This window comes from Gouania willdenowi, chromosome 19 (assembly GCF_900634775.1).
Source record: "Gouania willdenowi chromosome 19, fGouWil2.1, whole genome shotgun sequence".
In the NCBI taxonomy this organism is placed as follows: Eukaryota; Metazoa; Chordata; class Actinopteri; order Blenniiformes; family Gobiesocidae; genus Gouania; species Gouania willdenowi.
In genome coordinates, this window is record NC_041062.1 from 20,947,216 (window position 1) to 21,186,545 (window position 239,330).

At 37.9% G+C, this 239,330-nt stretch overlaps 3 protein-coding genes across 10 annotated transcripts; 2 read left to right on the forward strand and 1 right to left on the reverse strand.

Moving 5' to 3' along the window:
- The first annotated feature begins 12,750 nt into the window (after positions 1 to 12,750).
- On the forward strand, positions 12,751 to 55,743 carry exoc6 (exocyst complex component 6). Of its 7 annotated transcripts, none has more exons than XM_028475992.1 (25): positions 12,751 to 12,905; positions 16,055 to 16,226; positions 18,830 to 18,877; positions 19,000 to 19,090; positions 21,707 to 21,752; positions 27,512 to 27,565; positions 27,889 to 28,039; positions 28,105 to 28,266; positions 30,449 to 30,517; positions 30,699 to 30,782; positions 30,901 to 30,947; positions 32,132 to 32,252; positions 35,118 to 35,189; positions 35,272 to 35,369; positions 35,963 to 36,068; positions 36,149 to 36,261; positions 36,333 to 36,444; positions 36,529 to 36,663; positions 38,903 to 39,082; positions 39,642 to 39,671; positions 42,928 to 43,069; positions 45,251 to 45,324; positions 52,301 to 52,413; positions 53,058 to 53,069; positions 53,878 to 55,743. In XM_028475992.1, the coding sequence occupies exons 1-25, from the start codon at positions 12,808 to 12,810 to the stop codon at positions 54,002 to 54,004; spliced, it is 2,457 nt and encodes an 818-aa protein (XP_028331793.1). In that variant the 5' UTR covers positions 12,751 to 12,807; the 3' UTR covers positions 54,005 to 55,743. The 7 variants fall into 7 exon arrangements, with proteins under 7 accessions (XP_028331793.1, XP_028331794.1, XP_028331795.1 ...); XM_028475993.1 differs by having other exon boundaries at positions 36,152 to 36,261; XM_028475994.1 differs by lacking the exon at positions 53,058 to 53,069.
- A 16,704-nt stretch (positions 55,744 to 72,447) lies between these two features.
- On the forward strand, positions 72,448 to 78,516 carry cyp26a1 (cytochrome P450, family 26, subfamily A, polypeptide 1). Its single transcript, XM_028476536.1, has 7 exons — positions 72,448 to 72,636; positions 73,737 to 73,961; positions 75,395 to 75,676; positions 75,766 to 75,915; positions 76,573 to 76,707; positions 77,912 to 78,058; positions 78,138 to 78,516. Exons 1-7 carry the CDS (start codon positions 72,448 to 72,450, stop codon positions 78,471 to 78,473), a joined length of 1,464 nt encoding a protein of 487 aa, XP_028332337.1. The 3' UTR covers positions 78,474 to 78,516.
- A 9,990-nt stretch (positions 78,517 to 88,506) lies between these two features.
- jmjd1cb (jumonji domain containing 1Cb) lies at positions 88,507 to 233,492 on the reverse strand. Of its 2 annotated transcripts, XM_028475532.1 has the most exons (31): positions 233,122 to 233,492; positions 159,284 to 159,484; positions 134,192 to 134,305; positions 130,553 to 130,658; positions 130,309 to 130,433; positions 129,272 to 129,415; positions 127,486 to 127,527; positions 125,745 to 126,006; positions 123,752 to 124,297; positions 123,344 to 123,674; positions 117,257 to 118,202; positions 116,973 to 117,170; positions 113,482 to 113,654; positions 112,935 to 113,091; positions 109,535 to 111,995; positions 108,675 to 108,876; positions 107,406 to 107,620; positions 105,824 to 105,976; positions 103,570 to 103,659; positions 103,110 to 103,231; positions 99,565 to 99,802; positions 98,583 to 98,803; positions 98,093 to 98,446; positions 97,843 to 98,011; positions 96,993 to 97,083; positions 96,753 to 96,883; positions 92,436 to 92,558; positions 91,319 to 91,458; positions 91,048 to 91,224; positions 90,041 to 90,172; positions 88,507 to 89,192 (listed from the first exon to the last, which is right to left on the reverse strand). In XM_028475532.1, the coding sequence occupies exons 1-31, from the start codon at positions 233,275 to 233,277 to the stop codon at positions 89,115 to 89,117; spliced, it is 8,598 nt and encodes a 2,865-aa protein (XP_028331333.1). In that variant the 5' UTR covers positions 233,278 to 233,492; the 3' UTR covers positions 88,507 to 89,114. The 2 variants fall into 2 exon arrangements, with proteins under 2 accessions (XP_028331333.1, XP_028331334.1); XM_028475533.1 differs by lacking the exons at positions 159,284 to 159,484; positions 233,122 to 233,492 and adding an exon at positions 144,592 to 144,921.
- Positions 233,493 to 239,330: the final 5,838 nt, after the last annotated feature.

Here is a 239,330-nt window from a genome sequence, read left to right on the forward strand (position 1 = left end):
ATTGAAATGTATTGTAAAAACGCTATGAAAACACTTTTTCCGCAATTACACATCACAGAATTAATTTAAAACCACCAAAAGCACGACAACTTATTGCTGCTCCATTGTTGAATGTTATGACAGAAGTCTCTACTACAGTAATGTCACCCCCCAAGTTTGTGCTACTGCATCAGAGGCTGTTTGGAGCGAATCATAAAGTGTGCTGTGAACACAAACCAAGCCAAATCAAGGTGATAAAATTATCAGCTGTTTTCATTTACATGGAAAACAGATTTATTTGGCTTTATTCAATACCGCTTTAGGTCTGGGGAAGGTTGTGATTGGACAGGGGGCGAACGTGACGTATTCATGTTTATTGGGACAAAACAAACAACAAACCTTTTCTTTTCGGCTTCAACATAGAAGAGCACCTAATTAGAACTGTTTTCACTTTTATTTTGATTGTAGTTTTGAAGCAGCAAAATTTCAATTCAATTCAACTTTATTTGTATCGCTCAATTTACAGCAGTCATCTCAATGTGCTTATCAAAATATAAAATTCATAATAAGAAAGAAAAAACCCAACAAGATCCACATGAACAAGCATTTAGCGACAGTGGGAAGAAACAACTCCCTTTTAACAGGAAGAAATCTCTGTTAGAACCAGGTTCAGAGGTGGCAGCCATCTGCGTCGACTGGTTGGGGTTAGTGGACAGAAGGACCAACAGAACAGGATAGAGAGATAGAACATCAGAGTGTCTCAGACTAGTTGAGCCGTGAACCACAGATCAGGAACTGCATCATCAGCTTCACGACACCTGAAACAGAGCAGAGAGAGAAGGGAGAGGAGAAGACACTGACTGCAGAAAAATATGATACATTATTATCAAGTCAGCCTTGGCCTTGGACCTCTCTCCCAGTGGCCTAGTCAATACTTATTATAAAGGTGATGAATCTCTTCCCGTTTATTGGTAAGCTAACAGCGACTCCAAGGTCTGTAAACGCAACTGTTTACAGATGAGCCCATGTCCGCTTTAGTGGTTAGGTTATGTTATGATGCTATGAATTTAAGTTTAATTCAGAATTACATTAGCATTCGGAATTAATTGTTTATGAAGTCAGTTTAGAAAGGATTTAACTGTTATTCTGAATTAAGGTAATTAAAGCTCTCACGTAAATGTGGCCAACTGAGGTATCATCAAAGCCATAAATGACCTTCACCCTGTGGCACTAACCTCTCTTGAAATCAGTATGAACCTTCTCTTAATCTGCTTACTGCTCAGGCAGGGGTTGATAATGCTAACATAAACAGTTTGGGTTGGCTGCAGCAGTCACCACCAGTGTTGGGAACGTTACTTTAAAAAAGTAATTAGTTATAGTTACTCACTACTTGTTCCAAAAAGTAACTGCGTTCATAACTAAATTACTCTAAAATAAAAGTAACTCATTACCAAAGAAAGTAACTATTTGCGTTACTGTTAAAAAAAGAAAAAGTTGCTCTCTGTCAAAGAATTCACATTTTTTAGATGCGTGTGTCATTGTGAGGTGTTTCATTAAATTTGAGTTGTTTACAACAGATGTGGACAAAGTCTTCACTCCTGGATATAATGTGCACTTGCACGTTCTTGCCTTTGAACACAATTAATTTAAAGTAGTGTTTGTATCGCCACAATCATAATCGCTCACCTTGTTTTTAACCCACCTCCTCACTACAGTGAGTAAGAAGCCAGGGATGCTTTCGGATAACAGTTTATTTAATCAATGCATGTAACGCACCGCATTTAACGTTCAGTAACGCTAACGGCGTTGTAACGGCGTAAAAAGTAATTAGTTAGATGACCCCGTTACTGAAAAACAAAGGCCGTTACCTAATGCCGTTATTTAAAACGCCTTTATTTTAAACGCCGTTATCTTAAACGCTGTTATTCCAAACACTGGTCACCACAGCCATCCATTGAAGAGTCAGAGAGATTGTTAAGAAGTAAAAGTATCTTGGCACCGACTTTGATCCTTATTGGCTGATATTTGCCTCAAACACCGAGTAGATCCTCAGGAAATGCAGACAATGGCAGTAGTTCCTGAGGAAACTCTGCTTATTCAGGGTCAGCAGGACATCACACAAAGTTTTAGCTGTAGCTTCACTGAGAGTGTTCCCCTTCAGCTGCTGGTTTCACTCCATCAACCTCCACTACAGAAACCAAGACTCTGCCTGTCAGGGTGCTGGGATACTGGGACGGGCCCAATCTGCAGCCCTACAAAATCAGTTTCCTGCATTTGAGGGGTTGTTTATGCTGCCCCAGCTGCAGAACTCTGAGGAAGAACACACACACACACACACACACAAAGACAGACATAGGAATCAAAGCCCATACTTTATTAACAGTAAAAGTCTTTCACTAAAGAATAAGGTATGTGCCACCTGTTAGGCACAAATCTTGAAAATTTACTTAATGGTCCAGTGTTATGCTATTTTTTTCTGAAAAGTCTCTTTCAGAGCGCTCCTATAAACAAGCGGTTTTTTGGGTCTGAGTAGGTGTATCACAGCAGCAGCAGCAGTAAATCATTAAAAGTCTTCTTTCTCCTCCTCACCTCACAGAAATAATCCATTTAAGACGATAGTCCATTGTTTTGTTCGACCGCTGCTTCGCATTCAGTCACAAACACATCAGATCATCCCATGAAAGCGATACAAGGAGGTGTAACGGTGGGTAAAAATGGAACTGAATGTAACTGCTCGCTCTGCACCGCAGGAAAGTAAACTCTCAATTATCAGCTGAGTCAGCTGTTTCAAACACTCACATGAACTGCTACGCCGCTTTCTTGTCCTCCTCACCTCCTATGACCACAGGAATAGTCCATTTAAGACGATAGTCCATTGTTTTGTCCAACCGCTACATCCCATTAGGTCACAAAGACGTCAGATCATCCCATAAAGGCGATACAAGGTGGTGTAACGGCCACTAAAAGTGGAACTGATTGTGAGCGTTCTTCAGTTTATCTATACACTGGATTATCTTCATACTGAACGTAAAAATATTAACTGTAGCATCATCCTGCCTTTGCTATGTTTTACCTGTGAGGTAGTTTGAGAGGGAGGAGCTCACATTCTTATAGGGTAGGAGGAGCCAGGATTGTCAAGAGAAGGAGTTTCCGCGTTGTGACGTCACAACACAAGACAAATCCAAATCACCCGAATTTTTACAAAATGTGAAATAACAAGGGAGGGAGGAAACAGAACTTTTTCAGCTTAGACCCTTTGAATGAGGCTAAAGGGATGTATATTACTGTAGCAAAACCATTTTAAAGTAAATGTTTCATAATACTGACCCTTTATGTATCAAGATTAAAAGTACACCTAATATTTTCATTAAAACCTTAACAGAAAATGGTATTTAAATGTTAAAAATCATTACTCCATTGCATCCAGTTAGTGACTTATTGATTAAATCTCAATTTCAGTAGACGACAAAGGATACGATATTCATATTTAGATTTTAAAAATGTGTACAGACAATAAAAAAAAAGCTTTTGTGTTTTTGGAACACTTTAGTGCAGTTGAAGAAACTTATTGGAATGAATTAATGAATTATCACTGTGTTTTTACTGTTCATTTAGTGTTAACAGCTGCTCCACAGGCACCCAGAAGAGCCAAAACAAGTGCTTTATCTACATTCCTGAAATAATAAATCTGCAACCATTTGGTCCAGTCTGGGACTAAACTAGTGTGAAATCAGCCTCAGCAACAATAGTGTGTGTCATTCAAATTAGAACCCTTTGACAGAGATCTGAGCATCTCACTTTTCTTCAGTAATGTTACAACGTCAGACAAAGCAGGACATTGTTGTTTGCTGCTTGCATTTTTTATTGCTGCACAGGATCACTTAGTTGGTGTCCTCTGCCCTCCGCGTAGAAAAACTCTGAGTAAATTGGCCGTGTACTGATTTGTGTTGAAAGAGGGCAAACAGTAGCTTCTCTGCTCTGTTGGTTGGCATACAGGCCAAACAGCTTTCTGAGGACTTGTAATGATGACAAATGATTGTTTGTGGGTATAGCATGAGAGGAAGAATAATGTGCTCATTACAGTTCCTCCGACCATTAGTCAGCCATTAATCTGGGGCTACGTTTACTCTAGAGATGTTTTTGTGAGTGTGTTCTTCTTCAGACAAGGATTTAGGGGTGAAGCAACACCAACATTATTTCAACGTTTTATTCTTTAAATGAGACCGTCATGGATGCTTATCATCATACAATGTAAACACAATTTTATGATAAATATGATAATGAACTTGTTAAAAAAAACATTTGTTTGTTTTTCACGAGATCAAAACCTGCTGAGACCATATTCACACAATAAAATGATCTAAATCTAAACTTAATCCCACCTATCTGGTTCTTGTTGTTTTTTAGTCTTGTATGTTTGTTTTCCCCCTTTTTTCTGTTTTGTTTGTCTTTTTTTTTTATCTATCTTCACCTGGTTGCCTTCATAGTAGCATCTCATGTATTTGTAGCTGAAATATGCTCAGATCTGCTATTGTTATAATCTGGTTGTAACTATTTGTCAATCACAAACAATATGGATAAAGCTGTGAGACTTCTAGAAACTTGAATAAATTAGGAAATTGTGTATAAAAATGTATTAGTTGTCTACTTTGGAATAAAACATTTGTTCCAAAGAAACATAATTAGATTTATTTATATATTGTATTAGAATATTACTTTTAAGAGAGGAACATCTTTTACACATCTACTCTGATGGCCTTCTGTTGGTAATATCATCTTATCTCTGGAATCAACATAACATCATAAATGAAGAATTGAGTAATCTTGAGTAGCAGAAATGGAAAATAAATTGCCGTAATAGGTGGCCACAAAAATATCTTTCCAACTGTGAGGAGTCCCTTGGAGTCTCTTAGGCTCTTAGAAAGTGGCTCAGTCTACTTAAAAGAGACGAAATGAGGAACGAACAGTGAGGGGTTTGGGTCTGCTAAACATTGGTATTTGTGTGAGTGTGTGTGTGTGTATGAGAGAGCCACTATAAGCTTTTGTCTGTGTATTCTGACATGCGTAAACATGCACCTGCACACTCAGTAAGATTGTGCTTGTTGAACTTGAGTTGGGTAAAGGAAGATTTAGGAATCCATCCATTTTCTGACCTTCTGTGTCCTATTTCAGGGTCGCGGGGGTCTGCCTGTGCCTACCTCGGCTCACACTGAGCGGTAGGTGGGGGTAAGACTCCAATCAACAGTCATATTTATGGATTGTGGGAGGAAGCCGGAGTACCTGGAGGAAACTCCACACAAAAAAGACCCAAGTGCCAAACCCAGGGCATGAAGCCAGGACCTTCTTGCTGTGAGAGGACGTGCTAACCACTACACCAAAGTCTGCAGCTTTGAGACAATAGATTGATTCCACGTTTGTCACAAATTGTTCTGTTGAATTTTTTTTAGAAAGCGTCTATTTGTTCGGTTGCCATACGGACAACCCCCGTTGTCCGTATGGCATGTAGCATCTTAGGGTTAGGGTTAGGTTATAACCCAATATTGCAACAATTTTTAAGGTTAAGGTTAGGTTTACAGTTAGGTTTAGTCTTAGTCACGTGACCTAAACTGGCTTATGACTGACCTATCACGTGACCTAAACTGGCCAAATAGGGGTACTGCGTACGGATAGAATGTCGGTATATTGATACGGCAACCGTACGGATAGTCACTGCCTTTTTTTTAAGATCTCTACTTAAACTTTGTATTCTATCCAGCCATCCATCTTCTGCCGCTTATCCATAGTCGTCATACCTGTCGAGTTTTGGATTTGAAAATGTGTGACATTTTCTGGCGTCTGCTACGAGCCAAGCATTGTACATTGAAATGCTATGAACATTCCTATGTTATAATACAGCCTAAATAAAAACATAAAAGGATATTTGAAGCACATTTGTTCCTTTAATATTCATACAGTTCATATACAACTCAAAACATTGCATATTTACTGTTAAATTACCATTGCTTGTCTTTAAGTTAGACATTTACATTTAATTTTCATTACTTATTTTCTTTTATGTGGTTCTCTGGTATTCACTAATGACTTATTATTAGACACATTTGTTACAGACTTTACATTCTTTAACACTTTTTTGGAAGGAGTGATTTTGTGGCGCTTGTGCTTGGTGGATCTTTGATGCTGACTTCCCCTGTGAGAGACGCTAAAATCTCAGTTACATATTTTACAGAATGTGTAACTGTGTCCCATCCTGCTCCTCTTTAGGAAGTTAAACATTTTTCAAGGTATTTACAGGAGTTCGTTGTTTTTCTTCACCGGAACGTCTAATTACATCCATCCATCTCTCTTCTGAGTTGTTTCCGGGTTTGTTCCTGCTGTTTGCACTAATCTAATCTAATCTAATCTAATCTAATCTCGCAAGAACTGCCACCCATGTCATTTCAGGTAACAGTTCTCGAGAGCCTAGTGACAGCGTTCAGTTTAGAGAGGCAGAGGAATGTTTTCATTTATTCATCTTTTTCATTATTATTACATTATAATACGGGATATTTACGAAAGAATACTAATACGGGAGGATGGCAGGAAAGAGGGGTAAAATACAGTCGTTTCCTGGTCAAAACGAGAGACTTGACAGATATGATAGTCGGGTTGTGGGGGCAGCATCCTTAGCAATGAAGCCCAGACTTCCCTCTCCCCGGGTCACTTTGGCCAGATCTTCCCGGGGCAGCCCGAGGCATTACCAGGCCAGCTGGGAGACTTAAGGCAGGCATACACTGTGTGATTTTTGGCCCATTTTGAGCCGATTTTTAACTTGTGTGTCTATTTTTGGGATCTGGACGAGTCTCTGATATATCGCGTGTCATGCATCGTGTAGTATCACAAGAAGCGATTAACATCTCACGACCAGCTCCCGATCAGCAATCGTATGGTTGTAAAGAAATCAAACATGTTTGAAATCCAGTCGCTCCTCGTGTTGGTACGTACAGTGTGAGAACATGCATTGTGAGTTAGAGTTTAGATCAGGCCCAAAAAATCCAGCCCGACCCGACCCTAGCCCGACCCATTAACTTAAATTGTAGGCCCCAGCCCAAAGCAAACCCAACGTAAATTATTATTTTATTGAACGTATTGCAGCTGGTAGATTATTAGCGCGGTGCCTCATGCAGCTAGGGGGGAGAGAGGGGGGGCGCACCAACTCACCGCAGTCCAAAAGTTACAGTATAGTAATGACGTGACTCAAGCCGTTATCACAGTTTTACAGGCTTTAATGGAGGTCGTAGTAACACGCCGAAAAATAAACAATCAAACACACAAAGAAGAACCAACTTACACCGTCACACACTCACACTACCGTAGGAACAGAATTGTTCACTAGTCCTTTCCCCGCTTACGCCCGCCCTTTCCCCAGCCTCCCAGCCAGTCAACACTCAGAACACATGTAAACAAAGACACACGTGATGCCTTCTCGCCCATGGGAAATCTCAGCATCAGTTAACCACTGAAATCATAGCCGTGTTACGTAACGAAGCCATCATTAGCATAAACCCGACCCTGCTGCTGAAGCACACCAAACTTCCATGGCCTTCAGCTGGCACGATTCGGCCTCTAGTCGAAAACAAACAACATTCGGACTCAGGGGAATTAAACGAGTCCGCCAGCGCCACATTTTCTATGAAATAAGCACTTTTTTTACACCACAATTTGGTTTTTTGCCTCTAGCGGGTGCAGTTTGGATTCTACCTGTGAGGAATGCACATATTCGGACTCGGGCGGAGTAGACCTTTCCGTTGACACCTCACACTTTTGGAAGCACTATCGACGCTGGAGCCACTTTCATACTGCTCTCTCCCATAGACACAGTGCACGCCCTTCCCGCTTGTAGGGGGCGTGGTTCCAGCGCTTCTAATTGACACGCCCCCAGCGTCTCAGAGCAGAGAGAAGTGCTTTTTTTTTTTTTGAGTCCTAATTTTATATACTTAATTTTTTTCATCTTTCAAACGTGGCTCAGTGGTCAATGACACGTTTCTGTGGTGTGACAAACTCATAACACAAATGTATTTCGCAGACTTTAAACTTTTTATTGTCAACTGAAAATAAGCCTTGACTAGCTATGGATTCAATGAATAGAACAACTGGACTGCTCGCTGCATACTGGAACTCATCCTGAACTGTTTATGTCCAGATTGGAATGAGACAAAAACTCAGCCCTTGGATTTTTTATCCAGACCAGTCCACTACATTATCAGCGACACCATGTATTAACCGTTATTAAGTCAGTGATGCTCAACATGTGGCTCTTTATGTTTTCATTTCAATTATTATTACCTCAGAAAAGGGGGGAACTTTTTAACCCCTTTTAACCTATTTCCTTTGGTCATTTTGCAACTTCCTTTGTCCTATTTTTGCCCCTTTTTATAAAGTTCTGACACTTTTTTCAGACTTTAGCTTTCTTTTTGCCAATAAATATTCCTTTTATCCTATTTTTAGTCAATTTTTGCAAGTTCTTTTTGACTCCATCCAGTTTTTGTCCTTTCCTTAATTTTCTTTGCCCACTTTTCATTCAAATAAGCCAACTCTTGCCCATTAAATACCACTTGTTCCTTTTTTTCCCAACATTTGGCATCTTTTTGTTCCACATTTTGCTCATTTAAGCTAATATTTGCTATTACATACCACTTGGTTCCTCTTTATTTGCCCATTTTTTTGCCACTCTTGACTGCTTTAGTCACTTTACACTATTGTCTTGCTACGTTTTTGCCACTTTTGGACCATTTTTGGCCACCTGTTACCATGTCTGCCTCCACAAACGTAGCGGACCGGACCGGTATGGCAGATGGCCAGTCCACCCCTGCCAGTTAGTCCATAGCGTACTGTGTGCGTCTCACATTTATGCTCGATGAGGGTTGTATGTTCACATCTGCATTCCATGCACATCTGTTTTCTGGGTCAGTGAGACATGGTCAGCGAGGGGAAGCAAGGTCTGATTGGTGGATTTTGGTACTTCAGGTCCAAAGTTATCTTTTATCATTGATTGCTGACACCAGAGAAACAGGCTCCACCCCCTGAGACAGGTGACAGATCAGTGGAGCCTCTCCTCTGTCCGACCTTTAACCTCATAGTTGAAAACACCCACTCGCTGTGTGACCACAATGGGTTCTTGCCACTTGGCGACTAAAGTAGAGTTAAACGTTGTCATGGTCTCAGTCTCCATCCTTAGTTTCAGTTGACTGTCTCTGTTTTCCTCTTAGTTAAGTTGTGTTAAGATTTTAAGTGACAGATCTTTCCGTGTGTGTGTGTGTGTGTGTGTGTGTGTGTGTGTGTGTGTGTGTGTGTGTGTGTGTGTGTGTGTGTGTGTGTGTGTGTGTGTGTGTGTGAGTGTGAGTGTGTGTGTGTGTGTGGAGAGATGGGATATCTTCTCAGATCTCAAATTGCTGAAGTAAAATCTCATGACACTTATCACAGTGATAGAGTGACCTCTTCAACACTTTTAGTAATAATTCATGACATTTTGTTACAGATTTGGTATGAATTTTAAAAATCAAGGCACATTTATTACTTTTATTAAAGATTATTCTATTTTACTACAACAAAAACTCAAGAAATGTATCACAGATCCAAGATCATTTTATTTGTTACTTTGATGTGATATTATTTAATTTCTATAAATATAGAAACTAATATTTGCCATAGTTTTGTCTAAAGCCCTAAATTTAAAAAAATATATATATATTTTTAATTGAATTTATTGATTATATATATATATATATATAATTGTACATTTTGACAAATCTTTTATTTTATACAGATGCGTTTATGGAAAATAAATGAAGTTCCAATTGTGTAAGACTTGATCTCTTCCTTTTTAAGTTTATACATGAGATGTTTACTGTATGCAAGGAAACCGTGGCAACGATTTATTACCAGAAATAAACGTGGGGGGTGAAAGTAACTAGTAACTTTTACTTTGTGTACTATTTAATTATGCTACTTTTCACTTTTACTTGAGTATTTTATGTATGACTTCCTTGTACTTATACTTGAGTAGGATATATCAGTACTATTTACACCTCGGGTAAGAAGATTGTGCGAGCTGTTCTTGAACTCACCACTGTCCACAACAAGCCTTTACCGTAGAATCCAGTGTAGAGGCGCAACACTATAGATGCGTCCATCTCCTTTCCTATTTTTATTTTTTATTTTTTTGCAAACAAACAGTATACTAGGACATATAAAATACAAGAGTGCCAGGGGGTTCACATACATTCAAATATTTTAAAAACTGTACAGATGTAAATGGTTTTCTGAGCCTTTTTATTTTCTGATTTTTTAATGAGATTTATGTAATTTATTATATCAAAATAAAAATGAATGAAGGTTGGTTTTTGATTGCTGTACTTACACTTATGGATGTACATTTTCGCCAAAATAATCAAGAGATTTTTTTTTTTAAAAAAAAAACATTTTCATTATAATATTTTTTTTTAAAAACACACACACAAGATAATATCCTCCCATTTCAGTGCAATAAATTGATAATGATAAATCGACTGAAATCTTTAAAGAAAGTCCTTGAGTGTGAGCAGGACCAGAAGAGGTGTTGCACTGTTTCCACAAAAACAACAACTCACATCAATGTCTCTTTTAAACTTGGTCATGAAATGTTTGGCTGGGTATTACTTATGTAATATTTTAAAAGACACTTCTTTTACCCTATTGATGATCAGATACTTATTGGGGATTGACCAAACTTTTTTCCAGTTTATATCAGCTACAAAACTGTTCCAGTATGAGATAGAAATTACATCCTTCTGAAATAAACTCCGCATTTTCTTGTTACTGTTTTTGAATTGAGTAAAGCAGATTATACCAATTTCTGTCTTTAAAAAACTAGGGAGAGAAAGAGGGTGGGGCAAAAAGTTGTTTCTAAAGAGCATTTGAATACTTATGGATATGGCATCAAATAGAATGGCATATTGTTTTGGAGAGATTGAAAAAACTGAAGGTATGTAAAGTTTCTGAATAAGACATAAGTTGCCTGTTGCTGTTAAATAACTATCCAAATAATATAACCTGTTTCTCTACTCAATCAGAGAAATAAAGTGATTTGTTCTTGTATAGAATATCCCTATTGTTCCATATAATATATCTATGAGGTGAAAAACTGTGTTTATAGATCAGAGACCATGATAAGAGAACTTGCCTATGGAATTTAGATAATTTAACAGGAATCTTATCAACATTGTAATTGCAACCCAAAATAAATTCCAAACCACCAAATTTTGAGAATTTATATTGAGGAATAAAGTTCCAAATGGACACTGGGTTTTTAAAAAAGTGTTTAGCCCATTTAATTTTAAATGTATAATATAGAGTTGTAAAATCTAACACATTAAGACCACCAGATTCATAATTATTCATTACAACACTCTTCCTGATATAGTGTGTACGGTTTTTCCAGAGGAAGTTAATGGTCGATATCCTTACAGGTTTTCCCATCAACATGAAGAGAGAGAGCAGCATAGGTCAAGCGAGATAAACCTTCAGCTTTAGAAAGGAAAACTCTCCCTTTAAGTGTTAAATCCCTTTTGCAGCCACTGGTTTAACTTGGTTTGTGTTTTTTAATGACTGGTAGGACATTTGAAAGCATCCTTGTGGTTTCATTCTTACAGATAACAAGACCCAAAAAAGTGACTTCCTTTTTAACCTTGATGTTACACTTACTGGGTCCAGTGCATTCTTTAAGAGGCAACAGTTGGCATGTGTTCACATTTAGTGACAAGCCAGACGCTTTAGAAAAGACATTTATTGCCTGAAGAGCAACGGACTAGCATTTTTTAAGAATAAAGTAGTATCATCGGCAAGTTGGCTAATGACAACATCTCTACCAGCGATGGTTATATCTTGAAGAGCACATTGTTGGATATGTAAGGCCAGAAATTGGGTACATGAAATAAAAAGGTATGGTGAGATTGGACGGCCTTGACGTATGCCACGATTGAGATTAAATCTAGAGGTGGTTCCATTTTTCATTTTGATTGAGCTATTTGCATTACTGTATAAAGCTTTAATACTGTCACAGAAAAAAATTCCAAACCCAAATGTTTTAAGAGATAAGAATATGAAATCATGCTCAATTGAGTCAAAGGCTTTGTAAAAATCTAAGAAAAGAATAAATGAATCATCGCACACCAGATCAGAGTATAAGAATATCAAGGACCAAATGGATATTATTAGAAAATATGTCTATTTTTATTCATGAAGACAGACTGTGTCTCATCTATAATTAAGTCTAATACCTCTTTAAGTTTCCTTGCAAGTAGCAATGCTATAATTTTGTAATCATTATTCAATAAACTTATTGGTCTCCAATTATAAATAAGCAGCAATTTTTTTTGGACTTTTGGGATTAAAGTAATAAGACCTTGAGTGAGGCTGGCAGGAAGGGAACCCTTTTCAATACTTTCCAGAAAAACTTGTAAAAGAAATGGAGCGAGTTGAACTGAAAAAGCTTTATAAAAGTGCCAGGAGATTTGTTGTTTTTAAGAAGATTGATGGCTTGAATCACTTCCTCAATAGTAAGCAGACAATCACAGAAATGCCTCTCTGAAGTGTATAAGTTTGTATAGAAGTCACAGCTGAATTTGGAGATTATTTTTGACATCATCTGTGATTGTTCCATCATCTATCCACTTTCCCATAACCCCGTGGATGACGTCACGCAGCCAATACATGTGTCTAGCTGAGGCCGCAGCGCCCTCTGCTGGAACTCTGCAGTAGTGCTGCGCTGTGACAGGAGGAGGAAGCAGGAACTCAGCCCCGCTTGAAGCAGTCATGGCGGAGAATGAAATGTTGGAGTACATAACGGAACATGAGCGGATACTGCAGGAAATTGAAAGCACTGATACGGCTTGTGTTGGTCCCACCCTGCGGTAAGACACGCATTTTCAATAAAAAACCTCTGCTCTGGACACAGTCCGTGTGATTAAATGTATGTCCTACACATTCACATCCTTTGTTTGCAAGCTAGCTCAGCGACCCTGTCACCGGTCATAGTAATAATAATATTACCCATTAGCATTCAGCTAAGTTGCTTATACGTTCAACTTTCAGATGGTTTGTTAGCTGCGAGCTAACGAGTTCATTATTGACGTGTTTATTTGAAAGGGGAGTCACGTTCGTTGTGTTTCTAAGCTAAAGCTACTATGTGGCTACTCAGCTGGACTATAGTTGTCAACATATGCAAACATAGTCAGTGGGTGTGGCTCTGAGTTCTGTCTCATTTATTCTAGCTTTGTTCTCTATCACAGATGATTTTTCAACACTAATGTTCGCACTGAGGGAATAAAATGCTCCTGACATAGCAGAGTCATGCTATGGTGCTAGGCGTTTAAAACATTTATGGGGCGCCTATTGTAAAGTTGCGTATGCTAAAATAAACAGCAATATTTAAATTATTTTTAAATGTTACTTTTCACCAGTTTTACAGCAATATTTGTATTTTTTTCTCTCTCGGAAAAACTAATATTAGATCTAAATCTAAAGGTTAAATCTAATTCTAAATGTTAAATCTAAATGTTAAATCTAAATCTAAATGTTAAATATTACATCCAAATCTATATGTTAAATCTAAATCTATATGTTAAGTCTAAATGTTAAATCTAAATTTAAATGTTAAATATAATATCCAAATCTAAATGTTCAATCTAAATCAAAATGTTAAATGTAAATCAAAATATTAAATCTAAGTCTAAATGATACATTTATATCTAAAGGTTAAATCTAAATCTAAATGTTAAGTCTAAATGTTAAATCTAAATTTAAATGTTAAATATAATATCCAAATCTAAATGTTTAATCTAAATCAAAATGTTAAATGTTAAATCTAAGTCTAAATGATGCATTTATATCTAAAGGTTAAATCTAAATCTAAATGTTAAGTCTAAATGTTAAATCTAAATTAAAATGTTGAATATAATATCCATATCTATATGTTAAATCTAAATCAAAATGTTAAATCTAAGTCTAAATGATAAATTTATATCTAAAGGTTTAATCTAAATGTTGTCTAAATGTTAAATCTAAATCTAAATGTTAAATATAATATCCAAATCTAAATGTTAAATCTAAGTCTAAGTGATGCATTTACAGTATAGCTAAAGGTTAAATCTAAATGTTAGGTCCAAGCCTAAATGTTACATTTAAGTCTAATTATTAAATCTAAATCTAAAAGTTAAGGCTAAATGTCACAGGTGAAACAAAATATTTAGCTACTAATGCAAATTCACCAGAAGTACCAAAATAAAAGCTTTAATATTTCACATTTAGATTTAATATTTAACATTCAGATTTAAAATTTACATTATATTTTTACAAAAAAAAAGAAAATTTGCAAATATTGCTGTCAATCTAGTCAAAAGTAACGTAAAAAATAAATAAAAAATGCACATACGTTTTTTAAACGTGGTTTGTTGCTAAATGTTGCAAAATGTTGCCGCTTATTTTAACATGCGCAACTTTACAATCGGTGTCCCATACAAATAGACGGGCTTAGAAAAGGTGCAACAGTGCAGAATATGTATCTTTTTATTCAACATGTGACGGAACGTACAGAACAAATTACACCATTATAACATAAAATGTAACTATAATTTATCATTTAACAATATAAAAAAACAAAAAGAACTAATATAAAATACAATAAGACATTTTCTTTTGGATGGAGTTTCTAGAATCAGGATTACTTTAATAATCCCAGGGAGAAATTACTTCAGTGACTTCAGGTAGAAATGATAAACTCTCTGTCACTGGGTGACAGTGAACCACATAATAATACACTTTATTTTCATAAAACATACTGAGCACTTTTATAGGTGTATGTGGTTACTGTTTTAAAAGAATTTAAGAACTTAGAATCTGAATCTGTTGTAGAAGCAAAAGTTAAACTTTTTTTTAAAAAATGTAATTTGACAGTTTGATAAACACCCCTTGTTTTTGATAATGGTACTTGAATTACAGTTAGTTATCATTTTGTTGTACTTGTAAAGGTAAAATTTGTAATTATTGATACTGCGATGTATATCATATTGTTAAGTGACGGGATATATCATATCGTAACATGGAAATCGTGAATCGAATTGTCAGATTCATGGCAATGCACACGCCTATTTGATGGGTCGTCTGTCTCCCACAGTGCACACGTTTCAGTCCTATTATTATTATTATTATTATTATTATTATTATTATTATATTAGTCTCCATAGGACGTATGTATTGCTATAGAAAAGTGGGAGGTTAAGTAGCTTAATTCCTCTTTAATTCAGAATAAAAGTTAAATCCTCTTTAAACTGACATTGTAAACAATTAATTCCTAATGCAAATTTAATTCTGAATTAAACACACACACACACACACACACACACACACGGTTCACCCAAAGCGAGTAAAAAGTGAAGCCACTCCAGCAATTTCTTGGCGCTTCCTACTGTGCTGCCATCACCTGGTGATTAAGGGTATTAAAGCCAACAAAAGCTCATCAGTCCTACCTCCACATTGATGATGTCATCAGTTTTAACTCCACAGTGATGATGTCATCAGTGCTGGCTCCATTCCCGGTGGACAATTTTATGAAATAATTCATTAACGGTATCCAAACAAATCTGACGTTCCACACCCTTGAACCAAGCAGCAGCCATGTTGAAAGTCTCATGGCAATCTGACCCTGATCCGCAGAGATAGTTGAGGAAAACACACACACACACACACACACAGACAGAGATTCCTTGCTTTTATAGATAGATAACTCGGTATTTAAATGCACACAATATTTTTAAGACAATGTTTAGCCCTTGTAGATTAGTTTGTGTTTAAATTGATCTTTTCTAGACAGACTTTATGCTATCTAGTTCAGTAGTCGATAAGGAAATATCAGACAAAGAAGTTAGTCTGTTTATAAAATGTCCTGACTATAACCACATTTTTCCTAAATGAATACATGTGAACACACAACGTACAGAACTACAGTGCTTAAAGTAATCACTCTCCTAACTCAATATTTTTCAATGATAAAAATCTTTTTTAGGTCCATCTATGATGACCAGTCCAATGCCCACAAGCGTTTCATGGAAAAACTGGACGTCAGGATAAGGAACCATGATCGTGAGATTGAAAAGATGTGCAATTTCCACCACCAGGGCTTTGTGGACGCCATCACAGAACTTCTCAAAGTCCGTACGGATGCAGAGAAGCTTATGGTAAGACACAATAAAACACTTTTAAAGAAGTGGTTCTCAACCTTTTCAGTCCACGACCCCCAAAATAAAGGTGCCACTGTACCTACATTGTTTCAACACAGACAAGAACATAGAAGAACAGCCATGTGATGGAAAAAAAATATTGTAAAGGTGAAATGGGGTTTTAAAAATCACAGACATGGCCAAAAACGAGAAAAAGTGGTAAAAAGGGTTCAAAGTGTCAATATTGGCTTAAAAGTGGCAGAACTACGTAGCAACAATTAGTTTAAACTGGTAAATAATGGGCATGACTAATCATGAATGTGGTTAAATTGGCAAAAATAAGCATGAAATATTGTGAAAAGTGACAATAATGGGTCAACATATGTGAGATTAGGTGAGAAAAGTGGGGGAAAGGGTTTATAAGTGCTGAAAGTGGGAAAAAAATGTGCAGACAAGGCATTGAAATGTGAAGGTGAAGTGGCAGAAATGTGAGTAATGTAGTAACAATGCATTAAAAGGGGCAAAATTATGGCAAGAACAAGTGATGAAAATAGGTTAAAATATGGCAAGTTTGGTGTAGTTTCAGAAAAAGGGTAAAACAAAGCAAAAATTGGCTCAAATTGTTCAAAAACTATTAGTGGTTTCTTTAAGACATCTGGTGACCCACATTGGGAAGCATTGAAATTAGCGTTTTGAATTAAAATTAAAGAATGTATTATGTACTGTATTAATTGCAAATCCGAGTACCGTAATTATTCGCTAATAATCACATCTTGTGATGTTGTAAATGACACACTGACTGAAGCATGTGTTCTTTCTGAAACATTTACAATTATTAAGGTGAAATGTGTAATAATTGCGTTTGTTTTCTCAAAGAAAATCACTGAACAATGTAGAATATGAAGCATGCAGACTTCACAGGTTTGGACTTTGTTAAAGGTCAGTCTGTTATAACCACAAATATATCACTTATTTACAAAGAAAAAAACAGGATAGTCCAATAAAATATAATGCATTCTATGCACATTCTAAATTGTTATTATATTAATAACCCTTTCTAAATTGTACTGTTTATCCTGGCATTTTTTACTATTCATTATTTTTACTGGTTCATAGAATCACTGCAGACACACACACAACACACAGCTGTCAGTCCTTACAGAGGTGCACGGGTCACATTGGTCTTCCTCATGAGTAAATGATAAGCTCCGCCCACCTGTCCCCTATTTTAGGAGTGTGTTTTATAGCAGCAGAGTAAACCATAATAACTACAGTCAGCTGTTTGAAACACTCTATTGCTTTCTTCTCGTCCTCACTTCTTTTCTGACCACAGAAATACTTTAACCATTAAGACCAGAATAAAGGCCAGAATCCATAGTTTTTTCCTACCGCTGCATGGCATTCAGTCAAAAATGACCTGAACACGTCAGCTCATCTGCTGAAGGCCATACGAGCGCCGTTCAGCTACAAAAAAATCAACCTGTGTTTCTAAATGAACGCTGCACTTCCATTCAACACTAAATTAAAAGCAAAGAGTCTTTTTTTTTCACACATCAAGCAGATGAACACATAAACCACAACTGTGTCCCAGTAGTTCCATATGAAGCATGAAATTAAACGATTACTCTTTAAATATCATCAGTTCACCTTAAAATATGAGCAGTTTGACACATTTCTCTTGATCCACATAGACTAAAATCACACGCCCGCTTGTGTATAATTAAGTGTCTGAAGTGGGTTTGGTGCAGGTTATTAATTAGGTTTTTGACTTTTGACAACGTCTCATGGCTGTTTGAATGTTTTTCTGGATCCTGAATCCTCTCTGCTGACGCACATACAAGCTTCACTTCAGCTAAAGTTTAAAACCAGGAAATATTTGAGAGTTCGAAAGTTGACAAAACTCTCTGAACAAAGAGTTTCCTGATCCAGAAAGCATTGGTTTCAGCAGGAGGAAATTCAGCAGCATGTTTAACGTGGACAATCGCCACCAAGTGGTCACAGGTGTGAATTACAATTTTTCAAAACAACAGAATGTTCCATCACTGTTTTTAAAAACCCTTCAATGACAGAAAATGTGTGTGTAACGTGACCCTAGGTCGCCATTTGTTGGAAATTTGTCACTTTGAAATGAAAAAGAAAAGCAGTACTAAAATGCAAACAGTACTCAATGTAAAAGTTACTTGTTACTTTCACCCCCCAGGTTAATTTTTGGTAATAAATCGTTGCCACGGTTCCCTTGCATACAGTAAACATCTCATGTATAAACTTAAAAAGGAAGAGACCTAATTTAATTTAATTTATTTTCCACAAAGGCACCTGTATAAACTAAAAGGTTTGTCAAAGTGACAGTTATTTAAAATCAAATGACACCAATTAATTAAATTAAAAATAAAATAAAAATTCCCAGGCTTTAAGAATAGCTACATTTATAAACTTTAAAACAGTGCCATGTGGGTAACAACATAATCATAATCAACCTGAACCCAAGAAAGTGGCGTTGATCAGAACAAACAGATTATTTGAGTATATGTAATCTGATACTTTCACCTCTGATAAAGACTAACAAACATCCTAATAAATAGTAGGCTGCTCTATATTAAGTGGACTATTTGGTTTTCCAGGGTCAGGTGACGGAGGCTAATAGAAGACTACAAGAAGCTGGGAGGGAGGTGAGTTTATAGATGTTTTTTGTCTTCTAAGCAAAACTGATACATGTTTATTAACGGCAAAGTTAACTAGATCAGCTTTGGTCTCATTTCTCAGTGTTTTATGGTGATTTTCCCTGTTGTAGGTGACGGCTCAGACTGAGGAGGTGATTCGCTGTCGGATCCAGCAGAGAAACATGGCCACGACGGTGGAAAAGCTCCAGCTTTGCATCCCAGGTGTTACTGTTAATACATTTACTCAGTATTTTACATTATTACTGTCTGTTGTCCAGCAGAACCACTGAGCACTAACATCTCACCAAGGTTACTAAAACTAATTCTGACCAATAACATGAACTTTATGTGTCACTAATGCAGGGGTCACCAACCTTTTTGAAACCAAGAGCTACTTCTTGGGTACTGATTAATGCGAAGGGCTACCAGTTTGATACACACTTAAATAATAATTAGGGAGATTTTCAAAAGAGCGGGGGGGGGGGTATTTTGCTTTTTAAAGAGAAAATGAAATAATTCAATTTCACAGTGTTCTTTTATTTGAAAAACACATATAAAGTAAAGAACAAATTCCACAGTACCCGTGCAAATGGTAAATGGTGGTAGTAGTAGAATAAATAAAATAGATAACATAAAATTAAACAAAAAAGGCATACATTGCATAAATTATCCATCAATCTATGCAATGTATGCTTGAAATAAAAATAATCAACAAAAGGAAAATTAAACATAGCCTATACAACAACGGCTATAACCATAACAGAAACACTTCCCTACACATGGTTGGATTTGATTTTCTCCCGATTTCCTCACTGACATTGTCCGGGCGGACCATCCTTCACTGAGCGTCGTTTCCGGCCGGACAATAATAACGTTTACACCTCTTCTTATGCGGTGTAATCGTTATTATTATTACAACAATATTATTATTACAATAATATAATTACACCGCATAAGAAGAGGAAGAAGAGTCTTCTTCCTCTTCTTATGCGGTGTAATCGTTATTATTGTCCGGCTGGAAACGACGCTCAGTGAAGGATGCTCCGCCCGGACAATGTCGGGCAGAAATCAGGAGAAAATCGGGAGGGTTGGCAAGTATGTATTAAACACAAAAAACACTTTACATTTTAAGTGTTTATATATATGTATTGTCATTTCTAAGTTACATGTAAGTGTGATTTAAACAAGAATAGCTAAATAAATAAATCTCTATATATAAAAGCTCACTGGTAAGTGCTGCTATTTGAGCTATTTTTAGAACAGGCCAGCGGGCGACTCATCTGGTCCTTACGGGCGACCTGGTGCCCGCGGGCACCGCGTTGGTGACCCCTGCACTAATGTAACAAACATTTAGCATTCTATTTAAAAGGGTTTTGGTTTTAGTCTCATTTTTGTCATTTTTCTCCTTTATAATTTAAGTCCAGTTTTAGTTGACACCCTCCAAACATGTTAGACCCATTTTGGTAGATGAAAAGCAGGGTTGGGGTTAATTATAATTGTAATCGCGTAATTGATAATTAATTACAATTATGGCATAATTGTAATTTAAAAAAATATGTTGCTGTCGTAATTGTAATTAAATTGTAATTTAGTTAAGATAATTGACTTTGTATTTGTAATTCCCATAAAAATTCTATAAAAATTGTCAATTGTAATTTAACGCAAAACAGTGGAACCATGTTACAGTTCTATGTACAGTTCTACACATACAGTATGTAGTTAACAATTATTGAAATATGTTTCATATCAAGCTTTTCCACATTTCACTATTTAAAAAAATGTCAAATCTAATACTGACACAAAAAAGGCTCAGATGCCCACACAAAAAATCTTAAAACCTATATTTTTATTGATTAGGAAGACTAATAAGGTAAACAATAGATAGGAAATAAATTAGATGATATATTTTAGTTTTTAGTGTGTTCTACAGCTGACTTAGAACCCGTTATCATAATAGATGCCAACAGAAAGCTAACAATAAGTTATTTATTGTATTTCAGGTTCAGTAAATGGGATTAATTGTAATTTAACTTTAGTAATTGAGAACGCAATTGTAATTGACTTTCTGAGGATAAAAAAAATGATTTCACTTTAATTATAATTGAAAAAAAATGCTGGCCACTGTAATCGAATCGAATTGAACATGGGTATTTGAATACAGACAGTAATTGTAACTGAAAAATGTAATTGATCCCAACCCTAATGAAAAGTAATCGCCTTTTTAGTCAAACATGTTTGTCCATCTTAAAGTTTGAAAAAAATAATTTTATCATGAATAAAATTAATATGATTAATCTCTTAATAATTGTTGGCCAATAAATAAATAATTATTAAATTAAATGTATAAGTTAAAAATATAAACAATATTAAGAAAATACATGCATATATTAATGATTATAGATTATACAATTTTTTTTTTTTTTTTTTTTTTTTTTTGCAAATTAACATTAGTGTATTTATTATTTTATTATACCAAAATTCATATCTTGTTATTTTTTCCTAAAATGATTATTCTTCTCAGTAAAGTTGATCCTGGTCACAGACGTGTAGCGTACTAAACAAAACCCAATGAATATGTTTAGCGTTCCATCGCTCATGCCTACACATGCAGCCTTTGATTCCGACCTGACCCGCGAGGCGTGCTGTGGTATGTGCGCATGTCAGAGGTGCAGTAGGTGGTGGTTCTCTAACTGCTTTGGATCATCACCTGATTATGTGGGAAGCCCTGTCTGATTAAATCACCACCTGTGGGACAAATAGAGGAATATTTAATCTCATGGTTGATGACAATTGTTGTAATATTAACTTGTTTTGTTTATTTCTTTATTTTTTCTGCAGTGCTAGAAATGTACAGCAAACTAAAGGAGCAGCTGGAGTCAAAAAGGTAAATCAACTCACTGCATTCACTGAAATATTTCAGCATTATTGTTGTGGAAGGATGCCAACAACCAGTGCCTATACTAATTTAGTGAATATTCCCAATAACAAGGATTATAATTCCAAAACCACAGTCCTGTTTGTTTTATGCATCTCTCTCATCCACTGACCTAATATATTTACACTCTGATCTGGAACATCCAGCAAAATCCCTTTCTGTTCTTTTCGGGCTCCATCCCCAACACTGTGAAGTTTAAGATCAAGCTCTTGCCTGTGGTATTAGGCATTTGCTGTAGCCCATATTTCCCCCATAATGACTGAATGGAAGCATCTTATAGGCAAGGCAAGGCAAATTTATTTGTATAGCTCATTTCATACACAAGGCAACTCAATGTGCTTTACATGATCAAAGTGCCACAGACAACAGCTTAAAATCAATAAGAACATTAAAGTCGGCAACAAAACATCTAAAATCATCAGTAAAAACATTTGAAATCATCAACAAACATCAACAACAACGTGACCAAAAATCTCCCTCTCAATCAGACGCAGTGGAGAAAAAAGTGCCTTTAACTTTGATTTAAAAACGTTCACATTAGATCAGCCCTGCTGCAGTTTGTTCCACTTTTTTGCAGCATAACAACTGAAAGCAGCATCACCATGTTTGCTGTGAGCTCTGGTCTCCACTATCTGACCTGTTTCCATAGATCTGAGAGACCTGCTGGGTTCATACCTGACTAACATCTCACTGATGGATTCTGGACAAAACCCATTTGCAGATTTATACACCAGCAGCAGAACTTTAAAATCTATTCTGAGGCTGACTGGGAGCCAGTGTAAAGACTTTAAAACTGGAATAATGTGTTCTGATCTCTTTGTTCTGGTTATAGGACTATTACACTTGGTACCATATCTTTTCTAGCTGTGTGTAATTGAAAGGCATTAAATGATGGCCTAGTTCTATTTAGAAAGGGGAAAGGTAACTGTTGCCACGATTAAGCTAAGATCAAGAAACACTGGGTTAGATGTTCTGTAACTGTGAGGTACTTCAACGCTAGTAAATATTCCAAAGGGCTATGAGTTTAAAAAGCACTTAAATTTTCACGTTTTCACTTTAAGTTTCCACAACACACTTCATTTCTCCTAATTTGTGCAATTTTTTTTTCATTTTCATCACATTTCACAAGAAATCATCACGTTCCTATTTGACTAGCCACTAACTACTTTGAATAATCATAAAACATGTAACTTGTTTGTACAATTTAACCATTATGTAACATTTTACAAAAAAATACTTTTCATTATTTTGAACAAAACATCATCACAACCCATATAGCAAATCTGTAGGGTTGGGTATTGTTTGGATTTTATTGATTGTGATTCCGATTCCCAATTTCGATTCCTGTTCTAAATGATTCTTGATTCCGGTTCTTTGATCAGGTCACAGATTTCACAGGAGATCTTTTTTATTTGAAAAAGCCTTTAAACAGGCCATTTTTATTGATTCACTTAGTTGATATAGTTTAATTTGGTTGCTGTACTGTAACTAGGATATTCAATTACAAAGGTCCCCAACTGTAACTGTAAAAGTGAAACTTGCTGAAATAAAACTACAAACAAGTTGTCAGCAGCCTAAAAAACAAAGAGCTACATGTAGATGTGAAACAAAATGAAACAAACTCAAACCCTGGAACAGTCATGTGACAAATCAATCACCAGTTCTTGTTGAGAAAGATTATTATTATTATTCTGGATACAGTGGAAACAGAAACTATATAAATAATTAGTTGTATTTTGAATTTGTTTAAATTGTAGGGAAGATATAAATACATAAATGTAATTGGAGTCCAAAGCCAAAAAAAAAGCACCACTTTAAAAAGAAAATAAACTAATATAAGACCTCTACATGGAGTATAAGACAAAAGAGCAGTGGAAACTTTGGACATATTTGAATCCTTATTGAATCCTTATCTGTTGATTAAAGTAAAAGTACCCCAAGTATTTATTTCTTGATGTACATATCTAAATTGTATATGACTGTAAATAATTTATATGTTTTAAATAAATGGGTAAATGTGTGAATTATATGTATTGTAATAGTTGTATGGAGTGCATGTATCAATAAAAAAATTTAAATAAAACAAGCAACAACTCCCCCGCCCGTCACTGTCTGTAATTCCAAGGCAGCGGCCCCTCCGCTGCTACAGAGAGACGTCAGCAGCAGAGGACTGTCCTACACTTCTTCATTTAGCGGGGCAAAATTAAAGCTGTTAACTTCTTGGATAAGCCTACATTCTGGGGAAACTCATCCTTTAGTAACTGCCTAAATTGATCATTTAAGCCGTAGAAGCAGTGCTGTCTATGATACGGCCGGAGAAGACGTAATCAGTGCTCTCTCTATCCACTGTCAGCCTATGGTCAGCGGCTCCGCAGCCAGATACACACACACACACACAGACTGTAGTCACTGCAGTCGCGTTCTGAACGCACCTTATACAAACCCTGCGTAAACAAACAGAGCCGCGAGCCGCACGGTGGAAACAAACTAGTGCGGGCATTTAGGAATCGAAAAAAATAATCAAAATGCAAACATCTTTGTAACGGACGTTAGGAACCGGTTCCTATTTGGAACTGGTTCTCTGTGCCCAACCCTACAAATCTGTGATAATTTAAAACATTTGTCTCAATGTTTCAGTGAAAATAAACATTTAAAAATGGTTAATTTAATGCAAAAAAACTTGTGTAGCATGTAACTCTACTAAGGCACTGACTACATCTGTCATCTGTGTTTATCTGTGTGGGTTTGAAGCCTAGCAAGAAAATCAGATTTTAGACAAAGCTCATTGGTGACGAGAACTCCAGAACATGCCTGAGGGTTCCTCACATGGTCCATGCGGGCTCCATGTTGGTGACCCTTGTTCTAGGGTCTTATCATGTTCAACTTAAAGAGTAACAAACCCCTGCTTTCTGCTGACCTGCCACTAGGAGGGGAATTCAAAAAATGCCTTGATTATGGACGTTACTGCTGTAGCAATAAGACACACCCACTCAGGCAGTCCACACTGCGACAGACGGTAATGCACATAATGATGTGTCTGTACACACACACACACACACACACACACACACGCACATAGCGAGTTTGTAAGGTGAGATGTGTCATTACAACCACAGGCACACACAATCACAACGTGAAGCTCACGTACAGCCTTACAGACACCACTCAGGGGCAAACAGCCCTGCTCTCCCACCACCTCGCACACATAGCGATAATATGTACACGCAGAGACAGACGGGAATACGCACATAGCATAGATGTGTCTATACATACACCCATAACTTGATGATCCCTCTGATTAGTGTATAATCTGCTCTTTATAGAAGCACAGAGTCAAAAACATCACGGCTACTACAGCGGCTGTTTCACACGGAACACGTAACAGTGGACTTCCTCAGTGAGGCTGTCAATCAATACTCACTGAGGGCTGTGATTGGAGAAAACCCTCCTCCCTCCTCTCAGCTTTTATAGGAGGGGCCAACAGTGAAAGTGATGACACAGGGGAATCTAAAGAATCTGTTTCAGCCAATAGCAAAATTAAATTGTAATAGCCGGCGTTCAACCCTTAGAGGGAACTCTGTACAGTAACTCTGACATTTAACAACTAAATACGCAAAATTAAAATACTTTTCCTAAAATGCGAAGAGTGGGACTAAGATTAATAAACAGCACTACTTAATACCCAAATACATATGTATTCAGCAGGGTTTGGGGTTTAGTTACTCTTTAAGAACGAGATGACACATTTACCTTTGCTGTCTATGATGATTCATTGGGTTGATATTGATTCTGTTGTCTTAGTTGAGACAACTTGACTTAGAAGAGGCTTCTTCAGTTCTGAAACTGACTAAAAGAATGTCTGGGATTTACACTGTGTAGCACATTAGCCTTGGTGGCTCATTGTCATACTAAAGTATCTCTGGTATCAGTTGCCTCTGGTGGATTTTTGTTGTAGGTGGGGGTGGGGGGGGTTGAAGATTATTGAAAAGTTTTTTGTCTCAACCCCTCTTGTCTATTACAAAGATGGCATCTATCTTCTCTTGCCAGGATCTATACATTACTGACATCAAAAGAATTCCTTTTCCTTCAGATGTAGGTGAACTGCTGAGTTCTGGGGCCTCATTTCTAACCTTTGCGTATGCCCAAATCAGGGCCTGGAAGATGTGCACGACACTTTTCACACAAAGGTTGTGATTTATAAAAATAAACATAGAGTGAGAATGTGCGTAGTGGTGCGCTAACTCTGAACCTGGCGCAGGGACACGAGTCAACGGTGCCGGTAATTGAAGCAAGTTTCAACACATATATTTAATGTGCTCACATATCACAGTTGTAGATCTACATAATCATACACAAAGCCTGCTATGTTATAAATGTGAACAGTGAGCCATTAGGTCATGAAACTTTGGACAAACTTGGTGTATGGTGGCATCAACGCATCATCCACGCTTTGTTTCACCTCTGTCACATTTTAAACTGTAGTGATGACTGGTGTAAATAACTTTGTTTTCATTGATTTATGCCATTACTCTGACCACCAAACAAATCCTCTTTTTTCACATTCACACGCATCTCTTTCTCATTGTGAAATCCTTTTTCCTTGTCACTTCTGCCATGAAGGATCATAGAATCCCATTGGTAAGCAACTTGTTGAGATGCAAAATTAATTTATGAGCTCCTTTGCATTACCATTTATGGTAGAATGTGGGTGTGCCGAGGGCGGAACATGAAGTGAAATCTGCTGCGCCAACTTCTAGCTGGGTTGTGATTTATAAAGGGAAAAGTGTGTACAGGTGAGCGACACACGGTTTTATATATCAGAATTTATTTTGGCGTGAAGTTCACATTTAGTGTAGATACTGCTCAATGCTTGTTCGGTTTCTCAATATCCGGGTCTGTCCATTTCTCACTGCATTGGACTACATAGACAACATTACTCTGTTTGTGTCTGGGTATTTTGTTCTTAGGGTGAAACGGTTTCAGAGTGTTGCACAGTTTCAAGTACACAGGATGTGAAGTTCCTTGAAGATTTTCAGAGTTTCTCTGAGACTTCTGCAATGTAAGGAATGACTACGTTGGTCCTCAAGTCTGTGTTCTCTTCCGTGTCTGTCCTGGTCCATTTGGGATACCTGACAGTTATAAGGGCTTGGCTGATGTGCGTCTGTTTCTTTTACTTCCTATCTGTACTGGTGGGAACCCTCTGGGCCTGATGTTTTTTTTTTTAAAAATCAGTTCTTTAAAGGAAACACAAAATATCAATGAATAAAACCTAAAAAAATTCAACATAAAAATTCTACAAACCATCAATTGCAAGTTCTGCAATCATGAAAAGATTCACAACTCAAGCTATATAAACAATACTTAAATTAATACATGAAATAAATAAGAATAACTGTTAGTTATAGTTTAGAATTAACAACTTTCCTTAACTTTCCCTTTTATATTCTGTTTCTTGGAAATTAATTCCATATTGAATAGAATATAACTAACACTTCAAACTTTTGGCTTTTTTATGTTACGTATACCTACCTTTCCTGTTCATGGCAAGCTTTCTTTACTTGCTGTAACTATTGCATTTATACTTACCATGACATACACCTTTAACCTCTAACTTAACCATGACAATTACTAACAGGGGTAGTAAATATTTTGGTTCAGATGCATTTTAAAACCCTAAAAGAATCTAAATTTTTCATTTGTTTCTATAGGTACTATGCTGCCCTAAAAACTATGGAGCTGCTGGAGAAGGTCTTCATCCCAAGGTTAGGTCATACCTTTCTGTTGCATTGGTGCATAAATGGGTGAATGTTACGAACCAATAACGTGGTAAAAGCAAGATATGCAAAGATCTGTTCATTTACTTACTTTGAAAATATTCAACAAAATGTGTGTATCAGCAACAGAACAGAGTTGAAATAATACAGAAATCATTTAAAATGTCAATATGTTTTTTCAAATTGATGTTGTTTTCAAAAAGTGTCCCTTCTTTAGCTGCATTATACATTTAAATTTGGTTGCAGCTACTATATTGGTCTTTGTCAATGTGAGTTTGTTGTATTAAATAATTTCCTGTTGTTCCATGTAGGGTTAGCCACTACAGGTTTTGCCAAATAATGGGTGAAAACCTGCCTCACCTGAGAAAGGAAATCAAAGAAATCTCCATGTCAGATCTTAAGGATTTCCTTGAGAGCATTCGAAAACATTCAGACAAAGTTGGAGAGACTGCCATGAGACAGGTATGGAAGTAGTTGATAGCTGTAAATAATGATGAATGTAATCAATAACTTTAGATTCCTTACAGGCGCAGCAGCGTAGAACATTTAACAGTGCAGTAGCAAAGCAGCACAATATTGGTCACTCCACCAAACCCCTGTACTCTGTGATTGGACACTCACTGTCTCACACTCCTAATGGTATGCTGATCAATGATGACACAGCTGACGAAGATGAAACTGATGATGAGGTAATGAACCCCCGTGTGATACAACGTAGGATAGATTTAACTCCATTTGTAGGTTTGTCTTTTCATAAACAAGTTAAAATATGGTACTTTTATTTCTGAAAGGAAGTTGTTTTTCAACAAAATGCTATTCTGTCACACTTAAGCCAGTAGTTTGGATACATCTTGTTTAAAGCCGTGTTTGGAATATGTCTGGAAAGAAAAACACATTATTTTTAATAGTGCAGTGTTAGATGTCAACTTCATGTAACTATTGTTAAAAAAAAAATGTTTCATTCATTTGAGTTTGTAAAAGTACGTTTTAGTAGCACTACTTATACTCCTGATTACCAATACAAGCCAAGCAAACTCAATGGGCCTTCATTGCAAAGATAGAAGCTGCTGTACCACCATCTCATCTACCCATGATGCTTAGTGGCAATTCATCGTGGCGGATCACAGACTTTATAAAGCCCATTTTTAAAAGACTATATAATGAATATTTTATAGTTTTATGTATATATTTAAAATATTATAGTGTTTATATGTTGTAGTGTATATTGTTTTATGTAATTATTCATTGTTTTTGTTTAATGCAGTGGTTCTCAAACTTTTTTTTTCTGTGCCCCCATTTTGCAGATTTAGAAATTCCCAGAGCCCCCTCGTGACCAAATAATAAAAAAAGGGTAAAAAAAAAAAAAAAAGTGCAACATTTTTTAAAAAATATAAAATTTTGACTATTTTTCTTAAAATCTCATTAAAATAACATTAAATTTGCAATCACATTTTTTAGAACAGCAATAATAAAGTGCAAAGAAAAAAAACATTCTCTAAGGTTCAGCAAGGCCATTCTAGCATCCTCCACCTTCATGCACGCCAGTTTGGGAATCACTGGTTTAATGAAACTAAAATTGCAATAACCCTGACCATCATTAGTCATATACCAACCAAAAGCGAGTGAAGAGACTAAAGCAGGATGCTGGCAGGCTGGAGTGGTAGCAACAGCCAATGATCAGACACACCTACACAGTGGACGCCCAATTAGGAGATTAGGCACACCTGAGTGAAAACAGAAGGGAGCCTAATCACTCACAACATATACAAACTGACAGGGACAAGAGCTAGACGCTAAGGAAAGATGTTAGCAAACTAAAAGCCTAACATAAAAGGACAGAACATCGTCCAACCCATGAACAACAATATGGAAATTAACTCGGTGTACCCCTAACCCCACTACTCCAATCCCAAACATTCCAAAGTTTAGAAAATGTTTTTAAAGTAGAAAGTGTCTATTTGTACAGATGCCGTATGGACTTCGTACGGACAACCCTGGTGCTATTGGTACGGTTACCGAAGTACACTTATGTAGTGTCTTAAGATGCGTTCACACCGAACGCGACTGAAGTGACTCGATTAAATTAAAATTAATGTAAATGATGCAACCTTAAGTTATCTCCCCTCAAGCGACGCGACTTGTTAATTTGAAAAGTTGAAAAATCGGAACTTTTTAAGCGACTTCAAGCGACAAATCCCTTGTCCTTCACTGTCTGTAGAGGGGAGGCTGCAGCCCCTCCCTGCGCCGTCCCACTATAGTGCAGACTTCCTCAATTTATCAGGGCAAAATTAAAACGATTACCTTCTTGAAAACCACAGTAACTACTGATCATAACACACTCTGAGTGTACTCATCCGTTAATATCTCCAGAAGTTGATCATTTAAACCGTAAAAGTGGAGCAAGAAGGAAAAGAAATTATCAACGATGAAGTGATGGAGTGACCAAAAAGCACCACTATGTGCAAACCACTCTTCAGGGGTGATTTAAGTGACTGCAGCGCTGTGGTCGCGTTCGGTGTGAACGCACCTTTAGGGTTAGGGTTAAGTTATAACCCAATATCGGAACAATTTTCAGGGTTAGGTTTAGGTTTATGTTAAGGTTTAATCTTAGTCACGTGACCTAAACTAGCCAATGACTGACCTATCACGTGACCTAAACTGGCCAAATTGTGGTGCTGCGTACGGATAGAATGTCGGTATATGGATACGGCAACCGTACGGATAGCCACTGCCTTTAAAGTATTGGGATGTTCCCAACAGGTTTCTGTGTTTTCTTGATCACTGGCTTAATACTAAATGATTAGAAGCAAAAAGAAATAAACTGAGTCCAACTGTCCTAAAACACAACCCTTTGTTGTATTTGTGTGTCAGATTCTTACAGCTCAGGATCTGGTGGACTTCTCCCCAGTCTATAGATGTCTACACATTTATGCCGTGCTGGTATGTGCTATTGACACTCATTCATTAGAAAGAATAGAAGCTCCAACAAATGCATTGAACAGCTTAAAGGAAGATCAATACACTTTTTTTCTCTTTTAGGAATATATTTAGCTTTGCAACAGCAATTCTAGACTTTATCAATATTTCAAAAGGTCAGTTTTTTCTGTGAATGTTTCTGCAGGGTGACAGAGAGACATTTGAAAACTATTACAGGAAACAAAGGAAAAAACAAGCCCGCCTCGTCCTGCAGCCACAGGCTAGCATGGTGAGCAATATACTTCACTTTTAACAAATCCACCCCACAAAAATGCACGTAACAAGCAGCAGTACCTGTTCTTTGATACAATGATTTCTGTGTGTGTGCATGTGTGCTTCATTTTTAGCATGAGACGGTGGAAGGCTACAGGAGATATTTCAACCAGATTGTAGGGTAAGATGTTGCTCTGACGTGTAATTCTCTGCCAGAGATTTTTTATTTTATTTACAAGTGATCATCAGATGCTTTTTGTTTTATTGGTTGCAAAATAAAAAAATTAATAAAAAATGTTTTGTGCTCTAAAACAGTAAGTACATACCAGAAAGGGTTCTTAACTCATTCACTGCCAGCCATTTTCAAAACGGCTACCCCCCATTTTGACTGATATTTAAAGACCCACAGAATATTTTATTCTATGACAATCTAAAACCAGATTCTGAAATATTAGAGTCTCTAATTTCATTAGAAAAATGATTGAAATAATTTAGTTTCTAACTTGTTTCGTTCTTCCGTAATCAGCAGTTGAATAGAGGCAAGTTTCACACAAATCGCCAATTCTGACAAAAAGCTGAGAAAACAGGCTTTTTCTGAAAAAAACTGTCAGTGACTTTGAAACTAATTTTTTTTTGCTTTAGGGACACCTCAACATTGGTTTCCTTCTATAAAACAACACTGAGACTGGGCTTTTGATGGAATGAAATATTATTATTTTGTTATCTGGGTCAGAATTTAATGGATTTCTTACTGTTTTTGGCCTTGCTCCAAGTCTCTCCCACCCTCCGTCAGCCCACACGCCATTTCCTCCTCCGCAGAGTGGACCCACTTGCCCCGTTTTTTTGATCGTTTTGTCTCACGATTGCAACACTCTCAATAGTCCAGGTAGTTTCACACATGCTCTGGTCGAGTGCGCGCTGCTGGGAGCTTCACCGACTTCCCTCGTAGCGGCATTTTCTGCTTCGTCCCTGTGTGTGCCTCCTCATCAATGGTGTTAATCATGGCTGATCTCTCATCCAAAGGTGCGCTGCTGCTACCTAAAAGCCTCCAGTTGGTCACCACACTATAGTACAAGCCTGATATTCAGAGGAGAACTCCATCACACTGTCTCCTAGCAACCCCAGCTAAAAAACACTGTTGACGCATATATGCGTCAATGGCAGTAAGCGTTTCGATATGAAATGGCGCACGTATGCGTCAATGGCAGTGAGTGAGTTAAAGGCTTCCAGATACTCTTTAAATATAGTGTGTCTGTAGAGTTCTTTTTATATTCTGTAGTATAGAATACATAGAGGATAAGCAGAGACTCTCTCTGGAGATGTTTGACTGTGTTAGTGTTTATTTTTCTGTCTGTGTGCTATCAGCTTCTTTGTGGTAGAAGACCATATACTCCACGCCACGCAGGGACTGGTGACCAGAGCATTTACAAGTGAGCTTTGGAACATGGCTCTGTCCAAGATCATTGCTGTACTTCGTACACACTCAGTAAGTGTCCGCGTACACACACACACATAAAACCTACTCTTTGCAGTAGTGGTAATAGACATTGAAAAACATGAATAATTTCACATTTAATTAACAGGAATTTTGTTGACCATGACATTTTTTCTTGTTTCTGATTTGAGTTGTTGTTTAAAACCTACCTATTGGTAATCAGATTTCTTGATAATAGTTGCAGTGGATCCAAATACAATTTTTTTTTGAGAGTTTGAGTCTTAAATCTTTCTCCACGCAAAGTCTTGTTCTCGATTTTATTTTCACGTTTGTCAAAGCTGTTCATGTACTTTCACACAAGTCTGTGCTAGCAAAGGGCATCGAGCACATTTAGCTAGCTCTCGTCATATTTGGGCGTTTTTGATGAGATTGTCTAGTCACCACTGGCAATGCATGGAGGCTCCTGACTGCTGCTGTATTTATAATCTAGTTTCCAAAGTTGTCACGCTGTTTTTGAATTTTTTTACATAAAATGACAAAAAACAAAAACAAAAAAACCGACAACAACCACTTAAACAAACAGAATAGCTCTAAACTGTTGATAAAATTACATAAAATCACAGGAAAATACAGAAAACAACAACAAAAATACACAAAATTAAAACACAAAAAAATAACAAACACAATATGACTAAAAACCAAGAAAGCATCAAAACCACAAGCAATGGCAAAAACCAAAAAAATGACATTTCTCGTGATAATGCTCTGATTGGTGATTTCTCTAAATGCTGACATGAATGTTGATAAAGTGGCCCTCGGATCATGCAATCACATTTGAGAGGCCCCTGCTTTGACATACAGTAGTTGCCCATCCCTGATCTAGTGCAATCTTTTTGTGACAAAGATGCATGTTTTTTCTTGCAAAAAATGTCTTTAGTATTAGTGACCATCACCAGCCCTCTCTAAGGAAGGGGATGATGAACTTTATTAGGGGTAAATGTGTAAAAAGAGAGGGCAGTGCTACACATGAGTGAGGCTAGTGGGGACAGTTAGTATTCCTGTTAGTAATAGTGTTGGTATGATGTGCAGTGGAGTTAAATCTGCTGTGCCAGTGTAATGACATATTTGTGTAGAGAGAATTATTTACTTCTATACTATGAAGATAAGTCTGAACAGAGGGAGTAGATTTATGACCGAGTTATTAGCCAGGAGCAAACATTTCTATGTTTGGCCCAAAAATGGCACACAGTGTTTAGTAAGAGGATCAACAAAAAACTTTTTTAATGGGTTGTGAAAATAACAAGGGTGTTCTTAATTTATTTATTTGTTTAAAGCCTTTTATTAGTCAGTAAAAGAAATGGGTCATATACACATACATCTGTGATAAGCAACTGGAGGCCCGAGGGCCACATGCGGCCCTCAGTCTATTTTTATGCGGCCCCCAAAGTAAATGTACAAAATGACAGAAAAATACACAAAATAAAAGCTACAAATCATTACAAATGCTACATGGCAGGAAAATACACACAGAGTGACTACAAATAAACAAAACAACAAAAATAATACACATAATTACTCAGAAAATTTTACAAAATTACAGAAAATGACAACAAAAATACAAGAAAAACACAAAAAATTACTCCACAAATCCACAGTACTAACAAAAACAGAAATCCACAAAAAAAAATACTCAAAAGAATGCAAAATGACAAAAATACACAATAAGACTCCAAAGGACAACAGAAATGCGCAAAATTACTATGAAAACTCTTTGTTTTTTCCTGTATTATTGCTCCGATCGCTCATTATTCTAAATGCTGACATAAATATTGATCATGTGGCCCTTCGATCAAACAAACACATTTTTGTGTGATAAAAGTTGCCCACCTCTGACATACATCATTACCCACATTTTATTGTCAACCCACAAAGAATAAATAAGAACATGAAGAGTAAAGTTAAGACTAAGGTGCACAATAGGGAAATAAAAATGTGATACATTTTGTTAAAGGTTTAGACAATCTTTCCCTTAAAAAAAGTTAAGTCTAAATGTAACTGAACATTTTAAGAATAAAACATACAATAGTGACTTGTGTATAATGTTAAAGGCTTTGTTTTTCCTTTACAGTCCATGTTTTTGCTGACAACTTGTTGTTGCTTACACAACTGTTGGTGTGTGTAAATGTGAGTCTGAGTAAACCAACATATGCTGAGTGTGTGTAGTGCTGGGTTGTGTTTATTTACCGTACTCTGGTGGTTTACACACTGCTTCGTGCGTCTGAGTCTTTGTGGTTGTGTTGATCATTGTGTAAACACTAAGCGTTGTGGCCTATCAGGTACAGCTGTCATTACACTGCGTATTTATTCTGCTCATTTATGGCTTTATTTTACACATATTTACTTAAGGTCTGTGTTAACACGTGCACAAACATTGCTGCGCATGCACTGCTAATAGGCGTGGAGCGTCTATGAACACCACACAATCAGGAAAGCATCTGTCAAGCACAGAATTTAACACGGACGACCCATTAGGTGTGTTTGCCTTATGATGAAGGTGTAATGTGCTGCCGTGTAGAGCGGATGTGCGTATTCAAGTATGTTGCTGCACCAAACTGACATTGTTGTGTGTGTTTTAGTAAAGAAATAAATAATATAGTTAACCAGGGAAGTCAAAATTATCCCCAATTAAAAATGTCTTATTTGGGCTATTGTTATTCATAGTAAAAATATTTTTAATCAATGTTAGGCTCTTTTCTGATAAATTGGGTGTTTGGTTTGTGACTCTTCCTCATCTGAATTACTGTGTTGTAAAACAATAAGAGTTCTAATTTCATACTTTAAAGTTTTAACAAAAGCTTTTTTCTGTTTACTATGTTCTTTTTCTGTATCTATAATTATTATTTCTTTGTCCCTCAGTCATATTGTGATGACCCTGACTTAGTCCTGGAGCTGAAGAATCTTATTGTCATCTTTGCTGACACGCTGCAGGTGAGCCAGATGCTTCTTTCTTTCGTGTTCTGATGTTAATATTAATGAGCCCCAGGCTAACACAACATAAAATTATTTCCAGGACTATGGATTCACGGTGAACAGGCTGTTTGACCTGTTGTTTGAGGTCAGAGACCAGTACAATGAAACACTGCTGAAGAAATGGGCTGTTGTGTTCAGGTAAGCACCCCTGCTCTGTTTTAGCTTTAAAGGGTAAGTTCACCCCTGCTTTCTGCTGAGCTGCTACTAGGAGGGAAATTTAAAAAGCCACGCACATTTCCCCACTGCGGGATGAATAAAGAACGTCTATCTATCTATCTATCTATCTATCTATCTATCTATCTATCTATCTATCTATCTATCTATCTATCTGCTGTAATTCATCTATTTTTTATTAGCTTCCTCTACTAACACTCATTTAAATAAGGGCGGTCTGCACCAGTTCTGCACGTGCACTAATCATTGCTGCAATCTTCGTGAATTCTGTGCAGCAGGTGAAGAAACTGCGTCACTAAAGGATTTAGAGAAGCAACTGGATTACCACCCTTTATTCCAGATCTTAGTGAATCGGCCCCTCAATGTTTTTAACTGTGTTAGCTACAGTTAAGGATTAGAATTAATGGAGGAAAAGAACAACAACAAAAGCCTGACTATTAAGTTTGTAAACAATCCCAAATACAACTGTTTGTTGGGTTTTATTAGAAACAGAAATGTGCAGGGTTTTTTTTAAAGTTGAAATGATGAACTAACATTAAAGATCATTTTTTTAACAGGGAGATCTTTGAGTTGGACAACTACAGTCCTATTCCAGTGGACACGGAGGAGGAGTATAACTTGGTAGTCAGCCGCTTTCCCTTTCATGACACTGATATTGAGAAGGTAAGATGTTCACATGTTGGTATAGTCATTTGTACATGTTTAAACATTTGTGTGTGTGTTTTTACACTCGTGCATGGAAGCAGCAGGACTTTCCTAAGAAGCTGCCAATGTCCCAGTCGGTTCCTCAGATCTACACACAGGTCAAAGAGTTCATTTACGCAAGTCTCAAGTTTTCTGAGTCACTACATCGCAGGTAGGTGACCAAACAGTCACAGCAGATGGAATAGATATTCAAACATGCTGAGCTTGAACTCCCATATCCAGTTCTACAGAGATTGATGACATGCTGAGGAAATCAACCAACCTCCTGCTAACCAGAACTCTCAACAGCTGTCTGCAAAATCTTATCAAGAAACCTCATATAGGATTGACTGAGGTATAAAACAATAAATAAATAAATTACTCATAGAAATACGCTCAGAAGAATTAGAGCTTCGAAACTGTTGCTTTCCTTGTGCAGTTGGTGCAGATCATTATCAACACGACCCACCTGGAGCAGGCATGCAAGTATCTGGAGGAGTTCATTACAAACATCACCAATGTGTCGCCAGAAACAGTTCACACCACCAGACTGTACGGGCTGTCCACGTTTAAGGTAACAAAAACAAAACAAAAATTTACGATTGCACACAAAAAACACTGACATCTTTTAAGAAAGTGAAATTTAGAGATGAGTGGTTGAGGTAAAACATTAAACCAGACAGGAAACTTCTTTTTGTGGGTGGTTGAGTTACAGACATCCTTTCATTCTGTCTGATGTTTTTTTTTTCTGCAGTGTGTTTTAAAAGGATCCTCTACTGTTTTTACAAATGTGGCCTAAAACCTTTGAAATATCCTTATTAGAAGATCCATGCCTAACAAAAGGCATTATTTTGCACCATATTTGTTTTATTAACTTTTAAAACTTTGACTACTTTACCCTGTGCGGCGCCATGTTGAAATGGCGATGTTGGTGATGTGATCATCCCCTTTTAGTTCATCGAGTTCAATAGCAGTGATGCATTCAGGATCATTTAGCAGCTTTTTCAGGCAAAATGACAACTTTACAACTTGGGTTGCTCTAAAAATCAGTAAAAGTTTAAAAAAAAAAAAGTAAATGTAAACCTCGTTTGTTTACCAAAATTTGATAAACAAAATCTGTGAGCCGAAAAAATCTGTGACCACAGGGCGCGACAGTTCCATCTCTGCTGTTTCATAGATGCCATGAAGAAGAGAAGAAGAACAAAAAATTCAGACTTAAATCATTAAACTATACCTTCAACCATTTCTGACAAGAACACCGGTTCTTTGCAGCAGACAGATTCATCTTGGGTCGGCATTAATGAGCAGCAGTCGATCCTGGTTGCCTGTATTTACATGCACGGAGCTCTTCTTCTCGCGTCCTTTTATTTGACTTAAACCCTGGACATACTTACTCTGGGTTTGACCTTTTTCTACTCAATAGGAATATAAAGACTGTAATGAAAAAAAACATAAATGTGACCAATTTTTCCTATTTAAAGGAGCATAGGGCAGGATCTAGAAACTAGACTCCATAGTGACACTACGGTGGTTAGTGTAACTGCAGCCATCAGCCAAGCCGCTGCGGCGCGTATCATCTGTTTAGCACCGGAGCACGGCTAATTAGATACTGTAACTAGAGGATGGATATGGATACTCGACAGAAGCCCGACGGGTCGGGTTCAGGCACATAGTGTTGTTTAAGCACAGCGTTCTTCCTTTTCTGCTACAGCTGCTAAAGAATGCAGCTTTAACCGTAACAGTGAGAGCAGGATCCATGGTGCAGAGAGAATGGAGTAGAGGAGGACAATTCTAAAGGAATACACCGTTGAAACTTTCCTTTTTCTGCACAATAATGTGGATTATCCTTATCTTTGATACATGGATTATGTAAATAGAGCTGATGGGTCTCTTGCGTGCACTGAGCCCCTGTTTGTCTCACTGTTTTTTACCCGTGCGTTGATCTGATGTTGACATTAACAGTTGTTTGTTAATAAAATCTGTCCTAACCACTTATAATTTTTTTAAGAAAAATGAGGTTTTCACTGCACTCCAACTGTGACACGGTTATTTATTTACTCGCCGTTCGTGTGACTGTTTACTGCAAGACCTGTGCACATGCCTTTCCATACATCTGTGGAACTAAACAGTAGTTTAGTCCACTGTGCTTGTCTTCTTTCTGTTTCCAAGTCATCTTCTTCTCATTCTTCTTTATTTCTGGTAGTGGGCCGCCTCTCCAAGCCGTCAAGAACGTGCAATAGCGTAGTTTGACGTCACCATCAGGGTCATTTGACTTCACTTCCGCAGAACTGCCTTCAACAATCTGTTGAAGGCAATAAGGAGAAATGTGTGGGCTCATTCTCTTTGGTTGTGAGCGCTTCATAAAACATTAGCATTAAAAGACTTGAAATGTAGGTTTATTTTTTCACAAATCCTGCCCTATGCTCCTTTAAAGTGCAAAAAGTGCAACCCTGCTAATAGAACGCAAAAACAGAGACTGACAAATGCCAGTTTGAATATTAAAACCAAATCATGTCTAATAAATATTACTGTGTGCACGATCTTTGCATAACAACTTTTTAAAACATCAAACAGATTTAAGATGTGGACATGAGCTCTTAGCGCTGCAGTGAAGGAGGCTGTGCAAGGTCCTCTCACTGCCATAACAAATATATGATTCCACCGAAATGCACAAAAAGCAACATCAAAATGATAAATTTAATGTTAAGATGGACATATTGTAAATATTTTTATGGAAGCGCTATTTAGGGTGTGTTACATAAGAATTGTACGTCTTGCACTCACTTTCATACCTGTTTACCCATTGCCATCAGGATGCTCGGCACTCCGCAGAGGGAGAGATTTATACCAAACTGAACCAGAAGATCGATGAGTTCATCCAGCTAGCAGACTATGAATGGGGCATGTCAGAGTCCGATGGTCGAGCTTCTGGATACCTCATGGACCTCATCAACTTCCTGCGCTCAACTTTCCAAGTCTTTACACATCTTCCGGTAAGTTTGAGTTTTCACACACAAAAGTTGGATTTGGTCTCACAAAGTTGTAGGACATTGTGTTTTTGTTTACTTTAGTTTTTCATGCATGTGTGTATGGTTATGTTGTTTAATTAGCAATGCTTTTTTTCTATTTATTTGTTATCTTAGATGAATTTTAATGCATTGGAATGGTCACATTTGTGGATCTGTCATCTTGGTTATTTTTCGCCCATGCATTGTACTTGGTAGCAAACACTTAAAAAAAGCTCATTTGGGAATTTGGAAGTTTAAAGAAGTTTGGCAGAAAAATGTCACACCTACATTTTTGTTCTGTTGTCTCGTTGGTGAGTTTTTTGTTCTTGGATCTTCCGGAATGCCTCCTGTCCACAAACCTAATCTTGTGCACACACTAACTCATTTATTTGTCATGTTGTTTGTTTTCTTATCAAGCATGCCCAATTGATCTAGTTGAATTTACCTCCTCCTTTTCATTTGTGACCACATTTATTTTCCTGTCCTTCCCTTCTTTCCCTCTCCTGCTTCAATTTTTTTTGTTGGTTTTGTGTTCTCTGCTCAGAATAACAACAATGACCATGCTTCAATGTCGGTAAGTATTTCTGTCTGGATTTTGTAATTCTTTACAGCCTTTTTGAGGGGACAATAGAAAATGCATGCGTCTGGTCAGGTGCTTCCAGTTAGAAAGAACCAGATCATTTTGATCTCTGCCTAAAGTGGAGACCATAAATTAGGGTTCTTCTATGAGCTTGGCTTTTCAAATGGTTGCCACATGGTAGACACAAGCATTAAGAATTATCCCCAGTACCGAGACCAGGCATGGGCAAACACACACACGTGTGTATATATATGGGCCTCAGGGCCACATATATATATATATATATAAAGCTGAACCACCGCCTTACTGTGTGATCAAACAAAAAACACACAGCCGATCTCAAAAAAATGGAACACAATCTCTTCTGTGCTCAAATACTTTAGATATTTCCTTACCTACTTTTTTGTTATTTAATTATGTATTTAATTTACCTTTTATTTAACAGGTTAATCATTGATAATTCTCATTTGTAATGATGACTTGGCCAAGTGGGAGGAAATATGTAACGAAAACACTTAAGGAATGCAGTAACAAAAAGAAAATGAAATAAAAGTTAAAAAAAAAACAAGGATTTTCATAAAAGACAAAAAATTAATTGTGAGGATGTCAAAAACACATACACTGACAAGAAATATTTTTCTTTCCCATAGCATTAAAAGTAAAGGGTGAAGTGAAACGTTTTAGTGTTTTTTAAACTGGTTCCAGCCATGGGAGACCAAAGGAGGTGCAGGCTTTAGGGTCATCCACTGTGATTATTCTAACAGAGTGTAGATCACGTTTACTGGTAGTGGTCAGTTATCAAGAGAGTACAGATCTTAGTGATAAATGGGCCATCGCTGTCCATCCCTGTTGCTCACACTGCTCAAATCTGCCGATGAAGTAACAGGCCCGTCATTTTGATCCATTAAAAACATTGATCTTGAGCTGCTGCGTCAACAAAGAAAGCAGTTTGCAGCACAGAAATCTGTGCGACTGGTGGCCTGAGCGGGGTCTGGTGTGGTGCTGTGTCACACATCAGGCAGCTGCTCAGCACTGTTTCTGGGCTGACACTTCCGTCAATGTTCTGGTGAGAGTGGTAGATGTTGGTCTAAACCACAGAGCCTCATCTGTGAAGCACAGAGGGAGTTAGAGCACTGAGAGGAGCGCACATCTGCAGCGCACGTCTGCAGCGCAGCCAGAGAAAGGAATACACAGTTACCAAGTGTGACGAGACACAGGCTATTTAACTTTTCAGTATACCTCACACACAGTTCACACTGCTGTTAATATAGACCAAAGTTTCCCAAATGGGGGTACGTGTACCCCTAGGGATACGCAATGGCATTACAGGGGGTACGAAAGTGAGAGAGAGAGAGAGAGAGAAAAAAAAATTAGCAAATGAAAGCATTTAAAATGTTCGTTTTTAGTTAAAAATGATAATCACACTAAATATTACCAGCAACTCACAAAACAACAACAAAAACACACAAAATAAGAGAAAAATATACTGAATAATAAATAAAAAAAACAACAACAAAATATGCAAAATGACACCAATAACACACTCACTAAAACACTTACTATTAGCAGCAACACACAAAATGACAACAAAGACACACTAAATGAGAGAAAAATCACAAAATCACTACAAAATACACAAATATTACAGAGAAACATAAAAAACGACATAAGAATTAAGCAAACGACACACACACACACACACACACAGACAGACAGAGTAATTTAAATAATACCACAACACAAAAACGATAACAACAAGACATAAAAGATATACTGAATAATAAAAAGAACAGACAATCAACAACAAAAAACACAAAATAATGATAAAAATGATCTTGATTAGAACATGAACTGAAAATACAAAGGTCAATCTTGGTCCCAAATAAGGAGGGAGATGACCAGAAATGATAAAAACTATAGAAATAATTATATTTAGGAAGCACTAAATGCTTTCATTCACTTATTTACAAAATGAGATTCTTTAAAATGTGTGTTATCACTCATTTATTCCATTGTTACGCTCTATAGTTGTTTTTTCATCGTATTCTGAGCAAAATGTTGTAGTCGGACAAAAGGGGAACTTGGATTCAGTTTTCTTTCAGTTGGCTCCATTATTAAAGCTTTTTTGTTCCACTTAACAAAAGCTAAAATTTTCACGACTGTGTACCTGGTGTCACACTAAGCACTGTTCACATGTATTTTTCACACCAACCTGCATTAAATGTAACACCAACCTGCATTTCTCCCACCTGGTGAAACAGAGCAGGAGAGATGGAGATGAGCTTTGAAAGTACTAACACCTTTAAAATACATCCTAGAAAGAGTATAATGACTACAGAGAAGCATAAGGATTGTGAGAAATGTAGGATTTCACTGTAAACTACTATGTGGCAGTAGGAAAGCCCTTAGTGTGGACATTCCTGTGTATGTTTGTGCCTTTACTCTGCACTTTAACTGTTGACCCTGCTGCCCCCTGGAATGAGGCTGCGTATCCCGTGTCTAAAACATCCGTTAGATGCATTATAACTGCTAAACTTTTTAAAACACTAAACACTGCAACACAACATCCACAATTCACCGTGTCCACTTATGACTTCTGCCAAATTTATAAACCTTATTGAGCTGTGCAGTAATGTACATTGCATATAGTACATGTTTGTATCTTATTCTATTCTATTGTATTTTATTCAGTATTTAATGATCTATTTAATACTGTTTTGTTCATACCATGTAATGTTAAATGACAATAAAGGAGGTCTGAGTCTGAGACGATGACCTTGCTGACTGTGTAGGCAGAGCCAGTTTTATGCTTTGTGCAGTTTTTTATCAACATAATGTGTCAGACTACATCTGAATGTTTAGCCTCATTAACATTATTTCAAAACTTCCTCAAATTTAAATTATTATTTTTTTAACTGGAAGAGATTTGCTAGTGCTATAAGCTTTTATTTCAACGCTTTCTTGCTTGTGTGTGGATGTGCTGTATAATCAGTCTTTGTTGAAGTTAATCTGAACATTTATTTTGTCTCACTTTCTTCACATCCTTTTGATTTTATTTTTATTCCAAACGTTCCTTCCGGCTGCTTGTCATATCCATTGAATTCCATTTGTGTGTTTTTATCTTTTTTAAACTCATGTCAAATGGCCTTATTTACTTTTATTTTATGTATTTATTTTGTTTTTGAATTATTTTACATCTTTGTATTCTATGTCCTCTGCACCTCCCTTCTTTCACTCTCTCTGTGCTCAGGGAAAAGTAGCACAGACTGCATGTATGTCTGCCTGCAAACATCTGGCCACCTCACTGATGCAGATGCTGTTGGACACAGAACTCAAACAAATCAGCATGGGAGCCATTCAGCAATTCAATTTGGACGTTATTCAATGTGAACGTGAGTATAAATTCTTACGTTTTCTCTTTACTTCATTAATAATCACAGTATTTGTTTAAATTACATTAATTCACTATATTATGGCCATTGACAAGTGAAATCATTATTTTAACACCTTTATGTGTCATTATTGTCATTTCACAAATGGCCCACGCACTTCGGACTCAAAAAATTCTAAAATTTTCACCAATTTTTCCGTAATTATTCAATAGTCACACATTCATAGTAATACAGCTCGATCTAGTCTCTCAGATAAAACAAAAACTTCTGCTATACTGTACATCCTATCTGGTGGACATGCCAGCCCTTCAAAATTGGAAAAAGGTTTTTCAGGGTTTGGGGCTGAAACATGTTTGGGCCTTCAGTAAACAACTTAGCATATGCCTCAGCTGCCTGTAATTTTATCAGCTTTGAGTTATGTACATAGACTGTTCACATCACTAATGATTAGTCACATATATGTATTAGTTCTTGGGTGACAGAATCTCGAAATCCGACTTAATTTTTATTTTCGACCCCAATTTTGGATTATTTCACCACTTTTCAATATTGAAAATCCTTTACATGAGGCCATTGTAGCTTGCCTCTGTGTCTTACAATCATTTATTGCTTTTTCTAATTTTGAAGGGCTGGCATAGGGTGGAGTAGGTGGAGCTGTTCTACATTACCAAATTTCAGTTTCCTATGTAGCGTAGTTCCTGGGATATCGGAAGCTGAAAATGGAAGAAAAATAAGGACGCATCTAAATCGACACATACGCTATATCAGCGTATGTGTCGATTACCCCCAAATTGTCCATATCTCAAAAAGTATTAATCTATAAAAATGTACAGTGTGCCAATTGAATTATTAACTCATTCAGTGCCAGCCGTTTTTGAGCATTTTGGCTGATTTTAAAGACCCACAGAATATTTTCTACAATGACTATCTGAAATCTGACTATCTGAAATCTGACTATCTGAAATCTGACTATCTGAAATCTGACTATCTGAAATCTGACTATCTGAAATCTGACGTTCTGATTCTGGCTTGTTTCGTTCTTTTGTAATCAGCCGTTGAATAGAGCAAGTTTTACACAAATCTTCAGTTTCAGAGCTGAGAAAAAAGCCTTTTTGTAAAAAAAAAACCCTGTCAGTGACTTTAAAGCTTTTTTTTGCTTTAGTGACAACTCTAACATCTGAACATCATTTCCTTATATAAAACTAAAAAAAAAAACACAGACCGGGCTTTTGATGTCAAAATTATTATTATTTACCTATCTGGGTCAGAGCTGAATAGATTTCTTACTGTATTTTGGCGTTCTTCCAACTTTCTCTCCCGTCAGTCTGCACACACATATATTCCTCTTCCTCCCGGACATGCAGAGGGTCACTGCTTACCCCGTTTTTTTATGGTTTTATCTCACAATCGCCACACTATCCATGAGTTTCGCACTTGCTCTGGTCGGAGTGTCCGCTGCTGTGCGCTGCTGGGAACGTCAGCTCTGCACGTAGCGCCATTTTCTGTCTCGTAAACTCCTTTCCTCTCTCCCTCTTAGCTCCGCTGAGCATGGATGATCTCTCATCCAAAGGTGCGCTGCTACCTCCTACATGTCACCTATTATTTTGCTATCTGGCTCACAGGCTGGGGGTATTTTGTACCCACCTCCACAGCCGTGACTTATGCATTGTGCCCGTGTACCCATTCTAAGTCTATGGAAAATGTAGATCAGACGTGCAGGCGCAGGATACACGTTCGTTTACGCGTTCGTTGGACTGGTGCACATGAATTTAAAAGTGATCCACCCCCCATAGCGTGTGCGTGTGCATGAATGAAGCATTGGAAAATGAAAAAATGTAACACCAAAAAATAACATAGATTATAGATAGTAATGAAAAAAATGTTCACACCTTAAAATCTTTCCAAATCTATTTGCACCTTCAAAGGTTCCTATGAATGTATTGTGTTGTTATTGGTATGAAATGACTTGTTTGTATTATAGTACAATGAAAATTAAAATGCAAATGTCACAACTTTAAAATCCACAGCTAAACAATGTAATGTATAAATTAATAATCAAATAATTAATCTTTTTTTTTTGATTGAATAAAATAAATACACAGTCATTGGTTGGAAATTAGATCTAATATCCCAATTTACCTTTAAATTTCAATAGAATTATTTCTGTTATTTTCCTTTTAGTGTTTGCCAGCTCCGAGCCGGTGCCTGGTTTCCAAGGAGATACACTACAGCTGGCCTTTATCGATCTGCGACAGGTATGTGAGTGATCAACTACCACATTGATTAACAGATAGATTACAAGACTTTTTTTTTTTTCCTTTACTTCAATTGCTTTCTATTTATATAGAATACATTATGGAACAGTCAACAACTGAAGCTTATATCAAATTCAAGGGGCTTTATTTGCCACATGACAATAGAAATGATAAACTCTATCAAACAGAATCCATTAGAAAAACTAACTAAGGATAAAGTCTTCTTACAGATCCTAATAAAGATCTAGTAAAGTATTAGAAGGACGGGCAGAACATTTTGTTTCTTCATGTTTATTCTTTAGCTCTAAAACTGGACTTTTGGTAAATTGGCATTTGTTTTTTGGCTATTAAGTCCAACTGGGATGTTATTGTACATTCTGCACTGCTCAAGAAAACAAGCACCAAAAATATGGTTTTAGTTTGATCTCAAGTTTAGAAGCCTGAACTAATAAATACTGATGAAAAGGGATATTTTAAACAAACACATGCCTCAAACAAAACCACAAACAGACTCAAGCAATGACATTAACATCAGAGTAATACAGAAACAGATGAAGTGAAAATAATTAATGATTGAAGTTATTTTTGATAATGAGCAGACAGGGATTCATCAACCTTTGAAAAGGTTTTAAGTATAGAATCTTTTTTTACAGCATATACAACGCTATTTTTTTCATTTAAAGTTGAGGGTGTGGCCAATGTGGCGGTGTGTTCTATGTGGGAACTTTTCAGTCATTCGACATGTGTCCAGTGAAAGCAGCTGTCAGAGGCAGAATGTTACTGACTGTAACAGACACTGAATATCACGGTGAACTGAATGTTCAAAAACCATCTGCGGACAATGTGGGGAAAGGAAACCCACTCACAGCTTTAATAACACAACAGATGTGTTGTACTCTATATTCAGGACGGTGTCCGAGTGGGGGGAAATTGTGTAGCAGCGAGTGACAGCAGAAGTCATGCATCTGTGGAATATTTGTTTTAATTTTCAATGCCTAAAATAAGATGTTTGCTTAAATAAAAAGAAAATACCGGTAATAAATTGAAGTTTGTGGACCGGCGAGCAGTGCTGGCTCATATGCATTTACGGTGGGATAAAAAATACAATAAGGTCTAAAATGTAAGATTAATCAGCCAGTTTTTAATAGTAATCACCACATTAGGTTTGTTCAGGAGCAATCACGCACTGGACTCTGAAAAGCTTATAAGTAACCGACGCACGCAAAAAAGTGACCATAAAAGCTGTAAATGGACTGATATGCAGACATGGAGCAGTGAGGAGGTGATGGAAACTCACCAGTTAAAACTCATCAGAATACCTAGAAATACACAGAAATCTCCGTTAACCCAAACAGGAGTATAGAGCCTGCCTACCTGCCCGTTCTGATTGGCTGAGACGTTTGAAGGGCACCCTCATCTGCCACATAGGGTGTGGTCTATGTGACTGAGCGACCTTTAAGTGGATGTTTCTTGGAAAATTGCTAAATTATTTGAATGCGGCCAATACGCCGGTGTGTTCAATAGCCCGGAAAATATGGTTCATTAGTACGTTATAACCCACCTTGATCATAAAACTCATGTCAACAACAAAATGTGATGCATTGTTTTGATGTTTTGTATCGTTTTGTTAAAGCACTATCGAGTTAACATTGAAAACAAATGATAAATTATCCATTATTGATCATACATTAAGATTGGGTACATTTGTTAACGTGAAATGGATTCATATAATAATATTTTATACCAAGCACTTTTATACTTTTATACTGATGAACTTTTTATTCCGACAGTCTTTTACCATACCTTATGTAGTTTTTATAACTGTGTACTTGTGTGTTATTGGGAGTTGCATGTGCATTTTCGTTGTACTCTTCTCTTCTATTATTTTAGAAAAGTTGTAAAATGAAAAAAATACATCTGAAAGTAATTCAGTCAAAGGTTTTTCACGTGGGTCTTTCAAAAAACTTCCAAAACATCAAATTCAAAGCTTAATCCCACCTTTTTAGAAATTGTTCTTAGTTGGTTACTGTAGCCCCTAGGTTCCCAAAGTGGGGTACGGAACCCCCAGGATTACGCTAATTGTAACACGGGGTACGTGAATAAAAATTTCAAATGGTGTAACAACATTGGAAACTAGAATATAAATCGAGCAGTAGTCAGGAGCTTCCATGCATTGCTTCAAAATACACATTAGCCTCTGTAAGACTGACCTCTCGTGGTGAGAAAACCAGTTACATGCTCTCACATAGACTTAAATGAATCTATGATTGATTTACACCTGTGACTGACTGTCACTCATTCCATCATGCATGGCTAACTGATGAAAATTAATACATGTCCTTCTACATAGACTGCTAACACTAGTCAGCAACATGCAATATTCAAGGTGTACGGCAGACCAAGATGCTAGCAGCGCTACATGTGGATAGCTGAGCTACTAGCATAGCTAGGAGTCAGATGCAGAGACCTCTCATGCAGCCTCAGACAGAGAAAAAATCTTATGAGAAAAGAACAAATATGAAATTCATCCAAACATTGCAGAGTTCTGTTCATCCTCTCACCCTTCTTATTAAAGGGCGATGAATATGTTGTATTACTGATATATGTTCAATCAACAAATTTTTAGTAGAGTTTTGTTTTGGATTTTTTTTTTTGTAAAGAGAAATTTGTTTATCACTGAAAATGCCAGTATAACCTACATTAATATAGCAAAAAAAGTGATATTTCTGAGATGTTTTCATTCATGCTTACAGATTGTTAATTTTTTATTATAGATTATTTCTCAACTGAATAGGTAAAAATTTTACTGTAGGGCTACATTATATATGACAGTACATTATTATGTTTTTTAAGTGTGCAGGAGTAGGGGGTACATGGCTTCAGGTTAAATATCTGAAGGGGTACGGGACTGAGAAACGTTTAGGAACCACTGGGCAGCATAGGATAACTTTTTAGGCTCAAGTACCCCCTTCTCGTATTTCTGAATCCAAGTACCCCCCCTTATGTCTGACTACAACATGTTGCGTAGAAAACTATTTAAAAAAACTATAGATCATAATGATTGAATAAACGAGTGATAACACATATTTTAAATAATCACAATTTGTAAATAAGTGGGAAGAAAAAGTATTTAGTGCAGTGGTTCCCTACTGTTTTTGGATCATGACATCATTTGGATATCAAGAATTTCTGGCGACCCCAAAGACATTTGTATCTAGAATTAGTTTTTGATCATGTTTGAGCCCATTTAATAAAAGAATAATCATTTTTTAAAAATTAAAAAATCTATTTTCAATTCTCAGAATATTCAGGCAACCCCATTTAAACTCCAGGCGACCCCACAGTTGAAAAACACTGATTTAGTGGCTCCTGAATAGATTTGTTTCTATAGTTTTTATAATTTCCGGTCATCTCACGCCTGGGGTGGGACCAAGACTGACACTTTATTTGTTAATTATCATCTCTCTCTCTCTCTCTCTCTCTCTCTCTCTCTCTCTCTCTCTCTCTAGTGCTATCACGTACCCCTAGGGGTACACGTACCTCCATTGAAGAAACACTGGGATAGAGAACAGAGCAAAGAGAAACTGCACACACACAATCAGAACATACAAAAGTGGACAGATTTTTTTTTAAAATTTATTTATGTTTTTTTTTTTTTTTTTTTTTTTTTTTTAAAGCTTTTTTTTGTCTTCTTGCAAAGTGTAATAATCTCTGTCTAATCTGAACTTTCTTTCTTTGGTGGGTAAAAAAAAAAGTCCTTTGTAGAGCTTGTGTTGGAGCTGAGCATAAAAAGTCTAAATTGTTTCTCCAGCCAGTGAGTGACACATGTGAGCCTGTTGTTTCTATGTAAAGTGCTTCAGGGTGCACACATTAAAATGTGGCGGCTCCTAATGCCTGCCTGTGGTTCATCACTTAAGTCCAGGTGAGAATAATGGTTTTGTTGCAAGCTTCTCAGTGTGTTGCAGTCTCTCGCCCAACTGAGTAATGCTATTATCACTAAGCTGTTTTTCTGTGCTCATTCACCATGAGCCAAACACCCAGCTGTTTCACCCTATGACATTAGCATACACTATGTGTGGGTAGGCATAGGGGGAAGTCATCTCCATCAGGTTACCCAGAGGTCAGGCTGGGCTAAATTTAAATGTTCCTATTCACACTTAATTATTATCATGTAGCTGCAGAGGCCCCTCCTCCTCTTCTCCTCCTCGATTCTCTCAGGATTAGCTTTAATTTCCAGGAATCAGGTTGAGTTCACAGACTTGAGCTGCCCTCAGGCTTCTTCCATACTTGCACTTGTTTTACTTACTTTTTTGTAAGCCTTTAAAATGCAGTTAAACATTACATTCAGATGTTTGCAGGGAACAATACTTTGTGTTTTAAATTATCTTAAATAGCTCACTACTTTTCTTCTCTTCTTTTTTTTTTTAAATCAACTTATTCAGGTTTCAGCTGTAAATGTAGCGAATTAATAAATTCTACTTTGATTCGTAATGAATATAAGACATGCATCATATAACTGGACACTTTTTAATGCAATAGTTTATCATTTGCTATTATAGTTCATATATTGCTATAGTTTAGTTTATAGAGAAGTATTAAACCATCATTTATTTATTTAAATGTTTATGAGATGAATGCAGATGGTATTAGTGCAGAGTCCTGGGAAAATTAGAAATAATTATCTTTCTTGATCAATTTAGTCACTTCCCTTCCCTCCAAACCTAATGGTCTTTAAGGTTTTCCAACACAGACAGTGATTGGCAACAGAAGCCGCAGTTTTAGCATAAAATGATTGTGAAGAACACTGGCTTTTATGTAGACTTACACTTTTAGTATTGCAAGACAAACAATACAAGTAGAAACACAAAAACATAGAAAAACAACAACAAAAATCAGACAAATTACAGTTAATATACAGTATACATATAAAATATGTATAGTGTAAACTTACACATTATTATAATTGGTTCGTTGGTAAAATGGATTGTTTTAATGACAGTTTTTTGACTGTTTTGTGTCTTAGAGCATTGATCTTACCTTTTAGTACTTTCTAAAAATCAGTGTCAATAAAGTCATCGGCCATTTATTTTCAAGTGATTGAACTTATCCAACTGGGACCACCCCATTATCCCAATACACCTTCTACACAATATTGGTCCATTTGCTAAAAAGGTCATGTGACCTTGTTCAGGAATCAAACCAATGCTATTTTTGTTCCAACTTCACCCTGTGCTGCTCCACATTTTTCACCTGACATTAGAAATGTTTTTTTTTTTTGCTAAAGTGTTGGTTTTATTATTTAAAACATCAGCGTCAGCAAATTGCTTTATACCGTCTCGTCCGTTGTCTTTTTGGACATCAATATCATTACGTGTCCCCTCCATCTCTTTTCCCAAATGTTCAAAACAACCTCCCTTTAATTTGCTCTAGGGCTGGGCGGTATATCGAGTTTCAAGATATATCACGTTTTCTATTTTGGTGATATAGAAAATTACAACATTGCCAATATCGATATATACCGGTATATTTTTATGTCTTATTTTGTTTTAAAAATCTTGTTTTAGGAGTTGCTGCTTTCACTGCTTCTCAGAACAGCATTAAAAAGCAGTTAGATGGAGTTCTGATTGTGACCTAACCCAGACCTTCCCTTAAGGCGACAGAACTCACTCACACGTGCTGTCCTTTCTAGGAGAAAAAGCCAAAAGTGGCACATTTTGTGCTGCTGTTTGTTAATAAATGTGCATGTATGGAATTTTTCATCAGTAAATTTAACCAAGAACCCTGGTCAAACTTCATTTGTATTAAAATGATAGAGATTTATATCATATATTGCCATTTTAAGAAAAAATATTGAGATATTAGTTTTGGTCCATATCGCCCAGCCCTACTTTGCTGTAATTTAAATGCTTTCCTTTGTTCTTTATCATCTCCTTCTTATATTTCTTTGTTAACCTCTTTCTTTCTATAATGTTTATTTTCTTAGTTTTCCTGTTGGTTTTCATTGTCCACATTCTAATCTTAATGATCCTAATGTTCTTCTTTTCCCATTTTTATTTACTATATCTTTTTTCAAATTAACTTCATTGACGTATAATGTGTGTGCTTGTCTGTGTGTGTGACGTATATAAACAAAATATGTAAATATTAACTATGTATTAAGGATCGACCAATAATCGTCAAGGCTGTTACCATCGGCCAAAATTCTGCATTTTTATAATAATCGGTATCTGCCGTCTCTCTCTGCCTGAAGTCACCACACGAGGCTGTGTAACAATGTCCCGCCTACACCCCTCACTGATTGGCTACACAGGAAGTGACAGCCAATCAACACTGGGGCGTATTTTCAATACTGTACGCTGCAGTTGAGGATTTACTTTGATTTTGTAAAAACTCAAAAATTGTTTCAGTGAACTTTAAGAGATCTAAATGGATTTTAAAAATGGCTTAAACTTTTTTAACCAAGATTTGTGTCAAAGACTTTATTCTTTTACACAGTAAAATAATAATAATATTATAATTTATCATGGATCACTGTACACAAACTAAGTATACTGTACTCATTCTATTCCTAGGTGGGTTATTCTACATTTTGACACCAAAATTCTAATTTCTCACCGCAAACGAATATCGGTTCTAAATTTTGGTTTCCTTGATTACTAATAATCAGTATCAGCCTTCGGTCGACCCTAATATGTATATAAACAAACTGCAGAGCAATATTCTACTGATTGAAATGACTAGCTCTCCTAACTTTTGTATGACTGGCATGAAACTCAGAAATATTTTTGTTTCAGTGATTTTTTTTTCCCCCTTTAATCTGTTCATAAGTTCATTGTGTTTTGTACATTTTGGGCTCAGCAGACACAGAGTGCATGGCATGAGTTTGAGGGCTGACAGGTGTGTGTGCAGCTGTAGTAACTAGTGTTTTAACCTTTCTCATATGTCTCTGTTTTGTGTGTTTCTGTGTCTTTTCTAGCTGTTGGACCTTTTCATGGTGTGGGACTGGTCCACGTACCTGGCAGACTATGGTCAGCCCACATCTAAATACCTGAGAGTGAATCCTGCTACTGCCCTGGCTCTGTTGGAGAAGTAAGGCTGCTTTCACACACGGCTAGTCCCAGAGAACAGCTGTTAGTCAAATAGGAGAGAACAGCTGTAATTATTGCATGTGTAATCAGGGTACGGACGTACTAATAATTATACAGAAGGAGGCAAAAAAAGCTTTAATGGCACTATATTTGTTTGTCACAGATGGTTGATAATATATATAATAGTTTATCTCTGGGATTGAGCTCAGTTTGTGTTCATGATGCACTTTTAAAATTGTTCTGAACTGGCAGAAAAAACCCTGTCAGTTACAAGATGTTAGAAAAGAAAACTAAAATAGTACAGAATGATATGATATTGTATGATTTACAGCAGACGGAACCATCACAGCAGAAGCACATCATTCTCCTGGGTACAAATAATTTCACAGAAGTCCAGGTTGAAGTTTATTAGCTGATGAAAATAACTTTATTTCAAATAAGTATAAGTAATAATGTGACAAAATAAGTTATAATAGTGGAATTTAGGTATTGAAAATGGAGAAAAGTTCATATCTTTATCTTGAGAAAGTTTTAATACCTTATAAAAAGACATTTTTGGAGAATGATTGGATTTTTGTGAATGTAAATAGTGTATTTTGAATCTTCTCTCTTTTCTTTGTGGTGTTGCTAACTGCTGCTCCTTAGGGTCCACAAGGGGTAGGTGTTCTTGTTTTCCTAAGTGCATGCTCGTCTTTATGTGTGCACACAAAAGTAGGTCCAACTAAATATAAAATGGTTTTTTTTTTCAAATGTAATTTACACTAAATTTGAAATAAACAATGGTAAATGGTCTTGATTTAAATAGTGCTTTATAACCATCGAGGTAGCCTCAAAGTGCTTTACAATATCAGCTCATTCACCCATTCACATTCACACATCAATGGAACTGAGCTGCCATGCAAGGCACGAGTCGACCTGCGGGAGCAACTTAGGGTTCAGCGTCATGTTGGAACATTTAGGGTACAAATGTCAAACGGATTTTGAGTTGCTAAATGTGTGGCTCTTTAAACAGGTGAAGAAACATTTTTTTTTCAACTGGTGGATAAAGTTTGTGACCCTGAACAAGAACCTTATACACTATATACACACGTGTAGTAGTAGTGAGGCGATATGTTGAGTTCATGATTTAATGCATGATATTGGTTTTACTGGATCAATTCAATGCAGTATTTTGAAAAGGAAAAAAGATTTTTTTTTTTATCATATTTATTATTGTAATTATAAATGTAAATAAAATATATTTGACTCTTTGTGAGCTTTTCAAGTTTCAAACTGAATATAAAAAATTAATAGATAAATAAAAGTCTGATTTTTATTTTTAAAGTCACTGCCAGACTGACAATTCACGCCAGTCTGAAAGTAGAATCATGCAGCAAATAAATATCATCATCATCATCATGACATCCTTTAAAACAAGTTCTGATGTGTATGTGTGTGTGTGTGTGTGTGTGTGTGTGTGGAACAGGATGAAAGACACCAGTAAGAAGAACAACATCTTCTCCCAGTTCAGGAAGAATGATCGCGACAAGCAGAAACTGATAGAGACTGTGGTCAAACAGCTGAGGACTCTGGTCAATGGCATGTCCTCCTAATGCAACACACACACACACACACACACACACACACACACACACACACACACACACACACACTAAAAACATATATTACATATATAAAGTTATGAGCTCTTCTTAATCCATTTGACTGAATACTGAATACTTCATCCACACAAAAATACCAGAGTTGGGGTCAATTACATTTTGAAATTACAATTATCAATTTTCTGAACTTAATTACAGTTCAAATATGATGAATTCAGCAACAGATTTTTTAAAATTACAATTATAATTATGTCAATTGTAATTAATTACCAATCACACAAATACAATTATAATTGACCCCAACCCTGAAACACACACAAACACACACACAAAATGTACAGTTAACTGAACTCTAGATCAACAGGGAAACTGTCCATACTATAAATATTTTTAATGTCACCAACAGGACAAAGCGGTTTATTTATATTTACATCTTTGAGTGTGTGTGAGTGGAGACGAGGATGCTCAACATAGGGGTCGTGTCCCGTCACAAACACCCATCACTACACTTTGGTGACTATTCCATTGTGTCATGAATAACATTCAAACAGCAGGAGAAGTTCTTCCACTGATCTCCGTTCACTAAGTTCTTATTCAATTTGATTTTTTCCATCTGAACTAAAACAATCTTCATTTAGTTCAGATTTATTTCCTATTTTAATTTCAACAAAATGTATTGAAAAGGTATTGAAAATGTCTAATCACATAAATACTTCAGTCATGGTATCGATAAGCGCTTTATAGATCAAAGTTGAGTTTTTCCAGCACTCTGATTATTATAAGGCCTAAACTTAAATATGGTCGGAATGATTAAATGATGCTTTCACTTAATGAAGGATGTGATGATGTTACCTCGTCTACTTTGTGAGGCAGCTTTACTAAGATCTCACTGCTCAAACACTTTAGAGCACTCGTGTCAAACTCAAGGCCCGGGGGCCAAATCCGGCCCTTGAGAGCATCCAATTAGGCCCACAGCAGAAAGCAGAAAAATCAGAGAAACCGTAAATCATTGTGTAAATTACCAACTAATTTTGTTGTAGATATCTCCAAAATAATACACAAATTAATTGAAACTCCACAATATTAGCAGGGCTCACATTTTCCCCCATGCTTATTTCACTGGTTAAATAATTCTACATTTTTCCCAAATCTGGCAAATTTCTTCAAATTAGTCCACAAAATTTCCCCAAATTACATAAACATTTGCCACAAAATTATATCTGTCACTTATTGCTTTAATATTATCAGTGCCGTATACTGTATATTTGATCAATTATTATGAATAATGATTCAATTACTAATTTTCCCTCCTAAAATCTGCACCCCATTGAAGATACGCTGCTCTGTATTTGGCCCCTGAACTAAAATGAGTTCGACACCCCTGCTTTACTGCGTGTGTGTATGTGTGCGTGTGTGTGTTCAACATGCAGAACGTAGGATAGCGGAGTGGGAGAAAGTGTGAAGTTAAAAATGTGAAGCTGTTGGGGGTGGGGGTTCAATTCCCTCTCTGCTCTGAGCACAAACACTCATTTTTTAGTGAATAATTTAATTATGTAGAATACAAAGTAATTATAGATAAAGGCTAGAAGGGACTTAAAGACATGTTATGTTTTCCACATGTACTCTACCCGTCCTCGTCGCACTCTTTAACTCCGCCCATAACAAACTGGTAGGAACAGGTGTGATGTCAGAGAGAGAGATGAACACGTCTGCAGCGCAGCCACCGAGAGGAAAGTGGGACTAAAATGTAACTTTTAATATACCTCACACCAGGGTTGTGGTCAATTACATTTTTCAGTTACAATTACGTTTTCAATTACCCATGTTCAATTACAATTTAATCATGATTACAGTGAGCAGCATTTTTTCCAATTATAATGATTAAATCACAGTTATTTTTGTACCTTCAGAAAGTAAATTACAATTACGTTCTCAATTACTAAAGCTTAATTACGAATAATCACAATTACTGAGCCTGAAATAAATAACCTACCGGTAATAAAAGTGAACCCTCATTTTGTGTTAGCTTTCTGTTAGCATCTCTTATGATCACAGGTCCTAAATCAGCTGTAAAAATACACTAAAAACAAATATCTTTCATCTAATTTATTTTCTATCTATTGGTTACCTTGTTCCTAATCAATAAAAATATAGGTTTTAATATTTTTTGTGTGGGTGTCGAAGCATTTTTTAGTGTCGGTATACATCTCGATTTCAATTTATTTTAAATGGTAAAATGTGGGAAAGCTTAATATGTAACATATTTTAATAATTGTTAACTACTTATGTGTAGAACTGTACATAGAACTGTGACATGGTTCCCCAGTTTTGTGTTAAATTTTAACTGACAAATTTTTTTCGAATTTTCATGGCAATTCCAATTATAAAGTCAATTATGTGAATGTAATTACAATTTCATTACGATTACGACAGCAACAGATTTTTTTAATTACAATTATAATTGTAATTATTCCATAATTGTTAGTAATTATCAATTACGCGACTATAATTATAATTGATCCTCACACACTGTTAATAATGTTTAATAGTTAGTAAACATCTGTCCTGTCATTCACTGTGTGTAATAACCTCCTGCTTTTAGGTAAATGTGGTAAATTCATGCTCAGGAACAAACAGGCACTGAACACAACATTGTGTGTGTTATTAATGTTTAACAGACACAATCCTGATCACGTGGCATTGATAGATATTTTATTAATCGTAGTTGAGTTCAGATAATTGACTTTATAATTGGAATTGGCATGAATATTCTATAAAAACTCATTTACAATTTAATTTCACGCAATACTGGGGAACCATGTTAAAGTTCTATGGTTTAAACATATTATGTAGTAGTACAATTATTAAAATATGTTTCATATCAATTTTTCCCACAACCTGTCACTTTTTTTTACCATTTTTGAAAATGTATAAATCTAGGGCTATACTGACAGAAAAAAGGCTCAGGCGCCCACACCAAAAATATTAATACCAATATTTCCATTGATTAGGAAACCTAACATGGTAACCAAGAGATGTGAAACACATTAAATGACAGATCATTTTTTTTTAGTGTATTTTACAACTGATTTAAGACAAAACTGACCCGTTATCATCAGAGATGCTAACAGAAAGCTAACACAAGAGGAAGGTTACATTTTATGGGCTTATTTATTAAAGGCTTATTAATTATGATTAATTTTAGGTTAATTTTGGTAATTGAGAACGTAATTGATTTTAAAAGGGAAAATAATGATTGCGATTTTAATTGTAATTGTAAAAAATGCTGATGTATGAAAACCGTAATTAAACATGGATAATTGAACGTGTAATTCTATTTTAAAAATGTAACTGACCCCAATCCTGCCTCCAAAATATTTTCCAAATCTCTGCTGATGCCAACCGGTTTATTAGGCCGTTGACTTTGGTGTTTGGATGAATTTCCAGGCCGTTCCTCATCCCACAGTGCATGTTCTTCCGTCTCAAAGGGAAATAATCAATCTTTCCAACAGTATAAGCTTTATTACCACTAACAATTGTTAGAGCAAAGAAATAATCAACCAAACACTAATTTATTTACTTTTTCTGCTGCGTTTATTAAATGGCAGAAATGTGCAGATGGTAAAATATTTACAAAAGTTTGAACATTTCATTTTACACATACTGTGGAAAGTGGAGAAAATGCATTATATTCACTGAGCTAGGACACGAGTGAGTGTCATGGTTGGCTAACCGCTAATTGCCGCTAATAGCGCGTACAATTCATTCTTAAAATGTGCTGAATAACCCTGGAGAGCAGAAAAGTTTTTTCTGTAACTACTTTATCATTGAACGTTTGTTCCTCAGGGTGAAATGAAGCTCCAGCTTTTCTCAACCCATGAAGCATAATGTCAAAGTCTTTTTTTATTGTAACCATTTCCATTTCGCTCCGTGTTTTTTTCAGCAAGCACATTTTGCACTGCAAATCTGTTGGATTTGTATGGTCGTTTCTTTTAGAAAAAAAGAAATAAAACATTTGCCATATTTTTAAATGACTGATTGTAGATAACTCTCTGCATCCTGTATATTTTGTAAAGAAAAACTACCCAGAGTTTGTATTGTATATGAATTTAAACTGAATGGTTAACAGTTTTCTTTACCATGTACTTTTTTTGAGAGCTTGAATTACATTTTGTCTTTGTGAAAACAGTCGAAGACCACATGAAGAGTTTCACTTTGTTATGATTCACTCAAACTCATTTGCATGATGATAAGAAGAAAAACACAAGCCTTTTAGATTGACGTCATTTCAATTCTGTTCAAATGGAGAAATCATTCTTGTGTTTGTTTATCCATAAATTCTCTAAATTAATAAAGACTCCAAAGAAATGTTCCGGTCGCTCGTCTTTGACCACTACTCTGTGTAATTTTGTCCCTACATTAATCCTTTAAAAATGTTCTTATGAGTATGTTTTTCATATTGCATACAGATGACTTAGTGTATACACTATATTTATTATACATTCTGCTGTTTTAGCACCTCACGAGAAAACAAACAAGAACATGTGAAGTGTTTTGGCCGTCCACTTGAATTCTGCCAAAGTTTATTTAAACAATCCAGAAGCTTTAGAACAAAAACATTTAGAGAACATTTACAGAGTGGTATTCCATAAAGCAGGTTATGTTCAAACTCTGAGTATGTTCAGGCTCAAATGAGGGAAACTCTGAGTATCCCATTCCTAAACGCGAGGTATGTTCTTCTCTGAGTATGTTACCATGGCAACATTGTTCGTGAACTAAACCTGGTCGCTGGCAGGTTTTATCAAAGACACCCTGGGTTTCTACCTGGCTCCGCCCACCTGAACACCGTTTTGATTGTTGTTTTATATTGTTATAAAGTTCAATCTGTAGATCATGCATCTTTGAAGGTATGATGGCGCAGTGAATTGTGATGCTGCTCTTGAAAGCAATGGGTCGTGGGTTCGCGTCCCGCTTCAGTGTTTTTTTATGACATTTTTTTGGACGTCGAGATGACTCTGGTGACAATATTACATTAAAAATCAATATACATTATGTGATATGAAGCAGCATTTACTGTCTTTATATCCAGTGTAACAGGAGGGCTCTCTATGCAGACATCCTATGCTGCTGACACGTCTCCTCAGACACATTTTATTCATATTATTCACTGCTCGTCATGTCACTGAAGCAATAAAGTGATGAAGCGATCAAAAAGTGTGACTAATAAGAGATGATTTAAGCCACTAAAGTCACTGAAGACTGAACGCACCTTTAGAACAGGCTCATATTCCTCAAACACCGGCTTATTTCACCCATTAGGGTGAATAAATCACTATTTTCCGGGTGGTTGCCATGGCAGCTCGACTCATCTTCGATCCATTGATGATGGCTTTTTATCACGCGCGTCCACGTCAGTAACCCAAGGTTTACATACTCAGGGTTGATTAACCCACTTCATACCAGCTGTAATGGAATTAGATACCCAGAGTTTCCCATCGCGGGGTATGTTGACCCAGAGTTTATGGATAGACTCAGAGTTTGTTAACCCTCCTTTATGGAATACCCCTCTGGTGCTTTAAATTGGAGGGGAACAACAAAACTTTTCCCTGTGTATTTCATATCCTGGGACCTGTACTACAAAGCTGGATTAACTTTTATCGCGCTAACTCCTGGGATTTATTCAGTGTGTGGTGTACTATGATGGTGGCTAATGTCTTACGGGGCTAAATCACGATGGTAACTTAGGCTGAACACATAACCTGTTCGAGACCAGGTTATGAGGTGGATAAAATCTGAGCGAGTACTAAAGTCCCGCCTCCTGACCAATCAGTTCTCTTGGAAAATGAGTTGTCCATTGTTAGATGATCCTGGTTGGTGCAGATCTGACAGCTGTGTTTAAGAAATAAAAATGATTAATGATAAATGCAATCCTTTTATTTACTGATGACTTCCTTTAGGAAAGATTCAACAGTCAGCTGATGAAACTTGTAGAGAGACACTCTACGTATGTGCGGAACGATTAACTCAATCAATCTTTCATTCATTCATACATACTCTATAGTGATGGTCACCAACCTTTCTGAAACTGAGGTACTCCATAGGTACTGAATAGTCTGAAGGGCTACCAGTTAGAAAAGAACTTCTTAAATACTAAATGTTCACAGTTTCACTTTAGTCAGAGGGTAAGATAATGAGGAAGGCTCGCAGTAAAGACGTAAATTGCTCTGCACAGTTTGTCTGTGTTTGTGATTGGTCTGACGCTACAATCTCCCCTGTCACAGGAGCAAGCACCTAGTCTGAAATCACTTTGTTTAAGTTAGCGAGTTCATATCCAGCTATGTAGTCTCTGATGGGGAATGCTTGGTTAGGTGAAGCCCTCTAACGGAGATAAATCCAGGCTTGACTTGTCTTGCATCGTAGTACAGGCCCGTGAAGACGTCACTGAGGAGAAGAGTGAAGACGTCTGTGTGAAAGAACAGGAACCAAAGCCATTTCTGTTTCATTTGATCAGTTCAACACATCCTCTATGGCTTTGAAGACGTTCAATATGTTTTGTGCTTTGGTTACTTTTGTTCCCTCAAAGTGTAGATAAAAGGCACTTGGAATTAGCTTGTAATGCTAATACAATCAGTAAATGCTAAACTAAAAGTTTGTTTTCACAAAGTGTGAAAGAATTTACTTGAGTTTCAACATTTTCCTAAACCCTCATGGGTCTGAATGTGGCTTTAACAGAGGATTGATTCATTCATACATATATATTTATGTATGAATACTGTAAATGTTGTTGTGCATATGAATGGAAAACTAACCGAGAAACATCCAGAGGAAGTTGTTTTATCCACAGTTTAACTATTTCCAGAGGTGTAAAGTAAAGAGTACTGATATATCCTCCTCAAGTAGAAGTACTGTTACTTGATTGAAATTGTACTCAAGTACATCTACAAGGAAGACGTACATAAATTACCAAGTGCAAGTAAAAAGTAGCTCAATTACATGCTACATAAAAGTAAAAGTTACTTTCATCCCCCTCATTTATTTTTGGTAATAAATCTTGCCACAGTTCCCTTACATACAGTAAACATCTCATGTATAAACCTATAAAGAAAGAGACGAGATCTTGTACAATTGGAACTTGATTTATTTTCAACAAAAGCATCTGCATAAAATAAAAGGTTTGTCAAAATGAATTCAATTCAAAATAAAAATAAACTATCCTCCTCTAAGTATAGCTACATTTATGAACTCTAAAACTGAGAAAATAACCAGTACTCCATGCATTACGTTTAATCTGATTGGTCGACTATGATGTGATGCATTTGATTATTGTCTGGTCATTTTATTTTATGTAGTTTCACAATGTCTGTTGATTGTTTTAAGATAATTTACTCAGTTATGGTTAGTTGTAGAAATGTAATGAATTACTTATTTTAAAACATAATTAAGTACAAGTAAAATGACTGATTAGGTAATATAGTCAAAAAAGTACAAGTACCCATAAAAGCAACTCACTTACAGTAATGTGAGTACTTCCATTACTTTCACCTCTGACTATTTATGTTTATTGACTGGTTCTACTCATTTATTTTAAATATTCTGTTGATGCTAATGATCAGGTTGCACATGTCGTCTTATTATTGACGTAGCTGAGCCAGGTTTGGTTCTATCCACACATGATCATTTATTACGACCAATTAAAAACCTTCAAAATGACTGAAAGAACACTTTTTGCTCAGGATGTGTTTAAACCAACACGTTGCTTCCTATTCACTGTAGTAACACAAAGCCATTGAACCAAGGTGACGGTGCACGTCTGTGCTCATTGTGCCACTCGGAGGTCACGAGGTGTTTAATAAGCACAATTCTGGATGTCAGTGAGTGCAGCACAATAAAACACTCACTTTGCATTGGTGGGGGATGGCAGGAGATTTTATGTTCCTGTGTCAATGCAGATGGGTTGTTTCCTTCCTGAGTTTGAAAAGCCTTAACACTTATTTTACTGCGAGGATCAAACACTTCGACAAGGCACTAAAGAGCTTTAGATCAGAGGGAGACCAGACTACAGGCAGTCACTCACATGTCTCTGTTGGACCCAAAAAAACTCCTCATTTCTTTGTAGAATCACTAGGGCTTCATTTCTGGAGTATGTTCACAATCTCTTTGTAGTGTTTTGTTTGTTTGTTTGTTTGTTTGTTTGTTTAGGGTCAACAAACTGTAAAGCAACTTTTATTCCGAGCTTTAGTTTCTGTATAAGGTGTTGTACTCACATATCTGCAAACTGATACATAACAGAAATATTTCATCAAATTTCAACACAATAAAAACTCTTTTAAAATGGGAAAAAGTCACAAAACTGGATCAGATGTACTGGGATTGTAGAAAGCATTATGGGATGGTCAACAAAAGACTTCTTTTTGACTCATCTTTTAAACCTTTTCCAGGACAACTTTGGTTAGAATAGATTTTCTAACTCACAAAGATAAATACATATGAGATGTAGTTAGTACTTAGTAGAGATAAATACTGCTGATAATGTTTTAGTATTACATTAACCATCTTTAAATGTTAATTTTCACTAAAAAAAAATGTGACAAATGTTTTTGTAAATGTAATGTAATGAAAAAAAAAAGAGAAATACATTTCCTACCTTTTTAAGTTACTGCTAGTCTTCCTTGTTATATTACGCTCTGATTAAAGTGAAACCATGAAAATGTAGGATTTAAGAAGTTGCTTTTCTAACTGGTAGCTCTTTAGACAATATACAGCACCTATGAAGTAGCCACAGCTTCAGAAACGTTGGTGACCCCTGATCTAAAGGTTGTGTCACACGTTAAACTGATGAACACTGGAATGGTTTTATGTTCATATGTGAATAACCTGCAGTAGAACATATAGTAGAACCTTTGAGAGGGAACCTGTGCATTGATGCATTCTACATTCCTAGTGTCACAACATCTGCTCAACGACTAGGGCTGGGCAATATATTGAGATTTAACAAATATCCAGTTTTGTATTTTGTCGATATAAAGAAATATATCAATATAGGTGAAAGTGTAATTTTCTATAACTTATTTTGTATTAAAATACTGAGTCGCTGCTTTCACTACTTTTCAGAACAGCATGAAAAGCACAGTTAGATGGATTACTGAGTGTGTTCTAACCCAGACCTTCCTCTACAGAACTCACTCACACGTGCTGTCCCTTAGAGGAGAAAAAGCCCAAAGTGACACATATAGTGCAGCTGTTTGTTAATAAATGAGCCTGTGTGACATTTTACATCAGCAAATTTGACACAGAATTGTTTTTCTGCTCTAATAACTTTATTTGAATTAAAAATATCGTGATTTATATCGTATATCGCCATTTTGAGAAAAAACATTGAGGTATTAGTTCTGGTCGGTATCTCCCAGCCCTTTGAACACACACACACACACCCACACACACACACACACGCACACGCACACTCACACAGAGCATCAGTTCAGAGCCCAGCAGCCCAAAACATTCAGGAGGTTTTTCTGTCCATGCACAGATAGATTAAAATCTGTTTAATCAGCATATTTTTCCACGATGGGAAAATACCAAACAATGTTCAATTTGTCAGTAATTGGTAAATAAACGTATTGGTGGAAGCCATGAACCATGTTGATCAGAAGACAAACTCACTCTAGAGCAGTGACCTGCGATGCTACATTATGTGTTTTGACTAATAATTATTATTTATTTTTTTTAATGATGGTGAATGCATCATTAAAATAATTGTATTGACCTGGGAATATTTTTTTGATCAATATGGATTATTATCTAACTAAATGCCAGGACAAAATGTAGGCAAAGTTTATGGATAAATGAAAAATGGTTCATATCAAACCCTAAAAGAACTCATTAGGACGCATGCTTTCCTTTTGAAAGAACTTGTAGGGATACGTCAAAGCAATCACCTATGAGGAAGACTGGCAGTTGACAGTCGAAACATGTCAAGAGATAAAATTCCCTGAATAGAACTAGTCTGGATGAACAAAACCTCAACATATATATAGTTCATAATGATTTTATATATCGTTCATTATGATTTTATATATAGTTCATAATGATTCTATATATAGTTCATAATGATTCTATATATAGTTCATAATGATTCTATATATAGTTCATTATGATTTTATATATAGTTCATTATGATTCTATATATAGTTCATAATGATTCTATATATAGTTCATAATGATTCTATATATAGTTCATAATGATTCTATATATAGTTCATTATGATTCTATATATAGTTCATAATGATTCTATATATAGTTCATTATGATTCTATATATAGTTCATTATGATTCTATATATAGTTCATTATAATTTTATAGTTCATTATGATTCTATATATAGTTCATTATGATTCTATATATAGTTCATTATAATTTTATATATAGTTCATTATGATTTTATATATAGTTCATTATGATTCTATATATAGTTCATTATGATTCTATAGTTCATTATGATTCTATATATAGTTCATAATGATTCTATATATAGTTCATTATGATTCTATATATAGTTCATTATGATTCTATATATAGTTCATTATGATTCTATATATAGTTCATTATGATTCTATATATAGTTCATTATGATTTTATATATATAGTTCATTATGATTCTATATATATATATAGTTCATTATGATTTTATATATATAGTTTATTATGATTTTATATATCGTTCATTATGATTTTATAGTTCATTATGATTCTATATATAGTTCATTATGATTCTATATATAGTTCATAATGATTCTATATATAGTTCATAATGATTCTATATATAGTTCATTATGATTCTATAGTTCATTATGATTCTATATATAGTTCATAATGATTCTATATATAGTTCATTATGATTCTATAGTTCATTATGATTCTATATATAGTTCATAATGATTCTATATATAGTTCATTATGATTCTATAGTTCATTATGATTCTATATATAGTTCATAATGATTCTATATATAGTTCATTATGATTCTATATATAGTTCATTATGATTCTATATATAGTTCATAATGATTCTATATATAGTTCATTATGATTCTATATATAGTTCATTATGATTCTATAGTTCATTATGATTCTATATATAGTTCATAATGATTCTATATATAGTTCATTATGATTCTATAGGTCATTATGATTCTATATATAGTTCATTATGATTCTATATATAGTTCATTATGATTCTATTATGATTCTATATATAGAATCATTATGATTCTATATATAGTTCATTATGATTCTATAGTTCATTATGATTCTATATATAGTTCATAATGATTCTATATATAGTTCATAATGATTCTATATATAGTTCATTATGATTCTATATATAGTTCATTATGATTTTATATATAGTTCATTATGATTTTATATATAGTTCATTATGATTCTATATATAGTTCATTATGATTCTATATATAGTTCATAATGATTCTATATATAGTTCATTATGATTCTATAGGTCATTATGATTCTATATATAGTTCATTATGATTCTATATATAGTTCATTATGATTCTATATATAGTTTATAATGATTCTATATATAGTTCATAATGATTCTATATATAGTTCATTATGATTCTATATATAGTTCATTATGATTTTATATATAGTTCATTATGATTCTATATATAGTTCATAATGATTCTATATATAGTTCATTATGATTCTATAGGTCATTATGATTCTATATATAGTTCATTATGATTCTATATATAGTTCATTATGATTCTATATATAGTTTATAATGATTCTATATATAGTTCATAATGATTCTATATATAGTTCATTATGATTTTATATATAGTTCATAATGATTCTATATATAGTTCATTATGATTCTATATATAGTTCATTATGATTCTATATATAGTTCATTATGATTCTATATATAGTTCATAATGATTCTATATATAGTTCATTATGATTCTATAGGTCATTATGATTCTATATATAGTTCATTATGATTCTATATATAGTTCATTATGATTCTATATATAGTTTATAATGATTCTATATATAGTTCATAATGATTCTATATATAGTTCATTATGATTTTATATATAGTTCATAATGATTCTATATATAGTTCATTATGATTCTATATATAGTTCATTATGATTCTATATATAGTTCATTATGATTCTATATATAGTTCATAATGATTCTATATATAGTTCATTATGATTTTATATATAGTTCATTATGATTCTATATATAGTTTATAATGATTCTATATATAGTTCATAATGATTCTATATATAGTTCATTATGATTTTATATATAGTTCATTATGATTCTATATATAGTTTATAATGATTCTATATATAGTTCATTATGATTCTATATATAGTTCATTATGATTCTATATATAGTTCATAATGATTCTATATATAGTTCATTATGAACTATATATAGTTCATAATAGAATCATTATGATTCTATTATGATTCTATATATAGAATCATTATGATTCTATATATAGTTCATTATGATTCTATAGTTCATTATGATTCTATATATAGTTCATAATGATTCTATATATAGTTCATTATGATTCTATATATAGTTCATTATGATTCTATATATAGTTCATTATGATTCTATATATAGTTCATTATGATTTTATATATAGTTCATTATGATTCTATATATAGTTCATAATGATTCTATATATAGTTCATAATGATTCTATATATAGTTCATAATGATTCTATATATAGTTCATTATGATTCTATAGGTCATTATGATTCTATATATAGTTCATTATGATTCTATATATAGTTCATTATGATTCTATTATGATTCTATATATAGAATCATTATGATTCTATATATAGTTCATTATGATTCTATAGTTCATTATGATTCTATATATAGTTCATAATGATTCTATATATAGTTCATAATGATTCTATATATAGTTCATAATGATTCTATATATAGTTCATTATGATTCTATAGTTCATTATGATTCTATATATAGTTCATTATGATTCTATAGTTCATTATGATTCTATATATAGTTCATAATGATTCTATATATAGTTCATAATGATTCTATATATAGTTCATTATGATTCTATAGGTCATTATGATTCTATATATAGTTCATTATGATTCTATATATAGTTCATTATGATTCTATATATAGTTTATAATGATTCTATATATAGTTCATAATGATTCTATATATAGTTCATAATGATTCTATATATAGTTCATTATGATTCTATATATAGTTCATAATGATTCTATATATAGTTCATTATGAACTATATATAGTTCATAATAGAATCATTATGATTCTATTATGATTCTATATATAGAATCATTATGATTCTATATATAGTTCATTATGATTCTATAGTTCATTATGATTCTATATATAGTTCATAATGATTCTATATATAGTTCATTATGATTCTATATATAGTTCATTATGATTCTATATATAGTTCATTATGATTCTATATATAGTTCATTATGATTTTATATATAGTTCATTATGATTCTATAGTTCATTATGATTCTATATATAGTTCATTATGATTTTATATATAGTTCATTATGATTCTATATATAGTTCATTATGATTCTATATATAGTTCATAATGATTTTATATATAGTTCATTATGATTCTATAGTTCATTATGATTCTATATATAGTTCATTATGATTTTATATATAGTTCATTATGATTCTATATATAGTTCATTATGATTCTATATATAGTTCATTATGATTTTATATATAGTTCATTATGATTCTATATATAGTTCATTATGATTCTATATATAGTTCATTATGATTTTATATATAGTTCATTATGATTCTATAGTTCATTATGATTCTATATATAGTTCATTATGATTTTATATATAGTTCATTATGATTCTATATATAGTTCATTATGATTCTATATATAGTTCATTATGATTCTATATATAGTTTATAATGATTCTATATATAGTTCATTATGATTTTATATATAGTTCATAATGATTCTATATATAGTTCATAATGATTCTATATATAGTTCATTATGATTCTATATATAGTTCATTATGATTCTATATATAGTTTATAATGATTCTATATATAGTTCATTATGATTCTATATATAGTTCATTATGATTCTATATATAGTTTATAATGATTCTATATATAGTTCATAATGATTCTATATATAGTTCATTATGATTCTATATATAGTTCATTATGATTCTATATATAGTTCATTATGATTTTATATATAGTTCATAATGATTCTATATATAGTTCATAATGATTCTATATATAGTTCATTATGATTTTATATATAGTTCATAATGATTCTATATATAGTTCATAATGATTCTATATATAGTTCATTATAATTTTATAGTTCATTATGATTCTATATATAGTTCATTATGATTCTATATATAGTCCATTATGATTCTATATATAGTTCATAATGATTCTATATATAGTTCATTATAATTTTATAGTTCATTATGATTCTATATATAGTTTATAATGATTCTATATATCGTTCATAATGATTCTATATATAGTTCATTATGATTCTATATATAGTTCATTATGATTCTATATATAGTTCATTATGATTCTATATATAGTTCATTATGATTCTATATATAGTTCATTATGATTCTATATATAGTTTATAATGATTCTATATATAGTTCATTATGATTTTATATATAGTTCATTATGATTTTATATATAGTTCATTATGATTCTATATATAGTTCATTATGATTCTATATATAGTTTATAATGATTCTATATATAGTTCATTATGATTTTATATATAGTTCATAATGATTCTATATATAGTTCATAATGATTCTATATATAGTTCATTATGATTCTATATATAGTTTATAATGATTCTATATATAGTTCATTATGATTCTATATATAGTTCATTATGATTTTATATATAGTTCATTATGATTCTATATATAGTTCATTATGATTCTATATATAGTTCATTATGATTCTATATATAGTTTATAATGATTCTATATATAGTTCATTATGATTCTATATATAGTTCATTATGATTCTATATATAGTTCATTATGATTCTATATATAGTTCATTATGATTCTATATATATGTGTTTCTATGTGATGTGAGTGAAAACCAAATAGTTTCTGAGGAATAAAAAACAAGATCAACTGATGAAATTATTAAATATGACTATTGATTGGATAATTAAACCACTATGTTTAATGTTATGTTTTATCATTTATCTGTAATAATAACTGTTAAACATATGTTAAGGTTTTATTCATTCAGACACATTTTTTCAGGAAATTTACTTTGATCTCCTGACATGTTTTGACTGTCTACTGTCAGTCTTCCTCAGTGCAACGCAACAACAAAAGTGTTTCATGTCGTGTTGTGGTTGTGTTCTGTTGTTTTGTGTCGTGTTGTGTTGTGTTGTTTTGTGTTGTGTCGTGTTGTGTCGTCTTGTGTCGTGTTTGTGTTGTTTTGTGTCGTGTTGTGTCGTCTTGTGTCGTGTTTGTGTTGTGTTGTTTTGTGTTGTGTCGTTTTGTGTTGTTTCGTGTTGTGTTGTGTCGTATTGTGTTGTTTCGTGTCGTGTTGTGTCGTTTTGTGTTGTTTCATGTTGTGTTGTGTCGTGTTTGTGTTGTTTCATGTTGTGTTGTGTCGTGTTGTGTTGTTTTGTGTCGTGCTGTTTTGTGTCGTGTCATTTCGTGTTGTGTCATGTTGTGTTGTTTTGTGTCATGTTGTGTCGTCTTGTGTCGTGTTTGTGTTGTGTTGTTTTGTGTTGTGTCGTTTTGTGTTGTTTCGTGTTGTGTTGTGTCGTATTGTGTTGTTTCGTGTCGTGTTGTGTCGTTTTGTGTTGTTTCATGTTGTGTTGTGTCGTGTTTGTGTTGTTTCATGTTGTGTTGTGTCGTGTTGTGTTGTTTTGTGTCGTGCTGTTTTGTGTCGTGTCATTTCGTGTTGTGTCATGTTGTGTTGTTTTGTGTCATGTTGTGTCGTCTTGTGTCGTGTTTGTGTTGTGTTGTTTTGTGTTGTGTCGTTTTGTGTTGTTTCGTGTTGTGTTGTGTCGTATTGTGTTGTTTCGTGTCGTGTTGTGTCGTTTTGTGTTGTTTCATGTTGTGTTGTGTCGTGTTTGTGTTGTTTCATGTTGTGTTGTGTCGTGTTGTGTTGTTTTGTGTCGTGCTGTTTTGTGTCGTGTCATTTCGTGTTGTGTCATGTTGTGTTGTGTTGTGTCGTGTTGTGAGCCTTTAGGGCCACGGTAGTTTTTCTATTGATTTGATATTTTTGTTGATTTATTTCTGTTCATTTAAAATCTGTTAATAAATCTATTGATTGATTGATTCAAACCAAACCTCGTCTCTCTGATGATTCTCAGGTTTGAACGACTAACTTTGCTCTACTCTCACAGATCCTTCCTGGAAGGAACAAATGGAAACAACTACATTTACTGTGTCTATGTGAAGCTGTTGTTTTTACAATGTGGAACAGTAAAGTAGTTTAGGGGTGTTTGATGCTGTAGTGGCCCCTCCCTCTGACGGGCGGTGAACTTGGTGGAGCTCCGGGTTCACTGAGATGTCAGGGTTAGCAGCAGGTCAGTGGGGGGGGGGGGGGGTGTGAGAGAGAGTCGACCTGCTAACGTTCACATCAGCAGCTGTAAAATGTTCTCGAGCACACACACACACACACGGACTCGTATCCTCATACACAATGAACACCATAACATTGCTTTTGTGCTTTTATTACTTCAAGCAGATCAATTAATAGCTCTTCACTCTTTTCTTATAATAATAGAAATGTGTCCTAATGTAGATTATTAATCTAAATATTGTGTCAGGCTAACAAAGGCAATGAGTTATTTATTTGTCACGAGTGTAAAACGCACAGGAAATGTGATCTCCCCCATACTGAACCCTGTCAAAATAAAAGCACAGAAGCTTTTCTTGACTTTTTGTTGCTGATCCCTCGACCACCTTTGGGTTCAGAACCATCAGTTGTGGATCGTTGCTCTAAAGAATGCACGTTATCATTGGTTCCTGTGACTTCTGTTCTCCCAGCTTCTAAAACCACAGCTAGGCTATAAATATATGAAATCACAACATTGCAGAACTACCGAACAAGTTCAAAATGTTTATTAAAAACTACTTTTATTGTAACTAACGACGATAAAGCAGCAGCTTTATCCAGGAAAACAAACTAAAGTTGGTGTTCTGTCATGAACCAGTACCACACACACACTGAGAGGATGTGACTGGTGATGACACCAGTTTAAATCCAGAGGCAAATCTATCATTTTATTACAGTTGTCAAGCCATGTGAAGGATGAAGAAGTGTGTGTGTGTGTGTGTGTGTGTGTGTGTGTGTGTGTGTGTGTGTGTGTGTGTGTGTGTGTGTGTGTGTGCGTGCGTGCGTGCGTGTGTGTGTGCGTGCGTGTCTGTGCGTGTGTACTTTCCATGTCATTTTGTATATTTTAATTTTTTTTGTGTATTTTCAGTTTCATTTTGTGAGTTTTTAGAATCTTTTAGTGTTTTTCTGCTACAATGTTGTGTGTTTTTGGGTTTATATGTATTATTCATGTCATTTTGTGTGTTTTTAGAGTTATTTTGTGTAGTTTCCATGTCACTTTATGTGTTTCTGGAGTGTTATCTTGTGTATTTCTGTCTTTATTTGTATTTTTCATGTAATTTAATGTGTTTTTAGAGTTATTTTGTGTAGTTTTTGGAGTGTTGTTTTCTATATTCCTGTCCTATAGTAGAGTGTTTGTGGGGCTTATGTTTCCCGTGTGTGTTTGTAGAGTTATTTTGTGTAGTTTCCATGCCATTTTGTGTATTTTACATGTCAATTTGTATATTTTTAGTTATTTTGTGTAGTTTCCATGTCATTTTGTGAGTTTTAAAAAAAAATGTTTTATTGTTTTTTCCAGCTGCGATGTGTGTTATTTAGTTATTATTGTGTGTGTTTCGTTTCATAGGTATATATATATGTCATGAAATTTTAGTGTGTGTGTGTGTGTGTGTGTGTGTGTGTGTGTGTGTGTGTGTGTGTGTGTAGGGGCCCTGCGGGGCTCCAGGGCCACAGTCGGGCACACTGCGGGGTAAATCGGGTGTTAAAGGAGCTCCTGTCGCCAGTCGCTCTCAAACCTTTGTCTATAAACTACAGCTTCTACTGCGACGGATTGTCTGCGTGCGCGTGCGCGTGTGCGTGCAGGAGGTCGGGATTAAGGGAACGAACGCGCACGCACATCAGCCGGTACCGCTTGGAGGAGGGACTCGATTAAAGATGAACTTTGTGTGAACTAATTTATTTGAGGAGGAGAGATATATAAGGTGGGAGCGGCTCGTGCACCGCCGCGCACTCATGGCTCTGTGCGCGCTGCTCACCTCCGTCCTGTGCACGCTCCTCCTGCCCCTCCTGCTCCTCCTGGTCATGCTCAAACTGTGGGAGGTCTACACGGTGCGAGGCCGGGACCCGGGCTGCTGCAGCCCGCTGCCCCCGGGCTCCATGGGGCTGCCCTTCATCGGAGAGACGCTGCAGCTCCTCCTGCAGGTATTTATTTATTTATTTATTTATTTATTTATTTATTTATTTATTTATTTATTTAAAAACGTTACTTTGATACATTTAAAGGTGACTAATGTCTACATCCTCAAAAAATATAGAATTGATGAAAGAAAGAAGATAAGGTGCAAATACTTATTTAGTTTAAGTAGTTCAGTGTCTGTTAGAATTATGTCTTCATATCTAGCTTAAGTGGAGTGAATTATGGTCAAATGAGTGTGTGTTTGTAGGTTATAAAGAGGTGAACATACTCTGCACCCACATATAAACCCCTTTATAACACTACAAAGTTAAATAGTGTGTGTTATTTCCCTGCTTTAATTCTATGGAACATGTGCATAATAAATGTGTTTGTTGTTTATTTACTCACTTTTTCGTTTGGTGTATTTTTCTGTAATGTATGTTTTTTGGAGTCATTGTGTGTATTTACTGTATGTATTTTTATGATGTCTTTTTGTGTAATTATTGTTTTTTGTTGCCATTCTAGTGATTCTGGAGTCATTTTGTGTATTTTTGTATCTTTTTTAGTGTAGTTTTGTGCATTTCTGTTGTCATTTTGTGTACTTTTTGTATAAACATTTAGTTTTTGTTTTATTTTACTCATTTATTATAATTTTATTATAAATACCTTATGTGTGATAAGTATTACTGAGACACAGATTTCATTTGGATGTTGTTACTGTGTATTTATTAGAAGTCGTGCCTGAGGATTTATTGGATCATATTTTCTTTCAAAACATTCAACTCAATATGTTGTTCACTGTGTTTGTTAATAATAAGATGATTGATTTTTGGTGTGAATAATATTGTTTTGTTGGGTAAAAAGTGAAATGTCGTTTCTTTAAATCTTTAAAACTTTACCCACTGGAGGAACGATCTTAGTTTTTGCCATTTATTCATTTCTTCTTTATGGCAGAAATGATTCTAGACTCGTTTTGTTTATGAAAAAACGTAATATTTAATACATTGTTCAGCCTCTGGGTTGTTTTTGTCTTGTGTATAACTGTGTTTATAATCTGTATTAATGTAAAAGGTGCCATTTTGTCTAATAATAATAATAATAATGAATAAATCCTCTGACTCTACAGAGGAGGAAGTTTCTGCGGATGAAGCGACAGAAGTACGGTTACATCTACCGCACGCACCTCTTCGGGAATCCCACCGTGCGCGTCACGGGCGCAGAGAACGTCCGTCAGATCCTGCAGGGTGAGCACCGGGTGGTGTCGGTGCAGTGGCCCGCGTCCGTGCGCGCCATCCTGGGCTCAGACACGCTCTCTAACGTGCACGGAGTCCAGCACAGGGCCAAGAAAAAGGTGCGTTCAGGGGGACTGGGACATTATAACATCAGCTGTTATTGAGTCAGTGGTTCTCAACATGTGGCTCTTTAGGTCATGATTTTTATTCCCCTAGAAAACCTTAAAAGGAGGAAACTTTTTAACCCCATTTTACCTTTTTCCTTTGTCCCATTTTTCAAAACTTGTTTTAGACTTTAACTTCCGTTTGCCAATAAATATCCCATTTTGTGTCGATTTTTGCAAGTTGTTATTTTTTGTCCTTGCTTTAATATTTTTACCACTATTCATCCCAACAAGCTCATTTTTGCCCAATAAATACCACTTGTTTCTTTTTTTTTTTTTTACATTTTGTTCCACATTTTTGCCCTTTTTCGCTGATGTTTGCCACATTTTGCCCATTTAAGCTCCCCTTTGCCATTACATACAGTACCACCTGGTTCCTCTTTGCCATTTTTGGCCACTCTTGACTGCTTTTGGCCAGTTTTAGTCATTTTTCACTCTCTTCTTGCCACGTTTTTTGCCACTTTTTGAGCACTGGTTAATTTCATCCATAGGAGTAGATTTGTCTCGGTCTAAATTTTAACTTGAGCAACAACTACATGAATTTCTAATTAGATCTGAATCTTTTCCAATGGGAGGATTCGTTAAAAACACATAACAGCTCACAGTTATGAGCAGAGGTACAAAGATATAGTACAAGTTCTATTACTTGATTGAAATTTTACTTCATTACAAGTATAAGTAAGTCATACATAAAATACTCAAGTACAAGGAAAAAGTAGCTCAATTAAATAGTACTCAAAGTTAAAACTACAGTTTACTCTTCCCCAGCGTTTATTTTTTGGTAATAAATCGTTGCCACGGTTCCCTTGCGTGCAGTAAACATCTCATTTATAAACTTCAAAAGAAAGAGACCAAATCTACCACAATTGGAACTTAATTTATTTTCCACAAAGGCATATATATATATAAAATAAAAGGTTTGTTAAAATGTACAATTATTTTAAAAATAAATTAACCCCAATAAATTCAATTCAAAACGATAAAATTCTAAGTATAGATACATTTATAAACTCTAAAACTGAGAAAATAACCTCCATTCAATGCTGCTTTGCTACACTACGTTTCTGATTGGTCGACTAGGATGTGATGCATTTGATGAGGTCTGTTGATCATTTTAAAACAAAAAATAATAATTTACTGAGTAATGGTTGGGTGTAGAAATGTAACTATGGTAATTACTTTCCTTCTTCTAAAACATACTTAAGTAAAATAATTGATTTAGAAATAGTACCTATCTCAAATACAGTAACATGAGTATTTGTAATCTATTACTTTCACCTCTGGTTATAAGTGTATTCACTTTGTCATATTTATTAGCCCATTAACAGCCGATCTCTGAAAAAGTGCAGTGTCATGGTGAAGTGAAGGTGTAATTCTTGTGTTTTCAGGCCATCATGCGGGCGTTCTCCAGGGAGGCGTTGGAGCTTTATGTGCCTGTGATCCAGGAGGAGGTGAGGGCTGCAGTGAAGCAGTGGCTGGAGAAGGACTCCTGTGTCCTGGTCTACCCACAGATGAAGCGCCTGATGTTCCGCATCGCCATGAGGATCCTCCTGGGCTTTGAGCCGGAGCAGATCACCAGCGATGAGCAGCAGCTGCTGGAAGCTTTCCAAGAAATGATCAAAAATCTTTTCTCTCTGCCCATCGACGTCCCGTTCAGTGGACTGTACAGGGTATGGACCACACGGAGACTGGAGGAACTCTTTCTCTGATACAGACACAAATAATACTAAATCATTCTGTCTTCTATTGTCTGTTTCAGGGTCTTAAAGCCAGGGATTTTATTCACTCAAAGATAGAGGAAAACATCAGGAAGAAGCTGCAGGAGTCCAACAAAGGCTTTAAACACAGAGACGCGCTGCAGCAGCTCATAGACAGCAGCAGGGAGAACGGAGAACCAATCAGCATGCAGGTAAAAAAAAAATAGTCATTGCACACCAGAGGTGACAAGTAACAAAGTACAAATACTTTGTTACTGTACTTTACTTAAGTAATTATTTTTTTTTTTAGCGACTATTTACTTTTATTCCTTACCTTTTTGAACAACTAACTATACTTTTCACTCCTTACATTTTAAAAATTAGCTCATAATTACTTTTAAGACCTTCGAAGATGACGTCACGATGTAAAAAGATGCAACATTTTGGTAGTTTGAGCTTTTTTTTCTGTTAGGCAGGTCCCTTAGTTTTTGAGTTTTTTGTTGTAGTTTTTTAAACATTAAACTCAAAGCTGCTCTGGGTTTAATTGAGCATTTGCGTTTTATGACAATTTATCTCCAAATGTTATTTATTATGAATGCTAAATTCTCCAGATGTTCAAACGTAACACATTTAACTTGTTTCCATGCACCAGTATTCTATAAGTTCTTAAGAAAATTAAAAATATGGAATTTTCTATTTCAAAAGTATTATTATTGAAGGCACATTTGTTTTACTTTTTTACATTTTGTAGAATGTACAGACACATTTTTTTATTGTCGTATCTATACTTTTACTTTAGTACTGAAGACTTGTACTTTTGCCACCTCTGCTTTTATAGTCAGCACTAATGTCTATCTCACTGTTTCTAGGCCATCAAAGAGTCGGCTACAGAACTGCTGTTTGGGGGCCATGAGACCACCGCCAGCACAGCTACGTCCCTCATCATGTTACTGGGCCTCAATCCTCAGGCAGTGGAAGAACTGAGGCAGGAGCTCAGAGACAAGGTGGATCATCAGCAGCATCACTTTCTGTCACATGTTTCTCACACTGTCCATCACTACCACGTAGAGCGCTTTAAAGGTGCAGTCCGCACCTTTGAGATCCCTCTTTCCCCGCTGCTCTCTTGCCCTGCCTCCAAACTTTCCAAAGTCCCTCCCTCAGAGGAGCTAACAAGCTAACGTTAGTCTGACAGCAACATCACAGTAATATAACATGCTCTGTTAAAAGCATATTACTGCAGCGCTTCTCTCTCTATGTGCACAAACCTCAGCAGCAGCAACAACACAGTGTCACTTACAGCAGCGCACATGGAGGCTGCTGCGCGCACATGAACACATGCACTTTCATGTGAACATGAGTTCTAGCGTAACAATTACGAATCAAACATAATGTAAATCAAGCAACAGTAATTACCTTTCAAGCAGAAAAGTCACCAATTCAATCTTCTACTCCTCCAGACCATACACTGTAAAAATGACAGTGCTCCAGCCCCAAGAAAGGGGTGGGGCCTGTGAGCAACAGCTGTCAGACAGCCCATCAAACACAATCCTGGCTCTGATTGGTTCTTTTTGCTCGGTCGCGGTGCTTTCTGGCAATCTGCCAAAGGCTACAGGAGCAGCAGGGGGGACTCAATGAGTTTGGTTTTTTTTTTTCACAAAAACTACTAGTTTCATGTAAAGCTGTCCTTACATAGTGACAGCTTTAGCAAATATGATAAAAAGTCACTTTTTTAAGAGTTGCAGACTGCACCTTTAAGATGGTAAACAAGATAAACAAAGCAGAGTATTAATAATCACCTCACACGTCCATTATTTGTTAAATCAAAACTTGTGAAATTTAAAAATATTGTTTATTATAAAATAACACAGATAATGTTCAAAGCAAAAATGAATTCTCTTCCAGAAGGCGTTCAAAAATACTTCTCATTACAAATCAGCAAATACAGCCTGAGATCAATTTACGTTTATTTTACCAAAACCAATATAAGAAGTTAAACGAAGATGTCCGTCTGTCCTCGGGGTTCATTTGTGGAATCTTTTGATAAATAAATAAAAATGAGTGACACTATTTAATTTCAAAAAGAAAATGTCACAATATATTTTAGAGAGTTATGTGAAGCAGCTGAAATATGTTTGTGTTCATTGTTAACTGTTGTATATAAAATAAAGTACATATATATTTTTGTAAACTGTTGATCTTTGTTTGCAGGAGGATCAGGGAATAAATCTACAGTCTCTGAGCATGGAGTCATTAGATCAACTCAAATACACTGATTGTGTTATTAAAGAAACACTGAGGATCAACCCCCCCGTCCCTGGAGGATTCAGAGTTGCTCTAAAGACGTTTGAGCTCAATGTAAGTCAATCCTATGACAAACAAAAATATCAACCTTCTCAAAAACCCGACTTTTAACGACTTCCTCTCACCACACCAGGGTTACCAAATCCCCAAAGGCTGGAATGTCATCTACAGTATCTGTGACACCCACGACGTGGCCGAGATCTTTCAGAACAAAGCGGACTTCCACCCAGAGCGCTTCATGACCAAGTCATCCGGGGGCTTGTCCAGGTTTCACTACATCCCGTTCGGTGGAGGTTCAAGAATGTGCGTAGGCCAAGAATTTGCCAAAGTTCTGCTGAAGATCTTTCTAGTTGAAGTGGTCACAAATTGTCACTGGACCCTATTGAATGGACCACCTACCATGAAAACCGGACCTACGGTGTATCCAGTGGACAACCTACCGACTAGATTTACCAGAAATGTTTGGTGATTCGATCGGACGATGGAGAAATATTTCTAAAGACTTGCTAACATGTGCTGATGCTGATGTTATAGATGACTTTAGAAACTGTCTTATGTTAATGTATTAAATCTATATAATTTATATACGGTTTGCAAACTAAATGAGAGGCACTAAATAAACTTGGACTAAACACAGATGTGTATCTTTAACAATATCTACATCAGTTTGTCTGTTTACTTTGTCTTTATTTTTTTACTGCTTTTGTATTTTTTGATTTCTGGATGTTTTATTTATTAAATGCTTTTTGTAGAAGAAATTTCTCATCTTAAATGTCTTTACTTCTGTCAGGGTTATTAGATCTGTACCAGGTTTAATCAAATACGAATCAAGTCACACTAAGGACAAAAAACAAACCCCTGAAAATGAATCACACGTCCATTCAACACTACTAGGATTAAAAGTCTGAGTGAGAGTTAATATTTTGGTGAGTGTGGCCACAAATAATGTTTAAATTATATAGTTATTAAGTTTAAAACAAGTGTAATGTTATGAATAGCTGTAATAAAGCTTTTAATAAAATGGAATATCAATGACCTTCAGTTTAATAAATTAACATAACATTAGGTTTTATTTTTACTTCCAAAAGAACAACTGATGATTTTTACTATTAGTTACTCAACATTAAATATGGGACTGTCCATATTGAAGATGCTTAATTTAAAAAATTTCATTCCAATTTATTCAGATAGCGTAAAGTAAAACACAGACATATCATGGCATCTAATATTAGGAGAGTTCACGTTCTATAATTTCTTTAAATGTTTCTATAGAAAATCACATCACAACTTTTTTTGATGTGATAAAAAATTAAATTTCCACAATTAACCAAGGCTATACAGACATGTGTGATGCAGAAATAACAATGAATGAATCAAAAAACACACTTAAAGCTGCAGTATGCAAGTTTTTTTTGGCATAGTTTGGTCAAAAATCCATAATCATCTTTGAGCATATTGTTTTTTTTTTTTAAAGGATTTTTTTGGCTCTAGTGGCCTTTATATGACAGTTGCTTGACAGGAAGGGGGTGAGAGAGAGCAGGGAATGACACGCAGGAAAGGGTCCCAGGCCGGGAATCGAACCTGGACCCGCTGCAGGCGAGGAACTACAGCCTCCGTACATGGGGCGGGCGCTCAACCCACTGGGCTACACACCGCCCCATCTTTGAGCATATTGTAATCCAAAGTGATATGAGTGGACAGTGAATCTCTTCACCTTCTCCTGTAAGTGAAGTTTATAAATCCAGGAGCGTGACACTGGATGTCAGCCAATCAGAGATCTTTCTACAAACATGTGTGCTCCATGGGCTGTTTTAGGCGTTACTATTGGCTGCTCGACTGAAGTCAGGTGCGTTCATGGACGTTCCAGCAGAAGTCTCCATCACAGCGTTAGACACAACAGTTACATGGCAAATCAAGCAAAAAAAGGCAGACTGAGGTGGAGAATCAACTGTTTAAAGGCACAAACATACTGAGGACGGACCGCTTAGCGTCCCCACGGATCCCCGTAACTGAGCAGGGTCCGCCGCATGTACAGGTGTCAGAGAGAGAGTGATAACAGACGGGATAAATTGATAAATTTGATAAAGAGAAGCTTATTCAAGGTGAATTCATTTTACAGTCTGGATGCAGAGTGATAGTTGTCACTCTGCCCTGAGCGGCAGGCAGCTGGGATCACAGCCCGTTTGTGTGTGCTGGTGGCGGGGACGAGCGGGCAGCAGCCGCTGCTCAGGGCAGTAACTCCAGAGTAAAGTTCAGATTCTTGGTCCGAGCCTGACCCAAATTCAGGCCTCATTTTTTTGCTCAGCTGTCGGACCGGGCATAGCTCGGGCTTAATTTTTTACTTTTTAAATTTTTTTTTAAATCTCTATAACATTGTTATTTTTTAATAAACACAAAAACACTTCTGTATTGTTGTGGTATCATTTCTAAAGTGATTTCTGCTAGTAGTGGGACGGGATATTGACAACGTTGTGTTACGTTTAGTTGTTCAGCGTTTACATTCACTGAATATTATTTGCTGATTTTGCTCATTCCTCACTTGCTGCTGGAGCGCAGAGAACAAATATGATTGTGTGCTTCAGTCAGGTCTGTGGTCCACACATGGGCCTCCCGGTCTGGTCTGCAATGCTGTAACGGACTGGGTTCTATGTTCTGGTTATGTTCCACTTGTTTGTATTCAGTGGTTAACTGATGCTGAGATTTCCCATGGGCAAGAAAGCATCATGGTTAAGTTCAGCTTTCTCTGCCAATGTGTGTCTTTGTTTACATGTGTTCTGAGTGTTGATTGGCTGGGAGGCTGGGGAAAGGGTGGGCGTAAGCGGAGAAAAGACTAGTGAGTAAGTTGGTTCTTCTTTGTGTGTTTGATTGTTTATTTTTTGGCGTCTTACTACGACCTCCATTAAAGCCTGTAAAACTGTGATAACGGCTCGAGTCACGTCATTACTATAACTTTTGGGCTGCAGTGCGTGGGTGCCCGCCCCTCTCTCCCCCCTAGCTGCATGAGGCACCGCGCTACTAATCTACCAGCTCCAATACGTTCAATAAAACAATCATTTTCATTGGGTCGTCGGGCTCGGGCCTACAATTTAAGTTAATGGGTCGGACTCTGGTCGGGCTTTATGTTCGTGGGCCCGGGTCGGATTGGGCTGGATTTTGGGCCCAATCTAAACTCTACTACAGAGTGATGCGTGCATTCATGTCAGTCTCTACAAGACCAGAAAACTCTCCACTAACACTAGACATACATTTGTCACTAGTCTCTATTAACTCATTGGCTGTCAGCCATTTTCAAGAACAGATACCCCCCTCGCTGCCGGCCAGTTTACAGAATTTTGATTGATTTTTAAAGACACACAAAATATTTTGTACTATGACTATGTAAAATCTTTTTCGTTTGTTTCTAACTTGTTTTGTTCTTCCATAGTCAGCAGTTGAATATAGGCAAGTTTCGCACAAAAAGACAGTTTCAGACAAAAAGTTGAGAAAAAAAGCTGTTAGTGACTTTAAAACTAATATTTTTTTTTTTGCATTAGTGACACCTCAACAATGGTTTCCTTCTATAAAACAACAAAAACAACACTGACATCGGGCTTATGATGGCAAAATTATTAATATTTAGCTATCTGGGTCAGAGTTGTATGGTTCCCTTACCGTATGTTGGCCTTTCTCCAAGTCTCCCCCCCTTCAGTCTCCACACACGCAACTTCCTCCTACTCCCCAACATGTCGAGTCCACCCGTTTAACCCGGGTTGTTGATAGTCTTCTCTCACGATTGCAACACTCTCAATAGTGGATTTCGGTCAACACATGCTCTGCTCGAGTGTGTGCTGTGGTGAGCTTCACCTTCTTCTCTCGTAGCGCCGTTTTATCCCTCGTCAATGGTTTCTCCCTCCCCGCTGATGGTGCATGTCACGGCTAATCTTTCATCCAAAAGTGCACTGCTGCCACCTACACGGCATGATGTAGCCTTGTACTACATCATAGTACAAGGCTAATATTCATTGGAGAGGTTCGTAACCGTTTCTCCTATCAACCGCCGTTAAAAAACACAATTGACGTATATTTACGTCAATGGCAGTGAACGTTTGAATTTGTAATGACACATTTACATCAATGGCAGTGGGTGAGTTCAGAAAAAAGTTGATAAGAGAGTTCACAAAAGACACCGGTAAGGGAGGCTAAGTTTCGGTTTCAGTTTCAAAACGGAGCGGAGAGAGGACTCTGCAAACTGCAGCTTTAATCGGCTTGGCGCACCAGAAAAGGATCCCCAGCAATCTGAACCTAGAGCAGCAAAATAAGAAAAAGGCTCAGAATAGACTTTTCACACAACTTCAGTATTTTGTAACGGAAATACGCAATCGAAACCTATTTGCTGTTGTGGTCAGTAGAACGAGTCAACAACAAAGATGGCGCAAGCAAGAGTTCTTGTAGCGTACCGGGTTGTTCTTGTAATGCCGCTCTTTGCCTTTCTAATTACCTCACGGGAATAAATAAAGTATTTTCTGATTCTGATTGCTGAACTGTCTAATCTACTCTTAGATATTCTGGGAACATCCAGAAAAGCAGCAGAGTGGGAGCGACGTGTTATACCTAGTCAATAGGGCACTAACAGTATTCAAGATTTACTAGAGCTTTATTATTAGGAGCTCAGTATGCCAACATAAGGAGTTTACTATTCTAGATTTTACAGGAAGCCAATACAGGATACATAATAGTCTCTCCTGCTTGTACCTGTTAGTACTCTCACTGCAGCATTCTGGATTAACTGGAGAGTTTTTAGTAAAGAGTTACTCGGACATCCTGACAGTAAAGACTTACAATAATCTAGTCTAGATGTAACAAATGCATGGATTAGTTGTTCAACGTCTTGGCCAATATAGTCCTGATTTTAGAGATATTACGGAGGTGGAAGAAAGCTGTCCTTGAGACTTATTAATACAAAAGTGAGCAGTAAGTCATTATCAAACATCTACATTTCTTGCTTTAAGGCAGGCTGGGAATTTTAACAACTGATGTGTTTCATCTGATTTCATAGACAATAAGAGTTATGTATCATCCGAACAATAGTGAACATTTTATCTATTATTTATCATTACATCTCTAAATGCTGACTCATCTCCTAGTATAAAAGCCACCAAATAGATTCAATGAGAAATAGATGTGTTTGCAAAGTATACAGGAAAGGCCTGAACACAGTCCTATGAGGAGCCAGTGCTTAAGGATGGGGGTGAGGGGCAGCATGGGTCTATCCTCATCATCTGTGTGCACGTTGTGAGGAAGTCTGATGAAGAAGGATTGCTGGTATGATGGTGTTGAATGCTGAGCTAAAGTCAATAAACACGTTCCTGGACGTGTGAAATTGGCCATTTACACATTTGGCTGAAAATGCTTTCCTATTTTGGACTAAAGTGGTTGAAATATTTGTTGAAATATCTAATCCTACTGTCAAACCAATCCCCAAAGTTGTTTGAAAATATTTGCTCTGAAGTTGAAGTTATCGATAACATCCCATTTCTTCCATATCCCTACTCCCCCTCCACCCACCCTTCCCCTCCTGAAATAACAGTCACTTATACACATCCATGTGTATTTCTTTTTTTTTTTTTTTTTTTAAGATTTTTTTGGCTCTAGTGGCCTTTATATGACAGTTGCTTGACAGGAAAGGGATCAGAGAGAGCAGGGAATGACATGCAGCAAAGGGTCCCAGGCCGGGAATCGAACCTGGACCGGCTGCAGGTGAGGAACTACAGCCTCCATTCATGGGGCGGGCGCTCAACCCACTGAACTAAACACCACCCCGATCCATGTGTATTTCTATGTATTATACACAATTTTACTGAGAAGGCCCTTGGGAAAGATGTGGCCTCTGGTGGTAGATGTTTCTTAGCTAGCTGGCTGTTTGGCAGTAATTCTGGGAGAGAACCTTGCATATTTAGATACGTAGATCTCCATGTTTTACAGTATATCTCTTACACTACATGCTCATTCTTCTCTGACCAGCTGTCCAGCACATGGATATTGTTTCGCTTTGCAAACTGGTAGGAACGTTCTCTGCATTTGATGGTATTAAGCCTATGAAACTGGTCTGTAAAGTTCTTAATAAGTTTGGTAAATTCAGACTATGTTATCTGAGAGAATCATTTCAGCCTCTGCTACTCCATTATAGTCTGTCTTTTTCAAACTGGTATATTTTCTTGTTTGTCAAAGTTCCACTTCTGTGTCATTCTGTCTGTTTTGAAACCTTTGCTGCTGCTTGAATAGACTTCCTTTATCTCACTTCACTTGTGGCTCTTTCAATAACATCAGTAGTGGCTTCCCTGCTTGTTTTGTACTTATATATGTACTTATATACACAAGGCCTGATGTCCACTCTGTAATCATACAAATGCAGAATGTTAATATAATATTTAAAACATATCGGCTACAGTCAAAATACACTTAAGTGTATAGATCTACCATTTTTAATTTATTAGTCCCCACAGCTAAAACAAATTTAAAATGATCTATTTTGGTCTAAACACAAAGTTTTGATCGACTAAACTCACTTTCAACAGTGAAAAATGTTTTCTTGGTAATAAATGTCTACCCACTTTACCCATGTAGTTCTTACCTTCACAGACTCCATGAAACAATGCCTTCTTCCAAAATATGTGGTCACATGATCAATGTTTTTACCGTTTCCAAGCAACAAGGGGTGGCTCATCTTACCCCACTCTCCTGTATATACTGGTTTTAAAGGACACAATGTTTAATAAAGACCCCAATGGACTTAATCACAAGCTTAAGTTTATTTCCCTTTCCTTTAAAATAATGATCTTTGTGTTTAACTCCCTTTTTTTAAACGACAGCCCTTTGAATGTATGCGTGTCTGTTTTATTGTTGGCAGCTCTCTGCACAACGCACATCCTGTAACTTTCAATAAACTGGTCTGACGTACACGTAAAAACAGCATGTTAGAGCGGATTCTCCCTCAGTCATCAACAATGAATCTGTATATTTGCATTATATTTTACTAGCACTTGTATTTAATCTTTACTTAACTAACAGACTTTTACTTATTTATGTATGCTTTCTTTTTTCTTTTCATCCGTAATATTTGTAGGTTATCTGTAGGTAATGTCCCCCTTTGATCATTAAAGTACATTTGATTCTGATAAAATGAGAGCTCTTGATAATAAGTTCCAAACATATTGTTTGTGTTCACTCAGATCTCAGGACTAATGGAGGCTCTAAAGCAGCTCATATTGACCTGATCAACTGAACAGGTCAGAGAAGGAGCAGCCACTGAGTTTTGTGTTGATGATTTTGTTTGACATGGATTAATGATAAGCCTAAGAAACCTAAAGAGGAACAAGACACAAGACGTCAGAGATAACAGCCTCCCCAAGAAAAAACAAATGCCTGATCGACGCGTAACGCTCTCACCTGTTTTATACTCGCAGGGAAACGTTCATTCATGCTGAGAAAGAGAGAGAGAGAGAGAGAAAGAGAGGGTCGTTCAGAGGACACGGCAGCCTCACGTCTGCCCTCAACTTAAACCCCAACACACACACACACACACACACACACACACACACACACACACACACACACACACACACACACACACACACACACACACACACACACACACACACACACACACACACACACACACACACACACACACACACACACACACACACACACACACACACACACACACACACACACACCTAATTTTTCCTCTGCCCTCAACTTAAACCCTCACCTCAGTCTTACCCCAGCCCCCTCATAGTCTTAACCCTCACAAGTATTTAATGACACCCCCCCCCCCAACACACACACTGTTACCTCTGCTGCCCCTTACCCTGTTACTTCAACAAACACACACACATGTTCTGTATATTTAACAATAAACATAATGTCTAACATTTATCCATTAATTGTTCTTTTATTGTCGTTATTGTAGAACACACGTATATGGACCACATCCCCAAATCCTGACAGACCTTCACTTATGTTACTAGTATGCTTTTTCTTTCTTTCATTTTTTTTTTTGGGGGGGGGGGCATTTATTTGAGCAAACTGAGAATCAAAGCATTAACCTTTTTGTTTTACAGTCTAGTTTCAAACTTGGATCCTGCAGCCCAGCACTGTTCAGAGTCAAATAGTAAATCTATTAAAGCTGTAATCTGGCCTCAAAAGTTTGACCCAACACTTTTCTAATCTGCACACGCACACAGCTCAAGGAAGAGTCCTTTATACGTTAATATTGAACCGGGTCGGGCAAAGATCTTCAGCTCTATGAGTAAAGCTGAATGTAGTCCTTTGAGTCAACAGTTAAAATAAGCCTATACGATGATCTAATAAAGCATTTACCAACTCTAAACCCCTTCAAACTAAACAAATAAAATACGTTTCTTTGGGGTTTTTAACCGACAACCCTGTTGTGCGGAAGCGGGAAAATGTGGAAGAAAATGAGTGAAGCATTTGAACTTTGGGTCTTCAGAAAAGTCTTGAGGAAAAATAATCACCTGTGGTTCACTTTGACAGGAGGAGACCTCTGTCAGACACCACGCCCCCTCCCCCTCACGTTGGCTACACAAAGACTGTGTCCACGTGTGCGTAGCAGTGTGTGTGTCCTCATGTCCATTAGTGCAGCAGTAGGCTGCTCAAAGCACAAGTTGATGCAATCTTTATGAAGAATTGCTTTAGTTCAGGGGCCAAATACAGATACGTTTGATCTGAAGTGGGTCGTAGTGATAATATACACAATATAATAGTATGTAACATACAAGGCATTGACAATATCCAAGCAATAGTTGACACGCAGTTACAATATTCATTTATTTTGGGGACATTTTGTCAAATAATTTGAGGGTTGATCAGGATTTCGGAAAATGAGGTTTCTATTAACAATGTCAGAGTAAAAATGACTTCCATCGAGTTATACAAGCAGAAAATTGAGAACCTCTGCAAATATTCTAGAGTTTAATTGAATTTGTGACAAAATCAATGGAACTCCACTTGAATAATTGTAAAGTTGTACTTCCAAATAAAACTGTTAAATAAATATTTGATTCGTGAATTACTTGATTTTTTTCTTCAATTTCTGCTTAATATTAATAATTTCCATGAAAAGTTTATTTTTTGAATATTGCCGAAATTCCTGAGTTCCCGTGGAAATTTGCCAGATAGTTGACGCCCCTTTGCAACCATACTACTGAGATCCTCAGCTAAAAAAATGTTTTTAAAAATGAGGACCCCAGAATCTGGCCTGAAAACCAGGTTTGTGCAGCCCTGCTTAGAACTGCTAAAGAAATATGAATACAAACACTGAAGTGCAAAGTTTAGCATGCTCTAATATCTTAAACGGTGTTTCTGTTTCTTCTTGGTTTAAAGTCGTAGGATTAACAAAGGCGTTTTGAAGCTAAGGTAACGAGTGCTCACATTTTGTCAGTAAGCGCTAATGTTTAGTGCTAACGTTTAGCGCTAACGGTGAAACATAAAATACAAACGCTGCCTTTAGCCGCTATTTGGCTTCGTTCACTTTTTTAAAGTGTTGTTTTTAAACAATATCACTCAATGTATCAGAAATTTTATTCATGGCTAAAATTTTAAGTTATACTAAATTTGCAGTTTTCTAGGTTTCGTGTCATGGCACAACCGCTGGTTTCATGGTTCTCATTTCCTGCTTTGGTGATGTATTCTGGAATTCTTTACCTTTTAAAAAGTGTGTAAATAAAGAATATGTTGCGTGCGACGGTGTAATAATGCCATGTTTCCTTATTTTAAAAGGAAATTATTTTAAATTAAATAGGATAAACTGAAATAAATACTACGTTATACTCACCATGCAAAGAAACATGATAAACCTAATGTTTGCCTTCCATGTGGAATCAATTCAAATTAATAAAAAGAGAAATGTGTGTGTGTGTGTGTGTGTGTATATATATATATATATATATATGCAGTATATATCAGTTACCTCACCAGTGATGAGGGCGGTACTGATGTGTGTGTGCGTGTGTCCACAGGAAAGTAGTTTGCTTATCAATATTTTAAATGTAGCGTGTTACTTGACTTCATTACCCATAAAAGGTAATATGGTTACTCTAACTTTATAACACGTTACCCCCAAACATTATAAATATAAAAAGGAGCCTCTGCAGAAAGAAACAAAAGGTGAATGAAACAGGCACACTTTTAATAAATCCATTTTAATGGAAAATGTAAAACCCTTTTGAACTTCAATGTACAAAGCTTTTTGTGACATTTGCACTTTTTTAAAATTTGAAATTGAGCAAGGCGTGTTTTAAAAAAATACCTCAGTGAATGTATATATGTATATATTTACACATTGTTTTTTATTATTTTATCAAGTCAAAAGATTACTGTAGTAAATTTGAACAAAAACAACATAATTTTTTTCTTCAATAAGTTACTTTTTTAATTTTTTTTTATAAATGTCTGAAAAGCTATTTTTTGTCAAGAAATGCTAAAGTTTACAAGCCATTTTGTCATTTATATTACACAACTTTACAGTCTTAACAAGAGTTTGGCAGTTGTTTTTTTTTTTTTTTTTTAGAAAATACATGTATGGCATGTGGACCGTAAAGTATCAACATTTCTTTAGGTAACAGGCATTATCTGGTGTGTTTGTGTGCTAATCTGTCTTCCATCAGAAACACAGAGAAGTACAAACTGTACATCTCACATTTACATGTAGGTTTTTTTGTTTTGTATTTATAAAATAATTACATCTTCACAAAGGAATAAACAGCATGGTTGTAAATCAAATGTTGACAAAGACGAAGACGGAGAATAGACGAGGGTGAAGCACCGACTGCTGCCAGGAGCAAATCTTTGTTGTCCTGGTTTATTAAACACGCGGTCCTGATGTTGCTGGTGATGCTGTGGATTGTGTCCTAGTGTTTCCTCTACAGCTACCATTTGTTCTAGATTTGCTGAAACCTGCAGCGCATTAAAGGAGGACAAACAGCACCTGCCTCTGAAGTTCCAGCGCAGTCAGTGGAAAAGCTGCTCGCAGCGTCATTTCTCCATCACAGACTGACTGATGCTCTCTCTGCTATTGTGTTGGTCTGAAATTATTCAGAGTGGATGAAGGTTAGGAGTTCTCCTCTTCGTCACCTTTTCTGAGGGCGCTCACCGCCTCCTTTACACAGTGATACAGGATGTTCTTCACCTGAGGGAAAGAACCAACAAACAGCATTAAAACCTGTCTGTAGGAAGTATATGACTTGGATCCGCTAGAGCCATAACTGCTCCCCTGTGTAACTGCAGCGTAATCGGCTGTCCCTCAATCCCCACCGCGTCTGTTGCAGCAAGGACTCAGGAGATCCCACAAATTCACGTGTAATCTCGTGATATATATATATATATATAATTTTTTTTACCTTAAGTCAAAGTGCGCATGCGCCACCGTGCATGCTGCCTGTTACAGCCTTAAGCAATTTTCCCCTGGGATTAATAAAGGAATTCTGATATCTCATATATATATATGTACAATATTTATTTTTAAATATATTTTAAAAGTGCTCGGATTGGGCCAAACATGGTATCAACGTAAAGGTCTGGTCCCCTCCGAGTCCGAATATGTGCTTGGTTTTTGGCTACACTCCGAATTGTGCTAGAGCCGTAAAAAAAGTGTTCTTTTTGTCGAATGTGTGGTATCAGCAGACAGGTTTCATTCCCCTGAGTCCGAATATGTGCTCGGTTTTTGGATAGTGTCTAAAATGGGTTCACAGGAGGCCCCGCGAGGTCTGTGTTTTCCTCTACCAGGGGTGACCTCGATCAACGGATGGAATTGCAATCCGCCTTGAACACGGAGTATTTTATTTTGAAAATAATCTGGACATTTTATTTTGTGTCTATGCACTTCTCCCTGTCCTGCATGGGCTGATTTTTATTAAATTGCTACAGCACAGCTCTGGTTTCCAGCAAAAATAGTATTTGCTGCAGAAGGCTCCAGCATGACTCAGCAGTTACACAACTGTGCTGTTGCAGATTCAGATGTGGTGGAAATGGACTCACCTGCAGTTTGTCTTCATAATTGTTCTCCTCCTGGTTGGGTCGCAGCTCCTGAGTCAGGTGGAAGGAACAGGCCACATGCTCAGGAGACACAAAGTCATTGATGACCTGGACACAGCTGTGGAGGTTTTGGACCTGACGGAGGAAAGCAGGAGATGCAATGTAAATAAGGTGACCATATTGTGATTTCCAAAAAAAGAGACACTTGGGCCGACCTCGACATAATCAAAGTACTCAACATTTTCTTGAATCTACCTTGTAACGGCAAAATACAATATAGTAGATATAAAAGTTGTTGTCGTCCGTAAGATTTAAAAACTAATTTCACTCTTTATAACAAAGACAAACAATCTGAAATCAGTACTACAGAATATTAAATAATCATGAAAGATACACTTCAATAAATAACTGTGAAAGTTTAACTCTGAGCTTTATTCTGTCTGGACACAGGAGGTAATGAGGTCTAGACTCAGAGGGAATTAAGTCTCTTTCTATCCATGTGGACTTTAGTGTCTCTTTTCCTCGTCTGTGACAATTTCATCAAAACAAAGCAGCATCTTTAATAATGTGAGTGAATGTATTGTAATAACACATACTGGCTGTAAAGAACAACTCTTTAGATTTTAGAAACTGGTGGAATTTCTCAGTTTGAGCAAATATCAGCGGAGTTACAGTGTTTTACGGTCGCTGCTTCACTACTTCTCAGAACAACATAAAAGCACAGTTAGATGGATTATTGAGTGCATTATAACCCAGACCTTCCCCTAAACAAGCCACTCACAGAACTCACTTACACGTGCTGTCCCTTAGAGGAGAAAAAGTGTCACATATTGAGCAGCTGTTTGTTAATAAATGTGCCTGTCTGGCATTTTGCATCAGAAAATTGAATGCAGAACGTACTTTATTGTGTTAAAAAACTCAATATTGTAAATTGCCATTTTGAGGAAAAATATCTAGATATGAAGGTTGGTCCATATTGCTCAGCCCTAATATATGCACAGTGATGTTACCTGGTGCATGGCTCCTGCAGGGATCAGCACAGAGTCTCCCAGGAATTGAACCACAGTCCAGCCTTGAACTCCATAGTCTTCCATCAGCTGCTGCCGCTGCTTCCTGCTCAGGTACCAGCCGTGCTCTCTCACTGGGTCCTGGTCTCGTGATATGTCCAATCCCTGCTCCTTACACAGCTACGGCCAGGTTTGGGAAAGTAAAAAACAGAAAAATTGCAGTAAATGTTTAGATTTTCTTGAATATTTGTTGCATGTGCGCCTGAGTGCGAACCTTGTGAAGGAACTCGCGGACTTTTTCCATGTCTCTGTTGAGGTAGATGTGCCACAGCGCCCCCGGTGTTTCACTCGAGTCTTTTAACCTTTTTCGAACTCCATCATCTAGATCCTCTTCTTCTAGTCTCTTCAACACTCCTGCAATCAGACACTTTGCTATTAGACCAAAGACGCTGAGAATTAAATGTATTATTATTAAAACCCACCCTCTACCAAAATATTCATTGAAACAAATTCAAAATAATGATATTTTCCTCTCTATCTCCCACAGTTTCTGTATTATCAGGGGTGCACCAAAGGTTGTTGCCTAGTGCTTTTTAAAAAAAATATTATTAATTTAATATAACCCACCTCACAGAAACTAAATAGAGGTGTGTGGTAGGCCCGGGCAATATATCGAGATTCAAGATATATTGAGTTTTCTATATTTGTGATAAAGAAAAATTGCCTACATCGGTATATATATATTCTATCTTATTTCGTATCAAGAAAGTCATTTTAGGAGTTGCTTCTTTCACTATTTCTCTGAACAGAAGAAATCACAGTTAGATGAATTTCTGAGTGCGTCCTAACCCAGACCTTCCCCCAAACAATCCACACTACAGAACTCACTCATACGTGCTGTCCCTTAGAGGAGAAAAAGCCACAATTCTGTTAATAAATGTGCCTGTGTGGCATTGTGCATTAGCAAATTTAACCCAGAATTGTTGTTTTGGTGAGACTTCATTTGAACTAAAATTATCGAGATTTATATCGTATATCACCATTTTGAGAAAAAAAAAAAAAAAAATCCATATCGCCCAGCCCTAGTGTTTAGACACATCCTACTTTCATTTCAACTGAAAATTAATAAAAACGGCACAAACAAAGTGATGTCTTTTTAAGCACAACAGTTACTATTCAAAGTTACCCTACAGAACATCATCATCATCATTATCACTTTCCTTCTGACTGACATCCTTTATGTACTGGTTGATTTCTTTCTAAATTAAATGTTTATCTTTGTTTACCCCTGCTTTCAAACTAAGATTGCTTTGGTTAGTTTGGTTAAGTTTTTCCGTCTCTTGCTCATCACCATCAGCTGTGGTTTGGTTCTTCATTTGCACGTGTCTCACCAGTTTTAGACAGGACTCCATTGCCTTTGGCAACTCCAACATAGACTAAAACAGACACCACATCTGAGACCTCCACATGGAGGTTGGCTGTCCCAAAGTCCTGGTCCTGAGAAGCTGCCACACCTGGAACAATAGACAGAATTGGTTGATTAAAACTAAACAAAACAAACCTTTAATTAATAATACTGGCACTCATTCACACGCTTCTAAATAAGAACGGGGCCATAAACTGAACAAGGGCGCTCTGACAGCAGCCTGACGCACGCAGCAGTCATCAGTTAGAAAGAAGACCAGTTTCATCAAAATAACATGCTCATTGTTTCACAGCAAATATGTTCCATTTCATCTCTACTGACCGCCAGAGGTGGTGCTTTAGCACTGGATATCTACGTCTCACATATGCACTGGTTGAGCACCTATACCAACACAGTCACCTGTGACCTCCGAGTGACCCCCCCGGAGTCCACTGGAGGATCTTTTCCTTTGAATTTTCTTGCGCCCATACGGTCGCTTGTACGTTAGTCCAGTGAAGATCGTGGAAAGGAAGACCCGGAACGAACGTGGTGTCGGCAGCCCCACAACCTTTACAGGTTGGAACTTCGAGCCTGTGTTCGCCCTTTAGGGGACTGGAGGAGACGCCGTAATACGGTATCGTACAACCGGCTTATTTTCCGCGCTGCCTTGACCGTCGCTGGGTTAGCAGTTAGCAGCAGAGCCTTCGCTCGAGCTAACGTGCGATTGCAGCCCCAGTCAGTGTTTTTCACAGCTTCGGCTGTCGCTTTATGTTGTTTTGGCCGCAGTTTTGGCCTATAAGAGGTTAGCCCTCAGTTAGCAGCAGTGCTCTCACTCAAGCCGACAAGGTGATTGCGGCCCCGGTAAGTGTTAATCACAGCCTCGGCTGTCGCTTTGTTGTTTTTTCCTCGGTTAGCAGCAGTGTTCTCGCTTGAGCTAACGAGGCGATTGCAGCCTCGGTCGGCGTTATTCGCAACAGCGGCTGTCATTTTCCTTTCAGTAGCGGTTCGTTAGCAGCAGCGCTCCCGCTCATGCTAACGAGGCACTTAGAGCCCATCTAGCTCCGGCTGTGAAGACAGGCTTATCCGAGGACTTGTGCATGAACTGTGGCTACATGCCATGGTCAGTACACATGGCCAGGCTGAGAGAGGTGTAGCAGGCCTCGGAAGCGGCCAACACCCCCCTGGCCGACCCGCTTCTCCCCTGCCAGGTCCCAGCAGTCAAACGACCAGCCGAAGTGGCGCAAAGGGCCAAGAGACCTAGGGGTAATAAGCTGGCAGCCAAGGTCGACCGATTGTCAGCTGTCACATGAATGCGATCACCATGACAGCAAGCTTGGCAGCTGGACGGGTAGACATCCTCTCCTCTCGGTCCCATTTCAGGATAGGCAGGACACTGTCTTACGTTCAGTTCCTGCGTCGAGCAGGCAAGCTTACAGCGGTATCACGGGTCATTCCCCTGGGCCCGCTAGCTCTTCGTCCTTTCCAGATATGGCCATATCTGGAGGTGCGCCCGATCTCTCACCCTGTGGGGGGAGAGGTCATTTCTGATAGGGGGTGTGGCCCTGGGCGCCATTCCGTCCCGCAGGGAGACGGTGACGGTGGACACTTGCCCGGCAGGGTGGGGCGCCGTCTGGCAGAAGCGAACAGTGCGAGCCCCGTGGTCAGCCCAGGACAGCATCAGCATCTGCGAGCGATTCACCTAGCCCTGGAAGATTTTATGCCCTTCATGGACGGGAAGCACGTCCTAGTCCGGTCGGACAACATGTCGGCAGTGGCACAAATAAACCACCAGGGTGGCACCAGGTCACGGCAGTTACTTCGAGTGACAGAGTGTCTCTTATGCTGGGCTGTTCCCCGGCTGGCCAGCCTGAGAGCAATGCATGTGCCAGGGAAACAGAACAAAGTGGCGGATTTCCTCTCTCGAAGGGGACCCCCACCTGGCGAATGGTGGCTCCACCCCGAGGTGGTACAACACCTCTGGGAACTTTTCGGGGAGGCACCCCGGAGGAGGCGACCCACTGCCCCCTCTGGTTCTCTTGGACGGAGACCTCCAGCCCACTCGGGCAGGACGCCCTCGCACACGATTGGCCACAATGGTTGCTCTACGCTTTTCCCCCTCTGCCCTTGATCCTGCCAACACTACACAGGGTCTCCGAGCAGGGCCACCGCCTGCTGCTGGTGGCTCCTCGGTGGCTCCTCTGCTGTGCAGGCTCTGTTGTCGTCAGCCATGGGCCTCCCCAGCAGGAGAGATCTCCTCTCGCAGCTGAGGGGTCAGATCTGGCACCCCGACGCGTTGTGTCTCCAACTATGGGCCTGGCCATTGCAGGGGCCTACCCACTGCTGAATGACTGCAACGATGCTGTAAGAGCCACCATCCTGAACGCGTTGGCACCATCCACCCGAACGCAATATGAGAACAAGCTCAAGATGTTCTCCGCTTGGTGTGCAGACAGGCAACTGGACCCTGTACACTGCCCAGTGACTGCTATCCTGGGGTTTCTTCAGTCCCTCCTGGATAGGGGCTGCTCGCAGTTCACGCTGAAGGTCTTTGTTGCCGCGATTTCCAGCAGGTATGCTCTGGTGGACTCGGCCACAGTGGGCTCCCATTGGTGGGTGACCCACTTCCTAAAAGGGGCCTTAAGGCTTCGGCCTCCGAGGATTCAGAGGGCCCTGGAAATGGGACCTGCCCCTGGTACTTGAGGTGCTGGGTCGACATCCCTTCGAACCCTTGGCACAAGTGGAGCTCAAGTGGGTGTCGGCGAAAACCGCGTTTCTCTTAGCCATTGTCTCGGCTAAGCGGGTTGGAGAGCTACATGCCCTTTCAGTGGAGGACACATGTTTGAGGTGGCACCCTGAAGGGGGTGGGGTCACGTTGAGGTCGAACATGGCCTTTCTCCCAAAGGTGTTGTCACCCTCGTACGTTATTCAGCCGATCCGGTTGGCACGCTTAGTACCAGCATCAGAAGGGGTGTCAGAACTGCTGTGTCCAGTTCGGGACCTGGAGACTTACATTTACGCTACATCGAGCATTCGCCGATGTGGCCAGCTGTTTGTCTGCTACGGCGGCCCTAGGCAGGGCAGGGCCCTGTCAAAACAGAGGCTATCCCATTGGGTGGAGGACGCCTACACGGCTAGTGCTCTCCCTCCACCATCCAGGTTGAGATGTCACTCAACAAGGAGTGTCTCTACTTCGTGGGCTTCCCTGAAGGGAGTACCCATTGAAGCAGTTTGTGCTGCAGCCTCATGGACCTCGCCAAGCACCTTCACCAGACTCTACAGGGTCAACGTGGCTACGCCGCCTCCTTTGGAAGCGGTCTTGGCCATCAATCACTCAACATCCACTATGTGAGGTAGGTGTCTGGATTCCTCATGACACTGTTGACATTGATCATCCAGTGCTAAAGCACCGCCTCTGGCGGTCAGTAGGGATGAAATAGAACGAAAGTTACGTATGTAACTACGGTTCTATGAATCCCGGATGACTGCCAGAGCGTTCAGTCACTTGGAATCACAGTGGTTTCGCGAGAAAATTCCTGAGGAAAAGATCCACCGGTGACACCGGAACTTATAGACTCCGGGGGTCACTCGGGAGTCACAGGTGACTTTGTTGGTATAGGTGCTCGACCAGTGCATATGTGAGACGTAGATGTCCAGTTCTAAAGCACCGTCTCTGGCGGTCATCCGGGATTCATAGAACCGTAGTTGCATACGTAACTTTCGTCCCTGACCATTAAAGTAATATATCATCATCATGTGGCAAACAGGAGAGAGAGGAGATAATGTGCATTTTATTATTAATCTCTGGCTCTCAGAATCTTGTTTGTTTAGTGGGCGGGGCTCTCATCATAAAACGCACCTCAACACCGCTTGTGGAAGTGATGACCCCGCCCTCTTCTCTTTGCTCTTAGTGCACTACTACATGCACCCATATGATCTCTTTAACTCCACCCCCACAGCAGTCTTCACCCTTCGCAGTGTCACATTATACCCACGGTGCACAAAATATGGCTTTGCTTACATTCTGTTTTTTGTTACTCTCCCAAACTCCCTGTCCCTTGTATCTCCACCACTTATTTCATATGATTTTCCTTCAAACAAGTCTGGTTTACCCTTCCCTGAATAGGGCTGATGATGGTCACAATTAAGCAAAAGAATAAATGTATTACTTCATTTTTTCAGGAGCAAAATCTGCATTGCTTTTCTGTGAGAGTTAATATGCAATTTTAAACTGGTGCTACATTTGATTTGAAACCGTTTTGGTATTTTTAAATCCTTTTCTTCATTTTCCAGATTAATGTCCTACCATAGGCACAGCAAAGTCGAGGTCCCAGATCTGGCCTAACAAAGAAAGAAGGCAGGTGGGAAGCCAGGTTCAGGTTCCCCTCAGGGTCAGAATACTCAGGCAGCGGCAAGTTCTTCATCAAATCATCGTACCTGAAATAAACAATCATCAGTAAGTGACTCAGCTGACTGTACCACTGTGCATTATGTAGAAAAGCATTCAGGTGAACCTAACCATGTAATGTGGTTCACGTATGTTTACCTTGAGGGCATGAGGGCCATGAACTCCTCCCCTGAGGGCCAGTCCTTCAGTCTGTAAACCATTGTTTCCCCATCTTTGGATTTGGGCCGCTCTGAATAAGATTTAATGGTTCTTATCAAGACTAGACAGACATATTGAAAAAATATTATGTCTTTAGAGCAGGGATCACCAACACGGTGCCCGCGGGCACCCGGTAGCCCTCATGGGCCATGTGAGGGGCCCTCAGGTGCTCTAGTCACCAATGAGCTCCATCTAAAATCTGATTTACTTTCCAGAATTCAAACTCCCAAAGATAAATACATGTGAGGGATGTAGTTAGTAAATAATGACAGTTAAATACTCTGACAAAGTTTTAGTATTAAATCAACCATCTTTAAATGTTTACCACCACTGAAACATTGTGACAATTTTTTATGTTGTCGATCTGGTGTGTGGGAAGTGGTATAAAGTTTATAATATGATATACTGTATATATATATATATATATACATATATACAGTATATATATAAATATATATATTTATTAATGAATACATTTAAGATATATTTTTAAAAACGCAAGATGGGTTTTCTATAAAATTTTATGAAAATGAAACAATTGCATGGATAAGGAGAAAAAGTATTTCATGTTGAAAACAACATTTCCTACCTTTTTAGGTTACTGCTGGGCTATCTTACCCTCTAATTAATGTGAAACCATAAAAATGTCATATTGAAGAAGTGCTTTCCTAACTGGTATCCCTTCAGATTATACAGTACCTATGAAGTAGCTCACAGTTTCAGAAAGGTTGGTGACCCCTGCTTTAGAATCAAAGAAGTGACAGCGATGTCATGTACAGTGAAAACCTACTGGTGATATCCTCAAAACCATCCCAGAACTCCTTGATTCCAGAGTTGGACACCACCTGGTCTTTACAGTTAAGCAGGTCCCCCTGGTGGTCTGCAAACTCCTGATTGAAGGAATCAGCCTTCCACAAACTGGTATTTAGTCGTTTATGGATTCCTGACACCAAAACAGGCTGCAACAACACCAAAACAACCACTTTCCATGAAATTATCCATCTATTCAGTACATCACTGCTGCTGGTAAGAATACCGACCTGTCCTTGTTTCCAACTCTCTCTGAACAGCTTCCAGTTTTTGCGGTTGCTGTGATCTTTAAGCCAAAGTAAGCGGCTATTGTTTAACCAGCTGTGGGGAATGTCGGGAAACTGACTGGTAGAAATTGGGGTTGCTTTGGTGATGGGCGCTGACTTCTTCTTGTCTGTTTTGGCATCCTCTGCAACAGCTGGATTGGGGGGGCTGCTGCTGCTGTTGTTGCCAGGCAGGGTCGTCTCCTGCTTGATAGACAGCTTGCTGGTGATGTTTTGGCGGGTGGCGGGAATCTTATTTTCTACTACTGAGGCAATAATATCATCAAGGATGTTTGGCATGGTTTTTCCACCCTTTCCAATCTGTGTGCAAACAAACCATTGTTGGAAAATATACAAACTGATGGACATACTGTATTACATTAAATCTGCTTTCGTTTGCCAACATTTGTGCTCGTTCTATGTTTTTCATACTGTATCATGCAGGCATGTTGCTTACCTGTGAGGCAGTAGAATAAACAGGTGCAAAGGCAATTCCAGCATCAGTTGAGCCAAGCTTCAGTTTTCCTGCTGTGGTGGTGAGCAGATCTCTGAGCGTGGAGCCCTGCTCTGTGCTGTTAGCCACCAGTGAAGTGGCTTTGCACTGCTGCAGCACTTCCAGGCTGTCCCCCTCCTTATCCTCTTTCAAAGATTTAGTGGGCAACGCTGACTCCTTGTTTTCTGAGGGAAAAATATAGAAACAGAACATAAAAGCTTGATACAAAGTTTTTTGATTTAAAAGTTGTAGGTCAACGTGACAATTTATGTTAGTTTTGCTGCCTAAAGTTTAGCCAAAGACATTATTTTGAAGGAGCCTCTTCAGATGCAACAACACAAAACACGTTGACAGCACACTAGTGCTCTCTGGTAGAGTGGCTTTAAAAATGCTGATAAAAATGACTGTTACAAATATAACTAAACAAGTTTAAAACCACAAATTTTGGATCCTCAAATTTCGAAAGAACTTAACCGTTATCAGACATGATTTAATAACTAATCTGGCTCTCTGTGTATACATATTCATTTGTATGTCCTGGGCAACAAATTGAATTTTTATTTTCATTTCCAGTTGAAATTGTGAGAATTGCAAAGGAAAACATGAAATGTGGACCCTCTTCCTACATTCAGTGCCATATTTGTATATTCAGGGAAACGTCTGCACATCCGAGTTTTTTTTTAAAATTGCATCAATTGCGATACATTTTTTATTTATGTGAAATTATAAGCTGTCAAAATTATGCTTATGTGTCCATTACTTTTTATTTCAACTTGTTTCATTCAAATAAATAAATAATGACAATCACACAAGCATAGAGGACTATTTTCTCAATGATCTATCAATTATATGACTAATCTGCTCATACCTAGATAATACACAGCCTGATTTAAGGGCGTGGTAAATGTACCCCAACAATGATTTCCCATTTGTCTTGCCCTTTCACCTTTCTTTTCCTCCCTAGACTTCTGCTCAGCTAGGTCAGCCAAAAAGTGCAAAGGAGACTGGGACTCAGGGAGTGTAACAGGCATGCTTCCTGCATCACTTTTGGGGCTGCCTCCTCCATCGCCGGCCCCTCCATTTGTTTCTGCCTTGGTTCCTCCTTGGTCCGAGTTCTTCAGGGAACCTGGCTCAGATTTTACCAGTGACAGCTTGTTACTGTGGTTCAGCACATTCTGTAAAACCTGCAGGACAGACCAAAAAAAGAGTTCCACTGCCGTCTTCATCAAAGCAAACAAACATAAATAGAATATTTGCATTTCCTGAATAAAATGCAAGTGAGGATGCAGGTGCTGGCCCATATTGCACTGTATTAGCTTAAGTTAGCATTAACATTAACATTAACTATCATTAGCATAAATTAGCATTAACATTAGCTTAAAGGGGACATATCATGGTTTTAAATCCTTTCTTTTTAGATATAAATCATACAGTTGTGGTCTATATAAAGCGGAACTGCAATGCTTGGGTCTGAATTCCTCATTATTACAGCTCCACCCCTTTTCTACCCCTTTTCTGATGTGCTTCTGAGAGCAACTCGTTTTGGTGCTGTCTCTTTAAATGCAAATGAGACACTCCATACCCCGCCCCCTCTTCAGGTGACACTCGGTTCAACTTCACCCTGCTCGGCCATTTTTGTAGTTTGATAGAAGAGATACGGCTATGTAGCGGCGCATAAACTTTTTATTCACACGTTATTTACAAAATGTCAACCACAGAAGACTTGTCCATCCAGCCTTACATGTTCGAGCCAGAGTTGGACCCAGCGGAGCGAGATGAAAATGAAGATGATGAACCTGCAGAACCCTAACAAGTGAGCTAACACAAGCACCGAGCTAATGCTAGCGCCAAGCTAACATCACAAAATGCATTTTAATACAGTCTCCAAAGATAGAAGGAGTTGACCCCTCAATCAGACAAAGTCTTTTGGCAAATCCTTCTTTATACTGTTACGGCAGAATTTACGGTTGACCTCATTTGAGACATGATTCATTGCTCTGGTTGAATGATGGAATCCAGGAGAAGCATTGATGATTTTATATAAAAAAATGTTTATTCTAAACTAAGAAAAAAGGTACAAAATGGAACAAAGTGAAACAAAATTAGCGTCCGTCCAGGCGGACGTCCGAAGGAAGTGCCGCGCCCCGCTCCAACAGTTTCAAAGCTTAAGCTTTTTATACAGATAAGAAAAGGTCCCAACAGTGAGAGACAAAAGGGAGGGAGTCAGATGCCCATAGTGGCAATGTTGGAGGATGATGAAGATGTTATGAGAAGGTTTGGCTCCAGTCTTTATCTGTCTTGATAAGTGTGTACGTCAGTGTATGTCTGCAGAGATTCTGGCCTTGGCAGAGACTGTGCTGCACTGAGAATAATACGATCTGTACTGTTTAATCATGATTCAGCTGTTCAAAAGTGTAAAGATTAATGGAGTCGTCATGTATTAAAACATGACAAATTGTACACATGAACATACATTTGAGGATATGATGATGAATATAATAATTTTGTTTCTTGATTTGGTCGTTGAGGCGACCAAAAGTGGGGAATGTCATGGCAAATTTTATATTCATCATCATATCCTCAAATGTATGTTCATGTGTACAATTTGTCATGTTTTAATACATGACGACTCCATTAATCTTTACACTTTTGAACAGCTGAATCATGATTAAACAGTACAGATCGTATTATTCTCAGTGCAGCACAGTCTCTGCCAAGGCCAGAATCTCTGCAGACATACACTGACGTACACACTTATCAAGACAGATAAAGACTGGAGCCAAACCTTCTCATAACATCTTCATCATCCTCCAACATTGCCACTATGGGCATCTGACTCCCTCCCTTTTGTCTCTCACTGTTGGGACCTTTTCTTATCTGTATAAAAAGCTTAAGCTTTGAAACTGTTGGAGCGGGGCGCGGCACTTCCTTCGGACGTCCGCCTGGACGGACGCTAATTTTGTTTCACTTTGTTCCATTTTGTACCTTTTTTCTTAGTTTAGAATAAACATTTTTTTATATAAAATCATCAATGCTTCTCCTGGATTCCATCATTCAACCAGAGCAATGAATCATGTCTCAAATGAGGTCAACCGTAAATTCTGCCGTAACAATACTGGCGGAGGTTGCTGAAGCAGTCATCCTTGAAGTGCTTTGCGCACACAAAAATTACCTTACCCACAGATGTGGGTACATTTCTGTGAAAAATAAAACTCAACTAGGCACTTCGAAAAGGTTCTGATGCTGGGAGACGGTGTAATGAAGCGTGTGGGTTACTACATCCAACAACTGAACATTTTGACTTATCCTCTCGTAACTTCTGCATCCTTGAACTTGGACTACAAAATCACAGCGAGAAATAAAAATGGCGGATTGCTCGAAGTGTTGGGCCTGGAGTCGATGTCCTAATTTGGCAGTTCCGCTGCAAATACTGTGATGTAATAGTTCAAAAAACGTAATAGAGAATAGAAAAATCGAAACAGATTGAAAAATATGACCAAAACAGAATATAAAGATATCAATGGAGCACCTGAAGAGACTAATTTGATTTTTTTCTGTACTTCTAAGCACTCTAAATATACAACAAAATGCATTTAAGGGCTAAAAAAGTGGATTTAGCATGATATGTCCCCTTTAAAATTAGCTAGCATGAGCATGACATTAACTTAACTTTAGCATTAACCTAAGGTTAGCATAACCTAAGGTTAGCATAACCTAAGGTTAGCATAACCTGGCAATAACATTAACCTGGCAATAGCACTAACCTAGCATTAACATTAACCTAGCATTACATTAAGCTAACGTTAGTATTAACCTAGCATTAAATTAGCCTAACTTTAAAATAGCATAAGCATAACATTAGGTAGTATTAGCATTAGTTAGCATTAAAATAGCATTAGCATTAACCGAGCTTTAACATTAGCCAAGCATTAGCTTTTACCTAACATTGGCACTAAGCTAGCAATAGCATTAACTTAGCTTTAGCATTAATATGGCATTAGCATTAATCTAGCATTAGCATTAATCTAGCATTAGCATTAACCTAACTTTAACAAGAATTGTAAGAGGAGTTAACGACCAACGGAAGAAAAAAATGAATAACAATAGGAGGGCTGCCTTCTGCATCCTCACTAATAAAGGTCTCAAATGACACACAGATGAAATCAATACTGCACAAAAAATTAATAAATGTTAGAAAACATATGAATGACTTGTTCTTGAGCTGTGTTTGTGCACAGATGGGAATAGTGAAGGGCTGTAACAGGGTCAGGAATAATAAATTAGCTTTATTCGGGTTCGGTTGGGTCAAATTTTTTAGACCCAATTACAGCTTTACAAAGCAACCTCTATGACACTAAGCACCCAGTTTCTCTTGTGCTTATTATGAGTACAATGTGATGAAGAATAAAAAATTCATTTAAGGGTCACGTGATAGCATAAGCACTGAAAATGAAGTTGCTGAGTGAAACACATGTATCCCATGTACGGTACCTGTGAGACTCCATTGATTGCTGGTAGTTTGAGAGTGTTCTGCTTGTTGGTGCAGACACAGAAAGATTTGATGTTGTGTTTGACTCTCAGAGAGTGCATCGATGTGACCAACTCTGTCAGCACTGAAATATTAAAAACAAACAGAAAAATTACTTTCATTTAAAAAACATCAATATCTAACATTTGTTTATGTCCCAATTACTCTGTGGAAGAGTAAAGTGTAGTACTGAAACCTGTCATTTGTAAACAACTTGTTTTATTCCAGGGGAGCAGAATGAAAGTGAAGAAGCAAGAGAGATTGCAGCTGCATTTCACATTAGAAAAAAAAACTAAAAACCTTTTGACTGGTTTGGTGGTTGTCTGGTAGCTTCATACAGTTAGCCAGTAAAGCCACAATATTACATCACAAATGTGGAAAAGTATAACCTTGATGTAAAAAAATACAAAGCTGTTCTCATACCTGTGCCCGGTATGATTTGTGTAGGCATGAGGTGTTTGTGATCATGGGGCTGGCCTTTCACACACTTCAGCCATCCATAGAGCTCTTTATCTGTTTGTCAAAAAGAAAACACCTGAATTAACTCAAACCACAAAAAATAATGCATGGGTTGGATTCATTAAAAACTAAAGAAATACATCCATACAAAGCAGATAAAACATATGTAAACATATTTTGAAACTTGTTTACTAGGATACAAAGATAAGGTAATCTTAGTGCCACCACTTTAGTTCATGAACTTATTCAGGAGGTCAAAATGAATCCCCAAACAACAGTTACAGCCTGAATATTGTCACTATTCCATTGTACTAACTTGTTGCAGTTAAAGTTGGTCATGATTTACCAAAAATAATGAGCAAAAATTACATTTTAAATGAATTAATACTAAATATTGTACTCTGCATTTCACCCATACTCGGGCGCACCGCTGTGCAGTAGTTTCTATTAAAATCCTACATGTCCCATAATTCTTAGCACTTCAATGTAGTCCTCGTTCTCCTGGGACGTGTCGTAGCGCGTCTGCCAGTCTCTCCTCTAAGCTCGTGTTCATCTCTCCTCTTTTTCACTAGGCGGTGAAATACAGGTCAGAGTTACATTTAATGCGGGTTGATATAATGCCTAGCAGTATTTTGTGTGACACCAACTACACGGAGAAGTCTGTGCGGTCGTAAAATCTGAGCTTTGCTTTTAATTGGCCAGAGGGTGTCTGCCCGTGTAAGTTTGAGCCTTTAGTCTGTGCTGTTTTAATAGTTCTTAAGTTCCACCATCCTCTATGTTTCAGATGTCTTACAGTTACACTTCTTCTCAGAGGATGTATAATCACATGACTCTAGACAGCCACTTTAATAAAAAACAAACCAAAAAAACAAATCAATAATGCTACAAAACCAGTTTCATTGTTTATAGAAAAATATTGCTCAGGGATGAATTCCCAATATATACAATGTCATTTTCCTGAAAATAGCAGCGGGCAGCTTCCTCCGTCTCTGTGCTGACTTTAAATTGTCAAAGGTAACACTACAGACATTGTTAGTAAAAGGAGAATATTCTCTAGATTCCCACAGGTGTTACACAGGCTTTATCCACTGAAAATTAACCGATGTGTGTTTTTCTATACAGTTGAGTTCTGAATGTGTAGGAAACAACATTTCATACGATTTTTTGGATTCTGCTTCCCAGTATCGATTTTTTTGTTGTTGTATTTCTCACATTTTCGTGGGCGACCACTGGATGGCGGTAATGCACCAACAAGCACAAAAAAGAGTTGAAAAAGCTGGGAATTCCCTTTAGCAAACAAACCAACGGCCGTGATTAAACCTGCAACTGTAAGATTTAAATCAAAAGTATCGACATACTCGATAAAATCTGTTACATTTAATTCTATTTTATCTTTGCTGTCCACTCCTTTTCTTGGGAGGATGATGGCTGCTGCGTTGCTAAGCAAATCAGCTGTGTGCCGCGGTGCGCACGTCAGCTGCAGCATGTGAAATGAAACTCTGGAAGATGTCAGAATGATGACCACGCTGGTCAACTATTTTAACACTGTGTCCAACATAAAGCCACAGTTTGATCTACTACAGAGTAAATAACAAGTGTAACATTGATGACAAATGATGATAATGATGACTAATGTTTGCTGATCATTTCTGAATGTAATAAGTTAATAAAATCAGGCTTTCCACACAAACAAACATTATTCTGTTGTTAGTATGAGGGGAAAAAGAGAGGTTTTAGCTGTGGCTCAGACAGAAAAATTATGCCGATCTTTACACTGCAATACATTGTGACTTCTCTTTTGGAGCATCCTAACAACCAGCATGTTGAGCAACTCCTGTTCCTACACAAAAAAACTAGACACTCCAAAGCACTTGATGAACATTAAAAGTTTCAGTTGACTAACTTCAATAAGTTATGTAAAAATGTGTTGTTCATGTTTACCTCCTTTCTGATGGAGGTTTTATCTAATTTATTTCAGTATAAAAATAATAATAAATCACTGAATAAATAATGATAAATCAGTGAATGACTGAAAGTGATGTGATGTGCATTGCATTTTGGAACTGTGACTTATGGGTTTGGATAAGGAAAAAATCGTGATAATACCTGCAAAATCAGAATCGCAATATAAATCAAATCGGCACCCCAAGAATCGAAATTAAAATTGAATCGGGACAAAAGTCATCATCCCAGCCCTAATATTTACCCACAGACTGACCTTTGGAGTTCCTTTTCTCCTTTGCTTTGAAACAGTCCAGACAGACGACAAAGCCGCATTTCTGACAGACCCAGTGGATGTTGAACAGCGTGGCTTCGCAAGCATCGCACATCTCCCTCACACCCCTCACAGCTCGTTTCCATGCCAGCTTGGCTGTAACACACATTCAGTACCAGGAATAAGGTAATACGTAAAGGCATAAACAATATACATAGACGCAGCGTTGACTACTGATGTGTTTACACGGTGGCCATCTTAGTACCGATCTCTCACTCCTACAGCGCATTATATCCATAAAAGAAAGATGTGTTTGCACTAATAAAGTTAGGACATAAAACAGGTGTTGACTTGCAATTGTTATGTTTTTTCTTAAAAATTCCATATAGCTACTCAAAGTCAATAATTATATAATCAATGCTGGCCACATCAATGTGTAGTGAGATTGTTTTTCAACAATATAATCTTTAAACTTTTTAACGTATGTGCAATATATAAAAAATATGGAATTTTTTACAACCCGTCATTGACACTCAAAGTGCTTTACATTGCATTAGTCTTTTACTCCACATACAGTGGTGGTAAGCTACTATTGTAGCCAAAGTTGCCCAAAGATATGCAAGCATCCTATGTTATAGCTACATTTCTGACATTTTTTAAACTAACAATTGAACAATTCCACTTTGAGATTCAATCTCAATCAATCAATCAATCTTTTATTTGTATAGCACCAAATCATAACCAATGGTATCTCAAGACACTTTACAGTAGAGCAGTCTTAAGGACGGACTCTTCATTTTATGGATACACACATATGCATATATACGTATATACACATACATATGTATCCCACACCCAACATAAATTCATCATGGCGGCAAGGAAAACCTTTTGTTAAGCAGCAGGAACCTTGTGTGGATCCCATTCCTATGATGAACAGCCATCCACGTTATGCTGTGTTGGGTGTGTGCAGAGGAGAGGGTGGAGACAGAGTTGTTGAGACTCTGTAACTCCCACAGATTGTGAGAATCTCCTACATAAATGTACATGAACTACTGCTGTGCGAGTAACCTGTACCAAGATGGCGGCGCTTTAGGCATGTCCTTCTACAGTTAAAAGTATAGTCTACAATCCTGTTTAAAAACACTTTTTGTTATGGGTGAGCTGATCCTTCCATCCTGACAGTAGTCAAACATTGTGCATCCAGACCTCTGTAGCAGCTGAGATCCTGTAAAAACTCTGACCAATCCCTGCCATTCGATATGAATGGAAAGAACCAATCAGATCCTTCATATTTGGTCCTGCCCACAACCCCCTCATTCCCTAACAACTCCCAGTGCTGGAAAGGCTGAGTCGGCTCTCCTCTGCCCTGTCAGATGTGCGTTTAAGTTTGTGAGGATGTGCACAGACGGCAGGGGAAAAAAGGGGTGGAACTTAGAGGAGGTGCTTCTTTCAAATCTTGCTCGCTTGTCAAAATTGCAGACTATACCTATAATGCTGTGTCTGTTATATTGTATGTGTGTCGGTGAAGGTAACTTATAGTCATCGTACAATGTAAAATAAATAAATTAAAAGGTCAACTCACCATCCTTCTTAACCCAACTAGCAGCTGCATTTTCAGTAACAACCATTTGACAGAACTTGTCTCCTATGAAGCTGAGGATGTACTTGGCTGTGGTTTGGTCTAAATGTCTCTCCTCCAATAATCCAGGCACCCAGAGTGACAGAGCTTCATCATCAAACTGGTCAGGAGTTGAGAAGCCATCCATCCGTAGAACTCCATTTTTACTGAAAGACAGCCTGGAGAGAGGAATGACAAGAGCAACGGAAAATTAACGGAAAATTAAGCAATTTCACCTTAGGTTGAGAAATGGATGGATAGTGGATGGACAGACAGACACACACGCACACACACAAACACACAAACAAACGAAATAGGCTTCATTGAGGGACATGAAGTTCTGCCCTACACCACATAGAATCGCAAATGATGTGCAGGTCATCCAAAACACTTAGAACTACACGTAGAGTCACACATAGAATCACACTTGGGCAATGGATGGCAAAGAACACACTTAATCTGCTCAAGGAAAGAGAATGAATGATTTAATATTGGATCAGAACATCACGGGTCTTCCCCTTCAATCACATGATCGCGCTTCGTGAATATATAAAAGCCCCATCCACTACCACACAAGGAGTTTAAATAAGGTAAGCTGGGAAAAAAGAAAGGGAGGGTGAAACTGAGGGCGGCAGACAGCAGCAGCTCTGTAGTGACTCACTGAGGCACAGATTATGGTGCTCAACGTGGTCCTTGGCAAATTCACCCCGTAAGACCCCAGACTGCAGCTGTTGCAGCTAACTAAGCTAGGTACGTGAGAGGAAGCTATTTAATACTTTACTAGACCTTCACTCTGCTGAGGGCTTTAGCATGTTGCACTCTCAAAATATTATCCAAGCTCTTTCACACATCTAAAAATTAAATCATTTCAAAACACAGAGATGACAGAATGTAGAATTTATTTAACACATTTAACGTGATAGTTTCCTAAATAATTACTGCTGGTTTCTGCTTTAGTAAAATTGAAAAAATAAAAATACTAACAAAAGTCCAAAGGCAAGCCAATAACTCTTGATATGGAGGCTTTTTGGCGAGACTCCAATAGGTATGCTTACTGTATGTTGAGTTTTTATATGTTAAATAGAAAATATCAATGTGAATATGGAGCATAAAAAAACTAGTGCTATGACAACTAAAACCACCAGAACAGAATAAATGTGTATTGATGATGGGTCACAGCACAGAGAGCAGAAAAACTAGGACATATTTCAGAAACATGCAGAGATGACGTACCGTCTGAAGTAGTAGAAACGACAGAAGACAGGTGAATGTGCTGGCTCCTCCCCCTTTTTGCTGCGGATCACCCTGCATTCCCGACACTTTTGTACATTGGGCCCAATTTCAGCACAGGAATCATCCTGAAGGAAAGACTTGTTCGTTTGCTTCAGCTTCTTCACCTTTCTCCAGTCTTTCAACACAGAACGAGGAATTCCATCTGAGAGAAACAAACGTGGGAAAGTTACTGACTGAGGTAACTTCTGGAAACTAAAAATTATTCATTTCAAAATGAAGACAATAAAGGATAATTGTTTTTAATACCTAACACTGACTTCAAGATTTTAATGAATTTTTCTAATGACATGTATATTTGTTTTATCCCAAAACAAAGAGGAGTTATGTAGTGTACTGGGAGTAGTGTTCAATCATTCAACAATATATTGTTTTCTGACTTCTCTATACTAAAAGTTGTTGCTGTTAAAGAAGCATGTACCATGTGAGGGGCCCTCAGGAGCTCTAGTCACCAATGAGCTCCATATAAAATCTGATTTACTTTCCAGGATTCAGACTCACAAATACATATGGGAGATGTAGTTAGCACTTAGTAGAGATAAGTACTGCTGATGAAGTTTTAGTATTAAATTAACCATCTTTATGTTTATTTTCACTAAAATATTGTGACTAATGTTTTTAAGTGTTGCTAATCTGGTGTATTGGAAGTGGTATGCTTTTCTAACTGGTAGCCCTTGGACTTGGTGACCCTTGTGGATGAGGACTAACATTATACAACTTAACTGTCTATAAACAGAATATTTTAACATTTTTAAACCTCTGTTGTAAAGCATATAGCGATAAATCAAGAATCTTGAACTTACTACTGCTGGCAAGTTTAAGCTTCGTCTTCTCTCGAGCAGATCGAAAGATGCCATTGGACTTGACATCCTCGTCTTCCTTTTCATTGTCTCCTTTCTTCTTGGCCATATCGTTTTGTTTCTTTTTGTAGGTTGGTTTAGGCTGACGTTTAGCTCGGCCCTCCGACTTGCTCTCACTGGCATCAGAGTCATCACCTCCGCTCTCTGAAACCGACTCGTATGAGCGCTTACTTCCCCGTTTCGATGAAGAAGCCACTTTTTTATCCTCCTCGCCTCCTCCTGTCACTTCATTTGTCAGCTCCTCTGTGTGTTTTTCTCTCTCTGCTTTGATTCCGCTGTCTTTGCTGGAATCCACCTCGCTGGAGGTGGAAGCACTGAGGTTGACTGTACAGGGTTTGATAATGTCCGACATGGCTGTAGTGTTACTAGAGCTAGTTGTTGTGGGGATAAGTTTCTCTGCTTTGGAGCTGATGGAGCTTACGGTTGCAGCAGTGTTCTTGTCTTCCTCTGAGTGCCGCGTTAACCAAGCCTTCTTCAACTTGTGGTAGTTATTGGGTTGCCCACAGCTTGTTGATGAAGAGCCAGACAACTGGTCGTTAGGCAGTTTGCTGGACTTGCCTTGAATTGTGCTCCCACTACCTGAGCTGCTGCTTTCAACTGATGATGAGGAAGCTTGGCCCGACGATGGTGAAGATGAAGATAACTGAACAAGTGCTTTGTCCGTAGGGGAAGAGGGATTAGCAGGAGTGACAGGTGGGGGGGTAATAGGGAAGTTCCCCTTAGACTGAGCTGCTGCTAGTGCAGCTTTGTGCTTCTTGAGGTGGATAAAAGAGGAAGAGTAAGGCAGGGCAGAGTCAGAGTTGGAGCTAAATGTTGGAGTGGATCTTGATATGGGGTAGGGTGTTCCTGATGAGCTTGTTGGGGTCAAGCATTGCCTTGGGGATGTGGAATGTGAGCCAGGTTCATCTCTCTCCTTCTCTGGCGAGGAGTGGCTCATATGCCAGCTTCCGAAGCCAGTTTTAATGGTGGAAATCTCACCTCGAGCCAACATTGGGTGGGTAAACTCTGGTGTGGATCGCCCACTTTTATTATGCATGCCAAACACTGGAGAGGATGAAACTACAGATATGCCCTGGGAGTTAGGGGTGCTGGTTCCAACTGATCCCTGCAAACCTAGCATGTAAGGCGTTTTATGCTGGACTAACATGCAATCCAAGTTGGACAAAGGCTGAATAATTCTGCCAGCTGCAGATTCTTTAACACTTTCCCCAATTCTTGGATTTTCCACCTGGAACATGGATTTTTGTAATCTACCCTGGGCAAACTCTTTATGGAGAATAGCACCAGATTTGTTTGCACCATTAGGGCCATCATACCTGTTTGATATTGAAGGCCGCACAATGACTGAAGCCATGGCTGCATGAGACTTTCCCCTCACCAGCCCTTTCTCACCAAAGTATGAGGCTGTCTTATCCTTCGTCAGCTCTCCACATCTCCACTCCTCCATAGATGGCATTACACTCTCTCCACTGTTGGCCACAGAAGTAATAGCAGGTACACCCCCATGATATTTGACATCCCTGAGTTCAGGTAGCAATGTTGGGGGTTTCTGCTGCTCAGCTAAGGTTTTGCTACTAGTTCCTACAAGGTTGACAGGCTGAATAGGTGTGAGCGTAGGTGGAGACAGGCGTCCACCATAACCTGTCCTCTCGCGCTCCGTTTCTTTATGTTGCCCTCCTACTTTCTCTGCAGCCTCTTTCCGGTCTATTACATGCTGTATGGGAGGATTGAAAACAGGAGCTCTGTGAAGGGACGGCATTGCCCTAAGTTGCTGCTGTTGATGGGATAGGTGGTTGGAAGCTGAGGATGAAGCCGACAGGGTGAAAGAAGAGGAGATTGCAGGGCTACAGCGCTCTATTCGAACTTCACTTGTAGGATGCTGCTGCTGCACTAGAGTAATCTGCTGGCTGAGTTGTTCATTGATTTTCCCAGCCAAACCTTCTCCTCCCTCTGGCTGGTGTTTAATGAGGGGAGGGGGTTTAGAAAGGGAGGCTTTTGAGCTGTAACTGCCAAGAGACAATCCTCCAGGGCTGGGAGTAGCTGCCCCAACACTGGGCCCTCCTCCAGCTCCGGGTGCAGAAGCCGTCAATCGCTCATAATAGGAATTAAGGTCTTTGGAAGGATAGAGTCGTGGAGGCTCATTCACCACACTATTAGACAACGTCGTGAAGTAGTTGCTCTTCTCAGACTGGATCACATGGGGATGGGAGTAGCTAACCTTTGTGTTTGGGGATGTAAGAGCTGGTATCCGCACAGGAAAGGTTGGATCTCTGTTTCTGTCCATCCCATGATCATTAGAGCGCTGGATCTTAGCAGTGAAAGGCGCTACTTCAATGCTTTCTTTCAGGATTTGCCGATTATCTTCTTTGTACTTATTGACTCTGTCAGCTACCTGAACAACGTCCTAAAAGGGAATACAGCATTTGATCAATATTCATCACTTGTCATAACACATCATTTTGTACTTGGCGATTTTTTGGCAACATTAGACAATTTTGATTGTTAGGTTTGATATTAGATAGTAAAACTAATGTTTTCATATACAGAATAAATGATGCTAGATAAGATTTCCTGTTAAGGAAATTCCATTTCTTTTTTTTTTTCGTACATTCTTTAAGGTTCCAAAAGGAAAAAATGTAATGATTTGGCTTTTTAATCAAAACTAAGTTTTTAGTTTTTTGCAAAGTTGATGAAGCAGATCATGTTGGAATTGACCTCCAGGTTTGGTTCTGGAGGTTTTATCCATGAGTTCTTGATTTGGTTAGATTAAATCTTTCCTCTTCCACTCTGCTTATTTTCAGTTGTGTACATTTTCTTTTTTACCATCACCATTTTGCTATCATGTCATCATCTTCTTTACCTACATTATGTTTTGGATCTTGTCGAAAACAAACTTATAAAATGGATCAGACAATCAGGATAAATATAGTTTTAAATAAATATATTGAATATCAAAGTACAGCTAGACATTCACTACCAACCAGGACAAATAAAACATTTGTGTTTTGAAAACACACCTGAACTTATTTGTTCCACATGCATTTAAAAATATGTATTTCTACACCACCCATCTAAAGTCAGAGCACAATACAAAGTCTGAGAACCATTTAAAAATGTATTATTTATTATTCATTATTCATCGTGTCACCATTATTATGATATTAAAATTAATTGGACAACAACATTTTAGATTGGAGTGGTTGGCTTAATTAACTTCGTTGCTATGACAGCAGTTCTAACATATTATAGTATACCACCATCTGTATGGTTTTTGCCTTGCAGAATTTAATGTGACATTCCTATATAAAGGTTTTAGTGAACATAATTAGTTTGCTTGAAGTACCTGTGTATTTAAAAGGCGGCCTTTGCTGTGGAGATCTGGGTAAAGACGATGCAGCTCTTTTCCTGTCGGGGTTCGACTTCTGTCGGTCTGCTCCTGATTCAGCTGTGCTAACGTCAACGTTCTGATGGAGTCTGCATAGCATTTCTTATCCAAATCACTACATACCCACAAACAAACACAGGAAAGACATTAAACATCCTATAGACTTTTCTGTGTTGGTATAACCATGTGAACTATCTGATTACCCACAGTATTTATAATATATATATATATATATATAGGTCAACACAATGTTTTCTGATAACACATACTGTACAGTGTCTCTTGTTATAGACAGGAAGCTGCTAACCTAAATATCAACTGACTGCAAAGGTAAACAGTTACATCTACAGACTTTCCAAAGAACATTTTTGTTCTGAGTGGATTCCAAGCGAGTCTTTTGATCCAAACACTGCTAAATGATGAGTTGTTTTTATGCTGAAGTCTGGTAAAGTCTGTTTGAAATCAAAGACAAAGCATCAGTGTAACCAAGAAATAATGCACTCACTCCTTGTGATTGTTCATGCTGGCCTTTGACAATGGAGGGCTTGCATGTGTGTTCATCTTGACAGAAGAGCGATGGGCGTCTGCACTGGCTGGACGGACTGGAACATGACTCAGCAAACCCAGACCATCTCCAGCACTACCTGCAGCCTGATGCAACCATGGACTGGCAGAGTTCTGCATAAACACAGACAGCCATCATCACTAAACAGGTAACATTTTAGCATTTAACACTAATAATAATAATAATAATTAAAAAAAATGTTTGATAAATAACAGAAGACATGAATCTGATTTAATTCTAGCACTAGATAATACTATCGAGCATTACTGCGTTACTGTACAGTGCATTACTTATCTTGTTATTATTTTATCTATATTTGTAAACCAATTAATAGTTGGCCAGTTGTGACGCCATGACTTTCTATTTCTCACTATTTATTTTTTACTTGTGGACAAAGACCAGGGGCCTCAGGTACAAAGGATGTGTACAACACAATCCAGATGTATCAAAAGGGAAATGTGTGTGGCTTCATGCCACCTTCAGAGGTGGCATATATATATGTTTCTACAGCTAGTGATGCTTTTGGTGACGCCAAGTGGTGATGCAGGGAAACGGCCAGAGCTGTGCATGGCTGCGACTGTTTCCGCTCCTGTCAGTGTCACAAACATAAGTCGAGTTTTTTAATCCTCTTTTCTAAACAGACATGTTTAAATTTTAATTGAAATGATTTGTCTACCCATATAATACCATGCCCACATTTACAGATTAACCTGTGATTGGCTGTAGGCTGCTGTTGTCCTGTATAATTTACCCTGAGTCATCTACACGTTACTCTAGTACAGGGTTGTTTATTTCATTTTAGTTCTGGCGCCAAATACAGAGCAGTTTAATCTTAAATGGGCTACAGATTATTATTATTGTACTCTAGTTTGTACTTTTACGTATAAATGATATATAAAATATGTAAGGCACCAACAATATCCAAGCAATTAGTGACAGATGTCAGTCTCTGCAGGTTTTTTTTACCTACATTTCCTTGATTTTGTGACTGATTTTTATAAAATTTGGGTGAATGTTGCAGAATAATTTGAGAAAAATGGCATGATTTTTGAACAGTTCTTTCAACAATTTGAAATTTAAAATGACTACCATCGTGTGATATCAGCATGGAAAAACTGTTGTCCCAGCAAAAGATATCTACAACTGAATTAATTGGTAATTTACACAGTGATTCATGTTTTCTCTGTCATTTTTACTTTCTCCTGCGGGCCAAGTTAGATCAAGGGCCGGATTTGGCCGGAGGTCTTGAGTTTGACATGTGTGCTCTATTGTCTATCTTTACAGAGGGACAGAGTGGTATACACCAGCCTGTTTACAGTGGATGGCCTGCTTTAATGTATGGTAGCATGTCCTGTCAGCACTTGGAAGATGGGACATAAAACATGCATTGTATTGTTAATGATCTGATGTCTAGGAAGATTCTCAATAATCCAGTCATGTTGATTCTTGTATCTTAGTGGAGGCAACAGGATTAAAAGTTTAGCTTTAAATTCTTTACATTTCATTAGCTAGAGCATATGAAATCATAAAAAAAAGAAAAAGTAAAACAAACATTACTATCCACATTAACACTAGGGATGGGAATTGATAAGAACTTAGCGATTCCGATTCCATTATCGATACTGATTATCGATTTGATTCTTTATCGATTCTCATTGGGTGAGGGAATTAAATAATACAGTACAAATGAATTTGTTTGCTTTAACTCTATTATCTTCATCTTTGTCTCTTTAATTCCTTGCAGGAATATCAGCTCTCTTTTAATCCATCAAGTATAGATTGTTTTCACTGAATAATAATATATACAAAAGCACTATAAAAAAATTAAAGAGCTATTACAATTATTATTACAACATATGACACATTTTGGCTACAAGCATTTGAGAATATTTACAGTGCTCCTTTTGAACTTGAACAACTTGAGCCAAAACTAATTCAGACATAAAACAAAAAATTATTCTGTAAAAAAAGAACATATTAAGCAAAAGTACAGCTGCACTTATTTTCATGTATTTAAACATTAAAGCTTTAGTTTAGCCTTTGTTTACATTTCTATAAATGGACCTTCAGAGACGGCGTCCCCGTTGTTACATGTGACGTCATCAGCCGTGTGAGTGAACGTGTGAAAGAGCAAACTAAAGACAACGATCAGTACCAGTCCGTCTCCTGTGTCTGATTACTTGTTATGAGGACATAAACTGGCGCCGAGGTGTGCGTTTTTGCTGAAGTTTGTTGTTTTTGAAAGAAAAGTCTGTGCAAGAAGCAACTTTTGCGCGAGTGTACAGAACCCGGAAGTGAGTAGCGTAGCAACTTAGTAAACAACTATATGGTGGAAGGAGCTTCACTTGATGCTAGCATAAACACACAGTATACAGGACCTGGGGGAGTTTGTCGTTGCGTATTTGCGACGTAAGAGGAATCGACAAGCGGAATTGACAAGTAACCAAACAAACAATTCCCAGGAATTCTTTCTCAGAAAGAACCGGTTTTCAATTCCCATCCCTAAGTAACACATGCATTTTTCAACTAGCACATTATTGCTTATTTCACAATAATGCAGAACAAATCCAGAGCATATACACATACAGCAGCGTATATATGTATTTGTGTAGTATTTATTAAAAAGTTCACAATTCAATAGAGATTAGTTTGTACCCCTTTTGTAAATCAAAATTAAATGTCAGTTGTAGTTCATTCTTTACATTTACCAAGTAGGTACGGGATCAGGCAACTGATTTGAATCCAGAATACTGAGGGTACTGAAGCACCAGAAAATAGATGCTTAAATAAGGGATTGGAAAGCATTTAAACTTCACATTTTCAGCAAAAAAAAAAAAAAAGACATGGAGATGATGCTCATGTTCCGAATTCATGTTCTTAAATCCTCAAACAAGCAGCATGAATTTTTGTCAACATTTCAGTCTGACATTAGGCAGGTAAAAAAATAAATCCTGCTATTATGTTTATTTGCTGATAGGAAGCCTTGGGTGGTCATCCACTTTTCAATAAAAAAAAACAGCTGATGAGAATGTTTCATTAACGGACAGACTTTTGGGTGAGCGTCACTGGAAAGTCCAGCATGACTCATTACCTGAGGTTGTTTGATAGTCCACTAGGGGGCAGCACTAGCCCAAAGAGAGGATGACGATGAACCAAAACTTAATGCTTTGTCACATCTTGTCATTAATACATTTAAAAACCAATATACACATGTGTGCAATGTGTTATATTTTTGTTTTTTTAATGCTCACTCTTTATATCCAGGCTCTGTCCTTATGTGACTTTTTTTTTTACAAACCCTTTTGATCATATTGCCAAGTTTATAATGCAAACTAATGATTAAATAAAACCTTCTGTGGTCAGAGCCTGAGTAGAATCAAACCATCTAAAATGAAAAAAACACAAAAACAAGCCAATGACGGTCCACTAACCCTCCTGTGAGATGCCTCCGAGTTCACACCAACAGGATTTTCTGGGTGTACCCATTTAGCTGTGGGGGGGAGGTTGAGTCCTGTTGGATAGGATGCTGGTGTTCCATTGGGGTACTGCCAAAGTATGGGATAGAGACCGAGGCCTGCTGTTGCACCGTGGCTCTGCGTCAGGAGTGGAGGTGGAGGGGGGCCCTGACCCTGCAAGCAGAAGCACATTTCCTGCTCATTTCTTGTTTCTGCATCTACAAGCATTAAAGCTTCAGCTGGTGTTATTTTTGTCAGACCTGTAAATACTGCTGCTGGTGAGGCAGGTTGAGGTGACCCAGACCACCTGGAGAGTCGAGTCGAGAGTGGGCCCCAAGTAGAGTCGCTGTAGGTGGGGGCATGGCGGGTAGCCCCCCATGGGGTAAAAGGTGTGGATGAGGTAGAGCAGAGGTAGGAGGAGCAAGCAAGTGCGTGGCAGCATGTTGGTGTTGGTGTGATGCAGGGGGGAGGCAGTGGGAGTGAGGAGAGGAGGAGTGCAAGGTGTGTATGTGGGGGTGGAGATATGCTGCAACATGATTAGAAGAGATACCAGCAGAGTTCTGGGAATCAGAGCGAACCAGTGCTGGGTCCCTGTAAACGGTGAACGTCTCGTTCTTGTCAAAGATCAGTGGACTCTTAGTGCTGCTGCTGGTACTGAGTCTGCCCATCTCTGACCGAGCTATTACAGCTTTGAAACCAGAACACTGAGGTTCTGCTGCCTCAAACTTGGCAGGCACTCGACCTGACGGAGGTGGCGTGCTGTTAGAGTATCTTGGAATTTTGTGTTTAAAGACCTCTGGGGAGGTGTTGGGTTTAGGTTTGGAGCCATTGAGCAGACCTGCATGGGGCTTGACTTTCAGCTCAGTGGGGAATGCGTTGGTGTACGAGAGGTTATTGTTAGAGTTATTGGGCTGATGTGGTTTGTGTTTGAGGGAGTCGGCTAGAACTGAGCCGGTGTTTGAGCTAGAACTAATTTTGGGTTTGTGTAGGTCAGAGGGGAGGACTGCGTCCAGTTTGTGGGAAGATAGATTCTGCTGCTGTGGGGGTTCGCTAGTCTCCTCAGATAAAGACCGACTGGGATGAACAGATGGGAATTGTTGTAGTTGTGTTTGCAGCTGTTGCTGGGTATGATGAGGTGGGTGGGGGGCAAGCCCACTTTTCTCCTTCTCCAACAGTAGCACCTTTTCAGACACTGATGGGACAGACCTAAAATCCCAGCACAGAAGAATAAAACAAAAACAGTTACAACACCTGTGGGAAGTTCCAGATTTTACAGAAGAGGTTCACATTCATACACTTTATTAAACATATTTTTTTATATTTCATAAATAATTAACAGTCACAAATATCCCAGATTTTGTGTCAAGGAAGCTCACATGCATCATATATAATCACAAAGCTTCAGATGTTGCATAAGTTATGTATGCTAACGGCGCTGTGCTATGGCCATGCTACCCAAGCCGGCTGCCTCAGATCATTACATTTTTTTTTTTTTTTTTTTTTTTTAAACCTTTATTTAACCAGGAAAAAAAAAATCCCGTTGAGATTAAAAACCTCTTTTTCAAGGGAGTCCTGGCCAAGAGGCAACAAAGTTACAACACTGAACAGAAATACATTTACATTACATTAAAATGACAGGATAACATAAGAATCAAATAAAACAATTACAGACAACTGAGGCAGTCTCAAATTCTCTCAGTTTCATTTTAAAAGCATTCAAGGATAACAATTCAGTCAACTTCCAGTCTCTTTGCAGTGTGTTCCAAGCACAAGGAGCTGCATGTACAAAGGCTTTTTTCCCCAGCTCTGTGCGGGCAAAAGGAACTGTGAGCAACAGCTGATCATTGGATCTCAGTGTATAAGTGTTCGTGCTTCTCTTTGTAAGTAATGTACAGATGTTAGTTAAATAATCCAGACTTTAGGTGTCAAACGAGTTTCGGCATGGCACAGATTGCCAGTGTGATTGTACCAGGGAATGACAAATGTAAATGCCCCCTGGCGCTGAACCAAAATTGGAAATTAACCAATGTAAAGTAAAGCTAACCAACAGATAGCTCCTGTAACTGCACAGGGTTCTCCTGGTAGATTGGACCAAATGGAGGGATTAGCCCAGTTCAGATAAGTCAAGGAATATCCTGGTCTGAAAGGCTCCATAATATGAAAATAATATATCATTTGTAACTTCAGAACATAATTTTTCATTGAAAAAAATGTAATCACAAGCAAATTTGTCAATGGGTAAAAACTTGAAAATATTACATAAAGCTGGACAAAATCTCACCTAAATACAGTAATTCATAACAATTTTAGAATGAACACAAATTATGAAAATAAAAACATTCAAGGAAGCTGTGGTGTGTGATTAGCAGGGAGTAAGAATCAGTGGGGACATATGGGTCAGGGAAAAGCTGTCAGGGTTGATTAGTTCAGGAATGGCGACTTAACTAATAAAGCCTCTATTTATTAGCAGTGAATGGCTGGAGCTGAGGAGCAGCGAGCAGTCTGAAGCAGGCAGACTGCACAGGATGCTAAAAGAACTAATAAAGCTACAGTGATGAAGCAATAAAAACACAGAAAAAACTGCAAACCCTCTGGAGTATCAAGCAAAACATTACAAAAACCCTAGCAATGCAGAACATGTATCTACAGCTTACTTCATCATGAAAATATTTTTTTTATTCCTCAGAATTCCTATGGTTTTTCTCAATCCATTAACTGCATGTAATGACGGCTGATGGTGGGTGGTGAAGTGGGTTATGCCAACAGACTGTACCTCCCACCCAATACAGTTTTCCTGCTGTCTCTGTTTACTAGTTCACTAAACTCACATGGCAAAATCCCATGCACGTACGAGAAGATCTTGGACACTTCAAAATCAAACGCATACAGTATATAGTTTAGCTGCAAAGTAACATATCTATCCTTGGCTTCATCAAGCAGCACAGCAGTTTAACCTGCAGACTTTTAATAATTAGTTTATTAGAATGCACCAAAGGCTGAAAACTTGAACATGGATCAGGCAGACAAGGAGACATATTCATCTAACTTGAGCTCCAAAAAAGTTCATTCTGAAATGAGACGTGTATGGATGGCCCATAAACATATAACAATAGACACTGCATTGACTGTAGAGACACGAGTCAAAAGTGCATGTAAATCTACAGAGGTAAGAGTCCACAATCCCACAGTAGAATTATTCAGAAAATTGTATTTATTATAAATGTCACACAAAAGATGCTTGAATACTTAAAAAATTATGGTTTTATAACCGAAATACATATTCTCTTTATGATCTTTTGATATTTACTGATAAATATGACAGACTTTTGTGCTGCCTATGCATTTTCCAATGAGAAGAACATACAAACAAAGATCCCTGATCCCTTTTTCATCATCTTGTTTTGGGGGATGAAGGGAGGGAGATGGACAGACTTAACTCTGGGTCCTGCAGTCTGAAACAAAGTCGTATTCTTTGTTTGTTTCTTTCCACTTGAACATATACCAGCATGTGATGGTCTGATGTTAAAGCTCAGAGAGCACTGCATTTATACCCACAACAATATTAATGATAATAGTTAAAGTGATAAAAATATAAACAACGAGACGAATGACAAAATTATCACCTTAACTCATTCAGTACCATTGACATACAAAATTATGTTTTTTCACAGAGATTACCAAAAGATACCCTGGCGGAGGTCCCTCATCAATATCTAGGCTGTAATGTGATGTAGTGACCAACTGGGGCCCTGAAGGTGGCAGCAGCGTACCTTTGAATGAGAGATTAGCCACTGATGCTACCATTAGCTAAGGAGGATGAAGCAGGGACGAGGGCAATAATGGTGCTACGGAGTGATATTGTGAAGTATCCTGGAGCTCACAGCACCACATACTAACACAGAACATGTATGGACCTGAGTGGATTATTGATAATGTTGCGATCGTGAGATAAAACCATCAACTAACTGGGCCAAACAGGTTATCTCTGCGTGGCGGGAGGAAGAGGAAGGTACGTCTCTGTGATTGACGGGGGGGGGTCAGATACAAAATACAGTAAGCAAAACATTCAACTGTGAGCCAGATAACAAAATAATAGGTGACATGTAGGTGGTAACAGCGCACCTTTGGATGAGAGATCACCCATGATGGGCACTGCTCAGAGGAAGAGGAAAAGAGTTTACAAGACAGAAAATGGCACTACAAGAGTTGATGTTGAAGTTCCCAGCAGCTCACAGCAGCGCACTCTCGACCAGAGCATGTGTGGAACTAAGTGGACTATTGAGAGTGTGGCGATGGTGAGGGAAAACGATCAAAAAACGGGGCAAGCGGTGAGACTCTGCATGTCCGGGAGGAGGAGGAATTTGCGTGTGTGGAGAATGACGGGGGAGAGACTTGGAGGAAGGCCAAAATACAGTAAGAAATCCATTCAACTCTGACCCAGATAGCAAAATAATAATAATTTTGCCATCAATAGCCAGGTCTCAGTGTTGTTTTTGTAGTTTTACAGAAGGAAACTAATGTTGAGGTGTTCCTAAAGCAAAAAAAAATTGCTTCAAAGTCACAAATAGATTTTTTCAGAAAAAGTCATTTTTCTAAGCTTTTTGTCACAAACTGGTGATTTGTGTGAAATTTGCCTCTATTCAACTGCGGATTACAGAAGAACAAAACAAGTTAGAAACAAAATTATTTTTTCTGATGAAATTAGAGACTTTAATCGTTCAGAATCTGGTGTCAGATTGTCATCGAACAAAATATTCTGTGGGTCTTTAAAAATCAGTCAAAATGCTCAAAAACGGCTGGCACTGAAGGGGGTAGAAATTCTGAAACCGGCTGGCACTGAATGAGTTAAAAGTGAAACGATAATGATACGGCATTGATAATGGAAATAATATTAAGATCACTCAGAGTCAAACCTCTTCAAAGCTCCAAATCTACTCTTTTATCTGGATCAATGATCCTAATCATGGTACCATGATTATTTATACTTTAAAATCTGAGAAGACATTTATATCCCCATTAATATCCATACAGTAGGTCAAAATGTATGGGCCCCAACATTTTTTATTTATTAATTTTAATCTGGGTTAATTGCGCAAACTGGATCTGATCCGGAGGGATAACGGAGGAACCAACCAGACATAACCAAGTCAAATTGAATAAATATCAGTCAATTACAAAACCAAGATATGAGTTTTTAAAGTTATGCCAATAATGATTGATATGTGATTACAGAATCTCTCCAGGTCAGTTCAGACTGCCCTAAGCAGGCCAGAAACCATTGTATCCTGATAGCATTTACCAAGGTGTCTTCTCGGAGGTGGCTCTGCTATTGTTATGGCTACCGCTATCAGCAACATACAAAACCCTGAGAGCACAGAACAACGACAGATTCATTGAGAGACACACACTGAAACTTCTGAATACCAGACTGGTCTGCTTCCAAGACTCATTGTCCAAATAAACCCTGTGTCCGCATCTGACCAGCAACCCTAAAACTAGACTCCGTCTTATTTCATCCAAAACAAACACAACAATGAGGGATAGGGACTTTTATTCAGAATCATTCAGTATATTGATCCGGATCCCCTCCAAAAGTTAATGGAATCTTCCATCACCTAAGGTCTATCTTTGGTCAAAATCTGTTAAGAACTTTTGACATAATGCTGCTAAAAGACAAAATTTTATAAATAAACGCTGGTGAAAATATGAGCTCCTTGAAGGAGAGAAAAAAGATGATATTGAAATGCAACTTACATAGACGTGTGTCTTTGTTTGTCTGATGTTTTATATATATATATATATATATATATATATATACACACACACACATACAGTATATCTATGATGACTATTATGGTCAGCACTTTATGGTCACTTTAATACAGTAGACTTGATGCACATTAGGAGTGTGTGGCCTTAAGCTAACATGGCGACCACATAGGCACGTCCACGGTATAAAATAAAATTTGTTTTACCGGCCAAAATGTTCTTTTACCGGCGCAAAAACTTTTTATAACCACAAATTTCCTGGAAACACTAAATAGCATAATAATGCAATTTGCTCACTGATTGTTTTTTAGTAAAGTGTAATTATAAAACAAACTATGTTTGTAATTGTGCCCCTTGTTCATTTATTTCATTGTTGTCACTGCTCTTGGATTAAAATAAGTAGTTTTTTTTTAAACCTATATTTTTTACTAGCCAAAACATAATTTTAGGCATTTGGCAAGTGGCAGGAGCTCATTTTAAACCCTGGGCACATCCCTTCAATCTCCAGCAGCAGTCAACAGGGCTTCTAGGTAAAGAATGTCTATGATAAAGCTGCAAAAGGAGCTTTCTGTTCATACCTGATGACCTCTGAGTGAGCAAAATCCATCTTGCTGTTGCTTTTGGTAGCTGTAATGGCATTTCCCACAATGCTTTGCTGCTGCAGAACGATAGGCTCCGGCTCTGGCCTTCGGCCTCCCTCTGAAGGTGAGGGAGATGGGGGGACAGGAGGCGAGGAGACAGGGGAGGGGATGAGAGAAATGTAAGGCGAGAGTGCAGTGGACTCGGCCTTCTCAGAGGCGAGCAGTGCAGACACAGCCTCTGAACTCTCCCGGTGCACAGTGGCCTGAGCCTCATCCGTGATGTCAATCACACTGTTGTTGTGGATTGGAGGTGTGGAGCGAGGCGATGCTGAAACAACACATACTGTGTAAGGGTAAAAACCCTAGAGACAGAGAACAAAGAAAAAGAGCAGCAGCTGACTGTACCTTTCATGTTGTTCTTGCTGTTTTCCACGATGCTGCCCTGAATGATGTCAGGCATCAGAGGCGTCTGCTGCGGTAGTGACTGCGACATTTGTGTCACTGCCACCATTTCTTCCTCTTGTTTCGTGCTCATTGGGCCTGGCTCCTTACCCACGCTCGTCTTAATGGCTTCTGCTGCTTGAAGCTCCGCCCACGGTGAAAGGGGACCAATGTGTGACAAAGAATTGTTCAGTTTTGGTCCCTGCATTATTGGCTTTTCTTCATTTTGCCTTTCAGAAACAGCGACTGGTTTAGGGTCACTGCTGCGAGTCTTTAGCTCATTCTCAGAGTTTGGCTCCGAGGAAGAAGAGGATGACGAGGATGACGAGGATGATGAGGAAGAGGCAGAGGAGCATGAGGAGTGAGTGGTTCTCTTGTGAGTGTTTTCTGAGTCACTACTCTCTGATAAATCTGATGTTATTTCATTCTTTAACCTCTTCAGGCCCTTTCTATCCTCCTCTTCTCCCTTCCGGCGTTTGTTCATCACCTGCTTGGTTTTTGACTTCGGCTCTGCCCAAAAATACACACATTTACAAAAAAGGGGAGGGAAGAGAAATAGTTACATGTGGACGAAAAGGTTAAAAACACAAGTGAAATCATGCATCTTCTCAGACTCCTAAGATACGGTAATACTTAAATGGAAGTTTTATACATAAGGCTGACATTAGCATGAATAAGGTGTCATGAAGGCTGTCATTAAGTGTCATTCGTTATCCTAACCCTAACATCTAACCTTAACCCTACCTAACCCCACTAGATCCCTCCACTTAACCCAAAAATGCCAACATAGCTCCAAAGGTGTCAATTTAGCGAACAGCACTTATTGACAGCTTTCATGACACCTTATTCATGCTATTGACAGCGTAATGTCAGCTGTATGCATAAAACTTCAAGTGTTACTGAAGATACTCACTTTAGACTTGCAGACATTCTTTAAAAATTGATAAGCAACTACAAACAGTGCTTTCTTTACTAAGTAGGGAATGTGAGCTGGGCTTAGACTGTCGTGACAGGTTAGTTTTACCCTAATGATGACGTGTTGTTGTAATAGAAATTTGTTTTACATAAATGAAAGTGAGGTTGAAAATACTTCTCTAGTGCAGTTAACCTAAAGTAAAAATCAAATCATCCAAAAATAATCTCTCCACATACTATATAAATCAGTGTTTCTCAAATGGGGGTACACGATGGCACTACAGGGGGTACTTGAGAGAAAGAGAAAGAATGGAAATTTTAAAAAAGTGACAAAGTGTCAGTCTTGATCCTACTCCAGGTGTGAGATGAACGGAAATGATAGAAACTATAGAAATAAATCTATCCAGGAGTCACTAAATCAGTGTTTTTCATCCTTGAGGTAGGGACCCCATGCAGGGTCGCCTGGAGTTTAAATGGGGTCACCTGAAATTTCAGAAAAATGTAAAAAGAAATTTTTGAAATGTTTTAATTATTTATCTACATTATTTACACACAATCTTAAATAACTGTATTTATATACTTACACTTTGTGAAGTATACATCTAGTTCAACTAAAATGCAGTAAAAAAAAAAAGTATCTGAGCTCAAACATGATCAAAACTAATTCTAGAAAAAAAATTATTTGGGTCACCAGAAATTCTTGATATCAAAATGGGGTCAAGATCCAAAAAAAGGTTGGGAACCACTGCACTTAATACTGTTTCTTTCCACTTATTTAAAAAATTAAGATTCTTTAAAATGTGTGTTATCACTCGTTCATTTCATCGTTATGCTCTAAAGTCGTTTTTAAATCGTTTTCTAAGCAAAATGTAATAGTCAGACAAAGGGGTACTTTAATTCAGAAATAAGAGAAAGGTGGTACTTGAGCCAAAAAAGTTTGGCAACCCCAGCTTTAAATCATCCACTGTTACTATTAAACATTGTTCTGAACCAGCTAAACAGACACAAAGGATGAAAGGATGAGATGTTTGCTTGTCCTCACCTCGTGCTGTAGTCTCCTCTCTGCGGTCCTTTTCTTCTTCTGGAACACTGCTGTCAGATCCTTTCCTCCTGGATGAACGAGAGCTGCGCTGCTCTCTCTGTTCCTGCTCACCTCCAACAGGTGAGTGGCTCGCTGGCTGCTGGTTGGACTGGGGTTGACTCTGCTGCGGAGAGGCTAGCGTACCATGGGAAGCCTTGGGACTCGGTCCAGAAGAAGCCACGATGGGGCGGGGACTGTTGGCCTGGGCTCGTGTGTAATGACTCTGCAATCAGAATCAATCAGCTTTTCAGGCCTGTGGAAATATAGCTGTTAACTAGTAATATAGAACTTTTCCAACTGATCCAATAGCTCCTCTTATTGACAGTGAAATCTTTAAAACCTTTACCATGTTTGTGTGTTTTTTTAAAAAAAAAATTGAAATAATAACAGGGGGTCGTTATCAAAGCCAAAACCTTTGTTTACGCTTTAAATTTTTTCTGTGTTTTCTTTCTTCTTAATAAATGAAACTGTTTCAGGATAAACACACAACAATTTCTGTTTATTAACTTGATGATTCAGTGTGTCACTTGCAAATATACAAGAATAAGATTGACCATTAGTTGCATTTTTCTACTTGATTCACACATCCAGTTTAAAGTGGCAGTATTGTGAAAAAATCACTCTATAATGGTTTTGCTACAGTGATATACATCCCTTTAGCCTAATTCAGAGGGCCAAAGTTGAAAAAGTTTTGTTTCCTCTCTCACTTGTTATTCCACATTTTGTAAAGTCAGCTCCAAACGGGCGAGTTAGATTTTTCTCGCGTTGTGACATCACATCACGGAAACTCCTCCTCCTGACAATCGTGGCTCCTCCTACCCTATAAGAATGTGAGCTCCTCCCTCTCAAACTACCTCACAGGTAAAACAAACACTGCAGTTTAATATAAAATATATATTATATTATATATGTAAAGCTACATACACAAAATAAATGTGTAATTTAACCCCTCCCTGAAGGGCAGTGGGCAGCCACGGTGTAGCACCCAGGGAGCAGTTAGGGTTACTATAAAGGACTGTTTGATTGTGACCCAATGCGATGCAGCGGTTGGACAAAACAGTGGACTATCATCTTAAATGAACTAAATGGTCCTTTGATTAGAATAGTGTGGATGACAAGAAAGCAACGTAGCAGCTCTGGTGAGTGTTTGAAACAGCTGAAACAGTTGTCCGACTCCACTGCTGGTGTGATAAACACACACAGTGGAGCACTGTTTGTTGGACACACAATCACAATAAATGGCCATGTGTTTTACTGTAATGTGCAGTTTTTGGCTGAAAACAATAACAAGACTGTGTGGATAGCAAAAGAAAATCATGATGGGGATCACTGGTCACCCTCTACAAGAGCGAGGCATGAAGTCAGCGTTTATAGACACGCCCACTCATGCATATGCATGAAGGCCTCAAAACAGCCTGTTTTTAGAAGACTCATGAAAGTGACTTTTCAGAGGGAAAACAGGCAAGTTTTGGAAAATAATCCTCCAATACTATGTTGTTGGAGTTCTTAGAACAAATAGAGATGAGTGAAAAATAGCATAATACTGGACCTTTATTGCAATGCTTCCCAAATGGTGTCACTGGGCCAATACATGGTGCTACTATTTAAGAGCCGACTGCCAGTTTGTAAATGTAATCAGAAGTGAAGTGTGAAAAAAAGGTGAAGAGACTGAGGAGGATGGGAGGAACATTTAGGGCTGTACCTGTGAGCTACCAGTGGTGCCGCTGGGTCTCCCTCCAAGCAGCTGTAAAAACAAAATATCAACACAATGTAACAGGAGCATTGTCGTTAGCAGCCACAGTAGGGGACAGTGTTCAAGCCTGAACAACTTCTTTTAGATTGGACTAGAACAACAAACATTAAATGTTCACACACTGGTTAAAATAAATAAAATGAAAACTAATTATTAGAGATGTTCAATATGACTTTTTTCCACAATTATCCAACACTACCGATTTCCATATTAACCAATACCAATATACTGAATATCTGGACCCCCTCCCCTAACCTACTTTTAGTTCACATTATATCACTCCCTAGATTTAACACATTAAGCCTACTTTTAAGCCCACTGAATGTATTCCACATAAAACATCATCTGTGCTAAATAAGAAAACCAATTCATCATCAGTTGTGTAAAAAAAAAAAAAACAGCACACATCGGTTTCTTAATACTGAGGGAAAGAAAACTGCATTATCCCTAATAGAAGTTTGTCATAACCTTCCCGAAGGAAGGCTGGTTTTGCCAGAAATAACATTCATACAGGTATTTGTTAATGAATTGCATTACATGGAGTGAAAACAATCACAAAATTAAACATCAGCGGAAAAAACGTTCTCAACCTCAACCGATATTACATTTAGGGCAAGTACCAGCTGGTAATATTAGTGGGTTGATAACAGCGCCCAAATCGACTAATTATTCATCATAATTCCCATTGACAGAAGCAATGAGGCCAATCCAGACAAGATGGGACACAAACTAAAAAATATTGCTTGATCTTAGGATTTATTTGAAAAAACAAACAAACAAAGAAAAAACAGGTTAGTTTATTAAAGGACAGAAAGAAAAGAGCTGGATTTTATTCTACAGAACATTTTTCTGGCTAATGATGCACATACAGTTTGTATTTTAGGCGCCCGTAAATATGATTGAAGAACATTACAATTATCATTAAATTAAGTTAATGATGGTTTTTGGCTGGCTCTCATGGCACGAATGTTGCTTGGTCTCCTTTTTTTAAATAAACCCACAGAACAGGAAGAACACAACTGAGGAATGTGTGGATACTGTGACATTACACTTGAATTTCAAATGAAAATAAACAGAAGCATCACAACAAAAGCTCTGTTCTTTAAAACCATATAAAATATGGAGCATTCTAATAAAATTAGTGTTTGAAGCACTACAAACTAAATGTACAAATATCTGAAAATTTAAGAGTCTACGTCAGTAATATTTTAAATTAGATTTAGCCTACACAAAATCATCATCATCATCATCATCACTCTGATTGTCTTTCTTGTTTTAAGTGCACAGGAATGGCTTTTAAAGTTTCCACGTTATGGCTATGTGCAAACGTTCTGTTAACACGTAACAGAAGTGATTAATGGTCATGGTTAACAAATGGAAACCATTGTTGGAAACACTCACAGCCTTTGTCCAACACATGCCAGAAAATTACAGTTTTCAAGACGTGTTGGAAGCTTCATTTTATATACAGGAGAATCCCCGGGAGGAGAAATGCATTCAAATCAAGCAGCATTGTTTAAACTGAAAAGCCCATTATTTGTTTTAAGATGGTTTATACAATGTGTACCTAAACACACTCAATTGTACATGCCTACCCAATAGATTTGAGATTCATCATAAAGACTGAACAGCGCCGCAAGTCTACATTTTACATACAATTGTATTGTATGAATGTCTCCCCGTCATTGCAATAATTAATGAATCCAGAAAACAGGTGTGCGCATTGTGCACTTACCTGAACAGAGTTGTTGTTCTGGCTGGATCGAGATCTTCGCCTGGAGGTGATGCCTATGTTCTCTCCTTTTAGCAGGGAGTGCACAACATCATCGAGGAAAGTCATCTGGATCATTGAGGGATCCACATTCTGGGGTTCTAAAACCTGAACACATAAAACATGTCAACATTCAAGCACTATCACCCTGTATCACCTGCTATCTACTACCGTACTTAGAAATCTTTTACATCTTAAAATTGCATAGACACTAAGAACTTACTGACCGCTTATTGGGAAAAGACAAATAAATGCTAACAATCAAAATGTTCAAATTTATTATTTAAAAATATTTCTACTCATTGTAGTTCTGTTCAATTTATTTAAGTTTTATGGAAAGAATAAGTATATTAGATGTACCTAATAAGTAGGGCTGAGCGATATGGACCAATACTCGCATCTCAATATTTTTTCTCAAAATTACAATATACAATATAAATCTCAATATTTTTAACTCAATAAAGACCAACCAGAAAGACAATTCTGGGTTGAATTTATTACACATTTACTGACAAACAGCTGCACAATATGTGCCGCTTTTGTCTTTTTCTCCAAAAAAGGACAGCATGTGTGAGTGAGTTTTGTACTGTGGTTTGTTTAGAGGAAGTTCTGGGTTAGAACTCAATCAGTGATCCATGTAATTGTGCTTTTCATTCTGTTCTAAAAAGCAGCAAATGAGGTGACTCCTAAAACCAGTATTTTAATACAAAATAAGCTATAAATTGAAAATATATCAATATGGGCAATATTGTAATTTCTTATAAAAATAGAAATCTCGATATATCTTGAATGCCGATATATTGCCCAGCCGTACTAATGAGAATAATGAGAACAAAAATACGATGGATATCAAACTTTTGCTACAGGACACAAGCTTGAAAAAAATAGATGAGCTTGCAAAATAAAAGAAATTCCAACCGCAGAAGCAGAATGGGAAGGAAATGCTAAACAATATGTGATTGTTTTGGGAGTTTTAGTTATGGTTTTGTAGCTGCACATACCTGGTCATTCATTACAACCATGTTTCGGCTAAACAGGTCGTGGTGGGTGATGATGCCAGTAAACCACTGGGTGGCTGAGTCCTGTCTGTACACTCGCACTCGATAGCCATTTAAAGAGTAAGGACCTGAAAGCAACACATGTCCATTAGTGACTTCATCACACAGCAAAAACTCAAACTTGATTCAAGTTCAACATAAAAAAGCACATTAAAAGTACCAAAAAAAGGTTCAAATGTAAGCTTACCTTGCATGAAAATTTCCTGCACCTTCTGGCTTTTGAGCCAACCCTTCACTTCTTCATGAAGCTGAGGGTTGTCCTGTAATACTGGGTTGTGACTATCCACGTCATCCTGAAACAAATGCAGAAGAGAGAAGTTTAACAAAACACCCAAAGCCTCCAAACATACACAGGACATTGTTTTTGATCCCATGTGTTGGACCAGAAAATGCTTTTTAAAAACCACGATGCACCTTTTGGCCTACCAACATTTGCCATGAAATGTGACATCAAAATCATTTTTTTCTGCAAATATCTATTATTTTTCCCCCATATTTGCAATTGTGGTCTTAAGTTGTCACTACAAGTTGTGCAATCTTTTCTCGACATACAGTATGCATGTTTTGTCTCGCAAAAACCAACAACCTGAACCACTCCCTAAGGAGGGGTATGAAAATTGTACAATACTTAAAAGACACAGGTATTTAATAAGGAAGGGCAGTTTTTTTTTTCCAACAATTTTGGAAAAATTATATGAGTTTGGTAAACAACTTAGAAAACAAGTTAAAATAAATATGACACTTTTTCTATAACAAAAGCTTAATTCGTTTTCTTGTTTTGAATAGACGTTTTACGTAGAATACATCCAGTCGGTATCACATTAAAAGTTGGTTTAATGGGTGAATTCCATAGAGATGTAGATAAAGTGTTCTAAAATTATGTTAGGGTGGGGTGCAGTCTGAATATATATTGGTATTAACGTTGAAAAGTAACAAAAATCAAATATTAAACATAATATTAAACATGTATGTATAAAAAGGCTGCAACAATACATGTAACCTGTATTGAAGCATACAGTGGTCTGGCTTCGCATTAATTGGATTTTACATGTATTTGTATCGTTTATTGAGGATGCGCTCTGAACTGAAAGCTCAGTGGATCAGTGTTTGACTTCTCTGGCCTTGACTGCATTGTTGAGTGCAGATACACTAAGCTGCGCCACCCAGAAAAACCAGAAGTGTGGAAAAGCAGCAGCACGCTGAATGAATTATCAGTGACTTCGCCATTTCTAGGAGCTAAGAGTGAGTGTTGGTAGGAAGCGGCTGCATTGTCATCAATGCAGGAAACACTGATGCAAGCAGTTGGAAGTAATTATGCTATCGAACTAAACACAAGTATGAATGTTAGTGACTGTCGGATGACCCTTGAGTGTTTTACTGCCCTTAATCCTCTTCTACATTTTTCAGGATGGAGTAAAACATCTAGTCTCTTCTGGGGTCATCCACAGTTTGATTATTTTCAATCATGTTTTACAGCATGTGCAGAACTAAATTTCAAATGCTTGAAGCCTCCAGGTCTGCTCATAATACTGGACTTCTGACTAGGGCTTCAGTAAACAATTCTTTTAGAAATCTATTCATCTATTCATTGTCTAATCGAGTAAACATGTAAGAGAAATCACACGTTTTACAGTGTTTATGCTTCTTGTACTTATTCAACACAAAAGCATAGACCTTTTAAATAGACATTACTTCAATAAAGGCCTAATAAGCAACATCGCTCAAATAATAATAATAATGGCTTAGATTTATATAGCGCCTTTTTCAAGGAGACTCAAAGCGCGTTACAGAAACCATTATTCATTCACACCAGTCACTCACATCAGTAATACCGGTGGTAGTAAGCTACATTGTAGCCACAGCTGCCCTGAGGCATGCTGACAGAAGCGTGGCCCAAGACCCCTCTGACCACCACCAACATTCATGCACAATTCATACCCATTTATACGAGGCAATGTGGGTAAAGTGCCTTGCCCAAATTTGTGAGATCTTGTGATTCTCGATCAGCATTAAAATAAAATAGGCTATATTTCCAAAATTTTCCAAAACAGTTAAATTATTCCATGACTTTTCGTGACTGGAAAATAGGTTTTTCAAATTCCATAACTTTTCCAGGAACCCTGTATCTACAAATATCTTTGTTTCCAGCAAAAACAAGTTTTTGCTGGAAACAACGAGTTTTTGGGGTTCAGTAACACTTAAGCAAAATTCTTGCCACTTACTGTATTCTGCCAGAAGCTGCAGGCATGGGGCAGCCCGCAGAGCAATTGGAAGTACAGTACATAGTGGAATTATAGTATATAGTAGAAGTACAGTATATAGTAGAAGTACAGTACTGTATATAGGAGAAGTACAGTATATAGTGGAAGTGGGGGCAGCGGTGTATTACATTCGGAGCGTGTCGAAGAGTGAAAACCAGACCCAGTGGTCTAAAAAACAATGCATTGATTCACATAATTTGCTTTGACTAATTTTCTGAATCGGTTTAGTTGGTTTATTCCACAAATTGTTTCAGGCCTACTTCTAATTATGCAGCTACACATAATGGATAGCAATGCTCCAGGACCAGATGTGCCTTCTCTATTCCCAACATGTTGGAATCATTGAGCTTATTTTCATTCAAATCAGTATGTCACCAGAAGACACCGTGTCCTGATTGGCCACTGACCCCTGTGTGTCTCAGTTGATATTAGTACTGGTCTTAAAGACAAACTGTAAAGTGATGGAATCTGTGCTGAACACAATCTTCCTTTGCAGACGTCACTGATTAGAACACAGTGTTCCAGCAGAAGACAACACAACGCCACGTTCAGCTGCAGAGCAACAGCTGCAGTACACACGCCAAAGCAAAGCTACCAATGACGAGCTAGCTTATCTTATGAATATGTGTAATTGTCATGTACACATGTAATAGCACACAACATACATTAATTATAGAGGTCAACCGATATGGGATTTTCAAAGGCCGATGCCGATTAAAAAAAAAAAATAAATCAGCCAATGGCCGATATCTAAAGCAGATTTTGGAAGCCGATATACTTTTTTTTAAAGCACATTGATTATGAAAGACAATTGAAACACTCATATGATATAAATGTATGTAATAGAAATTAAATTAAATACATCAATATAACTCTTAACATTTATTGAACTTTAAATATCCCCGTACACAACCAAGTAAAACAAAAAGTACAGGACAGGTAAGTAGCAATAAAGCACGACAACAATATACAATGTGCAATGTACAGGTACACACCATATGCACAACTACAACATCACATCTCACTCTCACTTTAAAATAATCAACTCTTCCCCACCCTTTCCATTTCCTACCTTGAGTCTCTCCTCCCTGTTCCCTTCCCCCTCACTTAGGTGTAACACTGCTGTCTCATTTTTTATCCTCCCTATAATAAAGTGTTTCTTACCCTTCCTTAGGGAGGGCTGGTGATGGTCCCAAAAAAAAAAAATATTATCATTATTATTTTTTTGGCCGATCTCAAAAAAAGTCCATACTGTATATCGGACAACCTCTAATTAATGATCAATAGCAAAGTCTTCATTAATGGAGCTCTAACTCTAAAGGACATTTTGTTCCTCTACAGTTAAATGGGCCTCATACATCTCTCCAATACTCAACACAAGAGGACAATCAACAATGCCATTCATATCATACCATTTTGGACACATTGTAATACAAGTCAAAGTCTGCTTAAAACTGGATAACTACACTGAACCTTGCATTAAAACAAGCTAGTTTTTAAAACCAGTTTCATGACTTTAAAAAGAGTGATGGCAGTGTGTGTGCAAACAGTAGGACGTTAGTTACCTGGTAAGGCTGGTAGGCAGATTTGTCAGACAAAAAATCCAGCTGTCGGTCCAAGAAAAACTCCACTGCTGTTACAGACGACAAAAGGCTCTTTCCCACCACCGTCTTAAATGCCTGCACACACAAAACACATAACACAATGTTAACAAAAACCAATGAAAAACAGAACAAACATTGAGTCCATAACAATAGTTCAGACATCATTGCACTAAAATCTGAAAGGGCTAATTGAACAGAATACTCAAATAGAAACCAAAGTTTAACACCAACTTTAGGGGAATAGGTAATAAATGACATCAAAATGTGTGCTTTTCAAAATGATGATCTCATTAGATAAACAACACAGAGCAGTGCAATATGTCCATTCATATAAAGAATATAGACAAGCACACATGTGCACATTCAAATCTAAAGAAATACACACAAACATGTATGCATGTTTAAACACATGCATACACATTATCCACAGAAACAGAAGCTCTTATCTACATGTTCAGCTGCTACATTTTTCTTGTACTCAATGGAAAAAAATAGTGCCTATAACAATACATTTCTATGTTAAAGCCTATTTTGCATAAAAGCAGAACTAAGTAACTTTTTCACCTTAATAAATCCTTCTCGTAGTCCCTGCGAGGATAATACAAGGGTTTATTGGGTGATTGGGGGTCATTCATCTCTCCCTGCTGTATCTGGCCAGAAAACAGCACTTGTAACTTTCCCTGCCTCTAACTCGGTGAAAAGACGTACTGCTTTAAGGCAGCCCAAACTAATGCTAGATTATGACCACACGGTTGTCTACAACTTCACTTTTCTCATACTTATATCATGGCGGAGCCAGCAAAAAAAAAGCAGAGAAGACCTTTGTCCGAGGAACTGAGCAACTCCATGCAGTGACAGCTCAGGAGCCACACGCACTGTCGTCACGGCAACAGGCATGCACACACATTCCCAACCCAGCGCTCCATCAGGCAGCACACACACAAATATCCATCCATCCATTTTCAGAGCCGCTTTGTCAGCACACAAACAAACATCACACACATTTCCACACTCGCTTCCGTATTACTCCCACATCATTCATTTATTTTAATTGTCTCTCTTCCTCATACTGTTCATGGTCACATGGGACTATATGTGTGAAAGCACCCTTAGCGTCACTGTTGTATCAGGATTTTTCAGTGATCTGTTGCTATCGTCTTGGGAGAGCAAAGGTGCGCATGTAGCTGTGGGGTGGGGCAGGCGGTGGGGGGTGTGAACTCAGTTTTTACGACAGTGATATAACCAAAAGGAACCTTTAGGTGGAGCGCTAAGTGCAAGTTACTTAGTTCTGCTTTAAAATAATAGTTTTAGGAGTTGCTGCTTTCAGTCAGTCAGTCAGTCAGTCAGTCAGTCAGTCAGTCAGTCAGTCAGTCTCTACTGACAGCAGAGTTTGATAAACTGTGCTGTGCCTGCATTAATATTAGAGACGTCCCAATACAACTTTTTCACTTCCGATATGATACCGATATTGCAGCCTTGCGTATTGGCCGATACCAAAATTGATCCGATATGATATCAGCACAAATCAGACATACATTTATTACTTATTTTGTAGTGTGGAATGTCAGAAAAGGCTTGATTAAGTGATGTTATTCAAACAGAACAATAGTCAGCAACAGTAGGTTACTTTGTTGGAGTTTGAACCACTGTCACCTATGGATAGAAGTGTTGGGAGTGGAAAATTTAATCGGAGAGCTTATATCGGTAATTTTAGATGCGGGCCGATAAAATCCGATATTCGTTTTCTGGCTGATATCGGACAGGGTTGTTTTTCCATCAGTTGTACTGAAACAATGTGGGTAGAAATGGTGCCATCATTTCTGTTATGTACTGTGAAACTCACTGTGTTCGGCCCTTACAAGCATCTATTAGCATAATTGCACAGACACACACTGGCTCCATCTTTCTTTCTCTGGGAATGTGGCCCCTTGTCTTTTAAAAGGGCCACAATTTTTTACAAGAGCATGAAAAGCACATGGATGGAGAGAGATTGCCGAGTGTATTAAATGTAACAAAGTTTGTCATCCTTAAGCGGGCTGCTGCAGGTGCCGCTTCTGTTCTGGTTCCCTCTGGTCTGGGGTCCGGTCTCTGCTGACCATGGGGCAGCCAGCGGACGATGTCTGTCCGGCGCGATCCTGAACGTCTCCTGGGCGTGGGCCTTTGCTCCTCTGCTGGGATTTCGGGCACGGGGCTCTCTGGACCCTGGGGGGTTGGGAGAGGGGCATGGGTGCAGTGGTGGGCATTGGTGGGGTGCTTTGGGGTTGGCGTCGGTGGCGGGGTACGCTGGGTCCTCAGCTCCTTGGGGCGGTGTGTGTGGGGGCGGTGGCTGTCTCTCGGTCTGGAATCTGTAGGCCTGGCTGCATCTTCAGGCCTGGGGCGGCGCCTGGGTTCGCAGTAGCAGTTCTTGCACAAACATTGGTCTACGATGCACTGGCATGCCTTTGGCTGTGGGATAAGCTCGTACTGGGCTCAACCTTAGACACGTTGATCTCAAATACCTGTTTTAGGTATAACCACTCACTCCTTCCCTCTGTTCATAGCCACCACCATAATACTTGAAGGTCAGGTAGGCAATTTTCAAAAGCTAGCATGATTTTGAATGTAACCTCCCCGATGGAGCCGCCTTTACCCCCCTCCCAGTCCCCTCTGTGCTCCGTCTCACTCACATGCATGCGCACAGCCGCTGCAGAAGAGGAGCTCAGCTGATCACTTGTATTGTGTAGAAATTACGTTGTCTCATGTCTCTTTCAGCAGTAAAATGTGACCAAAAACTCTGTTTTAACTCTGTCAGCGGTGATGTGCTTTCAGTGTGAGCTCGTGCATACGAGGGGTCGATAACAAGCAGGGAGACATGGGGACGTGATTGGTCTAAGTTATTACAGGTTTACAGCTGCTACGGATGATGGATTTCCTTCATTCCTTTATCAGAGCACATAAGATCTTAATTTCTGTCAGGACATGAAAACAATTTTAACCAAAAACTTAAAAAAGTGTATCTGGAGAAAATCGCCTACCCCAGCTTTAAGCTCAGTGCTATGTCACCCGCTTCAATTTCTCCACACTTGTCACCAGACTGGCTAAACTGATTACAATACACAATATGCACAACTATAACATCACATCTCACTCATCTTAAAACAGTCGACTCTTCCACACCCTTTCCATTTCCTACCCTGACTCCCTCTTCCCTTGTTCCCTGACACACATATGCAATAAAAAAAATGCATTTATTTAATTGCAATAACACAACATGCATTGCTTTCTTAAAATGATTGCACTTCTTGAAGTGTTGACCTTCAACAGCATGTGCAGACAAAGTAAATAAAAAAGATAGGGAGTCCCGATACAACTTTTTCACTTCCGATACGATACAGATATTGCAGCCTCGCGTATTGGCCGATGCCAATATCAATACGATATCAGCACGGATCATTACATAATTTTATTACTTATTTTGTAGTGTGGAATGTTAGAAAAGGCTTGATCAAGTGACGTTACTCAAACAGAGAACAATAGACAGCAAGAGTAGGTATGAGAAAAACTGTCCCATTTATTACTAACCAATTGGTTACATACATTTTAACTTCAACATAATATCTATAGTATTCTATAATTGAATAAATATATCAGAGATTTTAGATGCAGTCCGATAAAATCCGATATTTGTTTTCTGGCTGATATTGGGCCGATATCCAAATTCAATATCAGATCGGGACACCCCTAAAAAAAATATGTACTCAAGATAGTCTTCTAAAAACGTGAAATTACCAGAAGAGAGTCTGAGCTCTGCCACATGCAGAAATACTGACCACACTGCCATGTCTGGTGGAGGACAATGTGGGGTGGTGCATGTCTAACTATCTGCAGTTGAACACCTCCAAGACTAAGGACATGGTGGTGAACTTCAGGAGATAAATCTCCATCAATCTCCAGCCCATTTCCATGGAGTGCTTAAACTTGGAGGGGGTCAGAACCTATTAGTATCCTGGACTGCATATGGTTGAACAACTGAACTGGTCTGAGAACACAAATGGCCTCCACCAAACAGGACATTTATACTTCCTGAGGAGTAACTTAATTGTAATTGGAAAAATGCTGGTCACTGTTACCATAATTAGGGATGTCCCGATATAACTTTTTCACTTCCGATACGATACCAATATTGCAGCCTTGCATATTGGTCGATACCAATATCGATCCAATATGATATCAACACGAATCATACATACTTTTTTTTTACTTATTTTGTAGTGTGGAATGAGGGCGGGGACAAAAACAACAAAAACTTATTGGAGAGCTTATATCGGAGATTTTAGATGCAGTCCAATTAAATTCGATATTCGTTTTCTGGCTGATATGGGACCGATATCTGATATCAATAATAGATTGGGACATCTCTAATCGAAATGGAACTGTAATTGAACATAGATATTTGAAAACGTAATTGTAACTGAAAAATGAAAATGACCTCAACCCCTACTTTAACATCTGCCAAAAACTGCTGCTCATGTTCTACCAGGCTGTTGTGTCTAGTGATTCCTTTTACGTCGTGGTTTGTGGAGGGGGTCATATCACAATGAGAGATGCTGGATGTTTGGACAGACTGGTGAGGAGGGCTGGATCTGTGGTGTCAGTGGTAGAAAGACGGACCCTGGAGAAAACTCTGTCCATCTTGGACAACAGACAGCAGCCACTGCACCAGACCATGATCACACAGGGGAGCAAGTTCAGTCTGACCTTTTGTGCCCCTGCACATAAGACTGTACATCTCACCAATAGGTCAACGGGGGGGTCATGAGCATGAGCACACTCATACTTATTGCACATGAGCACATTTCTATCTCACTGCACTACATTATACTGTACTGTTTGCACCAATATGGTGCAACTAACCTGCCTTTTTGCATTCATGTAGCACTGAATAATTAGAATTTCCCACGCAATGAATAAAGTACCCATCCATTTATCCATCTATACATCCATTTGACTTGAGGATATGTTCAACTGTTATGTGCTATATTTTATAAAGTTACAGATAATCAATGTACAGTAGTTCACTACTCCTGCACTAGTTTGTGTGCATAAAGAAAAAAGCAACAGGGAAACAAGCTTTTCTAGATTTTCATAAATAAAATTGTCTCAAAAATCACTGACTAGAGCACTAATGAAGTTTGTTACCATGACTACCAGTCAGAGCCCAGTAGTTTTTGTACTCATGCAGTAAAAAATGAGCAGCGACTGTGAAGTTGTGAGAACATTGAGCTGCTGTGTATACTGTTTATCAATGTGATCTAGAAAAGCCCAAACCTCCACTGGTGTAGCCAGAGTTACATTACCATTCTGAACCCAACAATCCCAGCTCAGATATATCAAGATGAACTAGAAGCACGTTGCATTTTTATCAAACTGTGTAAACAAAACCTGTGTAACAAAAGCAGGAGCAAACCCTTTTAATGTTGGATTACATTAAAATGTCTACTGCAGCTTGGCTTTGGGAAATTGCTCATCCTGGGTTTTTTCTTATCTACAGGGACCTGTGGAAGCTTCCCAATATGTCCATTGACTCTGTACTGGTCAATGTGTTTGGAGATCCATGCAGGTGGAGGGTGTTGGGGTATCGGGGGACAATCAATTTGAATAATAAACACAATCTACCAGTTAATTACACTCAGAATAATGGGCACCTCTGTCATATTGTATATATTACCATCATCGTTAATATAAAGTCACAGCCATCTATTGACTTCACAATAAAACTGATCTTTTACCAGAAAATTTACAGACCAAAACTAGCTATGTTTAAAGCAAGAGTTTGTAATAGACAGGATATTAATCAGAATTTTAATCTAAAGCTAACAAATTTAACTAACTAATTCCTGATTGTATGCTTCCAGAACCGTGTCCAGAACTGTGTGTCTGCATCCAAACCGTGGATGCAGACACACATTCCTCCACACAGCCGGTTAAATGAAAAGGCTGACTAACTGATGAGAACCTAAACTTCCGATCAAGAACTGGCCGCAACACTAAACCAAACCAACACCTCCGTCTGTCAGTCGCAGACAGAAAATGGCTCGTAATCACTGATCTGCCACCAGTGTGCACAGACTGCATCACCCGCGTGGCAAATGCTTAAAAAGCACACCTCCAAACCCATATAAAGGATACCCTCATCAGATTACACCAAAAAATAGACCCCAAATCAACACACACTTCTAACCTACCGCACATACACAAGTATAACCTTCACACAATGCTACACCTTCGACCACAGAATGCAAACACCGCCCAACCGTGCGTTCTAGAAAACAAACGCACGAACATTGTCACAGCACAGAGCATCCACACACGACACAGAGCCACACACACAGGGAAGAGACAAGAGACAGAACATTGAGACATGCAACGATGGACAGGCAGACACACAGACCAAAAACGGACCAGAACACATAAACCAACAGGGAGACGTGCACAGATAGGGAAACACACATACACAAAAACCAGGATCCACACACACCACAGTGACCAAGCTCTCTCATCCACACCAGACCACCTATTCAGACACCTAAACTTAAAACAAGACAGACAGCCGACTGAAAAACATGGCTTGACGCTGGCACCATGACAATCAGCTGCACTGCAATGAAGACTTCACATGCACTCCTGTACCAGCTTGGCTGTTGACTGCAGTTACCGTAACAGTTGTCGTGTCACTATAGAGTCTTGTTTTTTGATCCTGCCTCTCTGAATCAATAGAGAACCTCTTTTATTTGCAGATGAAGGGGGCTCTAGGCCTTCACATGACTCAGCCAATCAGAACGTGCAAAAAGGCACACTGCTACTCCAGTTCAACTGATGAGTTTTCATCTACACTATAGGTCACCTCCTCACATCTGCATTTCAGTCCATTTACATCTTTTTATGATTAGTTTTTACTCTAGCCAGGCTGCTGCTCTCTGTCCATCAGTGCTCCTTACTGTGAGTTTCTCTACCAGCCAGAGGGTCCGGGGTGTCCATCGCTCATCGTTTCCAGTGCAGAAACTTACATTTCTTCATTGTCCACATCCTCAAATTTAAATTAAGAAACAGAAGCCGATACGCTTGAAAACACAGTAGATATGCAGAGAGCCTGACATCTAAGTTGAAATTAAGTTTAAATTGGAGGTCAGCAAATATTTTCTTTGAGTGGCCACATGAAATTTGGGACCCTTAAGGCTCAAACATACTCGGGCGGACACCCGCGAGAACTTCTCTGCATAGTTGGTGTCACACAAAACAATGCTCGACATTGTATCGACCCGCATTAAATGTAACACTGACCTGCATTTCACCGCCTGGTGAAACAGAGGAGGAGAGATGAAGACGAGCTTAGAGGAGAGACTGGCAAACAAGCGACTCCTTTAAAACACGTTACAGGAGAACAAGGACTGCAGAGAAGTGCTAAGAATCATGGGACATGTAGGATTTTAGTGGAAAGTACTACGCGGTGGTTAGCCCAGGTATATAAGCTCTGAGGAGAGCGGACAGTCCGTGCAGAATCCGTTGTGCGCAACGTCCGCCCAGTACCTAAGTATTCCTAAAGTTCTTTACAACATCACTTCATTCACACTCACATTCACACACTAATAGGACAGAGCTGCCATGCAAGTTCAATACCAGGCTATGCTTTTCCAACACACTCAACCTAATATTGCTCTTGATAGAGGACTGTAGCTTGCATGGCCCTGAGCTACCATTGGTGTGTATATATATGGGTGAATGTGAGTGACACTTTAAAGACTTGAGAATACTGATGTACCCCTAATATACGAGGTAAGTCTATTTCCTATTGAACATTAAATGTGCTGAACTCAAATTCAGCGCCTGCTGCTCCAAAGATCACATCCATATTTTTCTGGACCTTCTGGTTCAAGTCTGCAGGCTGTGTGCCATCTCTAACTCAGTGAGAGGGAAACTGTTAAGCACAGATAAGGTTCAGCCTCTTTGACCCACTGACAAAAGTATTGATTTTTATTGCTGTTTTTATATTGTTGTCATTTTTTATTGTTGTTTTTAGCACTTTGAGATTCATGATGTAAAGTACACTACAAATAAAATGCATTATTATTGTTAGAAAACATGCAGAAGTGAGTACCTTGCTTTGACGAACCTAAACTTAGAATGATCCTCTGCTGGATTTCTGCGCAATGATAATTTGATGCTGTTATTAACAATTTACCAAAACATCAATGGTCTTTCTTTATTTTTACCTCTGCTCCACAAATGAATTACTTCCATTACAGAACAACAAGATATGGTGGTACACTACACTAAGTCCAAAGTCTCAGACTATTATAATCAGGAAGTTAACTCTTTTTTTTTTTAGATTGCTTATGACACTTTTTATTTGTTTATTTTTCACAAAAAATGTGCTTGCCTTTTTGTTATTGTAACATTTTTATTTGGCATATATGGAGCTCTCACTTGTTGGGGTTCATATAGGGCTACGACTTACTGTACTTATGGTAATCTACTATTACATGAATGTATTACCTTGTGCCTCTTGTGTTTATGTATGTAAATCATTCACTGCTTTGTTGTTTTATTGCTTTTTTGGAGCAAGGCCTAACTAACAGATGGTTCTCTAGGTTGAGCTTTAGCATGGGGACGATTCGTTTTTGACTTTTTTCAACAATGTTGACCTACAAGTAAACAGCCTCAACATTTTCTCTGAATGAGTCGAGACCCAAATACATTTGATTAGGACGAGATAAATTTATTGCCAAAAGTGAAAGCTTGATCAAGTATAAGTTGGAATGTAAAATGCTTTAATATTGTCATATAGAGTGGAAAGATATTTGTACATTAGAAAATATATCGTTATAGGCGATATATCGCCAAAATAGAAATTCCAGTATATTCCCCAGGCCTAGTCCAAAGGAGTTGCTAAAATGTGTTAATGTCTTTTTGGCAAGTCTTTATGCTCCTCACTCACTAAACAGAACACTCATTTGATTATTGGAAGTGAGTCAGTTTGTGTGCTAAATCCAAAATTGAATAGATCATCCAAGAAAACCCAACCCTTTTGAAAATCTCCATTATATGTTCTTTCCTTTTAAACAATGGAACGGCATACAATTCAGAGTTTGCCATGTTTTACCCTGTGCCTCATTCTAGAATTCACAGACAAGAGCAACATGCTGACAAAGTAAGCTGTTTTTATAGCTGTATATTGCTAACCTGTTAGATGGGGAATACTCCATGGCATTAGCATACGTGGTGATAAAAAAAGTTCAGTGAAACTGCATTCAAAGTAAAAGTACTCCTTCAGCAGTCTCTATCCAGCCTTTGTGTATAGTCGGTACAGCCTTTTTTTCTCTTTTTAAATATTAATTTCAGAATAAAATGCCACAAAACTCAGTGCAGCAGTCAGAACTGCATACATAGCTCAGTACATTCCAGGCACAGAATTATAGGGGCTATCGTTTGTTAAAAAAAACTTCGCAACCGTAAGCTCAAGAAGTCTGTTGAAGTTGTATTGGTAAGGCACCACCCACACAGATACTACATCTATTTCACTTCTACCAAACACTTTAGCTTTGGGTCCAGTTGCTAGCATTATGTAACATATTGGTTCCTTCAGACTTCATTTTAAATATAAAGCTTATAAAAAAAACTCCTCCATAGTTTACTTCTGCAGATTAAAGCTCCCAGTTTGTCAACATCAGCCCATTTGTCCTGCCGAGCACAAAGCAGGCAGTGTTTTATACACTTTAATACAAGAGGATCACATCAGCTTCTGCGTGGGCAGGTTAATCTCGTGGTTCATTTCATAATCAGTGTGCTAGAGTATGAATATTTGGTGTTACTTAAAATGAATGACGTCAAAGAATTGCCTTTTAAGCATGCTCATGATCAATGTTTGTCAGAAGCTGTAAAAGAAAGTGTACTACATCATACAACAGGTAGCTCCATAAAAAAGTGGATTTGTATTTGACATTATGCAAACATACAAGTGTTTTAATAACACTGCTGGCTGTGAGATCCTTTATGCTGCTGTCATAGAGGTAAGACACAATAATAACCACTTAGACTGTTCAGTGCAGAATGACTAACACATTTTATAAAGCTCTACTGATGCTCAATGCTCAGACACAATCACTTCAAAAGATTACAAGCAATAATTCAATATCATAGGGCAGTACACCGCAGGCACATCTCCAACAGACTCTGGAGCAGAGATTAGGACAACCGCAAGGCATTGCCCGTTAGAAGCCATGTATCGCAATACATTTTTTCTGGAGTCAAAAATCCTGCTCAACAACGCTTGTGCAACAAACAAAAAATAAGCCATGGTGGTTTAAGAAAAGGTTTTTTTTTACCGTTTTCCTCCTTCTAGAAACAACGAATCAGCAGCAGCTTTGTAGCTAGTTAGCTTCCAAAAACAAGGGAAGGATAGTTACCCACGGTTAGGACAAAAACGAAAGAGATCAAAGATAGAAAGCAGATTCCTTGAGGTAAAAAAAAAAATGTTCAGTTGGCCATATGGTAGAGGACGAGCTCCACAGCCGACATTTTAAGTGCTGCTGACGCAATGAGGGAGAGAGTAAGGGAGGGAGACAGGGAGGGAGCAACACAGGCAGAGCTGGTTCTGTCTCTCACTTTCTCTCTCTCATACGCTCTGTAAGTGTATGACACGCACCCCACTCTCTTACTGGGTCAATCCTGCTTTTTTTCTGCCCCTCAGTTATTTCTCGCTACATAACAGCACTCAGTCCCCGCCTACACCCTCTGTTCCAACCCACATTCATTTCCTCATACGTCTTCATGTTCTCTTAAAAGTCAGTTTGGATAAGACGGCAGAAAAATATGAATGAATGCATGCATGTGTCAGAGAGAAGAAGATTATTTCAAGTTAATGCTTCACACAGCCGCCTTTGAGATATGTCAATTTTTTACCAGTGGTTATAAACCAACGTTGGTGTTAACTCATTTTCTGGAGCTTTAGTTTTAACTTTGACATATTTGTACCAAAGGTAAATTTTGGCCAAAGATAAAGCTTCCAGCGTACATACTGAACGTATATTCTGATAGTCTGGTGTCCAATGTCTGGAAAAAGTGAAGTAGTCAAAAGATATGTTAACTGGGACCCAGTTAAAAAGTAAAGAATACATAAGCAAGATGTGGAAGAACCTTTTCACCTTTTTTGACATACTATGTTTTTATTACCATCTTCTTCTATGAAAAGACATTCTGCTTGAAACATTCATTAACCTGTATCGCTATAGGAAAAGATAAACTTTTATCATCAGAAACACGTTTTGTTATTCTGGGTGAAAATGTCCTTCCATACTAGGAGTAGTCAACGGTATTTAGAAAACGTAATAAAAGACTCAGAACTTTGTAACAGCTGGAAACCCGTAAAAACTCAATCCCTGCCATTCTGTAAGATTGGAAAGAACCAATCAGATGCCTTCAGGTGGAGAACCCAAACTGCAGCAAATCTTTTGTTAGGAGTCTTTCAGGCTAACAAGGGGGTGCTAACTCATACTTTAATTTCTTCTTGAATAAATTATTCTAATACTCCTTCCTCCGGTCTTCATAAAGATAGTACTGCTAAGCCTCAGCTGTGACAGAACTCAGTAGGTGAAATTTGTGTTAAAACGACCGAGAGAGGAGCTTACTTCACTTTAAAAAGTGCTGCATCGGCTCCATGTAAGCTTCAAAATAAATGTTTTTTTTGTCAAAATACCTAGAATTTTAAGTCACAGTTTTATAACAATTACTAAATTGGATGGAAGTATTGAAAATCGATTCATAGATTACGGCTGAACTATTTTCAAAAATAATCTAATTGCGATTTTTTTCCTTAATATTGCGATTGCGATTTAATTTGCAATTATTTTTTTAAAGTCCTCTTATGTATTTTTCAACAAACATAAGCAATAAATCAATGTAATGTGTTCCAATAAACAATATCAGATGTAGTATTACACATAAACTGTTCTTTCTTATAGGCTAGGCTTATGTTAAGATAAAAGAAAATGAAGCATGAATTAATATTAAATACAGTTTATTTATCGAATTCAATTACAATTGTAAACTTTAATACTTTGACTTGCAGTCTTGTAAGCGTTCACCACGACAATTTAACAAAATTCTGCCAAACAGAAAAAAAATGTGCAGAAAAATTAAGGAGAACGAATATGTGCTTAAACAAATTACACATTTTTTAGGTAAATCAAAGTCCCAATGACCAAAAAATAAACAAGTGTATGTTCTTATTATTCTTTTTGAACACTAATAAAAAAATTATATACAATTAATAACAGCAGCACACAACACACTAACCTTATTGATCACACCACAGTGAAACTATTTCCTCTGCATTTCATCCATACCCCTCTCACGAATAGCAGTGGCTGCCACAACATTGAGGGGGATCCGGCGTCACAGACTGAGTTTACCTCGTACTGAGATTCATTATGAGCATATACGCGCGCATGCAATCCTAACCCATATTTAACTTAAATGAATTTGTCCCCACACAATTAAAATCTTTATTTTCTTTCAGAAAAGTATTTTTGTTGGTTTAGTTATCTTACCAGGGATTTAAAACAGAGATTTAAGCCACAGGTGCAGGATAGTTGATTGTCTGTAGATGTTGCAGGAAATGAAGTAGGAAGGTGCTGAGTCATTGCACAACGTGATTTATTTTAGGTGAACAAATTGTTATATCTTGATTTTATTTGTCATTAATCATTAATAGCCTCTGTTAAAAAAACAACTATTTATTTCAACAATTTTTTTTTTTAAAGCTATAGGGAGCCATTGCATAAGAAGCAAAGAGCCAAATTAGGCTCCAGAACTGCAGGTTGCAGACCCCATGCCCTGGGAGAACCACAGTTGAACATCTGGCCTGGCATCATTGTCCATCAGCTCTGACCCCTCCATGCTGATTCCGATGAGGTCCTCCTCTTTGATATGGAATCGTGTATGCGCTGCGCGCTGGGCGCCCCACATGTGCTCTGTCACTATGCTCGGTGAGCTCAGCACGCTAAATCCCAACACCCCCCGCCTGCCCCATGGCCGCTCGTCGCACCCTCTCTGCGCGCTGTTGATCCGCGTGCCCGGACGCCTGTCCCCAGTGTCTGTGAATGCAGCACGGACCGTGTCTTTCCCCAGTGTTGGTAACGCAGCAACTGCGTGTTTGGGGACATGGCAGAGCGTGGAATGTCCATGTCAAACTGTGATTCACAGGAGGAAGACTCAAGACTCAACAGGATGAGGAAGTTTCCTCCTTTTGGATTTTCAAAATAAGGTCACCCTACTCGCACAGATGCGATCACATGAAATTTTAATTTGCACACACTGAAAAAATAGTCGCATATGCGACCAATTTAGTCGCAGTCTCGAGCCCTGGCCTATATGCTCATAATCGATCTCAGTACTAGGTAAACTCAGTTTGTGATACCAAGAACCAAAATTGACGTGGAGGAGGGAGGGAGAGAGGCCTGCTGATGGGTACCCGGGTCGTGGCCCTCGGAGCGGGCCGCGTCACTTAGCGCAGCATCTTCTTTTTTATAGCCAAAATAATTCCACACAACTGACGTGAGGCTGTGCAACAGGTTAAAGCACAGGTCCATCCACCTGCTTTGCGCTGCTTCACTCGCAACTCACGTGGCCATAACTTTTTTTTTTCCAAAATCGCAGCCTTTGCGGTTAGAAAATCTAATTTTATCATATTGCGATATTATTGCAAATGCAATTAATCGTTCAGCCATAGTATAGCTGTATAGATTATATATAATATATATCATATATCTGGCTCCAAGTTTCTTCTGGAAGCACGTTGTTTGTTTATTCCTTAGACTGAGGCCTTGTTAGATGTTGCTTTTGTTGGGTGTGCTGATTTACACACGTAGATGATGAACAAATGTCCTTGTGAGCCTCATATTGCCTCACTTGTATTTCACAATGCTCTGCTTGTAAAACTGCAGGACCTTTCATGATTGATAATATAAATCTAAGGGTGGGATCAATTAAGAGTCTGTGCTCTAAAGAACATTGGATACTTTGTCCTTATTAAAATAAGATAAGAAAAACAAACCATGAATTGCCAATTTTTTGCATTTAGTGAGTGCATGTCATGTGCACTTACATCATTTTAATTGACATAAGGTAGTTTGTCTCTGTTTTGCGGTGCTATCACTGCTGTTGAACATAGGCTACTGTCTTTTTCAAGTTATTTGTGAGTGAAACATTATGGAATAGGATTGTTAGGGCTGGTACCTGCTCCTGGTCATTATCTAAAACATGAAATCAGCACTCGGGTAGGGTGGATAAAAAAAAGAGGTGGAGGTGGATAAATAGGCTGAACAGAGAGGAGGAACTTTGTAAGTCCGCTGTATTCAGTCACTGTGTTAGTTTAGGCCATACCTGTCAAGTTCTGGATTTGAAAATATGGGAAATTTTCTGGCATCCAACCACTAAACTCACAGTTCATATAAGTCAACACATTATATATTTACCATTAATTTCATGTTACCTGTCTTTAAGCTAGACATTTAAATCTTATTTTCATTACATATTTTCTTTTAATTTATCATGCTCACTCATGTGGTTCTCTGTAAATTAACACCTGTCCACAGAAGGCTTTTATTTAATTTTTTTTTACTAATGACTTATTATACAGATTTGATGCAGACTTTACATCCTTTAACACTTTTTTAAAGGAGTGAATATTTGTGGAGCTTGTAGATTTTTCATGTCGACTCATGTCGCTCCTTCCCCCGTGGTAGACACTAAAATCTCAGTTACAAATCTTACAGAACGCATAACTGTGTCCCATCCTGCCGCTCTTTAGGAAGGTCAATTCTCTGTCCCATTTTCCAATGTAAGAACTGCCACCCAGGCAACTGCAGGTGACAGTTCTCGCAAGCCTAGCAACAGCGTTCAGCTTAGAAAGGAGAATACTAATATGGGAGGATGGCATAAAATATGATAGTTTCCCGGCCAAAAACGGGAGACTTGAAAGGTATGGTTTAGGCTGGAAATGACTTAACCGTGCTGCTCCTCTCTTGGCCAAGACTTTGTTAAAAGGGATCTGTTGATCTCAATAGAATGAACGTGGTAAAAAAAAAAAAAAGGTTATAAACAGATAAATGAAATTATATGTAGCAGCCTCCACATTATGAGGTGTGCCGCGGAGGGCCCAGAATGGAGTCCAGAACCATTTAGCTGGTTTGTTGTTTATGTGGAGGAGAAAAAGAACGTCAACGTTTCTATTACATGCTGTAGTGCCCTTGTATTTTGATTTTCACCACTTATTTTTTGCGTTGTTCCTATTTGCCAGCGATACAAAAGCAATTAGACGTCATTAATTTACAGGAAACAGTTGGACAATCGACACACTACTGACTTGGTGCAGAGAAAGATGATGTGCTGCTATGGTAACTAAGATGACAAACCATGGCTGAATTAACTGTTACATAATTCACTACGTTGTTGGCATGTGAACCCAGACTTCCATTTTCAAAGCAGAGATTGCTTCTTTGGTGCACACCAGTGATCAGAGGTAAATAACTCAGATTCAGTTGTAGTGAACCAAATGAAGCTGGTGTAAAAGCCCCCGTATTTATACAGGCTGTGGTCACTGTGAAGCAGATCACTAAGATAACTCATTTTACCAATGCAGCAAGCATGAAGCAGAGTGTAGAAGTATATAATGTGCCTCTCTTCTTTGTACTGTAAGTCAATTTTCAGTTGATTAAAGTAAATATGCATACCTACTAAGGGTGGATTGCAATTTTCTGGCCGATCACTGATTTTTTTTTTAAAAGCCTGACTTGCCGATTCCGATTTTTGTCAATCCTGTTTTTTTTTTTTTTTTTTTTTTTTTACGAGCATACACCTTGAATATTCCAATCTTATTTTATTGTAAAACATTGAACAATATCCACAAAACAATACAAACTTGCTGTTTTAACTGCACATGAGGTAGTCATCTCAAATATCAATTAAAAGTTTAGAACATTGCTGTCCAAAATACTAAATTATGTCACTTTTTTCTTTCATTTTTCACATTTTAAAAACAAACTAAACTTGTCCATCAGGTTACACTGCAGATCTGTTTGGAGCTCATTGCCAAAAATATAGTGCACAGCAGTTTTTTTTTGTTGAACAAATGCATAAAAAAAATCACAGGGTTTGGCAGAGATGATAAAATAATAATCTACAGGACAAACTAATAACATCTTAAACGACCAATAAAGTGTCCTGAGTTTTAAGGTTTCCTTGTAGTGAAAATAATTTTAAAAAAGTCCAAATGCAGCAGCTTTGCAGATATTTAAATGTAAAAATATAAATATATATAATATAATAATATAAATAACAGTTTATAAGATAAAAACTCCTAAAAGTCAAACATTCTAAAAAAATGATAAAGTGCATCATGTGTAACATTTTCATAAGTCAACGTGTAATGACAATAAACATGACACAGGTTAGTTGTTCTCACACTTATTACAGTCACTTGTTCATTAGTGGAAGCTTTTTATTCATGTCAAAATCCATGAACTCCATCGTTTTCTTCATAGCATCTTTGCTCTTTTCACTGCTCATAAGTACTAACAGCACTCCACTGCTGTTTTCTCCGTTAGCTTTAGCATTAGCTTGATTTCTAGCTTCAAATGCTCCACACTCAGCAGTGTGGTGGTGTCTTCGTGAGTGAGGCAGCGTTTTGTTTGCAGCTCCACCAGGACTTATTTCCGCGTTAGAGGAATTACAAATTGCGATCCTTAAATTGCTCTCTTTTTTTGTGTACTACTGTCAAACTGTGAACATGCTAAGCTAACCGTGCTCCAGGTGACTGTTGTTATTCTGTGTAGCAGAGGTGCACATGCACACATGACCTGGTGGGTGGGTCTGTCAGTCATCTCACAGCAGAGGAGGACAGTGGCTGACTTTATGACGGACTTAGAGACGTTAGCGTAGGTAGAAAAGATCAGCGGAAAACATCGGTTTCATATGTAAAGATCGGTCGATTGCCGATCCCCCAAAACAACAGAAATCGGCCGGCCGATCGATGGGTACATCCTTAATACCTACTATTAGTTCAACAGTTGAGTCAAGTATATTAAAAAAAACTGGGCATTATATATTTTCCAAATATTCAAATACGTATTTCAAGTGTTTTTGCTTTTAAAGCCGCTGTAATTTTCTCCTTCTTTAACATAAACTAAACTATTTTTAGAGGTAGTACTTGCATGCTGTCCCTATAAGCCAGGCTTTGCCCTTTAATGTGGCTGGAAATGTGAATTCAGGTCCCACCCACCATACTGACATAGACCACACCTCCCTCTAACATATCTATTTTGAACTGATCTGTGCACCACAAACCTCTGACTGTAATCGGTTGATCACTCAGCACAAACCAACATTGTGCTACACTCTCATCAACCAACGATTAATATTGGATTTCTATCCTGCTGTCCATCTGTCTGAAGCAGGATTAAAGCTGTGCACAAACTTACTGTTAAACCGGAGTACGGAAATTCAGTGCTACACAGAGAATAAACCACCAATAGAAGTTGGAAATCACAATCCGTGTCGTTCCACAGCACAACACAGTTCCACTCACACCGGCCAAATAATGGGAACGTTATGCTACACACGTAATTGTGTGTAGCATAACTAAAAATTAAACACATCACTTAAAACGCTGGTATGCTACTGTTTGAAGTGCATTAATGAAGAGAGAAAAGGCTTTTATTGGCAGCTGCCGTAAAGGTAAGCTATAATTACAAAGCACTCGCAGCTCCACAGGAGGCAGGAGATTACATGAGCCACGCTCCATCTGCTCAGACAAGGAGAACATGGCAGGGATGAGCCAAGGATTGCAAGCACTTCACAGTGACCCAATTTCAACCAATAAGACATCAGGACATTAGACAGGATTGAAAGGGTCTTTCCTCAGCAGAGCACAAACACCAGAGTGAGTGGATAAAGATGTATTACTGTATGCACAATTCATACAAATGAGACCAGGATGAAGCCTTGTTTTCTGCTAACTCCATTGGATTTTTATGACGACGACAACAGAAGAACAGTGTGTGTGCATGGTGCAAGTGTCTGATGTGTAAAATGCCATATGTGAGGGGCTGTTGCTAGGTGACTTAGGTATTCTAGGTATTCTCCCATCCAAACTCCTGACACGTCTACCGCGTGTAAAGCCTGTGAATGAAGCCAGTCTGATGTGGTTCATTTACAAGGAGGCGGACTGGGCCATGATGTCATTTTTTTCAGCTGTCTGGAATTATGGAACATGGAGCTTTTACGAACATTTGTAAATGTAATTTAAAAATCAATGAATAAGCAGACTTATTCGTTGAACAACAATGGAACAGATTTGTTTAATAAAATATGTGCATTAAAGTGATGAATGGCTACATTTTTCTATCTGTGTTTGTGTAAAACGCCCATGGTGTCGTGGAAAGAGAAGGAAAATGTTGCAGGTTTTTTATATTGTTTATTAAATAAACAAGGACAAGCAAGGAAGAAAAAAAGCAAATAAAAATAAACTGTGTTTGAATAGCTTTTTTCTGGGAGTCTCTTTTACAATATTATCAGTACATGTGGTGCAAATTGTAATTGTAACCGAGTCCAAACTTCTAGTGAAATATAATGTAAACCCCCACACCCCACAAGCAGACACTGCCCGGAGAGACCCTGCAAAGACCCCGCAGATTTATACAACGCTACAATCTTGAAACTAGTCTCAAAGCGCTTTACAATATCAGCTCATTCACACTCACATACCAGTGGGACACTAGTTTTAATTTTAATCTTTTTTTTTAATTTTATATACTTTATTTTTATATACTTTAATTTTAAATACTTTATTGATCTCACAATGGAGAAATTCACAAACCATGGCTGCCAACTGGGGAACAGCGGCGCCTGGGGAGCTGTTTTGATGGCCCAGGTGAGGCTTGAACCGGGAACTCTCTGATTACAAGGCCAGCGTCCTTAACCACTTGGCCACCACTCCCCTAGTCGACCTAGTAATTTTAGTATTGCAATTCTACAGTGACGATTATGATGATTTTTTTCCTTATCCAAACACATAAGTTGAATCCTAAACTTCTAGAAATATGTCACAGTTTCAAAAAACAATACACAATACACATTCAGTCATTCACTGATTTATCATTATTTATTCAGTGATTTATTATTATTTATACTGAAATAAATAAAATAAAATATAAATATATCAACTATGTTATGTTATGCTATGTTAACATAAAATATTGTGATCACAATGACAATTGATAAAATAATACAAACTTAAAATGCAAGTGGCGCCGAACAAGTAGTAGTAGCAGCTAATGAGGTTTAGACCAACTACAGAGTTGATTTAACCTAAATTAGCAATCAAGTCCATACTTCTTTTTTTTTTTTACATTATTTTGGAAAGTTGGTGTTTTTTTTCTAAGTCCAAATGTTCAAGATTAGAGTCAACGTGGCTGAAGGAATTATTATTTTTAATAAAATGCAGTGAAGAAACGCAAGCATGTCAACATGCCAACTCTTCTGATTGGCTGCTGAGGAGAGCCAGTGACATCTCTGTTGCCATTCCAATGGCATGTGTCCTTTTGTGTTTCAATTATAGTGATTATAATAATAATAATTTAGATATATATAGCGCTTTTTTCAAGGAGACTCAAAGCACGTACAGAAACCATTATTCATTCCCAACAGTCATACCAGTGGTGGTAAGCTACAATGTAGCCACAGCTGCCCTGAAGCATACTGATAAAAGCGTGGCTGCCATTTCGTGCCTACGGCCTCTGACCACCACCAACATTCATACGGTTTTCTGTTCAGTTTTCCTTTAAATATAAGCAATATTTCTAAAGTTTTGACAAAGTATATTTTTCCATTGAAGGTTGTTTTGTAGCCTCGTAACTCCCGTGAAATCTCATCCTGCGAGACTTCGCTGCAGAAAGACGGACGATCCAAACCTCTTTAGAACATGCTGCATTCCTTGTTGTTTAATGTGGCAGTAATTTTTTTTTAAGTATAATGCAAAGAAATGTTAACATGCCATGTTTTCTCAGAGAGAAGTGGTCATGTGACCATGTGCGTCACATTCTGTGACGTGTAATTGCGGAAAAAGTGTTTCCATAGCACTTTTGCGATACATTTTGTAATCAAAACATCTGAAAAACCTTCTGAAAGCTTAAAACTTTTTAGCAATTTGCGTGTTTTTCAAAATTCAGGTCTTTCCATTACCAGCTTTTATTGCGCTATTTAGATTTTATGCATTTCCCAGGGTAATAGAAACTCAGCTAATGTTAGTATCTAGCATTCGTAGCATGCATTTTGTCTGACCCTTTAACAGTTAAGGGTCACTACATGTACGCTGTAAACAAGTCAAAAGAGCTCATTTTGCAGCAGTGCAACAACAACACCAAGCGAACCATTTAAATAATTCTGTTTTAACACTAATTCTAATGTGGATGGAAGATTAAAAAAATACACATCAAAGTAGTTCCCACAAAGCTGTCACAAAGCATGGTGTGAAACAATTTCCAAACTAAGGCCTCAATCGCCCTTAGTTTATCAACATTACCCAGTGTTTATGTTTGTGTAAAATGCAGGTGAGGAAGACATTGCCTTTTATGTGCCATGGAACGTGTTAGTGCTGGGCAGTATACCAGTTCATATCAAAATGTGGTCTTTTTTTTTTCTCTGATATACATTTTTCATATACTGCAATACCAATGCCAGCAGCTCAACGTTCAGGAACACTGTGTTTGAGAGGGGACTGTTTTCAGCTGCAATTAGCAAACAAAGGTGAGGGCACAACAGGCTTGTTAAAAGTGTCCCTGATGCCAGCAAATCATTCACAATGTCCAAGAAGTGAGGGAAACGTACAGTTTTGCCAATTTAGCCGTGAGTATTCAGAATCCTCCAGCATTTCTTCATCACAAAGTGACTTTGGAGTGGATTTTAATACATTTCTACAATTTCCACTCCTTATGACAGTATAATAGGACATTCTCAGCCAATTAACTGCAGTAATTAAAAATGTAGTTAACACTAGGGGTGTTTCAATTAGAAGTATCCCGATCCGATATTGATATCGGATATCAGTCCGATATCAGCCAGAAAACAAATATCGGATTTTATCGGACTGCATCTAAAATCACTGATGTAAGCGCTCCGGTAAAATGTTCCGCTCCAGCACTTCTATCCATAAGTGACTGTGGTTCACAGTCCAACAAAGTAACCTACTGTTACTGACTATTGTTCTCTGTTTGAGTAACATCACTTGATCAAGCCTTTTCTTAACATTCCACACTACAAAAAAAGTAATAGAAGTAGGTATGATTTGTGCTGATAATCGGATATCAGCCGATACACAAGGCAAAACTGAAGTGAACTTGAATAGTTGACTATTGTTCTCTGCTACAGTAACATCACTTGATCAAGCCTTTTCTAACATTCCACACTACAAAATAAGTAATAAAAGCATGTGTGATTCTTGGTGATATCGTATCGGCTCGATATCAGCCAATACGCAAGGCTGCAATATCGGCCTTGTATCGGAAGGGAAAAAGTTGTATCGGGACATCCTTAGTTAACACCAAGTCATGCTTATAAGAAAAATATTTTCAAATACCGTTAACCAGTTTATAATTTGGCCTTTACCTTATTAATTTAACTTTTTTTCATTACCTTTCCATATTCACTCATTTCTCTGCAGACCTGTGGGGGAGTGTGTGTATTTACTAGTGTATGCGCCTCCTGTTTGCTCGGGTGTGTATGCATCAAGTGCAGTAGTGATGCACACACAAGTACAAGTAGGGTTGGGCACCGAGAACGGGTTCCAAATAGGAACCGGTTCCTAACATCCGGTTGTGGAACCATTACGAAGATGTTTGCATTTCAATTCTTTTTTTCCGATTCCTGCCCACAGCTTGCTCTGTTTGTTTACGCTGGGTTTGTATAAGGTGAGTTCAGAAAGCGAGTGTGTGTGTGTGTGTGTGTGAGAGTGTGCGTGTGCGTGTGCGTGCGCGCGCGTGCGTGCGGCTACGGTTTCAGTTTGGACTGCGGAGCTGAAGGGAGATAGAAACTAATCAACCAGTAAAACTCTGGAAAACAATCACCAGGAATAAACAGTTGCTCCCAGGTAAATATAATAGCTCCGTCTCCGGGTCCTAGTGCCAGCCGTCTGGTGAAGCCTGTTCCGTTTACCGAGGTCTGTGTGTGTTTAATAAGTCTGTGTGTGTCCGTGTGAAAATTTGCATGTTTATGAGTCCGTCCATCCACTCTTTTCATTATATCCATGTCCTTTAAGGCTCTTATTAAATAATCTCAGCTGGAGTTCGGGCCGCCGCCATATTGGATTATGTCATCACCAGCGTGTCATCGCCGCAAGTCGCGCAAGAGCAGGACGACACAAATTAACTTAATCTTTCTCAACGAGAACTGTCGATTTGTCACATGACTGCTCCAGGATTTGAGTTTGTTTCATTTTGTTTCACATCTACCTGGGCTGTAGTTCTTTGTTTTTTAGACTGCTGTCAACTTGTTTGTAGTGCTATTTCAGCAAGTTTCACTTTTACAGTTACAGTTGGGGACCTTTCTAATTGAATACCCTAGTTACACTATAGCAACCAAATTAAACTATCAACTAAGTGAATAAATAAAAATGACTTGTGTAAAGGCTTTTTCAAATGAAAAAATTATCCTGTGAAATCTGTGACCTGTTCGGAATCAGAATCGTTAAAATCCAAACAATGCCCAACCCTAAGTATAAGTGGACATTTTTCCAAATAAAACACATACAAATACATATAAACAGTGTCATACGGTTCACAGATCGGGACTAGACAAAGACATGGTGGTCAGGGAACACTGACCTTGATATAGCTGTAGTAACTAGACCAGCAGTCTACGTGTGTGCGTGCGTGTGTGTGTTCCTAATTAAACAGATGCTGCTAAATTTACCACACCAACGACAGGGTAGGCACATACGTGTGCTTGCTATGCAGAGCGGTGTTTGTTTAAAGACACACCTGCCAAAGTTGATTGTAATCTGTAACACTTCCAAAATAAGGCAGTTGAAACTGATCATAAGTGTAGTTTAAACTAAACCACAAGTAAGCTTAAGGTCATTAGACTAAAGGCATATTTCCATTGAGGACATTAACCCCTCAAACTGAGAACTTTCACATGGAATCAAATTTCAATCTGGGTAGATTTATCAGGGCCGAGTAGGGATGTAACGATTCACTCAACTCCCGATACGATTCGATTCACGATACTGGGTTCACGATACAATTTTCTCACGATTTATTTTACAAAATGGGAATGTGGACAAATGACTGAAAAATAGTCCTTTATTTTTTGGGGGAAAATACTATACTATTTTCCTTTTATTTTTCATTGTCAAAAGAATCCCTTGATAAACTATTCAAAATGATGCAATTTAACTAAATCTTGAATGAAATAAATAAAGGAATAATACAAATGAAGAAGCCTATTAATTAAAATTCTGGTTCCATAATAAACAATTCAAAACTGCGTAATAGTTCTTTTTCTTTTTAAAAGTGCAACTGAAAATGTATTTTGTGCCTTAACAATTGGACTTTAAAAAAACAAAAAAAAACAGTCATTTTACTGTATTTACGTCAGATATTTGTTTAGACCAGCAGAGGGCGCTGGTAACCCAGTGGTCGGTTGGCATGCAGTTATTCCACCAGTGAAGAAGAGAAGCTATGCTAGCAGACAGAGTTAATAGAAAAACCTGACTTTTACAGATATTCACGTAATATTACAGATATTCTTTCGGTGCTAAAGGAGTAAAGAATCATTTATGAGCATGTTTAACAGTAAATGGCGGCCAGAAAGAAAATAGTAGCAGATTCCGCCCGTCACGTCCGCTTCTGGAAGGATTAATATATAGCGCCCTCTGCTGGTTAAAAAAAGTACTGCGATTCAATTTTCAGAGCATCGATGTGAACCGTGGTACTTTTTAACTGCCTTACGATTAATCGTTACATCTCTAGGGCCGAGGATTGAATCTGATTGGGAAGTATTACTTTCTCAAAGACATGGGACTTTGGGGGCGGGATTTCCGAAGCTGATATGTGATTGGATGAACATGAAGCAGTCATTATACAGCCACTGTAAGCACCAGGATCGAAGCAGATGAAGCACCAAATACTTAAGTCTAGGGCTGGGCGATATGGACTAAAACTCATATCTCAATGTTTTCTCCAAATGGCGATATACAATATTAGTCTTGATATTTTTGACTCAATGAAGCCTTACCAGAAATACAATTCTGGGTTAAATTTGGTGATGAAAAATGGTGAAAACGAACTTACTTTCAATTTCAATTTTCAATTCTATTTCATCTCGTAAAACCTTCAATTCACTTCTGCTGATGATTTTACTTTAAAGAAAAGAAAAGCATTTCCATTAAACAGTATCTCCCTTACTAATATTTCAAGGTAGTTTTAAGAGAAGAAGAAGCCACTGATGAACATACATCATTATTATTCAAACAGTGAACTAATCCTAGATGTGCTTCAAACCCACATCAGACCGATTAGTGTGACAACACTCCTGAAGTAATCTCAATTCATTTCACAAATTAATAATGGTAATTGCCATTGGTTTAACACTGATTGTGTTTCAATAAACACACGCTTCTTCCTTTAAGTTGGCCAGATACAATTCACACCACCACTGAAGTCACACGCACATGTGCTCTATTACATTTCCAGAATAATACCAACATTGGTCAATGAAAAGCTTACAACAGTAAGTTGAATTACATTTATCCCACAACAAACACAGGCCAAACCATATAAGCAACACAAAGAGCAGAAGGAAACTATCCCTGTATGAACTTATCAAACTGATGGAAACTGGATTGACGCTACGACCACTACAATTAAACAGCAGGAACTAAACACAGATCATTGAGGGGAATGCAGCAGCAGCAACAGCAGAGCTGACTGTGTCCAGTCCACAAATAGAACACAGAGGTCTTACCAGTGCAGGCCACTGTATGTGCTTGGCCTTAGATCCCTGCAGCAGGCTTCCTGATCCCCCCACTGTTGTTGTTGCTGTTATTGTGCCCTCCTTTCTCTTGGCCCAAACCAGCCGATGCTCCAGGAGAAACAGCTGAAAATCCTCATAGACCTTGACCCATTCTCTCTTCTCCCACTCCTGGTCATCAAATTCCACATACACCTGTAGACAAAGCACAAAAAGGAACACTCAGTTTTCATCCAAATATTAGCCTGAAAAAACAACAACAATAAACACAGATTTACCGTGTTTATATAGAGAAAAAAAATCATCAACACCACCTTCCTGTTGCTTAGCAAACATCATCACTTGACTCCATACTGAAGTATTTACAAATAAGGTGTAATACATTTGTTAAGCTAGACAGGTCAACTGAATAACTAATAATTCATTCACAATTTCTTTAACACGGTTAAATATTTTATTGCTAATGACTCAAAAGACTCGTATTTTCAATGGAACGTTGAACATTGCAACCAGTGAAAGGTTGTGTTCTTATGTCTTTGTCAAGACGTTTTAACGTCCATGACACTAAACTTTGAGTTGGTTGCTAGAAAGGGTTGGGGTCAATTATATATTTACATTTTCAGTTACCTATGTTCAATTACAACTCTATTACGATTACCTTGACCAACATTTTTTCCAATTACAATTAAATTACAATAATTTTTATCCTTATAAAGTCAATTACAAATACATTCTCAATTACTAAAGTTCAATTACAATTAATGACAATTAATTTAATAAATAACCTAATAAAAGTTAACCTTCCTCTTGTGTTAGCTTTCTGTTAGCATCTCTTATGATAATGGGTCCTAAATCAGCTGTAAAATACACTAAAAACAAATATCTATCATCTATTGGTTATCTTGTTATGCTTCCTAATCAATGAAAATATAGATATTTGAGCCTTTTTTTGGGTCGGTATACATCTGGATTTCAATTTATTTTTAATGGTAAAATGTGGGGAAGCTTGATATGAAACATATTTTAATAATTAACTACATACCTGTATGTGTTGAACTGTACATAGAGCTGTAACATGATTCCCCAGTTTTAGGTTAAATTATAATTGACATTTTTTATAGAATTTTAATGGCAATTACAATTAGAAAGTTATTTACCTTCACTCAATAACAACCACCATAATTGTAATTGATTATCAATTATGCAATTACAATTATAATTGACAGCAACCCTGGTTGCTAGTATAACATCTTGCTGCAGTAAAAATATAACTACTGCCAAAATGGGAGAGTGGAAGGTAAAGTCCCTGTAGTTGTAACTGCATTGTTCCCTCTAACATCATGAATAATGTCTGATGGCTAAAGAACAAAGGATGAACTAAGGGAAAACCGATAGCTGTGAAGGCGTTTACAGAGACCTGCGGAACGAGCACAACCTGGACTGAGAGCTGGATTCAGGACAAACAGGATTTCTATATTGGTACAGTGTGTGTAGAAACTGTACAGGCTTCTAAACATGAGATAGATGACGCAAAACACAGAGATGTAGTTAGCTTGGTTTTACTGTAATGAAAAAGAGTAACAAGACTCAGTGTCAGCGATGCAGACAATGATACACTTACAATCCTTAATAACATGTTGGACACAAAGAGGAAGCAGTCAAACATCGCTGCACACAGATCATTTTGTAGATTCTTCACATAACTCCCACTGAATTCTTATTATAAAAAGGGGAGCAAGAAGAACATGAAAATCATAAAAATAATGAAATACATTCATTCAGAAGTGGCTTCAGTGCTGTGAGGAAACAAAGGCTTCCCAGTGGTTTTCAGTGAGTCTTTTCTTTTTTTTTTTTTTTTTTTTTACCTCTGTTGCTCATATGTTTTTCCCTCCATCCTATGTAAGTCACCCCTCCCCCCACAGGCATGTGAGAACAGGGATCAACGAGTACATGTCTCCTCATTCATCCTCCCACCCACCTCCTCTCCCATAATGTAGCACTGCAGTCGACTGAGTGATTGCTCAGAGCCAGCAGACACAACCAAGGGCGAGAGCCGTGCCTGCAGTCTGTCCGCGTATTCCTCATTTATCTCTTTGACTTCAGGCCATCGTTCATGTCAATCTCTTTTGTCCTTTTAGTTGCATCAGCAGCAGTCATCCCAGGACACTGTCCCCAACCAACAACCGCACGCACGCACGCACGCGCGCGCGCACACACACACACACACACACACACACACACACACACACACACACACACACACACACACACACACACACACACACACACACACACACACACACACACACACACACACACACACACACACACACACACACACACACACACACACACACACACACACACACACACACACACACACACACACACACACACGTCACGTCACGTCACGTCACGTCACGTCACGTCACGTCACGTGATTTGCTCTCCTCTATCCATCCAATAGTTCAGAGCACACACAAAAGGGTAACCTCCATCTGTGACTGACATTTAATACAGATACGTGGCTCTTGTGTTCTTTACCTAAGTCAAGTGCTCACACGTTCACTCAGATTCAAACCTCTGCTAAGATCCTAATCTCCTTTCTTCCCAGATATTGTCAGTTATCTGGATCAATGATTCTGATCCAGGGTTCTCACAAGGAATTTTTCACAGCATATGGGGATCGCGAGTGGCACGAATGAGTGTCAATGGTGCGGAAAAGTTTGAAATTTATAATTCTGAGTCAAATTTAGTGAAGTAAAGCTAAAAATGGGTTTTTTTTTGTTCCAGCCTTACTTTAAAGCTAAAAGTTATTTGTTGAATTGGTGAAGGGTCATGATAAAAGTTGTTAGAGTTTATTTTATTTATTTTATTAAGTCATACTTTGACTTACTTTTCACACACGCCGCGCACAGAGAATGCACACAGTAGAGCTTTAATCTGGCCGAAAAAAGAAGACCCCGCCCAAAAAAACATAACACAATCCCGTCCAACCAGAATGAAGCTGATGTCTCTTTAAGCCCGAACATGTTGCTCATGTAGAATGATCCGTGAGTTATAAACATGACGAGCAGCTACAGGTGGGCTACACACTACGTCTGGTTGAAGCTACACTGTTTATATTGGACGGTAATTACGGTTACCAAGCAGATGATGTACACAGGTAGCATCAGGGACAGCTAAGTGGCGGCAAGGGTCCTCTGGATCCTCTGGTAAAGACAGGGGCATCCGAGCAGATCGCCTGTATTAAATAGACTGTGCAGTTGATGTATGTGTTTCTGGGTTATTCAGATTAAAAAGCCGTGTACGGCTGGAAGTCTCTTTTGTGTCCAAGTGTGCAACAATTATTATAACGTACCAATTAAAAAAGGAAAAAACAACAGAAAATCCCCCCTACTTTGCCAAAAACGGAGTATAGGGGGGCGCCATTGCTCCATAGGGGAGCCAAATTACAATGTCGGGGGCCCTGGCTCTCAAAAGCTCCGGCAAGAACCCTGTGATCATAGCACTATGATCATTCACACTTTTCAAAAAATGTGATGTAATGTTCAATCCAGATCAGATCTGGGTAAAACTCTGTGGCATTATTGAACAAACAAAATGATGTAACTGACTAAATTTTCATAAAGATTGGTCCATTATGAATAGAGATATGAATTTTTAAAACTTTTCTAATGATGAGAAATAGGAATTTTTCCAATTTTCACACTAATCCAGAATCAGTATATTGATCCGGATCCCATCAAAAGTTTAATAGAATCTTACATGGCTAGAAGTCAATCTTTGGATTAAGTTTTGTCAAAAGCTAGGTGTGCGCGATCACAGCTACGCATACACAATCGATTGCAGCTATGCATATGAGATCACAGCGACGTGTACGCGATCACAGCTGCATGTAGCCCTGTACATTGACACAGACTCCTACACCACAGCCTGACGTGTGGCTCCAAAAAAATCTGAACTACGCATCAACAGCAAGTTAATATCAAGTTGTTCAAAGGGGATTACAAATGCAAACTGATGAGCATTTTGCACTGAAATCTTTCATTGAACCTCATCACTCAGTAAAATTGCAGCAACTTAATACTGTTCTGAGCATTGAGCTGTGATTATTCTAGACTCGTGTGTCAAACACCATGAGACAAAGGCAGAGAGCCATGACGGTTGAACCTGTTTGATACAGATGAGTGTCATGTGACAGCTTTGAGCACAATATTTAACAAACAAAGCGACATAGTGGCACACAGCAGGGAATACCATATGTTAAACACTACAAAATGGAAAGCAATATCTGCTCTACAAAATGGAAATTGCACAGCAGTTGTTAGTGTGTCTGGTTTGTTCATTTCTAACGATCATTATGGTTGTGCATATATTACATTCTGTATTATAACACAGAAAAGCTCACGAAGGCAATATATAATGTATAGTCTGATTAGCAGGACACTAAAAACAGGGGGCATTTTCCCCTCTTGGCCCCCCATGTTTATACGATAAGTTAACTTAATAAAATAACTTACTGAAAGCTTTGTGACAGAGGAAAATGTCATATTAGGATAACATCCAATAGTTTAATTTAAGAAAAAAATTAAAAATCACGAAAAACTAAAATGTATTATATATTAATATAGTTAGAAACAGTCAAAATCTCAAGCTGTATATTGAACCACAGTTAATATATAATATTGCTTTAGCTAAGTAGTAAACAAACCAAGCCTGTTTCTATATTTGAATTAGATCAATGTATAATATTGTGTATATTTAATTTGATGTAGGTCCTTATTAAGACCAGGCTTTGGTCTTTATGATCAACAATGTGTTCACAATGTGTCACATAAATAAAACTTTTAAAGAAAAAAACAGACAAATAGATGTGCTGCTTGTAGAGAACAGTGAATATTTTCTGAGAAATGAAATACCCATCATAGCACAGGAAAAATTCAGTATCTGCAGAGTAGGTTGCTATAGCAACTCAAGGCCATGGAGAGCAAAGTGAACATGGACATATGCCTGCATGAAGCTAAGAGGCAGAGCATCACAGAAAGAACAAAAAGGATGCTACACCTCCAAGTCTAAGGCCTTTGATTTTCCATGATTCTCCCTTTGGCTTTCTGAGAAAAAGACTTTATTCACTTCATCTTTACTAATGCTTGATGATGTGGAAATCTTCTTTGTTGGATTTTTCTTTAAAGCATAACTCTGTATTTTGTGATGAATGCAATTAAATGACTTGTATTTGGCACTATATGAACAAAGTTGCAGATTAATTGAATTGAAAATCTCATGCTACAAAATCTGGCAAAATTCTAGCATACCATTTAGATTTCTGAAGCACTGAAAAAAATTATTTTTCCAAGATTTAATTTACCTAATCCCTTAAGATTTCCTGTGCAATTTTGAGACATTCCGTATGTCAGTAATGACATCAAGTTAGGGAAATCTGATTAAATGGAAATAAAACAAAAATGGGCACCCTGAAATGGAAAAAAACAAATCGATAAACCCTGAAACGGAATTTGGAAAAAAAATTGACGGCCCTAAAATTGTGTAGCATCCGACACTGTTAGCATCAGCTCTCATTACAGGCCAAGGGCGGATCAACCTTCTGACTCATGGGCCACGTTTGATTGTAAAGTTTGATTGAGGGGCCCGACCACAAACAGATGGACAATGTTTGGATGAATGTATAAATTACATTTAAAAGCCATTACATAAAGGTTTTGGGATGTGAATAGTAGTTAAATATGGATATGGATATGCAATGGTTATAGTACAAGTTAATTTACAAAAACCTTGTTCATAACATTTAAAAAAAAAACATTCAGTTTCAGTGGGAACATGGCTGTGTACAAAAGTCTAGAGTTAACATTGTTGAGGTACTATGTTGCTCATTTACATTGGATCTGTGACAGCTAATAAACTCCTCCCCTCACACACAGAGGTCAAGCAAAGCGATCTCCTTCTCTTTCTCTCTCATTAGTGCATGCTAGTGCATTTATGTCAATAGCCACTTTTACATGGGAGCTTTAATGACCCTTTAAATAAGAATAAAAGTAAAATCCTCTTTAAATTGACCTTGTAAACACTTAATTTGGAATGAAAATGGTAGTTTGGATTTAAACTGAAATCCGAATTAGGGGGCTGGTTTATTTAAATTTTATTTCCGAATTACATCAACTCCTCGATTGTGTAAACACCTAATTCCGCTTTAAGTTGAATCCGGAAGTTCTGCTCATGCTCCAGTTGTGATGATGCACGGGTGACGAAATAATCCAAGATGGCCGCCTGGACTCGAGCCAAGAATATTATTGAATAAAAGCCTTAGAAGATATGGATATAATGAAGAGTGGAAGAATGGCAGCATAAACATATGGAAATTCACATGGACACAGACTTCAACATCCGGAAACATTTCAGAGACATACCAAAGACAGAGTAAATGAGGCCCTGTACTGCACGCATAGGTTCTAATATCACCAAGTTTATCATTGTACCAGTTGTTAGAGCTACTGTCGTTACCAGGGAGCAAATATGTATTCCCGGTTATTGTTTTCCAGTGTTTTACTGGGCTTTGTTTACCGCCGATTAGTTCCATCTCCTTCTCCTGCTCAGTGGACGTGAAACCGTGTGTTACTGTCCAGCTGCTGCTTCAAAACTATAATCAAAATAAAAGTGAAAATAGTTCTTATTATGTGGTCTTCTGGAAATAAAAGGTTTGTTGTGTGTTTTTTCCTGATAAACGTGATATGTCACGTTCGGCCCCTGTCCAATCAGAATCCTTCCCAACTCCCAGAACTAAGGTAGCATTGAATAAAGCCGAATAAACCTGTTTTCCATGTAAACCTCAATTCGGAATTACTATTTCCATGTAAACATGAAGCAGAACACTTAAATTCTGAATTAAAAAAACATCATGTAACCGTTGCCGATGTCAGTAACAGTCTGAATGAGCCTTTCCATGTAACCATCCTGTTTATGCTGGTCTTAGTGCACTTACTGCACTAACAGTGTGATCTTTAAACTTCATCACGGATAGAACACTGTGTGCTGCTCCTTACAGTAATACTTCTTCTTCTTCTGTGTGGTTGGCAACCAAGGCAAGGAGTATTACCGCCCACCTTACAGTAATACTGTCTCACTGCACGTCTTATAACAAGGGTACATTATCCAAGCAGTAATGTAGCTCACTCACTTTCATCTTATTCTTTCCACAGCTTATGTCCACCACCCACCTCATACACAAACACGTTGGTCAGTGTCATTAAATAGAACTGCAACTAACCATTACTTTTGTTGTCAATGTCGAGTAATCTATCAATTATTTTTTCGATTAGTTGACTCGTCACAATTATTTTTCTATTTTTAAGCACATACAGTATATTTTGGACTGCTTTTCTACAGGCTTAAATCTTCACACAAAGTTACCCTGTTGTACTCCAACAGCATGTTTTACAGAAACAAATTAAAACAATTACACATTAAACATGCATTTGACAATGCATAGTATATTTTCAACATAGAACATCATTGTGATCACAATGAAAAAAGAAAAAAAGAAAGCATACAAACTTAAAAGTGTGAGTGGTGTGCAACGATTAGTCAACTTTGTCGACAAAAATCGATAGAATTAGTCATCGACAAATATAATAGTCGACAATTGTCGGTTACATCATCACCCGTCTATCAAGCTGTGAACGGAGCTGAACATTGTTTTTCATGAGGAGTATCTCATCTCACCTTCTATATATCTTTGCTCAGAGCTGTATGCATGTTACGCCTTCAATTTAGCTAAGAATGGTCCTAAAAACCTTGTTCCACGGTCCAAAATTGCCTCCAAGTCTTTTGTAAACAACTTATTATTCCCTGGAGCGCTGTTACCGGGAGCTCCGCGGTGCTGCCGCCCCATCGCCCCTCACACACACAGACGCTGCTCGTCACAGTCTACCTGAGGCTGCCATTCAGTATTCGATTTAATTTGTGTTTGTAAGGAACCTGTTTACACTTTAAGTTGGGAATGATTTTATGTATTTATTGATTGTAATTTTTATCGTTTCTGTGATAAATACCAGAAATTATTGGAATACATTTTAAGTCTATATCACCCATCCCTTGTCTGGGAACATTTCACCCTTGACACAATAAAAAAAGTGTACCTGTCCCAAGCCAAATTTAAAAGATTGTAGCAACATAGAGCAAATAATTGTAGTCGACTACTAAAATAGTCATTAGTTGCAGCCCTAGTCTTGAACAAGATGTAGTAAACAAAACACTTTGTAAATAAGTACCTTAAAAATGCTGTAGCTAACCTTGCAGGTTGTGGAGGTAATGAGGTTAAACCTATGACAAAAATAGCTGTTACTTAAATCAAAACCAGTGAAGAGCCAAACATTTATGTGGAACATGAAAGAATAAAAGTTGTGTCTGAATGTAAATATCTTGGGGTCTAGCTTGGTCATAAATGTACTTTTAAAACATAAATAAGGAAAGTACCTAATAGAGTAAAATTAAGTCTGTCAAATTTCCGCTTCAGAAAACCACAATCCACAACTGTCCATAGAAGCTGAAAAGGTTTTCATGCATGCAATGGTAATGTTGCACATGAAATACTGCTTAAAATCCAGGTTTAATGTAAACTCTTAAAGTCGTTGGGAGTTCCTTAACAAACTGTCAAGGTGCTAGACAGTAGGGGTGTCCCGATTAGGAATGTGCGATATTTTATCATGTACGATTCATCATCAAAAACATTCTCACTGGTAAGAATATGTCATCCCACGATATATAAACGATAAATTCCCTTGTCGGAAATAAGCGAGGGCCACGGGCCATTTGTCCCTCAATTTAGCCAAGAATGCCGCAAAAAAACGTGTTCCACTAGCCAAAACTGCCCCTATTTGTTGTCAACAACTTATTATTCTCTGGAGCGGAACGCCGTTTACGGAAGCTCTGCTAGTTGTGCACCGCCACCGCCCCCTTACACACCACCGTCTGTCTGTGTGTGAGGTGTTCGCCTCCGCTACCTGAAGCTGCCGTGCTGCGATACATCATGGACCGTTACTTGGTTAAGACCAGATAACCATCCAACAAAGGGAACCAATTCAAGTTCATCCGTCAGATCCACCCAAAGTTCCACAAACACGGGTACAGAGATGAACCCGCAGCAACGATTATGAACTGGAAACTCAACTAAAGCTAACAATGGTAAGCTAACCACCGACACGCAGACTGGGCTAAGAGCTAACGCTAACCACTCCATATAAGAAATAGACCAAGTAAAAAGTACACGTCTTACTGTCATAAAGCCACCGATTTGTTTATGGTCAGATTTAACACTTGTATGAAAGGATAAAAGCTAAACATGTCACACGTTGTGAGAAATAAATAAAGCATAAATAGCAATGGCACTACTCATTCGTCCCAACTTGTGAAACGCAATATTTTTTTCATAATATTTAAAATGTTCACAGACAAAGCTGGTCTAATGATTAGACTAATGTAACTATTGAGATTATTACACCAAAATATACTGAATAATTAAATCATCAGCTTGATCTGGTTTAATTATAGGAAATCAAAGAGAAATTTAACAAACATAACTTTATGTAACTCATTATCAAATATGAAATAAACAAGATTAATCAACAGTAAAAACATTATTGGAGTTATTTGTGCTTTTCATGGGCTTTTTTTAAGAATAATTTTATTTCAAGTGAGGAAATAAATGAATTACATACAATAACACTAACAGAGTGATACACATGCACAAATGAGTCAGCAGCTATTGTAGCCTTTTTTAATGTGTCTAGTGTGGATGTATTCACATTTATTTGTGTTTGTAAGGAACCTGTTTACACCTAAAGTTGGAAATTGTTTTATTTATTTATGGGTTTTTTTTTTATTTATAGTGATGTTTATCGTTATCGTGATAAACATCAGAAATGATCGGGATAATTTGTTTCGTCATATCGCCCATCCCTAGTCCCGATCCAATATTGGATATCGGTCCAATATCAGCCAGAAAACGAATATCGGATTTTATCGTACTGCATCCAAAATCACCGAAATAAGTTCTCCAATAAATGTTCCGCTCCAGCACTTCTATCCATAGGTGACTGTGGTTCACAGTCCAACAAAGTAATCTACTGTTGCTGACTATTGTTCTTTGTTTGAGTAACATCACTTGATCAAGCCTTTTCTAACATTCCACACTCCAAAAAAGGGATTAATAAAAGTATGTATGATTTGTGCTGATATTGTATCGGATCAATATTGGTATCGGCCAATACGCAAGGCTGCAATATCGGAATCGTATCGGAAGTGAAAAAGTTGTATCGGGACATCCCTACTAGACAGGAAACCAGTGCGCTACCACCACTGTGTTGTTCTCCAAAAACACTAACCTTTCAATTGGGAAAATATGTTAAAGTAGGAGATGTCCCGATACAACTTTTTCAATTTCGATATGATACCAATATTGCAGTCTTCAGCCGAAATTGATCGGATATCAGCATGAATCATACATACTTTTTTTCTTTTTAATTTTAATTTTTCTTCTCTTTAATAAAACATAATAATTAGTTATTATATTCGTTTTCAGACTAATATCAGACCGATATCAGATCAGGACACCCCTATGTTAAAGTATGTAAATATTTATTTTTATTATTATTTTTTCTTCTTTAAATCACCCATGGTCTGTCCTCTCCTCCACCTAATCAATTAGTAAATATTAGAAAGACTCAGGGTAACACAAAGGGTGCAGTTAGAGGAGAGTGCACAATCCAGGTGAGAAAGAGTGCATTTGGCCAGTCGTTCTTTGCATGTCAAGCTGCCTGTTACTGGAATGTATTACCTGTAAATAATAGGGACACTCCAACATATAATTCATTTAAAACGCAACTACGAAAATGGCTTTTGATTAATCAGATCTGCAATCAACAGCCCCGATAGTCATGAGTTCTCTTGCATTTTATTTTATATTTATATTTAAAATATGTATTGAACTATTTATTGAAACTGAAGTATACAATTTTAGTAAGGTGAGTATTTACCGTATTTTGTTTCTAGGGTGACTTTTAACAGCTGATGAAAAATAGCCATTAGGCTAACTTTGGTACAATTACTGTAATGTTTATGAATGTACATTACTGTCAAATAAAAAAAAAGAAAAATTATGAATAAATAACTTTCTTTAGAGCTGGTCTTCTCCAAAGTTCAAACAGTGAAACAGAGGTCAGAGCCAACATGGCAAAAATAAATATAAATATACTGTATATATTTCAGATTCCAGTGCATGGAACTTAAGCATGATGATCACAGATTTCTTACGGATTAATAATGTAGAATTAATGTTATCCAAATCACACAGTTAATAAATGAAAACTTCACAGATTAGTGCAGAAATTACACTTAAACGTAACTGAACTCGTGTTTAATAAGCAAGCTTCTTCCATGATTTTCTGACAAATAAACGTACGACACAAACTTAATACCTTTTTGAATTGTAGGATGTTGGCAAACAAACAAATATGCATGAGATTAAAAATAAAAGATCAACAGGATATCAACGTTACAATAAACTCACTTTTCTGAGGTACGTGAAAGAACAGCCAATTGTGTTCAGGATGTTCCTGCATCTTCGTAGTGTTCCCATGGATTAAATTAGAGCTGAACTTCACAGAATTTATATTTCAATTGTTTTTCTGGTTTGTTTTCAGTGAAATGTTCCCAAACTTTGGAAACTTTAGGTTCAATCAATGAAACTTTATTTATAGAGAGCTTTTCATTGACTGTGTACGATATAAATCAAAGTGCTTTACATCATTTAAATCTTATATACAATAAAAAATACCTCACGCAACCAATCCACAAGAAACGTTGAGCCTCTAAAATCAGTGTCGCCAAATTTTTAGTCAAGTATGTTGACTAATCATTGCAGCCTTAGTTAAGAGATGGGCATTATAGTGATGTGTTTACTGTAGGGAGATGTGTGCGTCATGTGTACACTTTCAACTTTGAAATATTTTCTTATAATGTCAAAACTGTTAACATCATGGCTCTGTTTCTGTTCTGTTCCAATTCCTTAAAAAGCAGAAAAATACAACAGCTATAATGAGGACACTCATCAACTAATAAATATGTTTTAAAATCACACAAATAACACTGAATTAATTATAACTACTGAAGACGCAAATACAATTTTATTTACAGTATACATTTAAGAAGTCCTGCACGGACTTAATTTAACTTCAAAGACTTTATTAAATGTAACAAAAAGGCTATAATTGTGCCAGCTTATGATTATTTAATCCTCGTACACAAGGCCTAGTCCTAAAAAAAAATATTAAAATCAGCAATAGAAAACCAAAAATGTAATCTGAAAGACAACATGCCTGCTGACGTGCTGAGTCCCCCTGTGTAAAATCTATATACATGTAATACACAGAACAAATCATGTTTTTCTGTGAAAGTGGAAAAGCTTTTAACTGCTCGTGGATCCACAGTTTGAAAACTTCAAAGCGCAATATCTAGACACTGACGACAGCGAGACCAGGTGATGAAAATGTGGCAGATATCTTAGTTTGTTTTTGATTTGTGTTTAATAGTGCAGCAGCATATAATCTGCCTATCATCACCGGTTGTTGAGCTGCTCTCTGGCTGGCTGTGCTACACACCAGTAGCAGCCAATCAGCAGAAGATACAGAAACCCATGACCAATGCCAGGACAGCAGCCAAATCAGCATGTTATGCAGAGAGCCAGAAAAGGCTAATGAAAACAGCAATTTAATAAAAACGGATGGAAATACTAGATCTGAGAGGACGTCAATTTGTTCTATCAAATTAAATCTACAATCAATTTCTATGTATGTTGGTTTGGACTTAGTACAAGGTTTATGTTCAACCTTTATCTAAACAGGAATGTCTCAGTGAGGTTAAGAATCTTTTTTCAAGAGTCCTCAGTCCTGGAAGCACAAAGGGATTTGCTCAAGATCCCACAGTGGATTTGAACTGGCAACCCTTCTGTTACAAGCCCAGTCCCTTAACCACTAAGCCACTAAACTTGACTGGAGAAGCACAAAAAACAACAACATATCTCTTACAAAATGTAGCAATTTAGAGAAACAGAAAATATAATCCAGTGGTTCAGAAAACTATAGAGCATAATGATGGAATGAACAAGCGATAACACACATTTTAAAGAATCCCATTTCTCAAATAAGTGGAAAGAAACAGTATTTACTGCAGTGGTTACTAACCTTTTTTGGATTGTGACCCCATTTTGATATCAGCTCAGATATTTATTTTATTTTTTACTGCATTTTAATTTCATTAGATTTATATTAGATAGGGATGTAACGATTCACTCAACTCCCGATACGATTCACAATACTGGGTTCACGATATGATTCTCTCACGATTTATTTTACAAAATGGGACTGTAGACAAATGACTGAAAAATATTCCTTTATTTTTTTCAGGAAAAAACTAGAAAATACTGTATTATTTTCCTTTTATTTTTCATTGTCAAAAGAATCCCTTGATAAACTATTCAAAACAATGCAATTTAACTAAAAATAAATCTTGAATGAATTAAATAAAGGAACAATACAAATGAAGAAGCCTATTAATTAAAATTCTGGCTCTATAGTAAATAATGCAAAACTGCAGTATAGTTCTTTTTCTTTTTAAAAGTGCAACTGAAAATGTATTTGTGCCTTAACAATTGGACTTTAAAAAAAAACAGTCATTGCACTGTATTTACATCTGATATTTCTTTGGACCAGTTTGTTTGGCATGCAGATATTCTTGCAGTGAAGAAGAGATACTACACGCTAGTACCTAACCTAACTTTTACAGATATTCACGTAATATTACAGATATTCTTTCGGTGCTAAAGGGGTAAGGAATCATTTATGAACATGTTTAAGAGTAGTAGGCGGCCAGAAAGAGAGTAGTAGGAGATTCCGCCCGCCGCCTACGCTTCTGGACAAGAAAAGGATAGATAGCACCCTCTGCTGTTTAAAAGAAGTACTGTGATTCAATTTTCAGGGTATCGATATGAACTGCCTTACGATTAATCGGTAAATCCCTAATATTAGACATAGGGAAAGCAAATAAAGTTTAAGACTACGTGAAAATAATAATAAAAAAAAAATTAGCGATACAATGATATCTAAATATCACGTTTTGGTATAATCACGGTAGTAACCTCAAGGTGCGATAATTATTGCGGTATTGTAGGAAAGCTCACGGTTTTACAGGAAGCCACACAATTTGCAGCAATGCTAACAATAACAAGAATTATGACTATTGAGAAATTGTCTGTTCACCATTTTGACTATATGTATTCTCATACTTTAGAATTACAACATTATAAATTTAATACTGCCTACTAACATACAGATTATTTAGATAAAGTGCAAAACATCTAATCAAGACAGGTATAGAAACAGTCTAGTAACAATAAATACAATAATAAAAAAAAAATAACAGCCAAAGAAATCAAAGTAGCGCAAACATCTTTATTCTGTGTTTAGCTTCAAGTCAACAATTGAGGTCTGAGTATTTAAAGTATCCTTATTTATTTGACAGGGACAATGTAATTCAGCATAGATACAAAATAAGTTTGCAGTGGATGTGATAAACATAAAAGTTTAAAGCTAGTGCTAGTTTACAACTCCTGTACCTGGTTGGGCCTTTCTATATTACAGTGGAATACAGTCAAAACAATAAAACTCACCAACCCACAATACAAAGATATACAATACACACACAGACAGCTAATTACAAATGGGTACAATTTTGGGTTTATTTCAGCCAAGACTATTGCAACAACACATCAACAGTCGGGTAAAACTAACCTGTCTCACGGCGGTCTAATCCCACAACAACAGAAAATATCACTCACTCACACACTCACACACACACACACACACACACACTCACACACTCACACACTCACACACTCACACACACACACACACACACACACACACACACACACACACACACACACACACACACACACAATGTGTGGATAATTAGCTAGAAGCATGATGAACATTAATAAATAAATAAATGGCTCAGAAAAATGTTGGTGAATTTCACTGAAAAATAGACAACAAAAGACTGCAGTTGCGACTCAAAGTTTTGTTTTTTTTCATCTCGACTGTAAACACTAAATGCATGTTTTCAGAAAGGTTTGACACATTGTTTTTGCCCCAACAACTCTAACAAAAATGGAGTCAATTACTGTCCTACTCACAGTAACAATGAAGTATAAACACTTCTATGCATCCATCTACAGAACTCCACATCCCATAATTCAAAGCATGAAAACTTATCCCAAAATATCGATAAACCAAGTGTTTATAAAGCAATTTAAAAAAATTAAAAAATAAAGCAAGTGATCTTCATTTATTGATCTATGAGGACTAAACAATCGATTTGTCTGATACAATCTTGAGTTCATGAAAACTATTTAAGGTGGAGTTGAAGTTGTCTCTGACTTTCTTCACAGTTTTGTACTCAGTGGGTAATAATCTGTACCAGCTGTCTCTATCCCTTATTATTATGGGCGGAGCTGGACTCTCACCGAGAACTCAGGGATTACAAGACAGCTTTGTCATTTATTTATCTATCCTTTCAGTTAAACAAGACACTAATTAACGCTAATTTGAAAATTGAATGACACTAGCTACAAAACACTAATGTAGTGCTTCAATGAGTAAATAACATAAACATATAGAAATATGACACAGCTGCTTTGTGTAGTGGATTGCATTGCATACTAACAGTAACACATCCATCAGATAATATGAGTTTAAATCACAATAATATCATCAAATGTAAAGGCTAAAATATAGAGCTCCATTTGGAAACTAGTGCAGTGCCCGTAGGAAGTCTGTATTCATACATGCATGGGCAGACTATCTAGGCTCCACCCCCGGTGTACAATTTTATGAAATAATTCATTAACGGTATCATTGTAGTCCAAACACATCCAACCCTCGCACACCCTTGAACCAAACACCAGCCATGCACACGTTCCGCAAGCAACAGTCACTGTTGAGGTAGGACTGATTACATCATCACTGTAGAGGTAGGACCAATGTTACAATGTTCTAATGTTCTAATATTCATTGCACACCCTTGAACCATGCACCAGCCATGTTGAAAGTCTCAGCTCAGTCTGATTCTGATCCGCAGAGATATTTGAGGAACACATACAAACACACATAGATTCCTTGCTTGACTATATTATCTATTTATGAATTACCTTATTGTTAAATAGTCTTCTAATATTCTGACAGTGATTCTTACACCATTGTCTTCCCTCTTTCTCTCTGTACTGTGTCCAGGCCTATGTCCATATGTATGCATATATCTTCCATTTTTTTATTACACTATTTATCTGCTGCTGCTGAAACACTGCAAATTTCATCTTTGTGGGACAAATAATGGTGATTTTATCATATTCCACTGACAAACCAAAGAAATTGTTCCACAAATGGCTGACATATTTCAGCCATGCTATACAGCAGAATGACAAGAGTAGATGCTGAGTAAAGACTTGTATTTTATTGATTTGCAGGCTAAACACACTTCATACAATGTTCATGATCAAGCTAATAGAGAATAATAAACCCAAACTGTTTCGTGCAACACAAATATTTGAGCACAAAACAGCAGGATAAATAGAGCAACTGTAAGACTTTTAATAGAAATGGCAAGACAAACTCAGAATTAAACAGACTCCAGTGATAAAAAAAATCCCTTGAGCAAATTTAGAAAATGATTAGATAACTAAAAAAAACACAGCACCAGACTCAAGTCTGCAAAACTAGCCATGGAGGAGTGTAATAAGTAGTAAACTAGAAGAGGAAAAGTACTCAAAAAGTCGGACTGGGCAATTATATAAAAATGTTTCTTTCAGGGCAGGTGCAAGTTGCTGAAAACAGTTTTTAGAGCTTTAAGTTATTCAGAATGTGGCCCCTTTAAGACAGTAACAGGAGGGGCCTCATGAGAGGTGTGCAAACAGAGCTCATAGCTGCTGTAGAGCTTCAAACACAGTTTGTTACAGAAGAGAAATACATGCACTGTTTCCTTAAACGTCTCTCAGTGTATCCAACACTCAGAACTGAAGGAGTTTTACTGAGGACAACTGGACATCTGCACTGAGCCTCAGATGTTCAGAGTCTTACACAGAAAGCACACTGCGTGTTTCTGTGTGTGTGAGCGGCGCAGTCAGACACTGAGGCCCTGTTTACACGAGAACGTTTTGCTTCCGTTTTTGTTTCCAAAAAGTTCTGCATTCACACAGCAGTGTTTTCAAAATGATCCATTTACATAAGACCGCTGGAAGCATAAAAAACTATGTAGTATAGATGCCAGGCCAATAGATGACGGTATGATTTTACCTCCGCCAAACACAAGTGAGAGTGGTCGTGTGCACTCTTTGGAATTATACTGAACCTATGTTTACTTCACCATCACTTGGATCAGCGGAGACGTATTTCACGCCTGCACCAGATTCTGACGACAATCACAGTGCTGCACTACTTCTGAGAGCTATTTGTGAGAACCCCGGGTTGGGCATAATTTTTTATCTTTTTAACATGGACTCTGGTTGGACTTGTGTGGGACGCTGCTGCGGTGAATGAAAGGTCAGGTGATGTGTTTTCAATAAGTGTGAGAAAGATGTATAAATGTTTGCCGAGGAGGTGAATGGATGCTGTTCACTGGTACATGAATAAATGTTGTAAAATGCATAAATTACTCGTTGTTGACTAGTTGTGTTGCTGTGTAGAGAGCATGTTGCTGAACTATGCGTGTTGCTGAATTTAACCTCGATGTAGTGTCTGTAGCATCACATGAAGCTGCTTGTCATGTTTACAGTTGTATGCAGAGCGAATGGCTATTAAATAAAGCTGAGTTAGTAAAAAAAAAACTCACCTAGATGTGTGCGTGTCTGCAGCGATGGGTTCAGGCTTAAAGAGAGATCGACTTTATTGAGGTTCGGGCCGTATTCTGATGGCTACGGGCCAGGTCTAATATTGTAGGTCTGATTAAAGCTAGTCTCTGAGGCTCTGCTATCGCAGTACGCATGCTTGTGACATAGAAAGTGTTGTTTCCTTTTTTACATGGAGATGGAAGAGTTTTCAAAAACTAATCTGCAGCCCATTTTTTTAAAAGTTCCGTTTTCATGCACCAAAACGCTGTTGCTATGTAAATGCACCAATAAAACGCAACAAAATGTTTGTTTTCTCTAGAAAATATTATAATATACAGTATATATAAATATATATATAATGTAATAATAAAAAATGACACCAGTGTGACAATTGTAATTAGTTGTGAAACTGATTAATTCTGAGGGACAGTATTAAAGTGCTTTGAAACTTAAAAACGGGGGGGACAAAGAAAGGTGGAAAGGTAATTGAATGTAAAACTATATTAAATTCTTTGATGAAGCTGACAAGCAAGAAACTCAAAGTTATAGCCAAACAGAAAATAAATCAAATGATGAGGCTAATGGAACAATATTTCTGCAGCATTAGGGAGGAAGCGGACACGGAAACTTCAGTAAGAATTCGTTGCAAATAAATTATAACAAGTAATTATAATAAGTAAAAGATGAAATAATCAAAATAGAGAGTTGGAAAAATGAGAATTAATCTGGGGGGTTTGGGGAAAGCTCTTAGTAGCTCCCTTCCAAAACAAACTGGTTGGCAAAACTATAACTGGGAGCTCCTGCACAGAGCAGGAGATGCCACTTCTTTCTCTACTGCAACAGAATATCAATCAGAGGGGGACAGTGAAAGGGGAGGCCCTTATAGAGAGATGGCTCCCTAGAGGTACATAAATGTATGAAACAGCCATTGAAATGCTGGGCTTCTGCCTGGCTTCCTCTTCCAATTACCTCAAACCAGTGAAAGAGAGAGAGACTCAGAGCGTTGGAGAGAGAGAGAGTAACAGAGAGAGAAAGAGTCATCACACTGAAGCAGACAGAGCAAAGAAATTCTCATGCAGAGAGAATTTCACTCAGGGTTGCTGCTGCGATCAGACACGTTTGGTATTCCAGTCTGCTACAAAACACAGAGACCCATTTAGAAAAACTGTGTGCTCGTGAGCACTTACTTTGTGTTAGGTTGTTGTCAACATTGACTAGTTGACTTGTCTACAATAAGGATGCTGGCCTGTACACGTGATCAGCCAGAGCACCTAGTCAGTTTTTGTTTGTTTTTCAATAATGTAATAAAACAGCAGCAACGTGCATTTTAAATTTACATAGGTGTGTTAGATATCATTTATATCAATATAGTTTTAATGTGGATGTATTTGTTTTATTAGTCATAGTCTAGTTTTTGTCACTTTAAGGAGCATAGGGCAGGATTTGTTAAAAAACAAACATTAATTTTAAGTCTTTTAATGCTAATGGCTGATGAAGCGCTCACAACCAAAGAGAATGAGCCCACACACATTTCTCCTTATTGCCTTGAACAGATTGTGTGATACATTTTATACTGCTGTTCTGAGTACAAATTTCCCGCACAGTTCTGCAGACGTGATGTCAAATGACCCTGATGGTGATGTCAAATGATGCTAGTGCGTGTTCTCGATGGCTTGGATACCAGAAATAAAAAAGAATGAAAAGAAGATGGCTTGGAGACAGAAAGAAGACAAGCACAGTGGACTAAACTACTGTTTGGTTCCACAGATGTATGCAAAGGCATGTGCACAGGTCTTGCAGTAAACAGTCACATGAACTGCCGTGTCACAGTTGGAGTGCAGTGAAAACCTAATTTTTCTTAAAAAAATGACATATTTACATTTGTTCTAGTGGTAAGCACCGATTTTATAAAACAACTGTTAATGTCAACATCAGATCAGTGCACGGTTAACAAGCAAAAGTGAAACAAACAGGGGTGAAGTTCACACAAGAGACCCATCAGATCTATTTACATAATCTATGGATCAAAGATAAGGATAATCCATGTTATTGTGCAGAAAAAAGAATGTTTCAGCGGTGTATTTTTTTTTTAGAATTGTCCTCCTCTAGGTGCTTTCTCCGGTGTGTATGTGGGGGGCGGTGGCTGCCTCTCGGCTTGGTGTCTTAGGGGCGTCTGGGGGGCTGCTCGGCCGGGGAGGGTTGCCTGGGCTCGCCGGCCCCCACTCTTTCTGCTATTCTGCTTGGGTTTACAGTGGCAGTTTCTTGCACATACATAGGTTTACGATGCACTCGCATGCCTTGGACTGTGGGATAAAACTTGTAGTGGGCTTAACTTTAGACACGTTGATCCCAAATACCTGTTTCAGGTATTACCACTCACTCCTTCCCTCTGCCCACAGCCACCACCATTATAGTTAAGCCTCAGGCCTACAACTTCACATCTCACTTTACAGTAATCAACTCCTCCCCACCCTTCCATTTCTCTTCCTTGAATCGCTCCTCCCCGCTCTCTTCCCACTCCACCTCCCCCCCACCCCCTCACCTAGGTGTAACACTGCCCTCTCTTTTTATATTCTCCCTTTAATAAAGTGTTTCTTACCCTTCCTTAGGGAGAGCTGGTGATGGTCACAATTATGCAATAAAATAATGCAATTTATTTAATTGCAATAACAGAAAAAACAAACAAAAAAAAAAATGCATTGCTGTCTAAAAAAAAGATTGCACTTCTTATAGTGTTGACTTTTGACAGCATGTGCAGACAAGTAGAAAAAAAAAAAGAATTGTCCTCCTTTGCTCCATCCTCCCTCCACTGGGGTCCTGCTTTCACTGTTATATAGTTAAAGCTGCATTATTCAGGGCTACAGCAGCTGTGGCTGCTGCAGCAGAAAAGGAAGAACGCTGCGGGCTAACCACACTATGTGACCAAACATGTCCACCAGTTATAAATATCTGTCCGAACCCGACCCACCCAATGCCGTTGGGTCCCGCCGGGCTTCTGTCGAGTATTCATCCTCTTGTTACAGTATTTAATCAGCTGCGCTCCGATCCTAAAGAGTTGATGCGCGCTTTCGCGGCGGCTTGGTTAATGACTGCAGTTACACTAACCACTGTTCTGAATGCTTCACTTGGAGGAAATGTTCCCTGGTTTTAAACTTTAGCTGAAGTGGAGCTTGTAATTCCAGTCTGCAGTGCAGCAGCAGAGTGGAATCAGGCTCCAGAACAACATCCAAACAGCCATGAGACGTTGTCAAAAGTCAAAAACCTAAACCTAAAGACAGTAGCCTCTGCACCAAATCCACTTCAGACATTTAATTATACACAAGCGGGCGTGTAATTTTAGTCCATGTGGATCAAGAAAAATGTGTCAAACTGCTCATATTTTAAGGTGAACCGGTTATATTTAAAGAGCAATCGTTTAATTTCATGGTTCATATGGAGCTACTGGGACATGGTCAGTGGTTTTGTCACTGTGGAGAAAAAGTTACATGTGTTTGATTGATTCATAATGTCCTACTAAATATCAATTACAAATGAATGAAAATTGAATGCTAATATTCAATGTGTCACAGTGTTTCCCACAGGACCAGAAAAGGGTTTACAGGGTCACGATAAATAGTATCAGCAGGACAAGACATCACTGTGTCAGCTGAACAATGCACCTTGGCTCTGACTCACAAAGCACCGTTTGCATGAACGCAGTTTACTCATTGGTTGAGACTCGTCAGATGTTGGATGTCACTGTTCGACCAATAAGAATGTGGTTTACATTTATGTTTTTTTTAAGCATAGCAACCAGCTAACAGGTCCATCAATGAATTAAAAATGGTTCCAGAGACACTTTTCTGCATAATTGTTCAATCATTTTCCAAACACTGAAGCACTCATTTATATTGCTTTGGTAAGTTATGTGATGTGTTGCCTTCTGAGAAAGCTTGCAAGTTGGTGACTAGTCAACAAGTGGAAGTAGTCATTACTTGCAGCCCTGGTATGCATTTGTGGACATGGCCACGAGCATGGAAAAGTATCAACTGGTGCAAAAAACAACTCTGCAATTTATTTTAAGCAATCCCAAACCTATTACTAACAACAAAACTTAAAAAACAGAGGTGTTTCCATTTGGTCAACAAACCCCTTAATACAGCCTCGTGTAGCCAGGCTGAAAGTGGTCTGAAAGTTAAGCTCCACATGTACATGAACAGCCCAACACAAGCCTGCAAGCTTAAAAGGGCAGTTTCATTGTGAAGCATCACTGGAACAGAAGTAATGTGGGGGTGAGATGGAGCTGAAATAATAACCAAGGACAACATGAGGAGACATCCCATCGTCTACTAGGTTAGCACTCCATGACAAAGCCTCACAGGAACCACACCACACACGATGGCCAAGGAGAGAAATAGGAGAATAAGAACGTGAACCACTTTATTTCTTGTTGTTTAAATAGGAAATATGTAGGCCCTGAAGACAAAGCAAAGTGTGAAACGAGATGGCTGAGATGAAACGTGAGGACGGAGGGAACAACCCAAAAATAGCACTGTGCTATTGTGGACACAAGGAAAGTAGGAAACACAGATCACTCATTTGAAGGACAGGCTCTTTATGAGCTTTTTGGTGAAGGAAAAGTGTTTTTTCAGTCTGCTGGTAAATGTAGGAATGCTACAGTGTTATCACACTATGTATGCTGGTCTACTCCAAGGAATGGGCAAAGGTTAATGTCAATAAACCCTCAGAAAATATGGTAATAGAAGACTGCTAACAGAATCCTCCTAGAAGAAGATAGAATGAGGATTAGTGACATGTGTCCATACGGCACATGCACTTCTGCCTTACCAAGAAGTTGGGGGGGTTCCATTCCAAACCTATATCTGTTTGTAGCAATGCACCGAAATTCCGGCCACCGAAACAAGATGACCAAAACAGGATGCTGTGATGAAGTCAAGTTAAGAAACGAGGTTGGATGTAAAATTATCTGTGTTCAAATCAGGGGACGGATCTGGATAAGCATAATGCTTTTTTCCGTCGCCCTTTCCGGCATGCAAAAGGACAAAAAAAAAAACAATGATGTGATTTTGAATGTCAAATGAATTTCTGTGAATGCAACCATGTCGGAAATGAACTGAATAAATAAATTAAAAAAAAAGTGAGCAAACAGCGCAGTCAGTGAACAGGCCAACTTTTCCATGGCTTTGCTTAGTTTGCTTATGTTTCTGTATAGAATAGAATAGAATAAACTTTATTGGCCATGTAATGTATGTTATACACATGAGAAATGTGACTTGGTGTACTGTGCTCTCTCTAATAATGTAAACATTAAATAATAACAATTAACTAGGAAAAAAATATAAACAAATATAAACAGTAGTTAGACTAATATGTATATTGTTTATATCGATATAGTTCATTTTGCGTTAAAATATCAATACATTTATTTCCATTGGCCGCACCCATTTCTCCTCACCCTCTCCTATGTCTATGTCTCACACACACTGCCACTCTGCTCCGCCTCCCTTGCGCTACGAAACAGCCCCTCCTCCACTCACTGCAAAACACAGAGTTACTAAAGGATGAGTTCACTTATCAGGCTTATTCAAGAAGTTAACCACCTTAATTTTGCACCGGTAAGTTGAGAAAGTGTAGTAAAGCCCTCCGCTGCCGCCTCGGCTCTACAGACATGAAGGACAGGGGAGTTGTCGCTTGAAGTCGCTTGAAAAGTTAAAATTTTTCAACTTAAAAGCGACAAGGTTGCGCATGATCTCGTCGCTCAAATCACGCAAGTCACTGAGGAGAGATAACTTGAGATCGCATCATTTACATTGATTTGAATGTAATCTAGTCGCTTCAGTGACTTCAGTCATGTTCGGTGTGAACGCACCTTAATAACGTGTGAATGGGTAAATGTATGAGTGAATCTAACGGTTCTAGAAGTTGTTACAACAATCTACCTTCGTACCATCAAGTCATGCACTCATCACTGAGTGACACATTGAAAACTTCACAAGCTGAGAAATTATTAGCTCACTCAACCGCTTACATAACTTGCTTTACAGCAGAAGAATGTCCCATGTCAGCTTTACTAGTAGTAAAGCTGACATTTTTACTACTAACATATTTTGTCTACTAGTATCACAAAATTGACTTGTAGATTGCTTTAATAGTAAAGTCTACTGTACATGCGCACAAAAATAGTATATACTTAATTTCAGATCAATTGATTTATTTCAATCAATCAATCATTCAATTAATATTTCTTTATAAAAGTACTTTGATTGCATTCTTTTTGTATGCAAAGTGCTTTACAAGTTTAAAAACGTAAATTTGACTTTTGGTCAGCAGCCCAGTCAGTCTTAGGCCTGTACATTAATGTTCCAACAACGAATCAAAATAAATATGCTGTGCAAATAAACTTTATTTAAACATATTACATGATTATAAAAATGCAATATTTAAACAAAGTTTTTTGGGTTTTTAATGTAGTCATGAAAAAAAGCATCTGATTAGCAATGTTTAAAACTTTTTGGGGTAAATATGTTTGTCTTGTAATTGATGTTTTGGTTTATTAGCTATATGTGTTAAAATAAAAAAAAAAAATGTAAATTCAACAGCAATGTTTGTACATGTTGTGTACATCAGTGTTTCCCACACATTCATTTATTTGTGGCGGCATGCCACAAATATATTAGGCCCGCTACAAAAAGATTTTTGTTCGTCCTCGCTATGTCATTACAACTCCTGTACATTTGGTGGCGGTATGCATTGCCTCCGCCAATCAAACAAAAGAAGACGTGCTTCCTAAGGCACTTGGTCCACCAGAGAAGAAGACAACATAGCAGGAAAGGGGAGATGAGGCCCAAAACTTAATTTTTTTATTTTAGACCGAAATACTTTTCCCACCAAAACAACTCGGCAGAAACGGGATGTTGTGATGACGCGACCATACACCGCAGTAAGCCCGGGCATGTCTGGATACGGACCAACCTGTTGGTGGAGCAGCAGTGTCCCAACACATCGAGACTAAAGCGTCTTTTAAATAAACGTTGAGGCTCTCAGCACACTTTTCACAGAGATCCTCTGCACTGCATCACAGCTGATTTAACTTGACTCTTTCATCAGCCCAGCCCATTTTAGGCCTGTATATTATTATCTAATGTCTATATGAATGGGTCAAGTTAAACATATTTTGCATTTTATTTTCTAGTATATTGTACATCGCAATGTTTCCCTTTATTCCAACTTTTAAAATGTTTCCCTGTTAATCCGATTAAGAAAAAAGGTTAATTCATCAATTACTAAAATAATCATTTATAGCAGCCCTACTGTACATTATTATTTAATGTACACATAACTGCATTTTATATTGTATATTTTGCATTTTGCTAAATATATTTATTTTTTATTAATTTGTTCATTCATATTAATTGCATTGCCTTGATTTTACTGAGGTTAGCAATAAGTGGCATAATTTATTTCTGTGTTTTGGTTTTTCGCCTTTCTTTCCTCATTATTTTTCAAATTATGATCAGAATTGTAATTATACTTTTCTATTCTTTGTTTTTAATCTTCGTGGTTTCCAGTGTGGGCAGCAAAGTAAGACTTTCATTGTACAGGGACACATGTTTCCTCACTGTGCACATCTCAAAACCTCTCCTTCTATAATTCAGCTCTAATAATAGCCAAGTTGCATTATGACAATCACACAGTGGAATCTAGGGCACCCTCCTCAGAGGCAGAGGGGGAAATATCCCAACTATTCCTGTCCAGTGCAAATCATGTGTGTGACAATGTTCAGTCCATACAATACTGGGATGTCAGACTGAGAACTGCTGAGTGCGCACGCGCACACGCAACACACACACACACACACACACACAGTTCCTCCTGCTGATTACATTTTTAAATAGACTGTCATAGCACTGTATCTGTACAAGAGCTCTACAAGGTCCATCAAAGCAACACTGAATAGTGGCTTAGCTGGGTAGGTCAGATGTTCAATCCGAGTGTGTGCGAGTGTGAGTTTGTGCAAGTGTTGTCAATCTATTGTTAATACGAACTTCACCAGTCTCTAAGGCATCCCAGGACAGCTGACCTACTTGCAGGGTTAGCGTACGATGAAAGCACCATTACTGAGGCTCTTACCATATGTGAACTCCGATGTTCAGGCTTCACAAGGCACTTTAGAAATCATTCAAATGAAAAAAAAGATATGTCACATCTGCAACAGTAACTATTAGAAACAAATCTTTAAAGGCTGCAGCAAACGTTAAAGTTTAGGGTATCATTGAAGTCATATGTTAGTACACTGTCAAGCTTTAAGCTGCTTCAATGTCAACATTTAGACACATCATCACCTGCTTAGTAGCAGAGGGTACATCTTGTGGAATTCACACTTTTACCAGCGCTGTTGAGCGTAGGTGCCCCCTATGTTGTAATTTTGATCCCCTACGAAGTGATGTCTCTTTTCTGTTTTTTTTTTTAATCAGTACCGTTGAGATAATTGTTGCACACAAAAGGGACTTCCAGGCATAAATAGGTTGTTTTAACTCTGTTCTTATTCTGAATAACCCAGAAACACATACATCAGCCGCACAGTCTAAGTAATACATGCTCGGATGCTCACGTCTCCACCTGAGGACCCCTGTAGCCACTTAGGTGCCCCCCGATGCTGCCTGTGTGCATCCTCCGCTTTGTAACCCATAATCACCGTACAATATAAACAGTGTAGCTTCAACCAGACGCAGAGTGTATATAACTCACAATGGATCATTCTACATGCGCGCGCACGGATGTGAATGCCGTCTGGTTGAAACGTGTTCAGGCTTAAAGAGACATCGGATTCATTCGGGTCGGACGGGTTTAGGCCGTGTTCTCTCGGGCCCGGTCAGGTCTTATTTTTTTGGCCCAAATAAAGCTCTACTGTGTGCACCCTGCGCTTTATAACTTAATCACCTTTCAATATAAACAGCGTGCTTCATAATCTAAATAAAACAATCAACTCAATAAAACAATTGAAAAATATCAAATTAATTGGGATTTCGTGTCCATAACGGTCCCGATATTACTGCAGGTCCCTCATGATACCTCATTTAAATTTGAAAAGCGTGTCTTCAAATCAGTCTTTTGAATCAAATGTTATTTCTTGTCTATACAGTGTCTGAGTATTTATTAGAGGAGAACCTATACCAAGTATGAATAACTATAAAACTACCCCCACAACACTCGCGCTGGCTGCGCTCGCTCATGCTTCACTTTATCCCCCCCAACGCTGTGAAAAATTCTGGTGAGAAATTTCTTCCACAGCTGGGCATTTGTTGTCAATCCAGTGTTTTTTTGTTTTGTTTTTTTAAAATAAAATTAACAACGCCGAAGCACAGCAACGACTTCTCCAATTCATCAGTATTATGGGTATACCAGGAACTCACCCAATAAAAAAAGGTTCAGCACAGTTTGGAGTGCAAAAAAAACAAAAACTGACAAACTGCATTATTGTTATTTTTTGTGCGTTATTTTTCTGTAATTAATTCATCGCAATTAAGAGGATAAAGTCCCAGCACTAATAAAATTGTTAAAATTTCTGTCATGGAACGTGTTCTCAGATTTCTGGTAGGACGAAAACCTGAAGCTTTCAAACTGGGCTGCTATTTAAAAAGCTTTACATTTATCATAGAATTACTCAATAATCAACTACATTGTCTAATAGGTAATAGTCAAATCTAAGCAGCAACACTTTGGATTAATTATTATAACCAAAAGCACAAATCCAACATTTCTGAACATGAATGTAAGTAAAGAGTAATCTGCTTATCTGCAGAGAAAATGAAGAGAAGAGAAAATGTTGAAGATAATGTAGTTGAAAAAGACAATACTTTAGTTTGGCACTAAGAATAGATGAAAATATATCTAAGAAAAGCCATGAAGGTGGTTTATCAGGGCACCACAATCGTCTGCACAATTTGTTGTTAAATCTGCCTGTTTTAAATTTAGACACAGTATAATTACATACCACTTCAAATTGGAATTTCACTGCAATTCTGGTGCATAAAAAAGAACTGTGTTGCCATCATGAAGCCTTTTACTGCTGGGTACATGAATTAAAAAAACAACCAAGAGTTACACTCAGGGTCCGTAATAGAGTCAGAACATGAACCCAACACTTCTTTTTACATTGGGGTGAGCAAAAACAAATAAATTTGTCATCAGTACAATTATAACTAAAACCTCGCAACATTACAAAGAAGCAAACCAGCACATTACTAAAGAGCCGATGAGTAAAGATGTATATACAATAAAATTCATTTGAAATCTAGTTTGAAAATAGAAGATGCACAACTTAAGACATAAACATAAATCATTTTCATGTCTGGCATTTACACACACATTCAATCACTCAGCAGGTAATCCTCTGTATTTAGGTATATGCAGTATCTCTAAAAAAGTACAGATAATGCCAACAGGCTACAGCTAAACATTTGTCTTCAATATTTAACAAATGTATAGAATGCATTTAGAGATGTCCCGATGCAACTTTTTCATTTCCGATATGATACCGATATAGCAGCCTTGCGTATCGGCCGATACCGCCATTAATCCGATATCAGCATGAATCATACATACTTTTTTATTTTATTTTATTTTTTTCTCTCTTTTCTTTAATAGAAAAAATATATAATTACTCATTTAGTTGTGTGGAAAGTTTGAAAAGGCTTGATCAAGTGATGTTACTCAAACAAAGAACAATAGCAACAGTAGGTATGAGAAAAACGGATCCATTTATTATTAACCCCTTGGTTACATCATTTTTAACCTTCAACATAATATCTACAGTATTCTCCATTAGAATAAAACAAATACAAAATTAATTGAAAAAAATAAAAATAAATCGGAAAATCCGTAAATTAGAATCCGATATTCGTTTTCAGGCTAATATCGGACCAATATCCGATATCTGATTGGGACACCCCTAAATGCATTATGGGTCTGGTTTGAAGGAACGGACATGGACCACCTCGGCCAATGCAAAGCAATGGTAGATCTCATTTTCCAACATGATACGCTGACATGATGTTGCTCAGACGCACAATCTATCCCTCACAAGCACTTTTCCTGAAATTATTACATAATATTTGTGTTTTTGTGTTTGTTTCTACGGTTTATATGGACCCCGGGTCTGAAATAAAGGTAAGAAAAATAATATTTCCCTTAATTAAATCGTAATTGGTCACAAATACTAGGAAATTTAAAGTGAACACCCTGTTGGGACTGATACCTATCATTTGTTGCTTGGATATTGTCAGTTCCTTACATATTTAGTATTCTATGTATATGCAGAAGTGCAAACTAGGGCACAATAATGTTGAAATTACTCATTTTCCTGGAGACAATCTGTGGCCCACTTGAAATCAAGCTGCTCTGTATTTCGCCCCTGAACTAAAAGGAATTTGACTTCCCTGCTCTAAATCAACACAAATTATTATAATATCTAAAATATAAATGACGACAAAGAAGCAGAACACTACTATATTTAAATTAAGGAACTAGAATCATTAACGTTCAGTTGTAAACATTAGGACTGTAAACACACTGATAAATAAAAAAAACAGGCAAAAACGATAAACAATGAACTAATGCACTGCATTTCTCATAGTGTCTCCACAGTCAATAAACACATTAGCTGGAACCTTTTCTATATTATCTGAATAAAGACATTAATGGTGGACATGGGACCACAGTCGTACTGGGGATGTTTTGAGGTATTTATAGATATATCTCACTCTTTAATTCACAGCTGCAGCATTCATTCACAAACACCGTTTCATTTTCGGTAGTAGCACTGCACGAGCTGACGATGAGGGTCTCAGTGAAACTACCTCATGATCTTGTTGTTTATGAGGCCAAAGCGACACGCTGGAACAGCCAATGGTTGGTTCAATGTGTTCATCCTGGTTAATTTTTCATGAATTTCAGTGATCACACAGTTTTTTTAATTATTATAATTAACTATCAACTATGTCTATATTATTACTGACAATTGTGAATTTATCAGATACTATTATCCAGAAGATATAAACAGTTACCACTACTAGCACGCACTCACACAGCTGAAGAAAAGAGTTGTGCATTGGAGCTGTCAATCAATGCTCACTGAGGGCTGTGATTGGAGGAAACTCTCCTTCCTCCTCCGAGCTTTTATAGGAGGGGCGGGGCTAACAATGACAGTTGGTGACGCATAATGGTCCAAATAATTTGTCTCAGCCAAGAGCAAAATTCAATTGTAATAGAGGCGTTCAACCCTTAGAGGGCAGGGCAGTCACTAAATACGCAAATTTAAAATACTTTTACTAAAATGTTAAATGTTGGACTAAGATCAATCAACGGCACTACTTAATACCAAAATACATAAGTAATCAGCAGAAAAAAGTGGGTTTGGGGTTTAGTTACTCTTTAGGTAGCCATTTGTTTCACTTTAACGTGCAGTTTATTGGCCGAAAACAATAACAAACGCGTTTGTAAAGCCAAAGAATACCGGTATGTTGATCAGCTGTTGAATTTCCACACCCTCAAATATAGATGCTGTAAAACAAGCCATTTTCAAATAGAAAGTTTACCGTTTTATAATCTTTGATACTTTTGTTTGAAGCATGGAATGTTATGCTAATAACATTCCATGAAATGGAACTAATTAGCATATTTTGCACAAAAAAAATGAAAATCACTATTTCTTTGGAAAACAAAGGTATTTTTTTTTTTACTTTTTCTCCGTTTCTCTCATGTCAGCTTGTTACTGTTTTTGTTGTTCTCTTCATACCCCCCTTTCTTCTCTTCACTTTGCATTCAATTGTGCCGTCCACTGATTCTGCATCTTTTCTCCAGACTGTCTGCATTTCACAGCCGTCCAGCACTCCCTCCCCCTACTCCATCAGAGATGGTTTGAGGTCAACCAGCTCACGTGTCATCTCCTGCTGAAGCATACGGGCTAGAAATTCCTCCATTCTACCATTTCAAATTTCATGTTTCCGGGCTAAGAAAGGGTGTGTGAAAACACAGCCTGTGTACTACTGCAGAAAGCATACTATGTACATGCATACACAAAGGAACTCACAGCCACATTACATGCATACATTTAAGATGTCAACACAATTCTACACATATCATTAAAGTCAATATTAGATCACCTCATGGTTTGGGGCAAAAGTCTCCAGCAGATATTTACATGTACATTACATGAACGCTATGAAAACTTGAAGAAAGCATTTGTAAGATTTGGCCGCAGTGTACAACCACTCAGACACATGTTCACACATGTAAATGTAAATCATCATAATAAAACCTTTTCAGTCTGAGAATACTCTCACTAATATTCAGACAGCTCTTATTCAAAAAAGAGGAATCAAAAGAGAACAGCTTCTGTGTATGTATCCTGCCCCTAATCATTTATATACTGTGCTGGTTTCTGATGGTTATACATACATAAACAAGGATTCACCGATCGAGCGGCCTGATTTTGGGGGATCGGCGATCGGCCGATACTTGCATATGAAACTGATCTTTTCCGCCAATCTTATCCACCTCTGCAAAGGTCTTAAAGTCAGCCACTTTCCCCTTCTGCCGTGAGATGACATGTGTGCATGTGCTCGCATGTATCTGTTACACAGAATAACAACAACAGTCATTCAGATCACGGTCAACCTAGCATGTCGACAGTTCGGCAGCATTACACAAAAAAAGAGAGCAAAGGATCACAATGTGTAATTTGTGTAACGTTGAAATAAGTCGTGGTGGGGCTGCAAACAAAACTTTACATTCGCCATTTGAGAATCCACCACACCTCTTCTAGATTCAAATACTGCATACTCAATCAAGCTAATGCTACAGCTAAAGCTAGCAAAGAGCAAAGAGCGCAGTCATTGGGCCGCTGCTAGCACTTATAAGCAGTGAAATGAGCAAAGTTACTATGAGGAAAATGATTGACTTCATGGCTTTGGACATGAATAAAAAGCTGCCACTAAAGTGACTATAATAAGTCTGAGAACAACTAACCTGTGCCATGTTCATTCTGTCATTACCCGTTGACTTTTGAAAATGTTACACATCCTGCACAATGTTTGACTTTTAGGAGCTTTTATCCTCTAAGCTGTTGCAAGTTATTTTTAGATTTATATTTTTACGTTTAAATATCCACAAAGCTGCTGCATTTGGACATTTTGCACTACAAGGAAACCTAAAACTCAGGACACTTTATTGGTGGTTTTAAGAAGTTTTGTTAGTTTGTCCTGTAGATTATTATTTTATCATCTTCCTCAAACACTGTGATTTTCTTTGTTTGTCAAAAATAAAGTGCACAGCACAGCAGGTTTTACAAAGAGTTCCAAGCAGTTCTGCAGTGTAACCTGATGGACAAGTTTTGTTTGTTTTTAAAATGTGAAAAATGAAAGACTAAAGGAATTGATATAATTAAGTATTTTTGACAGCAATGAACGTTCTAAACTAAACTAAACTGAACTACCTCATGTGCAATTAAAACAAGTTTGTATTGTTTCACTGGTATTGATCAATATTTTACAATAAAATGAGATTGGAACACTCAAGATGTATGATGTCAGTTTAAAAAAAATAAGAAATCTGGATCGTCAGGTCAGGCTATTTAAAAATCGGTGCATCCTTACTTCTAAAGGAATGATCACATAGGTCACGTTATAGAATTACTGATCTCTGAATTAACCATTTTCATCAGTAAGATCGCTCCCTTTTCTAAACAGATATCAATAAAATAAATAGATTTTACAAATAAAGAACAGTAATCTAAATTTGGTCAACATATTCACAAATGCAAATAAAAACCACTATGGTCGGCACATAGTGTCAAAAATGATATAATGGCTTTTAAACTTTTTTTTTTTTTTTTTAAATAGAGTGCAAAAATATGGGCTTTTTTGTGCTGATGCCATTGCATTTCATGCACGCTCAAGAGCATAATGACGTCCATATTTGTAGGTTCAGCAATAGCTGATAGAAAGCAGTCGAAAGCGCACGTTTTGAAATGGTTTTCAACTTTGTGTCCAATAATACACACATGGTTAGTTAGGTAAGTAATAATAATCCCAAAATAATTGCATTCTAAAATGCTTAAAAAACATAAAACACTAGAAGTGTAACGATCCGATATCGGTCTGATATTAGCCTGAAAACGAATATCAAATTCAAATTTCCAGATTTTCCGTTCCCCCCTCCCCCCAACTAATTTTTTTTTTTTTTTTTATTTAATTGTAGAATACTGTAGATATTATGTTGAAGGTTAAAATGGATGTAACCAAGGGGTTATTAAAAAATGGGTCAGTTTTTCTCATACCTACTGTTGCTGACTATTGTTCTCTGAGTAACGTCACTTGATCAAGACTTTTCTAACATTCCACACTACAAAATAAGTAATTACTTTTTTTATTTAAAAAAAAAAAAAAAAAAAAGTATGTATGATTCATGCTGATATCGGATCAATATCGATATCGGCCGATAAGCAAGGCTGCAATATCGGTATATCGGAAATGAAAAAGTTGTATCGGGACATCCCTATAAAACCCTGTTTATTGTGACCAGCAGATAAACAAGGTCTTTTTAATGCTCCTCTGAAACCACACACACAAACAGCAACAACCCCCAGTGGCATGGCGGCCAATTGCATAGCGATGCGTTCCCTAGATGCAGAAGTGGTTATGGCCAACCTCTGCGTCACATTGATACCATAGTAGCATAAATCAAGCTTAAATCTGAGGAAGCTCCTGGTTAAACACACGTTAGTGACTGGTCATCTGCAGCAACAACACGAGAGAAGAAACAGCCTTAACATTTGGTGATGCAGCAACAGCAACATTGACAACGGAAGTGAGGTCTCATTATCTTGGTCTACTCCAAGTAAATAAGCCTTGTGTTTCAGATGGTCTTAGCTTGGGATTTTAAATTGCATTGGTTATCAATATCAGCTCGATTCCTCCTACTTTGTAACATTAATGTAAACGCTTGTGTTGATTTACAGATTTGTCTAAAGTTAAAGTGAGCACTGCAACAATGACTTCCTTTACAAAATCCAAGGGGAGAGTTTTCCAGTCCGAGGGCTGATAATTGTCACATAGAGCTGTGTTTAATTTGTGCATTATTAAAAATTAAAAAAAAAAACAGAGTAGAATTGTGAAACAAATGAGATGTTACAATGCAAACAGGTGAATGATGTTTTCACATATTTGTTAAAGTTTACTTATTGAGAACTTAAAGGTGCAATCCGCAACTTTCAGATCCCTCTCTCCCCCTCCCTCCCCGCTGCTCTCTTGCCCTGCCTCCAAACTTTCCAAAGTCCCTCCCTCAGAGGAGCTAACAAGCTAACGTTAGTCCGACAGCAACATCACAGTAATATAACATGCTCTGTTAAAAGCATATTACTGCAGCGCTTCTCTCTCTCTATGTGCACAAACTTCAGCAGCAGCAGCAACACAGTGTCACATGCACCACAGATTTCTAGTGTAACAATTACAAATCAAACAATGTAAATCAAGCAGCAGTAATTGCCTTTAAAACAGAAAAATTCTCCTCCTACAGACCATACACTGTAAAAAAGATGGCGCTCTAGCTCCAGGAAAGGGGCGGGGTCTGTGAGCAACAGCTGTCAGACAGCCCATCAAACACAATTCTGGCTCTGATTGGTTCTTTTTCCTCGGTCACAGTGCATTCTGGCAATCTGCCAAAGGCTGCAGGAGCAGCAGGGGGGACTCAATGAGTCTGTTTTTTTCACACAAACTACTAGTTTGATGTAAAGCTGTCCTTACATAGTGACAGCTTTAGCAAATATGACAAAAAAAAAAGTCAATTTTATAAGAGCTGCAGACTGCTCCTTTAATATCTTTGAGGTAATAATTGTTAAATATTAAAACTTAAAACATTTTCAAACGCACACAAAAATACCCAAAATTTGTACCGTTTCATATTGATACAGATTCCCAGGTACTCAGTGTTGGTACCATATTGGGTCAAATGTGAAGTAAACATCCTTGGGTTAGTAGTAAGGCTGGGCGATTTTGCCTAAAAAAAGATTTTGAGTTTCCATTCGATTTTTGATTTTTTTAATGCACTTAAAAATGACTGCAGACATCAGATATATTGTCAAGAGTGCGACTCTATTGCCGTGATTGTCCTCAAGAGTTAAAATGCATAGAACAATCCCAAAATAAAAAGTAAATAAGGCTCTGTCGTTTCAAGCTTTAACCCAGGTTTAAGCAAAAGTGCTACAGGAACTTCACAGTAGCTTAAATATTCTGATTAAGAAATCAGATTACATATTTTATAGCATATAACATTACAATTAAAAAAATAATGAACTCTTCCCTTAGCATCTCAGCATAGTGTGAATAAAACATGAAACATGCCTGTGGCACACATATAGCCTACTCAAAGGGTAAACAAATGTAAACAAAGAGGGGTCTGTCTCATATCGGAACATGAAAAAGGCAGAAAAAAACTGTGGGAAAAAAAAAAAAACTTAAAAAATTTAAAAAAATCTGAATTTGCAAAATAAAAATCGTTATCTACAAATTAGATTAATCGATTAAATCGATTTTTTTGCCCAGCCCTAGTTAGGAGCCAATTTAAAATCCACGACTTGACTTCACATCAGGCCAAACACGGCTGCTTCCCATTTATTGTATTTTAAGATAAGAATTCAAGCACAAAAATGTCTTGTTTAAAATAATGAACACATTTTTTGTTTGTTGGTCATATTTCATAGCAAAAAAAGTGGTAAAATGGTTCCTCTCATGGCCTTATGTAGGAGGTCCAGAATCCTCAGTCTGGATTGCACCAAATAGATTACCCCCCGGCCATTGTCCACCTTCTACTTTCTCTTTCCCATTGAATACTTTCCGATTAAAGATACCTCTATAAAGCCATGTCACGTAAAGCAAACAACTCTTCGGTGTAAATGAAACAATAATACAATGCAATAGGTGCATCGACAGAAAGTTTCATCAATGACGTTAGTCATTGATCAGATTTGCGAAATAAGACTTTACAGACAATCACATTAATTGCATAAAATGCAAAATATTGGCTGATCTGATACAGCCGATCAGATCTGTGTAAAGCCTAATGACTGTAAAGTCTCTGATAAATAACTTGTGTTAACCATTTTCTAAGAATACAATGTAACATATATATCAATCAATCAATCTTTATTTGTATAGCGCCAAATCATAACCAATGGTATCTCAAGGCACTTTACAGTAGAGCAGTCTTAAGGACGGACTCTTCATTTTATGGATACACACATATGCATATATACGTATATACACATACAAATGTATCCCACACCCAACATGAATTCATATATATATATATATATATATATAGTTGCTGAAATCTCAAACATGGATAAATGAAAAAAAGGCAAAATGTAACAGTAAACCAGACGGGGGTCGGGTGGTTGGTGTGCAGAGTGACAGTAGCTGCAGCACAGTTTGATAGCACCAGCCACCAACTCAAGGTCTTTGCAACTCTACACTCTTGAAAATCTGACAGACCAAGCAGCAGGAGATCCAAAGTGAATTCTGATCACATCTGACCCTGCCACTTTGACAAACACTGTGTGCATCTGACCGGCGACTCCTCATCTCTGTGTCTCCACAAAATCCCACAGCAATGACTTTACAATCACTTTTGTGACATTGTGAAATAGATCTATGCTTTTGTCAATGTTGTCAATCTTTTTTTAACAACAACAAAAAAAACAGATTAAACATGACTGGTGCTGAGCAGCATCACAATGAAGTTTAAGACTAGATAACAACTCAGGCAAGGAGAGAGGCCCTTGAGATAGCTGCTGACCCCTGAGCTCTCTACACGAGCTCTATGTAATAGATGATCCTTGATGTATTTCTTAAGTTATTATGCTGACTTACTGATTCATTAATTGCATTTTACATTGCATTTTATTGTTATAATGACCTTGTCAGCTACAACACATTTGCATTTTTCCCATGGGGAAGTATTTATTTATCTATCTAGGATAAGACATGACATACTGAGGCACACCACAAAGCTCAGCCAAAGCCTAAAGAACTGTGAAAAAAACGAACCAAAATGCATCAGTTAACTTCAGTCATTGCTTTGCCTAATGGGTAAAGTGAATATAATTGAAGCCCTGCCCAAACTACACCAGATGATTTACATCATCCACCAAGAATTAGTCTGGGAGCTGTAGTTTGATGCTGTTAGCACAAAATCTACAGCAATTCAGCCAAAATCAACACAATCATCCAACAAACTACAGGCCAATCTGTAACACAAAGACTAACAGCACTGGTAATCCATCAGTTAACATCACAACAACTATGATCTGACCAACAGTCAAATGTAATAACTATTGAATGAATAGTATATATTTATGGTTCTTCTATAGAGGTGACTGTAAAATGATTGTAGGATTTTCTCTCTTCCATAATGCTACAGCTGTCTGTGATATGTTACACTAAGGTGACATCCTGTGCTACATGGGCCCCAAGCTAATTTAAAGGCCCTTTTACTCTGTGCAGGCCATACAGCACACATGTGCTGATGCATTTCCCTCTGGAACACAGAGTTCACTCTCACTCCACCTCCTCACCCCCGTACTCCCTCTCTCCCTTCCCTGACTAAATGTGTAAGCCCATTACCTTCTCTTAGCTGGGAATCTGGTCAAAGACTGGTGTTGTGCTTTGATTTCTGAAAATAACATGGTAACATCCAAATTTTGATAACGTCAAACCTCTTCTATTTTACCACGGTATACGATATTACCGTGACCAATTAAAAATTATGACGTAAAGCTCAGACCAAACTTTTGACTTGTGCCTTCACCGACTTTCACCAACTTTATATGCAGACACTGACCACATTTACATGGGAGCTTTAATTCCCCTTTAATTCAGAATAAAATTGGAAAATTCCTTGTGGTAAGGATGACCGGCAGCGGAGGGGACAGACAGACTCGAGAGTAGAAATACGTTTCAAGCTTTTTCTATTTATTTTTCTTCCTTGTCAGGTGCAATATATTTACAGTGAAACCCCCAAAACAGAAAACCAAAAACTTGAGCAAAACAAAAAGAAAAGGGCATTGAGATGCCAGGCTATATTTTTGCAAATCCTGAACATGGACTTTACCCTCTGTTTGTTGCCATCAGTTTTAACAGGTCTGCTCACTCAGGGTTCTCTCCAACAACTGAGGCTGTGCTTCCTTTATAGGCAGCCTCTAACTGTACCTCCTCCCCAGACAAACCAAACCCCATCTCAAATCAATTAACTCAATAACAAACCAAATAATCATACAAGCAACACACAAAACAACAAACCTTAATTACTCAATCATACATAATAACTTCATATAAATTAATTCACCTTAAATGTTTTTAAAATCCATAACAAACAAAAATTACACAAACACCCCTGTACAAATGGTTTGACCCAACACCAGCCCACCAAACACCCCTATTTACATGAGTTGGTTTCGTCCCTCTGGTTTCCTTAAAATGGAAGTGCTCCTGTGACCATGGTGGTGAGTTAGCTGCTAACCAACAAACACATATGCTGGTAGGCCTTTCCCTGCATAGATGCTGAGGTCAGTAACTAACTGCAGTTATAGTGTGAGCGTCACGGCTCACTCCGTGACATTTCCCCCCCCTTCTCGAGATGCCCCCTGTGGCACTCTGGAGAGAAAGTCTGCAGTGCAATTCAATTTCCCAGAACGGTACAACACCTGAAAGTCAAAAGGCTGTATAGCCAAGAACCACCTGGTTATACGTGCATTTGTGTCTCTCATACGCCCCAACCATGATAGTGCCTTGTGGTCCGTTTCCAGTACAAACTTACGACCCATCAGGTAATACCTGAAAGAGTCCAAGGACCACTTGATTGCCAGGCACTCCTTCTCAATGGTGGAGTAGTTACACTCCCTTGGTAGGAGTTTGCGACTAATATAAGCCACAGGGCGTAGCTGTCCATGGCTCACCTGCAGCAGCACAGCGCCCAAGCCTCGCTCTGATGCATCCGTCTGAAGTGTAAATGTCTCATCAAAGTTGGGACTGATCAGCACCGGCTCCTGGCATAAAGAGTTTTTTAGGGCCCAAAAGGCTGTTTCACAGTCCTCCGTCCAAATAACCTTGTTGGGCTGCTTCTTCCGTGTCAGTTCAGTCAGTACCAGCGCTACTTCTGAAAAGTTTGGGATGAAGCGTCTATACCAACCCACCAACCCCAAAAACGAGCGTACCTGCTTCTTGGTGGTAGGTCGCTCTGCAGACATGATGGCTTCCACCTTGCCCACTTGAGGCCGGATGACACCCCGACCCAATATGTAGCCGAGGTAAGAAGTCTCTTCTTTTGCCAAGGTGCACTTATTTTTTATTTTTATTTATTATTTATTCAGTTCATTTCCGACATGGTTGCATTCACAGAAATTCATTTGACATTCAGAGCAAAATCACATCATTGTTTTTTTTTTTTTGTTTTATTTATTTTTTTTTTTGTCCTTTTTTGTCCTTTTTCATGCCGGAAAGGGCGACGGAAAAAAGCATTATGCTTATCCAGATCCGTCCCCTTTATCCAGATCCGTCCCCTGGGGTGGATGGTCAGGCCTGCCTCTTTTATCAAAGACAGGATATGACCCAGGTGACGTAAATGTTCCTCCCAGCTGGTACTGTACACAACAATATCATCCAAGTAGGCAGCTGCAAAGCCCTCTGTCCCCCTGAGGACTCTGTCCATTAACCGCTGGAAGGTAGCGGGTGCCCCATGCAATCCAAAAGGAAGTACAGTGAACTGGAAATGCCCAAATGGTGTCCTAAAAGCGGTCAGCTCTTTACTGTCCTCCGCTAATGGCACCTGCCAGTACCCTTTGCATAAGTCCAGCGTGCTCAGGTACTTTGCTTTGCCGAGGCGCTCAACCAGATCATCCACCCTCGGCATGGGGTAGGGGTCAAACTTTGCCTGGGTGTTGACCTTCCTGAAGTCCAGGCAAAAGCGCAGGCCTCCATCCTTTTTTGGGACCAGAATGATGGGACTGCTCCACTCACTACTCGAGGGCTCAATTACCCCCAACTCCTGCATCATGTCGAGTTCCCCCTTCAATATTGGAAGAAGACGTTCAGGAACTCTGTAGCATGGCTGTCGAACTGGCCCCCGGTCCGTCAGCACAACGCGGTGCTCCACCAGCGTTGTCCTTCCTGGCCGCTCCATGAAGAGATCATCAGGCAGGATGTTGTGAAGCTCACTCCGCTGAGCCTCTGGCAGGTGACTCAGGTCTAGCTCCGTCCTCCCTTCCTGGCCCGGCAGGTACTGCTCACTGCAATCATCCTCTTCCTGGACCGCCCGGATCAGCATTGCTACTGATGTGGCTGCAGGCTCCGGTCTCTCATTCCACACCTTCAGCATGTTGACATGGAACACCTGGTGCTGCTTCCGACGATCAGGCATATCAATTTCATAAGTCACTGGCCCCATTTTCCTTGATACGACGTACGGACCCTGCCATTTTGCAAGTAATTTGTTGTCGGGCTGGGCAGCAACAGCAGCACTCGATCACCTGGCTGGAATGTGCAGGAACGGGCTGCACGGTCGTACCAAGACTGCTGCTTCTTCTGGGCCTCCCGCAGGTTCTGCTGTGCCAGTCCCGCTGCTGTTGAGAGCTTCTCCCTCATCTTTATCACAAAGGAGATGACATCCATCTTGTTCGGCATCTCTCCCACCCAAGATTCTCTGAGGACGTCCAGTGGCCCACGAACATGATGTGCGTACAGGAGCTCAAACGGTGAGAAGCCTGTGGATGCCTGCGGAACTTCTCTGTATGCAAACATCAGGTATGGCAACCACTGGTCCCAGTCTTTAGCATTCTCTGAAACAAACTTCTTGAGCATGCTGATCAGAGTCTGATTGAACCTTTCGACAAGGCCGTCGGTCTGTGGGTGGTATGGGGTCGTTCTGATGCGTTTGATACCTAAGAGGTTGTAAACCTGCCTGAGAGTGCGACTCATGAAGTTTGGGCCTTGATCTGTTAACACCTCCCGGGGAATACCCACTCTTGAAAAGAACTGGAGCATAGCAGTGGCAACATGTTTTGCCGTTATGTCACGTAAGGGAAAAGTCTCTGGGTATCTCGTGGCATAATCACAAATTACCAAAATAAATCTATTCCCCGCCTTACTCCTCTCCAAGGGACCCACTATGTCCACCCCAATTCTCTCAAATGGAGTGTCTAAAACTGGTAGGGGAATCAAAGGGGCTGGAGCAAGAGCTTTCCCACCTGTCTTCTGGCATTGGGGACAAGACTTGCAAAAGTTTTTAACATCCTCATACAGGCCTGGCCAATGGAACCTCTTGCTGATTCTTTGTAAAGTCTTCATGCAAGCTAGATGGCCCGCCCATGGGATTGAGTGTCCAAGTTCTAAAACTTCATGTCTATTCTTTTTAGGAACAATCAGTTGGAGACCTTCTTCACTCTTCCGATATAAAAGATTGTTCTCCACTACATATTTATCCCTGCCCAGCAAAGAATAATTATCTGAACTATCTGCAGTTCTCTTAAAGCAAGGGACAAGTGTGGCATCCTGACGTTGTTCCTCTGCTAAGTCTGTACTGAACACTAACTCTATGTCGGTTATATCTGGGTGTGTCGCATCAGTGTTTGGCTGCATGTTGGCATGCTCTATCATCTCACCAACATCCTTCCTGCGCTTCTCACAACGCGTCTCTCTTGGCTGTCTAGACTCAACCGGGACATCAGCCTCAAAGTAAGGCAATTCTGAGAGGTGTGATTGCTGTTCTGTTTTAGCTTGGGCTCTGGTAACTACACCACACCAAGCAGTGTTACCCACCAGCTCTGGTAATAAGGGAAAGTCTTGCCCTAACAGCACTGGATAGGGTAACTTTGGCACCACTCCCACTCTTAGAAGAAAGGTCTGGTCACTAACTCTCACATACACATCTGCCGTATCGTACTCTGTCCTATCACCATGCACACAGCAAACTTCAACAGTTTCACCAAAATTACATTCCTTGGGAGAAATTATCTCTGCTTCAACCAATGACTGAGAACATCCTGTGTCTATGAGGGCTTTAACTGGTTTACCATTAAGTTCTATGGTGATGATGGGATCTTTAAGTTGGCAGATTTTTAGGGGTGGGGAGGGGCTGGGCACATAGCAGAGATTACTATATTTTGACTTCCGAAGAGGGCAAGCTGGACTCTTGTGACCTTCCCTGCCACACTCAAAACAGACTAAGGGTTTGGGCCTGTTCAGGGAGGGGGGTGGAGCTTTGCTTTTATGACTAAATCTAGCATCAGAGCCATCCCTACCAACACCATCAGACTTACCCCAGGCTTGCTTGTCGATCACCCCAGCGTAGCGATAGGTCCTTGGGCCCCTGTGCGCCGCCACAAAGTTTTCCACCAGCTTGGCTGCCTCTGCTGCTGTCGCTGGACTGTGCTCTTTCACCCAGATCTTTAATTTCGGATAGAGGACACGCAGATACTGTTCCAGCACCATCTTCTCCATCAGGCCTTCTTTAGTGCACTGCTCGAACCTGGTCCATTTGCAGAAGAGGTCTTTGAGGCGAATGTAAAGTTCTTGCGGTGTCTCTGTTGGGCTGGTCTCCATGGCACGGAACTGTAGGCGATAAGTCTCTGAGTTTATTTCGTACTTTTTCAGCACAGCTTCTTTGAGCAGGTCATAATCTGTTGTGTTGTCTGGGTCCATAGCCACAAATGCACTGCGTGCTTTGCCTGTCAGCAGCGGAATCAAGTGAATGGCCCACTCTTCCTTCGGCCACTCATACACCCCTGCGAGGTGCTCATAAGTGGTCAAGTAGTGCTCAATATTGTCAGAGTCCTCAAGCTTGGCCATCTTTAGCTAATAGGCCCGACCCCTGGGGTTAACTGCTGGCGGCTCTGGCGTTGTGGGGCGGGATGGAGGTGGTTGAGGTGTCCTTGCTCTCTCTCTGGTCGCTTCCAAGTCCAATTGTAGCTGAACCACCTGGTGGTTGAGAACCTGGAACTGCTTGGCTTGTCTGGTTGACTCCTTCTCCATCCGCTCATCTCTGGCTCGCTGGACCTCCATGAAAGACTCAAACATTTTTCCAAGGTGACTAAGTGCTTCACCTGCAGTTGGTTGCCCACTGACCTCTGTCACCTCAGGAGCTCTCTCTTCAGGTCTTTTCTTCCTGGTCTCCATTTTTTTTTCTTTTTTTTTTTTTTTCTCTTCTTTCTCTATTATTGCCTGTCCTTCTTCAGTCCACCTCCTTCATCCCACTTCTGACACCAAATGTGGTAAGGATGACCGGCAGCGGAGGGGACAGACAGACTCGAGAGTAGAAATACGTTTCAAGCTTTTTCTATTTATTTTTCTTCCTTGTCAGGTGCAATATATTTACAGTGAAACCCCCAAAACAGAAAACCAAAAACTTGAGCAAAACAAAAAGAAAAGGGCATTGAGATGCCAGGCTATATTTTTGCAAATCCTGAACATGGACTTTACCCTCTGTTTGTTGCCATCAGTTTTAACAGGTCTGCTCACTCAGGGTTCTCTCCAACAACTGAGGCTGTGCTTCCTTTATAGGCAGCCTCTAACTGTACCTCCTCCCCAGACAAACCAAACCCCATCTCAAATCAATTAACTCAACAACAAACCAAATAATCATACAAGCAACACACAAAACAACAAACCTTAATTACTCAATCATACATAATAACTTCATGTAAATTAATTCACCTTAAATGTTTTTAAAATCCATAACAAACAAAAATTACACAAACACCCCTGTACAAATGGTTTGACCCAACACCAGCCCACCAAACACCCCTATTTACATGAGTTGGTTTCGTCCCTCTGGTTTCCTGAAAATGGAAGTGCTCCTGTGACCATGGTGGTGAGTTAGCTGCTAACCAACAAACACATATGCTGGTAGGCCTTTCCCTGCATAGATGCTGAGGTCAGTAACTAACTGCAGTTATAGTGTGAGCGTCACGGCTCACTCCGTGACATTCCTCTTTAAACTAACCTTGTAAACAATTCGATATACAAATGTAATTCCGAATTAAATGTAATTCCGAATTAGGTGACTGGTTTATTCCGATTTTAATTCTGAATTAAATAATGAATCTTTCTTGTAAACGGACGGGTGATCCTAAAACCCAGAGAGAGAGTAAATGCGGTCCGTACTGCATGCACAGACTGTAGTATCACCAAGTTTATCACTGTACTGGTTGTCAGAGCTATTATCTTTATCAGGGAACAAATATTTATTGCTGGTTATTGTTTTCTGGAGTTATACTGGGCTTTGTTTACTGGTGATTAGTTTTTATCTCCTTCTCTTGCTCGGCGGACAAGAGTAAGTATGTTACTGTCGAGCTGCTGCTTCAAAATTACAATCAAAATAAAAGTGAAGACAGTTCTCACATGGTCTTCTATGTTGTAGCAGACAAGAAAAGGTTTGTTGTGTTTTTTCCCGATAGACGTGATATGTCACGTTCACCCCCTGTCCAATCAGAACCCTTCCCAACCCCCACACTTAAAGCTGAATTGATTAAAGCCGAAGAAACCTGTTTTCCATGTAAACCTCAATTCGGAATTACTACTGCCATGTAAACACAAAGCAGAACACTTTAATCCCAAATGATTTAATTCGGAATGACTAATTCGTAATTAAAAACATCATGTAACCGTGGTCTCTGAGCTGTAAGGAGCTGCATCAATTTGCAGATGCTTGTACAAACTCAAAGAAATAATGATTCTATGCTCATCAGTGGAATTAGTACTAGAACCACGGCACACCCCAGGTGTCCTGTGATTGTCAACTGATAATTGGCACCAATAGCATAACTAATATAAAACAGTTATTGGCTAAAGCAGGGGCCAATCAGAATTCCATCGAGCCAATTCAAAGCAGCCTCACATCATTTCCTCGACTTATTGGCCGCAGTGATTTACAGCATTGTCCATTTACATGTTTCATTGGTCAGTCTTTAATGCAACCAGGATGCTGCTCGGTTGCTCCACCCTCTCTGTCAGCTCTCCTTACTGTGCACTCTACCCGCCTCAGAGTCCAGTGCACGATTGTTCTTGAATAAAACTGATGTGGGGATTTGGACACTTTGACATGTATTATTTCCTACATTTACAAACTGGCTGAGATCTCTTACATTTTAAACAATATTTTATCTTTTATTTAAACTCTCCCTGCTATAAATGCATACAAGCCCACAGCTTTCACAGGACAAACGTGTGCGACTACTGAAAAATACACGCTAAGCACTTTGCTGTATCTACTTGGAAGTTGTTTTTCATGGATATGGACCAGAAGCATTCCAACAGGTTATTCCAGCGCAACACATTGATGTGATTATCAGTTTGGATTAGCCCTGTGAATAGTATCACATGAACTTTGTGTTACATTTTCTATGTTAAGTCATTTAAAGAAATATCAATCAATATTTCTTTTAAGAATTGTATTGAAAAATGTACAGGACAGGGAGACTTTAGCAAACGCGTGAAAACATAAACACTACACATTGATTTAACAGAGGAGCAGTAAAGCAGAAACAGTGCAGCGCTCAAGGAACTGCTAGGGTTAAATGCCTTGCTCAAGGGGCCACAGTGATGAATCAACTAGCGACCTTCCAGTCACACATTTCTACACTTTCAAAATGTGGTTGTTAAATTGTCAAAAAGTCTTTCACTGTAAAGTCTTTTTTTCCAAGTCAGCATGAGTTTATCTCCAACCCCTGGTAGCACAGCTATAGCATGTGAGAGATTAGCAGGGAAACACATAAGCAGCCAGAATAAGGCAGTCAGGCTATCTCTACTGTGAAGGTGGAGCAGTCTAAGGAACAACTGTGTATTGTGCAGTCTTACACATGCACGTCTCTGGCAGCCTTGCAGACATCTGCTCTAAAGGTCAAGTTTCAGTCTGTAGGGAACCAATCAAAGGAGCCTGCAGTAGAACACCCTTCTCTTCCTTCTCCTGCTGCATGGGGCAGTAAATGTTCTTATTATAGTGCCCTATGCCTCGAGTGTGTAAAAGTCAGGGAATATCTGACATGTCTGATACACACTCGGCAAGATAAACGCACACGCAAGAGGATGACAAGAACCTTGCCTCAACTTCTCTGAAATCAATCTTATGTTAGACCTTTGGTTCAGTGGCCTTTGTCAAGAGTCCTGAGTCAAAAAAGGGCGAAGAAAAAAACCTTTAAATCTTTCCTGCTCCAGCCAAAATGTGATAAAAAATAATTTTATATAATGTACAAATGTCATAAATAACTCAACAAAACACTTTGTGGAAACAAATCAGAGTAAAAATAATGCCTTTTGTGTAATACACTTTGAAAAGTATCAATATTTATAAAAAAAATAAATAAATAACACGAATAGCTATGTTTTGTCTACATGTTTTTACTGGATCATTACATTCTCTGATTTCATAATCCCAGAGTACATACATGGCTTTAGAATATGTTTTTCAATGACCTCTGATAAGTTACATCAGGTGAAGAACGTGAGTGTGAACGTCAGTGTGCAGCCATCAGCAGACCTCACATGACTTCTCGTGTTTATAAATATATAAAGAATATAAAGCAGGGATAGCAAGCAGAGTGACTCGTCACGCAGCTGTGAGGACAAAGTCTGTTTCTTGGACAAGCTGTGCAGCTTTGTGACCGACTAGCTGCTGAACACATGACAGAAATTCCAACAGGATTGCTTGTATGCCACCAAGTCCAGCAATTACAGCTATGAAGAAGCACAAACCATCTGGATTGATGAGGACTTTTATAAATGAGTGCTGCCCGAGGATTAGGGTTGGGCATCGTTTGGATTTTAACGATTTTGATTCTGATTCTCAATTTCGATTCCTGTTCTAAACGATTCTCGATTCCGATTCTTTGAGTTGTGCAGGTCAACAGGTCACAGATTTCACCCTAACACTGCTCTCCCTTTTTATATCCTCTGTATAAAAAAAGATTTCTTACCCTCCCTTAGGGAGGACTGGTGATGGTCACAATTAAGCAATAAAATAAATCAATTTATTTTATTGTAATAACAAAACATGCATTGCTGTCTGTGTGCAGACAAGGAAAAAAAAAAAAAAAAAACAGGTCAGATTTCACAAGACAATTTTTTAGTTTGAAAAAGCCTTTACACAGGCCATTTTTATTAATTCACTTAGTTGATACAGTTTAATTTTGTCAATGTACTGTAACTATGGTATTCAATTACAAAGGTCCCCAACTGTAACAGTAAAAGGCAAACTTGCTGAAATAAAACTACAAACAAGTTGTCATCAGTCTAAAAAACAATGAGCTATAGCCCAGGTAGATGTGAAACAAAATGAAACAAACTCAAACAAACCCTGGAACAGTCATGTGACAAATCAATCAACAGTTCTTGTTGAGAAAGATTATTGTTATTCTGGATACAGTGGAAACAGAAACTATGAAAAATAGTTATATTGTGAACCTATTTATATCGTAGGGAACATATTATATACAAATATGTAATTAGAGTCTAAAGCCACAAAAAAACACCACTTCAAAAAGAAAATAGATTAATATAAGACCACTTGCGGCGATGACGCGCTGGTGACGACATAATCGAAGATGGCAGCGGCCCGGACTACAGCCAACACTATTTAATAAAAGCCTTAAAAGACATGGATATAATGAAAAGAGTGGATGGACAGAGGCATAAACATGCAGACTTTCACACGGACACACACGGACCTCGGTAAACGGAACAGGCTTAACTGGCCGGCCAGGCATTAGGACCCAGAGGCGGAGTAAATGCGTCCCCGAACTTCATGTACAGGCTGTAATATCACCAGTTTATCATTTTACCTGTTGTTAGAGCTACTATATTTATCAGGGAGAAACTATTTATTCTTGGTGATTGTTTTCCGGAGTTTTACTGGGCTTTTTACTGGTGATTAGTTCCAATCTCTCTTCCGCTTCGCGGTCCAAACTGAAACCGTAGCCACACACATGCACACGCTGCAGTCGCGTTCTCAATTCATCTTATACAAACCCTGCGGAAACAAACAGATCAAGCCACGAGAACAAACTAATGCGGCCATTTAGGAATCGAAAAAAAGAATCGAAATGCAAACATCTTCGTAACGGTTCTGGAACCGGACATACGGAACCAGTTCCTATTTGGAACTGGTTCTCGGTACCCAACCCTACCGAGGATGCACTAATACTCCATTAGGTGCGATTTTGAGGAGTGTCTTCCTCAATGCCAAGTTGACAAAAACATCCTTAGAACCAATCCACTAGTATGTGATTTGAAGAGGAGCCTTCTACTACCTGAGCCACTGTTGCAGTTTTTAATCCTTGTGTATGAAATGTGCTCTTTGCTCCTCTCTCTTATTTCCAGGTATCCTGGCATCGGAGCTGATGGTTCCTAACATTTGGTTCCTGGTTCAACCAATCTGTGACATTCCATGTTCTGTTCTCTTTCTGTCCGCCAACTCCAAAAAGTCCAACAGACGCTGCCACCTCTGAGCCTGGTTCTTTCTCTTCAAAGGAAGTTGTTCCTCTCTATTTTCTCGTGTGGATGTGTTGGGATTTTTCATTAACATTATTTTATATTTTGTGTTGAATGTTTTGAGATGACTTGTTGTAATTCGCACTATATGAATACAGTTTCATTGGAAAATAATCAGTTATTTGTTATCTATCAAAATCAAGAGAGAATTCTTCAGAAAAAAATATTTTGACATTGGAATGCGCTAAAACATACCATGAAAGAGCCAACGGGCAGAAAGACAGAATCTGACAATTGGATAATGGAATATTTGCTTTCCTAAAGCAGCAAGAGGTAACTTGTTTCATAGCAGCTCACGTTTCAGTTGAGACTTGTCAAACACTGGGTTTACTGTACACTACGGTAGAAATGGTAAAATGGTAAATGGACTTGATTTATATAGGGCTTTATCCCCACACTGAGCAGTCCCAAAGCCCTTTACATATCAGCTCATTCACGCAATCACTCTCACATTCACACAACAATGGGACAGGACTGCCATGCAAGGCGCTAGTGGATCACTGGAAGCAACTTAGGGTTCAGTGTCTTGCCCAAGGACACTTCGACACATAGTCAGGTACTGGGTTCGAACCCCCAACCTCTCAATCAGAAGATGACCCTCTACCACCTGAGCCACGGTCGCCCATAAGACTGTTAAACAAATACAGACCACTACATTCAACAGTTGTGCACAACCTGTATTAATACTAAGGATGTTGGCATGCACACGGTTACAAAGAGCATTCGAGGCAACAGCCAGAACACTTGCCATTTTGTTTTGTTTCACAGTAACTAGGGATGTCCCGATACAAATTTTTCCTTTTTCGATACGATACCAATATTGCAGCCTTGCGCATTGGCCGATGTTGATATCGTTACGATACGATATCAGCACGAATCATACATACTTTTATTACTTATTTTGCAATGTGGAATGTTAGAAAAGGCTTGATCAAGTGATGTTACTCAAACAGAGAACCATAGTCAGCAACAGTAGGTGTGAAAAACTGACCCATTTATTATTAACCAATTTGTGACATACATTTTAACCTTCAACATGATATCTACAGTATTCTACAATTGAATAAATGTAATATATATCAGAGATTTTAGATGCACTTTTTCTGGCTGATATCGGACCAATATCCGATATCAATATTTGATTGGGACACCCCTACAACACTCGCACCGGCAGTGCTCACATGCGCACCACGCAATCTCTACACTGTGAAAAATTCCTGGTGAGAACCCTGGTATTGCTTAAAAAAGGACCAATAAACAGCATTGCTCAACCAGTGTTTCACTAAACATTGAATTTAAACATGTTTTGAAAGATTTAAAATCACAAATTGTACATGTGACATGTACAACCCACGGTGAAATGCACTGGTCAATGGGGCAGCTCAAGACAAAACACGTTTATTTACTCATAGTTGCTTTATTTCTATAAGCAATTAAATTGACAAAAACTTATAAGCGCATTTCTGTTTTCGACTCGGGATGTTGCAAGCAGACTCTTTTTCTTATCAACTTCACTGATGTTTCCTTATTGAATACACCAGTTTTTCCAAAACAGTTAAATTTAAGAAAAATATTAGTGGTCGACCGATATGGGATTTTCAAAGGTCGATGCAGAAACCAATTTTTAAGGAAAATATTCAGCCGATGGCTAATACTGTATCTAAAGCTGATATTTGAGGCCGATATCCTTTTTTTTTTTTTTTTTTTAAAGCATACTGATTAGGAAAGACAATTGAAACACTCATAATATAAATGTATAAATAAGAAATAAAATTAAATACACCAATAAAACTCTTAATATTTATTGAACTTTAAATATACCCGTCCACAAACAAGTAAAACAAAAAGTACAGGACAAGTAAGTCTATTGGCTTCTACCTCTTTCATGCACATGCTATTATTACTTTTGTTTGTATATTCATACATCCAAATGGATATTTCTTATGTTTTTTCTTTTTTCCTTTGATGGCTACTCTAAAGTGCTAAATACATTTTTCTTTTTTTGAAATCCATATATCCGTCCGATATATCGGCCAACCTCAACAAAATATTCTACAATGTCAAAACATTGTCGTTAAGAATATTAACCATCCTCCGCGGAGTTATCAGTAGAAATATTAGAGAAATGTGCACAGTGTAAAACAGATGAGCAGTTTAACATCAAGGGATAAACACACACTGACAACAAACCAATGAGCACTGGGATTAATATGTCACATTTCCACAATTATTTAGTTTAAAGCACTGAACAACAAACATTGACATTTTACTGTCCAGTAGCCAGAACAAAGTAGTAGTAGTATAAATCACAATAAACGATGGGAACTATTCAAAGGCAACAAAAAAATGCACCGAAATGAAAATTTGTGGCCGAAGCCGAATAAAATATAAACACTTGGCCGACTACCAAATATTGAATGCAGTTAAGTTTTTCCCTTTTTTCATAATAGTAAAGAGTAAATGTTTATTGAATATTCTGACATTTTTTAGATATTCCAGTAGACTTAGCTTTTCAAAAAAAGCACAACAAAGTTTTTCATTTATATTAGGCCTTTAAATAAAACAAAAAATGCATTCCAAAAAAAACTAAAGTGCATTGAAGGGGAGGTATGATGAAAAAAAAATCACTTTATTATGGTTTTGCTACAGTGATATACATCCCTTTAGCCTCCTTCAGTGGGACTAAGTTGAAAAAGTTCTGTTTCCTCCCTCCCTTGTTATTCCACATTTCGTAAAAAGTCCGCTCCAAACGAGTGAGTTGGATTTTCTAAAGTTGGTAGATGACGTCACCTAACACGCCTCCTAGAATGTAAGCTCTTCCCTCTCCAACTATCTAACAGCTAAAACAACATGGCGGTTTAATATAGAATATATATTATACTTTATTGCCTTATATGTAAATGCAAACTGCACTACTGGATGCCCATACTGCACTATTTTTTCTGCTGGCGATCGTGTTGGGAGTCACTGCTTGGAGCCACTGACCCACTGTTTACACACATCAGCTGTTTGCACTCCGTGCTAAAGGTACAGTAGTGTAAGGAGGAAACGATGGGGATGTTTACAGATTCGTGGCTCACAGCGCTAACAACAGACTCTGTTGTAGAAATGGACGGCTTCCAACTTTTATACGGTGATGGAGAGAGCGGTAAGCGGAAAAGGAGAGTGTCTGGTTGTGTTTGTGTGTGGAAAGGAGGAGCTATTGCTGCTGCTCCTGCAGCAAAGCGCACACACTTTTCCGACTCTAAAACACTGCACATTGTTTGATTGCGTCAATGCGTCACACGCTACTATACGGCCTTGCTTTTAACTAATTTATTACTAAATTCAAAATAGTGAAGCTTTGACCACTTAATTATGCAGACACAGTAGTGTTTTGAAGCACGCAGATGACATCACGGTGCTTATCAACAGAATTCTGCTTCAACCTTGTTGAATTATATTATGGAAGTTTTGTGTCGCACAGTTTGCATAAAACTATCAATTCAGAGCCAAAAGTATATCCAGACGATCACAGGTTCTTTTTCAAGCAGTCATCGTCTCACTCGTGCATGCGAGTGTGCATCATCACAACTTGGGGCAGGTTCAAACGCGGTGCAGATTGTGTATTTCACGAGACGTGGATCATTTAAAAATGTTCTTATTTGATATGTTGCGTTATACATATATTGCATTTACATTTAATTAAAGCTTACGCTGCTGTTAAATTATTACGTCACACAAAAACAAACCAATAAACGACTGCTATTGACATGTACATGGGTAACATTTACACGCCAACATCATTACTTTTGACATATATATTAGTTACAAGTATGTAGTTTGTAGTCGATGTGTTTTGCAGAGAAAATAAACCTACATCAAGCTTATTATTAGTTTTGCAGTGATTAGTCGATATAATCGACTTCAACCATTAAAGTTTAGTCAACCCGTTTTACGACCAACTGCCTATTTTTTTAACTGCATGGTTGCATGATCCCGTTATATGCTGCTGCAAAACAACTCCCAGTATTTTATAGCATGGAGATTTCTCCAAGGATTAATTGAGTTACTTTTTCAAATTCCTTCACTCGGCCCATATTTTTTTTTTTACTGCCAAACTGTTGAATTGATAGACGAAAGCCAATCGCTCAAAGCTTCAGTTATGTTGTGTAGTATTGGACTGTGGCCTCAAAGCACTCTCTCAAATAGACATCACAGTCTCCGACCCGATATTATTACTTTTATCTGTACAATAATAATGATAAATCATAAATCACTTTCCAAGCAGGGATGACCTAATCCAGTCTGTAGTTTATCAGCAAGATCATCAGCTCTACAGACTTTTTATTACGACAGCTGCTGTAACTGAAAAGCATCAGAAACGGGGAAATAATGATCAGCTGTGCTTGTGATACACCATAATAGACATTAACAAAATAAATTAGAGGAATGTGTCATCAGGTCTGTCAAGTGTCATTTACTCAACTCAATCTAACAATTAGTCAATTCTTGTACACAATAACAAGTACTTGTGTTTACTTCTGAACCTCTAAGTTGCATTTTTCTCCCTCTCCATTTGCAAATGATTGTTTTAAGGCAAAGGAATGTCCCTTTGTTTTGCTCTTTCCTTAACTTTCCATTATGGAAACCTACAAAACAAACTGAATTACTTTGACTCAGAGTGGGCAGAAATACCAAAGGAAACAAACAAAGCTTTAATGTTTCTTAGAATAGAAGGAAAGACTTACAAATGAGACAGCAAAAAAAGTTACTTAATTACCGTAAAGAAATAACAAAATGAGTCGCTTTAATATAAAATTGTACATTTCCTTCTTTGAAACCAAATCAGCCAATGTGGACAACACTTGGGAGGGGATTGGGGTGATTTCACTGTAAACACAATTAACAGAGGAATCATTTTCTTTGCCCGTTGCTCAGAGGAGCATCTAGGCTTGTTGCTTGGTGGTGGTGCTCCCTTTTTAAAATAGTTTACTGTAACGACCTACTAAATGGAACAAAGTGGGGGGATGCTTGAATATAAATAGCATTACATTTTCTCTTTAATTTTAATTGAAAATAAATAGAAACCGCACAATTAAAAGTATGCTCTTTAAACTTGACCTTTTATGAAGCCTTCAAATGAAATTAATGAAAACTAAATAAAATGACAGCTTTTCAGTGCTTTCAACAGTTATATTGTCCCTCTGACCATCTTCCACTATTTCAGAAATGGTAGAAGATGCAGACGTGCACCAAAGTAATGCTTAAAGCTGCTGGTAACAATCTCTAACATTCTGCACCCCAAACGCACATTTACACAGGGAACATTATAAACAAAGCACAACAAAAAGGGTGTCAAGCTGCCACTGTCCTCCTTGTAGGGCTGCTCAATTAATCAAAATTAAATTACAATTTCGATTACATCCAACGATTACAAAAATTACATAAAATTAATATATATATAAAAAAATATATATTACTATTACTTTTTTTCACATTTTATTCGCGACATAAAACAAACCCACTATTTTGAACATCTACAAATAATAAAGTTTGGCACACACGTTATTAATACTAACTTTGAGTTGTTTAATCCACGCACATGCAAGCTCCTCCCCTCCACCCTGCCCCTCTCTAAGCCAAAGCTAGCCTGCAGGCCAACACGAGGAAAGTTGTTGCTGGTGGTCTTGAAGCACGGCAGGAAAAACGCAGCAAAAAACAAGTGGCAAGTCAAATTCTCTTATATAAAGCAAAGCCACATCATGTGCAAGATGTGTTTTGTTTTGTGCAAAAGTGAAAAGAAAGTATAAGGGAGTACCTCAGATAAAACACTAAAACAACAGCAGGTGTCCTCAGGGTCCCCAGGTAAAGAGGGGAGCATCCCAGCAGATCGCCTGTATTAGATAGACGAAGTGGCTGATGAATGTGTTTCCAGGTTATTCAAATTAAAAAAAAAGTTAAAACAACCCGTGCAAACTTGGAAGTCCCTTTTGTCTCCATGTGTGCAACAATTATTACAACGGTATTAATTAGAAAAGGAAAAAATAACAGAAAATCCCCATGAAATGCTAAATATCGGTCGATCAGATATAACTGATCGGTGTAAAGCAGGGGTAGGGAACTCTAGTCCTCGAGGGCCTGATTCTTGAGACTTTTAGATGTGTCCCTGCTCCAACACACCTGAATCAAATGAATGGCTCGTTATCGTTGCTTGATGACAACACATTGTTTCAACCAGGTGTGTTGGAGCAGGGACACATCTAAAGGTCTCAGGAATCAGGCCCTCGAGGGCTAGGGTTCCCCATCCCTGGTGTAAAGCATAGAAAATAAATACTGCCCATCTTCAAATGTTAGGTGAGCAAATGCATGTTCTAACATTTGTTATTTTACACACCTCACACCTCTTATGTGCACCCCTGTTCATAATGAAATAGGATTGTAGATGAGGACACAACCCAACAGACTGCAGCTTTAAGCAAAAAAAGAAATGTTCCATTAAATCACTGTTTTACTGTGCACACATCAGAAATTGTTCTTTAAAGATCCTAAACAGATGTCAGGGAACAACTGCTTTAAAAACTCACACAGTTGTATTTAAAGAGAGCAATAGTGGCACAGTGCCACACTGCTGCTGCTGCTGCTGCATAACTACTGTGGTGCAGAAGGAGTTAATCTATGTGCACAGGGTGAACTCAAAGGAACTGCTGTTCACGTGGCTAAGCCGCTGTTGCTATGGGAGAGAGGCCAGACAAAGCAGAGAGAAAGCTCTCTCATTTTCCCTCTCTCCCAGTTGTCCTCATTCTTCCTTCTTTCACTCTCTCGCTTTCTCTCTTCTACTGTCTGGTTTCTTCCATTTTATCTTTTGTTTTTATTCTTTTTCTGCTCAGTCTGCATGTGCTGATCTCTCTCATCCCTGACATGCTAACGTGAGCACCCCTTCTCAATCTAAATGGTCATACTTTCTTACACTTTCTCCATCTAAAACACCTCACTTGACCCCTCTCTCTTCTGGTTTGTTTGTCATTTTAGTGGAATCTCCATCTTTTCAACACCATTCGAACATTTCCCTGCTACAATGTGATTCGTGTAACAGTTCAGCCAAGCACAAAACAAATTGAAGTGAGATTAAATAAACAGTAAACCATTCTGTTGTTTTTATGCCTCTTTATAGTTTACAATATTTGACCCGTTTAGACCTGTATTTGTTGACTTGTAGACTTAGCTGATGGACGAAAAAAGCAATCATATGACTAATATACCCTGTTACGTGTAATTTAGTGCAAAGCAGCAATCAAAGTCTGAGATTGAGCTTGTTTAAAACATTCTATGTAAGATGGTTTGGATAAGTCAAACCATTCAATTCAAGAAAATGTGAATGGCACATAGTGCTGGGGGAACATCAATCATAACAACAGGGGTAGGGGAAAAAAAACTAATTAATAAATAAGAAATTAACCAGGGGAAATAAAGGTCAAAAATGGTGCAGGTAAATTAAAATAAAATTTGAGGGGTAATGGTACATAGTAGGAATGAACAGATTTTTTTAAAAAATCCCACCAACACAATAATCAATATTTTTCTACTTGAACTTTCTAAAACTGATGACCAAATAACCCATATTTAACCCTAATTTCATCGGTAAAAACTAATTATTTCTAAATATATTAAATGATGCCTTTGAGTATCTTTATGACAAATTACAAAGCAGATGTACAGCATTATATTTTATGAACAAAATGCTGAACAGTGTTTTTCATCCGTTATTTGTGTGGTCTTTTTAGTACAATCGTTAGCAGAGTGTATGTTACAGAACTTATAAACTAATCAATGTTTATACGTTTACAATTGCTTCCTTGAGTGCTTCATTTGATTGTATGGTGTCACGACCCAGACTGCAGTGCGCTCACATGACCCTTACATGTTGTAGGAAGTATAGGCACTTCTGCAGACGGTTCACCCAAATCAAAGTAATTTAACCAAAATATAAACCACTCACTTTCACCAACACAAAGACAGACATACAGACAGCACCAGAACTGACAGGATGCCTATTGTCACTCACAGACTTCTAGAAGTGCACCACTACAAACGCAATGACAGGGCATTAATGTTTTTACAGTAAACTAACAACCCAAAAGGCAAAAAAAAATTGTGATTTTTTATTATGTCTACTTCTGTCATAAATAGGAGTGTGACAATATCTCGATACAGTGCTATATCGCGATATGTTTTCGCACAATCGATATGCTCGCGCTAAGTATCTTTTTTTTTTATTTATTTATTTTTTTTCTTTCAAAACTTTTTCTGCTTTTTCACTAAAATGTGCAGGTACGTCTTCACAATAATGGTGTCACTGTTTGTTGAAGGAACCAATATATTGTTTACTGGAATATTGCACTATAATGGTGTCACTGGTAAGAAAGACCCTATTTTTTGTTTACAGAAAGCACTATTGGAAATAGTTATTAGTTTACATTGGTATGTTGACACTTATTTAGAGAAATATAAAATTAAATTTTATTTTTTCACTGAATCTTCATTTTTTCTTGTTATGTCAGATTATCGTAGATTAATATCAGACCAATATACCGATAATAGCAGTATCGTCATATCGTGAGATAATCGTTATTGTGAGCTTTGTTTCGTGTATCGTATCGTGAGGTACCCAGAGGTTCCCACTCCTAGTCATAAAGGATAACTGATGTTTATTTTAGAACAGGTAGATATGTAACTTGCATCTTAGATAGCCATGTTTTTTAGGCCGAGCTACTGGACTCAAAACGTCACTCACTTTGTTGTTACTCTTCTTGTTGTTGTTGTGTACAGTAGTTAAAACTGCTACTCGGGCTGAAATTTGGTAGGTATAATCTATGGATATGTACGCATTGACGCTCGGAGCCCGATTTTAGATTTGGTGGTACCGAATCATTGGCACATACCAATATATAAATGGGGCCCATTACTCCATATGTGCCACGGGGGCGCCAGGGGCCCCAATTTTAAATGACTACTCCTTAGTCAATGCTCGTTGATTCAAGCTGTAAATTGACATGGATATTAAATGAGTGGATGTGAAGAGCCTCTCTGAGACCTTTTTGAAAGGGGGGGGACAGGAGCCCACCCCCTTTTCCGGTAATCTCTAAATTTATCGGAACATACGTAGTCATGTGATACATAATTTTAAAAGGCAATTCAACATAGATTACGATTTTACGTCGCACAATTTGATTTGTTTTACTCGGTGGAACCGGGTCATTTGACTGAATTCTCAGAATCGTGGTACGTGCTATTCGGCGTGGAGACATTCTGCGGGCCCAGCCGTAGTTCATCAGAACTTGTTTAATTAGATGCTTTGGTCAAAAATTACTGTCATGTCATGATAATAATTCATGTACTGAAAACTTAATGGGAGGATAACTAACAAATAGCCTCAAAAAGTGAGGAAAATTTTAGAGAAATTTGAGAAGAATGTAAAGGAGCTGCAACATTTAGCCTGCACACAAGCAAAGTGTAACTTAACCTTAGTATTAATAGTCAGATTAAAAAAAAAAAAAAACAATGTTTCTCATTACAAGGGCCTTATCATAAAAACAATAAAATGAACTATGTTAGACTATAAACTAGGGCTGCAGTAAACCGTTATGTAATCCATTAATTTATCTATTTTTAAATCGATTAATCATGAAAGAGAAATCACACGTTTAGTAGTCTTTATGCTTCTCGTACTTATTCCACAAAACATAGAAGAATTGAAAGAAATAAACTCACATACTGTAACTGTTTAAATGGGCATCACTTCAATAATGGCCTAATAAGCCAAACTGCTTAAATAAATACAACTACAGTGTTTCAACAAACAATTTCAACAACAAACAATAACATTTTATGATTTAGTATTTTGGTTCAAAAGTAAAGACAAAACAAATACAATTTCCTTAAATATGAAGCAAAATAAGAGAACATTATTGTATTTTATAACTAATACTGCTTAGAGTTAATACTGTATAGTGTTAATAGTTTCTATGTCTTTATTATTACTTATTATGAAATATTTAAAATTAGAAGAAGGCACAGGTGATTTTGTCTCTTTACTTATAGTCGCTTTAGTTTTATTTGAAATTAAACAAAAAACGTATAATATTAGACCCAAATAAGTGTTTTGCAAAGAAAAATATAGACCTGACCTGCGGTTACCCTTTGATGAGTCCGCTGTGTTAAATAGATCCCCCAGTCGTGCTGCGGCTGGACAAAGTGCCACTAAGAATTGCTAAAACTGCTTTGGACTTAGACCCATACCGTAATAATAATCATTTTTCAATAGAGATTTTGTTTTTATATCAGTCCTTTGATGTCTCGTAACCCACTCCCTCCTGCTGGTCTCCATTATCCTCTACTATAAATATTTATTTTTGTGTATTTATTTAAACATATTGATGTGTCTGATTCATGCCTGTACATGTGCTGAACAAAATATTTTAAACTTTGGTTTTGAAATTAATCCAAACCAATAAGTGAAAAATATAAATAGAATGTATGTTTTCAATCAAGAACTCCATTTTGCTGTAGATACGAGAAATCTTAAGTAAAACATTTCAATATTTAAACATGTCCACTTGGATGAATGAATGGTTCTATTGGTATTCAGATGCTGCCGTCTCCATTTCTTTAAGGGAACAAAATGTTCTCATCTTGTTTGATATTCAGCTGCAGACACTGTCGGCTCTGTTTGGCTGTGCACTGCTGCTAGAAAGCCATCATGTTGATCAAATGAATGAGAGGACAGCATCAGTGGGTCAGCCAGTGTGAGAACAGCAGGTCACCTGACATTGACATCTCATTCTTCATTTAAAGGCAGCGCTCCTAACAAATGGACACACGAGCGCAACAGCTGACCTCTCCAAAACAAATGTTTTTTTCACATTGAACAAGCATAACTTCCTCATTGCAAGTAACACCATGAAAGCTTTACTCGCATGCTTTGGGAAAACAATTCAGTTAAATGCTCAGGCTGGAGTTTATATTAGCACCGTTTAGAAAATACTAAAGTACAGCTCTGTGGAAAGGGCATAAGAACATTTAGACCTGCTCAAAGGGGATTTCATCACAGCAGCCAAAACACACTGGCTGTCCTTAATGTTGATGGATATAACAGAAGTCAAAGACACTGAAGAACACTTTAACACAGACATTCTGCCACAGCTGGTTTCTCATTCTACTGTTTACTGTTTAACAAAGCTCAGCTAACTTCAAACATGAACATGGTTAGACTAGTTGTTGCACTTTAATATACATAGATTTGTAATATTTTGCAAGGAAAAACAAATAAGTCCCACCTAGTCATCAGTTGCAGGTTTGAATTTATATTTAATTCCAATCTGGCAACTGATGACTTTTTCCTGGACTGTAGTTGGCAAGTACAGGGGAGAGTTGACCTGCCCCCTTGGGCTGAAATTTGAGTGGTGGAAGTAGTGCTGGGAGATATATAGGGCTGGGCGATATATCAAGACTCAAGATATATTGTGTTTGGTATATTATAGCTTTTTTGTTTGTATCAAAATACTTGTTTTAAGAGTCGCTGTAGTTCAGTACTTCTCAGAAGAGCATGAAAAGCACAGTTTGATGGATTACTGAGTGTGTTCTTACCCAGACCTCCCCCTAAACAAGTCACACTACAGAACCCACTCACACATGCTGTCCCTTAGAGGAGGAAAAGCCCAAAGAGGCAAGTTTTGTGTAGCTGTTTGTAAATGTGCTTGTGTGACATTTTGATCCAGTACATTAAACCCTGAATTGTTTTTCTGGTCAGACTTTATTTGAATTTAAATTATCGAGATTTATGTTATATATCAGCATTTTGAGGTTTTGGTCTATATCGCCCAGCCCTAGATAAAAGCACCAAAACAGATGGAGGTGGAAAAGAACCTTTAATCCTCCAATACAACTAGAAGTGTGCAAATACATCGATTGTTAAATTCATTGTGAAGCGACGTGACGATTCATTAACGATTCATAAATGTTAGAAAACTATCGTTTTTCTTCAAACTAAATGACAGGAACACAACAGATGCTCGCGAAACCAAAGTTCAAGTTGCGGATGCCGCTCGGACACCTGAAGGAACAGACCAGGTGAAGACTGTGATAGCTTCCACTACAGTTACTGAGCGTGAGATTCACTCATCTGGATTAAAAGCTAGCGTTTGAAAGAAATTAAGTGCTGTATCCTATGATTTTAAAGTTGGCCAACAGGCATCTGTGTAGAGTGTCTCCGAGGAGAGAGAACGTTCTCTACAGCAGGAGACACAGTAACTGCACTGCAAAGCATGTTGACCAGCTCCTTTTCTTACAAAAGAACTTTAAAGTTTAAAATCCTGAGACGGATGACAGCACTGATGATGAGTAGCTGCACATTTGCCTCTGCACTTACTTGCCCTGGCATGCTTTAATAATTCATTGTTCTTTTATCCATCCACCGTTTATTTAAAAACCCAAATTCCACAAGTACTATGAGAGCTGATGTTGTAGGTTTTATGCTTTTAAAGCTGCTTTTACTGTGGATAGCAAAATGTTTAGTTTCTTGTGGGACTTATGCAGCTCATTGAGGATTTTGTTGAGAAGTCTTTATCGTTTCTATCGTGGGATGACATATTCATACCGATAAGAAGGTTTTTGACAATATATCGTCAACAATAACATATTGCACATTCTTAGCAGTCACCACCCAACACACTTTCTAAACTATAGCATCTTGCCTCGATTTTTCTTTTCTCTCTGTTTTAGAAAATGTGGAAATTTTACTAAATACAATGATATTATAACAAGAAAATTAAATAAGTAATAATCACGTTTCACAAAGGTGTGTAAGAAATGCAAATTGACTAGAAGATTACAATATCCTTTAGCAGACACTTATCTATAACAACGTATACCATGAGCAGTTAGGGTTAAGGCTCAACATTCCACAGTGATGACCCAGGTTGGATTAGAACTGGTGGCCCACCGATAATAAGCCTGCTTCCTTAACCGTTACGCCACCACCCCAAAACAATCTGACATGTGGGTTGAGTATATTTTTGGATGCTGACATGCACACAACCATCTATTCACATTCAGTGGTTGCATGAAGTATTAAGGATAATATCAAGTGAGTAATATCCCGCTGGAGAGTTTTATGATAAAACATTATTTGGGTTGTTTAAGATTAAACTAGTGATAGATCACCTAGATTGTCATATATCATAAAGGAAATGTGTATTCCGCTTTTAACCCCTCCCTGAGGATCAGCCACAGTGCAGCACCTGGGGAGGAGTGAGGTTGAAAGGACTTCCAACAATGAAACGAACATATCTGTGTAAATAAAATGGAATGTAAACTCTATCGTTACTGAGCTTTGAACTATTAGCAACAACTGGAATAAGGATAAAAAATAAAAATAATGTGACTCATTAACTAGCTAATATTGAACTTCACAGTATTATAATATAAATTAAGTTAGTTTGAGCCCGAGGAGGTTCCCTGTAGAGAAACTCAGCAGCATTTTCTTAGCATGGACTAATGTTTTCCCAGAGTTTTCTGGGAAACCAACCTGCCTATAGGGGTCCTTATGGCATGCGCCTGAATCTGTTGGGGGGATGGGTACATAATCCAAACAATCCAGCCAACCTATCAAGGCTTCAGGTTACATTTTGTTTCCTTAGGCACAAAAAACAAACCACTAGCACTATGGATCCCGTTACTGTGGTGCCTCAACAACACACTATGTTCAAGCCTGCAGCTCAATGTGCTTGTTACAACTTGATAGACAAACACATATGAAGTCACTAATTCAAAGCTAATTTCTAGGGCTGCAACGACTCCTAAAGCTCCTTGAATACCTCGATTACAAAATCTGATTGTTGTATTTTCTCTGCCTTGAAGCTTCATCTATTTATTTATCTATTACCATTAGTGGTGTAACAGTACATCAATCCACATCGATTGATTAATTAATTAACAATCCAATTACATCGATGCACAATGAAAACATCGATAAACATCATCATCTTACATTACAGGTTGAATTGGGCCCAAAAAATCCAGCCCAACCCGGGCCCGCGGGCATAAAGCCCGACCAATTAGAGCCTGACCCATTAACTTAAATTGTAGGCCCGAGCCCAAAGCAAGCCCGACATAAATTATTATTATATCGAACGTATTGCTGCTGGGAGATTAGTAGTTCTGTGCCTCACGTAACTAGGAAATGGGGGCGCACGCACAACAGCTCAGCCCAAAAGGTATAGCAATGATGTGACTCAAGCAGTTATCACAGTTTTACAGGCTTTAATGGAGGTCGTAGTAAGATGCCAAAAAATAAACAATCAAACACACAAAGACGAACCAACTTACACCGTCATACACTCACACTACCGTGGGAACAGTCTTTTCCCCGCTTACGCCCACCCTTTCCCCAGCCAATCAACACTCAGAACACATGTAAACAAAGACACACATTGGCAGAGAAAGCTGTACTTAACCATGATGCTTTCTCGGCCATGGGAAATCTCAACATCAGTTAACCACTGAATACACGCAAGTGGAACATAACCAGAACATAGAACCGTGGGCTGGGTGATTTTCCCTAAAAAAAAATTCCAATTTTTTTAAAGAAAAATTTTAGTTTCGATTCGATTTTTGTTTTTTCAATACACTATAAATGACTGCAGACATCATATATATTATAAAAACTGCAACTTTATTGCTGTGACTCAATAGTTAAAATGCATAGAACAAATCCAAAATAAAAAGTAAATGAGGCTCTGTCATTCAACAATTTCAAGCTTTAACCCAGGTTTAAGCAAAAGTGCAACAACAACTTCACAGTAGCTTAAATTTTCTGATTAAGAAATCAAATAACTCCATATTTTATAACATTTAACATTACAATTAAAAAAATGATGAACTCTTCCCATAGCATCTCAGCATAGTGCGAATAAAACGTTAAACATGCCTGTGGTGGGGATTTTTTTTTTTTTTTTAAACTCGATTTTGCAAAAATAAAAAGTTTTATAAACAAAAATCGATAAATCGTTTAAATCAATTTTTATCCCAGGCATAATAGAACGCAGTCCATTACAGCATTGCAGACCAGACCGGGTGGCCCGTGCGAGGAGCGCAGACCTGACTGAAGCATGCAATCATATTTGTTCCCTGCGCTCCAGCAGCAAATGAGGAATGAGCAAAATCAGCTGAACAACAAAACGCAACGCCATCAATATCCCGTCCCACTACTAGCAGAAATCACTTTAGAAATTATACCACAACAATACAGAAGTTTTTGTGTGTATACATTAATGTAATAGATATTTTTTAAAATAAAAAAAATAATATCTTGAAGCCTGACCCTAACCCAACTCTAATACGCGACATCTCGGACAGTCACTCAAACTGAGATCTGATACTTTGAGTATTCGGTCCGTGCTCGTAAATGGATGGGTTGATGATTTATACTAACTCCCCACAACAAACAGCGTCTGTTCATGTAAATAAACAGGACTACTGAATATGTCTGGAAGTCCACTTGAGATATTTAATATTACCTCATTCAGTGCCTGCCATTTTCAGATCTTCAGTTTCAGAGCAAAAAGCTGAGAAAACTCCTGTCAGTGACTTTAAAGCAACTTTTTTTGCTTTAGTGACAACTTCAACATCTGAACATTGTTTCCTTATATTAAAAAAAAAAAAAAAACACAGACCGGGCTTTTGATGGCAAAATTATTATTATTTTGCTATCTGGGTCAGAGTTGAATGGATTTCTTACTGTATTTTGGCATTCCTCCAACTTTCTCTCTCGTCAGTCTGCACACACACAACTTCCTCTTCCTCCCAGACATACAGAGTGTCACTGCGTTCCCCGTTTTTTTTTATCGTACCATCGCCACACTATCCATGAGTTCCACACTTGCTCTGGTCGAGTGTGCACTGCTGTGCGCTGCTGGGAACGTCACCTCTCGTACGTAGCGGCATTTTCTGTCTTGTAAACGCCTTTCCTCCTCTCCCTCTTAGCTCTGCTGAGCATGGATGATTTCTTATCCAAAGGTGCGCTGCTATCTCCTACATGTCACCTATTATTTTGCTATCTGGCTCACAGGCTGGACGTTATTTGTACCCCCCTCCCCCTTCCTCCCCCCTCCTCCCAACACGCAGCGATGACCCGTTTATCCCGGTTAGTTGATGGTTTTATCTCACCATCGCAACATTATCAATAATCTACTCATGTCCATACATGTTCTGTGTAAGTATGTGGAGCTGTGAGCTGCTGGATACGTCACAATATCACTCCATAGCGCCATAATCTCCCTCGTTCCTGCTTCTTCCTCCTTCGCTAGGTAGCGTCAGTGGTTAATCTCTCACCTAAAAGTGCACTGCTGCCATCTTCAGGGCACGGTTGGTCACTACAACACCCAACGGCTTAGATATTGATGAGGGACCTCCGCCAGGGGGTTTTCTAGTAATCCCCGTGAAAAAACGCAAATGCGAGTTATCTCGTCAATGGCACTGAGCGTTTAGATTTGAAATGGCACTGAGTGAGTTAAAGAAGAAACAATTTGATCAAAACCATATATGTAGCAGTATTATCTGTGTACCCTTCGTTCTTTGGTAATTCTGTTTTAAAACCAAATCAAAACAAATAAATGTGATTATTTTTGTTTTACAAAAATTATTAATATGCTCGTAAAAAATAAGTTTTTATACTTAGTTATATAACAGTGTGGCATCATTAATATGTCAATGTTAAAATAATAATATTTACATGCTAGTGACACTGTTACAGTGAAATCAACTGTTTTTAAAGCCATATTTTTGTATTATTAAAAACATATTGCACCTTGGTAATTTTAATTAAACGACTAGATACTTTTTATTACTCACACAATTCAAAGTCTAACACTTTGTTAAATGTTACAGAATTATGTTAATACTGTTTATTTAATGTCTGATACATGAAAGACCTTAGAAATAAAATTCTCAAATTATATTTCAGTTGTTTTTTTGGGAGTTGATATACAAGTAAAAGATTGTGTGAGATGGGCATATCACATCACATCATGTCAATCGCAGGCTTGTGAATCCAATCGAAATCGTATCGTATTTTGTGATATCGGCAAACATCGTATCGCCATCCAAACACACTGACATCGTATCGTATCGTGATGAAGCTGGTGATTTATACCCCTAATGCCTGCATTTAGGGCTAACGACTATTTTAATAGTCGACAAGTCATCAATTATTGAAACAATTAATCAACTAATCGAATGACAAATTGTATAATAATTTCCTCTATGTTGCAACAATCTTTTAAATTTGGCTTGGGGCAAATTACGACAAATAAAAACAATTAATAAATAAAAGAATTCCCAACTTAAATTGTAAACAGGTTCCTTCAAAGCACAAAAGTAATTGAATACATCAACACTAAAATCTGCAACAGTAATAGCATTTACATATTAAACAAGGCTACAAAAGCTGCTGAATCAAAATATATTTTATGAATATAAATTTATGCATGTGGGTCATTCTATTTTTATGTTATTGTATGCAATTAATTTATTTCCTCCTTTGAAATAAAATAATTTTCTAAAAATATTTTGAAAAACATGAAAAGCTAAAATAACTCCAATAGTGTTTTTACTGTTTAATAAAAATCACTGCTGCTGAATCTTGTTTATTTTACATCTAAGAATGAGTTACATAAAGTTATGGTTGATAAATATCTCTTTGATTTTCTATAAATAAACCAGATCAGACTTGATGATTTAATCTTTAATTCATGAGAGCAGTAATAACAGAATATTTAGGTGTAATAATCACAATATTTACATTACTGTCTAATGGGGCCAACTTTGTATATTGCTTTTCACAGTCGGGACAGATGAATAGTGAGGTTAGTTTAATGCTAAAATTTATTTGTGTTATTATGTGTGTGTGTGTGTGTGTGGTGTCGACAGCGCGGAGCTCCCTGTAACAGCGCTCCAGAGAATAGTAAGTCGTTGACAAAAGCCTTAGAGGCAATTTTGGCCCGTGGAACAAGATTTTTAGGGGCATTCTTGTCTAAATTGAGAGACAAATGGCCCGTGTCCCGCTCTAATTTCCGACATGGGAATTTACAGTTTCTATTGTGGGATGACATTCTTACCAGTGGGAATGTTTTTGACAATATAACTCTCGATCATCACATTCATAACGTGCATACAGCTCTGAGCAAAGATATATAGAAGGCGAGATGATCCACAGCTTGAAAAAGACGGGTGATGACGTAACCGACAATTGCCGAAAATTACATTTGTCTGTGACTAATTCTGTTATCGATTTTTGTCAAAAATGACGACTAATTGTTGCACCCTTACTTGCAATGAAGGCTTAGGGTGACACTAATGCTGGGTGGGATCATTATCAGGGGACTGTTTTGCAGTTGCATTATACAAGTAAGTCCAAAAACTCACTTTCAGCTGTCGAATCAGAGGTTAGCCGCTGGTTAGTGGCTCTACACGGCAGAACCGGATGGTGTGATCCATGTGACTCAAAGTCTGTCACCCATTAGGTTGTGTGAGCACTGAGGTGACGTTTTACGTCTGTGTGTGATTAACAACAGCCATTATAAAGAAAAGTTACGTTAACAAACAACGTAAACATTGAAATAAAGCAGTGAATCCCACGTCCAACCAGAGTTCATTTGATTAATCAATCTTAAGTTAACAAAATACGAGGCAATTAATATTATTTTCCTTACTGGAATAATGAGTGCCACCGTGTTGTAAACAGCATCGTTTAGTGGATCATTGTTTAATACTAGTGAGGACGTTAAAGCTTTTAAAATATTCACTCCTAATGACTTTAAAATAGGTCATTCTAATCCAATTCACTGCAGTAATTAACCTAAAAAATTATTAGACAGTATTGAAAAATACTGCAATATACATTTTTTAGTTATGAACAAAACACTTCAGCCTCCATAGACGAAAATAACACTTCTGTCAGAAACAATGCTCCAAAGGGAATCGTCAAATAAACCCCCCAGAAACATAATTATTAATGATTCAAAATGACCCATAAACACAGTGAGTGTGGAAACGTTTGTGACGTGTATGTGTAAGAAGACTGGAACATTCAAGGTGTATGCTGTCAGTTATAAAAACAAAAAAATTTAAAATCGGTGATCGGACAGAAAATTGCAATCATGCACCCCTACGTACGACTGCTTGGTGTGACCCAATGCAGTTTTGTTTGGCTTCTCTCTAAAGCTGCTAGCTTGCTTACAAGTGACTGCTAACAAGCGCTGGGTTAAACACTCAGGACCCTGAAAGCCTGCTGCCTTTACAGAGATGCTGCAACAGTAGATGCTGGTGTTAATCAAACAGAAAATAATTGGAATGCAGATCTGTTTGTGGGAGAGTTTGCATAAAAATGTTTTGAATTTTCATCATCCCACCCATTATCACTGGCTTCAAAAAGTAAACAAACCAATTTGTTATGTTGTGAAATATAAACATTGAGTGAGTGCTCTACATTGCATGCTACAATACAGAATGCCACATGTAAAAAAAATGCATTGATTTTTGCTGACAGTAGAAAAGCTGGATCAATGCTTTTACACAGAAACATATCTATCACAAAACAATAAAATCAAATTTACATTGGAGCAACTAATACTGATTAGTGCTGCCACAGATGTCAATTTTTCTAACTTTGGAGAATTTCTAAATATTTTTAAGTCATTTGTGGCAGCACTATATTTTTATTTTAATGATTATTGCAGCGGACAAAATTATAACTGCTGGCCTACATCCGCGTTTACTTTTCGGCTTTGCAGTAGGGTTGGGCACCGAGAACCGGTTCCAAATAGGAACCGGTCCCTAATGTCCGGTTTCAGAACCGTTACGAAGATGTTTGCATTTCGATTCCTAAATGCCCGCAATAGTTTGTTTCCGTGACTTGCTCTGTTTGTTTACGCAGGGTTTGTATAAGATGCATTCAGAACGCGACTGCAGTGTGTGTGTGTGTGTGTGTCTGGCTATGGTTTCAGTTTGGACCGTGGAGCGGAAGGGAGATAGGAACTAATCACCGGTAAAAAGCCCAGTGGAACTCTGGAAGACAATCACTAGGAATAAATAGTTGTTACCTGGTAAAGACAGTAGCTCTAACAACAGATAACTGGTGATATTACAGCCTGTACATGAAGTACGGGGGCGCATTTACTCCGCCTCCGGGTCGTAGTGCCTGCCAGTCGATGAAGCCTGTTCCATTTACCGAGGTCCGTGTGTGTTTAATAAGTCCGTGTGTGTGTTTCCATGTGAAAGTCTGCATGTTTATGACTATAACACAGAAGACCACACATGAGAAATGTTTTCACCTTTATTTTGATTGTAGTTTTGAATCAGCATTCCTAGTGCCTGCCGTCCAGTGAAGCTTGTTCCATTTACCGAGGTCCGTGTGTGTTTAAAAAGTCTGTGTGAAATTCTGCATGTTTATGCTTCCGTCCATCCAATCTTCATTATATCCATGTCTTTAAAGGCTCTAATTAAATAGTGTTTGCTGGAGTCTGGGCCGCTGCCATCTTGGATTATGTCATCAGCGAGTCATCGCCGCAAGTCGCGCAAGTGCAGAATGACCCAAATAACTGTAAAGAGGTCTTATATTAATCTATTTTCTTTTTAAAGTGGTGATTTTTTTTGTTGCTTTAGACTCCAAGGTTCAAAACATAACTATTTTTATAGCTTCTGTTTCCACTGTATCCAGAATAATAATAATCTTTGTCAACAAGAACTGTTGATTGATTTGTCACATGACTGCTCCAGGGTTTGTTTGAGTTTGTTTCACATCTACCTGTAGCTCTTTGTTTTTTAGACTTGTTTGTAGTATTATTTCAGCAAGTTTCACTTTTACAGTTACAGTTGGGGACCTTTGTAATTGAATACCCTAGTTACAGTACAGCAACCAAATTAAACTATCAACTAAGTGAATTAATAAAAATGGCCTGTTTAAAGGCTTTTTCAAATTAAAAAATTATCGTGTGAAATCCGTGACCTTTTGACCTGCACAACTCAAAGAATCGGAATCGAGAATGGTTAAGAACAGGAATCAAAATTGAGAATCGGAGTCAGAATCATTAAAACGAAGCCCAACCCTACTTTGGAGCCACCAAACGTATCCTTTTTATAACAAACGACAAAGCCGTAATATAAACTATAATTATACTCTTCATAATAATAATAATAATAATGGCTTGGATTTATATAGCGCTTTGTTTGAGGACACTCAAAGCATGTTACAGAAACCATTATTCATTCACACTAGTCACTCAGTCAAACCAGTGGTGGTAAGCTACAATGTAGCCACAGCTGCCCTGGGGCATACTGACAGAGGCGTGGATGCCATTTCATGCCTAGGGCCCCTCTGACCATTTTTCAGTGTGCCTTCTCCTACAGCCTGAGCACAGAAAGCTTGATTTGACACATTCACTCAAATAGGGTTCAAAACATCAAGGCTCAATGAAGAAAAGTAATGAAATAAAACATATACAGTAGGTGGCAATATGCACCTATTCAAGTTGGTTGCAACAGGCTAATAACCAAGAAAGAAGAAGAAGAAAGCTGAAAGAATCCTTTAAATGGAAAATACTTATAATATATCTGCTATGGGTGGAAGGATATATCATGCGACAAGATACTACTATATCAAAATGTATCATCAATCATTAGGAATGTCACGATTCCAGATTTTCTTTGTACAATTACTGCTGAGAATGAATTGCGATTTTACAATTATTTTTGCATTATTTGATTTCACACAACCATGAATAAGTAAAATCACATAAACACTCCTTTTAGGTCTTGTATTTTTATCCATCTTCATCCTTGGGATGCTCTTCCAACAAAATAATATATTAGCAAAGTAAAATAATACATAGAGGGCCTTTTTATACTTTGGATTTTCCATTCATTAGCTCCTCTTTCAGTACTGCACCAATGTTTTGGGCTGTGTGTGATTCAATTATCACTCGTGTTTGGAGGACGTAGCTTTTCATTTCCCAATCATTGTCTCAATGGTGTGGGCTGTAAGTGTTATGTAGCTTTGAGCAGCACCTGAGAGAACAGGAAGGGTTAAGAGCATTGTTTCAGGCAGGTTGTTTTCTCGGTGCATCACTACATACAACCAACTTATGAGTTGACTGAGCATGTGCGTTGTCACCCATCTTATAGACAATGCAGCATCTGAGCTGCTACGGGATGCATCAGGGTCAAATGTCATAGCGCTGCTGTGCTTTTTTTTCTGATTACTTGATTTCATTTTGTGCACCTTTGAATTGTCAACAAAGAAGAGTGACGGACAAGATCAGCCCTGTGAAAGGATCGCGCACTGACACCAATGTTCACGTCACTCTTTGTGGATTTTTTATGTACCTCCATCGTCACTCTTCTTCTTAGATTTTTAACGGACTGTATTTATGTTGTGAGCGCACACAATTCTGTGTCCACCACCGCCCTGAAACGGACATAAGTGTCCGGTCTAGGACTCTCTCTTTTAACAAGCGTGCGCACACTAACAGCAGACGCTGCCCTTGCTTTCAGGGCCAATAGACTGGGAAAGAAGCCTGGCGCCCAGCCGCTCCCCTCCAACCGGGAGACATTTTCGCAGTGCGCGCATAGGTTTTCACCTTTGTGCACAAATGTGAGTGAAATAAAGTTGTGTCACGTAAAGCAAACAACTCTTTGGTGTAGACGATAAAACAATGCAATGGGAGCATACACAGAAAGTTTCATCGTGACAATTAATCAGCGAATTAAGACATTACAGTCGATCATATTAATTGCATAATATGCAAAATATGTGCTGATCCAATATAGTCGATGAGATCGGTGTAAAGCCTAATTTTATTTAAATTCTATCAGAAATGACTAACGGTCTTCAAAAATTACATGAGTTTTCAGTGACATCTTAAAATCAACCGATCTTAGCGCTGCGTCATGTTTGCATACAAAAAGTTAAACTTTTATTACTGACCTACAAACATGTTCGGCTTTACGTAACGTTACACGAATGCACTGCACAAAGTTCTTCCTGCTGATCACACAGCATGACAAGCATCCCGAACACACGCTACCATTTCATCTCTGCTACAGCCATCTAAGCGAGCATGTCTTTTTTAACTGCAGGAGACGTAATCAATGTCCAAAAGTCTCAATTGTTGCCAGAAAATGTAATATTATATAAAGAACGCCATGATGACATGATTTGGTTCTGATTTCAGATTGGCAAGCATTATTTGTTTCTGTTTTTACAAAAGACGGAAAGACTTTAATGTCAAATTCAAAACAGTCTTGTAAAACTGGCCTAGAGGTCTAGAGGCATAAAAAAGACCCAGTATGCTTGGGTTACACGATTTCATCTACTCTAGAAACAATCAGCCCAGTCTTTAACACAATACTTAGGGATGGAAACCTTTCACATTTAAACCGATACCCGGCCAGTACCTGGGTAGCAGTATCGGTACTCAACAATACAAATGTTCTGTACTTTTGTGTGTGTTTCTGTAGTAATACATGTTATTTTGTTTAATAATATCTCTTTTATTGTATTTATTTCTCAGCATATAGACTTTTACAGATATATCAAAACAACATCCAACTGTTTGTATTGCATAATTGCAGTGTTTTCTTCTTACTAAAAAAAAAAAAAATTCAAATCCAGCTCTAGGTACTCCTGTTCTTTTCCCCTCTGGAAAAATTGTGATGGAGGAGGTACATGGAAGGAAAATAAGTTTTAATTCAGTCAGTACCTTTAAAGTACTGAATTAGGTAGCCATCACTAATGCTAGTTAAACTCTTTCCTGGGGAGACTGGGCTCCAACATCTCGAATCAAATCACTTCTCCAATGGGAGCCATGTCAACAAAAAAATATCACCTAGTTGTTGTTACATTTTCAAAGAGGAAAAACAATATTAAATGCTGTAGTTTCACATGTAACTTTATTAGGAAGAAGTTGGTCTACAATACTGATATAGACAAATGCAGCAAATGCTCAACATAAACAAACTTTCAACGTGAGACGAAATTTAACAAACCCACAAGCTATGACAGAAGCTAGGACGGATATCCTAAAACCAAACTTTTGGTAAAGCTTGTGTGTAATGACCTCATTGACCTAGATTTTAGATCAAATAATAATAACACATCCAAAACAACCACATGCCTTACAAATGATGTCACACACGAAAGGTTGATGACAATAATTGCCAAAATAAATTACTATAAATGGTATCTGTGGGGTTAACTGCAGGGTTATGTCAGGTGTGTGAAGAGAATGAAGGCAAACAGGCCAGTGTGAGAAATTATTTCGCTATTTGCTGTCCATAGTACTACATTATGCCCTGTTTACAATGATGAAAACCAATCCAACTGTTAAAAACACATTCATCTGTCACTGTCTGCACTAGGCCATCGAGCTGTATGCAAAAACGCACTGAGGACGACTGTTAGCTTCTTAGGAGTGAACAAATTCTCTCCAACCATGCAAATTCTTTAAACATGTTTAAAGAAACTATGCAGAAAGCCTGATTTAGCGCTTTACAAGTCCTGGCAGGCTTACAGACCCATACTACAAGAGAATGGCCGACAAACACTGGCAGCTTTGTGTTTCACTCTTTGCTTAAATAAAGTGGACTGAAACCAGGAACAAGGAGAAATGGGGATTAGTTTAAATCTGGGCTTTAGTGGGGAGCAAACGTAGAGAGCACAGCTCACCTCCGTCAGATGATTTGCAGCACACAGCAGATTAAAGCGCTTTGAAATTCCAGCACATGTCAGTGAAGAATGACAGAAAAGTCCATGAACACAGCAGTGACCAACTGTTGTTCAACACTGAGCAAAGTGTCACTGCGAAAATACCCTATTTTCATCTCTGTAAATGCTTTACAAATTATATAACTTGAAATATTTGTGCGCGAACAGACAGACAGACAGACAGACAGACAAACAGACAGACAGACAGACAGACAGACAGAAAACCGTCTGAATCCGCACTGTTTGCCTTCCATGACCCTGGGACTGTGCCTCTAGTTAGACCACGTCCCTGTCTCTGTAGTAGACAAACCTGATCATAATGTGCATCCATCGCACTGATTATACCATGGACTCATACGTACAATGCTCACACACTCACAGCTGTCAGCACACATTCATTTCCGCCAGCCAAGCCTGCTGCTAGCCACCAACCAACCACACATTTCTTCATCTGCTTTGGCGTGCCACAAACCAAATGTGAGCTTTTCCTTACCGTCAGGTCCGGGTTGTCGTTGTCACGATGGTTGACGGCTCGTATAACCCCAGACCTCCAGGACAAACAACCAATGTCTCCGATTTCAGGCGGCCTGTCCCCGCTGACACAGAGGAACCGCTTCCCGACCAGCTCCGGCCGAGCTTCGACTGCCATAGCCCCTCTATGTGGTCGGACCCCCCACCCCCCCTCGAAAAACTTCCCAACCACGACGCCTTCACGGCCCTTTCATTTACGACATCAAACCAGCTTTAGAGAATCCAAAGGTGTGAAGAAAAGCAGGTAAATGTTGTTGTCCGCGCTGGTAAACAGACAAAGGCTGACCAGGTTAGCAGTGGAGCCGTCTCCACCCGCGCGAGCGTCCTCTCAGCGTGACCGCAGCACCGCCATCCATGCTGGTGTTTCTCCGCCCGATCCCAAGGCATACACACACACCGCAGCACAGCCATGTCCCTCCGCTTGGCCGCAACTCTCCCGGCACTATTTCTGCTTTTATTTTTTTTAAATAAAAAACATGTTTAACCCTTAGGGTGAGTAAAGTTTGGAAATTATTATGAGTTTAATAAGGTTCGTGTCTGGATTTATCTAGATAAAATCGAATTTGTTGAGGGCTAAAACATTCTTTTTGAGTTTCCGAGAGCTCTCTTGCTTTTCATTTTTTTCCTTTAACTAATTTGTTTTTATTTTTTTATTTTTATTTATTTATTTATTTTTAAGAAAGAAAGTCAAACAGGATGACTTTTGTGCAACCATTTTTCTGTAAAAGCAAATATTTAAAAAATAAATAAAAAAATAAAAAAAAATCGCAATGTTAATGGTGGGGAAATATAGTCTAAATTCCAACAAGTCACTTCATTTAAAAAAAAAAAAAAAAAGTAACTACCGTACATACCTAAACACAGCCTTCATTATAAATTGTATTATCAACTATAAACCAAACAGACAAAAATATGATAAAACCTTGCTAAATTGTTTGAAACAATTGAATGAATTGTCCTTCTTTCAGAGCAACCTTTTGTCAGACGCTCATTTGTCCTTCCTTTGAGTAGGGCTGGGCGATATACAGTATAGACCAAAGCTCATAGCTCAATATTTTTATTTCTCAAAATAAATCTCAATATTCTTAACTCAATAAAGTCTTACTAGAAAGACAATTCTGGGTTTAATTGCTGAAAAATGCTGCACAGCCACATTTATTAACAAAGAGCTGCACAATGTTTGTCACTTTTGTCTTTTTCTCCGATAAGGGACAGCACGTGTGAGTGAGTTTTGTAGTGGAAATTTTAGGGGGGTTTAGGTTAGGACGCACTCACAAATCCATGTTCTGAGAAGAAGCAAAAGCAACAATTCCGAGAATTAATATTTCAAAAAAAAATAAGCTATAAAATAAAAATATATCGAAATAGGTAACATTGTCATTTTCTATATTGCCAAAACAGAAATTGCGATATATCCTAACTCTCAATATATTGCCTAGGCCTACCATTGAGAGAATCCTCTTTTCATTTTTTTTTTTATTCAATTGTATGTCACGATTAAATAAAAGGGCCAAAATTAAACAAATACATAAACAATAAATAATCGCCCTAATTTTCTGTATGGGGGAAATAAGATGTGACTGTAAGTGAGAAAAGTACAGTTAGTATTTAAACAGCGCAGCAGACAGGAGGGTGAACCTATGCAGAAGCTGTGTTGCCAGGTTGGGTTTAGAAGCAGTGTCAGCTACAGTGGAAATTACATTACTTAAAGCCATCTTACCTGTGTTACTGACTGAGTAGCTGAGTTGTATGAAACGCTACACTAAAACAAAATATTTGAAGACACAATTTGTTGTATTTTTTACATACAACGTGAGGTCTTATTTATTATGTTATGGATTTGGTGTTATTTTTCTGAATATATCCTTGCTTTGTTGAGTCCTGGAAATTGCCCTGCTTTAAATCTACAAGTTGTATTTAAGTCAAGAGTTTGGTCAGGTTATGTGGTGTTTTTTAATGCTACAAAACTTTTATCTCTGCCAAGGAGGTTATGTTATGTTATGTTATGTTATCTGTTTGTCTGTTTGTCTGTGAACTGTCTAACTAAAAAACTGATCTATAGATTTGAATGAGATTTTCAGAAATATCCAAACTAGGATGAGGAATAAGTGATTAGATTTTGGGGATAATCCACATCAATATCTTGATTATGGATCAGTTTTCAAAATTTAATGAATCCCTGTGTTCAGCTCCTTTAGCTCCGTCTACAACACCTCCTGCTGACTTTGTGCATTACATGCTTCTAGTCATAAGTTCACTTCCTGTTTTGATCATACAACTGCAAAGCCATGTGCTGGAAATGTGTTCCAAGCCTTTAAAGTGTGAATGATCCTGGTACCATGATCAGGATCATTGATCCAGATAACTGACAATATCTGACAAAGAGGAGATTTGGAGCTTGGTAGGAGTTTCTAGTTTTGTACTGTGAAATGGTAAGTTGGTGACCTTATTTGAACAGATGGTTAGATGTTGTTTCTGTGTATTGGTATCATTGGTCAGTTATCATGCCACATTATTACTTATTCTATTGATGCCATTCATTATGGATGGGTGGGGAAATGATCTGGTAGATATCAGATATATATTTAACTTTATTTGAAAATCCCCGTTACAATTGCATTGCAGCAAAATGCAGTTGTCATCCCACAGGAAGTGCATATACGCACATAGGCAGTGGTTAACTTTAATATGTACAGTTAAAAAAGATAAAAGATTATTGTCTTTGAAACAATTTATATCACTAGTATCCCTAGGTGTAACTGTACTCTGACGTCCAGTTAAATTGTCAAGACACATTCAATTACTCTGATAGCAAATTAGGAGACTGTAGTGAGTTTTAATAAACAAGTGTTTGAAGACAGACTACTAATGCAGAAAGCCTAATGCTGGGAGAGAACATGCAAACTCACTCAGAAGTGCCTGGTTTTGAAACGTTAAATTATTATTATTATTATTTATTTCAAAAAACAGGCTCTAAAAATAGGGAATTTTACCCATTATAGAATATTATAAACGGTAATTACAATATTTTTATATAAATCGGCTGTAAATAATTCTCCCACATAGCTCTGTGATGTATCAACCCATCCAATTGTAATGCAGGATGACTTCTCAGGCCTTCTGTGGAGCTCAATGATGGTATTCAGCTGTATTAAATATGTTTGTAATGTGCATGTATATGTAACACAGTTGCCTTCAAAGATAAAGATTAGATGAAACTTCATATTTTGATCATTAACATACGATAAACTTTGTACTTAATATCTGTAACTGAACTGATTATAGTTGAGGATTGGGAAACCCTAACCCTAACCCATCATTATGCAGCTAATTATGCAACAATAGATCTTAATCTGAAATATGACTACTGGTACATAATTCTTTTACTTAGTTCTGTAACTTTTTTGTGATGTTTTTGGCATACTTCATATTTATCCATTTTTACATAAAAATGCTAAAATAAACGAAGAAAAAAACAACCTAATTAATGTGTAATGCATTCAACTCTAAAACAATTTAAATAAATAGGATTTCTAAGAGATGGAAATAATTTTCATTTACTTGTTTCACAATAATTGACTATTTAGTTTTGAAAATTACATTTCTTTTGTCTTGCTCTGCAACATATGTTTTCCTAGGGAGCTGAAAATGCACCTGAGAGGTTTATTATTATTCTCTTGGTGAACATTTAATAGTTTGCAGTGACCTGCAGCAAGGCCATGAAGAAGCGAGACATACACAGAGGAAATCAATATGGAGCAGAGATGAAGGCATAGTAACTAAAGAACATTAGAGTGAGGGATTGTGTGTGTGTGCATTCCTGTGCACATGCGGCTCCTCAGAGGATTACATTTGTGTGGTTTTGCTGGTGAGCATGCGCAGAGTAAAAAGGGCTCTTAAGGACAGTGTCAACGTTTCTCTGTGAAGCATGTAGAGTGCAATCAGCCTGGAGTGACGTGTGGGGTGGGATGCATGACACAGGAAACAAGCAGAACAACAGCGGTCAGGAGAAGGAGGAAATAGTGGGAAAAATAGAATCATTAGTAAAAAATCAAAACACATGCAATGTTTTTTTCCTAAATGCTGTGATTTATTTGTACACAGTGAATTTGATTGCTTTCTAGTCCCGGTTCTGGAGGAGGTCTTTCTTGGCTTTCAGACACCGCTTGCAGTCTCTCTTTGCAGGCAGGGTGAATGAAATGATTAAGTGCATAGGGTTGATGCTTCTTTGCATTTTCCCCATTTTCCCCGAGGGATAGCAGTGTGCTGCCAATTGCAGGTGCCCGGGGAGCAGTTGGTGACTTGCTCAACATCCCACAGCGATGACCTGGGTGAGATTTGAACCGGTGACCCTCCGATTAATAATAATAATAATAATAATAATAATAATAATAATAATGAATTCAATATTATTAAGCACTTTTCGTAGACACCTAAAGCGCTTTACATTGCTGTGCATTATTCTTTCACTTCACACAGTGGTGGTAAGCTGCTATTGTAGCCACAGCTGTCCTGGGGCAGACTGACAGAATGGAGGCAGCCACAGTGCGCCATCAGTCCCTCCGACCACCACCAACACTCACTCATACGCCACATACATACGAGGCAATGTGCGTAAAGTGCCTTGCCCAAGGTCACAAATGACAATGTCTTGGCTCGAGCGGGATTATAAACCCGCTTCCTTAATCACTAGACAACCACTGCCCCAAGGGGTAAACTACATGCTTCAGCCAATTTATGAGCTTCAAATATATATCAATAATATATATTTATTATTCCTTCATTTTGTTCGGCAGGATTCTAATATCGAAACTCTGACAATGCTTGACCTTTCGAAAGACCAATCCATTCTTGAAATTCTAACCATAAAGTTAAAAAAGTAAAATATAACATCACAAAAAATATGAGCTTATTGGAGACCCCACTGTATGCCTCTAGGACTCTGAGGCATGCAGGGAATTTGTGGCCCACCCCTCCGACCCCGAACACAAACTCTCCCTGGAAGGAGGTTTTGGTCCATCAGGACCAGATCCTCCAGACTCAACAACAGGTTTTTTTTCTGTCTGCCACCAGCCCCATGAACACAGCCCTAGTCCCCCCTCCACACTCGCTCCATAAGACGATGTGTCAACAGTCAACAATATTACCTGCACTACTTGTATATATGTTAATATTTAAACTAGTCCTTATCTTTATTATTATTATAATTATACTGTTTTTGCTTTTTTCCTGCACCATCCACCAAGTAAAATTCCTTTTATTATCTAAAAACTCTATTTGGAAATAAAATTGATTCTGATCTGGTGGTGGTTTTTTGTTTGGTTTTGGGGAGACTTGGCCCGGGGACCGAACCTTGACCCTTTTTGCTGCTGGTCGGATAAAATACCGATCAAGACCGGACGTTAAGTTACAGTTCAAAAGCAAATAAAAAGAAGGGGGTGTTTCTGCCTTTGAAAGGGGTGTACCAGTGATGAGTTTCTTGAACATTGTTGCACTTTTTGGTTGCTCCTTTGCTTCATCACTCCAGTGACGTGATGACCAGGGAATAGTATGTGTCTGCGGAGCTGGCGGCAGCATTGAATGGGCTGCTGCACCGGGACGGACAGCGCAACTTGTACTTAGTAAAGTGATCAACTGATAAAGTTACTAAAGGATGAGTTCACTCAAAATATTCTCAGAATTTAAAAGGCTTATGTAACATGTTCTGGGTTGGTTTGGGTGGTTTGGCCACACTCAGGAACTCAGGAGATGGTTTAGAGGGTTTTATTTTGTTCACCCACATTCAGCACACAACAACTGTCAGATACTTTCTCCCTCTCTGGTGCGCTCCTCTCTTGCGCTTCTTCTCTGGTCCTGGCTGCTCACTGCCTTTAAATACAGATAGAATGATTAAAACGCCCCGCCACACCTGCGTTCAACCATTCACAAGAGCCATTTCCACACACAACCTCCCCTGCCCCTCCCAGTCCACCAGCACACACCCCACATCTTATTCAAGGATTTTGCCACTTCCATTTTGACCCCAGTAAGTTGAAGAAGTGTACAGCCCTCCAGCTACAGCCTTCTCACTGTAGCTGGAGAGAATACAGCAGCCTCCGGCTATAGAGACAGCGATGGCTGGGGGAGTTGTTGCTTAAGGTTGCATGAACAGTTCAAATGTCCATCTTAGAG

Coding starts and splice junctions, on each gene's coding strand:
- jmjd1cb (XM_028475532.1), bottom strand. CDS start 233,277: ATGGCAGTCGAAGCTCGGCCGGAGCTGGTCGGGAAGCGGTTCCTCTGT. Junction 130,434..130,552: donor GCAGGAAATTTTCATGCAAG/GTAAGCTTACAT, acceptor TGTTGCTTTCAG/GTCCTTACTCTTTAAATGGC. Junction 91,225..91,318: donor TCCGCGAGTTCCTTCACAAG/GTTCGCACTCAG, acceptor ACCTGGCCGTAG/CTGTGTAAGGAGCAGGGATT.
- cyp26a1 (XM_028476536.1), top strand. CDS start 72,448: ATGGCTCTGTGCGCGCTGCTCACCTCCGTCCTGTGCACGCTCCTCCTG. Junction 72,637..73,736: donor CGCTGCAGCTCCTCCTGCAG/GTATTTATTTAT, acceptor CTGACTCTACAG/AGGAGGAAGTTTCTGCGGAT. Junction 75,677..75,765: donor CGTTCAGTGGACTGTACAGG/GTATGGACCACA, acceptor TGTCTGTTTCAG/GGTCTTAAAGCCAGGGATTT.
- exoc6 (XM_028475992.1), top strand. CDS start 12,808: ATGGCGGAGAATGAAATGTTGGAGTACATAACGGAACATGAGCGGATA. Junction 30,948..32,131: donor TATTTCAACCAGATTGTAGG/GTAAGATGTTGC, acceptor GTGTGCTATCAG/CTTCTTTGTGGTAGAAGACC. Junction 35,370..35,962: donor AAATGGGCTGTTGTGTTCAG/GTAAGCACCCCT, acceptor TTTTTTTAACAG/GGAGATCTTTGAGTTGGACA.